At 45.3% G+C, this 288,358-nt stretch overlaps 7 protein-coding genes across 8 annotated transcripts; 5 read left to right on the top strand and 2 right to left on the bottom strand.

The window, feature by feature from the left end:
* Positions 1–6,861: 6,861 nt before the first annotated feature.
* Positions 6,862–35,226, top strand: idh3a (isocitrate dehydrogenase (NAD(+)) 3 catalytic subunit alpha). The gene is made up of 11 exons (XM_080216127.1): positions 6,862–6,937; positions 8,681–8,740; positions 11,084–11,167; positions 12,169–12,283; positions 14,398–14,585; positions 19,887–20,020; positions 22,267–22,369; positions 22,462–22,526; positions 25,149–25,233; positions 28,288–28,440; positions 34,408–35,226. Exons 1-11 carry the CDS (start codon positions 6,917–6,919, stop codon positions 34,489–34,491), a joined length of 1,092 nt encoding a protein of 363 aa, XP_080072253.1. The 5' UTR covers positions 6,862–6,916; the 3' UTR covers positions 34,492–35,226.
* Positions 35,227–37,519: 2,293 nt separating this feature from the next.
* Positions 37,520–60,327, top strand: LOC145360788 (uncharacterized). The gene is made up of 5 exons (XM_080216226.1): positions 37,520–37,764; positions 44,816–44,945; positions 51,496–51,678; positions 55,181–55,351; positions 59,144–60,327. Exons 1-5 carry the CDS (start codon positions 37,618–37,620, stop codon positions 59,689–59,691), a joined length of 1,179 nt encoding a protein of 392 aa, XP_080072352.1. The 5' UTR covers positions 37,520–37,617; the 3' UTR covers positions 59,692–60,327.
* Positions 60,328–71,143: 10,816 nt separating this feature from the next.
* LOC145360621 (dnaJ homolog subfamily A member 1-like) lies at positions 71,144–94,709 on the top strand. The gene is made up of 8 exons (XM_080215962.1): positions 71,144–71,242; positions 71,531–71,670; positions 80,188–80,368; positions 84,182–84,286; positions 86,460–86,687; positions 86,791–87,021; positions 92,423–92,523; positions 92,608–94,709. Exons 2-8 carry the CDS (start codon positions 71,539–71,541, stop codon positions 92,818–92,820), a joined length of 1,191 nt encoding a protein of 396 aa, XP_080072088.1. The 5' UTR covers positions 71,144–71,242; positions 71,531–71,538; the 3' UTR covers positions 92,821–94,709.
* Positions 94,710–97,721: 3,012 nt separating this feature from the next.
* On the bottom strand, positions 97,722–115,593 carry skic8 (SKI8 subunit of superkiller complex). The gene is made up of 11 exons (XM_080216110.1): positions 115,461–115,593; positions 115,217–115,273; positions 115,102–115,129; positions 110,880–110,985; positions 107,453–107,625; positions 105,181–105,329; positions 101,576–101,669; positions 100,029–100,122; positions 99,850–99,942; positions 98,199–98,277; positions 97,722–98,093 (listed from the first exon to the last, which is right to left on the bottom strand). Exons 2-11 carry the CDS (start codon positions 115,226–115,228, stop codon positions 98,004–98,006), a joined length of 918 nt encoding a protein of 305 aa, XP_080072236.1. The 5' UTR covers positions 115,229–115,273; positions 115,461–115,593; the 3' UTR covers positions 97,722–98,003.
* Positions 115,594–142,702: 27,109 nt separating this feature from the next.
* On the top strand, positions 142,703–152,979 carry LOC145360748 (cellular retinoic acid-binding protein 1). The gene is made up of 4 exons (XM_080216142.1): positions 142,703–142,944; positions 144,558–144,736; positions 150,107–150,220; positions 152,557–152,979. The coding sequence occupies exons 1-4, from the start codon at positions 142,875–142,877 to the stop codon at positions 152,605–152,607; spliced, it is 414 nt and encodes a 137-aa protein (XP_080072268.1). The 5' UTR covers positions 142,703–142,874; the 3' UTR covers positions 152,608–152,979.
* Positions 144,677–225,509, bottom strand: slc25a44a (solute carrier family 25 member 44a). Of its 2 annotated transcripts, none has more exons than XM_080216141.1 (4): positions 225,383–225,509; positions 217,036–217,692; positions 215,770–215,897; positions 144,677–144,760 (listed from the first exon to the last, which is right to left on the bottom strand). In XM_080216141.1, exons 2-4 carry the CDS (start codon positions 217,667–217,669, stop codon positions 144,758–144,760), a joined length of 765 nt encoding a protein of 254 aa, XP_080072267.1. In that variant the 5' UTR covers positions 217,670–217,692; positions 225,383–225,509; the 3' UTR covers positions 144,677–144,757. The 2 variants fall into 2 exon arrangements, with proteins under 2 accessions (XP_080072267.1, XP_080072266.1); XM_080216140.1 differs by lacking the exon at positions 144,677–144,760 and adding an exon at positions 204,351–207,303 and having other exon boundaries at positions 225,383–225,508.
* ireb2 (iron-responsive element binding protein 2) lies at positions 225,484–281,219 on the top strand. The gene is made up of 22 exons (XM_080216139.1): positions 225,484–225,665; positions 238,616–238,708; positions 239,975–240,140; positions 244,251–244,388; positions 247,932–248,153; positions 249,507–249,576; positions 251,431–251,614; positions 256,194–256,333; positions 256,452–256,623; positions 256,709–256,809; positions 261,875–261,991; positions 265,605–265,764; positions 267,349–267,484; positions 268,820–268,904; positions 269,739–269,895; positions 269,993–270,117; positions 272,692–272,796; positions 274,893–275,035; positions 275,928–276,075; positions 276,755–276,877; positions 276,963–277,148; positions 279,922–281,219. The coding sequence occupies exons 1-22, from the start codon at positions 225,638–225,640 to the stop codon at positions 280,030–280,032; spliced, it is 2,910 nt and encodes a 969-aa protein (XP_080072265.1). The 5' UTR covers positions 225,484–225,637; the 3' UTR covers positions 280,033–281,219.
* Positions 281,220–288,358: the final 7,139 nt, after the last annotated feature.

Below are 288,358 nucleotides of genomic sequence, written 5' to 3'. Positions count from 1 at the left end.
GGGATCTATACCGAACAACGGGATTCCACCCACACTGCGGGGTGTGGGGGGCGCCAGCGTGAAGAGCCATCCATGTCTTCTCGATGGCCACAGCAGCAAGTAATTTATCTGAGAATGTCTTAGAGAAGGGGAACTTTCTCCCGCCAGGACTTGGCATGGGAAAATCACCGCCACAGGACAGACACAAATACTGACATGTCATCATTTCCCACGACTACCCTGTGACCAACATGCAAACAGAGAAAAGGTAAACACATTACGCCCAGTGGCCCTCTGTAACGGGGAGTTCATTCAAAAAATAAATTAAAACATTGAGCCTGCCAGTCTGTTGGAGGCTTTTGGGAGTCCGGGCCTTGTTCTGGCCCAGCTGACTTTTGAACCAGTGGGTCTCAGTGTTCCAGCAGCAGTGTTCAGCGCAAAAGCTTACTGAATAACATCACCCCACCCCCCTCCGCCCCAGCTGCAGAATGACATAATTTTCCCAGCATTTTGTCACCATTTCTTGGGCCCTAACGCCATAAATGGGCAGCACAGTGGTTGGCACTGCTGCCTTACAGCTCCAGGGACCTGGGTTTAATACTCGGCTTGGGTCACTGTCTGTGTGGAGACTACACGTTCTCCCCATGTCCATGTGGGTTTCATCTGGATGCTCTGGTTTCCTCCCACAGTCCAACGGTGTGCAGGTTAGGTGGACTAGCCATGATAAATTGTCCATTGGTGTCAGGGGGATTGGCAGGGTAAATATACGAGGTTACAGGGTTGTTGGTGCAGGCTCGATGGGCCAAATGGCCTCCTTCTTCACTGTGAGGATTCTATGATCTCTTGATATGGTCGGTGTTACGTTTCAGAATCTTCTCTCTAATCTCACTTAATTAAGGATCATCAAGTGGGAGCTGTGTGGTGCAGTGGGTTAGTATCAGTGTCTCTGAGCCAAAAGTTCTAGGTTCAGTTCTCACGCCAGGCTATGCTGGCTATGGAAGCTGTGTTCATTGTGCAGATATTGGGCTGGTTATTCTCAATGGGGTTTCACGTGACTCTTCATACCATTACAGTACAGTTCTGGTTGTTGCATTATAGGAAGGGTGTGGAAGCTGTAACATAAACAGGGCCTAGTTTTATGGCTGATAAAATTGGATATCCTAAATTAAAGTATTGGGCGTATTAAAAATCAAACACAGTCAAACCTCAGGCAGGACAATACACAAACCTGTCTGGGCCTGACTCATCAACCTCCTAATCAAAGGTTGTTGCACCCTACTGATGCTTAGCAGGAGATCATTGCACCCCAGCCTATTGTTAGAAGCCCAGATCGGGCAAGACTTTCTGTCACCACAAGTTCCGTAAAAAGTCTGACAACACCAGGTTTAAGTCCAACCGATTTATTTGATTGTAAGCTCACAAGTTTTCGAGGTTAAACTCTTCTTCAGGTGAATGGACCACTTTGTCAGACTTTTTACTGTGTTTACCCCAGTCCAACACCAGCATCTCCACATCACCACAAGTTCCTGCAGTTGGCTTAATCTGATAACAGGTTACATGTAAGCAGCAGCATGGAAATGGACACCTGGGGGCGGACCCTGGTGTCCTGTCAGGCAGACATCAAGAAACCCACTGGGTATTGGAACCCCCTCCTGGGACCTCATTGGCTGGAAGCCAGAGAAGTTTCTGGAAAGGCAAGCAGGCAGGGGATAAAGGAACACACTTTCAGACACCAGCAGTGAAGACTCGTGAAGACTTGAGAAGACTTGGTGAAGGAGGTGACCCTTGACTATTCAGAAGACTGACTAGAGAAGGAAGGAAGGAATAAGCTGCCATCGAGACTCACCTTCGTGACGCTGGACCAGAGAGACTCAGAGAATCGAGCCTGCAGTTTTAACCAAACCATCTTTGTGGGTAGTATATCTGATTTTGGGGTATCCTCTTGCTTTATGTGGGTAATTTAAGGGTTAGTAGTGTTATCGTTAATAAACTTGTTGAACCTTTACTTATGTTTGTCCTTTGTCCATCTTGCAAGTAAGAGCACCGGGGTAAAACATTGGAATAAGTAAACTGCTCGAAAGCATGAGAGATTTTAAAATTACAACAAAGCATTGGAAAGGGTGCAGAGGAGATTTACCAGGATCTTGCCTGATATGGTGGGAAGGTCTTCTGAGGAAAGGCTGAGGGACTTGAGGTTGTTTTGGTTAGAGAGAAGAAGGTTAAGAGGTGACTTAATTGAGGCATACAAGATGATCAGAGGATTAGATAGGGTAGACAGTGAGAGCCTTTTTCCTCAGATGGTGATGGATAACACAAGGGGACATAGCTTTAAATTGAGGGGTGATAAATATAGGACAGATGTCAGAGGTATGTTCATTACTCAGAGGGTAGTAAGGGTGTGGAATGCCCTGCCTGCAGCAGTAGTGGACTCGCCAGCTTTAAGGGCATTCAAATAGTCATTGGATAGACACAGGGATAATATTGGAATAGTTTAGGTTAGAGGATCATTAGATTGGTTCCACTCGTTGGCGCAACATCGAGGGCCAAAGGGCCTGTACTGCGCTGTAATGTTCTATGTTCTATTACAAAACTTTGCGCCCTCGTGAACTGATGTTTCAAGTTGGGACACCCTCGGACATAATACTATCTGACACACAACCGTCACAAACGCAATAAGTGCTAATTTCAGTTTACTTGCTGCGTCTAGAAATTAATACTGTAAAAGTATTTGTTAGTGTCACAAGTGGGCATACATTACCACTGCAATGAAGTTACTTGAGAATCCCCTAGCCTGTTCAGGTACACTGAGGGTGAATTGAGCATGGGTGATGCACCTAACCTCCTCACAGCACCAGGGACCCGGGTTCAATTCCGGCCTTGGGTCAATCCCTGTGTCTTTCTTCTGGTGCTCTAGTTTCCTCCCACAGTCCAAAAATATGTGGATTAGGTTGATTGGCCATGCTAAAATTAACCCAAATGTCCATGGTAATCAGCCCAATATCTGCATAAGAAATACATCTTCCATGGCCAGTAAATCCTGGCATGAGAATTGAACGTGGAACTTCTGGCTCAGAGGCACTGATACTAACCAGCTCAACTGATACTAACCACACAGCTCCCACCTGATGATCCTTAATTAAGTGAGATTAGAGAGAAGGTTCTAAAACGTAACACCAACGTATCCAAGAGATCATAGAGTCCTCACAGTGAAGAAGGAGGCCATTTGGCCCATCGAGCCTGCACCGACAACCCTGTAACCCCCATATATTTACTCTAGTGGCAGGGGATTAGCAGGGTAAATATTGGGGTTACGGGAATCGGGCCTGTGGTTGGTGCAGACTCGATGGCTCAACTGACCTCCTTCTGCACTGTAGGGATTCTATGATTCTAACCTATGTATCTTTCGGAGGAAACTGGAGCACCTGGAGGAAACCCATGCAGACATGGGAAGAACGCACAGACTGTGACTCAAGCCAGGAATCGAACTGATGCTGTGAGGTAGCAGTGCTAACCACTATACCACCGTGCTGCTGTGTAGGGTATTGCAACAAAGGAGTAGGGCTATTTAGTAAGATCTTGTGTTTAGTGACTCATACACTTAATTGTCTTAGAATATTGTAGTCATGTTCATGTGTATTTGTCTTTTTGATAGTTTAATAAATAGTCTTCAATAATTGTTACACGATAACTGGGCTAGTTATTTTCACTGTGGTTTCACGTAACTCTTCACACATTCCAAAATAAATTATACAGCTCCACGAAGTGGTGTTTCAAATTGGGACACCATCGCAGAAAACATCAGTGTGGCTCATAATACCAAGGCCCAACGAAGTCATTACACACAAAGATGCAACAATAAGGCATAACCAAAGACAAATCAGATTCATTCCAGCTCCTCAACCACCAGGCAGTCCTCATAGTAACTGAGCACAAACATGTAAGTGGTTATATCCTTTGGAAGGGGAGGGAATTCTCTTTAAAGAGCAGGTGAAATGTTAGAGTCATGGACACATGGAGTCATAGACTTTTACAGCACAGAATGAGGCCCTTCGGTCCATCGTGCCTGTGCTGGCTATCAAACACCTATCCTAATCACATTTTCCGACACTTGGTCCATAGCCTTGTGTACTATGGCATCTAAATTCTTCTTAAATGTTGAGAGAGAGTTCCTGCCTCTGTCAGTCTTTCAGATTCCCACCATCCTCTGGGTGAAACAAGTTCTTCCTCAAATCCCCTCTAAATCTCCTGCCCCTTACCTTAAATATATGCCCCCTGGTTATTGACCCCTCCACTAAGGGGAAATCTTCCCACGAACCCTCTCTATAATCCCTCATAATTTTGTACACTTCAATCAGGTGGTGGAACAGTGGGTAGCACTGCTGCCTCACAGCACTAGGGATCTGGGTTTGATTCCTGGCTTGGGTCACTTTCTGTGCAGAGTTTGCACATTCTCCCCATGTCGGCGTGGGTCTCCTCCAAGTGCTCCAGTTTCCTCCCACGATCCAAAAGATGTGCTGGTTAGGTTAATTGGCAATGCTAAAATTCTCCCTCAGTATATCTGGGCAGGCACTGCAGTGTGATGACTAGGGAATTTTCACAGTAACTTCATTACAGTGTTAATGTAAGCCTACTTGTAATACTAATAAGCTTTACACATTAAACCCCCCCCCCAACCTCAGCCTCTTCTGCTATAAGGAAAACAACCCCAGCCTAACCAGCCTGTCTTCACAGCTGAAGTGCTCCAGCCCAGCAACATCCTGGAGAATCTCCTCTGCACCCTCTCTAGTGCAATCACAACCGTAGTAAGTTATAATATGTCGTTAAGGGACAGCAGCATGACATCACTAGAAGGGACGTGTGTCATGAAATCCTGTCTTAGTTTCACTTCTGCTTTTGTGCAGAGCACACACACAGCTCTGCTGCTGATAGCTCAAGCTTTTTGTCCATGTATATATGTTCCTATGTGCCTGGTCTTAATAAATAAACTACAATGTGTTAATCTGATTTCTAATAAGTGATTGGAGCCTTTATCATATTTATAACCTACAGACAGGTCTACTTTGTGTAACCTCTCATTGTAGCTTAACCCTTAGTGTCCAGGTATCATTTTAGTAAATTTCATTTTATTTGATTTATTATTGTCACATGTATTAGTATACAATGAAAAGCATACCATTCATAGAGAAGTAAAGGAGAGAGTAAATATACACTGCAAGGTAAATAGATCCTTTCCAAGATATGTTGCCCAGAACTGCTGACATGATAAATTGTAACAAGGGCTTTGTATAGCTCAAAGAAGACTTGTACTGTAAAATAGGAGCTACAAAATAATTCAGGAGAAACATCTTGATCGAGAGAGTGGTAAGAATTTGGTAACTGATAGCATAGTTAATGTGAATAGCACCTTAAAGGAAGGTTAGCCACACAAAGATAAAGGAATAAAAGGTTAAATGTAGAGAGGGTGAGATGAAGAGAGGTGAGAGAAAGCTTAGTATGGACCAGGTGAAATTGCCAGTTTCTGTGCTGTAAGTACAATATTACCCCATTAGCATGGCACAATGTGCAATTCTTTTGATCATTTCTGTAATGTGCTGTGTCCACCTTTCCACATCAGAAATCTGATTCTGGACGGAGCTGCAGAGTAAGACAGGTGAGCTCGTGAAACTCATGTTGATGAAGCTTTGGTGGGCGTCAATGTAACCCTTTGCAGACAGTGAGTGCCACAACATTAGCCTGGGTGAGTTCAGAACAGGAGGAGCCAAGTGGTTCTCAGTGACAGGGGGTGGGGCTGAGAATCTGTCAGGGTGGAGCCAAGTCTCTGACAGTAGGCAGGGCCAATTCTCTGACAGTGGGCAGAGGGGTCAATATTTGATTGACAGTGGGTGATGGATCAATATCTGATTGACAGGCATCTGATTGAGTAGGTGGGATCAATATCTGACTTGAGAATGGGTTTGAGCCAAGTGTCTCTGATTGACAGTGAGCAGGAGTCAAGTGGCTGATGTCGATAGTGTGAGGTTGGTCCAGATGTTTGATTGGAACCAGGACTTATTGGAATCAGAAGCAGATGGGGAGCAAAGAGTTGGAATATATGGATTTTTTTCGATTGGCAGGCAGTGAGTAATGGGTTCTGCAGGGATTGGGGCTACCACCCCAATTGTTCACATTATATATTAATGATTTGAGAGAGGGAATTGAATGTATTATCTCCACATTTGCAGATGATACAAAGTTGGGTGGGAGGGTGAGCTGTGAGGAGGATGCAGAAATGCTTCAGTGTGATTTGGGCAGATGCATAAATGTAGATAAATGTGAGGTAGCAATAATAAGAAGAAAGATTATTACTTGAATGGGTGCAAATTGAGAGAACATAAGAACGTAAGGAATAGGAACAAGAGTAGGCCATCTAGCCCTTCGAGCCTGCCCCGCCATTCAATAAGATCATGGTTGATCTGAAGTGGATCAGTTCCACTTTCCTGCTTTTTCCCCATAACCCTTAATTCCCTTGTCTATCAGAAACCTATCTACCCATGACTTAAATATATTCAGCAAGGTAGCCTCCACCACTTCAATGGGCAGAGAATTCCAGAGGCTCACCACCCTTTGAATTCACTACCACAGAAAGTAGTTGAGGCCAAAACGTTGTGTGATTTGAAGAAGAAATTAGATACAGCATTTGGGGCTTAAAGAATTGAGGAATACTGGGGGGAAAGGGGATCAAGATATTGATCAGTCGAGATCAAAATGAATGGTGGAACAGCATTGAAGGGCTGAATGGCCCACTTCCGCTGTCCCTCATCCAGGGGCGGGGGCTATTCTATGATTGGCGGGAACCTGGGCCAATGGGGTCTCAGTGGGCGGAGCCTGATCTGAGAGCGGGCCGTGATTGGTCAGAAGGCGGGTTGCACGGTAACCGGGGAAGAGCAGCAGCGGGAAGATGGCGGTGTGGAGGAGAGCGGTGAGGGAAAGAATGGAGACTGGGAAAGGGGACCGAGAGACCGAGACCGGGGCTGCGAACCGGGGAAAGGGGTTGTGCGAGGGGCGCAGCCCAGCTGCGCTCTGAGAGGGGGAGAGAGCCGCCGGATCCACATGGAGTACCCGGGCCGGCCGGAGGGGAGCCGGCGACTGAGGCACATCATCCGGTGGTAGAGAGATGGGGGTAGGAGGACTGGAGGTGGGGAGGGGAGGAATGGAGAAGGAGGGGTCTGGGGAAAGGCGGATCGGAGTGGAGTTCTGGGGAAAGAGGGTCTGGGGAAGGGGTTCTGGAGGGGAGTGTGGAGAAGGGGGATCCGGAGGAGGACTGTGGAGAAGGGGGAGGGGCATCTGGAGAGGGACTGTGGAGAAGGGGGATCCGGAGGAGGACTGTGGAGAAGGGGGGGGGACATCCGGAGAGGGACTGTGGAGAAGGGGGGGGGGGGCATCCGGAGAGGGACTGTGGAGAAGGGGGGGGGGGCATCCGGAGAGGGACTGTGGAGAAGGGGGGGGGGGGGCATCCGGAGAGGGACTGTGGAGAAGGGGGGGGGGGCATCCGGAGAGGGACTGTGGAGAAGGGGGGGGGGGCATCCGGAGAGGGACTGTGGAGAAGGGGGGGGGGGCATCCGGAGAGGGACTGTGGAGAAGGGGGGGGGGGCATCCGGAGAGGGACTGTGGAGAAGGGGGGGGGCATCCAGAGAGGGACTGTGGAGAAGGGGGGGGGGGGCATCCGGAGAGGGACTGTGGAGAAGGGGGGGGGGGGCATCCGGAGAGGGACTGTGGAGAAGGGGGGGGGGGGGCATCCGGAGAGGGACTGTGGAGAAGGGGGGGGGGGCATCCGGAGAGGGACTGTGGAGAAGGGGGGGGGGGCATCCGGAGAGGGACTGTGGAGAAGGGGGGGGGGGCATCCGGAGAGGGACTGTGGAGAAGGGGGGGGGCATCCAGAGAGGGACTGTGGAGAAGGGGGGGGGGGCATCCGGAGAGGGACTGTGGAGAAGGGGGGGGGGGCATCCGGAGAGGGACTGTGGAGAAGGGGGGGGGGCATCCGGAGAGGGACTGTGGAGAAGGGGGGGGGGGCATCCGGAGAGGGACTGTGGAGAAGGGGGGGGGGGCATCCGGAGAGGGACTGTGGAGAAGGGGGGGGGGGCATCCGGAGAGAGACTGTGGAGAAGGGGGGTGGCATCCGGAGAGAGACTGTGGAGAAGGGGGGGGCATCCGGAGAGAGACTGTGGAGAAGGGGGGGGCATCCGGAGAGGGACTGTGGAGAAGGGGGGGGGCATCCGGAGAGGGACTGTGGAGAAGGGGGGGGGGCATCCGGAGAGGGACTGTGGAGAAGGGGGGGGGCATCCAGAGAGGGACTGTGGAGAAGGGGGGGGGATCCGGAGGGGGACTGTGGAGAAGGGGGGGGGAATCTGGAGGGGGACTGTGGAGAGGGGGGGGATCCGGAGGGGGACTGTGGAGAGGGGGGGATCCGGAGGGGGACTGTGGAGAAGGGGGGGGGATCCGGAGAGGGACTGTGGAGAAGGGGGGGGATCCGGAGAGGGGACTGTGGAGAAGGGGGGGGGGGATCGGAGAGGGACTGTGGAGAAGGGGGCTCTGGATGCAGAATGGGGAGGCTTGGGGGAGAGAGGATTATGGATGGGGTGTATGTAGGGAGGGGGCTAGTTGTGTGTATTGATGGGTTGAGCCCAGAAGGTTGTGCTGACCTTTCCTCATTCTGTTCCCTCAGGTTTGTCGTATATTGGGAGCATTGAAGAGTCCCAAGCCCATCTCCAGGCGCATGTCTGATGTTAGTATTGCAGGTCAGGGTGACCTCCTCACACAGACACACCTGTACACACTCCCACATGCATACACGCAGATATGTGTGCCTCTTGAGGCAGCTTTATGGAATTCTCTTGATCTTTCCAGCAGCACATTCCACTAACCGACCACTGACCCGAAGCTATACTTCCAATAGACTCCAGACCCTTCCTATTTCACAAACCTGACTCTGTTATTTCAGTAAATCTTGGCAAGTGTTTCATGGCAATGTGCCAATGTGTTCTGTACAAGCAGTGTAGGTGGGTCTTTTTAAATTCACTCTCAGGATGTGGGTGTCGCTGGCATGGTGGTGTCCATTCCCAATTGTCCTTAATCTCTATGACCTGACGGAACATGGTGAAGAAACTCCCCCAGATTTCCAGGATTTTGCAGGGATGTGACAAGGACTTGAGCAATGTGATTGCAGTTAGATTTTAGTTTAAATCTTAAGTATTCCTTCGTGACTGAGGCTGTCGACGCTCATTACCATTAGATCAAGCTTTGGCGTTGTCGGTCCATTTTTCATCATTCTACTCTGAGGGTTATGGTGTTACTGGAGAAAGTTGGTACAAGTTGAAGTATTGAAAAGCAAATGGAAAATCTGATGCTGTTTACTTTGGTTTCTGAAGCATTTTGATTAATTAGTAACATGTTTGGTGGCACAGTGGTTAGCACAGTTGTCTCACAGTGCCAGGAACCCGGGTTCAATTCTGGCTTTGGGTGATTGTCAGTGAGGAGTTTGCACATTCTCCCCATGTCTTCTGCCAGTTTCTTCCCACACTCCAAAAATACATGCTAAATTGCCCCTTAGTGTCAGGGGGACTGGCTAGGGTAAATATGTGGGATTATCGTCGGTGCATACTTGATGGGCTGAATGGCCACCTGCTGCACTTTAGGGATTTTATTCTACGATGTTTCTGTGCCGTGCAACCAGTCCCAGAACTCGGAAAACCAACCTGTACCAATGATTCAGCCAAAATATATTCAGCAACGAGGTGATAAATGTGTGGGTTTTTTTAAATAGCAAAGGGTTCATGAGTTCCTTTCATTTGAAAGGATTTGCATTTGATTTTAAATACCTGTAGTGTGGCAGGTAAGAAATGGAGTGCTGGACAAGTCAGGATTGTGTGTCTGCAACATAGTACAGAATATTATTGAGCACTGACTCCTTGCAATGGTTGATGCACTGCAGTGTCAGCACTTACCCTGCCGTGCTGCTTAATCTGTTATCTGAAGCATTAATGTTTATGCTACCTGAATAAACAGGCTATCTGGTGTATAGGGATATATCTTTGAGTGTGGAATTGCCATGCTACAAGCCTTATGTGTGCATCTGTGGGTGCCCCTTGTTTATGACAATCAGGCATTCTGTGCCTCATTGAGTGTGCTGTTCTTAGATTCTGTTGCCGGTCTGGAGGTGACTTGCTTGTCAAGGACAAATGATGTTTGGCAATGGCTGACGTGTTCAGATAACGCAGGCCTGATGCTGGGTTTTAGATCATTGATTGTGATTTGTACGCCTGGTTATTTTAATCAAAGGAACAGCACGAAAATAGTGAATGACTGCAATATCCATGAGATATCTCAAAGCATTTACAGTCTTTGGTAGCCGGTGTGTACAGATCTCAAGGTCATTATGATTATCTGTTAGCAGTCAGCGAGTGACTGAATAACTGGGTAATAATTAAATAGTTATAAAATCTAAAAACTCTCTCCATTTACTGAAGGTTGGTGAGCAAGCCTGGTCAATGTTGGGTGTTCAACATTCCAAAGGATGTGCAGATTAGGTTGATTGGCCATGCTAAATTGCCCCTTAGTGTCAGGGGAATTAGCAGGGTAAATACGTGGGTTTGTCAGGATCGGGTCTGGGTGGAATTGTTGTCAGTGCAGGCTCGATGGACCAAATGGCCTCCTTCTGCAGAGTAGGGATTCCATGTATTTTAACAAAAAGAACAGCTGCTGTGCAGTTACTAGGTGCCTTTAATGACCCTCGTGTGTTTCTGTATATTGGATTGTATGGTTATCAACAATACTTGGAAACATTGCCAAGAATTTATTGACAGTAAGTTTGTTTGAAGTTCCTGGCACAAGACTAGTTATTACATGTTTCTGTGCACCATCCCTGCAGTTCCCCACAGTTAGAAAGACTCCTGTTTCCAATACAATGTTTAAGCTAACAACAACAGCCTTCAGATCGCCAGCTTTATAGCCAAATCATTGCACAAAGCCATGCTTTTAATGTAATTTCAGATTTTTAAATCTTGATTTGAACAGGAATTCTTTGCTCACCAGAGTTTCTGCTAACCTGTCTCTTTATATTTCTATTCAGGTACGGACGGTAACATTAATCCCAGGTGATGGCATTGGCCCAGAGATTTCTGAGGCCGTGGTGAAGATCTTTGACGCTGCTGAAGTAAATGCTTTTCACGTTCTTGTTAACGGGATGATTGCATAATGTAGCTTTTGGGGGGGGTATTTCGATTTTAAGGTTATACCTTCGCAATTTGCGCCTTGATCTCCTTCTCTAATTTCCTTCTCTTTAATTACTTCGTAACATTCGTCATAATTTCCCTCTGTGGGAAGCACTTTTTTTCATCTAAGATGGCACTGGAGCAAGGCAACTTCTTGCAAGCTGTGCCCGGCATACCTTCTAATTCTGTCTTTTACTCTCGTTCTATGCTTCTGAAACTTTATTCTAACTACACCCTACCTCTGACTGTAAGACTACAGACTGCGCTGTCTCCTTTCCTTTGCTATGAATGGTACACTTTGGAAAGTGTACAAGAAACAAAACTTTTCAATGTATACTAATACATGTGACAATAAGTCAAATCAGTAAGGAACTTGGCACAGAAGGGAATGGCCTCCTTCTGCACCGTAGAGATTTTATGATGACATTTTCTGTGTCTCACCACACACTCTCCCCAGTGGGGACCTTCAATTTGGGATTGTTTCATGTACTTTGCCTCCAGTAGCCCGAGTATATTGATTCTGCACAGTGCCTTGCTGCCAGCAGGGAGGGTGTTGTATTCAGACTCCACAGTTTTAACTACTCTCCCACAATACACAACTTATCTACTGGAATTGAATAGCACCTTGCCCCTGAGTTCCTCGGCTATCAATGATGACCACAGTTGCTGCTCATAATTGATCAACTTATAGTAAGATTATGTTAGTGTAAATTTCAATGGCAACACCAGTGATATATTACAATAGTATCAGTTTACTAATTGCTTTGCCATTACTATTATTGCATTTTTAAAGTGGGCGGTGTGATTGTTTGTGTTACAAAGCAGCTCTGTGGTGTTGTTACTCCTGTAGCAGCAGGTGGCCTGTGTCAAGTTACGTCATTCACTTAACAGTAGCCAGAGAATGAAAGCAAGTTGCTCTCACCATCTCCTTGCATTTTGGAAGGTTCCTATTCGTTGGGAGGAGAGGACGGTTACAGCTATCCAGGCACCCAGTGGAAAATGGATCATTCCCCCTGAGGCTAAAGAATCCATGGATGCAAACAAGATTGGATTGAAAGGTGCCTAGTAGGTGCTGGAGCCTGCCCATCCCACTCTCGTCAGTTACCCTTCTTTTCCCACCAGCCAGAGTGTCAGGGAGAGTAGCAATTTAAACAAACAGGAAGGGGAAACGTGTCCTCTGTCAATCTGGACTGAGTTCTAGGCCTTCGGCGCACTCTCTGTCAGTCTTTGCTTTATGTTGATCAGTGCACATACTGTGATCATCCACCCCCATCCCCCAGATAACCTCCATACAACTGTGACCCCGACTCCTGCAATAACTTCCGTACAACTGTGGCCCCGACCCTTCCATAGCCTCTGTACATCTGTGACCTCCGCACAACTGTGACCATCGATCACCCCCAAATAACTTTCATATAACTGTGACTCCCAACGCCCCCCCCCCAAATAACCCCCATGCAATGTGACCCTGACCCCCTCCCCAATAAGCTCCATACAACTGTGACCATCGATCACCCCCAAATAACCCCTGTACAACTGTGACCCCGACCTCCCATACAATGTGACCCTGACCCCCCTCCCCCCACATAACCTCTGTACAACTGTGACACCCCCCCATCCCCAAATAGCCTCTGTACAACTGTGACCCTGACTCCCCCAAATAATCACCATATAATGTACAAATTTGTGTTTTCATCTATTTGCTGTTGTTTATTTAAAATTATTCAGTGGCTTGTCGAGTAATGTTCAAGTAGATTAAGGTTTTAATGGCTTCAAATTATGTCATAGAGGTTTACAGCTTTCGGCCCAACTTGCCCATGCCGCCCTTTTTTTTGTTAACACTAAGCTAGTCCCAGTTGCCTGCATTTGTCCCATACCCCTCTATCTGCTTGTGTGAAGGGCATTGATAAGTTCTTTTAGTGCTGAGGGCTTTATTTACCATAACCACAACGTATTGAATATACACGTTATGTTACTCTGCTCTGATAAACACTGGCATTGCCCAGTTCTGACACCACACTTTTGGAAGGATGTGAAAGCATTAGAGAGAATGCAGAAACTATTCATGAGAACGGTTTTATAGATGAGGATCTCCAGTTACATGGATAGATTGGAGAACATTTGAAATAGGATTAGGCCATTCGGACCCTCGAGCCTGCTCACCCGTTCACTAAGATCATGGCTGATATCTGATTGTGACCTCAACTCCATTTTCCCCCCTACACACTTAGATTTTTGATTGACAAGATAGTCAATCTAACTGAGCCTTAAGAGGAGATCTGACAGAAGTGTTCAAAATCGTGAAAAGCGGGTTTTATTAGCTTGAAATTATGCGTAATGCAGGTTAATTCTGTGGATGTTTCCCACAGCCGCAACCTCCGTACAATCTCCGAAGAGCATATGGTTGCACAGTGGTTAGCCTCATTACCAGGGACCCAGGTTCAATTCTGGCCTCAGGTGTGGAGTTTGCACGTTCTCCCCATGTCTGTGTGGGTTTCCCTCGGGTACTCCGGTTTTATCCCACAATCCAAAGATGTGAGGGTTAGGTTGATTGGCCGTGCCAAATTGTCCCTTAGTGTCAGGGGGATTAGCAGGTAAATGTGCTGGGTTATGGGAATAGGGCCTGGGTGGGATTGTTGTTAGTGCAGATTTGATGGCCTCCTTCTGCACTGTAGGGATTCTATGAATCTGATGAGCATAGAGGCTTTATTTTATCCACCCAATTAGAATGAGAATGTTGTAGTGCTAATGGACCAGTAATCCAGAGGCCAGAACCATGAGCTTAAATCCCAGCACAGCAGCTAAAGAATTTAAATGCAGTATTAGGGAAATACAATCCGCCATCTTTAACCATTCTATCTTGTTCAGGAACCAGAAAAGAATCATTTCTGTCAGAAATGACTTGTGACCGTTGTGCGTCTAACCTGTCGTGGGCTGTGTTTCTACCCATTTCCTCTGTAGTGAGGTTTGTGAGCACTTGGTGCTGTTTTAAAATGGTTGCTTCCCATGTTCCACAATTGGTGTGATTGTTAACTAACCCGTCCCCAGGTTTCCTCTAGTTTTAAACATGAACAAACCTGTGTATTTGTTTGGTTTTAAATTCTGCGTTTCTCCGTGCTGTATAATTAATCACCGCAGAGATGACTCGCTGACAAACATTTGAATCTTTCAGGACCTTTAAAAACTCCCATTGCTGCTGGACATCCTTCAATGAACTTGCTCCTTCGCAAGACCTTTGACCTTTATGCAAATGTGCGTCCTTGTACATCTATCGAAGGTTTTAAGACACCATACAGTGGTGTGGACCTTGTTACAATTCGAGAAAACACAGAAGGAGAATACAGTGGCATAGAACATGTGGTGAGTTCCCTGTCTGATGTGGTGATTTTATTATCTTTTTCCCTTTGTTTTGCGGGTGTGGTCCATGCTGACATGGTTCGATTCTTTATCCACCTGGGCTTGCCCTGAGACGGTGGGCCTTCTGCTTAAATGCTCTTGTCTTTGTGCTGCTGGTGCTCCCACAATGCTATTCTTGAGTGAATTACAAAGATAGCAATCCAGGAGCAATGAAGGAATGGTGATAGATACCCAAATCAGGATCATAGAAATCCTATAGTGCAGAAGGAGGGCATTCAGCCCATCGAGTCTGCACTGGCAACAATCACACCCAGGCTCATATTTACCCTGATAATCCCTCTAACCAGGTTAGTGTGGCCAATGCACCTAACCACTACATCTTTGGAGTGTGGGAGGAAACCCACGCAGATATGCGAAGAACATGCAGACTCCATACAGACAGTGTCCTGCCATTCCTTTCCTTCTCCTAGTTTAACCAATCTATTGGCAATATTTCCTAACTCCCAATGCATGTTTTTTAAGTATTGTGTAAAACCACTTGTAACGAGAGGTCATTTGATTCGAGGGACATGGGCCCCGCTGGCTAGGTTGTTATTTATTGCCCATCCCTAATTGTCCTCGGGAAGATGGTGGCAAGCCACTGCCTTGAAACACTGCAGTCCATGGGATGTCGTGCTATTAGGAGAGTTGTACAAGTTTGCCACAATGCTGTTAGGAAAAACTGGTCTAAGTTTCAATGCATAAGTCGATTCACAGATCCAGTTCTGGAGAGGTGAGTTCTGATCTAAATCCTGAATTCCCCAGAGTTCTAAATGCTTAATCCACGCCTAACAACCTAAATCATTGGTAATTATGAGGCTCAATTCACTGGTGTCTGGTTCACCAATTGCCTGTAAGGAAGACATTTTACTCGGACTGGTGACTTGAAATCTCAATGGCTTGTTGATACTGGAGTGTCTGTGTGTGATCTGTTGACTGGTGCCATTGATGTGACAGTGGTAATGGCTGTCATATAACCTCCCTCTATGTAACACATCTAAAATGACTCAAGGAATTCCTCCTTGCTACATAAAATCCATCTCTTCTTAAACAGTATTTAATCCATCACATTTCACCCCCTCTTCAGTCATACAGACTCAAAACGTTAACTCTGTTCTCCTCCTCTCCACAGATGCTGCCAGAACCGCTAGGTTCTTCTAGCGTTTTCTGTTTTTATTTCAGACTTTGGGGCGGCACAGTGGTTAGCACTGTTCCCTCAAAGCTGCAGGTTCCCAGTTCAAATCCAGCCTTGGCTGGCTGACTGTGTGGAGTCGGCACGTTCTCCCTGTGTCTGCATGGGTTTCGTTCAACTGCTCCGGTTTTCTCTCTCAGTCCAAAGATGTGCGAGTTAGGTTAATGCTAAATTGACCCTTAGTGTTAGGGATAGCAGAGTAAATACACGGGGTTACGGGGATAAAGCCAGGATGGGATTGTTGTTAGTGCAGGCTTGATGGGCCGAATGGTCGCCTTCTGCATTGTAGAGATTCTGTGAATTACTGCTTGGACTGTCAGTGGAAGGTGTTGGAGAATGGCCTGCTCCAAACCTCCCAGTAATATCATACGCTTGAGTTGTGTGGGGATTTATTAGCTTAGGGTGTTAGCGATGGAAAGGTGGTAGGACTGGAGGGTCTTAATGACATTACTTACTAGAGAGGTGGTGCTCGACAGACTGGAGGGGCTGATTGTGGACAAGTCGCCAGGACCGGATGGAATGCATCCGAGGGTTCTGAAAGAAATGGCGGAGGTTATAGTGGATGCCTTGGTGGTTATTTTCCAGACGTCGCTGGATTCCGGGGAAGTGCCGGAAGATTGGAAAACGGCTAATGTTACGCCGTTGTTTAAGAAGGGTGCCAGGCAAAAGGCGGGGAATTATAGGCCGGTTAGTTTAACGTCTGTGGTAGGTAAAATGTTAGAATCCGTCATTAAGGAGGAAATTGCGAGGCATCTTGAAGGGAATTGCTTGATAGGGCAGACGCAACACGGTTTCATTAAAGGGAAGTCGTGTCTGACGAATTTACTGGAGTTCTATGAGGATGTGTCTAGGGCAGTGGATAGAGGAGAGCCGGTGGATGTGGTCTTTCTGGATTTTCAGAAGGCGTTTGACAAGGTACCTCACAAGAGGTTATTGCAGAAGGTCAGGGGACATGGAGTTGGGGGTAGGGTGTTAGCGTGGATAGAGGATTGGTTGTCAAATAGGAGGCAGAGAGTGGGGGTCAATGGGTGCTATTCGGATTGGCGGTTGGTGACTAGTGGGGTGCCCCAGGGGTCGGTGCTGGGGCCTCAGCTATTTACCATTTATATAGATGATCTGGAGGAGGGAACCGAGTGCAGGGTGTCGAAATTTGCTGATGACACCAAGATTGGGGGAAAGGCAAATTGTGTGGAGGGTGTGGAGAGTCTGCAGAAGGATCTAGATAGGCTGGGCGAATGGGCCAGGAAATGGCAAATGGAATTTAATGTTGGCAAGTGTGAGGTGGTCCACTTTGGTAGGAAGGACTATTACTTACGTGGCGAAAAACTGCAGCAAGGTGACGGTGCAGAGGGACCTCGGGGTCCTTGTGCATGAGTCGCAAAAACCCAGCTTGCAGGTGCAGCAGGTGGTCAGGAAGGCGAATGGGATGCTGGCCTTCATAGCGAGGGGGATTGAATATAAAAGTAGGGAGGTCTTGCTGCAGCTGTATAGGGCATTGGTGAGGCCGCAGCTGGAGTACTGTGTGCAGTTTTGGGCGCCGCACCTGCGCAAGGATATTTTGGCCCTGGAGGGAGTGCAGAGGAGGTTTACTAGGCTGATACTGGAGCTGAGGGGATTGAGCTATGAGGAGAGGCTGAATAAACTAGGCTTGTACTCGTTAGAGTTTAGAAGAATGAGGGGAGATCTCATTGAGACGTATAAGATGATGAATGGGATGGATAGGATAGAGGTGGAAAGACTCTTCCCGCTCAAAAAAGACAGTAGGACTAGGGGGCACAGCCTCAAGATAAGGGGGAGGCGGTTTAGAACGGAGTTGAGGAGGAACTTCTTCACTCAAAGGGTGGTGAATCTCTGGAATTCTCTGCCCGTTGAAGTGGTGGAGGCTGCCTCGCTAAATATTTTTAAGAAGCGGGTTGATGGGTTCTTGATAAGAGAGGGGATTAAGGGTTATGGGGAGAGGGCGGGAAAGTGGAACTGAGCCACGACAGATCAGCCATGATCTTATTCAATGGCGGGGCAGGCGCGAAGGGCTAGATGGCCTACTCCTGCTCCTATTTCTTATGTTCTTACCTCCCAGCTTGAGATAGCATGTGGGAAGGTGAAAGTTTCAGGGGTTAATACTCTGCTACCAAAACTATTTGTAATTCTCTTTGGAAAGTTGGGTCAGATAAAAGGAATTCTTGAAGGCCGATCCTCTCCCTTCGAAGTGTTCCTCTGAATTAGACACGGGAACGCATTTATCAAATACTCGCCATTAAATGGCAGTGTGGATTGTTGGGGATCTATGGCACTACCCTGTACTGTCTCTGGGGATCATGTTGGGCCTCAGCTGGTTGGCCACTGAGGGAGGGAAAATGGGAGAGTTGCCTTGGTACATTCCATCTTAGAGCAGCAATGTTGAAGTCGGGAATGTGATCCGCTCTCTGGTAATCTACTGGTGGGAAGGTACAAGGAGATCCAGTGATGTTAAAGTGAGTTTAACACTAGAATCATAGAGGTTTACAGCGTGGAAACAGGCCCTTCAGCCCAACTTGTCCATGTCGCCCACTTTTTTTAAATCCTTAAGCTAATCCCAGTTGCCTGCATTTAGACATATCCCTCTATACCCATTATACCCACGTAACTATCTAAATGCTTTTTAAAAGACAAAATTGTACCCGCCTCTACTACTACCTCTGGCAGCCTGTGACACTCACCACTCTCTGTGTGAAAAAGTTGCCCCTCTAGACACTTTTGTATCTTTCCCCTCTCACAGTAAACCTATGCCCCCTAGTTTTAGACTCCCTTACCTTTGGGAAAAGATACCGCCTATCTAGCTGATCTGTGCCGCTCATTATTTTATAGACCTCTATGAGATCACTAGAGGAAAAAGTCCCAGTTTATCCAGCCTCTCCTTATAACTCAATCCATCCAGTCCTGGTAGCATCCTGATAAATCTTTTCTGCACTCTTTCTAGTTTAATAATATCCTTTCTATAATAGGGTGACCAGAATTGCACACAGTATTCCAAGTGTGATCTTACCAATGTCTTGTACAACTTCAACAAGACATTCCAACTCCTGTATTCAGACCATTGAAATCAAGTATGCTGAATGCCTTCTTCACCACTCTGTCCACCTGTGACTCCACTTTCAAGGAGCAATGAACATGTACCCCTAGATCTCTTTTGTTCTGTAAGTCTCCCCAACGCCCTACCATTAACTGAGTAAGTCCTGCCCTGGTTCAATCTACCAAAATACGTCATGTTGCATTTGTCTAAATTAAATTCCATCTGCCATTCATCAGCCCACTGGCTCAGTGTCACTAGTGTAAAGCTGGCTGAACTCTCAGATAGAATTACCCATGTTTCCAACAATGGGACATAGTAACCAGTTCTAAGTTTCAGCTCTCGCAGTCGCCCACTACTGGTTATCCTTGCTGTGGTGGTGAACGTGAATTAGAGTGCAGATTCATAAATGTCATGTTCTTGAACTGAACCGAAATAGCCCCTTAAGTATCTGTGGTTGTATGAAGTGAATTGTATCTTCTGAAACCACACTGACAAGAAGATTTAATTTCAGAGAATCCTTACAGTGAGAGGGAGGGCATTCAGCCCCATTGAACCTGCACTGATAAAATCCCATTTAGGCCCTATCCTCCTAATCCCACATTATTTACCCCACTAATCCTCCTGACACTAAGGTAATTTAGCTTGGCCAATCCACGTAACCTACACATCTTTGGAGTGCACAATTTCTGCACAATGCTGAGTGACTAATCATGTAAAAGAATGCAACTAATATTAGCCTCAGCACCTTGTAGGTTAGAGAGTGCGAATACTCCTAATCGTTATCAATGTTCTCTGTTATATTGAGTGGGAGAGACATTCAGGAATGAACTCCAGTCACTGAGTCTTCAAGAATCAAATAACGTTCTGGATAAATATTTACTAAGACAGGTTGTAGGAATTTGTGATGTTTCATGTGGATGTTAAGATGCTGGTGCTGTTGTTTGAGATTTTTGATTTGACAGTGTTGTCCTGTTAACATGGGTTATTTGTGTAAGCTTTGCTTGACTCTGTGACTGTGTTGCAGATTGTTGATGGGGTAGTACAGAGTATAAAGCTGATTACCGAGGACGCCAGCAGACGCATCGCAGAGTTTGCTTTTGAGTATGCGAGGAATAACAAGAGGAGCACGGTTACAGCTGTACACAAAGCCAACATCATGTAAGTGGAATTGGAATATGCACTCTCTTTTACTGGGTAGCACAGTGGTTAGCACTGCTGCCTCACAGCGTCAGGGACTCAGGTTCAATTCCAACCCTGGGTCACTGTCTGTGTGGGGTCTGCACATTCTCCACTGTCTGCATGGATTTCCTCTGGGTGCTCTGGTTTCCTCCCACTGTCCAAAGATGTGTGGGCTAGGTTGACTGGCTATGCTAAATTGACCCTAGCGTCAGAGGGATTGGCAGTGTGAATATGTGACATTATGGGAATAGGGCCTAGGTGAGATTGTGGTTGGTGCAAACTTGATGGACTGAATGGCCTCCTGGACTGTAGGATTCTATGACTCCAACTTCCTTGCAATGACTGCCATATTGGAAATTCCAGCTGGTAACATCTTGGACAAGAGATAATGGTGACGGGTGTGGAGTGGCACTGTCCCTGTTCTGAGGTCCCATCATTAATCAGTCGTGTGGTGGGCTGCCAGGTTCCCCTCCCTGTCAACTTCCTGGGTGTTACCATTGACAGAACATAGTTCAGCAGCCACACACATGCTTGAGTACAAGAGCAGGTCAGGGAGATGATGGCCTAGTGGTATTATTGCTGGATTATTAATCCAGAAACTCAGCTAATATTCTGGAGACCCATTTCGAATTCCATCATGGCAGATGGGGAAATTAGAATTCAATAAAATAGAACTGGAATTAAGAATCTACTGATGACATGAAACGATTGTCAGGAAAACCCATCTGGTTCGTTAATTCCTTTATGGAAAGAATTCTGCTGCCCTTACTGGTCTGCCCTACATGTGACTCCAGAGCCACAGCAATGTGACTAAACTGCCCATGGACAACTCGGGATGAGCAATAAATGTTGGCCCGGTCAGTGACACCCATGTCCCATGAATAACTACAAGGTCAGTGGCAGGGAATTCTGCAGTGGGTAACTCATCGCCGGACTCCCCACAGCATATATGTCATGAATTGAATCCACTCCACTCATCTGGATCAATGCAGCTCCAACCAAACTCAAAGCTCAAAACCACAGAGGACAAAGCAGCCTGCTTGATCCGCACTCATCCAGTTTTGCAGTAGTTATATTGCACTCATCCAGTTTTGCAGTAGTTATATTGCACTCATCCAGTTTTGCAGTAGTTATATTGCACTCATCCAGTTTTGCAGTAGTTATATTGCACTCATCCAGTTTTGCAGTAGTTATATTGCACTCATCCAGTTTTGCAGTAGTTATATTGCACTCATCCAGTTTTGCAGTAGTTATATTGCACTCATCCAGTTTTGCAGTAGTTATATTGCACTCATCCAGTTTTGCAGTAGTTATATTGCACTCATCCAGTTTTGCAGTAGTTATATTGCACTCATCCAGTTTTGCAGTAGTTATATTGCACTCATCCAGTTTTGCAGTAGTTATATTGCACTCATCCAGTTTTGCAGTAGTTATATTGCACTCATCCAGTTTTGCAGTAGTTATATTGCACTCGAAACGTTAACTCTGTTTCCCTCTCTATAGATGCTGTCAGACCTGCTGAGGTTTACCAGGACTTTTGTTTTTATTTCAGATCTTGCACATGGGCAGTATTCTGTTTTCACCTTAAATGTGTACTTCGCTGTCATGATGCATGGTGGCAGCAAATACAAGATGCACTGCAGCAACTTGCAAACTTCTACCATGTAGAAAATCAGGGTATCAGGGGCATGGGAACATCACAACCTGCAAATTCCCCTCCAAGCCGCGCAGCATTGTGAATTGGGATATTTCAACCTTTCCTTCATTGCCATTTGGTCAAAATCTTCAAACTCTCCCTAATCTCACTGCAGTTGTCCCTTCACCACCATCACCATCTTAAGGGTAATTAGGGATGGACAACAAATTCTGATCTTGCTGGTGACAGTCTCAGCCTGTAAGTTAATAAAATAAGTCCATTGGTGTATTGTAATCAGTACAACTGTGAGACATGAATATGTCTTTTTTATTTTCTGATGGTGTTTGTAGGGTTAATATTTAGAGGTTTACATGGACTCTCCTGTTTGATTTTCACCTCTGGCCTGTAGCAGGTGAATGTGAATAGTTGTAAGCAGTGACAGAGTCATTCCATCAGAAATGTGTCTATGCAGAGCTGCATTCTCACACTGTTAAACTGTTGACCTGTGTTGAGCTCTGGAACAACAGCTGAAGCTTATCAGCTCTATAGATGATCCCACACTTTAATACCTTGTACATGTGTGTTTCAGGCGAATGTCAGACGGACTTTTCCTCAGAAAATGTAGAGAGGCAGCAGAAAATTGTAAAGATATCAAGTTCACAGAAATGTACTTGGATACAGTCTGTCTTAATGTAAGTGTCAGCACGATGATTTTTACAGAAGTATAAAATGAATTCTACTGATAACCACTTAAACTGTTTAACAAAACTGTTCCTTCCATCAGATGGTGCAGGACCCCTCACAGTTTGATGTCCTTGTAATGCCAAACCTCTATGGCGATATTCTAAGGTTAGTATACCAGGTGGAAACTTATTGCCCTCCTGCAGAGTTTGTGCATGTTCTTCTCCTCTCGGCTGGAAGGTCCTGGTCTCAGCCAATGCTTCGTTCCTGGGATTTTGGGTGTGTGTATGTGGACGTTTGCTGATGTAGCTTGCTGAGGTTGCACTGCGCGCTCTGTTCATGTCCTATCTCCACTATGGCAGCCTTCCATCTGGTAAGATGATAATTTGCACTGTGGTGGTCAACTGTTTAGCATCGCCTGGCTGGCACAGCCCTTCTGTGCGGCCTTTTCTGTAGGGGAAGACAGTGGGCTGAGGTGGATGATTTGCTGGACTCTGGAGGGCCCACTACTGGGCCATCTGAGCTTTCCGTTGCTCCATGGCATCTTCCACAGCCTTTCCGGACAGTCAGCCTCCAGAGGTCATGGCCATCAGTGACTACCTCCCAGTTGTTAGTGTTGATATCTGCTATCTTCATATTGTGTTTGCAGGTGTATTTGTAGTGGGACTTTGGACACCCAGGAGCTCATGACCTCCTATGGCAAGTTCACAGTACAGAAGGTCTTTGGGTACACAGTCATTACCCATCCAATTAATGTGGCTGATCCAAAGCAAAACTTAGTTGGCTTAGCAATGAGTGGATGCTAACCATGCTCACATGGTTAAGTGTCTTGGTGAGGTCACTGAAGATAATATATTGTGGCCTCCTGTGTTTGTGACATTCTCTTGGCAGCTGCCGGACGGAGAAAGTCATGTCAGTTGTGGATCTGGAATTGGCACAATTCAGGACCTTGGTGATCTTGTCCTGCCAAGTGATTTGGAGGAGAGGTCTGAGACAAAGAAAGGAAAAACTTCAGCCTTTTCTCCTGCCAAGTGTATGTTCCTTAATCTAGCCATTGTGGAAGAATTTACTGAGGATTTGGCAGACTTGCAGTTTGGTGTCTTCAGTCAACTTGCTGTTGTTCTGCCTCTTACTTAGCTTGGATGTAACGGCTTCAGCTTTTAAGATGCCTGTGTATTGGTTTCAGCATCAAGTGACATTATTGGTGATTGTAGAACCTAGATATGTGAACCTGTCACTGAACTCCAGTGCCACATTGTCAGTGCTGATAGGGGTGGTATGGCAACATCCCAGATCAGGGCACTTGTTCTTCTGATGGTCAAACGAGACTATTTGTGGGCACAAGAGTCTGTCCATTTGCTGCTGCAAGTGATCCTCAGTGCAGAATGCTAGTGCGGCATTGTCAGCGTGGTAGAACAGGTCTGTGCTGTCGACCTGGTGTACCTTTTGTCTTGGATCCCAGGCAAACCTGAACAGTTTTCCTTCAGTTCTGCATGTAAGTAGATATTCTCTTTAGATAACCTGAGGGCATAATGACAGAAGAAAATACCCCATAGCATTGGTACAAGAACACAGCCCCACTATGGTTCTGAAAGGGTCTGCTGTTGCTTTTTCATAGCTGACTTTGCCCACTGTGTTGTCATGGAGAGAGGGGATTATGTTGAGCAGCTTTGGCAGGCAGCCAATTTCCTGCAGCATCTTAAATGGACAGCCTCTGATCACGTGGTTAAATGTCTTGGTGAGGTCACTGAAAATATATGTGGCCTCTTTTGTTTCTGACATTTCGTTGGCAGCTGCCAGACTGAGAAAATCATGTCAGTTGTGGATCTTCCAGCTCTGAAACTAAACTGGGATTCTGCTTAGATGAGTTCAGCAAGATCTGCAGTCTGACCAGGGCAACACAGGCAAATATTTGTCAATGGATGTTGCAATTGCTGTGGTCACCCTTGTTCTTACACAGGCTCATAATCTTTATCTCACACTAAACCTGAGGCAGTGTCCTCTCCAGTCACAGACAGAGATGTTTATGGAGATGTGGCAGTAATGAAGGTTTCCCCATGCTTGTTAGGGTAGGCGGTATAGCATCATTATCTGAAGTTTTGCCCGTGGTAGGCCCTTAGGTTCCAGTATCTCTCTTTCTGTCTGCCATTACAGAATATCATCACCGAGGAAATTCTAGATTGGCACCATTTATGGTTTTCAATTTCAATTCGGAGTTTTGAAGAAGGGAAAAAAAAACATGTAGTGTCGCACTAGTTTTAACAAACAGCTGGTTTTAGAAATGACTTCTTGTCGCATAACATCTTTCACAACCTTGGAATGTCGCAGAGCCGTTTACAGTCAAATAAAATAGGAAATGTTGGGGCCTGAGCAGTTGTCGGGTGGCAGGGCAGTGCACATGGTTGCCATGAGGTCAGGTGGGGGTAGTTTCAGTTGTCAAGGGTGGGGGCAGTTGCAGGTGGGGTCCTGGGCATGGTTGCCAGGCCGGGGGGGGGAGCTGCGGTGGCAGTTTCCGTCGGGAGTGATTGCTGGTGGTGAGGTGGGGGTGGTTGCTGGGCAGAGTCCTGGTTTTGGTTGCTGTGTGGGGGTTGGGGAATTGCCGTGAGTGGAGAGGGTGGTGGTTGCCAGTGGGGGTGTCAGTTGCCATGCGGGGGAGGGGATAGTTGTTGGGTGTGGAGGAGGGATTGTCAGAGGTGGGGTAAGCACGGTTGCTGGGCGGTGGGGCGGTTGCCATGCGAGGGCCCTGTGATTTTACTAAATGTCACCTTGTGTTTCTTTCCTGTGTTTCAGTGATCTTTGTGCTGGACTGATTGGAGGGCTGGGAGTTACACCAAGCGGCAACATTGGAGCAAACGGAGTGGCTATCTTTGAGTCTGTAAGATCAGTTTTGTGTCTCAGCAAAATTCAAATGATCTTTAAAAATCTTATTTTGTGCAATCGTGTATTTTGAATTAGCAAATTTCAACTGAGATCCAGTAAATCCCACATGGAGCTTCTAGTGGGTTGGTCAGGGCTTATTTATTGTTCTCTCTTGGACAAGCTTCACCATATTGGGAATGAATCATCCTCAGATTTAACCTGCAACCAACCCTACTTTCCAGATTTGGGTCATTCCAATTAGACAAAAGTAGCCCCAGGTGTATCCAGCCTGTGACAGGGATGGGCCCTGGATACAGGGATGAGGATCTTACTGCCACAGGCTGGAGAGACTCCAGGAGCCTCCTGGCTATAAACCATGGCCAAAAGAAACCTCAGCACTGGCTAGCTGTTGGTTTTGGGGGACAGTGGAGAAGGTCAGGATGTGGGAACAAAGCCAATCCTTCCCTTTTATAGTCTCTCCAGTGTCACTCCTGACTCTGCTTTTGCGACCCTGGTCAACTGGAACAGTGACTGAATCACACTAACTAAGAGTGGTTTCGTGCACAAATTAAGCTCAGGGAGAGGGAACAATGTGAATTCAAGGCTGTGGTGTGGGCGTGAGGGAGCTTTAAAATTAAAGTTTATTTATTAGTGTCACAAGTTGGCTTACATTAACACTGCAATGAAGTTACTGTAAAAATCTCCTAGTAGCCACACTCCGTTGCTTGTTTGGATACACTGAGAGTGAATTTAGCATGACCAATGCACCCAACCCGCACATCTTTCGGACTGGGAGGAAGCTGGAGCACCTGGAGGAAACCTATGTAGACACTGGGGTGGCACGGAGGCACAGTGATTTGCACTGCTGCCTCAGCAGGGACCCAGGTTCAATTCCCAGTTTGGGTCACTGTCTGTTCAGAGTTGCATGTTCTCCTCGTGTCTGTGTGGGTTTCCTCTGGGTGTTCCGGTTTCCTCCCACAGTCCAAAGATATGCGGTTGGTTGATTGGCAACGGTAAATTGCCCCTTAGTGTCAGGGGGATTAGGAGGATAAATATATGGGGCTTTGGGTAAAGACCTGGGTGGGATTGTTGTCATGCAGGCTCAATGGGCCAAAGGCTCCTCTGTGCTGTAGATTCTATGCATGTGCAGACTCTGCATAGACAGTGACCTAAGCCGGGAATCAAACTCGGGTCTAACCACTGTGCCGCCCCTTTAGAGAAGCTTTGGGCTAGTGTAAAGGAGGGATGTAGTAGAGGCAGCTAATCAGATCTCAAACTAAGTGATTGAAGTTTGTGAGCTGAATGCAGTTGTTGTCAGGGACGCTGGGGAACATGGCAGAGGGGTTTAAGAATATCTTTTGCTGTAAAGAAAAGAAGCTGGGGTTATCGAGGATGGCTCTGCAGTGAGTAGTTTTAACAGCTGAGAGCAGGATTCTGCTGGTGCTTTCTGTGGCCCAGCTAGCTCTGGCAATTGATGATTAAGCTTGTTCTCCACCAGATCAAGTCTGCGTCGCTTTGACATAAGGGAGTGATGGTGATTCAGAACCAGAGGGAATGTCTGGTGGGCTAGAGCATCATAAGTGGAGGTTGGAATGTAGGTAAGCAAGTCAGCTGCTGAAATGTTGTGGTGAATTTAGGCCGAGGGTTAGGCAGTTGAGATTCTGAATTGGGAAGATGCTCTCTTTGGTCAGACACAGAAGAAATTAGTCATATTAGACTCAATGCATTAACTGTCTCTCCCCCCACACTCAGCTTTTCCAGCACTTCCTGTTGTTTCAGATCTGCAGCATCAATCGTATTTTGCTATTATTACAGAAGAAAGCGGGGTTGGAAGGGGTATTTGGGTGGAGAGAGAGATATGAGGGCATGGTGAGAGGTGGTCTTCATCTGATATAATGGGCGCAATGAGGGCATGCGAGACAGCAAGATCTAAAGTGCATTTGTGACCATGAGTTGAAGAGTTTACATGCAGAGGAAAATTAAGAAAAAGTAAGCGGACAGTGAACTCAGGAGAGAGCGCATAATGAGGAGATTGAATGAGAAGTCAGTCAAGGCAGAGACTGAGGAAGGAAAGCAGTGAAGCTATCTGTGAAAGACTCAGACAATAGGGGGCTAAGTTTTTAAATGAAGGGTGAGACGATGGAACAAGATGATGAAAGGAGAAGGTGCCAGAAGAGTTAAGGACACAAAGCAAGGAGTGATCTGTTGTTGATGCATCTACCATGAAAGTCTGGGAAAGATGCAGAAAATTGGGAGACACAGAAGTCAAGATGTAATGGAATGGCAGAATAGACTTGAGGGGTTGAATGGCCTGCTTCTGTTCCCTTGTGAGCTCCCAGAAACTACTGGCTGATCAGGAGTCCTGACCTGATGAGCCTAATTCTATAGGCTGCCACTTGAATGCAGGCTGTGAATAGAATCTTTGATAGTTTGTTATAGCTGGTACTCGGTCTGCCTGGCTCTTCTTGTACCCATCCCTAAAGTGAACTGTGCTTATCATGAGATGTGGGTGTCCCTAGGGCTGGATGGTAGGTTTCCTTCCCTAATTTGAACCAGGTGGGTTTTTAGCACCATCAGTGATGGTTTCAGAGTCAATGTTACTTAGACTGGCATTTTGATTAATCAATTAGGATTTAAATTCTGTCATCGCCATGATGGAATTTGAACCCATGACCACTCAGCACTAATCTGAGCCTCTTATTGTAGCATCCCTACAGTGCAGGAGGCCATTTGCCCCGTCGAGTCTGCACCAACTCTCCAACATCTTAACCAGGCTTACCCCATGCCCTATCCCCATAAACCCGCTAATCCCAACCTACACATCTTTGGACACTAAGAGGCAGTTTAGCATGGTCAATCCACCTCACCTACACATCTTTGGATTACTTATCTAATGACAATACCCCAGCGCCATCTCCCCACAGCCCCTCTGTCTGAAAATCAGGTTCATTTGGCTTGGATTTATTCAGTGCTATTAAATAATTTTCCTCCAGTTTGTAAAGAATTAGAGAAGCCTGTGGAAGCATTTGGATTGCTTGTTGTTAGCTCATTACTCTTTCCCCTTGCTCAGGTTCATGGTACCGCACCGGATATTGCTGGTTTGGATTTAGCAAATCCCACCGCCCTCCTGCTAAGCGCCGTGATGATGTTGCGACACATGGAACTCCACAAACAAGCGCAAAAAATAGAAACTGCCTGCTTTGAAACAATCAAGGATGGAAAGGTAGGCGGAGTGAGTATATTTCGGAAATAAATCCGGCTTTGTGGAAATCCTGATACCATCTCGACAGCTAAGCGCTCAAGAGACTGGCAGCTTCAAGTCACCACAATGTTTCCAAATCAGTTGTTTAGCATTTCAGGGTTTGCTGTTGATGCAGTACTGAGTGAGTTCTGCATTGTCTGAGATGTCACCTCTTGGTTAAAACATTAAATTGAGGCTCTGCCTACTCTTTCAGATGAATGTAAAACAATCCATGGCACTATTTCAAAAAAGGAGTGCAACTGTTTGATCTGATGTCTTGGTCAAGGTTTATCCCTCATTTAAGATTACTAAAAATTTAAAAATTCATTTATGGGATGTGGTTAGACCAGTATTTATTGCCCAGTTGCCCAAATTGCCCTTGAGAAGGTGGTGGTGAGCTGACTCCTGAGCAGTTCGTGTGGTGTAAGTACACCCACCATACTGTTAGGGAGGGAGTTAGTTCCAGGATTTTGACCCAGTGGCGGTGAAGGAACGGCCGATTATATTTCCAAGTCAGGATGGTGAGTGACTCGGAGGGGAACGTCCAGGTAGGAGTGTTCCCAGGTTTCTGCTGTTCTTCTCTGACTAGATGATAGAGGTTTGTGGGTTTGGAAGGTGGTGCCTAATGAACCTTGGTGAGTTGACACAGCGCATCTTGTAGATGGTACAAACTACTGTCACTGTCCATTGGTGGTGGAAAGGTTGAATGTTTATGGAAGGGGTAGCAATCAAGCAGGCTGCTTTGTCCTGGATGATGTCAGCCTCTTGAGTGGAGAGTTTTTGATCACACTCCTGATTGTGCCTTATAGATGGTGGACAGGCTTTGGGGAGTCAGGAGGTGAGTTACTTGCTGCAGAATTCGTAGTGTTTGACCTGTTCCGGAAGCCACAGTATTTGTATGGCTAGCCCAGTTCAGTTTCTGGTTAAGGAAATTTGCAAGGCCCTGGGAAGACAGTAGGGTTGTGGGACTAATTGGGCAGCTCTAAGAGCTGGCGCAGGCATCTCGCAGGTCTGGTCATTGCCACATTGTGGTTTGTGGGAGTTTGCTGTTTGCAAATTGGATGCTGACTTTCTTGTATCACATTGGTGAATGCTCTTCAAAAGTATTTAATTGGCTGTCAAGCATTTCAGAATGTTCTGAGGTTGTGAGAAGTTCTATATAAATGTAAATCTCTTTCCCCAGGAACTGGAGCAGAAAATCAGATCTGAATGATGAAATTATATAGCATAGAAAGAGGTATTTGGACCGTGATGCCTGTGTTGCAGTTAGTCCAGTTAATCCCGTTCTCCTGCTTGTTCCCCTGAGCCCAGCAAATATTTTCCTTTTCATAAATTTCTCCAATTCTCTTTTGAAAGTTTTTGCTTCCATCACCCCCTTGACAACTGCCTGCAGAATGATATTCTTCCTCATGCTGTCTCTGGTTCTTTGGCTGATCGACTTAAATCTGTGCTCTTTGGATACTGGTTCTCCTCCCACAGGAAGCATTCCAGGACAAGTGCTATTAGGTATACTGGAAGCTGGCTGTATAAAATTTTTCAGCCAATTAGATTTGCCAGTGCTGGGGTTGAACATCTCTGCTGATTCTGGGGCAATCCTGCCTGAAGGCTTGATGAGACTTTGTTTGAAATTGGTCTGGTATCGAACTGAGACAGGCCAGAAGGTCAATGTGGGTGGAAAGTGCTACTTTCACAATAGGAGGGCTGATCTGAGTTTTGTGGAGTGGAGGAGGCGTTACTCTGAATCATCAGGCTGCAACTATTTTACTGAACATTCAAGATCGATCCTTGGTTCAAGACTAATCCTACATCAAGCGTGTCTCAGTGGTTAGCGCTGCTGCCTCACAGCGCCAGGGACTAGGGTTCTTTTCCGACCTTGGGTGACTGTGTGAAGTTTCTCCCCCTCTCTGTGTGGGTTTCCTCCCACACTCGAAAGATGTGTGGGTTAGATGGATTGGCTATGCTAAATTGCCCCTTAGTATCAGGGGGGTTAGCAGGGTAAATACATGGGTTATAGGGATAGGGCCTGGGTGGGAATGCTGTCGGTGCAGGCTTGATGGGCCGAATAGCCTCTCTCTGCACTGTCTGCTATGACTGCATGAGACTCCCCAGCCAACAGAAGCATTCTCCCAACATCCACCTTATTAATGGATTTGATTGGGTCATTACTGGGAGAATGTATCCCCTGGCTGGCAGAGAGTCTGGAGCTAGGGGGCCACAGTCTCCGAATGAAGGGTCAGCTGTTTCGGACAGGAAGGTGGAGACATTTCTTCACTTGAAGTATTGTGGGTATTTGAAATGCCCTGCCCCGCAGAACTATGGACACCAAGTCATTATAGATACTGAAAACAGATTGATAGATTTGGGAGAGTAAGGAGATTGAGGGAGACCAGGATAGCGCAGCAAGGTGGAGTTGAGGTTGAAGAATGAGATCCTGGTTTATCAATGGCTCAAAGGGCTCCTATATGAAACTCAAATGCTTTCTGTTACTTGTTCTAGTTTCCTCAACTACTTAGTTTTAAGTTTGAGAATTCTTTAGTTCTTAAACGTTAGTTTGAGAATTCAAACTTTGTTGGTTTGTTTGCGATAGATATTGTGTTCTGTATTTGGAGAGATTTTCTCTCCACGCCAGCCTCCGCAGTATTTTCACCCACTCCCTGTTTAAATTGAGGAGCATGTCTCCGAGGACTGGTAACTTCTCTGGTACTTCGCGAACTGGTCATTCTTCGCATTCCAGTCTCTAGTTGAAAGAGCTGTTCGGTGTCAGGGGCATCACAGCAGAGCCTAATCCCTATTTTCCCTGTAGCCTTACCTTGGTGGTAGGATGGATCATCTGTAGCGCTCCTGTCATGAGTGAGAGAGGCCACTGTGCATTTAACTTTTATATCTTGGGTTTGGAATTAAATGAAAATTAAATGACAGCTCACTCGTAGAATTGACAGAAAATAAAGATTGACCTATGTTTGTGATGCAAGTGACCACGGCTGCAGTTTATGTTGTGTTTAAGTTAGCTGCTTTTCTGTAAAGTTTGGTTGATGTGGGTAGGTTTATTGGGCCAGAATTCAGGATTGCAGTGGGTCTCCTGGCCTCTGTTGGGAGTTGTTAAGCACAGTTCAATTGTAAAACTCAAGAGTTTGAATGGCAAAGTTGGAATGTCATTCAGTATTTCCCCACAGAACAGACCAGGGCGCTGAGACACAAACAAGTGCAGCAGCAACCCCTATAGGTAGCAGCTATAATTACAGTATAACCACTATCCATTTCTGAACACTGTCACGCTCACACACTTCAGTTCACTAGAAGTGAGATGATTTTAGGAGGCTTCAAAGCACTTGGTTCTTGCATTCCTGCTTTGTTGCAGGAATCTGCTTCTGCTGTAAAGAGACAAAACACACATTTGGCTCAGATTCCGTGCGGGAGCTATTTAGAGTCATCATGACATACAGCAGGGAAACAGGCCCTTCTTGTCCACGCTGACCAGGTTTCCTAAACTGAGCTAGTCCCATTTGCCTACGATTAGCCCATTTCCATCTAAACCTCTCCCATCCAGGTATTTGTGCACGTGTCTTTTAAATGTTGTAATTGTCCCTGCCTCTACCATCTCCTCTGGTAGCTCATTCCATACATGCATCACCCTCTGTATGAAAAAGTTGCCCCCCCGCCACCCCACCCCGGTCCCTTTTAAATCTTTCTCCTCTCACCATAAATCTATGCCCTCTAGTATTGGACTCCCCTACCCTGGGGAAAAGACCTTGGCTAGTCACTTTATTGATGCCCCTCCAGGATTTATAAACCTTTGTAAGGTCACCAGGTCCCTACACAATTTGTTTCTCCTTCCAAAAAAAGAAACAATGAAAAAAAATTGAATTTATCCAACATAACCCTGTTCTTCCTTTGCATGCTCCCTTTAGTAAGGACTCCTTCAGACGTCAAAAACTTCCCTAAATATCCTAATTCTGAGCACTGAATTGATATTCTTCTGAAGGTGAATAGAGTTCCCTCTGACTGCCGCTGTCCTGACGATTTGTTCCTTAAGCCCCATTTTGTTCCGTATTGGTTAGGTTTGTTCTTGTTGGCAGCGATGAAGTGACTTTTACAGCTTTGATGTCTGTTTCCATTTGTTGGTGGACAGGATGCGACATCACCAGGGCCTCGCTGACTTACTGGTGGCCTTAGATTATGCTGACCGATAGATTGTAGTTTTGTTTCAGGTTTGAAATTAAAGCCTGCACGATTTCACTTAAACATTCATCCGATAAATGGTGTCATGTGGAGATCACAGTGACAGTTGTTAGGTTAGATAGATCAAATCTCAGCCTTCTAGCTGGCGAATGTTCTGCTAGTTTATTGACCAGGCTCCTTGAGCTCTGTGTAAGCTCATCAAAGCCTTTCGTACACAGATGTCTCCTTTTAACTGGAAAATGTCTTCTGTTGCATTTTGATAGCACCATCTGGTTTTGGTGCTTTTCAGTAGCTCTACAGGTTTCCGTGTTAAAATGAGTGTTTCCTCCAGTGACACTATTCTGGTTGGATATCCAGCTTGGTAACGGTCTCAAACACAGGACTTTGATTCCTTACAGTCACCCTTGGCCTAAAAGAAAACTCACATTGACCCCTTTATAATTATGAATTAATGTCTTCAACCTTTCTTACCTCCCCAAAGTCTTTAAATGTGTTATCACCTTCTGAATAATCAGTCGGTCATCAGGAACAGAATCTCAATCTGATTTCCATTACTGCCTTAACACTGTTTTAAGTTTATTTATTAGTATTGTTTGTAGGCTTATATTAACACTGCAACAAAGTTACTGTGAAATCCCTTAGTCGCCACACTCTGGCACCTGTTTGGATACACTGAGGGAGAATTTAGCACGGCCCATTCCCATATCAGCATATCTGTTCTCATTAAATGCCTGTGATTGTGAAAATGATTCCCTCCTCCTTGCCTTACCCTGCAGCCTTTGACATGATTAGCTTCCAGCTCCAACAACTCTCTTCCATTGTGAAGCTGAGTGGGACTAACTTGCCTGATTCTACTCTTAACTAGTTGTGATCTAAGGGTCTCCTGCAGCAGCAGCCCTTTCTGTTCCTACCCATTTCCCCTTGGACTTCCCCAAGAATCTATCCTCCTCCTCCACCCTCCCAAATTCTCAGCTAGTTACTGCCACCCTCAGCAACATCATCCAGAACAGTCTCAGACTTCACATGTATGCTGTGGGCACCCAGTTCCACTCCCGTCACCACCGCCTCTCTCTGGACTCCTCTACTGCCTCTGTGTTAAATTATTGGGACAGCCTGTCTCGGATAAGCTGAAATTTCCTTCAGTTAACCATTGGGAAGACCCAAGTCAAAGTCATCAGTCCAAAATGCTTCCTGACCACTGATTCCATTCTCGTTCTTGACCATTGTTTTGAGCTGTTTGCATCCTCTATGTCCCGTTTGAGCCTGAGTTCTGTGACATGCCTTGGGACATCTGACTACGTTACAGACTAAATACAATAATGAGCTGTTTTCTTATTCACTCATGGGACATGGGCGTCGTTGGCTGGGCCATCATTTATTGCCCATCCCTAGATACCCTTGAGAAGGCCCTTCTCGAAATGCTGCAGCCCACACGTTGGGGGTTGACCCACAATGTCATTAGGGATTCCAAATTAAGGGCTGCAGAATTTGAGCTTTGGTTAATGTGGCCAGAAACCCTTCTTCCCTGCAGAACTGATGGTTATGGAGTGATCACCATAGCTTTTGTCAAGTTAGTCTGTCATCAACTGACCTGCTGCTCTCCTTACCAATTTGGATTTGATGGATTTTGCAATCTAAAGTTGGATCTGATGTTGATTTTACGAGTTTAGTGGGTGCCTTCAACTACTGGACAAATGACTGACAGTGTTAGGCCCCAACGATTCTTTCTGTTCATCTCATCTAGTCTAAACCTTATTGATCTTTCCATAGGTGCTGACCAAAGATCTAGGAGGCAATTCGAAATGCTCTGAGTTCACCGGTGAAATCTGTCGAAGGGTGCGGGATCAAGATTGAGTCTTGCAAAGACCAACTCCATACCGAATTGATCCATGACTGCTGTGTAAACCGCTGCAAATTGTCACTTCAGTGTCCTGCAACTGTGCATCCTAAAACTTGGTTGAAATCTTATGATTTGCTGTCTTTGTGATATTTCCAGTTTTTTTTCTATTTATTGAGTATTTTTGTTCAGACCGACAAGAGTATTGTCTTATTATCAAAAGCTGCTAGTAAGATTGGGCATGAGAGATCTCGTCGTTCACTGCCATCCTCTTCGATTAAAATTGATTTCAAAATGTTGTTGTCTGTTTTGCCAACTTATTGAAAAGCAGCTTAAACGTCATTGTCTCAGAGATCTGAAAGCTGCTTCTATTCTGTTGTTGAAGATGGGACAGCGAATCGAACTTCCATAACCATTTTGCGTTTAAGAAAATATTTGTATTGCAACAATGCTCCTGACGCTCCCCAGACTGAATTGATCACCACGACATCTTTCTGCTACTTGCATATTTTTGTTCACCTTCTCAAAAATTAAGCTTTTGGGGCACATTTTAAATTTTTTAAAATTTACTAAGGAACTGACTACTGTATGCCAGTGAAAGTAATCTAAACTGTTCTGTTGAGTTTTTTAAGTTGTTTTTAGTTATTTACTATTACGTTACTCGCCCGCCGGACTGAATCAGATTAAAAATGTTTATTTTGTTTTTGTGATAAACCCATTCCAGTTGTATTAATAAAGTTGCGATGCACCAAGTTGCCACTCCTAAATATATAAGGAATATATTTTTCAATGTAAGTTTTTGAAAATCACATTCTAATCACTGGCTAGGTGTAAGTGCCTGTTGCAGATTTTGTTTTAAAATCATAGAATAGAATCATAGAACAGGGCAGAAGAAGGCCATTTAATCCATCAAGTCTGCACAACTCAACTAAACAACAGGGGCACCAGGCTGTTTCTGACAGTGGAAGGTTCATTGTGTCGCAATGGTCAGCCCCAGCTCACTGCCAGTAAGGCAGTCCTGACTTGGAGTAAGATTTTGACCCAACTCGGTCCATCTGGTTCATTGGGTGCTTGGAGCTGCTTAACTAGAAGAGCAAATCCATCCGACCAAGCAAATGAGAAAACGTCAGCTCTCTGAGTAGCAAGCTGGAAAGTAGGATTGTAAGTGTCAGACTGATGAATCACACGCAGCTGGACGATGATGCACACACAATGGTTGCGATCTGCATAGACCTGTTATTGTATAGGGATACAGTGAAAAGTACTATTTTCTTGTGCTCTATAATCGGCAAATCATACCATTCATAGGGGAGGAAAGGATGCAGATTGTGGTGTTACCGTCATAGAAAGATCAACTTAATATAAGGTAGATCCATTCAGAAGTCTGATAAGAGAAGAAGCTGTTCTTCATCCAGTTGCAGAGGGAAACGTTGGCTCTATTCTCTCCCCACAGATGCTGTCAGACCTGCTGAGATTTCCCAGTATTTTCTGTTTTTCTTCCATATTAAATGGATCATTCTCCACCATTTCTGCCACCTCTACATCTTCCCTTCCTCTTTCAGCGTTCTGGTTCTCTCCTCAGCCTCTCCCAGCCAATCCCATTCTCATCACGGTTTTCCATGCAAGTACAGGAGATGGAACAACTGTCCATTATAGCTTCTCCTTTCTCACTGTCCAGACCACAAATGTTCCTCCTGAGTGAAACAACAATAACTTGCACAGTAATACCTCACTTAACATGGATGCAATAGATAGGATATTTCCTTTTTAAAATCTCAGAACTGCTGGGGATCAGGGAGCTTTATTTTATTGAACTCTGCTCTTCCCCAACCCAAAACCTTTTTCTCAGCTTATCTATTTCATTGTCCATAACAAGCTTAAATGGTATCATGTTGTGATTGCTATCACTAAAATGCTTCACCCCCCCCCCCCGCCCGCAACATCTCAACCACTGTCAGGATTCATTCCCCAGAATTAGATCCAGCAAAATTCCTTCCCTTGTTGCACCCTCTACACATTGATCTAAAATGTTTTCCTGTACACATTTCAATAAATCTACTCCAGCCAAGTCCTTAACACTTTAACTGGAATATACAATGTTGAGAAAGTTGAAATCACTGCATATAATTACCCTATTGTTATTGTTTTTACACACCTCTGCGAAATTATGCACATATTTGCTCCCCAATATCCTCCTGACTGGGATCTACTGTGAACACTTAACAATGTAAATGCTTTTCATTCTTGAGCTCTACCCACAAACCTTCATTCGATGCCCCCTCCAAGATATTGCCTCTCCTCACATTCCTTAACCAATAATGCAATGCCTCGTCCTCTTTTACCCCCTTTGTTTTGCCTGAAGACTCTATATCCTGGAATGTTGAGTTGCTGGAAGAAACTCATGCAGACGTGGAGAATGTGCAAACTCCACACAGACTGTCTGAGGACGAAACTGAACCCGGGTCCCTGGTGATGTGAGATAGCAGTGCTAACCACTGTGCCACCCATTTCTATCTAATATCTAGTCTAATAGTTGATATCTCCTAACTTAGCTGGCTATCAAGTTTTGTTCTATGATAATTCTGCCAAGTGTTTTGAAACATTTTACTATGCTAAAGGTGCAATATAAATTAAAGTTTTGTTGTTAGATGTCTGAAACTCTACCTGCATTAAATGCCTCAAAATGCCATTTTCACATAGTACAAGGGACAGTTACATGGGTAAGATGGGTATAGAGGGACATGGGCCAAACACGGGAAATTGGGACTAGCTTAGGGGTTAAAAAAAGGGATGGTGTGGATAAGTTGGGCCGAAGGGCCTACCTCCATGCTGTAAACATATATGGTTCTATGACACATATCGGGATACACGAACAGCATGCCCTCAGGTGAGTGTGCATTCCTCCTGAAAATTTAGCCATAATTCTGTACATTCCCTTTACCAGACACTCAGCAGTTAACCTTGGCTTCATTTGGAGAGAAACGCATTAAGCTCCTCTGTTGAATTTGGACGGAATTTGCTGCCGTCACTAGCAGTTGAGGAACCTCCCAGTTTTACCTGGATTACAAAGCTCTCCACAGTCAGAGCACGGTAGCCTGGTGCTGTCCCAGCTATGGCACTGCACTAAACCCTTTGCTAGCAAGATGCAGTCAAGTGCAATCCAGTGGACGGCGAGAGAGTACAGCCTGAAGGAGTTCCTGAGAAAATTCCAGACATCTCTGCCTAAAATTGTTAAAGTCACCGAGGGCTTCCTGGGTCGACAAGAAGTGGACACACTGAGTGCCAGCACAGTAAGCAGCTTATCCCCAGAGTCTTTTAACCCTTAAGAGCCTGCTCTCTCCACCAAAATGAACAGATTTAACTGCCAAATTCCACAGGGAACAATTTCTCTGTAATTTGATTTGTAAATTACCTCTTTACCTGTTGTTCTAATCTACAACCATCCAGGATTCCTGGCTATAGGTTATTTCCTCAACTTTAAGCATCTATGTTCTTTTATTTTAAGCAGCGTAAGGGAAGCAAAGTAACACAGTCTGATTTTAACTTTTACTAAAGGATACGGTACAGTAGTGCATTGGTTAGCAATGCTGCTTCACAATTCCAGGGACCTGGGTTCGATTCCTGGGTGTGTGGAGTTTGCACGTTCTCCTCGTGTCTGTGTGGGTTTCATCTGGGTGCTCCGGTTTCCTCCCACAGTCCAAAGATGTGTGGGTTAGGTTGATTGGCCATGCTAAAATTGCTCCTTAGTGTCCTGAGATACATGGATTAGCGGGTAAAATATGTAGGGATATGGGGGTAGAACCTGGGTAGGATTGTGGTCAGTGCAGACTTGATGGGCCAAATGGCCTCTTTCTGCACTGTAGGGTTTCTATGATTCTATGACTTTTGACTCCATTGAGAGATCTCTCTGAGTTGGAAAGAGTTGCCGAAGAGATAATGCATCCCCCAATTAATTAGAAAGTTATTTAACTCAGAAATATTTCAAAGTTACTGGAACTGGGATCCTGATTGTTTGAACCCACTAAAAAATTTTTATAATTGAATACTTTCTTTTTTAGAAAAAGTCTGATTGGGTCATACAGCACAGAAAGAGGCCCTTCAGCCCATCGTGCCTGTGTTGGCCATCAAGCACCTACCTTTTCTAATCCTATTTTCCAGCAGTTGGTCCATAGCCTTTATGCAATGGCATTTCAAATGCTCATCTGAATGCTTCTTAAATCTTGTGGGGGTTCCTGCCTCTACCACCCTTTCCTCAAATTCCCTCTAAACCGCTTACCCTTTCCTTAAATCTATGCCCCCTGGTTATTAAGCCCTCTACTAAGGAGGCAAGTTTCTTCCTATCTATCCTATCTATGTCCCTCATAATTTTCTTTACCTCAACCAAGCTCCCCCTCAGTCTTCTCTCCTCTAAGGGAAACAACCCCAACCTAACCAGCCTGTCTTCATAGCTGAAACGCTCAGCCGGCAACATCCTGGTGAATCTCCTCTGTACCCTTTCTAATGCAATCACATCCTTCCTATAACGTGGCAACCACAACTGCACACAGTACTCTACCTGTGGCCTAACAAGCATTTTATTCTGCTCCATCAGTTTATTCAAGGTTTACAATAATTCTTATAAAACTAATTTGTAGTTGATGCCTGTAATTCTCCATGACTGGTCATTCCTTCTCGCCCTGTGGGTGAGTTCTTAATTCTGACATCTTTTTCAATCTCTTCTTAACTCTGACCTATCACTGACTTTCCATTCTGCCCCTCTCCATATATCATTCATATTGCTATCCCCCTTTCAGTTCTGTAGCAGGGTCCTACGGACTGGAATAAAATCCAAACAGTGCAGAAAGGTTGTTTGGTTCATCGAGCCTGCACCGACAACAATCCGACCCATGCCTTATCCCCGAAACATAAAACAGCGCAGTACAGGCCCTTTGGCCCTCGATGTTGCACCAACCTGTGAAAACCAATCTAAAGTCCATCTAACCTACACTATTCCAATATCATCCATATGTTTATGCAATGACCATTTAAATTCACTTAATGTTGGCGAGTCCACTACTGTTGCAGGCAGGGCATTCCACATCCTTACTACTCTCAGAACCTACCTCTGACATCTGTCCCATATCTATCACCCCTCAATTTAAAGCTATGTCCCCTTGTGTTAGCCATCACCATCTGAGGAAAAAGGCTCTCACTGTCTACGCTATCTAATCCTCTGATCATCCTGTATGGCTCTATTAAGTCACCTCTTAACCTTCTCTCTAATGAAAACAGCCTCAAGTCCCTCAGCCTTTCCTCATAAGACTTCCCACCAACATCCTGGTAAATCTCCTCTGCACCCTTTCCAATGCTTCCACATCCTTCCTATAATGCAGCCTCCAGAACTTTACACAATACTCCAAGTGCAGCTAAAACATGACCTCATGGCTCCGAAACTCAATCCCTCTACCAATAAAAGCTAACACACCGTACACCTTCTTAACAACCCTATTAATCTGGGTGCCAACTTTCAGGAATAAACCTTACATATTTACCCTGCTAATCCCCCTGACATTAAGTGGTAATTTAGCATGGCCAATCAACATAACCCACACGTCTTTGGACTGTGGGAAGAAACCAGAGCAGACACGGGGAGAACGTGCAGATTCTGCACAATGTCCCAAGCCAGGAATCGAACCTGGATGCCTGTGAAGGGGTAGTGTTAACCACTATGCCACCATGGAAATGTTAACTCTGTTTTTCTCTCCACAGATGCTGCCAGACCTGCTGAGTTTACCCAATACGTTTTGTTATTATTCTTAATTCCTTACACTCCTGTACAGTGAAGTTACAAGATTGGGGGAAAGGCAAATTGTGCGGAGGGTGTGGAGAGTCTGCAGAAGGATCTAGATAGGCTGGGCGAATGGGCCAGGAAATGGCAAATGGAATTTAATGTTGGCAAGTGTGAGGTGGTCCACTTTGGTAGGAAGAATGGTAGGAAGGACTATTACTTACGTGGCGAAAAACTGCAGCAGGCGACGGTGCAGAGGGACCTCGGGGTCCTTGTGCATGAGTCGCAAAAACCCAGCCTGCAAGTGCAGCAGGTGGTCAGGAAGGCGAATGGGATGCTGGCCTTCATAGCGAGGGGGATTGAATATAAAAGTAGGGAGGTCTTGCTGCAGCTGTATAGGGCATTGGTGAGGCCGCAGCTGGAGTACTGTGTGCAGTTTTGGGCGCCGCACCTGCGCAAGGATATTTTGGCCCTGGAGGGAGTGCAGAGGAGGTTTACTAGGCTGATACCGGAGTTGAGGGGGTTGAGCTATGAGGAGAGGCTGAATAAACTAGGCTTGTACTCGTTAGAGTTTAGAAGAATGAGGGGAGATCTCATTGAGACGTATAAGATGATGAATGGGATGGATAGGATAGAGGTGGAAAGACTCTTCCCGCTCAAAAAAGACAGTAGGACTAGGGGGCACAGCCTCAAGATAAAGGGGGGGCGGTTCAGAACGGAGTTGAGGAGGAACTTCTTCACTCAAAGGGTGGTGAATCTCTGGAATTCTCTGCCCGTTGAAGTGGTGGAGGCTGCCTCGCTAAATATTTTTAAGAAGCGGGTTGATGGGTTTTTGATAAGAGAGGGGATTAAGGGTTATGGGGAGAGGGCGGGAAAGTGGAACTGAGCCACGACAGATCAGCCATGATCTTATTGAATGGCGGGGCAGGCTCGAAGGGCCAGATGGCCTACTCCTGCTCCTATTTCTTATGTTCTTATGTTCTTATGTACTCCCACAGTGTTGTTAGTGTAGGGAGGTTCCATGGTTACACACTGACCTAACAACAGTGAAGGAACCTTGCCAAAGGCTGCATAGTGTGTGGCTTGGAGTAGGATGGATACTGACAATGTAGCTACCACATCGGTGGTCTTGTTCATGTCTTTGGTAAAGGCCAGCAGAGGAGGGAGGTGCTGGTCAAAGTTATCACAAAATGTGAAGCCTGTCATCCTGCCTTTGTTATTTCTAGAAAACCGTTTTTGCATTATATTGATGTGTTTTGGTCCGAATAAGTGCAAAACTCTGACGAGACTGATTAATAAGTGCCCTGTGAAACTTAAAGAGGAAGTAAAGTTGAGCATAATAAAGAAATATTGACATAATAGAAATTTAACATTGCATTAATATTGTCATAGCAACAAGGGTGTGCACTGGGCTGGAATTCTTGTCTGGATATTAATTTAACGCAGAGAAAGAAATAGCTTATTATTCAGTCAGCTTTCAGACACAAGTGACTGATCATGTGGATATACAAACTGGGATCCTGGCTCTTCCAACAAATTAAATATTCCATGAATTATATTAAAGAGCGGAAGCTTTGCCAATCCTCGCTCTTGCCATTAAGTCATCGTTCACGTATTTATTCACAGCTAAAAAGAGCCTGTGCTAACAATAATTAACCTTTTTATAACCTGAATAAGTAAACTTGATGCAACTTTGTTAAGTTATTAAGTACAGACTAAAGCAAAACTTCTGTTTTGCTAAGCAACAGAACATGGTTTTCACAGTCACTTCATTGCATTGTTAATGTGTGCCTACTTATACAGCCTTAGAGGTTTATAGCATGGAAACAGGCCCTTCAGCTCAACTTGTTCATGCCAGCCCTTTTTTAATCCCTAAGCTAGTCCCAATTGCTCGTGTTTGGCCAATATCCGTCGATACATATCATACCCATGTTAATGTCTAAACGCTTTTCAAAAGACAGAATTGTACCTGCCTCTACTACCACCTTTGGCATCTTGTTTCAGACACTCACCACCCTCTGTAGCTCTCCCTTCTCACCTTAAACCTATGCCCTCTAGTTTTAGAATCCCCTTCCTTTGGGAAAAGATATTGACTTTCCAGCTGATCTATGCTCCTCATTATTTTATAGACCTCCAAAAGAGTACCCCTCAGCCTCCTACGCTCCAGAAAAAAACATCCCAGTCTATCCAGCCTCTTCTTAAACTCAAATCATCAAGTCCCGGTAGCATCCTAGTAAATCTTTTCTGCACTTTCTAGTTTAATAATATCCTTTCTATAATAAGGTGACCAGAACTCAACACAGTTGTGATACTAATCAATAAATACATGTGAAAAGCAACCTGAGGAGTGGCTCTAACCTATAAACTTTTCCCTTCTATTTCCAGGTCAGGTAAAAAAAGTGACTTACTTTTTCATCAGTGGCCTACTTCAGTGTCTTTAGAAGTTGCCAGTGAGGGTTCAATAGACCCAGAAAAACTGGACATGCAGTTTGCAGAGCGCAGTCTCCACTCAGTCCCTGTTGAGTTTGAAAGGAGGCTCTTAAAATGGGTTTAGGAACCCTGATTAGTTTTTCTAGGGTCAGTGTTTGTTTCAGGCTAGCTGCCTTGGAGGCCAGGAAGCTTTCAGCATAACAGCTGGCAGTGGATCAGATACAGGATTCCACCAGCTGGAACCCATCCTTCGAACCTTGGGTTTGTATATACACACACACACACACACGAGGCAGCAATGCTAACTATTGTGCCACCCTATGATGATCATGGCTGATCATCAAATTCAATATCCTAATCCCTTCAGCCCCAAGAGCGAAATTTTATTTCTTCTTGAAATCTCTCAACATTTTGGCCTCAACTATTTTCTGTGGTACTGAATTGCACACATTCACCACCCTCTGAGTGAAGAAATTTCTCCTCACCTCAGTCCCAAAAGGTTTGCTCCTCATCCTCAAACTATGACTCCTAGATCTGGACTCCCCCACCATTGGGAACATTCTTTCCAAATCTACCTTGTCTGGTCTTGTTAGAATTTGGTAAGTTTCTATGGGATCCTCTCTCACTCTTACAAAATCCAATGAAAAGGGAGCAACATGGGAGCTGGTGAGGGGCATTAGAGGACATTATTCAAGATGGGATTAGATGACTATTTGAATAGAAACAATGTGCAAGGGTATGGGGAAAAGGCAGGGGAATAGTACTCAGTCATAATGCTCATTTGGAGAGCCAGTGAAGACAAGATAAGCCAAATGGCCTCTTGTACACTGTAACAATTCCGTGATTCTAATTCTGTGAACCATGATTGTCTAATGTCCTATGCACCCCTCTTAGTTTCACTCACTGAGCCACTTGCCACCCTATTTATCCCAGTAATATTTGTAGTAAATGAGCTGTCAAAGTTTGAAGTCTACTGTTGACTGTCCTTTTACTGAGATGCTGCCCGACCTGCTGAGCATTTTCAACCTGTCCTGCTTCTGAGTTTCAGCATCCGTGTTTATTTTGTTTTGTTACACTGGGCTTTCTCCCAGCACCATTCAGCTGGCCCAGTTTCAAATTCATTACAGCTTTCCATAGCTTCCAACTTGCTGGAATCACAGTTGTATTATGATAGGACATCTGCACTCTTAGAATGAAAGCTCTTTATTGCCACACAGTCTTATTCCTACCAAACTGAGGTCTATTCCAAGGAGCTTGAAAGTTTAGTGTCTGCCAGCCTGAATTGAATAAATTTATTCAATGCTGACGCAACAGTTAAGAAAGCCCACCAACGCTTCTACTTTCTCAGGAGACTAAGGACATTTGGAATGTCAGCTATAACTCTCACCAATGTTTATAGATGTACCATAAAAAGCATCCTCTGTGAACATATCACAGTTTGGTATGGCTCCTGCTCTGCCCAAGACCACAAAAAACTACAAAGGATAGTGAATGTAGCCCTGTCCATCACACAAACCAGCCTCCCATCTATTGACTCTGTCTACACTTTCTGCTGCCTCGGAAAAGCAGCCAGCTTAATCAAGGACCCCACGCACCCTGGACATTCTCTCTTCCACCTTCTTCCATTGGGAAAAAGTTACAAAAGTCTGAGGTCACATGCCAACAGAACAGCTTCTTCCCTGCTGCCATCAGACTTTTGAATGGACCTACCTTACATTAAGCTGATCTTTCTCTACATCCTAGCTATGACTATAACACTATATTCTGCAACCTCTTCTTTCCTTCTCTATGCATGGTATGCTTTGTCTGTACATTTTGTATCTTCATCCCGATGGAAGAAGTTGGAAGAGAGTATGTCCGAGGTGCATGGGTCTTTGATTACATTAGCTGCTTATCTGTATATTTCCCAAGAAACAATAGTCTTCATTGTATACTAATACATGTGACAATAATAAATTCAATCAAATCAAATCAAAATGTGTTAAAAAAAATCACCCAATTTATTGAAAGGAAATTCTAAGTGAAAGTTAGAATTGAAGTTTCTAAGGTAGTCACTTTTGACTGACAGTACTAGATCAAGTCCATGTAGTAGTATTTGTACAGCTCAGCACATTGAATCATTCTCTATCTCTTTGCTCTCGCAGGTTCTTAGGATTCACTGCTTATTCTCACAAAAGAGAGCGATTGTGGAATGCAAAAATGGGTCGATCCTGTCAATTCCTGTAAACCTTGAATCAGTGATGTTCAACGTGTTGGATCAGAAACATAAAACAGGTACTTTTGTCCTTCAGCATTTCTCACAATTGATCAGGTTGTACAATGGTACATTCATCTTGTGATTAAAAATTAATTTGAAGTTCATATGAACAAATGATTTAGGAGCAGGAGTAGGCCAATTGGCTTCTCAAGCCTGCGCCATCATCCAATAAGATCATGGCTGATCTGACTGTAATCTCATTCCTGTGTGCATCAAGAAACGCAATGGGAATTTTAAAGAGGACATGCTTTCCTCCATTTGCTCTGACTAATATTCCTTCCACAAACGAATAAAACATAAATCTATCTTCTCAGGATATTGTTGACATTGGAAGGCCATATTTATTGTCCATCCTTCGTTATCCTGAGAAGGGGCTTGTGGACCTCCTCCTTGAACCCCTTCATAGAATTAAAGAATCCCTACAGTACAGAAGGAGGCCATTTGACTCTCCGACAGAGCATCCTACCCAGGCCCTATCCCCATAACCCCATGTATTTACCCTGCTAATCTCCCTAACCTACACATTTTGAGACACTAAGGAGCAATTTAGCATGGCCAATCCAGCTAACCTGCTCATCTTTGGATTGTGAGAGGAAACCAGATCACCGGGGGGAAACCCACACAGACATGGGGAGAACATGCAAACTCCACACAGTCAGTCACCCAAGGCCGGAACTGAATCTGGGTCCCTGGCCCTGTGAGGCAGCAGCACTAATCCTTCTGCTCTCACAGTGGTTTAGGTAGAGACATTCAGGATTTGGCCCAGCTGCATTGGTTACCTGGTGACAGAGGGGAAAGTAACTGGATTTCCTTCACATAATTACTGTTTCAACATAAAATTGGTAGAGCTTCAATGATAATATTTGTGTGATTGAGGCCTGAGCAGTTCAAACAGCATTTTGTACATTCATACCACACAAGAGTTAGAAAATGACCATCTCCAACAAAACAAAGTCTAAGCCTCTCCCCTTGATATTCAGAAGTGATGCCACTGTCAAATCCCCCACTATCAACAATCTGGGGGCATCACCATTGCTCAGAAACCTAATTTGAGCAGCCACATGAACACTGAAGCTCCCAGAACTATAGCCAGAGGCTGTGACAAGTAACTTATTTCCTGACTGCCTATTTACCATTCACAAGGCACAAATCAGGAGTGTGATGGAATACGCTCCACTTACCCAGACTAATGCAGTTCCAACAACATTAAAGAAACTAAACATCATCCAAGACAAAGCTTGATCAACACGCCACTCATTGCAGAGGTTTATAGCATGGAAACAGGTCCTTCAACTTGTCCATGTTGCCTTTTTTAAAACCACTAAGCTAGTTCCAATTGCCCACATTTGGCCCATATCCCTCTATTCCCATCTTATCCATGTAACCGGCTAAACGCTTTTTAAAAGACAAAAATTGTACCCACCTCTACTACTACTACCTGTGGCAGCTCGTTCCAGACAGTCACCACCCTCTGAGTGGAGAAATTGAACTCTGGACCCTTTAGTATTTCTTCCCTCTCACTTTAACCTGCGCCCTCTAGTTATAGACTCCCCTACCTTTGAGAAAAGATGCTGACTATTTAGTTGATCTATGCCCCTCGTTATTTTTAGAGCTCTAAGATCACCCCTAACTTCCTACGCTCCAGGGAGAAACATCCAGTTTACGAAGGAAGAGCAGTAGATGTATATATGGACTTCAGCATGGCGTTTGATTAGGTGCTCCACGCACCTGAGAAAGTGAGGGGGCACGGGATCCAAGGGGGCATTGCTTTGTGGATTCAAAGCTGGCTTGCCCACAGAAGGCAAAGAGCGGTTGTAGATGGGTTTTTTTTCTGCATGGAGGTCGGCCACCAGTGGAGTGCTGCAGGGATCTGTTCTGGGACCCTTGCTCTTTGTGATTTTTATAAATGACCTGGATGAGGGAGTGGAGGGATGGGTTGATAAGTTTGCTGATGACACAAAGGTTGGAGATGTTGTGGATACTGTGGAGGAATGTCAGAAGTTGCAGCAAGACATTGATAGGATGCAAGACTGGGCGGAGAAATGGCAGATGGAGTTCAATCCAGATAAGTGCGTGGTGATTCATTTTGGCAGGTCAAATAGGATGAAAGAATATAATATTAAGGGTAAGACTCTTGGCAGTGTGGAAGATCAGAAGGATCTTGGGGTCCAGGTTCGTAGCTCACTCAAAGCAGCTTCGCAGGTAGAGGCTGTGGTTAAGAAGGCATATGGTGTACTGGCCTTCATCAATCGAGGAATTGAGTTTAAAAGTCGGGAGATAATGTTGCAGCTATATAAAACCCTGGTCAGACCCCACTTGGAGTACTGTGTTCAGTTCTGGTCACCTCATTACAGAAAGATGTGGAAATCATAGAAAGGGTGCAGAGGAGATTTACAAGTATTTGTCTGGATTGGGTGGCATATCTTATGAGGCTAGGTTGAGTGAGCTCGGTCTTTTCTCCTTGGAGAGACAAAGGATGAACGGTGATCTGATAGAGGTGTATAAAATGCTGAGAGGTACTATCGAGTGGATGCTCAGAGGCTTTTTCCCAGGGCTGAAATGGTTGCCACAAGAGGACACAGGTTTAGGGTGCTGGGGAGAAGGTACAAAGGAGATTCAGGGGTACGTTTTTCACTTAGAGGGTGTGGGTGCATGGAATCGGCTGCCAGTAGTGGTGATGGAGGCAAATTTGATAGGGTCTTTTAGAGACTTTTGGATAAGTACTTGGAACTTAGTAAGATAGAGGGTTATAGGTAAGCCTAGCAGGTAGTGACATGTTTGGAGCAACTTGTGGGCCGAAGGGCCTGTTTTGTGCTGTTGCTTTTCTATGTTTTTATATTTCTATCTAGTCCCTCCTTATAACTCAAACCATCAAGTCCCAGTAGCATCCTAGGAAATCTTTTCTTCACTCTTTCGAGCTTAATAAATTCCTTTCTAAAATAGGGTGACCAGAACTGTACACAATATTCCAAGTGTGGCCTTACCAATGTCTTGTACAACTTCAACAAGATGTCCCAACTCCTGTATTCAATACAGTTAAGGGCTATTATCGATGGGCAATAAATGCTGGCCTTGCCACCTTGCCTCCCATGAATGAATAAAAATTCTTTAATATATTGAATATTAATGGTATTGCTCTCATAAAACTATTTGACAAAATTACATTAAAAAATAAGCAATTAACACAAACAAAATTTCACATGGATTGAAGATGATAAAGATTTTCCTCCATGGCCAGTGCATTCCTGATTCCCAGCACCCTCAGAGATTTTTTTTTCTTAGATCCCCTCAGAATCTCCTGTCCCTTACCCTAAAATTATGTCCCCTTGTGATTCACCCCTCAATGAAGGGAAGCAACTGCTCCCTACTCACCCTGTCCATAGCCCTCATAATCATATACACCTCAATCATGTCCGTCCTCAGTCTTCTCTGCTCTAAAGAAAACAATCCAAGCCTACCTAGCTTCTCCTTATAGCTCAAATGCTCCATCCTAGGCAAAATCCTGGTGAACCTCCTCTGTAAGCCCTCTAGTGCAATCATAACTTCCTATAGTGAGGTGACCAGAGCTGCACACAGTCCTCCAACTGTGGCCTAACCAACATTTAATACAGCTCCAACATTACTTCCTTGCTCTTATACTCCATGTTGTGTGTCTGATTTATTATTAACTCTGGTCTTCTCTTGTAGACATAAATTCTCTCACCATGCTGACACTAAAATATCAACTCAAGACAAGCCATTTTATATAATACTCTAATCACCTAAACCTACATCTTTGGTGCATATGTTTTGCTCATCATATCCATAAATGCACAGACCAGTCGCTATCGACTTACTGCCTTCTGTGGCAGTTGTTCAATGCTTTCAGTGTCTGTGGAACCTGTAAGTTCTTAGCAAGGGAATTCATTTTCCTGGACAGATCATTTCTTAATTTAGGAGCAGACCTGGAAACAGTCACCGGAATTTTACCGGCCTGCCCGGCACAGGAATTGGAGCAGGCGAGGGGCGGACACTGGAAAGATCCATTGACCTCAGGCAGGATTTTACAGTTTCGGAATGAGCGAGGCTGGAAAATCCCGCCCACTAACTTTCTCCCTCCACAGACACTGACAGACCTGCATTTCCACCATTTTCTGTTTCTCTCTTAACTTTTGTTGCCTCCTCAATTCATAGATTCCATACAGTGCGGAAAGAAGCCCATTTGGCACACTGAGCCTGCATTGACAATCCCACCCAGGCCCTATCTGAATAACACCATGTATTTACCCTGCTAATCCCCCAGCACTAAAGAACACTTTAGCACGCACTTTGGAGTGTGGTAGGAAACCAGAGTACCCGGAAGAAACCCATGCAGACATGGGAAGAATGTGCAAACTCCACACAGACAGTGACCCGAGGTTGGGATTCGAACCGGGGTCCCTAGCGCTGTGACACAGCCATGCTAGCCACTGTGCCACCGTGCCATCTCCATTCCCACAATTCCCATTGCCTCAGCCATTTCTGTCTTTTGCTTATGAACTGTCTTTCTTCATGCATTGAGACAAGACGTACATCTGCCCAAGGAATTATGCAAGATCAGATATTTGACTCCTTCATTATAGACTTAAACCACATTCTTAAAATATTCTAACAGAGCACATGGATATTGAATCTAGTGGCAAAGGCATCAATAATGCAACTCAATTTTCAATAAGCTTCTACTTATTTCAATTACATATCGGTGTGGAAACTGGACACTATATAGAGAGCTGAGCAGTTTAGGCCTATACTCACTGGAGTTTAGCAGAATGAGAGGAGATCTAATTGAGCTATATAGGGATTGACAGGATAGACGTGAAGTGGATGTTTCTTCTTGTTGGACAATGAAAGGGCATAGTTTTAGGCTAAGGGGTGGCAGATATAATGCAGAAATGAGGAGGGATTACTTGACTCAAAGGGTTGAGTACCTGTGGTATTCTCTACCCCAGAGTGCTGTGGACACTGGAACACTTAACAAATTTAAGGAGGAGGTTGATAGTTTTTGACTAGTAGTGGGATGAATGGTGAATGGGTGGGAAGGTGAAGTTGAGGCCAAGATGAGATCAGCCATAATCATATTAAATGGTGGAGCAGCTCAAGGGGCTGAACTGCCCACTCCTGCTCCTAGTTCTTTTGTTCTTATCACAGTGCTCTAAGTGAAGCAGGAAGTATTGCACTGTGATTTCAGTCTTGCTGTTGCCAGAAATAGGTGATATTCAGAAAAGAAGCTGCCCCACTGTAGCTTTGATTGTTTGTGGGATCTGAATGTCGTTGGCAAAACTAGCATTTGCTTTCCATCCCTAACTGCTCTTGAGTGTCCCTGTGTCCATGGCACTCTGGGGTAGAGAATTCCACAGAAACACTACCCTTTGAGTAGAGTAATTCCTCCTTATTTCTGTTTTATATATGCCACCCCTTAGCCTAAAACTATGGCCTCTCATATCCATGGGCATCCATTCTACACCTACCCTATCAATCCCTTTTAGCATCTTATATAGCTCAATTAGATCTGGTAGTGAGCTACCTGCCTGAACCACAGGTGTGTAAATATATCTACAGCGCTGTGAGGGAGGGTGTTTCTTGTTTTTGATTCAGCTATTGAAGAAATGGCAATACATTTCCAAGTCAGGATGGTGTATGGCTTGGAGGGAAACTTGCAGGTGGTGATGTTCCGGTGTATCTGCTGCCCTTGTCCTTCTAGATGGTAGCGTTTGTGGTTTGGAAGGTGTTATCAAAGCAGCCAGGGAGAGTTATTGCATCTTGTAAATAGTACATGTTGTGGACATTCTGCATCGATGATAAAGGGAGTGAATAATTAAGATATTAATCAAGTAGGCTGCTGCGTCCTGTAAGTTGTCGTTGTTGGAGCTGCTCTCATCTGAACTGTGTAATCATGGAAATTAGAGAACCATAGAATCCCACAGTGCAAAAAGGAGGCCATTCATCCCATCCAGTCTGCATCAACTCTTTGACAGAGCATCCCACCCAGGCCCAAACTTGTAATGCCACATATTTACCCCGCTAATTCCTCTAATCTACACATCTAATCTAATCCCTCTAATTCGACACTAAGGGGCAATTTAGCATGGCCAATCCACCCAACCTGCACATCTTTGGACTGCAGGAGGAAACTGAAGAACCCAGAGGAAACTCATGAAGACATGGGTAGAACATGCAACCTCCACACGGACAGTGACTCAAGGCTACAATTGAACCCAGGTCCCTGGCGCTGTGAGGCAGCAGTGCTAACCACTGTGCCAGTTACTTCATCAATGAACATCCCACTTATGATCATTGGACAGAGGGAATCTTAACGCTGAAGACAGCTGGGCGTAGACCACTGATGTTTAGATTAGTACTGTACATCTGCTGGTGCACTCTGTGCACCGATTTATAACAGCCTGTGAGTTGAAGATGCTGCCTTCTTCAGAAGATTAAATAGAAAGTAAAATCCACAGACAACAGAATTCCAAGAATCATTGAGGAGCAAGCTCGACAAAGCAAATAACCTTCTCTCATTCCACTCTTTCACATCTTATTCTCACACAGGCCCCTTTACAATGAACGAGGTGTTGCTCCATTTCAACTTGCCTATCACTATCATATCTACAAATGACCTGACCTATAGGGAGATGAACAATCCAAGTTCAAAGGATCAGGAATTGAAACAGCTGAATGTCATGCAGACATATGATCAAGAGTATCTCCTGGGTCACACCATATTCGACAGCGGCAAGTACATAATTTATTTTGAAACATTTAGTTGTGGTCAGGTGGATCGATTGGTACTTCAATTGTTTTACAGGAATCCTGCTTTGTTTTGTTTTCATCTTAACCCCTGAGATGGTGCAGAAATTCTAGATTCCACGCACTGAATAGTACAGGTCCATTTTTAAAACATGCTTCGGCTCACATATATGCCGGAATTTTACTGTCTCGCCCGTCTGATGCTTGTAAGCTCCCGCTTGAGGCACAATGAAGAATGTCGTACTGCGAGCTGGAATCAGGACGGGCATGGCGGTAAAATTCCAGCCATACGTTTGGAATAAATAAAGTAATAAAACTTATTTTCCGCTCTCTTCATTTTTAAAAGTGTTCTAACTAATTCTGTCAATATCCTTAGGGTTACCATTGGCCAGAAACTCAATTGGACTTGCCACATAAACACAGTGGCTACAAGAGCAGGTCAGAGGCTACAGTGATAGGGGTTTACAGCATGGAAATAGGCCCTTTGGCCCAATTTGTCCATGCCACCCTTTTTTTTAAACCCCTAAGCTAATCCCAATTGCTCACATTTGGCCCATATCCCTCTATACCCATTTTACCTGTGTAACAGTCTAAACGCTTTTTAAAAGACAAAATTGTACCTGCCTCTATACTACCTCTGGCAGCTCGTTCCAGACATTCATCACCCTCTCGGTGAAAAAAATCACCCCTCTGGACCCTTTTATATCTCTCTCCTCTCATCTTAAACCTATGCCCTCTAGTTTTAGAATCCCCTACCTTTGGGAAAAGATGTCGACTATCTAGCTGATCTATGCCCCTCATTATTTTATAGACCTCTATAAGATCGCCCCTCAGCCTTCTACGCTCCAGAGGAAATAAAAATCTCAGTCTATCCAGCTTCTTACAACTCATACCATCAAGTCCCGGTAGCATCCTAGTAAATCTCTTCTGCACTCTCTCTAGTTTAATAACATCCTTTCTATAATAAGGTGACCAGAACTGCACACAATATTCCAAGTGAATGTACTGGCTAGGAATACTGTGGCAAGTAACTCACTTCCTGACACCCCAAAGCTTGTCCACCATCTGCAAGGCAAAAGTCAGGATGGAATACTCTCCACTTGCCTGGATGGATGCAGCTCCAACAACTGTAGAAGCCTGACATCATCCAGGACAAAGCAACCAGCTTGATTGGCACCACATCCATAAACATCCATTCCCTCCACTACTGATGCTCAGTAGCAGTGTGTACTATCTACAAAATGCACTGCAGCAATTCACTATACATCCTTAGACAACACCTTCCAAACCCATGACCACTTCCATCTAGAAGGGCAAGGGCAACTGATAAAGGGAGCACCACCACCTGCAAGTTCCCCTCCAAGCCATTTATCATCCTGACTTCAAAATATATTGCTGTTCCCTTGCAGTCATTGAGTCAAAATCCTGGGATTCCCTCCCGAACAGCATTATGGCACAACCCACAGCATGTGAACTGCAGCATTTCAATAAAGCAGCTCGCCATCACCTTCTCAAAGGGCAACTAATGCTGGCCAACCAGTGATGTCTATGTTAAAGGAATGATTTTTTAAAAAATGACTCCGCTTTTCTCCTCTGCTGAAGGTGTTGACTGGGTGTTATTCCATGGACAATGCTCTTCTATCACTGTTTTGTACCACTGACCAGAATTTGAATATGAGTCCTGGATGAGTGTTAGAAATCTGAATCAAAGCTCAATCTGTGCCTCAGTCTGTCTCCCCACAGATATGATTGCAGCAGGATGGCAAATCATTGGAAATTAGGGTGCACTTCCTTCAGGTCCTCAAGGCAATTGTACTGTGAAACTGTACCCTTCTGAAATTCATTCCATCAGCACAGATAGTATGGATGGTATGTTAAACCTGAGACATTCTTGATTGTATAAGCCCAGTGAGCCATTAAGAAAAATTGTTTCATTTCTGTCCATTTTGTTTTACCTGTGTCCACCTTTCTTTTAAACTTTATATGGTTCCTTCTCCTTTTCCTCCTATCTTTTGAGTTGGAAGTAGCTTTCAAATTCTTTAGCATTGATACCTCTCAGCTTAATAAGCAATACTAGGGGGTGGATTCCCCCCTCCCACACCATGGGAATCATCGTAGGGGGCGGGTGGGGGAACCATGCAAAAGTCCATTGACCTCAGGTGGGATTTTTCGGTTTTGGGGCAAGTGCGGCCAGAAAATCCTGCCCTATGTCTGCCCCAAGGAGGCAGTAGTGCAGTGGCATTGTCACTGGATTAGCAATCTAGATTCAGGGTAATACTCAGGACACCGGTTCAAAGCCAACCAAGGTAGATGGTGAAATTTGAGCTCAATAAAAGTCTGGAATTTAGTCTAAGGATGACCATGAAACTATTGTTGTAAAGACCCATCTGGTTCACTGCTCTTGCAGCCACTGTATTTATACGGCTGGTCCATTTCAGTTTCTGGTCAATGATGGACACCAGGATGTTGATGGTGGGGAATCCACTGATGGTAATGTCAAATGTTATGGGGCAATGGTTAGATTCTCTCTTGTTGGAGATGGTCATTGCCTGTCATTTGTGTGGAGCAAATGTTACTTCCCACTTATCAGTCGAAACCTGAATGTTGCTGCCAATGGATATCTGCTTCAGTATCTGAGGAGTCGTGAATGGTGCTGAACATTGTGCAGTCATCAGCGAACATTCCCACTTCTGATTTTATGGTGGAGGGAAGGCTATTGATGGAGATAGTTGGGCCTAGGACACTTCTGAGGGACTGTTGTAGTGATATCCTGGGGGCTGAGATCATCTTCGGCAATGCCAAACATCAGGCCTCGATCTGTTGGGGGTGCCCTGTGTCCAGGCTTGGTGTTTCAAACAGTTTCTCATTGTCCAAAGTGAGCAACAAGAGAACAGTCAGGCTGAGCGCTCTAATATTTTTTAAACTGGTCGATCAGTGTCAGATCAATTTCACCAGTCGCTGCTGCTGCTTCTGACCTTTGTAAGAAGTCTCACAACATCAGGTTAAAGTCCAACAGGTTTATTTGGAATCACAAGATTTTGGAGCGCTGCTCCTTCATCAGGTGAGTAATGAAGGAGCAGCGCTCCTGATAACAGAGCAGCGCTCCAAAAGCTCATGATTCCAAATGAACCTGTTGGACTTTAACCTGGTGTTGTGTGTCCATCCCAGGCCAACGCCGGCATCTCCACATCCAACCTTTGGGCAGCTTTGCGATTTTGATTTTCCTTTCAAACCTGCCAGCAAACCACAAAGCTGCCGGAAGATGAGAAGCAGCAGCAGTGATAGAGTGTGTGTCTATTAGGCTGGTACATGATGGTGATCATTGCTGCTGTTGTTTTTCTCAGAGGGTGAAAGGGGAGAAGGTGCTGTTGACAGGACATTGGTTAGTTGCTGCTGAGCAAAGATCAGCCAGGATTTTCTCAATTGATACACATTTATGATTTCCTTGCACGAAACAGCTTTAATTGCTCATTGTAATTAATTTCAGAAGAACTACTGATTCGGCATCCTACCGTGATCCCAATGTACATGAAGGAAATTAAGCTGGTTATAGCAGAAGGATTTAGCAGTAAAGATGAGACAGCATGGAATACACTCTGCGATTATTATAACAAAATTGTCAAGGACATTGGCAACTTGGATCATTTCATTTTCAAAGGTATGTAACTCCTACAGCGTGAGCTTACCGGCCATTCATGCCATGCTCCTGATGCAATGAGGTCGGACAATTTAACACCCAACCAAATCTCCGTTCACTGCAGCAGGATGGGAAAATCCTGCCAATGTGAACAGTTGTAACATTCTGTCCCTAGTATTTTGGAGTTTGTGATGTGAGACACCGTGCTGGCAAATGTGAGAGACACGACGATGGCAGTGGTGTGAGACACGGCGATGGCAGTGGTGGGAGACACGGCAATCCAGCGGTGCGAGACATGATGATGGCAGTGGTGTGAGACACGGTGATCCAGTGGTGTGAGACAGTGATCCAGTGCTGAGAGACATGGTGATCCAGTGGTGTGAGACGCGGTGATGAAGCGTGTGAGACACGGTGATCCAATGGTGTGAGTCGGTGATCCAGTGCTGAGAGATGCGGTGATCCAGTGGTGTGAGACGGTGATCCAGTGCTGAGAGATGCGGTGATCCAGTGGTGTGAGACGCGGTGATGAAGTGGTGTGAGACACGGTGATCCAGTGGTGTGAGGCGCGGTGATCCAACGGTGTGAGATGCGGTGATCCAACGGTGTGAGACACGGTGATCCAACGGTGTGAGATGCGGTGATCCAACGGTGTGAGACGCGGTGATCCAACAGTGTGAGACGCAGTAATGGCAGTGGCGTGAGGCACGGTGATCCAGTGGTGTGAGACGTGGTGATCCGGTGGTGTGAGATGTGGTGATCCGGTGGCATGAGACACGGTGATCCAGTGGTGTGAGACGTGGTGATCCAGTGGTGTGAGACGCGGTGATCCAACGGTGTGAGACGTGGTGATCCAGTGGTGTGAGACACAGTGATGGCAGTGGTGTGAGGCACGGTGATCCAGTGGTGTGAGACGTGGTGATCCAGTGGTGTGAGACGTGGTGATCCAGTAGTGTGAGACGTGGTGATCCAGTGGTGTGAGGCGCGGTGATCCAACGGTGTGAGATGCGGTGATCCAGTGGTGTGAGACACAGTAATGACAGTGGTGTGAGGCATGGTGATCCAGTGGCGTGAGACACGGTGATCCGGTGGTGTGAGGCGCAGTGATCCAATGGCGTAAGACACTGTGATCCAGTGGTGTGAGACACGGTGATCCAGTGGTGTGGGACACGGTGATCCAAGTGGTATGAGACACAGTGATCCAACAGTGCAAGTCACAGTGATCCAGTGGTGTGACACGCAGTAACGGCAGTGGTGTGAGGCACCGTGATCCAGTTGTGTGAGACACGGTGATCCAGTGGTGTGAGGCACGGTGGTCCAGTGGTGTGAGACGCGGTGATCCAGTGGTGTGAGACGTGGTGACCCAATGGTGTGAGACGCGGTGACCCAACGGTGTTAGACGCGGTGATCCAGTGGTGTGAGACGCGGTGATCGAGTGGTTTGAGACACAGTAATAGCAGTGGTGTGAGGCACGGTGATCCAGTGGTGTGAGGCACAGTGATCCAGTGGTGCGTGATGTGGTGATCCAGTGGTGTGAGACATGGTGATCCAGTGGTGTGAGACACGGTGATCCGGTGGCGTGAGACGCGGTGATCCAACGGTGTGAGACACGGTGATCCAATGGTGTGAGACGTGGTGATCCAGTGGTGTGAGACACAGTAATGGCAGTGGTGTGAGACGTGGTGATACAGTACTGTGAGGCATGGTGATCCAGTGGTGTGAGACATGGTGATCCAGTGGTGTGAGATGCGGTGATCCAGTGGTGTGAGACGTGGTGATCTGGTGGTGTGAGACATGGTGATCCGGTGGCGTGAGACGCAGTGATCCAATGGTGTGAGACACTGTGATCCAGTGGTGTGAGACACGATGATCCAAGTGGTGTGAGATACAGTGATCCAACAGTGCGAGTCACAGTGATCCAGTGGTGTGAGGCACAGTGATTCAGTGGTGTGAGACACAGTAACGGCAGTGGTGTGAGGCACGGTGATCCAGTGGTGTGAGACACGATGATCCAGTGGTGTGAGACATGGTGATCCAGCGGTGTAAGATAGTAATCCAGTAGTGTGAGACAAGTGATCGAGTGGGGTGAGATACAGTGATCCAGTGGTGTGAGACACAGTGATCCAGTGGTATGAGACACGGTGATGGCAGTTCATTCGAGAAGGTAGTGGCGAGCTACCTTTTTGAATGGCTGCAGTCCATACGCTGCAGGTAAACCCGCAACATCATTAAAAATCTGGAGTTCAAGGTTTTTGATCCAGTGACTGTGAAGTAACAGTGATATAGTCCCAAGTAAGGGTTGTGTGAGGATCAAAAGGGAACTTGCAGACGATGGCACTCCAAAGCATCTACTACCCTTGTCTAGGTGGCAGAGGTTGCAGATTTGGAAGGTGCTGCCTAAGGAGTCTTGCTGAGTTCCTGCAGTGCATCTTGTAGATGGTACATACAGTGCATTGCTAATAGAGGGAGTAAATGTTTACAGTATTGGATGGGTTGCTGGATAGCATTGAGGTTCTTGTGTTGTTGGAACTGCACTCATTCACACAAGTGGAGAGTATTCCATTACCCTCCTAACATGTGCCTTGTAGACGGTGGACAGGGTCTCGGGGGGGTTGGTGGTGGTGGTCGGGGGGCAGTTACTCATCACATAATTCCCAATCTTTGACCTGCTCTTGTGGCCAGGACTCCTATTGCTAGTCCAATTAAGTTTCAAGTCAATGGTAACTCCCAAGATGTCGACGGGATTCAGAGATGGTAATGTTGTTAAATGTCAAGGGGCAATGGTTAGATTCTCAGAAATGGGTGGTCATTGCCTGGCACTTGTAAATTTTACTTGCCAAAGCAGTTTTCATTAGTATGAACAGAAAGACAGAACTTCACTTGTAATACTTCTCACAACCACTGGAGGTCTCAAAGTGCTTTACAGACAATTCAATAATTTGAAGTATAGACACTACAGCCAGCTCCCACAGCAGTGTGACAATGAGCATATAATTTGTTTGTGTGATGTTGATTGGGAATAAATATTGACTAGGGAACAGCAGGGATAACGCCCCTATTCTTTTCTGAAATATTGTCAGGGATCTTTTGCATTCACGAGTGATAGTTTAATGTCCTAATTTTAATGTCTCAGACAACAGTGCAGCACTTCCTCAGTACAACACAGGAGCATTAACCTTGAATTTTGCATTCGAGGCCTGAAATGGGACAGAAAGAATTGAAATAACAGTGGGCTTTGGAAGCTTAGTAAGTGATCACAGACTAGAACACAGGGACTTTTCCCGACCCACTGCCACAGGAATCGTAGCGAGCGAGACAGGATGATGCAAAGGTCTATTGATGACCTCGAGCAAGATTTTTCGATCTTGAAGCAAACGCGGCCAGAAAATCCTGTCCTATGATTCTATGGTTTTATGTAGATTAATAATACGGCATGATGGCACAGCGGTTAGCACTGCTGCCTCATAGCACTAGGGACCCGGGTTCAATTCCGGCCTTTAGTCACTGTCTGTGTGGAGCCTGCACATTCTCCCCGTGTCTGTGTGGGTTTTCTCCGGGTGCTCCAGTTTCCTCCCACACTCTAAAGATGTGCAGTTTAGGTGGATAGGCCATGCTAAATGACCCCTTAATGTCAGGGGGATTAGCAGGGTAAATATGACAGGTTCTGGGAATAGGGTGAGATTGTGGTCGGTGCAGGCTCGATGACATTCTATGACAATAACACCTCTATTTCTCATGTATTGAAATATAAAATACTGGTTGCCAATCAATTTGCTTTACCACAGTTTTAAATGACTGCTAAAATCCATTTTGCAGATATTGCTTTGCTGGACAAAGATAAGCTGGATCAGTACACAGGAGAATATGCTGAAATAGAACCAATATATATTGATCTGTACCCCAAGAATCTAGAACAGGAGTGTCAGATAATGCAGATTCAGCAGAGTCTGGGAGAAGCAGCAAACAGCAACTTAATTCAAAGTCAAGCAGAACACGAGCCACAGGTACCCCCAAGATCAAACATCGAAACGAGCTCCTCTCGGTACACTGCAGCGCCCGCACTCAGAATCAAACCATTGTTCAAATTCTCCCGCAGATCAAACTATGTACCAACAGAGAAAGCAAAACGCATCATCTCTATGGGTGAGGTTCCAGATGACTTACAGCATTTGAGTGTGGATGAGGTCTGCGACTGTTTGCAGTTACTCAATATGGGAAAGTACATTGAAGCCTTTCGGGCACAGCAGATTGATGGCCACTTGCTTTTCGATCTAGACAGAGACATAATGCAGAACACACTGGGGATGAACAACTTCCATATCATCAAAATGATACGCTTCCGTGAAGGTTGGAGACCAAAGTAATGGAGAACAACTCCTTCCAGTAGAAACATGGCAATGGAATACATATAAAACAACACTCGTAATCAGAAAATGTTAACATTACATAATTTTACACATTTTTGGCAGAGAAACCGCAAATATTTGTAAGCCTCATCGTGTGAGAATCTGTCAAGTTAGCACAGCAGTTTTGAAAATGCCAGCGATTTTAACATTGCTAAGGCTGCCAATCATCTGGATCTCAGCTCAATGGCTAATTTGAAAATGTTAGTATGAGAATCAGTTACACACTTAATTATTATGTGATTTTTCATTGACAAAATATTAATAAATAGTTTACAATGAGTTCATGGAATCATAGGCTCAGTATTGCAAAATGTGTTCTACTTACCACATATGCCAAGTCTCAAATCAGTCATACTGTATCCCAACATGTTACTTGTTGAAATAAATCTCTCATTTGCACTTGAATGAATCAAAACCAAGCTTTCAAACCCTTGAATGACCATTCATTCACTGACACAGAGGGCGTGTGAGCCGTCAACATAAACAGCGACACCGGCCGAAAATGTCATGAGTCGGGACACAAGCCGCTTGCAGGCCTTCATTATTGTGGGCCTCTAGACCACCGAGGGGTCTGCCGCTTGGTGGAGGTTTTGTGCTTCTTGTTGATGTCTAAGCAATATTTCCTCAGAGAGATTGCCTTTCTCGAGTGGCAGCTGGAGTTGGGTGGGAGCAAGTAAGTTCACAGAGTCAGCACAGAGTCAGAACCAGGGCAGTGTTGGGAGCCCTGAAATGGGGTGGTGATTAACTCCATGCGAGCCAGAGGACTCTGACAGAGGGGACAAAGAGGACAAAGAGGTCAGTCACTGTTAGCAGCCCCACTCTCAGGCTGCAAGGGACAGTTGTAAGGCATGGGGAGTGTGGAAGGCCACTACTAATGGTCCTGCCCTCCAGGCTATCAGGCATGTTATCATGAATGGCTGACTGTTCAGGATGGAAGGCTCAAATAATTCACAACCCATGACAGCATAACATCAAGGATCAAGTTGAGTGGAAACTGGAGTCTAGAGATTAATCAAGTTAAACTTGCCTACCACAGCAGGAAGTCACTTCCTTAATAACATCCCAACCCTTCCTTGACAAGTCAATTATGCCCATCAACAGTCAGCATTGTAATGCATGACTGTGCCACTGACTGGCACCCACTAGTTAATCCGTTGGGAGCTGAGCCCCCCAAGTATTGAACTCCATGCCTTGCGTTCAGTCTCGATAAGAGAGAGAGGTGACACAGGGTTTGGCTCTGGGGTAAATACAAGGGGCAAAGGTTTGAGAGTTCAGCAGGTAGCTCTGAAATGAGAAGTGTAAGGCAGTGTTTCATCCCCTTGGGAAGTCAGTACACAGGTCAAGTCATTGAGCGCAAGTGACCTCAATCCCCACCCTTGGGGGGGGCAGTTCTGCCGACCACTAAGGCTATCCAAAGTAGATGCCCATTTGTCATGCAGAGTTGGGAGAGGCCCATGTGGGGACATGGCCATTATGTCAGAGAGTAGGGAACTTACAGTGGAAGTGTGGTGGGTATATTATATTAGATCAGAGTTGAGGAGGAACTTCTTCACTCAAAGGGTGGTGAATCTCTGGAATTCTCTGCCTGTTGAAGTGGTGGAGGCTACCTCGCTGAATATATTTAAGTCACGGTAGACAGGTTTCTGATAGACAAGGGAATTAAGGGTTATGGGGAGAAAGCGGGAAAGTGGAACTGATCCACTTCAGATCAGCCATAATCTTATTGAATGGCGAGGCTGGCTTTAAGGGCTAGATGGCCTACTCCTGCTCCTATTTCTTATGTTCTTAATGGATGCATTGTGGACACAGGAGAAGGCAGACTTACTGTGGCTGCGTGAAGAACATCATTTATCTTCTTCCTGCATTAAATCCTACTCCTCCTATGCAGGGAACTGGCTCTCATGATCACTGCCACCACTTCCAGCATGGGGTTGGTCACCTTGTTGGCTGGTTGTCTGCCTGTGCAAGGGTAGAGGATGTCATGCCTCTGCTCCACCTCATCCAACATCTTAGTGAAGGTTCCCTGAGAGACTCATGGGGCTGTCTTCCTGGCTGCCATCTCCCTGATTGGAATTGGAACAAGAGCTGGGGAGGCATTTAAAAGGAGCTCCCCTGTTTCTTCACCCAGAGAGTGGTCAGCCTGGAATTTGCTACCAAAGTAGCTGGGGTTAAAATATTGAATGTCAGGGTGTGGTAAGTTCAAGGGTCAGTGAGCAGCACTTCTTGGGAGTCAGTTTTAGCAAGTGTCCCAGGAAGAGGACAAGGGAACATGGAGAGGTCCCAGTTAAGTAAAGAAAACAGAGAAACAATCTCCACATTAAAGAAAGATTTGTGGGGGGACAGACTTCAAGTGAAGTGTGGTTCTGAAGAAGCCTGAAGATCTGAGATGGTGACTCTCTGCTGTGGCCATTGGGGTAAGTGCCCCTTTGGAGTTGTGGTGTTCTGCTTGATACAGCTAAAAATTCAAAATTAAGCTTGTAAGTTGATGTTTGAATTGACTCAGACATCTGGGGGAAAGTAATCTTGTAAGGCGACACTGAAACTTTACGAGGTGGGCCGTTGTTGAAGCTGTCTGAGTGAGATCCACTGTTGGAGAGAATTTCAAGGTGAGATCTTTAAGGTGAAGATAGGAAATCCTCGTAAAAAAGACAAAGTTTCAGACAGATTTGTTGACTAATGTCTGGATGGCTCGAGATCCCTGGAATCCAGTGTGGTTGCATTTGGCATTTATTCTGTAGCGTGTTTGATTACAGTTTGCCTGTTAATTCACATGTACCTCAAACTCACTCTGAATGTTAGAGTATAAAATAGACATTGTAAGTTGTTTCCTCTTTCTGAACTTGTAATGTTTATTCTTGTTTGCTCAGAACTGCGGAATTCTATGGCTCTATTCACTTGGTAAGCCTCTTTATCTACTTTAAATAAAACATTATCCTCTACAACCTGGGATCTGGCCAAGGCTCATAAAACTGTGCATTGTGTTAAGTCTACTACATGGTGTATTTCAACCTTGCCAAGTCAAAACTGACTGGCTATTTCTGCAGGAATGCAGAATACCGTATTTTAACACCTATAGTCAACAGTTGTAATGGCGGTCCCCTGATCAGGAGAAAACAATCCCTATTCCTCTGGCCTGGTTATCTGCTGTGGGCGGCAACTTCATCACTTCCAAAGGAGGTAGCGGGCAGTAATTTCTTGTAGCAGAAGTAATCTACAAAAACAGTTTGCCCTGTTCAACGTGTTCACTCTGACTCTAAACAGTAAGTGGCTGATGGTCTTCCAGAGGGTTCCACTGCTGCTGTGTCGTCCATACTGGTCATGCAGAGGTGACTTCAAATGCATCATCGATGTGATTAGACAATCTAACAGAGCCAACAGCAAGCTAGATGCCAGATCCAGAATCCCATTGGAAATGGTAAAAGATGTCAAGTGGCATAATGTCTTCAGCAACGCTGCACTTGGTCAAGGCCAATCATTCCAGGATAGACTTCCTGTTTGTGACCCAAGAGTTCGTGGTCAGACCCACCAACATCAAGCTAGTGTTCTTCTCTGATCACCTGAGTCACCAGGGGATGTGAAAGTTCAACTTGAAACTTCAGTGTGAAACTGATGACCCACTAAACATTGAGGAACTCAGAAGGTGATTACCATGATTAGAGAATTATGACATCCCATTTTTGTGTCCCTTACACCCTGTAGGAAGCGATCAAAATGAACATCAAAAGGTTCTTCATCCTCAAAGGTGTTCGGAAGTGAGAGAGATATGTAGAGAAATATCCCAACTCCAGTCCCAGCTGCAATCAATGGGGATCAGTGTCAGAGAGGATCCCAAGAGGTAACAGCCAGATAATGTGACAAATGGCTACTAGACCAATGCATTTAGTCAGAGCTACCAGAGTCAAGCACAGATTAAAAGCGATGGAGTGGCAAGGAAAAAGGGGAAAGAGATTTAACAAACAGCTCAACATTTCCCATTATTTTTCATTCCAGTCTGGGGAAAGCTCAGTCCAGACCAGTTAAAGATGTTACTTGTCTGAACCGGGGTAACTTTGTACTGTGCTCAGTTGGATTCTCTAGCAGGTGATCAATTTAACTGATCATTCTACTGGAATAATAAAAAATCCAGCTGGATCAGTCGACATCATGTACTTTTCTGCCAATCTCAAATGGAACCATTTAACCTGTTGTCAGTTTTACAAACCCAGTACATCAGTGAAAGTCTCTCTCATTTCTTCTTCGCTGTCCATTCCCCATCTCTTACCCTGCCCCCCCACCCCCACCCCCACCCACTTGCAGAGTGTATGACTCTCCTTCTCAGTCTCCCCTTTCCCAACTTCAATGATTTGTGCATATTTACATTTTGCTCTCGCTACGCATCTCCTATCTTAATTTTATATAATCTCTCCTTGTAATTGAAGTGTCTGCTCAATTAAAATCCATTTGAAGCACATGTTAAAATTGCATATCACAAAGCCAATAAAATGATAATTTCATAATCTCAACACAGATATTGCCATTCATTCTTATTCAGTAGGTTTGAATTTAACCTTGCACCCACCAGGAGATTTTTGGAAATTTGTCTCATGTTGTGTAACCTGGCCAACCAATTTACACATTTTTCCCCCAAAATTATTAGCATAAAATGCAGGTTGTCATAGCACGGAGCAACCAACTCTTGAGCATTTTCAAACCCAGTTTCTGGTCAATCATTCACAGCTGCCACAGAGTCATAGAGCAAAACAGCTCGGAGACAGGCCCTTTGGCTCAACCCAACCATGAGCCCTCCCCATGCATTTGGCCCATAACCCTGTATTCCCTTCCAATCCATGATTGCTCTTTCTCTCATGTGGGTTTGTGGCGTGCCTTTGATCCTTCCAATTCTGATCTGGAGGGTTTTTTGAAAATTAAAAGACGCATCAAAAACCCAGCAAATCTGGAGCTGTAGCAGGAACCATACGCTCAACTCCAATCGCTCCAATGATTATGAAACAACAGAATGAAAGCCATTTTGTTCCATATCATATCAATATATACAATTTGAAGGGAGCTGATAATTTATGCAGCTTGCCATTGACAGGATTACTGGTCTTGAGTCTTGTGAAGTAATACTCTGGACCTGTTTGCCCACCTCCCCCCACCCTTGCTACTCCTCAATCTTCCCCCTATCTCCTCGTTGCTCTCACTTTCCTTCAGTCTCTTCGCTACTCCTCAATCTCCTTGGCATCGCCCCATCTCAATCTCTTCACTGCAGGAATTTCTCATCCCTACTACTGGCTAAACTTGATTCAACTCTTATGTCTGCTAATCATTTTGCAAGTATCAAAAAATGTTGTTGTTTAATCTGGTCAACTATTCTACACACTTCTTTCCCCTGTCAGCCAACATGGCTGGCACTGCACACAGCATGAATGCAGCACGGAGACACAGTGGTTAGCAGTACTGCCTCACAGCACCAGGGATCTGGGTTCAATTCCAGCCTTGGATGACTGTGCATAGTCTGCACATTCTCCAACCATCTGCATGGATTTCCTCCAGGTGCTCTGGTTTCCTCCCACACTCCAAAGATGTGCAGGTTGGATGGATTGGTCATGCTAAATTGCCCCTTAATGTCCAAAGATGTGCAGGTTAGGTGAATTAGCCACGCTAAATTGCCCCTTAGTGTCCCAAAATGTGTAGGAAGATTAGCCATAATAAATGTGTGAAGTTACGGGAATAGGACCTAGGTAAGATGCTCAGTCGGAGAGTCGGTAGGCTGACTTAGAGAGACTTGATGAGATGAATGGCCTCCTTCTGTACTGTAGGGATTCTATGATTGATTCTGCGCACTTTAATACTCAGTTTCAGATGTTCAATTGAACAGGGGTCTATTTTAAAGTCATATCATTTGGAAAGTATGCAATGTAGCACCTGTCACTAATCTCCATTTTAAAAGTTGGCCACTGTTTTTCCATGAGGTAGTGCTTGGATTTTTGGAGAAATATCTGGGCAGGCTCTCAGATGTGAAATACAGTCTGGAGTGAGGTGGCATCTTAGATCAACAGCTCTTTAATAATCATTAAGTAATGACGATGAAATGTCAAGAGGTCAGTGAGGAGGATAAAGCTGTGCCAAACACACAGGAAAGTTCCAGATTCAATCCCTGGTGAATTTTTTGGGCATGATGTGGATGTGCCGGCGTTGGACTGGGGTAAACACAGTAAAAAGTCTGACAACACCAGGTTTTAGTCCAACCGATTTATTTGATAGTAAACTCACAAGCTTTCGAGGTGACTGCCTCTTCGTCGGGTGAATGGAGAGTTCTGACCTCGGACAGAGCATATAAAGCACAGACAGTTTAGAGATTACTGATTAGAATGCAAATATTCGCATTCTAATCAGTAATCTCTAAACTGTCTGTGCTTTATATGCTCTGTCCGAGGCCAGAACTCTCCATTCACCCGACGAAGAGGCAGTCCCCTCGAAAGCTTGTGAGTTTACTATCAAATAAATCGGTTGGACTAAAACCAGACTTTTTACTGAGCTTTTTGGGGTTAGCTTCTCCCAACTAGGGCAGTAGTCTTTGTAGTTTTAGGGCCTCCAAGCCCTAAAACTATGAAGACTTGTGGAGGGATTCTGTGTATAATGCCCTAGTTTACAGAGCCAAGTATCCTTTCTTTAGCATCTTATTAAATTGTGCAGTTATCTTCAAAGACACAGCCTCAGGTTCCACCATTTTTGCAACGCTAATGTCACTTCCCCATGTTATTCTCCCCCAGCCCTCCCAGGTTCCATTGTTCTTGCAAAACTCTGAAAGAGTTATAATCATTTAGATTATGTCACCTCTCCATGTTGTTTCCCAAACCACCCCCTGCCCCCACCCCCACCCACTCCTGCCCAAGTACATTACTTCAAATGTTTCTGCATTAAACAGCATCTGCCATGTGTCTACCCATTTCGCCAGATCTTTTCCTTCCTTAAGCCAAAGTTTTGCATCATTGTCCTTATCTCTGATGACTGACATCGGTCACCCATGGACAAATCAATTAAATACCTAAGTAGATCAGTGGATGTCGTTGAGACAAGAACCCATATTCATTGGAGTTCTGCAGGGCTCAGAAGTGGGGTGCCATGGCTTAGTTGGTTAAAGTGTCTGTATAATAAACAGGAGATCCTGAGTTCAAATCTCAGCAGTGCCCTGATGTTTGTCACTACTTGGAAGTTTGTGTTTGGGGTAGTACAGTGGTTAGCACTGCTGCCTCACAGCACTAGGGACCCAAGTTTGATTCCCAGAATGGGTCACTTCTGTGTGGAGTCTGTACGTTCTCCCTGTGTCTGCATGGGCTCCCTCCGGGTGCTCCAGTTTCTCCCCACAGTCCACAAGATATGCTGGTTAGATGCATTGTCTGTGCTAAATTCTCTCTCAGTGTCGGAGTGTGGCGACTAAGGGATTTTCACAGTAACTTCATGGCAGTGTTAATGTAAGCCTATTTGTGACACCAATAAATAAACTTTAAACTTCAAAACTGTGAGGGACTGAGAAGTGTGGAGTAATGTACGTGGGGAGGGCAAGCAAGGAATAAATGATAAGTGAGAATGGCTGAAGACCAAAAGGTCTCAACATTTTTTGTAACAAGGAATTACTTAATAATAACACTTTTTAAGATCTGTAGTGAAATTCAAATGTTTCTAGACCAGTTCAAATGGGTGAAATTATTAGATTTCAAGTGGGTAGTAATATTATTTTCCTTTTGCTTACCTTCTATTACCACCTATTCTATTTCAAGCCTGTGGACTAATGTGTTTGTATCAAATCACCAAGGTGACCTCAGCATTTCAGCATTTAAAGCAGTTTATTCATGTAGTGAAGTTTATACTAACAACAAAACATGGCCTTGCTGGATTATGCATGTATACAGTGAAGCAAAGGACCACAGCAGAGCTTTACAAATTATTTTCCAACGTGACCCCATTTTAACTCACCATCACTGTCTCAAAGGCTGGCTTTGCCTGCAGCACCCACATCTGATAATTTAATTTATATTTTAAAAACTGTTGGTAAATTGACATCACCCCAGGTGCTCACAAAACTAAACCAGCAAAAAAGCATAATAGTAACATTCAGTATATAATTATTACGTTTTTCCCAAGGACTCTGTAAGTGTATATGGTTTTAGTTTAGGCAGGCATCATGATTGGCACAGGCTTGGAGGGCCAAAGGTCTTGTTCCTGTACTGTACTGTTCTTTGTTTTTTGACAGAAGACTCAATGAAACCCCTCTCCCTCAACACACACACACATACCTGAAGTTGAATAATTTCACCCATTTGAAGTGGTCTAGAAACATTTGAATTTCACTACAGATTATAAAAAGTGCTATTATTACATGACTCCTTGTCACAAAAAAGTTTCAGACTTTCTCACCCCTCACCATCTTACACATTGGAATCAGCTCCCCTTTCCCTAACACATATAGAACTCTCTTCCTCAAATTCCTCCTCCTCTCAAACCCGCCCACCCAAACTCATTCCACCATTCCCACCCCCAAACTCACTCCAACCTTCTCTCCCTCCTTAACTAGTCAGGCATAGAATATAAGAGCAGGTAGGTTATGCTAGAACTTTAAATACCAGAGATGGTAGAGAGAAGATTTACAAGGATGCTGCCAGGGATAGAGAATTTTAGCTATGAGGATAGATTACATCTGTCAGTTAGCTCATTTGGCTGCATGGCTGGTTCATGATGCTGGGTGATGTCAACAGCGTGGGTTCAATTCCTGTATCAGCTGAGGTTGATCATGAATAATAGCCTTCTCAACCTTGCCCCTCACCTGAGGTGTGGTGACCCTCAGGTTAAATCATCACCAGTCAGCTCTCCCCCTCAAAAGAGAAAGCAGCCTATGGTCATCTGGGACTACGGCAATGTTACTGGCTTTAGATTTAAGCTCAGGGGCAGGGGATTTAGGTGGCACAGTGGTTAGCATTGCTGCCTCACAGTGCCAGAGACTCAGGTTTGATTCCCAGCTTGGGTCACTATGTGGAGTTTGCACATTCTCCCTGTGTCTGAGTGGGTTTACTCTGGGTGCTCCAGTTTCCTTACCCAGACGTGCTGGTTGGGTGCATTATTGGCTGTGCTAAATTCTCCCTCAGTGTACCTGAACATGTGCCGGAGTGTGGCGACTAGGAGATTTTCACACTAAATTCATTGCAGTGTTGCAAATGCATTGGAGTTTAATGTGGAGAAGTGTGAGGTAATTCACTTTGGTAGGAATAACAGATGTGTCGAGTATAGGGCTAACGGGAGGACACTGAATAGTGTGGATGAACAGAGGGATCTAGGTGTATGTGTACATAGATCCCTGAAAGTTGGGAATCAAGTAGATAAGGTTGTTAAGAAGGCATACGGTGTCTTGGCGTTTATTGGTAGGGGGATTGAATTTAGGAGTCGCAGCGTCATGTTGCAACTGTACACAACTCTGGTGCGGCCGCACTTGGAGTATTGTGTGCAGTTCTGGTCCCCACATTATAGGAAGGATGCGGAGGCTTTGGAGAGGGTGCAGAGGAGGTTTACCAGGATGTTGCCTGGTATGGAGGGGAGGTCCTATGAGGAGAGACTGAGGGATTTGGGGTTGTTTTCACTAGAAAGAAGGCGGCTAAGAGGGGATCTTATTGAAACATATAAGATGATTAGAGGTTTAGATAGGGTGGATAGTGATAGCCTTTTTCCTCGGATGGAGAAAGCTAGCACGAGGGGGCATGGCTTTAAATTAAGGGGGGGGTAGTTATAGGACGGATGTCAGGGGTAGGATCTTTACCCAGAGGATGGTGAGGGATTGGAATGCCCTGCCTGCTGCAGTTGTAAATGCGCCCAGTTTGGGGGCGTTTAAGAGATCCGTGGATAGGTTTATGGATGAAAAGGGATTGGTTTAGGTTAGAGGGTCATTGTTTTTTAACTGGTCGGCGCAACATCGTGGGCCGAAGGGCCTGTTCTGCGCTGTAATGTTGTATGTGTTAATGTAAGCCTACTTGTGACACACATAAATTTGAGGAAAAATATTTTCACCAGAGGGTGGTAGGAATCTGGAACTCACTGCCTGAAAGGATGGGAGAAGCAGGAACCCTCATATTTAAGAAGAATTTTAGATGAGCAGTTGAAACGCTGGAGCTACGGACCAAGTACAGGAGTAGAATAGTTAAATGGCTAGTATGGACACAATGAGCCAAAGGGCCTCTTTCCGAGCTGGAAAATGCAATGAATCGAATTTTTTCTCTCAGGAGGGGCAGTGAGTCTTTGGTATTCGCTTGCTGAAAGGACGGTGGAAGCCGAGTTAAATTTTTTTTAAGGCATTCGCGTTGAAATTCCTGGTGAGTGTGGGGGACGGGGACATGTGTCTTTGGGTGGGATGCAGACCCCAGCGGGAGAATCACAATGCCCCAGGACCCACAAATTCACACTGAAGAAGGTAATAGACATATTTCCAATAAAAAAGGATATGGGGAACAGATGGAAAGTGAATTTGACACAGGGCTTGATCTGATTGAATGGTGGAGCAGGCTCCAACGGCTGAATTATGCCTACTTCTGCTCTTAATTGTTATGAACATCAAAACCCACGGCAGCGCCGCTATCTAACGCTCTCCGTACCCAGGCCGGCGGCGGGGAATGTTCCAGAAAAACGGCAATCGCGCGGAGAACCTTCCAGAAACACAACTACATCCGCGCGGCAGAGTACTTCATCACCATGGCAACCAGCCTGCTCGAGTCATGGGACAGGGCGGGGCTGAGGGGAGAGGGGGCGGGGATGATCGTAGGAAGTGGGCGGGGAAAGGGTTGTGGTATTGGGGCGCGCGATTGGGGGTTCGGCCTAATTAGAGAAAAGGGGTGGGGTCAGTCATAGGGGCGGACCAGGCGGGGCTGAGGGTTGGAGCGGCTGGGTAATAACGGACGCTTTGAAGCGGCAGTTAGAGGGGGCTGGGCCAGCCATGAAAGGGGCGGGACCGAGGCATGGAGTGGCCGTATTCTGATCACTGGGGGGAGGCGGGGGCAAGGCCGGCGATGGAAGGGGCGTGGCGAGCGCAGAGGAGGCGCGGCTGAGGGCTGGAGTGACGAGCATTACACGTGTAGGAGGCTGGGCTTATTCTCGTGTTGGGGGCGTGGCTGGCCGGGAGAGGGCGGGGCTGAGGGCCGAACGGGCCAGGCTGTTCCGGAGACTACACGGGGGCGGCGAGCCCATGAGTGGGCCGGGCTAAGGGCTGGACTGGCCAGGCAGTTCCTGAGAGAGGGCGGGGCGAGCGCTGGAGTGGGCCGGGCTGAGGGCTGAACTGGCCAGGCAGTTCCTGAGAAGGGGCGGAGTGAGCCCTGGAGGGGGCGGGGCCCATCTAGAATTTTCTGCCGCTCCCGTTTAAATGTCTGGAGCCCGCTTGCGCGTGCGCGGTTTCCGTCTGTCGGTGGCTTTTGTGGGTTGGGTGTTCGATCGCAGCGGCTCCCTTTAAATCATAACATCAATAAACCCCCAGGTTTATCCAGCACGAACGGTGGGTGGTGTATTTATAGATAAATATATTTGTGTGCCCATATATGTGGGGTTTGATGTATTTATATTTGTGTGTGAGGGGTTGGCGTCATAATGACAGGCTGTGCTGATTGTCAGCCTCATTAACCTCTCCCTCCAGCCTTATTGCTGTAAGTAATCCCAGTCTCTCTATGTAGAGGGAGATTTCCCATCCAGCCAGGAGCAGACCACATTGTTAATGCCGTTTAAAAGCATAACAGCATGTTGTAGAAACCCAAATTTGACTTGTATTGTTTTCGTTCATTTGCAGGCGCAGCCATGGTGAAGGAAACCGCTTATTATGATATCCTGGGTGTTAAACCCAACGCCTCATCTGAGGAGATCAAGAAGGCATATCGGAAACTCGCCCTGAAATATCACCCCGATAAGAACCCCAACGAAGGGGAAAGGGTAAGATAGCCACTTGTTGTAGAGGAGCTTCCAGAATATTCCTTCCCCCACTGGGCACTGAGCTATCACTGGGGAATTGAAACCACAACGGGAACCATTTCAAACACAACCTTGGTCTTATCGTCACCCACACACTTTCACCCGATTGTGTAGATTCTGATACCAGCATAGGATGCTAATAATTTAAATTGTTTATATAGTGCTTTTAATACAGTTAAGAGGTTTACATAAAAATATACAGACACAGAAACATACATAGAAGTTAGGCATGATGTGGAGATACTGGCATTGGACTGGGGTAAACACAGTAAGAAGTCTCTCAACACCAGGTTCAAGTCCAACAGGTTTATTTGGTAGCATGAGCTTTTGGAGTGCTGTGCCTTCTGATGAAGAGGTGGTGCTCTGAAAGTGCATACTACCAAATAAACCTGATGTGAGATTTCTTATTGTAGAAGATTAGAGGAGGAGGCCATTTGGCCCTTTTGAGTCTGCTCTGCCATTCATTACAATTGTGGCTGATCATCCAACTCAATAGTCTAATATAGTGGAGAGGTTTTAAGGGTGGTGTGGTGGCACAGTGATTAGCATTGCTGCCTCACAGTGCCAGGGACCAGGGTTCAATTCCCAGCTAGGGTGACTGTGTGGAGTCTGTATGTTGTCTGTGCTTATGTGGGCTTCCAGTGTGTTCTCTGATTTCCCCCCACAGTTTGAAAGACATGCTGGTTAGGTGCATTGGCCATGCTAAATTCTCCTTCTGTACCTGAACAGGTGTCAGTGTGTGGTGGCTAGGGGATTTTCACAGTAACTTTATTGCAGTGTTAATGTAAGGCTACTTGTGACACTAAAAGCTTTAACTCTACACCTTTAATGTTAGTTAAAATGGATTTTACAGGTACATGTTGATCAAAATTTAAGACTGAGCTACATAGTGATTTTTTTAAAAAATGTTTATTAGTATCACAAGTAGGCTCACATTAACACTAATGAAGTTACTGTAAAAAATCCTCTAGTTGCTATACTCTGGCCCTGTTCAGGTACACTGAGGGAGAATTTTGCATGGCCAATGCACCTAACTAGCATGTCTTTTGGACTCTGGGAGGAAACTGGAGCACCCAGAGGGAAAATACAGACACAGGATGTGCAAACTTCATACATTCAGTAACCCAAACTGGAATTGAACCCGGGTCCCTGGTACTGTGAGGTAGAGTGCTAACTACAGTGCCACCATGCTGCCTGATTTAAGGATAACGAAAAGTCTGATCAGAGATGTAGGGTGGGATTTCCAGCTATCCCCAAGGGTAGGTCCTGCTGAAGATGATTCTCATAGTCATAGAATCAGATGTACAGCATGGAAACAGGCCCTTCAACCCTACTTGTCAATGCCAACCAGGTTTCCTGAACTGAATTAGTCCTATTTGCCTGCATTTGGTCAACTCCCTCTAAACCTTTCCCATCCATGTACCTGTCCAAATGGCTTTTAAATGTTGTAATTGTATCTGCCTCTACATCTCCTCTGGCAGCTCATCCCCTCTCATCTTAAACCTATGCTGTCTAGTTTTGGATTTCCCTACCCTTTCTATGCACCCCTCCCGCCCCCATGATTTTATAAACCTCTAAGGTCACCCCCTCAAGCTCCCACCTACTCACCAGGAAAAAAGTCTTAGCTTATCCAGCCTCTCCTTCCAATTCAAATGTTACCTTGTAAATCCTTGTAGATTTACAAGGTAACATCCTTGTAAATCATTCTAGCACCCTTTCTAGTTTCATAACATCCTTCCTATAGCAGGATGACTACAGCAGGTTTCTCCAGGGCGTGATGGGCAGACTATGAAAAATGCCATAGACGTCGGCAGGACCAGAAGATCCTGCTGTTGGCCAGAGGCAAGCCACTTCCACCACTGGAAAACATGGGGGTGTGGTTATGGATAGGAAATGCTGCCTAGGTCTTTAAGGAAGAAAGAGAAGGTTAGGGAGGGAAGTCTGAGCCTCGGGTCTCTGTAGCTGTAGGCGTACCTGCTAAAAATGCACCAGTTAAGATCTTGTAAGCTCAGGTGGCCAAAATTAGATGAGCACCGGTATGTTGGAGGATTGTGGACTTAGCTGTCCATATTTTTGTTTACACTGTTTCAAATAACCTTTAGTTGCTGAAGGGTAGAATGTGGGAGACCAGCCAGGGGTGCATTAGAATAGTCAAGTCCAGAAGTAACAATGTCATAAATGGGGGTTTCAATAGCAGATAAAGTGGTAGAGGATAAAGTCAGATGATATTACAGAGATGGAAATAGGTGGTCTTAGTAATGGCATAAATATGAGAGTAGAAGCTCATCTCGGGGTCGAATATGTCCCCAAGGTTGCAGTCTGGTCGAGCCTCGGATAATTGTCAGGGAGAGGGATGGAGTCAGTGGCTAGAAAACAGGTTGTGAAGGGCACTGAAGGCAATGGTTTTAATTGTCTAAATAGTAAATAGGGAAAATGTTTGCTCATCCAGTAATGGATGTTGGACAAGCAGTCTGATAATTTAGAGAAGTGAAAGGATGAGAGAGGTCGTGGTGAAGTTGAGCTGAGTGTTTCTTGCATTGCATTCAGAGACTATTTTGGATGACATCACTGAGGGCTGCATCTAGATGAGAAATAGGATGTGGCCAAGGAAAGATTCTTGGAGGACACAAGGAGTAATAGTGCGGGACCAGGAAGAGAAGTGATTGAGTTTGATTCTTTTGCTGCACTGGGTAGATCAGAATGCAGCCAAGTGAATGCAGTCCCATCCAGCTGGATGTTAATAAGAGAGTTGTTGGGGCCAGATCAGAAACTCCAAGCTTTACTGTGGAGTTAGTCTGGACCACAACATTTTTTTATTTTTGACATTAAGGCAAACATAAGGTGTTTTGCTGCAAGTATGATTCCATTGACACACTGGGAAGCTTTTATTAAAACAAACTTTATTTAACAGCACAGTTAAAATATAACAAAAGGAATTAGCATGACTTTTACCAATTGAAAATACTTAAACATGACACAGTATAATTCTTAACAGCTAACCATTTCTAAAGTTCCAATGTAAGCAATATCTCACATATTGACATCCTTCAGAATCAGCACAAAACAGATATGCTCACGTAAGTGCTACGTTCCCAGCCTTTTAACTCTGCTGGACAGATGTTGTCTGACTCCCACATAACAGCCAGAGAAAGGGTCTTGTCTTCTGGCAAATCCCAGTCTCCAAATTCAGAGAGAGAGAAAGCTATCCCTCTCTAAAGATCCCATCCTGCAACTGAGCTAATTTCTTTGTAAGCCTTGTCCTGCCCAGTCTCTGAAATTTTCCTGTCAATCAACCTAACCAAACCCCACTTTGAAAAACCCCAGAAGAAAACACTAAAATAACCAAACTGCATTAACCTAGATTTTAAAAAAACAGCAATTAGGAGCAATTATGCTGCTGTAGTGTTAATAGGGTCCGCCACTTACAGACAAAGCAGCACCAATAATACAACTGACTGTTAAAACAAATTTTGCACAAGAAACATGACGTATGTTGAAGCTGTTAAGCAGCTGTTCAAGTAGCTGTGGTGTGTGAGGTTGTTGGTCCGATTGTGTTTCTGGACAGTTCCCACTGTATTAATGGGTGACTCGTTTTGATCATTAACTGGCACTTGAGTGGTGTGAATGTTACTTGCTGATTGTTGGCCAGCTGTTGTGCAGCAGTGGTCAGCACTGCTGTCTCACAGTGCCAGGGACTCAGGTTTGGTTCCGGCCTCAGGTCACTTTGTGCAGAGTCTGCACCTGGGATTCCTCTGGGTGCTCCAGTTTCCTGCCACAGTCTGAAAGATGTGCTGGTTAGGTACATTGGCCATACTAGATTCTCTGTCAGTGTACCTGAACAGGCCCCAAAGTGTGGCGGTCAGGGAATTTTCACAGTAACTTCATTGCAGTGTTAATGTAAGCTTACTTGTGACAATAAACTTTAAAGTGGAAACTTTAAATCTTTAAACATACAGACATGGGCTGCATATTATCTGAGAAAGCGTGAATGGAATATCTGCAATTGTTACGAACTTTATGATGTAACAGCTAGTCTGGAAAACTGTAGTGATGTCTTTAGAGAGCGATGATTCTATCCAACTACCACATCCAGCTTTCAGGTTCACCAGGGTTTCTTGCTACGACATTTATTTCTGTGGTGTCTTAATGTCGGGGACAGTCACTGGCATCTCACTTCTGATATCCAACTTTTGTGCCAGTGTTTGAAAACTGCAGTTGAATGATCAGTAAAGCATTGGCATATAGCTTATTGGTAAGTGCTGTTTAATACTTGATGGTTATGAATCCTTTTATCATTTGATTTGATGGGATTGAGGGTTATAGATAGGCCTGATAGGCAGGGATGTGATTGGCACAACTTGTGGGCCGAAGGGCCTGTTTGTGCTGTAGTGTTCTATGATTGGGAATAGACTGATGGGATAGTGGTTGGTTCTCTGATTTTTGTGGCCAGGACCTGTTTCAAGCTTTCCAACCTTCCATCTCTACCGCAACAGAAAGATGGCACTCATAATTATAAAAATGTAACAGTTGTATGTACTATTGCTTCTCCACCTCCAACTTCAACACAATTTATCACACCATTCTCCTTTAGTACCTTCCCTCAGTTTAGTAGGATTTGCTCATGCATGGTTCAGCTCTCTGATCGTAAACTAGAACATCTGCAGCAATGGTCTCACTTCCTGCCTCTGCATTGGAGCAGCTAGAATTGCTACAATCTCAGCTGGTATTACTACTGGATGGGAAGATTCCAGAATAAACTCTGGCTCAAAAGCTCACAACTTTTTACCTTATTTTTTAGAAAACGTGAAGGAACAGTCACAGGACTGCTAATTTGTTTTAACGAGAAAAAAAATTATGATGCATTACTCTTTTACACCCCACTTTAGCTTCACAAGTGTATAGTTTTCAAAAATAACACCCCACCCTGAACTAAGTGGCCAATATCATTCACCTGATCTTCCATGGATTTCTTTCTTGATCCCTCCCGGCTGATTGTCACATGAGGGTTTCCAAAAGCCACTCCCAAAAAGACATGCTTTAAAATCTTCTTTCAAACAATATTTTCCCTCAGCTGTTTGCACTAAATGTCTGCTCCAAGTTTTCTAATTATTCTTTTAAATAAAGCTTCCATGTCACTTTGTAAAAGGAATCCAGCTCCGAGTTTTCCGCCTCCTTCCAGGCTTCCTCATCTTGGTTTGTAATGTTCATTCAAAATTCTACACAAACTCAGGTACTTGGTCCCTGACAGAATATTATTGCTTCAAAAATTGGAAATAAGGACACCAAGCCTTGATCGCTTCAGATATGTGGCTTGTCTGTAGTCAACCTCACCATCTGTTTGTCTCTTCTTGGGTCTGAGTTTAACATACATGGACAGTATCCTGTTCTAAAGGCAGTTCCTCTTTGTTCCATTAACATCAGATGTCTTGGAAGCTTTTCTTCGTTTGTCCAGTTGTTCTTTAAATTTCCTGCACTTATTTTCCTAACCATTACTCCATGCTATGGCTTTTCCTCTAGCAAAGCTCAGAGATGTTCCCCCCTCTAGCCTTCTAAAATCAACTATTCATTCAGCTGAAAAATGCACTCAAAGCTTTCTAACTTAGTGCCCTGGTTGCTAAGGAATGACTTCTCCCAATTTGTTTATTTTTCCCACTGTAATTTCCTTGAATCACAATAGAAGCACAGTTCAAACTGACTGAAATGCCTCACGTGTGCACTCCTTTGTTTAGCATGAATCTGAGTACTACTTCTCTTACTCAGAACCATTAAATTAAACCAGTTAAATCCATGTCTTATTTCTAATATTTAACAATATGAATTCACTACCTCTGTTTTCCTGACAGAATCCATAAAGGAAATCCTTGCTTTTTTTTTCTCTCTGGGCTGTGTTGTGCTTTAGCAACAATGTCTGACGTTGGATCACATTTAAAATACAACTGATGATACCCAGATCAAATCTGCATGGCTCGATGTCAACTGACCATTGATAAGAACATAAGAAATAGGAACAGGAGTAGGCCATCTAGCCCTTTGAGCCTGCCCCGCCATTCAATAAGATCATGGCTGATCTGAAGTGGATCAGTTCCACTTTCCTGCTCTCTCCCCATATCCCTTAATTCCCTTGTCTGTCAAAAATCTGTCTACCAGTGACTTAAATATATTTAGTGAGGTAGCCTCCATCACTTCAACGGGCAAAGAATTCCAGAGATTCACCACCCTTTGAGTGAAGAAGTTCCTCCTCAACTCTGATCTAAACTGCCCCCTCCTTATCTTAAGGCTGTGCCCTCTAGTCCTGCTATCCTTTCTAAGTGGGAAGAATCTCTCTACCTCTACCCTATCCAACCCTTTCATTATCTCCATGGCAGACTCAAAACATGGTCCTCAAACTCAGCCACAAACTCTACCATAGCCTTCTCCCTGATCACTAGCTGTGTCTGCAAACCTCAGTATCCTATTTAATTGAGCTGAGCTTCAGTTCACATATTACCAATGACAAAGCTTCTCAATCTCTTAGGCCCTTTTGCTGTTACAAAAGTTTCACGGATATTGAAATAATGCAAATTTTTTTTCTGCAAAAGAAACTGTAAATTGTAGCTTTCTTGCAGGAAAGTTTTTTTTCCAAAATGAAAGAAAGTGGGCTTGGGAGAAAACAGATTCTTGAAAGCTGGAAAAAAGATTTTAAAAAACTGGAAATACTTGGGCCTAGCAGCATGTTATGAAAGGTCTGTTGAATGTGAATAAAGATCTCAGCTTTGCTAGAAGAAAAGCTATAATACAGAGCAACAGCCAAAGAAAATGTTAACTGCTTCTCCGTAGACACTGTCAGATCTGTTGATAATTTTCAGCATTTTCATCTTTAAGAGCAGAGAGGATGCATGAGATGGCAACTTTGAAAGCATGGTTATGAGGAAGGAGTAAAGGGTTAAGTAACAATAGGACAATGGTGATGTCAGAGGAGAAGGGGCGAGATGGAGATTTAAGTCATCAAGATAAATCACAGTACAGAAGATGGGGGAGGATGAGACTAGTATACTAATCTCAGGCTTTTTACCAGCAACAAGGCAATACAATGGAAAATTTTCCACTTGCATGGATGAGTGCAGCTGCAATAACACTCAAAGCTCAACACTATCCAGGGCAAAACAGTCTGTTTGAAATCCAAGATACTACTTCAAACATTTACTCCCTCCACAACTTAGTGTAATGTAATGTCTTGCATTGTGTATAACATGTACTGCACGTTATATAAACAGTGCACTTCTACAATTTGCTGTGGCTTCAAAGATACTTCAACAAGGACTGAAGGTACATGGGAACACTACCACCTTTCATGTTATCTCTAAACACTACACTATCCTGACTTGCACATTATTTGCCTTTCCTTTCTTACTAACAGAACTGTGGACAGCAGTGATTCAAGAAGACAGCTCACCTTAAAACCCCCCTCTACCCCCACACCACCTTGAGGTCAGTTAGAGTCGACCAATTGGCCTTGCCAGTAATACCAACAATCTGAATGAATTAAAAATACACCTGACCCTTAAAGTTCGCTCAAAGTCTGACTACTGGAAATACCTTGATACTTTAGTTGAGATTTTTAAGTCAGTGGATTGTGTCAAAAGCGGGGCTTAAGTTGATAATGACATTCATAGTAGAATGTTTTTATTAATATTCGGGTGTTATGGCCCCAGTTACAGAAGCTTTCAGTGGATCAAAGTCTATAAACTTGTTCACAGTTCACTTGGCAATGTCTGCTATTGATGAGAAATGTATTAAAAGGTTGAGAGATATCCATAAAACCTATTTGGAATGTCACCCCCTCTCGATGGCAAACAATGACAATCTGGAGTTTGAATCTGTTTTGTAAGCTAAGCTGCCCTCTAATTTATTAATTTTGAGGTTTTTGGTGCCTTAATGTTTTTGTTTGATTCTTGTTTCAGATTGCAGATTACTAAATGTTACCAAATCCTCTTTATTAAATTTACAGTTTATAATGAGCAGTCATGCGAAAATCCAGGATATTTTTGGCTGCTTTGCAAAACAGCATCATTGAAAGCATCTACTGTATGATTTTTCTGTGTCACGAGTAACCTTTAGACTTGATACTGTCGAGACAACCAACAATACCCATCTACCTGGGCAGTTTTTAGTAGTATCTTTAGAGAGTGGTGTCCGTGTAAGCCCTTGTTGGATGAGTCTTCCAAAGGCAATTTCACTATTTTTGCACTTTATTATTAAGATGGCTTTTTATAAATGAGTTACCTGGGCAAGTCCGTTTACCACTTTTTGAAAAGGTATTTTTTCCTCAAATCATAGGTAGAGAAAGCTCTTCAGAAGAGAAAAAGACCCTAACAAAATCTTTCAGTTTTATGTTGAATTCTTGATTTAGTGATGTTAGAAATGTTTACAGCTGCAGAAGATAATTCAAATGTTTTTGTTCATTTCTAGTTACCTTTTTTATCTTGTTTCTTTTAATAGTTCAAGCTTATATCACAAGCCTATGAGGTTTTGTCAGATACTAAGAAGCGAGACCTCTATGACCAAGGTGGTGAACAAGCCATTAAGGAAGGAGGAGTAGGGGGTGGTGGTTTCTCCTCGCCCATGGACATCTTCGACATGTTCTTTGGTGGTGGTGGCAGAACGCAAAGGGAGAAAAGAGGTACACAGTCATTTCCCTAGTTCCATAGGGAGTTGGGTTGTGTGGGGAGGAGAAATTTCACAAATGAAAAATATACATTTTTCTAGTAGAAAGACAAAATAGTTGGTAAGCAATTTTGTGTTGGCCCCCACTCACATATAAGATGATCTAGATAATAATAGAAGCTGTTCCAGCAGTTTCCAAATCTACTGGTAGTCTGGAAATTCCACCATCTGGCTGGAGGACATAATATCCCAAAAGGAAAGCAAGAAAGGGTCCACTGGCTGCTCTCTCCCTACCGCCACTCCCGCCCCCCCCCCCCCCAGGCCTGGCTGCACGTGCACATTGAAACGAGGTTAGAGGTGAGAAGCTGCCAGTTGACTTGGTCCATATGTGATTCATGGAAATTTCATGGTTAAAATATTATGGATAATAATTTACAAAATAATCCACTTTCAAAGAATAGCTTCTGGCTTTAGTGTGTTAAGATGTTATCAAGTTCCAGTTTTTTTGAACTGACATCCAAAGAAGCATTTCTCATCCCTGGTCCTACCTTGTTGAAATTCTTCTGCAGCCTCTCTGTGGCTTTGTCTCGTCCTAAGGTAAAGCTCTCAAATTTGGCAACAAAGTTCTAATTGCTTCCTAGCCAGTGATTCACATAGATTTTATTATGACCTTGTTCTCTACCCATGTGTATGAAAACTGGGTACTAATACGTTTTCTCAGTTCACAACTTCATCCAGCTTGTTCTTCAGATTTAAAGATATTTTATCAGAACTTCCAAATCTGTTTTGAAATTGTTTTTATCTGTTCATAAGTTAATTCCATCTGACATCCGTCTGTCCAATCTATGATTGTCTTTGACCTCAAGAAGTCACTTTAGCACAGTCTCTTTTTGTGCTGTATGTAAGTTAATTTTGAACTTTGCACCCAGTGGGAGGAGGAGAGACTCCCAAATTCTTGCAAAGCATTGCAGATGCTGGAATCTGAAATGAAATCAGAAAATATTGGGAATGCGCAGTAGGCCAGGCAGCATCTGTAACACTTGAGATTGATGACCTTCATCAGAACTGGAAACAGTTTTGATGTCACGGATTTAAGTAAGTGTGGGGAAATGGGTGATGGAGGAAAGGATAAATCATAGAATCCTACAGTGCTGAAGGAGGCCATTCGGCCCATCGAGTCTGCATCAATCTCAATCCAATCCAGGCCCTTATCCCCATAATCCCATACATTTACCTTATCTAGTTCCCCTGACACTAAGGGGCAATTTAGCATGGCCAATCCACCCAACCTGCACATCTTTTGGAGTATGGGAGGAAACGGGAACACGGAGGAAACTCATGCAGACATAGGAGAACGTGCAAACTCTACAGTGACCCAAGCTGGGCCCTGGCTCTGTGAGGCAGCAATACTAACCACTGTGCCACCCCAAAAAAGGAATCCCATGGAAGGTAATTAAATGACTGAACAAAAGCTGGATGTTAATGGACAATAAAAAACAAAAAATGACTTGAGTACAAAATGGAGGGAAAAAAATCCTTACCAGCAGCTACTGTCTGGGGGGAGTCGGGGGAGGAATTGGGAACAGAGGTTATGGTTAGAATTGCTAAACTTGCTGTTGTGAAGCCTTAAAATGTTCAATTGAAAGAGGAATCACTATCTTAAGATTCTGTTGCGCTTCACTGGAACAGTCTGAGAGAGACTGAGGGAGAATTTTCCTTTTATTGATTGGAGTTAATCTGTTGGTTCTATCTAATATGTAGTTTTCTGATCTCGCTTTTGATTCAACAGGCATTTAATTTTAAAGTAAGAAGCAGGCTTTTCCATTTATGCTGGCTATGTTTCAAGATGCAGTTGTATTGGGTGGATTTTTCCCAAGGTGGGTCTAATAATGGGCAGAGGAAGACTAGTGGGAGGTCCAAAACTCAGTTTCACGCAGGTGTATAGTGATGGCAGGATCTTCCACTACTGTCCACTATGGCAGATCGCAATTCCCACAGAGGCTGACTTGGAACTGACTTGCATCCTGCTAAAGGTAAGGCCTGACCAAAATCAGTCCTTCCCCTTCTCTACCCCTACCCAATCATCTGTGATGTTCCCAGGGGATAGCCTGCTGGTGCAGAAACATATGAAGAAAGCTTGGGGCTGCCTCCAGAGTTTGGGGTGGAGGCCTCCTGAGACCGTGGACCCTATGGAGTACACAACAGGCAGCATTTATGAGTTGGATCTTTCAGCTTCATTATATTTTGAGGAGGTTCCTCTTCCAGCTTCAGTGTGTTCAACAGTGGATTAGTTGTATCCTTATGCCTTTTAAAAAATGGTGCCTGGATACATTAATGGAGCAAGAGCTATCTAGCACATCCACTGTGCGAAACATTGCAACCCCATGCATATTTAATGAGGCTAAGGCCCATGATACAATGTGAATTCCCATTGGCCTCTACAGAAGGAGACTCTCCACATTCCTAACCCCACCATGGGCTTACTCCTGGATGGGAAAATTACACCAACTGTTTCTCATCGACTGTCGAGCATACATTAAAATCTGATCAGCCCAACCTGTTAAATTTGGCAAGTTACTTGCTGTTTGTAAAGCATTCACTTGTACGAGAGCACTATTGAGATATAAACATAGTGTCTTCAAGGACACATTGTCCTTCATGCTGAGCTCAGCTTCATATCATTTCTAAATATTAAACTTGGTGTTGGAGAAGCTGAACTCGAGCTTTGTGCTGCCAATAAGTGCCGAGGATGAAACCTGCTGATAATGCTGCTTTTTTAAAAATTCAATCTGGCCTAATTTGAGGCAGCAAATGAGTATTCCTGCTGCAAGAGCACTTGTAACAGATCGTAATGAGCTGAGAAGACCTGCTTTTATATTTTATTTGTCCTGGTAACAAATTATCAATGTATCTTCAAATTTGCACATGCATTTGAAACAGATTGTGATGTAGACCAGAGAGGTGCAGCAAGCATTATTGAGCTTTAATAGGAACCTCCACTCTGCCAGTGTCTACTCTTGTATAACTCCAGTTACTTTTCTAATGAATCTAAGGAGGGTTAGTTAAAACAAAGCAAATCTAAAGTGTATCTTTTTTCTGTTAATCTATTTACAACTGTTTAGCAGTTTACAACCAAATGCACGCTTAAGAAGAGTGATTATTCTATCATATCCAAGTCAGTCATAACATAATAAGGAAAGTTTGTTGGATAACTGGATTCATTATGAATGATCAGGATAGTGAGTGGATCTTGGGGTCTGAGATATTGAACCAGAGATAAATAATCTAGAGTAAAACATGTGGGTATTTCCCATAATGTTCAACACTGTTCAATAATGTATTAAGTTTCTCTGTCTACTTTTGCAAGATGCATGCTTTGTTGCCTTAAGGCTGTTAGGTGCAAGAGATTTGATGTTTTGAGTCACAATACACATTGACAGAATCATAAGTTAGAGTGCCACTAACCTAATTCTTGGAATATGTCTTTTATGTGCCCTGCTTGCACCATAAGTTGTACACAATGAAACAAGTCAAAAGAATGAACATGCAACATGGAGGCTTCATGATTAATCTTGTAATAGTATTGGAATGATAAATGAAATATGTACTAACACTGGTGATTGAGGTATTAAAAATATATCAAGGAGGGACTATGCAGTCCAGCAGATGTTAGCCAAGAACACCAGGACTAAGCATCTTTTATCCAGTATGTCTTGGTTTTTGGAACTTATTTTCCATGGCACATCAGTTTAAATGTTCTCTGCATTTTCAGAGATTGTGTTTGGATGTATATTGATATGTATTGCCTGCATTGCCTGTTTGTACCTAGGTAAGGATGTTGTTCACCAGTTGGCTGTTACACTTGAAGATCTTTACAATGGAGCAACAAGGAAGCTGGCATTGAAGAAAAATGTCATTTGTGATAAATGTGATGGTGAGTATCAAAATATTCTTCAAAGCTTTCTAATGTGAGGAAGTTTGGCTGAAGCTCCACCTTAGAATCTCCAGCTTCCCTTCCTGTCCTCATCTAACCAGAACAGCTTCTGTCCTGAGTTGAAAGGGAGGGGTTTCAACAAATAAGGTTGGTGGAAGAATAGCTACAGAACCTGTGAAACAGATGGAAACAAATATAGTGAAGGACAGCGATCATAGAATCTGACAGTGCAGAAGGAGGCCATTCGGCCCATCAAGTCTGCACTAACCACAATCTCACCCAGACCCAATCCCCATAACCCCATGCGTTTAACCCTTGCTTGTCCCCCTGACACTGAGGGGCAATTTAGCATGGCCAGTCCACCTAACCAGCACATCTTTGGGTCAATCTGCCAACTCAGGAAAAGGCTGAAGACAAAGTTATGGAGACACATAACCATTGCAGATAGGAGAGAAATTAGAATATGGTGAAGAGGAAAAAGATGAGATAGCTGGGAAAAGAGTGCCAGAGTGTAGTATTAGGTTGCACCGGTTATTTACATGTTGACGCACAGAGCATTAAAAATAGTCAAGGAACTGGAGACACTAATTTGAAAGCATGACAATTTACAAATGTTCTAATTTTCTACTTAGGGGCTAAGAACATAAGAAATAGGAGCAGGAGTAGGCCATCTAGCCCCTCGAGCCTGCCCTGCCATTCAATAAGATCATGGCTGATCTGAAGTGGCTCAGTTCCACTTTCCCGCTTTCTCCCCATAACCCTTAATCCCCTTGCCTACCAAAAACGTACCTACCTGTGTCTTAAATATATTTAGCAAGATAGCCTCCACCACTTCAACGGGCAGAGAATTCCAGAGATTCACCACCCTTTGAGTGAAGAAGTTTCTCCTCAACTCTGTTCTAAACTGCAACCCCCCCCCCCCCCCTCCAATCTTGAGGCTGTGCCCTGTAGTCCTGCTGTCCTTTCTGAGCGGGAAGAACCTCTCAACCTCTACCCTATCCATCCCCTTCATCATCTTATACGTCTCAATAAGATCCCCCCTCACCTTCTAAACTCCGAGTACAAGCCCAGTCTATTCAGCCTCTCTTCATAGCTCAACCCCCTTAACTCTGGTATCAGCCTAGTGAACCTCCTCTGCACTCCTTCCAAGGCCAAAATATCCTTGCTCAAGTGTGGCGACCAAAACTGCACACAGAACTCCAGCTGTGGCTTCACCAGTGCCCTGTACAGTTGCAGCAAGACCTCCCTACTTTTATATTCAATCCCCCTCGCTATGAAGGCCAGCATCCCATTTGCCTTCCTGATCACCTGCTGCACCTGTAGGCTGGGTTTTTGCGACTCATGTACAAGGACCCCCAGGTCCCTCTGCACTGTAGCATGCTACAGCTTTTCGCCCTTTAAATAGTCGTCCCTCCTACTATTATTCCTGCCAAAGTGTATAACCTCACACTTGCCAACATTGTATTCCATCTGCCAGGTCCTCGCCCACTCGCTTAGCCTATCTAGATCCCTCTGCAGACTTTCTACACCCTCCACACAATTTGCTTTTCCACTTATCTTTGTGTCATCAGCAAATTTTGACACCCTACACTCCTCCCTCCTCCAGATCATCTATATGGTAAATAGCTGAGGCCCCAGCACCAATCCCTGGGGCATTCCACTAGTCACCAACTGCCAATCCAAATAGCACCCATTGACACCTACTCTCTGCCTCCTCAATCCACACTAACACCTTACCCCCAACTCCATGCCCCCTAACCTTCTGTAACAACCTTTTGTGGGCAAAATAAAAGATAACAGCAGCTATTGGGAATCATGGTTTTCCACTGGGTGTACCGTTTCCTCCCACAGTCTGAAAGCTTTGCTGGTTAGGTGAATTGGCCGTGCTAAATTCTCCCTCTATACCCAAACAGGTGCCGGAGTGTGGAGACTAGGGGATTTTCATATAATTTCATTGCAGTGTTAATGTAAGCCCACCTGTGACTGATAAATAAATTTTAAACTTTAAATAAGTCTTCATTGAACGAGCTGGAGTAACTGGAAAGCTGTGGCACAATGTATATTTTTAAAGCTTTATTCCCAGCGTACACTTGAATTATACGGTGCTCTGTCTGACAAACAGGCAAAAAGGTTTAATTCTATTCTTCCTCATCCTGCCTTTATTTTAAATCAGGTTTTGGAGGTAAGAAAGGAGCTGTGGAAAAATGTCCAAACTGCAAAGGCAGAGGAATTGAAATCCACGTACAGCAAATTGGACCCGGAATGGTACAACAGATTCAGACAATGTGCTCGGAATGTCACGGCCAGGGTGAACAGATCAATCCAAAAGACCGATGCAAGAACTGCAATGGACGCAAAATTGTAAAAGAGAGAAAAATACTTGAAGTTTATGTAGACAAAGGTGAGTTAAGATGAGGAAGGATATTTGATGTTCAGATCTTGTAAAGCTATTCCATAAAATAATTTTATTAATGACACGGAATTAATTATTGAGTTTATTTCAGGTATGCAAGATGGACAGAAGATAACTTTCCGTGGGGAGGGCGACCAGGAGCCTGGATTAGAACCTGGTGACGTTATCATTGTACTGGACCAAAAGGACCATGATGTATTTCGAAGGCATGGGAATGACTTAGTGATAAAAATGGAAATCCTGCTAGTGGAAGCTTTGTGTGGTTTCAAAAGAACAATAGGAACACTTGACAAAAGGACACTGCTGATTACTTCAAGTCCAGGTGAGAGTAAAAACTACATTAGTGCTATTTAAAAGTTCTAAAGCAATGATATCCAAATATTATTGAAAGCAATTCCAGAATGTGATTCAGATTTGGTTTGTCACTATTATATTTTCTGCTATCTACTTGGTTGCAATAGATCTCTAAAACTAACTTTAGAATAATCCGGTGTAGAAATTTAATATTTTTCATATTCATTTAACTACTGCAAAAGCTCTTTTTTTATTCATTTCCACTAGAGCAAGAGATATTATAATCTTGTTATCGAAGAATCCCTACAGTGCAGGAGATGACCATTTGGCCCATTCTGACTGACAACAATCCCATCTAGGTCCTATCCCATATCCCCACACATTTACCCACTAATCCCTCTAACCTGCGCATCCTGGGACACTATGGGCCAATTTAGCATAGCCAGTGCACCTAACCCACACACCTTTGGACTGTGGGAGGAAACCAGAGCACCCAGAGGTAACCCACACAGACATGGAGGAAATGTGTAAACTCCACATAGTGACCCAGATAGGAATCGACCCCAGGTCCCTGGAGCTGAGGCAGCAGTGCTAACTACTGAGCTACCGTGCCATTCATTAGAGGGATTGAAATCCACTTAAATCAAATCGGACCCAGAATGGAATTGGGCAGTTCATGATCCATGATAATTTTTCAAACCTGTTATCAGGTTACCTTTAAATTCTCAGAATTAGTTTGAAGGTGCAAAATGATAACCTTTTACATCTCCTAATCTAGAAGGACAAGGGCAGAGGGACACGGTAACACTGCCACTCTGCAAGTTCCCTTCAAGTTTCACCCCATTCTGACTAGAATTATATTGCTGTTCCTCTATTTGTCACCTGAGTCAAAGTTCTGGAATTTCCTCCCTAACAGCACTGAGATGTTCCTATACCACATGAACAGCAGCAGCTTAAGAAAGCAACTAATCACCTTCTCAAAGGCTATTATGAATGGGTAATAAACGCTGTCCTAGTCAAAAATGATCATACAAAGCTACCCTGCAATGAGTCTCTGGAGCACTTTTCCAGTTTAAAAAAACTTGATTTTACCTGCTTTCTAACCATATTCCCAGCAATCCAATGAGCTATTATATTTGCCATAATGGTACTGTCATCAGATGCTTTTTAAAAATCCATGAGAGCCACATGGCCTACATTCCTTTCTGTCATTTTAGGTTAGTCAAGTATGACCTACCATTTAGAAATTTGTGCTGGCTGACTTCGATTAACTCTCGTTTCTCCAGTTACTCCTAGTAATTCCATCTAAATTCTTCTAGCATTTCCTGAGCTTGAGCCTTCCCATCTCAATGACTTGAACAGGAATAGTGTGTAGAAGTGATTACATTGTTTCTTCCAGGTCTCCAGCATGAGGTGTGCAAGAATTCTACTTTACCAACAAGAGAATAAAGAATAACTGGCCTATAATGGCTTATCCATGTTGGCTTTATGGGAGAGGGATGCCATGCTTTTGTCCTCTGGCACGATTTCCTTTTCCAAAGATGCTTAGTATTAGAACATAGAACATTACAGCGCAGAACAGGCCCTTCGGCCCACAATGTTGCGCCGACCAGTTAAAACAATGACCCACTCACCTAAACCAATCCCTTTTCGTCCATAAACCTATCCACGGATCTCTTAAACGCCCCCAAACTAGGCGCATTTACAACCGCAGCAGGCAGGGCATTCCAATCCCTCACCACCCTCTGGGTAAAGAACCTACCCCTGACATCCGTCCTATAACTACCCCCCCCTTAATTTAAAGCCATGCCCCCTCGTGCTAGCTTTCTCCATCCGAGGAAAAAGGCTATCACTGTCCACTCTATCTAAACCTCTAATCATCTTATATGTTTCAATAAGATCCCCTCTTAGCTGCCTTCTTTCCAGCGAAAACAACCCCAAATCCTTCAGTCTCTCCTCATAGGACCTCCCCTCCATACCAGGCAACATCCTGGTAAACCTCCTCTGCACCCTCTCCAAAGCCTCCACATCCTTCCTGTAATGTGGGGACCAGAACTGCACACAGTACTCCAAGTGCGGCCGCACCAGAGTTGTGTACAGTTGCAACATGACGCTGTGACTCCTAAATTCAATCCCCCTACCAATAAACGCCAAGACACCGTATGCCTTCTTAACAACCCTATCTACTTGATTCCCAACTTTCAGGGATCTATGTACACATACACCTAGATCCCTCTGTTCATCCACACTCTTCAAAGTCCTCCCGTTAGCCCTATACTCAACACATCTGTTATTCCTACCAAAGTGAATTACCTCACACTTCTCCGCATTAAACTCCATCCTCCACCTCTTGGCCCAGCTCTGCAACCTGTCCAAGTCTTCCTGCAAACTATGTCACCCTTCCTCACAATCTACCACACCTCCGACTTTGGTGTCATCAGCAAATTTACTAATCCACCCAACTATACCCTCATCCAGATCATTAATAAAAATTACAAACAGCAGTGGCCCCAAAACAGATCCCTGAGGCACACCACTCGTAACTGAACTCCATGACGAATATTTACCATCAACCACCACCCTCTGTCTCCTATCTGCTAGCCAATTCCTGATCCAATTTCCTAGATTACCCTCAATCCCATACATCTGCATTTTCTGCAGAAGCCTACCATGGTGAACCTTATCAAACGCCTTACTAAAATCCATATATACCACGTCAACTGCCTTACCCCCATCCACCTCTTTGGTCACTTTCTCAAAAAACTCAGAGGTTAGTAAGGCACGACCTACCCGCTACAAAACCATGCTGACTATCACTAATCAATTCATTACTCTCCAAATAACTATAAATCCTATCCCTAATAATTTTTTCTAAAACCTTGCCCACAACAGAAGTGAGACTCACCAGTCTATAATTCCCAGGGAAGTCTCTGTTCCCCTTCTTAAACAATGGGACAACATTCGCTATCCTCCAATCTTCCGGTACTATACCAGAGGCCAACGACGACCTGAAGATCAGAGCCAGAGGCTCTGCAATCACTTCTCTTGCCTCCCAGAGAATCCTAGGGTAAATCCCATCCGGACCAGGGGACTTATCTATTTTCAAACCCTCAAGAATATCCAGCACATCCTCCTTTATCAACTGTAATACTGTCTATTCTACTCCCCTGCAACCCAGTGTCCTCCTCAGCAATATTCATGTCCCCTTGCGTGAACACCGAAGAGAAATATTGGTTCAATGCCTCTCCAATCTCTTCCGGTTCCACACATAACTTCCCTCTGCTGTCTATAACTGGCCCTAATCTTGCCCTAACCAACCTTCTGTTCTTGACATACCTATAGAACGCCTTAGGATTAAGGAGAATCCTATCAGCCAAAGTCTTCTCATATCCTCTTTTAGCCCTTCTTAACTCACTCTTCAACTCCCTCCTAGCCAATCTAAAGTTTTCTAGTGCACTACCCGAGCCCTTGAGTCTCATCTGAACATAAGCCTCCTTTTTCTTTTTAACCAACGAATCAACTTTTTTAGTGCACCACGGTTCCCTAGCCCTACCAATTCCTCCTTGCCTGACCGGGACATACCTATCACGGACTCGCAGTAGCTGCTCCTTGAAAAAACTCCACATTTCAGACGTTCCCAGTCCTTGTAATCTCCTAGTCCAACCTGTGCTTCCTAATTCTCTCCTAATAGCCTCATAATTACCCTTCCCCCAGCTAAAACTACTGGCCTGAGGTTCATGCCTATCCCTTTCCATCACTAAGGTGAACGTAACCGAATTGTGGTCACTATCACCAAAATGCACACCAACTTCCAAGTCTAGCACCTGGTCTGGCTCACTTCCCAGCACCAAATCCAATATAGCCTCACCTCTAGTTGGCCTATCTACATACTGAGTCAAAAAACCTTCCTGCACGCTTTGTACAAAAACTGACCCCTCTAACGAGCTAGAGCTATAGCAATTCCAATCAATATTAGTAAAGTTAAAGTCCCCCATAACAATTACCCTATTACTTTCACTCCTAACCAGGATTGTCTCCGCAATCCTTTCCTCAACCTCTCTAGAACTTTTAGGAGGTCTATAAAAGACTCCCAACAGGGTGACCTCCTCTCCTATTTCTAATCTCTGCCCATACTACCTCAACAGACAAGTCCTCATCAAACTTCCTCTCTGACACTGCGATACAGTCCTTGACCAATAATGCTAGCCCTCCCCCCGCCCCTTCTACTCCTTCTCTACTCTGACTAAAGCATTTGAACCCCGGGACCTGCAACAACCATTCCTGACCCTGCTCTATCTGTGTCTCTGAAATGGCCACAACATCAAAGTCCCAGGTACTGATCCACGCTGCAAGTTCATCCACTTTATTGCGAATACTCCTCGCATTAAAGTATATGCATTTCAAACCCTGCTCTGCCCCACCCCCACAATGTTGTGCATTGCAGTCCCCATCTATGCCCCCCCTCACTTTCACCCCCTCTACTCAGGATCCCACCCCGCCTCCGAGTAGTCAACCTCCTGATATTTCTGCTCCAGATTCCCTCATGATAGATCTCCTGTAAGCAATCAGATTTACTGTTAGTCAAGTATTAAGGAACCAAGGTTGATAGATGTTAAGATTCTGATCCAATCTTGGTCTAATGGAATAATAGACCAGGTTCATGGGATGTGGTTGTCTCTGGCTAGGCCAGTGTTTATTATGGACCCATAATCTACCCATCCGTAATCGCCTTTGAGAAGATAAGCTGCTGCCTTCAGCTGCAGTCAATGTAGTATAGGAACACACATGTTGCTGTTAGGAAGGAAATTCTGGAGTTTTGAACCAGCAACAAGTAAAGGAACGGTGATATAATTCCAAGAAACAGACTTTTCCTATTCCCTTTGTTCCTAAATTCTGATGGTTTGACCCAAAGTTAAAACAGATTCTTTATCAGCTTCAAAATCGTCATCCAGTTGATGGTTCTAATATCCCAAAATTCATCATCTTTTTGGTACTTGAGACAAAATAATTGAATGTTTCTGTTCAGTTACTCTTTGCATGGTTACCTACTCCTTTTGACTTTCATTATTGCTAATAGCCTAGACAAAGACTTTTAAACTAAATTTCTCTCTACTATTTCTAGGTCCAGATTTGTTTAATTTGCCCTGAATGTATGTTCATTTTTACTTTCAAATTTATTCTACTCATCCATGAAACAGCAACCTTTCATATTCCTGCTTTTCTTAATATAATTTACCCCCTGTTGAATGTGCACCATTGCTAATCTGCTTTGTTTTTGCTTTTTGTTCAGTTGGGGTAAGGGCCCTTTTTATTTTGCAGTCTATTTTTCCCAATTTAGTACCCTTTTTGTTTATTACTTAATAAAATATAGTGTACCAAATGGTTTGACGGTGTTCATTTTATTTTAATCTTGAATTTTATCTCTTTAGGTGAAGTTATAAGAGTTGGCAGCCTTAAATGTGTCCTTAATGAAGGTATGCCTATTTACAGAGACCCATTTGAGAAAGGACTGCTGATTATTCAATTCTCAGTAAGTATTAATACAGAGGGTAATGGTTACTGAAGACAGGATTGATAAATCTGGATAGTTACATTATTCTCACATCTTCTGTAGGTGAAGTTTCCACCATATGGTTGGATTCCACCGCAAAACCTGGCTGAGTTAGAGGATCTGCTTCCACCACGTCAGGAGATCATGATCACTGATGATATGGAACCAGTGGACTTAACAGAATGTCTCTCTGAAGATCAACACCGAAGTTATAGTGGGGAAGCATATGAGGAAGATCAGAAACCTAGAGGAGGAGTTCAATGTCAGACATCTTAAACAATGGGTGGCTAGTGTTAGAAAAAAGAATCTGTAATGCTTCAAAACTATTTTAATATTAAAAAGCATTGCTTTGGTTATCCTGAAAAAAGACTAAATTATAATTTCTTATGCATCATATGACCACAGGGTAGAACTAGCCTTTTTTCCTTTGCTTTGTGGAGAATATGGACTACAGGTTTTTTGTTACTTAAGAATTTATCCTGTCGTTGTAGGTACTGAAGCACTATGTATTTTGTCACCCTTGTCGTTTGTCCGGTGTTTGAGTATTTCTTTACACACAATAACACATCAATACCTAAACTGAAGAATATGAACGCCATTCTATTGGCCAATATATTGATGTCTAAATGCTCTTATTGTCATATCTGGTATTGCTTATAAGTGAGTGTTTTTCTGCTCTTCTGATAATAAAACTGGACCATGAAATCTGATCAGTCTGTTTAAAGAATTCACTTTCATCCAAAAAAGCCACAGTTCTGTTGCTGGAAAAAAGCAGAACTGCAGTATGTTTTGAACATCATGCCATTTATTCAGCATCTTTTTAAGAGGCGTCCCAGTGTACTTCACAGAAGAAAGACACGGTAATATGGAAGTGACTGCAAATCTTCGTGAAGGAGAAGTGCTTCCCCAAGGTGAAGAGGTTTAGGCAACTGTTTGTAGTGTTTGGACCCAATGCTCCTGAGACCCTGCTGAAGTGTTGGACAAGTAGAGAATTGCAAAGCCAAAAGAGAAAATGCTGGAAAGTCTCAGCAGGTTTGGCAGCATCTGTAAGGAGAGAAAAGAGCTGACGTTTTGAGTCCAGACGCTTTATTAAAGCTTTGACAAAGGGTCAGCTGGACTTGAAACATCAGCTCTTTTCTCACAGCTGCCGCTAGACCTACTAAGACTTTTCAGCATTCTCTTCTGGTTTCAGATTCCAGCATCCGTGGTAATTTGCTTTAATCCAGAGAAATGCAAAAGATCAGTTTATTCATAACCTTACATGGTCCAACTGACATGTTTTAGAAAATCAATAGTTATTGATGGAAACTTTTTGAATAACTTCAGTTTCTGTAGGTATGTTTTTAAATTCTTTCCATTATCATACTGCCATGAAGAAAGCTAGTGCTGCATCAGATTTTTAATACAATATTCCCCTCAAAGTAAATAGCATTTTGTGGCAGCCACACATGATTCTAGTTTCATTTTTTTTGTAGGAGAGATGGCCTTCATAAAATAATGGTACTAGAATCGCAATCAACATTTATATACTGTAACAATTGTTTGTCCATAATGATAAATGTTATGAAACAGGTGGAAGATTACTGACTAAAGGGAAATTACTGCAGATGCTGGAATCTGAAATGCAAAGGGAAATCTCAGCAGGTCTGATAGCATCTGTGGAGAGAGAATAGAGCCAACGTTTTAAGGCTGGGTGACCAAATCAATGACTCAATTTGAGTCTGATGCTCTGACAAAGCGTCAGCCAGACTCACTCAAAACGTTGGCTCTGTTCTCTCTCCATAGATGCTGCCAGACCTGCTGAGATTTTCCAGCATTTTGTGTTTTTGTTTCAGGATCAAATAGAGTCTGATTATTGTGAAAACAGCATTGTGTATATAGTGCTCTTATTGTAAAATATCCCAAGGTATTTCACACAACCATAATGAGACAAAGGAAGTGATAAAATTTGTGGGTTCGAGTCCCACTCCAGGATCTGAGCACAAAGATCCAGGCTTACCTCTAGTATAATGCTGAGGGAGTGCTGTTGGGAGATGCTGCCCTTCAGGCATGATGTTAAAACACTCTAGCAGAGTGTTCTAATGTCCTGATCAATATTTAGCCCTCAATCAACACTGAAAAGATGTGTGGGTTAGGTTGGTTGGCTATGCTAAACTGACACTAGTTTGGAGGGAGGGGGGGGCATTGGCAGGGTAAATATGTGGGGATATGGGGGTAGGGTTGGATTGCTGTCAATGTAGGTTTGATGAGCCAAATGGCAGCCTCTTAAGGATTTTTTGATTTAGTCATTCCTACATCAGTGTCATTAAAGAGTCTTGGGGTGAACAGGATGTGGTATGGACAGGGGTAGCATGAGCATTAAATGAGGTCAAGCTTCTGGAGGGTGCAAAATGGGTGGCTAGTCAAGAACATTGAAATAGATGTGTAGACTGGAAAAAGTGTACAAAATGTGGATAATTAATGAGAATACCAAAATATAACTGATGGAAGGTGAGAATGTTTGCAGTTATTGACTGGTTTGTATAACATTTGTTCATAATGCTGTTGTGATTGAAAATATATTAAACTAAAATGTAAAAGAATAAAACTTGTTGGCAAAATTAGGAACACTAATATGCTCTTGTAATCAATCAAGGTTTTGAAATGGCAGGGCTAAACATACCTTGTTGCAAATTAGACTGTCCACTGTCATCTTCAGTCAGCCAACATTCTATGGTGTCATTAAGCTAGAGTGTGAATCAGTTTTATATATTAATACACTGCTTTATATAAAAGATAAAGCTGAGACAGGAAGGATATAACTAGCTACCTGATTACTGTGTCTGGCTAATGAAAGATATTTTTTGACTCAACAAATTGCACTTAGCTAGCATCTTTCAATGTAGAAAAATACCCTTGGGTGATTCATAGAGGTGTAATTAGATGGAAAATAGCTGAAGGTAGATACTCACGTCAAGGAAAGCTTAGTCAAGGAGGTGGGTTTTAAAGGAGCCTTTTAAGATGAGATGAATGTGGAGCTTCCAGTAGTTGACTGATATAGGAGCAGAACTAGGCCATTCAGCCCACTGAGTCTGTGCTGCCATTCAATCATGGCTGATATGATTCTCATCCCCATTCTGCCTTCTCCCTGTGACCCTTGATCCACTTAATGATCAAGACCCTATCTATCTTTTAAAGTCACTCAATGACCTGGCCTCCACAGCCCTCTGGCAATGAGTTCCACAGATTTACCATGCTCTGGCTGAAGAAATTCCTCCTCAACTCAGTTCTAAAAGGTCATCCTTTACCCTGGGGCTGTGCCCTTGCATCTGGGTCTCTAGTCTAATGGAAACATCCTCACCATGTTACTATCTCAGCTTCTCAGTACTCTTAAGTTTCAGTTAGATTTGCCCCTCATCCTTTTAAACACCTTGAATGACAAAACCCTTCATTTCTGGGATCATTCTCATGGACCCTCTCCCAAGGCCAGCACATCCTTCCTAGGTATAGGGCCTGATACTGCTCACAATACTCCCAATGGGGTCTAACAAGAGTCATATATAGCTTCAGCAGTACATCCCTGCTCTTGTATTCAAGCCCTCTAGAAACAAATGCTAACATTGAATTATCTTCCTAACTGACTTGCCCAAAGAGGCTAGAAGTAATTTAAGGGACAGTTTTACACATCAGGGAGAGATTACAAGATGAATAGCATGATTTAAGGAATTGATACAAGAGAACAAGATTTTAAATGGGACATTATGGGAAAACCTTCAGGAGGAAGGTCAGGAAGGAATAGTGGCTGGTACAAGATAAGATACCAGTATCAGTGTTTTGGATGAACAAGTTCAGAGGGTGGAAGATGAGACACCACCAGAATTGTCAAGCCTGAAGGCATAAATGAGAACAAGAAGCACTGAAGCAGGGCAGGTGCTAATACCTGTCTTTGAGCATGATGCTGTGGACAATCATAGAATCCTTACTGAACAGGAGGAGACCATTCAGCCTGTACTGACAATTCCATCCAGGTAACCCCACTTACTTACCCTGCAAGTTTTTTGTTTTACATTCAGGGTGATGGGTGCCAAGAACTCTCTGCTAAGGGAGGTAGTGGAAACAGATACAACAGTGACATTTAAGGGGTGTCTGGACAATTAGATGAATGGGATGCAATAGACAGATACAGTCCCTGGAAGGGTAGGGGGTTTTAATTCAGTTGGGCAGCATGGTTGTTGCAAGCTTGGAGGGCTGAAGGGCTGTCATTTTTTTTCTTTGTCCTCCGACCTAAAGGGACAATTTAGCATAGCCAATCCACCTAACCTGCACATCTTTGGACTGTGGGAAGAAACCACACAGGCAGGGGAGAACGTGCAAATATCACAAAGTGACCTAAGCCAGGAATGAAACTGTGATCCTTTGCCCTGTGAGGTAGCATACCACCATGCCATTAACAGGCATAGTTGACTGGACTCAATGTGAACGTGTGAATGTTAGATTTGACTAACTTAATTTTTTTGATGCAACTAACATTTTAGAAAAGGGAGCATCTACATGGGGGATGTTTACTCAGAGCATTGAATAAAGCTTCACATAAGAGATTAAAGAATATTGAAGTGCATGTAATTGAAGGTAACTTGCCATAGGTTGCCAATTGACTAAACCGATTGGTAAGATGTGACAAGTAGTAACCACGACAGGGGACTTTAGCTTTTCAATATAAATGACTTTAATGAAGGAAGTTGTATTAGAAGACAGCACAAAGTGTATGGATGGGAGGCATGTGGGGGGACTAACATTACAGACTATCATGATTGCCTTATGACTTGGCACTTTCATTTGAAACCAATTTGTTTTCTGCAAGTAATCTAAGCTTCAGCCCAAGAACACAGAACTAACTAGCATTCAACTTAACAGCTTCTTTCCTGCTGCCATAAGTCTTTTGAATGGATCCATCTTAAACTGATCTTTTTCTACATCCTAGCTATGACTGTAACACTAACTCTGCACCCTCTCCTTCCCTTCTATGAACAGTATGTTTTTGTCTGTGTAGCGTGCAAGAAACAATACACGTGACAATAAAATCAAATAATTGACATTCATCCTTGTTATAGTGTAAAGCAGTTCACAAGCTAATGTTTAGTCTCATTTGCATTAAATTAGGCCACAGCCATGTTTCTAAAACCAGGTTTATTTTTAGCAACTTCAAAAATAGAACCAAAAATACACCTTACACAAGGAGTAAAAATCAACTCAAAATACAGTAAAAGTTTCTTAGATGGAGGAAGCCTCATATGCTAAATTGAAATGAAACCTGGAATTGTTTATGGGGACTCCACAGTAGCTCCTTTGGCTTCACAATGCACTGCAGATTACAGCGATGTAAAAAGCAGATCACTGGCTTTCGCAGGGACGCACCTGTCCATACTCACGAATGGAGAACCTTGGAAGTAGGTTTACATTGGAAATTGTGAAAGAGGACTTCAGATGGGACAGTCGTAAATATGGATCTCGCGATCATCCGCGACAGAGACGATCTTGGATCCGTTCCCATTGTACTTAGCACCCCAGACCTGTTTGGAAATGCAGAATGCTTTTTTTTTAAAAAAGAACAGCAAGGAAACAAAAGCTATGACTCTGTGGCTGGAATTGTTCACTCACAGATCATAATAGTTTACCTGATCCAAGTGATCGAAGAATGTGTGCACACAACTTCTTGAGCCAGCATCCCAAACCTTTACACTTTTGTCAGAAGAGCTAGTGCAGAACAGAAGCAGCTGGTTACAAACAACACTTTTCTTTAACTCAAAAGAAGTGGCATTATCTACAAGGGCAATGGAAATAGGGAAGTCAGAATGATTTCACAGTTGTTTTAAAGAGCCAGCATGTGGGGGGGGTGGGTGGCGATCGTATAGTGGCATTGTCTCTGAACTAGTAATCCAGAAACCCAGGGAAATGCTCTGGGGATCTGGGTTCGAATCCCACCACAGCAGATGGTGAAATATGAATAAAAGTCTAATGATGATCATGAAATCATTGTTGTAAAAAAAAATCTAGTTCACTAATGTCCTTTAGGGAAGGAAATCTGCTGTCCTTACTTGGTCTGGCCTACATGTGACTCCAGGGCCACAGCAATGTGGTTGACTCCTAAACATCCTCAAGGATAGACAACAAATGCTGGTCCAGCTAGCGATGCCCATATCTCAGAACAAATAAATACAAAAAGGTACTGTGGCCTCCTTGGTAAGATTCTATAAGTCAGCACCCCAATTTGAAAGTGAACAGAAGAATATCACAATGGGCAACATTGCATTTTCACATAGATACCTTTCAACTGAAATTAGTTTGATTGGAACGCAGCGTAAAATCGTCTGCAGAACTGTTAAAAATATAGCACAGGCTAGGCATCGTAAGTGTGTGCACATACAAACACTTCCCCACATTCCAGATCTTGGTCACATTAATGCAAGGAAGATCCGACTTTAGGTCAAGTTCACCCTCTCTCAAGGCCAGACTCTCACTCTGATTCTGAACCCAACCCCACACCCCACTTGCAGAATTTTGCAAATTGAAATATGCTAGCGCCAGAGGAGGCCATTCAGCCCCTCAAGCCTGCTCGACCATTCACATACAGACCTAATTTGTATATACAACCAGCAGAACTCAAGTAGCATTGCTGAGTTGAATCATAGAACCCCTACAGTGCAGAAGCAGGCCATTCAGCCCACTGAGTCTGCACCAACTCTCCAATAAAACATCCCACCCAGACCCTAACCCTGTAATCACAGATGTTTACTCCAATCCTCCTAACCTACACATCATGGGATACTAAGCGGCAATTTACCATGGCCAATCAACTTATCCCACACATCTTTGGACTGTGGGAGGATACCAGAGCACCCGGGGGAAACCCACGCAGACACCGGAGAAAGTGCAAACTCCATACAGACAGCGACCCAAGGCTGGAATCGAACCTGGGTCCCTGGCACTGTGGGGCAGCAATGCTAACTGCTGTGCCACTCTTCTTAAAACAAGGTTTACAGACTACAAACTTTACTACAGTAATGTAGCAGATTTGATGGCATTACTGTACTCTAGGTCAACTGAATAGCATTTTAAATTAGTTTTAGAATTCACTTAGACCATGAAATTGCACAATTGAATAATAGTGTAGTCTGAAATCTCCCAATCCATTCATTTTAAACCGATGTCCCCACCGGAATGGCAGAGGGGGAATTTCTCTTAAGTTGTGCGCTAGCGTCCCTCTTGGGAGTTTCAACACCATTTTGAAACGGAGAGAATTTAATTCCGCAATCAATCCATCATTACCTGGATACAAAATGCGTGTCATCTGGGCAGAAAGCCACACTCAGTACCCAGGATCCGTGTCCGCTGAGGGTACCTGCGAGGCTGGCATGCTGGCTATTGGAAGAAGCAGATGAATTATATTAACTGCAGTGGACAAGGCCTGTGAAACCAAATGAAACAATTGTAATAACAGCTCTTACACATCATAAATCTTGATGTAACCATCATCAGAGGCTGTGATTAGAAGCTGCGAGTCTGGAGAGAAAGTCAGAGATCGAATTGGCTTGGCATGACCTGAAAGTCAAAGAATTGAACAATTTAAAAAAAAGATTTTCATAGAATCCTTGCTGTGCAGAAAGAGGCCATTCAGCCCGTGAGTCTGCACTGACTCTCCACCCTATCCCATAATCCCACTGATTTGCCATGGTCAATCCATCTAACCCGCACATCTCTGGACACTATGGAACAACTTAGCATGGCTAATACTCCTAACTTGTGCATCTTTGGAAACTAAGTGGCAATTTAGCATGGCTAACGCACCTAACCCGCATATCTTTGGACTGTGGGAGGAAACTGGAGCACCCGGAGGAAACCCACGCAGACACAGGAAAAAGTGCAGACTCCACACAGTGACCTGAGGCTGGAATTGAACCCGGGTCTCTGGCACTGTGAGGCAGCAGGGCTAACCACTGTGCCACCATGCCAAATATTTTAGTTCATAGCTTTCCAAACTCCCAATCCCCCCTCCCAGCAGGGGTCATGATTCTGGGGTTGAGAGTTCCTGTGTAGTTATTGTGCAGCTCTGAGTGAATGCTAACAGCCAAAAGCTCCATTCAAATCCTCGCTTTTTTTTCCTCCAAATGGCGGTCCAGCCTAACTGACCTTTGAGACCCAATTTCTGCTCCAAATAAGCGTTTGGGAAGTACCATTTAGGGTAGTACGGTCGCACAGTGGTTAGTACTGTTGCCTCACAGCGCCAGGGACCCAGGTTCGATTCCGGCCTCGGGTCACTATGGACTTTGCACATTCTCCCCGTATCTGCATGGGTTTCCTCCAGGTGCTCCGTTTCCTCCCACAATCCAAAGATGTGCGAGTTAGATTGATTGGCCATGCCAGGATGTGTAGGTTAGAGGAATTAGCGGGGTAATCCTAAACCAGGAATTGAACCCAAGTGCTGAGAGGCAGTAGTGCTAACCATTGAGCCGCCCATTATAGTGCAATAACTTGTGTCTCAGGATGTGACCAGCACTTATTGCTCATCCCTAACTGCCCCTTGAGAAGGTGGTGGTGAGCTGCCTTCTTGTACAGCTGCAGTCTGAGATGTAGGTGCACCCACAGTGCTGTTAGAGAAGGAGTTCCAGGATTTTTACCCAGCACGGCCGATACATTTCCAGATCAGTGCGAGTGGCTTGGAGGGAAACCTGCAGGTGGCGGTGTATCCATGCACCTGGTGACCTTATCCTTCCAGTTGGTCGAGGTTGCAGGTTTGGAAGGTGCTACTGAAGGATGCTTAGTGAGTTGTTACAGTGTATTTTGTGGATGGTATATACTGCTGCCACTAATGGAGGGGCTGAATATTTAAAGGCATTGGATGGGGCATCGATCAAACAAGATTAAGTTTTGCCTGGGGGTAACATCAAGCTTCTTGGATGGGGAAGGTATTCCATCAAGTCCTAAAATGCTGTTCTAGTACAATGCTTTCACACTGACTGAACTGGTTTCCATTATTGCCTCTGCATTATTTTACCTTCCAGCGTATGCAGCAGTTTTCCTGTGGCAATATCGAAAATGTTGATGATACCATCTATAGCACCGCTGGCGAGGTACTTCCCATCAGGACTCTGCAGTGAGTACAAGTGAAGTGAATCAACATATTTTGTTGGGGGAATGGTAGAAACTACTGAGTCACAAATCTGTTTTCACGTTCTACACAGAGCAACATACACTAGAGCTGTTAAAAATCACACTAGGATTCACTGAAGCTAGTTAATGTCATCAGATATTAATCTTCAATACAGCGTACAATATGTCAGAACAGTTGCAGCACAGATGGAGGCCTTTCGTGCTCAATTAAATAATTTTATTTGACAATCCCCAAACCTCCGCCCTGCCCTCCCATCCTCTGCCACTCACACTGTATGCTTTGTTAAATGTGCTCATTGGAGCTGAGTGTTGCTAATTACTCGTGTCTATTTGCTGTTGGTCATTCAGGTCTGGCCACCTTAAGGAAGGCAGGCAAGATTTACTACGGCTGTTACTCTATAAGCTTATTTACCGACATTGAAATGAAGAACCTTAATGAACAAAGAACAACCCAGCACGGGAAACAGGCCCTTCGGCCCAACGAGCCTGTGCCGCCACATCACCCTACACCTATTCTACCCTGCATGTCTACGAATGGAACCCCTAACTTAGCCAGATTCAGGGGAGAATAGTGTCAATTTGGTAAAACCAATCAGCCTAAGAGCACATCTTTGGGGTGTGGGAGGAAACCGGAGCGCCCGGAGGAAACCCACGCAACCACAGGGAGAATGCGCAAACTCCCACAGACACAGGCCCAAATCCATGTATCTGCACAGCTAGCAGTGCTAGTCACTGAGCTGTTGCGGCGCCCGTCTACCGGTCCAGGATCAAGCACACACACCGACACGAAGTGCCAGGCCACTCCCGGAACTTCCAAGAGCAGCCCACGCACGACCCACCGTGTGCATGCCCCTCGTCTGACACGAGGTGGACCTCCACCTGCGGAATAAAAAGACAAAAACGTTAATCTTACAAGCCTGCTTTTCCGGTGTCTCCTGAGGTTCTAACCTTATTTAATAGCCCCTACCATAACCCTCCATCCTCGTTTCACTCGTGTCTACCTAACTGAACCTTAAACGAGTCCAACGTTCCTGCCTCCACCACCCTACTCGGTAGCGCGTTCCATACCCCCACAACTCTCTGCGTAAAGAACCTTCCTCTCACTTCCAAATTATACCTCTCCCCCCTCACCCTTAAATCATGACCTCTCGTGTTTGTACCCAGTCTAGGGAGCAGTCTCTCACTATTGACTCTATCTATTCCCTTCAGTATCTTATATACCTCTATCATGTCCCCCCTCAATCTCCGTCTTTCCAAGGAGAAAAGTCCCAGTTTCTCCAGCCTTTCCTCGTAACCCAGCCCCTCCATGCCAGGCAACGTCCTGGTAAACCTCCTCTGCACCCTTTCCAGAGACTCCACGTCCTTCCGGTAGTAAGGTGACCAGAACTGGACGCAGTACTCCAAATGCGGTCTAACCAACGTTCTGTACAACTGAAGCATTAGACGGCAGCTTTTATACTCTATACCCCTTCCTATAAAGGCTAACATTCCATACGCCTTCCTAACAACTTTCTCCACTTGTGATGCAACCTTCATGGATTTGTGAACCTGCACTCCCAGGTCCCTCTGTATGTCTATACTCCTAATCTGTCTACCTTAGATCACATAGCTCCTCTCTGCATTATTCCTTCCAAAATGCATCACCTCGCATTTGTCAGGATTAAATTCCATCTGCCACCTATCTGCCCAATGCACCAACCTATCTATATCCTGTTGTATCACCTGACAATCCAGTTCAGTACCCGCCAACCCTGCCATCTTGGTGTCATCAGCAAACTTGCTGATCACACCACCTACACTCTCTTCCAAGTCATTTATGTATACTACAAAGAGGAGAGGTCCCAGTACTGAGCCCTGCAGCACACCACTGGTCACTGGCCTCCAGCCCGACAAGGTCCCCTCCACAACTACCCTCTGTCTCCTATTACCCAGCCAGTTCTCAATCCACCTAGCTACCTGGCCTCGTATCCCATGCGCCTTAACCTTTTCTACCAGCCTACCATGAGGGACTTTGTCAAACGCCTTACTGAAATCCATATAGATGACACCAACGGCTCTCCCATCATCAACCGTTCTTGTCACCTCTTCAAAGAATTCCACCAGATTCGTAAGGCAAGACCTCCCTCTAACAAAGCCATGTTGCGTATCCCTAATCAGATCGCAACGCTCCAAATGCTCATACATCCTACCCCTAAGTATTTTTTCCATTAATTTCCCTACCACCGATGTCAAACTCACCGGTCTATAATTTCCAGGGTTATCCCTACTACCTTTTTTGAACAGCGGTATCACATTTGCTACCCTCCAGTCCTCTGGGACCTCACCTGTGTCCAAAGAAGAGACAAAGATTTGCGCCAGAGGCCCAGCAATTTCATCTTTCACCTCCCTAAGCAGCCTGGGATAAATACCATCAGGCCCCGGAGCTTTATCCGTCCTTACGCTACCTAAAAGCCCTAGCACTTCCTCCCTCGTAATAGACATCTCCTGCAACTGATCCTCAGCTCCCTCCAAGAGACCGCACGATTCCGAACCCCTCTCCTTCGTGAATACCGACGCAAAGTATTCATTCCAATTGGTTTCATTCAATTAAAGTGTTAATCAACCCGTCTCCGAGGACACTGGAGAAACTTACACGGTTACAGGCAAGAGATTAAAGCAAGCAGCAACCTGCATTTAATAGCACCTATTGGCAAAATATCCCATAATGCTTCTCAGCAGTGTCAAACAAAACGTATTAAGACAGGTGAAAAAAAGTAGATTTTAAGGAGCTTAATAAATGGGGAGTCAGAGGAACTTCAGCACATTTCAGCAGTTAAAGCAGAGGCAACTGAAGATACACTGGTTAATGGGCAGCTCTGAAAATCATTGATACACAAAAGACCAAAAATAAGAGGAGCAGAGACACTTCAGAAGGTTCCAATGGTGCTGGAGATTACCAAGGCACAAGGCATGCGCTTGTGTAGGAGGGGGAGGTTGGGGCGGGTCCACTTCCCATATACTTTGTTTTGTTTATTTATTATTTTATAAGTGTCACAAGCCTGCTTACATTAACACTGCAATGAAGTTAGTGTGAAAATCCCCTAGTCGCCACACTCCAGTATCTGTTCGGGTACACTGAGGGAGAATTTACCACAGCCAATGCATCTAACCAGCATGTCTTTCCAACTGTGGGAAGAAACCCACGCAAACACTGCACAGAGTGACCCAAGCTGGGAATCGAACCCAGGTCCCTGGCGCTATGAGACAGCATTGTTAACCACTGTGCCACCTCCTGACCGTGCCACCATGAGACTAGATGTCGGGAGCTAAACTCCTGATTGTGGAGGTCTCTACTCCATTTGCATGAGAAACTAATGAAGCTGAATCAAAATGAACATTGAGTAGATCGAAATCTAACACAAACACGCTTTTTAGCAGAGTGAGATTCAGTCCTCCCTCAGTACAGCACAAGTAAAACAGAATTAAAATGACTCCTCTAGTTTGTCTTACATAAGCAATACTCAAGATGAATTTTCCTCTCGTGTCCAAGGAAGATTCTTTCTTTCCACTTTCAACGCCAAAGATATTAACTTTTCCCAAGTGACTCCCTGTTGCTAAAAACTTGCCATCTGGAGAGAAGGCCACAGACCAGGCATCGACTGAAAAAGAAGAAGAAACTTAATTAAAACTGCAGAGTTAGGTCAGTTAACACATAGCATTAAAAAAAATTAAAGAGTAAAACAGCACAGGAACATGCCCCTTGGCCCACAAGCCTGTGTCGATTCCTAATCCTTAAACCCACTACTTATCAACCATACTTGATCTCTGACCTTCCTCATATCTAAAACCCTCCAGACCAGGCAACATCCTCGTAAACCCTTCTTTGCATCCTCTACAAAGCATCCACGTCCTTCTGGTAGTGTGACAACCAGAACTGCACACAATATTCCAAGAAAAACAATCTCACTGCAGAGGAAATTTGAAAATCTACATGTTGGTTTGGTGGTTCCCGTGACCTAACTGCAGAGTTTGAACAAGCTTTGGAGAAAGGACAAGGAGATACTCAGCAAGGCAGGAGGCAACAGGACAGCAAGTAAACTCAGACCAAGGCAAAAAGCACCCAAAACAAAAGACAGAAAGCAAATCAAAAACAAACCTGGGGGAAAAAAATGACAGTCACAGATCTGACCCTCCCTCCCACATTTAAACTCTAGTGATAGAATGATGAATGGGATGGATAGGATAGAGGTGGAAAGACTCTTCCCGCTCAAAAAAGACAGTAGGACTAGGGGGCACAGCCTCAAGATAAAGGGGGGGCGGTTCAGAACGGAGTTGAGGAGGAACTTCTTCACTCAAAGGGTGGTGAATCTCTGGAATTCTCTGCCCGTTGAAGTGGTGGAGGCTGCCTCGCTAAATATTTTTAAGAAGCGGGTTGATGGGTTTTTGATAAGAGAGGGGATTAAGGGTTATGGGGAGAGGGCGGGAAAGTGGAACTGAGCCACGACAGATCAGCCATGATCTTATTGAATGGCGGGGCAGGTTCGAAGGGCCAGATGGCCTACTCCTGCTCCTATTTCTTATGTTCTTATGTTCTTAATGAACCAATCATCTCCCTCAGGTCTCACAACCAACTCACTATCAAGACCAGATTGTACTTGTATAAGGGCGAAGATTGCATGGCAAACTAATCATAAATTATTTCCCATTTTACAACTAAAAACTACCATGGCTCCCAAATTTAAACAGAGGATTTATTTTGCAGATTACCGCAGAGAATGGTTAGGTGGATTGGCCCTGGTAAATTGCCCTTCTGTGTCCCTAAATAGAATCACAGAATCCCTACATTGCAGAAATAAGCTATTTGGCCCAGTGAGCCTGCACTGACAACAATCCAGGCCCTTTCCCATTACCCCATGTATTTACCCTATTAATTTCCCTCACAACTAAGGGGCAATTTAGCATGGCCAATTTACCTAACCTACACATCTTTGAACTGTGGGAGAAAACCAGAGCACCTAGAAGGAACCCACGCAGATATGGGATAAATGTGCAAACTCCACACAGACAGAGACCCGAGGCTAGAATTGAACTCTGATCCCGGGCGCTGTGAGGCAGCAGTGCTAATCACTATGCCACTGTGCAGGTTAGGTGGATGAGCCATGGTACAGGGATAGGGCAAGGATGAGCCTGGGTAAGACCCTCTTTGGGAGAGTTGGTGCAGTCGATAGACTGAATGGCATCCTCCTGCACTGTAGGGATTCTATGGTTCTAATACAGAACAAATTTCCAATTACTTTCAGATTATGCAAGTTCGCGTGACTACTGTTCAATATTAGCATTTAGCATGGCCAATGCACCTAACCAGCACATCTTTGGACTGTGGGAGGAAACCGGAGCACCCGGAGGAAACCCACGCAGTGCAAACTCCACACAGTGACCCAAGCTGGGAATCGAACCTGGGTCCCTGGCACTGTGGGGCAGAAGTGGTAACCACTGTGCCATACTCACGACACTAATAAATAAACTTAAAATTTTGAAATGGGGGCCACACACTTGAAATGACCACACAAGGGTGTGGTCAGGTACAAACATACAAGATAAATCGACTTCCATTGTAACCCAGGACTGACTGTAAACCATATTCACCCAGGGCCACTTGATTGAATTCAGCAAAAATATGCACCAATCATCAGAATTTAACCAATACATCATTAATTATACAAGTTGTAGTCACCAAATGTCAGCTGCAGTGATTTATTGAAGGGAGTTGCAAATGTATTACCTGGACCAGCATCCAAAGATTTAATCTGTTTGCCTGACTCCAAATCCCAAAGGCGAATGTGTGCATCCAGGGAGCTGGAGGCTGCGGTGGTGCCAGTGTGATTGATGTCAACTGACACAACTCCGAGTTGGTGTCCCTCTAGAGTCCATTGGAGTTCGAGCTTCTCATCAGCCCTGTAGCAAAAAGAGATGCATGAAATTCAGGCAAAAATCGATCAATATTAGGTCTCCTAGACATTGCTTATAGATATTCAAAGCATTCAGTAGACCAATAGCATTGCACAAATCATTATTTGGCTGCTGACGGTTTAAAGATTTTTAAGTTTATTTATTATTGTCACAAGTAGGCTTGCATTAACATTGCAATGAAGTTAGTGTGAAAATCCCCTAGTTGCCACGCTCTGGCTGGTAATATATACAAAATGTATAACCTGAAAAGTAAATGAATTAAAAGTGAAATTCCACACACAAAGGCAAGTGGAAGTTTGGAATGCTCTTCTGCGAATGACAATGGATCCTGGATCAATTTTTAATTCTAAATCTGAAGATTGATGGATTTTTATTAAACAACAGTGTTCAGGGACTGAAGGCAAAGCCGGATAATTGGAGTTCGATCACAGATCAGCCACTGAACAGGCTCAAGGGGCAAATGCTCTCCTCCCATTTCTTCCTGTGGGGGTTACCAGCTGCTTCCATATCTCTGGAGGTCTACTGGAAAATGTGTTTGTGTTTTTCCTCGGCCAGACTGATGGTGGCACAGTGACTAGCCAGGAACCTGGGTTCGATTCCCAGCTTGGGTCACCATCTGTGTGGAGTCTGCACATTCTCCCCGTGTCTGCGTGGGTTTCTTCTGGGTGCTCCGATTTCCTCCCACAGTCCGAAAGACGTGCTGGTTAGGTGCATTGACCATGCTAAAATCTCCCTTAGTGTACCCGAACAGGCAACTAGGGGATTTTCTCAGCGGCTTCATTGCAGTGTTATTTGTGACTAATGAATAAAGCCAAGCCTTAATTGTGACTAATAAATACATTTTAACTTTAACTAATAGGTTGTTCTAGAAGATTTCTTAGCAGATTACTCAAGGTCTCAAATCAAGTATTCAGAGCATCCAGACTTCAAACATTCAGTCACAGAATTTTGCAAATTGAAATATGCTAGCAACGAGAGGCCATTCAGCCCTTCAAGCCTGCTCAACCATTCAAGTACTTTTCAGGTTATACATTTGTATATGTTACCAGCACAGCTCAAATAGCATTGCTGAGTGAGTTGAATCATAGAATCCCTACAGTGCAAAAGCAGGCCATTTGGCCCATTGAGTCTGCACCGACTCAACAATAAAACATCCCACCCAGACCCTAGCCTTGATACGTCAGGTATTTACCCCACCAATCCTCTTAACCTGCACATCCTGAGAGACCAAGGGGCAATTTAGCACAGCTAATCCACCTAACCCGCATATCTTTTACTGTGGGAGGAAATCGGAGCACCAGGACGAAACTCACAAAGACATGGAGAATGTGCAAACTCCACACAGCAATGCAAGGCTGGAATTGAATTTGGTCCTTAGCGCTGTGAGGCAACCATGCTAACCACTGTGCCATCATGCCACCCAAAGGAACTCTGCTTTACTGTCGGTGACTCAGGTGACCTCAACACGGTTAAAACAAATGTAGTAAACATATTTGAATTGACTAAGGTCAAATAGAAAATTCTTAGCCTGCCACAGTACATACAAAGTGGATACGATATAATTTTCAGGGTATGTTTGCTTTAAAAGGGCTGAATAGGGACAAGGGTGGGAGGCCTGCCCTAGGCCACACCATTTATATAATCATGGAGAGGATGGGACAGACAGGTAGGTTGGGGTCCTATCCATGGGAGGCCGTAAAATCCTCTGCATGGTCTTATTTGAAGAATGCTTGTTGACATCATATTTCCTTAACATTTGGGCATGTTGCAAGTGGCGATTTCTTTCAAAAAAAAGACAAACTAGTACTAGCCTGTTTGAGAAGTGGTTTTTAGTATTTTACAGTCACTGTGTGGAGTCTGCACGTTCTCCCATTATCTGCACGGGTTTTCTCCGGGTGCTCCGATTTCCTCCCACAGTCCAAAAGACGTGCTGTTTAGGTGCACTGGCCGTGCTAAATTCTCCCTCAGTGAATAGATGCCGGAGTGTGGCACTAGGGGATTTTCACAGTAACTTCACTGCAGTGTTACTGTAAGCCTACTTGTGACATTAATAAATCAACTTAAACCCAATTTCAAATGCTCATCCATGTACCTGTTCTGAGGTTCCCTGCCTCTACTACCCTCCCAGGCACTGCGCTAATAAAAAAACTTAAACTTGATTGAGGATACAATAACTAACTGCACTGTTACATATTTTTGGATCTCATCAAATCTCAGTGCTCACTTTTTTGGAAGAATCCTAACTGCGGGTGCTTGGGAATATTCATCCTTGCCTTAAAATCTAGGTATGCTTTCAGCAAAATAGCCAAGAAATAAAAAAAAAATAATTTGTTAATTTATTTTCAACATCAGGACTTATCTAAACCTCCCAAGATAATAAAGCATCATCCAAGTCCTTGTTTTAAGTGCCAAGCAAATTTATTAAACAAGAAATTTAACACAATGGCTTCTAATTACAGCAGAAAGTCTATTATCCAAGTCCCCTTTTGGACAATACAAAGTACCACAATAGTAAGAATTCAGCTAAGTTATCACTAATATATAAAATTATTCTCTCTTCCAATGTCTTATGCCTGTGACACATTAAAACATTCTAAAAGGTATATAGTGGAAATCATAGAATTTATAGAACATGGAAGGAAGCCATCCAGCCCATTGAGTCTGCATCGACCACAATCCCACCCAGGCACCATCCCCATAACCCCATGCATCCACCCTAGCTAGTCTCCCTGACACTAAGGGATAATTTAGTATGGCCGATCCACCTAACCCGCACATCTTTGGAGTGCGGGAGGAACATTGAGCACCAGCTATGTTAAGTTGATTCTTCTCCCTTGTAAGAATTGCAAACTAACCAGCCCTGAACAGAAACTGTAAGAGTTACTGGGACACCTAGAATATCAGAATTCAAAATCAAAAAGGAGTCATCCATCAGTCATGCAACGTCAACCAGTCACACTAGATGCTCTAATTTGAGTTATTTCACCCTCTGAGCAGCGAGGAATGTTTGTAACACTGCGTTGACAGAGGTTTGTCCCTTAGTATCCCAGGATGTGTACTCTGGGGGGAATTAACGAGGTAAATATGTGAGGTTACGGGGATAGGGTCTGGGTAAGATGTTCTCTGAGTCAGTGTGGGCTTAATGGGCCAACTGGCCTGATCTAGGAATTCAATGATTCACATTTACAAAAACCAAAGCAAAGTTCTATATTCTAGGAGTTAAAAGATTCTACACCTACCATTTCCAGACTTTAACAAGGTCATCCAGTGATCCGGTCACTATGGTCTCTGAGCTGTCCCGGTCACTCTTTCCCCAGGCCACAGACCAGATGGAATCTTCATGAGCTTGCAAGAAATAAGAGCCAGATGCTAATTGTTGAATGTGAATGCAAATTTTTACCTTTCTCAGCTGTTAATTGGAGTAAATGACAGAATAGCTCACACAATGAGTAGAATTGCAAAGCTCCATTTTAAAACAAAAGCAAACTGAATATACCCTTGAATATTTGATGGAGATGAGGATTCTTCCAGATTATAGATGCCAGTATTCTTAAAGATTATAAAAAAACAATGAAATGGCTGATAGGAATTTAATACTGGTCAGATCTTACTCCTGGATCATTTGAAACAATTATGGTGAAAAGCATAGCTTATAAGAAATTGTCACAAGGGGAAGCGATGGTCCAGTGATAGTAACACTAGACTATGAATCTAGAAACTCAGCTAATATTCTGGGAATTTGGGTTCAAATCCTGCAATGACAGATGGAATTCAATAAAACTATCTGGAATTAAGAATCTACTGATGATTCAAACCATTGTCAACTGTCGGAAAAACCCATCTGGTCACTAATGTCCTTTAAGGGAGGAAATCTGCCGTCCTTACCTGGTCTGGCCTACATGTGACTCCAGAGCCACAGTAATGGGGTTGATCTCAACTGCACCCGGGCAACTAAGGACAGCAATTAGTGCTGGCAAACCAACAACGGCCACATTCCATGAATGAAAAAGCAATTATTTTGAAGTATCTGGGAGCTTGGGAAGCCTAAAATTCCCATTTACTTTCTCCATAGCAATACCTCAGCCAATCAACTTGACAACCAATCAGCACTCTTTTTTCCAGTAGTATAAATCGCTGATATTTGGTATGCTTGAGGTTGTCTTGTGCGCAGGGCGAAAGGCTTTGACAAAATGACTCTTTCCAGTAATATTCAAGTACTGTACTGCCAAGTGACTGTAGTTGTAATCAACCTATTATGTATCTAAAGCTGCAGTGTGTAATAAAACGACACCACAAGATCTCTCAATCTGACCTGTGGATCTTTGAGTTTGAGTTCATGAAGACTCAACAGAACAGTTCAAACTTCCCTGGATGATGAGAAATGGCTACTTCCCCATTGGAGGCAGTTTTGAATCAATCAAGAAATAGCATCCAAGAAGTTCCAAACTTTGAAGTGCGATGACCAAAGGCTGAACAGCACAGAGTGTTAGCAGTGATATGTGAAACAGCAAGAGCAAAAAGAAAATTAAAAACAAAGTAGGATCTGTGCACCAGAGCAGCAGAACATATGTTTTAAGTTTATTAATTAGTGTCACGAGTAGGCTTACATTAACACTGCAATGAAGTTACTGTGAAAGTCCCATAGTTGGCATAACACTTTGGCGCCTGTTCAGGTACACTGAGGGAGAATTTAGCATGGCCAACCCACCTAACCAGCATGTCTTTTGGACTGTGGGAGGAAACTGACACAGACACGGGGAGAACATGCTGACTCCTCCACCCAAGCCAGGAATCCAATGAGCGTGAATTACAGTCCCTGCGCAAGTCAAGAAACATTAAGATTTTGAGGGGGTTAGTTGATTTGGAAAATTCATTTTCCAGTCTTGGGTGACTGTGTGGAGTCTGCACACTCTCCCAGTGTCTGTGTGGGTTTCCTCCCACAATCCAAAAGATGTGTTGGTTAGGAACATTGGCCATGCTAAATTCTCCTTCAGTGTACCCGAACAGGTGCCAGAGTGTGATGACTAGGGGATTTTCACAGTAACTTCATTGCAGTGTTAATGTAAGCCTACTCATGACACTAATTATCCTTCAACATAGCTAAAAATGATGATATACTCACCACATTTCTGTCTGTGGGAGTTCATACGCAAGTTGACTAATGTTTCTTAGTGACTATTCTTTCAAAGGACTTCACTGGCTGTAGAGCACCCCCAAAGATCAGAGTTCTGGTATACATCTGATCAATGCACACACTGTTTTAGCATATAAATCTGTAAGGCATGCTCACACAGACATGCAGAGTACAAACCCAGACAAATTTACTCGACAAAACGTTTGTTCAAGTGGGAAGAATTCTCCTTGATCAAGATTCACAATGATATACTGGCAAATATTTGACCACTGGTCTCTTAAATCATTCACTTTTTAAAAAATGCTCCAAGATAATCTCAAGTACTGCTCTTAATACTCTCCTTTCTTGCTCATCTATTTGAATTTGTAAATTTATCTATGCTAACGTATTGACTTTGCATTCTCTCTCCATATCACCCTCCAGGCGCTCTGGTTTTCTTCCACAATCCAAAGATATGCAGGTTAGGTAGATTGGCTATGCTAAATTTAAATTGTTGCTTAGTGTAGGTTAGGGGGATTAGCGGGATAAATGGGTATTGAGACAACGTTCTTTCCTATTGCTGCATCATGATTTGCATATCTCTCTCATTTGCACTCTTGAGGGGAGTCAAGCTAAAATAAAAGCAAAACACAGCAGATAGAATCATAGAAACCCTACAGTACAGAGGGAGGCCATTTGGCCCATTGGATCTGCACTGACCACAATCCCACCCAGGCCCTACCTCCACATTCTGAAATATTTTACCCAGTAATCTCTCTAACCTACACATGTCAGGACTCTAAGGGGCAATTTAAGCATGGCCAATCAACCTAAACCAGATGCTGGAAATCTGAAATAAAAACAAAATGCTGGAAAAACTCAGCAGGTCTGACAACATGAGAGAAGAGAGAGAGCTCTGAAAGGGAGTCATTCTGGAATTGAAACATTAAGCTGTCAAGCAAATGCTCACAACTCCCCTTCCCATACAGACAAAAAAACAATCCATAGTTACTAGGTATTTGAATTATCAGAAATGCTGTGATCGTGATCATTTAAGTGATGGGCATATTCATAGAATCCTGGTGTAGAATGTCAGTGCAGAAAGAGGCTATTTGGCCCATCGAGTCTACATGGGCAACAATCCCACCCAGACCCTATCCCCGTAATCCTGCTATTCCCTCTGACACTAAGGGACAATTTAGCATGGCCAATCAACCTAATCTGCACATGTTTGGACTCAGGGAGGAAACCAGAGCACCTGGAGGAAACCCCACACAGACACAGGGAGAACGTGCAAACTCCACACAAACAGTCACAGAAGGCCTGCATTGAACCTGGGTTCCTGGCGCTGAGGCAACTGTACCAGTGTCACAGTTTTTTTTCCTACTGGTATGATTGAAGTGATTCGCACATCAAGAAAGGGCGAATAAAGAGAGGTGTGTGCTGATTGTTCACAGCATTGACTGTCTGAGCTGTGCGCTGTGTCCAATCAAATGTCAAGATTTATTTTGTTTACTTGATGATGGTTGTATTAATATAGAATGATTAAGCATTTTCTGTATGTCAATATGAAATATTCAGCACATATGAAATAAATCAATCTTATTCAAGGGTCATAGTACTAGCCGCTGCACCACCTAAATTATATGGAAATAAAAAGATGCAGCATAAAAGTACATTTTAGTGTATGCTTAGTTGATGAATTTGACTTTCAGCATTTGCCAAAGTGATCAGAATCATAGAATCTCTAGTGCAAGAAGCGGCCATTTGGCCCATCGAGTCTGCTCCGACAACAATCCCATCCATGCCCTATCCTTGTAGCCCAACTTACTTACATCGCTGATCCCCCTGACACTAACGGACAATTTAGCACAACCAATCAACCTAACCAACATATCTTGGGACTGTGGAAGGAAATCCTGGAGGCAACCTACACAGACGCAGAGGGAATGTGCAAACTACACACTGACAGTCATCCAAGGCCAGAACTAAATCCTGGGTCCCTGATGCTGTAAGGCAGCAGTGTTAACCACTATGCCACCCACAGTATTCTAAATACCTTATATCTGTGAATACTGAACAATGAGCTCTGAATTTTTAAGCCACCTTCCTTTATTTCAATATTCCCAGAGTACTATCTGCACCTGTAGACACCAAAATGATTTACCAATTTGTGGATCTACATGCTAACTTTGTGCATTCATTGTAATCTTCCCCAAATCTATCCACAGTATAAACCAACACCCTAAGTCCATTGTGCACTTCAAAGCTGAAATGTGCAGATCTATTTTCTTTGAAAGTCCAGGTGTTTTAACTTTCCATTCACATGAAAATTAAGAGTTACTCACCATGTTCTTGTTTGAATAGGATGCTGTACTGTAAACAGAAAGATATAAGGTCAGGGTATAAGCCAGTAGAAGACAAGACGCTTTGCTTCAATCAACAGAGATGATCTTTCTTTACCTGTGTGCTCATCCTTCTGGCGTCTCGCCCCCTGCCTCGTGGACCGGTGATTTTATTCTGCAAAGACAGAAGGATTTAGGATTGAAACAGCCCCTAGGCAAAAGCTGCAGACACTCCCCCCACCAAGCGGACAGCAGGATCCCACAGCGTTTGCGCTATTCCCGGGGCTCAGGCTTTCTCCTCTGCTTCGCCTTCGCCCCAGCCCAGGGAGCCAGGCCTCGGCTCTGGAGCGGCAAAAACTAACCTACTGCAACCTCTAGCATCGATATGAAGGGAGTATAGCTCCGACTTTAGTCCAAGCTCCGCTCACGCTCAGTGGGCCTCCGCCGCCATGACAACACGCGGGAAGTGACGCAAGAAGGTTCCGGTCCTAGACTGACGGCGGCGGGCTAGCAATGCTCTTGCGCACTCTGCCTAACGGCGCCAATGCGCCGGCAACTCTCATGCGCACTTTGCATGACGACGGCAGAGCGGCAATGCGCACACTTACTCTCTGTCTGTCAGACCAGCAATGCACAGGCGCACTTCCTCTCTCTGACGGGCCGGCAATGCACACGCGCACTCTCTTTCTCTCTGACGGCGACGAGCCGGCAATTCTCATGCGCACGACGCCTGGCGGTGGGCCGGCAATGCTCATGCGCACTCAGTGTGACCTGCTTTTGGCCTGAGTCGTGTTAATGGTCCAGAATCTTCTGGAAGCTGGATTCCCCCGTCGCCGAATCTGGAACCATCCGGTTTAAATTGCAGATTTCCAGAATAGTTAACCTGGAATAATTAAAAAGATGAAAACCACTTTGAACTCCTGAGTTAATAGCTCAACCCCTGCCAACCTTCTTCCCAAACCTCTCACCCTGACAACTCCCATCACTCCCAATCCCACTGAACTCCCTACCATCCTCTCCCAACCCCTGCCAATCACCCCCCACCCTGACTAAACCTCCCCTCCCAATCCCCAACCACTGCCAAACCCCTCTTCCCAAACCCCCCCCCCCTCACTCTGACTACCCCCACTGCTCCCAGTCCCACTGGACTCTCTACCACCACTCACTGCCAACCCCACTTAAACCCTTACCCAATCTCCAACCGCTGCCAACCCCCTCTCCCCAGTCCCATTGGACTCTCTACCACCACCCACTGCTAACCCCACTTAAGCCCTTACCCAATTTCCAACTGCTGCCAACTCCCCCTCCCCAGTCCCCTACCTGGATTACTCCACCCTCCCCATTACTCCACCCTGACTACTCCCACCAGTCCCAATCCCACTGAACTCTCTACCATCCTCTCCCAACCCCTGCAAACCTGGTCCCCCAACCCTGACTATACCACCCTCTCCCAATCCTGAACTACTGCCAAATCCCCTCCAATCCCCCACCCCAAGTACAGCAACTTTTCCTGACTCCTAACTGCTACCACCACCCCCCCATCCACCCTGACTACCCCCACAACTCTCAATCCTAGTGGACTCTACCACCCACTGCCAACCCTGACTAAACCCTGTGCTGATGCCCAACCATTGCCAACTCCCCACCCTAATTACCCCCCCCCCAACTTTCAATCCCCCTGTTCTGCGCTGTTATGTTCTATGTTCCTCTGCTCTCCTGGACCACCCCCCGCTCCGGGAGGGGAAGCGATGGCCCAGTGGTATTATCACTGGATAGCTAGAAGCTAACTAATGTTCTGAGGACCCAGTTTCAAATCCTGCCATGGCAGCTGGTGAAATTTGAATTCAATAAAATAAATTTAGAATTAATAATCTCATGATGACCATGAAAATATTGGCAATTGTCAGGAAAAACCCATCTGGTTCACTAATGTCCTTTAGGGAAGGAAATCTGCCATCCTTAGCTGACCTGGTCTACATGTGACCATGATGTGGAGATGCTGGCGTTGGATCAGATTTATTTGGTAGCACAAACCACTAGCTTTCGGAGCATTGCTCCTTCATCAGGTGAGTGGGATGTTAGTTCACAAACATGGCATATAAAGACACAAACGCAATTTACAAAATAATGGAATGCGAATCTTTACGGATAATCAAGTCTTAAAGGTACAGACAATGTGAGTAGAGAGAGGGTTAAGCACAGGTTAAAGAGATGTGCATTATCTCCAGCCAGGACAGTTACTGAGATTTTGCAAGCCCAGGCAAGTTGTGGGGGTTACAGATAGTGTGACATGAACCCAAGTTCCCGGTTGAGGGTGAAGAACACTACTTGACAATCAACAGGCAAGAGTGTTCTCTTCCTGTTGGGGAAGACTTCAGCGGTTATGGGCATTTGGCTTCGGGAAACATTCTCAAAGGCATCCTTCATGACACACGACAACGCAGAGTCGCTAAGCAGACACTGATAGCCAAGTTTCGCACACATGAGGACGGTCTCATCCGGGATTTTGGGTTCATGTCACACTATCTGTAACCCCCACAACTTGCCTGGGCTTGTAAAATCTCACTAACCGGCCTGGCTGGAGACAATACACATCTCTTTAACCTGTGCTTAATCCTCTCTCCACTCACATTGTCTGTACCTTTAAGACTTGATTACCTGTAAAGACTTGCATTCCAACCATTATATGCCCTGTTTGTGAATTGAAATCCCACTTACAAAGAACAACACAGCACGGGAAACAGGCCCTTCGGCCCAACGAGCCCGTGCTGCCGTCCCACTGTCTCAGTGACCTATTCATGATTTTAGTCTATGCCTAATGTAGGAGGATCAGGGAGGTCCAATATAGGGACAATTTGTTACCCAATCAATCAGCCTAAAAGCACATCTTTGGGATGTGGGAGGAAACCGGAGTACCCGGAGGAAACCCACGCAACCACGGGGAGAACGTGCAAACTCCCACAGACACAAGCCCAAATCCATGTGTCCGCACAGCAACAGAGATAGTCTCTGAGCTGTCATGTTGCCCTCGAGATGGTCCAGTTTAAGCACACTAACGACATGAAGCAATAGGCAACTCCCGAAGCAACGTCCAAGAGCAGCCCACTACAACCTGCCGCATGCATGCCCCTTGCTGGACTTAAATGCCTGCGGAGACAAAAAATTCATTATTAAACAGGCAAAGACTGTAACATCCCTGAGGCTCTCCAGGTCTCTCTGCGTATCTATACTCCGGATAGTTCTACCTTTTATCGTATAACTCTCCTCCACATTATTCCGGCCAAAGTGCAGCACCTCGCATTTCTCCGGATTAAATTCCATTTGCCATCTATCTGCCCAATCTACCAGCCTGTCTATGTCCTGTTGCATTGCCAGGCACTGCTCCTCAGTACCCGCCAATCCAACCATCTTAGTGTCATCAGCAAATTTGCTGATCACACCACCTTCCTCTTCCAAGTCATTAATATATTACCACAAATAGAAGAGGTCCTAGTACCGAGCCCTGCGGCACACCACTGGTGACAGACCTCCAATTGGAAAAGGAGCCTTCCACTACTACCCGCTGTCTCCTCCTCCCAAGCCAGTTCTCCACCCATCTACATACCTGGCCTTGTATCCCATGAGCCTTCACGTTTTCTATCAGCCTACCATGAGGGACCTTGTCAAACGCCTTACTGAAATCCATATAGACGACATCAACGGCTTGCCCTTCGTCAACCGTTTTTGTCACCTCTTCAAAAAATTCCACTAGATTCGTAAGGCACGACCTCCCTGTAACGAAGCCATGCTGCGTATCCCTGATCAGATTGCAGCGCTCCAGATGTTCATACATCCTATCCTTGAGGATCCTCTCCATTAGTTTGCCTATAACTGAAGTCAAGCTCACCGGCCTATAATTCCCTGGGTTATCCCTCTGACCCTTTTTAAACAACGGTACTACATTTGCAATCCGCCAATCCTCTGGGACCTCACCTGTGTCCAAAGAAGAGACAAAGATTTGCGTCAGAGGCCCAGCAATTTCATCCCTCACCTTCCTTAGCAGCCTGGGATAGATGTCATCAGGCCCCGGAGATTTATCCGTCTTTATACTGTCTAAAAGGCCCAACACCTCTTCCCTCGTGATGACTATTTCCCTCAACGGATCCTCAAACTCCTCAAGCACAGCAACAGACATCAGGCCCCTCTCCTGCGTGAATACCGACGCAAAGTATTCATTCAAGATCTCCCCCATTCCCCCAGGCTCCAAGCATAGTTCCCCTCCTCTGTCCCTGAGAGGACCAATCTTCCCTCTAACCATCCTTTTGTTTCTAACATAGGATGAAGAAGATTCACCTGATGAAGAAGCAGCACCCTGAAAGATAGTGGCTTATGCTACCAAATAAACCCATTGGACCTTAACTTGATGTTGTGAGACTTCTTACTACATGTGACTCCAGAGCCACACTAATGTGGTTGACTCTCAACTATCCTCTGAACAAGGGCAACTAGGGATGGGCAATAAATGCTGGCCAGCCAGTAACGCACATATCCCATGAAAACAACACCCCCTCCCTCCAGCCTATCCTGACTACTCCACGGCCACCTGATCAAACCATTCCCGACTGTTCCTGCATCCCCTTCCGACTACCCCAAGCCCCTCCCGACTTCAGACTATCCCTGTCATGAAAGCAGAGGGAGTTTTAAGTGATCTACGTTCGTACTGTTAAATATTAGAAATAAGGTATAGATTTAAGTGAGTTTAATTGAGTGTTTTTGATTTTAGACAAATGACTAACCACGGCAGGTTGGTGGCTGGGTAGTTTGGTGTAGTTGGTGTGCCCTGTTAAGCCCTCGTTGTGGGTGAGGAAAATCCCCCGTTTGATCTAATGGGCTCACGTTTTCCGTTTTCTTTGTTATCTTGGGACTAAAGAATCCTTGCTTGTTTTTCAGAAAATACAGATAGATCATGCATTTGGGAAAAGACAGCTTTTTTTGTCATTGGGGTCTCTGGTGTTGCTGGAATGGGGGTGTTAAGTTCTGGAGCCGGGCATAGCTGATTTCCCCTTGGAGTCTAGGCTGGTCTCCTATTTTGGTTTGGTTTCACAGGTTGTATGATTGCCTGCTTCATGAAATGGATGGTGGGTATATTATCCAGTTGCTGGAGTTTCTGCGATGGGGAAATGGGTCGAATCTCATTGATAGCGGGACCTAAATGATGCTTTTGGGGTGCTCAGAGAAAAGTTAGTTAGTTTTGTTCAATGTATAGGAGTGATGTGAGTATTCTAGGCTTTCATTGAACAGGCTAGGGCAATATAATGGCTGTATTTATCTGGGACAGGTGGAGGGTATGTTGGACAGGGGAGTAGGTTGCCCTTCCTCAAGATGTCCCTTTTGGGGGTGTCTGGACTGCTCTCCCTCCTAAGGCTTGGTTCCTCTGGGGGGTGTGGTGTCCTGTTGGCTATGGGACCTCAGTACAAGTCTGGGGACTTCGGTTCAGAATTATTAGTCTCTCTCTTTGGTTGGAGCAGAAGGTCCTTTTCTCCAAATGTTTTTATATGGAAACTTCCAGTCTATCCATTTTCTAGGTTTTGGCTCCCCTGCAGGGGGCTGTGACTTTGTGAGGTGGTGCTGTTCTGTTCCTGGTATCCTTCCTGTGACAGTGTATGCTGAAAGACTACACCTTGCATCTTTTGGATAATCCTGATGCTCCCCTCACTCTGGGGCTTTCTTCCTTTATCTGGGTGTGTGGGGTATTGATATAGCATTTTTTTGCATCACAAATAGGCTTACATTAACACTGCAATGAAGTTACTGTGAAAATCCCCTAGTCGCCACACTCCGGCGCCTATTCGGGTACACTGAGAGATAATTTAGTATGGCCAATGCATCCAACCAGCACATCTTTCAGACTGTGGGAGGAAACTGGAGCATCCGGAGGAAACCCACGCAGACATGTTGAGAACGTGCAGACTCTGCACAGATAGTGACCCCAGACAGGAATCGATCGCGGATCCCTGCCACTAAGGCACCAGTGCTAACCATTGTGTCACTGTTCCATCCCAAGTGAGCTGTAGAGAAGAAGAAGCATAGACAGGGAATTCAATCTCAACAGCTAAAGGCATCGCTGCCAATTTTGGAGCAATAAACATTCCATTTCTAATTTTAAGAGGCAAAAATTGAAACATGATGTTGAAGGGTTGGAGATTACAGAGATAGGTAGGGAGGATTTGAACACAAGACTGAGGATTTTAAAACTGAGGAGTACACAAGTTACTCAAGGAACAAAAAGGTGGCTTGATACAAATATATAAACAGTGGATCTGTGCATACATGTAGAATTACGTTTATGTATCAATTCACATCTTTCTCACTATTGCAGAATGGTCGGGCTTTTACATTTACTATTAAACCACCAGATGGCAGAAAAGAGCTGAGAGATGCTGTAAGCAGCGGGGGAAAGATGGTTAAACACTCAGCCCGAAACAAGTTGGACTCCGGGACAGCTCGAAAGCCCAGGAATATTAAGTAAATGATGAGTAAGAACCCAAGTCCAGGAGTTTGTGATCCGCCAATCAGCGAGACAATCAGACACGCTTGGCAGAAAGGTTGAAGATTTTCTCTATTTCTCAAATATTTTGGGCGGTACGGTGGCACAGTGGTTAGCACTGCTGCCTCACAGCGCCAGGGACCCGGGTTCAATTCCCGGCTTGGGTTACTGTCTGTGTGGAGTCTGCACATTCTTGCTGTGGTCATCAATGCCCATCCCTAATTGCCCCTTGACAGGGTGGTGGTGAGCGGCATTCTTGAATCGCTGCAGTCAGTGTGGTTTTGGGAACAACAATTTACACCGCATGAGAAAAGAATGCTGATTGGTAGGCAAGTAGAATCTGAGTGTTAGAGATATTGCCATGGAGAGTACAGCGGGAAAATTACCAAGCTATTGTTAAATTTTAAGCCAGGTCGGTCAATTCTGATTGATCAAGGCATTGCCGTGGGGAATGAACCAGAGAAGCCTGTTTTGTTTAGCTGAAAAAGTTTGAAGTTTACTTATTAGTGTCATAAGAAGGCTTACATTAACACTGCAATGAAGTTACTGTGAAAATCCCCTAGTCGTCACACTCCGGCGCCTGTTCAGGTGCACTGAGGGAGAATTTAGCATGGCCAATCCACCCAGCCAGTATATCTTGCGGATTGAGAGAGGAAACTTGAGCACCCAGAGGAAACCCATGCAGACATGGGAAGAACATGCAAACTCCACATAGACAGTGACCCAAGCTGGGAATCGAACCCAGATCCCTGGCATTGTGAAACAGCAGTGCCAACCACTGTGCAACGTGTGGACACGCTCCTCCTGTCTGCAAAGGACAGTGCCCTGGGTATGAATATATCTGGCTTCTAGCCTGCATAAGTGAGCCACACTGCAATCGTGACTGATAATCTTAAATTGGTTTACAGTGTAATCCATAGTGCAATCAGGATTGTTTAGCAAGTGTTGTTCAATGTCAGAATTAATGTTGGACAGTGCATTTTAGGTTTTGCAAGCACAGACAGGGTGGGTTATAGTCAGTAGTTCGCCTGTTACAAACAGTGGCAGCTACGTGCTGTTTGATACAATCCGTCAGTCATTCAGACACATGGCCAATGTATCATTTTCTGATTCTTTGAAATTAAATTCTTCCTTATCGCTTACACAATTCAAATACATTAACACTTGTGTGGTTTCCCTGAAATTGAAATTCACATTTTAAAAATTTAAGTTCCAAGTCTTTCTTGTAATTGAAAGTTAATCATTTTCCCTCAAGTTAATTCAATTCTATTTTCGGAATTCTAAATATAATATTCATTCCCCTGACTCAATGGATTACTAATTAAATCTTGAAAATTAAACTCCAGTGTCACACTGGAGTGACACACATGTGTAAATGACTGATTTCCAATTCAAATTCTTTGTCTCCATTTCTGTGGAAATTTTAGTGTCTTCATGCAATTTAGAAATCCCTCAGCGGCCTCTATTTTTTTCCCCCAGTCCCACTCCCATTTGGTCCCAGTTGGGACCATGAAAATGCAACCCTAGAGTCATAACAGCATTTAAAGAAGGCTATTTGACCCTTCAAATCCATAGCGCTATCCAATCAGTCCATCCCCTGCTTTATCCCTGTAGCCCTATCATTTATTTCCCTCAAGCGCCGATCCAGTCGCCTTTTCAAATCATTCATCGTCTCTGTTTTCACCACCCTCGGAAGCAGGGTATTCCAGGTCCATTCACTGCATTAAAAACCTCTTCCTCATAATTCCCCTGCATCTTTTCTGAAAAGTAATCATTTACCACAACTCACTGTTTTCTGCCATTAAACCTTTTTTAATCCAGACCCTGATCCTCTTAATCCTTGAACCTCAATTTTGTTAACAATCTTTTATGTGGTACGTTGCCAAAAGTTTTCTCAAAATCCATACGGACAGCATCCATCACATTACCTTCATCAACTTTCTATGTTACTTCATCAAAACATTTAGTAGATTGGTTAAGCAAAATCCATCTATTATGAATCCATACTATACCTTAATTTACTCAAGACTCTCCATATTCCTGTTGATTTTTCCCTTGTTTATTGTTTCTATAACCTTACCCATCACTGATGTTAAACTAACAGTCCTGTAATTGCTAGGACTGTCCTTATGCCCTTTCTTGGATAAGGGTGTCAAACTCTCCAATTGTTTCCAATATTCCTTGCCATATCTAGGGAATATTGGGACATTATGGTAAACCCTTCTGCTTTTTAAACCCCGATTCCTTTAGCAACTTGGGATATAAGGCATCCAGACTTATCCAATCTAAGCATAGTCAGCTTTTCTATCAGTCCTATCAATTTTCATCTAAGCCATTACTTGTACTGTCTCCACTTCTACCGATATTTTGTCAGATTCCTCTGCCTTAATAAATACAGATACAAAATGTTTGGTAAGTATTCTAGCCTTTCCCTATGCCTCTAAGCATATATCACCCTCTTTGTCCCCAATAGGATCCACTCCAAATCTTACTTTTTACTGCAATTGTATAGAGTGTCGTTGAGGCCACACCTGGAGTATTGTGTGCAGTTTTGGAGTCCTTATCTGAGAAAGGATGGCCTTGCTATAGAGGGAGAACAGCAAAGGTTTGTCAGGCTGATTCCTGGGACGGCAGGTCTGCTATATGAAGAGAGATTAAGTTGGTTAGGTTTATATTCACTGGAGTTTAGAAGAGTGAGAGGGGATCTCAAAAATTTACAAAATTCTAACAGGATTAGACAGGATAGATTCAGAAAGAATGTTCCCACTGGTGAGACATAACAAGTATACTCCAACTGGGAGCATACTCCAGAACTAGAGGTCATAGTTTGAGGATAAGGGATAAACCTATTAAGTGGGGAAAAATTTCTTTACCCAGTGAATGGTGAATGTATGGAATTCACTACCACAGACCATAGTTGAGGCCAAAATGTTGTATAATTTCAAGAAGAAATTAGCTATAGCTCTTGGGATCAAGAGCTATAGGGATCAAGGGAGATGGGGCATCAGGATATTGAATTTGATGATCAGCTGTGATCAAAATGAATGGCGGAGAAGGGCCAAATGGCCTCCTCCTGCTCCTAGTTTCTATGTTACTACCCATGTACTATTTACCTACCCTAGAACATTTTTTGGGTTCCCTTTTATGTTGACTGCTTGTACTCTCTCTTTGTCAGGCTTACTTCCGTCTTCAATTCCCCTCTCAACCTATTGGCCGGAATTTTCTAGCCGTTCACACTGATGGGATCATCCAGCACCCATGGTGCACTGCCGCTTCCCGGCAGCAGGGGGTGCATTCAGTGGGAAACCCTGTTGATGGTGGCAGGTCCAGAAGATCCGCTTCTGGCCAATGGTGGGCCACCTCCACTGCTGTGAAGCACACAATGGGCGGGTTTCGTGGAAGGTCCCGCCCATTGTACATAACAAGTATACTCCAACAGGGAGTATACTCCAAATGACAGAAAGTATGAAGCAAATGCGAATACTCCAACTGGGCATGTTCAAAGCGTATCTTTATAGAGAGATTTTCAGGTGTGACAGGAAAACAAAACGTTTCATTGCAAACTTCTGAATGTTTTTCAATTATTTATCCTCATAGAGAGCTACTCCATTTCTTTTAATGGATTTTTATGCATAAGGAAAGGTCACATTAAAAATTAAAACCTCTCACAATTACAAATTCATCAACATGCCGCGACTGCGCGGGTGCTACAGAAATGAGTTCAAACTTCTAACTCTTCTTTGTGTGAGAACATTTTAAGAGTAATCTACACTCCTGTTTAAGGAAACATTGGCTTCCTGTTAAAGGAATAATCTACACTCCTGTAGATGTAACACTTCTATTTGAGGAAGGAGGGATAGAGAAAATAGGGAAACTACAGAACACTGCACCTGAGATCAGTGATCGGAAAAGTTCTGGGAACTATTATTAAGAAAGCACATAATAAAGCATAGTATGATTAGAAACATCAACCAAATTTATGAAACTTGTTAAAACCCATTTCTTAGAGTCCTACAGTGTCATTCGGCCCATTGAGTCTGCACCAATCACAATCCCACCCAGGCCCTATCCCCACAACCCTCAGCACTTACCCTAGCTAGCCCCCCTGACACTAATGCACAATTTATCATGGCCAATCCACCTAACCCACATATCTTTGGAAACCGGAGCACCCGGAGGAAACCCACGCAGACATGGGGAGAATGTGCAGACTCTGCACAGACAGTGACCCAAGCTGGGAATCAAACCTGGGCTCCTGTCGCTGAGAGGTAACAGTGCTAACCACTGTGCCACCACACTGCCCTAAGTGAGCACAGTGAGGCCAGTAACAACATTTACTGCAGTTTTTTGAGGGTGTCACTGGTGGGATAGATAAATTTTTTTCTTTAATTTTTTAATGGGAAGTGTGCATCACTGAGAATGCCACTCATTTGTTGCTCATCCCTACTTGCCCCTGAACTGCATGAGTTGCTTCCTAGGCCATTTCAGAGGTCAGTTAAGAATCAGCCACACTTCCGTGGGTGTGGAGTCACATGTAGGCCAGACCAGGTAAGGACGGCAGATTTCCTTCCCATTCGTGAACCAGATGGGCTATTACAACAATCGACATTAGTTTCATGGTTGCCATTAGCTTTCAGTTCCAGATTATCAATTAAATTTGAATTCCACCAGCTGCTGAGGTGGGATTTGAACCCATTCCCCCAGAGAATTAACCTATGTTTTGGATTGCTAGTCCAGTAAATTACCAGTAGGCTGCCCTGTTTTTGTTCCTGTGTAAGGAATAATCTACTCTCCCGCTAAAGGAAGAATCCACAGTGTTTAAATGGTACATAGGCAGATGTAGAGTGTTCCTTTGTAAATTAGAGTTTATACGGACAACATTACTTTTCCAACACAGTAGCATGTGGAGTTGGCATTCACTGTGAGTGCAGCTGGGAGGAACAGGAACACAGTGAGGCTACTGCCACCCATAACCTGAGAAACAAAATCGAGGTGTGACATTCCAGCAAAGCAGGTAAGTGACTGATTATTTCCTTACCTTACTCAAGCTAGAGATTAAGCACAAACACCAAAAAGATTTTTAAAAAATGTGTCACAAGTACACATATTTGTCAATTTAGGGGCAAGGGACGGCACAGTGGTTAGCATTGCTGCCTCACAGCGCCAGGGACCCGGCTTCCATTCCGGCTTTGGGTCACTGTCTGTGTGGAGTTTGCACATTCTCCTCGTGTCTGCGTGGTTTCTTCTCACATTCCAAAGATGTGCAATGTGGATTAACCATGTTAAACTCCCCCAAATATCTCAAGATGTGTAGGTTAGGTGGATTGGCCAAGCTAAATTGCCCCTTAGTGTCCCAATGAGTGTAGGTTAGGTGGATTGGCCATGTCAATTTGCCCCTTAGTGTCTCAAGATGTGTGGGTTAGATGGATTGGCTATGTTAAATTGCCCCTTAGTGTCCCAAGATGTGTCGGTTGGGGGGGTTAGCAGGGTGAATACATGGGGTTACAGGGATAGGGCCTGGGTGGGATGCTCCATCAGAGTCACTGCAGCCTTGTTGGGCTGAATGACCTTCTTCCTATGGTAACAGAAGATGGTGGATGTGATGCAGATGTTAGAAGAAGGGTAGAAATAGCCAGACGTAATTTTGTAAAGAATGAAGGATGTGTTAAGAACAAAAAATCTCAACTAAAAAGACTCATAAGATGCTGCACTCTACCCACTTCCTTGTCTGCCTTAGGAGATCTGACAAGAAGTGTTCAAAACCATGAGGAGCCTGGATAGAATAGACAGGGGAATCTATTCCCATTCATGAAAGGATTGAGAATAAGAGGGCAGAGAATTAAAATTATTGGCAAAAAAAGCAAAATTGACACGTGGAAAAACATTTCTACACAGTGAGCGGTTAGGGTCCGGAATGCACTGCCTGAGATTTTGATGGAGGCAGCTTCTATTGAAGTACTCAACAGGGAATTAGACTTTAACCTGAAAAGGAAGAATGTGCAGGGTTACATGGAGAAGGCAGGGGAATGGTGTAGTAAAGATTTAAAGTTTAATTATTAGTGTTACAAGTAAGCTTACATTAACAGTGCAATGAAGTTATTGTGAAAATCCCATAGTCACACTCCGGTGCCTGTTCAGATACACTGAGGGAAAATTTAGCATGGCCAATGCACCTAACCAGCACGTCTTTCAGACTGTGAGAGGAAATCAGAGCACTCCCAGTCAGAACGTGCAAACTCCATACAGAAAGTTACCCAAGCCAGGAATCGAACCTGAGTCCCTGGTGCTTGAGACAGCAGTGCTAACCACTGTGCCACCCAAGGCGAATTGCTCATTCACGGAGCTGGTGCGGACATAATGGGCCAAATGGCTTCCTTCTGCGTCGTAACAACTCTGTGACTGGCATAAAGAACCGATGTCACAATCATAAGCTGTTGGCTCCAGCAGTATAATATGGAGTCAGTTGAACAGGCCATAAACATGAGTTATATTATCAACATTGTGAGTTATAGTAGAGCGTGGGAAATGGTACAATAATCTGCACAGAGGACATGCTGGAGCCTCCAGCCTGTAGTTCAGTAAAGGAGACACAAGTCCAGCTTCTTCATAAGCTACCTTTATTTATTTGATCCAACTCCACGTACAATCTGCATCAACCCCCTGGTGCCACCTGAAGCCCCTTTATCAGTGACTTCTATTGGACAATTGATATCAAATTATGACTTAACTGGAAGGTCTGTTAACCCGTTCCTAACAAGATATACTACCAGCAAAAATAACACTTAAATGTTAAAGATTTAATTCTTAGTGGTTGACTGATACTCGCTATAAGTCATGTGTCTTGAATCAACTCCTGGGCATGAGCAGCAGTGTGCAGTATTTTATACAGATTGTACACTCACTATCTATATTTATTGTGACATCTCTGGTTAACTATTAATGTTAACGTCACAACTGTCTAGAAAACATCCTGTCTAAAACTGGAAGTCTGAAGAAATTGTTCTTTCAGTGGCAAAGACTTCATCAGTAGGACATTGAATACAACATATGACCCAATTTTCTAAACAGCAAACTAGCCTCAGAGGTACTTAATGATGGAGAAGGAAATCTCATAGACTGCCGGAGGGATTGCAGAGAGCAGGCTGTTAAAGGGCAGCGATGTCAATCTCGATCTGCAAGCATGCTGTGCACATATGGGCCTCTACAAGGAGAAATTTAAATCCTCATCATTAACACTCAAACCTGAGGTAAGGTCATCAATCTAAGCATAGCAGCAACGCAATCTCTTTCAAAACCCTTGATGTTTGAGGCATCCGGAATGAATTAATACTTCAAGTGAGCGATATAATCCAGATTTTCCTCCTCAATGTCTTGTCTCCTCATAAATTCAGCCATGCCATTCCTTCCGTTAAAATAAACAGAGGCTTTGTAGCCTAATTTACAACAGGCCCAAAATGTCACTCGGAGCCCTTATCTTCACGCTGCTGAAGGGTGAAACCTGACCCCGTTAGCACAGAGTCAGAGCTCCATTTTCCCAACTCACATCATCTGTTAGGAAGCGGGAAAACTGAGGATGCACAGCCCCAGTTCAACTCTCCAGAATGAAACACATTCCAGATCCTCAGAATCTCAGTCATCCTCTTCTCCCTTGGCACCATGCAGTAGTTTGGTATAGCAGCCCGATGTCCTGACTTCCATCACTCTGCCTGCAGTATGTTCCAGCCTTTGAACAGGCTCTCTCTGCTGTTTCTTCCCTTAATTCTTTCATGGGATATGAGCGTCGCTGACAAGGGCAAGCATTTTTTTGCTCATTCCTAATTGCCCCTGAGTGACTTGCTAATCGATTTCAGAGGGACAGTCAATAGTCAATCACATTGTCACATGTAGGCCAGACCGGGTAAGGATGGCAGATTTCCTTTGCTAAAGGACTTTAGTGAACCAGATGGGCTTGTACAAAGATTGAATGTGCTACTTTTTGCCACTGGTGCCTGTCTAAATTTGCTCTTCACCTGCGACCTCTTGTCCTCTTCCTCCAGTCTATCTGGGAGTACTTTTCCCCAAAACCTCGCTCCACATACACCAATAAGGCCTTCCTCTGGGACATCTATTTCACAGCTGGCAGGCCCTGACTTCTCCCTTAGTGATCTCTTTAGCTGTCTTTAGGGGTGGATGTTCCATTTTACTGCTGTGTCCTGTACTCTCCTACAGGGAGGCAGATGGTAGTGTAGTTGTAAAATCATGGGGCTGGTAATCCAGAGATCTAGGTTAATGCTCTGGGTACAAGGGTTCAAATCCCACCACAGTAGTTGCAGGAATTCAAATTCAGTTAATAAATCTGAAATTTTCCAGCCGTTCATGCCTCCCCCCTGCTGCATGTGAGGACAGAGAATTTGGTGCTCAGACAAATCTCCGCTCACTGCGCGGGACCGGAGAATCCCGCCACGTGACCAGCCGGTAAATTCCAACCATAAAGTCTCAGTAACTGGGATCATTAAACTATCTGGGAGTCCACAGACACGCTGGTTCGGTGAATTGGCCGTGCTAAATTGCCCCTTAGTGTCAGGGGGACTAGCTAGGGTAAATACATGGGATTATGGGGACAAGGGCCTGGGTGGGATTGTGGTCAGATAGTGGGGAGCAACAAAGGAGGATAGTTGAGACATGATGTGCTGAATGGCCTCCTTCTGCACTGTATGATTCTATGATTCTACTTTTGTTATAAAAGTCTCATCTGATTCACTTTAGGGAAGGAAATCTGCCGTCCTTACCCGATCTGGCCTACGTGTGACTCCAGAGCCACAGCAATGTGGTTGACTTTTAACAGCCCTCTGAAATTGCCTAACAAAACCACTCAGTTCAAGGGCAGTTGGGTAATGCCCACATTTGATGAAAGAGTTAAAAGCCCCCATTGATGAGCGTTTAAGGAACTCGTACGCTTTCCATCTTTAAGATTCCCTTTTAAACCTACCTCTTCAGTCACCTCCCAATATCGCCTCATGGCTCAGTTTGATAACTGAAGTGCTTTGAGGCATTTTCCTTAAGGAGCTAAATGAATGCAATTTGTTGTAGTCATGCACATTGCTGAAATCAGATGGGTGGACAAAGTGGCCAAGCCCCTTCACTAGCTGAATGATAAACACCAGATGAAGTGGATTCCAACAAGGAGTGAAAGGTCATCAGCCTGAAACATTAACTCTGTTTCTGTCTCCTCAGGCCTGATCTGCTGAGTGTTCCAGCTTTCTTTGTTTACATGGAGCCTCTTCCATTCTGTCAGAAAGGGAGAAGATGGAGAACAACTCAGGTCCCTGTTTGGTTTGGTGCTGGGGTGAATCTTCTACAGTTCAATATGCCTCGCTGTGTGCTAAACAGCAGCCTGTTAATGAGCCTGGTGAGAAGGGTCACAGAATGAAATGGTAGAGGAGGGGGCCATTCAGCCCATCATGCCTCTACTACCTTCCTTGTTGCTCCCCACCATTTGATCTTCCTGTATTCCCAACCCTGGCGATCCCTCAAGTCCAGGCCTGTAATCTGCAGTTCAGCAAACTGATCAAAGTACCATACGGCACAGAAACTGGCCATTTGGCTTGTTGTGCCTGTGTTGGCTCTTTGCAAGAGCAATTCAGTTAGCCCCACTCGCTCGCCTGTAGCCCTGATTCTTTTCTCTTCAGGTTTTTATCCAATTCCCGTTTGAGAGTTGAGTCTGCTCCCACCACACTCTCAAGCAGCTTGTTCCAGCCCTAACCACTCGCTCCATCTATAAAATCTTCCTCGTGTCTCTGTTGTTTGTTTAGCCAGTTCCTGAAATCTGTGCCTGCTGGTTCTCAGTCCTTCCATCAATAAGAACAGTTTCTCTTGACCTCCTGTATCCAGACCCCTCATGATTTTGAACACATCCATCAAATCTCCTCTCAACCTACTCTTCGAGACAACCAGACCCAACTTCTCCAATCTATCTTTGTAACTGACATTCCTCACCCCTGGAAGCATTCTTCTGAATCTGTTCTGCATTCTCTCCAATGCCTTCACATCCTCCCTGGAGTGCCAGTGTACTATCTGGTCATATTGGGGGCCCTGGACAGAATGTATGGGTGCAGTGGGCATGAATCATACCCTGGAAGGATCTGCCAGTTACCATGGCCACCATCAATCCCATTGGCTGGGGCAGTGGAGGGAGAGCCAGGCCTCAATTCCAAGGAAACTGAGTACAACTGATTAAAAAAAACTGCTAGGAGGTACGCAATTGCAGCATCCAGATCAGACTATCCTGGTGGACACAGCCCGATCCTTCTGCCACCCTCACTAGCTGCAGAACACCACAGCCTGAGCCATCCAAGGGAGCCCCATCAGATACATCCCAGCAACACCCTCCGCCTGGCCACCCCAACCAACCATGCACAACTTTGGAGACCCCTGGCAACCAGCTTGTGCCGCTGGCAGAGGTGTGTTCTGGGTAGCCACATGATTCAGCAATGACATAAAATAGAATCATAGAATCCCTACAGTGCAGAAGGAGGCCATTCGGCCCATTGAGTGTGCATCAACAACAATCCCATCCAGGTCCTATCCCCGTAACTCCACATATTTACCCCACTAATCCCTCTAACCTTCGCATCCTGGGACCATAAGGGGCAATTTAGCATGGCCAATGCACCTAGTCCACACATCTTTGGACTGAGGGAGGAAACTGGAGCACTCAAAATAAACTCATGCAGATACAGGGAGAATGTGCAAGCTCCACACAGAAAGTGACCTGAGCCGGGAATCGAACCCAGGAACTATGAGGCAGCAGTGCTAACCACTGTGCCACAGTGCGGCAAATTCAATGTTAGTGTTTATTTCTGAATACAAGAGCAGGGATGCCCTGCTAGGGATGTATTAGGCTCTTTTCAGGGCACATTTGGAATATGTTTTGAGACCCATACCCAAGGAAGAATGCGCTGGTCTTGGAGGGAGTCCAGAGGAGGTTCACAAGAATGAATAACATTTTTGCCTCCAGATTGACAGAATGTTCTGCGATCTTTCTTCCCCAGGGACAGAGGAGGAAATGTCCCAGTCTAAACAAGCAATGAATTCACAGATTGTAGAGTCCTACCGTGCAGAAGGAGGCCATTGAGCCCATCAAGTCTGCACTGACCCCTATCCCCATGACCCATAGATAAACTCCTGACACTAAGGAACAATATAGCATGGCCAATCCACCTAACCCGTATATCTTTGGACTTTGGGAGGAAATTGGAGCACTCGGAAGAAACCCATGCAGACACAGGGTGAACATGCAGACTCCACACAGGCAGTGAACCAAGCTGGGAATCGAACCCAGGTCCCTGGCACTGTGATGCAGCAGTGCTAATCACTGTGCCACCGTGCTGCCCATGATGTGGGTGGGCAATGATGAGATGGTCTGGTGAGTCTAGGGGCAGTGGGTCAATGACCTTCTCCACCCTGTCAGGGTGAATAACAAACATCCCGCTCCATCTGGGCTCTGCAGGCGGGTGGGGAAGTGCACGGTGAACATGGGAGCCTGCAGCTGCAGTGCTGTCTGGTGCTGACCTTTGTATTTTCCAATAGGTCTGTCACCCACCCAGCAGCTACTGGGCAGACCTGATGAGTCTGGGCATCTAAATCTCACCTTGAGCTGATGGGTGTGTGACCAGTGTTGTCTCCTCACTTATAGGCACCCCCTTTTAGTTGTGCTGGGCGTGGGGTAGAAGGCTGTGCCACTAGGAGTGTCTGAGGATGTAGACATCATGGCTGCTGCTGGAGTAACGAGCACAAATCTGCAGGATTCAGATAAGGTGAGTGTTGCAGGATTGAAATCACCTCCGGTCGGTGAATTCTTCTAGCTGGCCCACTTGATGGTGAACATTCTATGAAGCCTTGCAAAGTAAACCAGTCATAGCTCCAAAATCACAGACTCCGTCTGCCTGACTATCTGTAACTGATCAATCCGACTGTAGCTGTGCGGTTCCCTGGGAGTTGTCCTCAGAGCTCCAGTTGCTCCTTGCCAGCCCAGGTTCAAGACCTTGAGAGCCCAGGCATTGGGTGGCTACCCACACAATTGGAGCTGGCCTCCATATCTGTCATGTCACAGTCAGCAGTGACTGTCTACAGGGAGAGATGCAGATGCCAGAGACAGCGAGGAGTCTGGTCACCTGGCGTGTCCTTGAAACTGGACATTTGTGTAGTCACCTTCCCCATCTCCAGTATCAGGGCTGTTGTGTGGCTGATCAGCCAGGTCACTGTAGTCCCTGGCCAGCTACCTGCCTCTCCCTTTTTCCCTTCACCAGAGGAGTCTTCACTCAAGTACAGAATGCACGAGGTCCTAGCACCCTGGCAGACCCTTCACGTTTCGAATCTTCCCTTGTCTGGAAAAGCCCTTGATCCAGAGTCCCTCCAAGACTTTCCTCTCTTCCTTTGGGAGAAAGGCCAATCGTCACGATGAAGGAAGGCTCTCAGCAAGGCTCAGACGGTGCTGCAACCAGCTGGGCCACTGCTTCTTTGTCCTTTTATTGAGGCAATCTGCTGCTCCAGCTGTGAACCCCCACCTCCCGCTCCCCACCTTGCCTTATAACCCGGGACATGTAGAATCACTTAATTGGCTACGGCGGGCTTTAATTGGCCTTAACCGGATGGTGAGTGGGATTTTGAATTTATGCCCCTCTTGCTGTGCGTACTGTTGCAGTCTGCTGTCGAAATATTAGCCGCCCAATCTGTGGCCACAACTGTGGAGTAAAATTTAATGTTTATGTTCGTTAGACAATGATGTTAAAGATGACATGAGCATGACATCAGGGTCAGATCCCAGACCCTGAGAAAGCAAGATGCAGAACACTGATGCCAAAATCTTGCTGCCGTTCTTGTCGATGGGATCTCATGTTGCTGCTGACAGTATACCCTGGCTGTGGGTTTTCCAGCAGCGAGGGGTGTGTGCAACAGGAAATCTCATCGACAATGGTGGGACCATAAAATCACCAAACACTTTGCAGAGAGGGAGAAAAATCTTGCCCGAGATGTCTGGAGAATAATGTACTTACCGTGCGACCTTGGATGTAAATAGTTCCAAGAAAAACCAAATACTGACTGTCTCCAAGTCACTCACACAGTAGAAGAAACCTCATTCTGTCAGAAGACAGCACAGTACGGGCGGCACAGTGGTTAGCACTGCTGCTTCACAGCGCCAGGGACCTGGGTTTAATTCCTGGTTTGGGTCATGGTGCACAGTTTGCACATTCTCCCCGTGTCTGTGTGGGTTTCCTCTGGGTGCTCCAGTTTCCTCCCACAATCCGAAAGGTGTGCTGGTTAGGGTGCATTGGCTGTGCTAAATTCTCCCTCAGTGTAACCCGAACAGGCGCCAGAGTGTGGCAACTAGGGCATTTTCACAGTAACTTCATTGCAGTGTTAATGTAAGCCTACTTGTGACACTAATAAATACACTTTAAACTTAAGTAAAGAACAGCAAGCCAAGCCAACAAAACCTAAGTCTACAATCTTCCAAATTCTGTACCTTGGATGAAAAATGCTGCCAATTCCACACAAACACTCCCCCAGTCAAAATGAGAAAATATTCTTCAATAAATCTTTCAAGTGCTGGATTTTAAAGATAATTCTGGACCAAAAAATGTAACAGCACACATTAATTTAGAAGGTACACCATTCAGTGGAAACTATGTAAAGCTCCCTTTCACTTTATTAAATTCCCACAGCTGCTGTCGTGGGATTTGAACTCGCGCCTCGAGAGCATTAGTCCCGGCCTCTTGATTCCAAGTCCAGTAACATTAGCACCATGCTGCCGTTCCCATCTTAATGTGGACACCGCTGTTAAGATTAATTCTGTTTGTCTAACGATGAACAATTAACACAAAAACGTTGTCTCGCTCTCCCTTGCTTGGATTTACTTGGGAACATTTGGGGCCACGCTGATATGTTTGGTATCATTTCCCAAATGCTTAAAAGTTAGCGGTGGAACTTAATTACTCTCCAACTTGGTGGGGGGGGGGACTGCTGGCAGCGGATTGTCTCCCACTTGCCAGCGGTTCAGAGGACGTGTGATTTATTGCCCTTGGTGATGGGCGATTGATGAGAATCCAGCCCATTCCTCAATCAATCAATACATGCAGTACACCATCTCCAGCCTTATTATTTGCAGCTTAAGTAAATTTGTTAAGGGAAACCCAGGCCCCCGAGCCTCATCTGTCCGGCTCCCACTCTCTTTTGTTGTAAATGATTTCCAGCAGTTCTGCTAGATTGATGAGTTCGATCAAACGCTCTGATGCTGCCCGAGGGAATCAGAAAGCTCGCTCAATAAAGGACACAAATCCACAGTCAGCCCTTTGTGTGCAACCTGGCATTTTTACTTCCCACTAAACAATACTCACCCCACTGATTTCCAAAAGAATAGGTGCTTTCCTCGACGCGTGTTTACAAGTTTTTCTACTGTCAGTCGGGGCAGTGCTTCTGCCTCAGTCAGAAGGCTACCGGTTCATTTCACACTCCAGCCCTTGAGTACAAAGCCCAGTGATGGGTAAGCTGGGATGGTGAGTGGGCCACGTGAGTGGTTCTCCTTCACCTCAGTGGACTGCTAGACTGAAATCAGGCTAAATATCACCCCATGAATAAGACTGAATACATTCTATACACGCCAAATGTTTCATACGTTATAGAAAATGCTTAATCATTTATATATTGGGCAGCACAGTGGTTAACACTGCTGCCTCACAGTGCCAGGGACCTGGGTTCGATTCCCGGCTTGGGTCACTGTCTGTGCAGAGTCTGCACTTTCTCCTCGTGTCTCCATGGGTTTCCTCCAGGCGCTCCAATTTCCTCCCACAAGACGTGCTAAATACTCCTTCAGTGTACCCAAACAGGTGCCAGTGTGTGGCGACTAGAGGATTTTCACAGTAACTTCTTTGCAGTGTTAATGTAAGCCTACTTGTGACACTAGTAAATAAACTTAAAACTTACATTAATAGAACCGTCATCAACTTCAAGTAAACAAAATAAATCTTTACACTTGATCAGACACAGAGGGAGCACACGGCTCTCACAGTTAATGCTGTGAGCAATCAGCACTCACCTTACTTCACTTGCCCTTGTCTTGCTTGCGTATCACTTCAGTCACACCAGTAGGAAAAAAAAGGAGGCGACGGTGACACAGTGGTTAGCACTGCTGCCTCACAGCGCCAGGGAATCAGGTTCAATTCCACTGGGTCACTGTCTGTGCGGAGTTTACACGTTCTCCCCATGTTTGCGTGGGTTTCCTCTGGGTGCTCCGGTTTCCAAGTCAAAGATGTGCCAGTTAGGTAGATTGGCTGTGCTAAATTTCCCCTTAGTGTCCCAAGATGTGTAGGTTAAGAGGATTAGCGGGATAATTGTGTGGGGTTACAGGGATAGGGTGGGGGAGAGAGCCTGGGTAAGATACTCTATCAGAGTCGGTGCAGACTCGATGGGCCGAATGGCTTCTTTCTGCAGTGTAGGGATTCCATGATTCTATCAAAGGAAACCAGCAGAATGTGACAATGCTATGCTTAGGCAACAAAATATCTTGTGGGCTGCACTCAGAAGCCTGATAGGCCATATGAGACTCCTAGGGTGCCATTTGCCCAACAATGTCCTTCAGTGCTACTCCTGCGCTGTCCTGGGGAGCACTACACCATCAGAGGTGTGAGAGGAAAGCGAGACACAGCTCTCAGGTAGAAGATCCAGGTACTGTTGCAAAGAATAAGTTATCCCTGCTGCCCTGGCCAACATCACAAGGATAAAACATTTTCTGGTCATTATCGCATTGTTGTTTGTGGGAGCTTGCTGTGCACAAATTGGACGGTGGTGTTTCCTACATTACAACAGTGACTACAGAAGTACTTAATTGTGAAGAGCTATGGAATGTCTAGACGTTGCAAAAGGTGGTGTAGAAATCTTTTTAGGGAAAGAAAGCTGCCATTCTGACCCAGTCTGGTCTATATATGCTTCTGATCCCACCCTAAGGTCATTGACTCTTAACAGTCCTCTAACTAGCAAACTACTGAGTTCGAGAAGCAGCCCCAACACCTTGGGGCATCCAGGGATGGGCAATATATGTAAGTCTTGCCGGCAAGATCCAATTAAACCCTAAGAATGAATTCAAGTAAAATTAAATCAACCAAAGCAAGACTGATATGCAAAGAGAAACATAGGAGCAAGAGCTAATTGGCTCCTTGAGACTGCTGCATCATTCAGTTAGAACATGACTCAACACATTCTTCCCTCACTATCTTCGTATTCCTTGCTGTCAGTGATATCTGGAAATCTATATACCTCTACTTTGAAAGTACTCAATATCTGAATCTCTACAGCTCTGAGGTAGAGAATTCCAAAGATTCACTGCCCTCAGCGGAGGTATTCCCCCATCCCAGTTCTAAATGGACTGCCTCTTACTCTTAGATTGTGTCCGCTGGTTCGAGAATGCCCTGCCACTAGCCAGGGGCACCATCCCTCCTGCCTCTACTCTGTTGAACCCTGTAAAAAAAAAGTGTTGTGATTTCACCCCTTATTCTTCTAAACTCCAGATAACACAGGTCCATTCTCCTCAATCTCTCCTCATGGGACAATCCCACCCTCCCCCAGCTGTATCTTACCTGGTGGCACTCGATCTAGAACACTGTCATGCTGGTCCACATCACTAGTGAAACTTTGAAAATCGGCATTAGCTGGAAACCATGATAAGGGGTGGCGCAGTGGTTAGCACTGCTGCCTCACAGTGCCAGGGACCCAGGTTTGATCCCTGGCTTGGGTCACTGTTTGTGTGGAGCCTACACTTTCTCCCCATGTCTGTGTGGGTTTTCTCTGGGTGCTCCAGTTTCCTCCCACAGTGCGAAAGATGTGCTGGTTAGGTGGATTGGCCATGCTAAATTCTCCCTCAGTGTACCCGAACAGGTGCTGAACTGTGGCGACTAGGGGATTTTCACCGTAACTTCATTGCAGTGTGAATGTAACCCTACCTGTGACACTCATAAATAAACTTTAAAACTTTAAGGAGCCTCCAAACAACTGAATATCTCTCCATCCACTTTGAGGAAACTCAGAGCTATTCCGGGACGTGAAGCTGCATTGGCAAATTGACTGTCTATCGGAGAATCCATTCCGTTTTCCCTCCCAGTTAAATCAGCAGAAATGAACATTGAATTTCCACAACCTTCTCCCTAATATCAACACTACGTCTAACAAAGGATACTGGGCAAAAGTGGGCAAGTGAAGTTTGGTACAATACAAATAATGCTCTGACTGAATGACAGGACACATTTGAGGGGCTGAATGGCCACCTTCTCCTTCTCTGAATCCAATCCGGTCATACCCAATGTCTACACTCCTGGCCCCACTCCAGTAACGAGCTGCCAAACTGACCGAGACAATCTCGCTGCGCTCAGAGTCAGACCGTACCAATGGTGTGACCTGCTATCAGACTGGCCAAGGAAGTTGATAGACCACCAGCAAAGAGTCTCACATCTTCCCTGGCCAGCCAGCACCTTGCTGAGGGATATTTCTGGTTGATGAGCAGAATAAATTTATGTCGGGAGGGGACTGAACCCCATCCATTAGTCTCCTTAGATTTCAGAATCCCACCTAATTTCTCAAAGATTATGTGCCTGTTGGTGGCTTCTGTAATCTGTTGAAAAACTCGATTCAACTTACAGAATAATGTGACTTAAGGGCAACTAAGGAGTAGGCCTGATGGGAAATTTGACTATGTAAAGCCTGAGAAAGATGATGAGGTGGAACATTGGGACAGTAAGAGGCCATTCATCCTATCAATCCATTGTTAATTTATGGATGTGTGTTACAGTTCAAACGGGGACCAGAATTTTATCATCCTGCCTACCACAGGAATCGGAGTGGGCGAGAGGCGGACCATGATCTCGAGTGGGATTTTACAGATTCAGGATGAGTGAGGCTGTAAAATCCCACCCAGGGAATCTTGAGTTGCTGTAGCAACATGCATGATGTAGTCTGGAGTTATGGGTAATGATGGTAGAGGCTCCAACTTTTGTTCTTCACGTTGTTGACCAGGAATCTCTCCTGCCATTGATGTGCGTTGGAAGGATTCACAGGCTGATACTCAATCTGTTTGGCCACATTATGAACGCATCTTCCTCGACCATCAAGTCCTGGGGTGGGAATCAAACTCAGAAGTTTCTAGCTCAGAGGCAGGGATACTACTCACTGTGCCACAATACCTCCTCACTGTTGACTTGTACCACAATCCCTCAATCCTGTCTTTGTACCCTCAATACCCGTCACCCACCTCAGTCTGAAACATTCTGTTGGGTTAGGGTCCATGACTCTTTGGTGGCAAGTTCCACGTTTAAGGGTGAAAATTCTGGTTGGCCCAGGTGGCTGGGTCTGGAATTGCCGGTGGAACTGGGGGTGAAGGAGGCCAAGGTTGGAAGGAGGCTGGCATACCAGTCTGAAAGAGGTGGCAGGATGGACAAGTGCTGGCACTGAGGTTGTAGGAAGGAAAATGAAGAGCAGTGAGTGTGGTTTTCTCCACCTTGGGGAGAAGGGAGGATGTGAGGAACAAGATGGGAATACAAGAGTGGGAGTAAAATCATAGTTACCATTCACATATACATGTATGTGTGTATATGTGTGTGTTATAGACAATCATGGTTACAACACAGAAGGAGGCCTTCCTTTTCCAACTTTTACAGATGCACCATAGAAAGCATCTTTTATAGCTGTATCACAGCTTGGTATGATTCCTGCTCTGCCCAAGACTGCAAGAAACTACAAAGTGTCGTGAAAGTAGCCCAGTCCATCACACAAACCAACCTCTCACCCATTGATACTGTCCACACTTCCTGCTGCCTCGGAAAAGCAGCCAGCATAATTAAGACTCCATGCACCCCATTCGCTCTTCCACCTTCTTCCTTCGGAAAAAAGATACAAAAGTCTGAGGTCACGTATCAACTGACTTAAGATCAGCTTCTTCCCTGCTGCCATCAGACTTTTGAATGGACCTACCTTGCATTAAGTTGATCTTTCTCTACACCCTAGCTATGACTGTAACACTACATTCTGCACTCTCTCCTTTCCTTCTCTATGAATGGCATGCTTTGTCTCTGTAGCTTGCAAGAAACAATACTTTTCACTGTACACTAATACATGTGACAATAATAAATCAAATCAAAATCATTCCTCCCGTAATGCCTGTGCTAGCTCCCTACAAGTGCAAAATATCTATTCTACTCGTCCTTCTTTATCCTATTGCCCTTCAAATCAATTCTCTTCAGATAATTGTTCAGTTCTCTTTTATAAGTCACAATTGTCCCAGTTTCTAGGCCACTCTCCATCAGTGCACTCCAGATCCTATCCACTAGCTACACACAAAAAAACCTTTCCTCTGTATCTCCAGTTCTTATCCACCTTAAATCAGTGTCCTCTGGCTCTCAATCCTTCCACCAACAGGGACTTGACTGTCTACTCTGTACAGTCACCTGATAGTTTTGAACACCTTTCTCACATCTCTTCTTCGTCTTCTTCAGCAGTGGAGGCTACCTCGTTAAATGTGTTTAAGTCACAGGTAGATAGATTTCTGATCAATAAGGGAATTAAGGGTTATGGGGAGCAGGAGGGTAAGTGGAACTGAACCACTATCAGATCAGCCATTGAATGGCGGGGCAGGCTCGAGGGGCTAGATGGCCTACTCCTGCTCCTAGTTCTTATGTTCTTATGTTCTCTCATCCAAGGAGAACAATCCCAACATCTCCAGTCTAGCCGGGCAACTTTAAGTTCCTCACCCCGGAACCATCCTTGTCAATATTTCCTGAATTCTCTCTGAATCCTGAAATCTCCAGAACTGGACGCATTACTCCAGTTGAGGCTCAATTAATATGTTACAAATGTAAGAAAATAAAGACGAAGATAGCGTTGGGCTGAGCTGGGGCTGCGGGGTGGTGGGGGTGGTGGTGGTGGGGCGGGGGGCAGGGGGCACGTTGATGGGTGGGAGGTAAGACTTTAATTTTTGGCAACGTTGGATCACTGACTGTTATACGCACCACCCAACGTGGAGCCGATGGGCTAGTGGTATTACCGCTGGACTGTTAATCCAGAAACTCAGCTAATGTTCTGGGGTCCCGGGTTCAAATCCCACCACGGCAGATGGTGGAATTTGAATTCAATCAAAAACAAATCAGGAATTAAGAATCTACTGATGACCATGAAACCATTGTCAACTGTCGGAAAAACACATCTGGTTCACTACTGTTCTTTAAGGCAGGAAATCTGCTGTCCTTACCTGGTCTGGCCTACATGTGACTCCAGAGCCACAGCAATGTGGTTGACTCTCAACTGCCCTCGGGCAACTAGGGATGGACAATAAATGCTGGTCAGCCAGTGACACCCATGTCCCACGATTGAATTAAAAAAACGTTCTCTTCAGGGAACTTTGGTGTAACGAGCAGTCTATCCATAGAATCCCTACATTACAGAAGGAGGCCATTTGGCCCTTTGAATGTACACTGACAACAATCCCACCCAGGCCCTATCCCTGTGTACTAACCCCCCTGGGGAATTAAGGGGTAATTTAGTATGGCCACTGCACCTAACCAGCACATCTTTGGGCTGTGGGAGGAAACCGGAGCACCCGGAGGAAACCCACGCAGACACAGGGTGAATGTGCAGATTCCGCACAGACCCAAGCCGGGAATCAAACCCAGGTCCCTGGAGCTGTGAGGTAGCAGTGCTAACCACCGCGCCACCCGAACAGCTGCCTTACACTAACGCCAGACATTCAGGTATTTGAAATCCATGACTGGAGGAGTAGACGTGACAGAAGATTGTCGAGGATGAGTGCGATTGGGATGCGAATGGGGGGAGGGGGGAGGGGGGTGGTGGGGTGGGGCAAATATCTAAGTCAGGGGTTCTCCCTGAGCTGTGAGCGATAGTGCCTGCAATTGTCTCACTCAACCAATGGGCACCGGCTTCATTCCTTTCAGCCAATCTGCGAACAGTGTGGGGTCTCCGCCGGGGACCCGAGCTCCATCCTCCAGCCACACACATGACGAAACAAAAGAGATGCTGTCACTTTAAATATAAGGCTGCAGTTGGGTGGGTTTGGACTCTGGGCGCACGCTGTGTGATTCAGAACTCTGGTGTAAAGAGCTGCAGAATTTGAGAGGCAGCAGCTGGGAGGCTGATAGCAGCCAGCGAGCAGCAATTTCTTCATTCCTCAGAGAAGCTGCAGCGTAACACCAACACTCTGTGAGGAGAAGTGCACAAAATGCCCAACTTTGCTGGCACTTGGAAGATGCGGAGCAGCGAGAATTTTGACGAGCTGTTGAAAGTACTGGGTAAGGTTTTAACAACACCTCTTATTCCAACAATCCCTGCTTTTAGTTGCTCGTTATCCGTCTGCCAAGCACAGATGTACAGAGCTGGTCTTTACGTTCTCATCCAGTCGTGGTTTGCCTCTCTTTAATCTTTTGGTACAGACAAACCAAATAATTATCTTTCCCAAAGTCTAATAAATATCCTGACAAAATGCAGACACCAGCTCCATCAGGAAATACATTCATTCCACCTGGCTTCCGAATTCTCTTGTACAATTTTCAAGAATTATCCATGGCACTTTTGAAATATTTCGCTCCTCAAACTTGTGATTTCCCCAAGCGAGACTCTCTGATGTATCAGGTCACCTTTTTTGATAATATGACCATTCTATAGTTAGTGGTGTTTGTGAGTAACTGGACAGGAGCGTGCAGGGAATGAAGGTGGGGGGAAGGGGAGGGTGGAAGGAGTGAAGGTGGGGGGGAGGATGGAGGAACTGAAGGTGGAGTGGAGAGATGTGGGTGCCCAGGGGAAGGGGGGGGTGGTTGGGTGGGGGAGGGGAGATGTTGCTGATGTTCAGAAATCCCTTCCCTCACATCCTGCCATCGCCTCAAGCAGAGAGTTCGAATTGTGTTGTGGGCTTGTCAAATTATGTGAAGTCCCTGGAATAGAAAAGATTGCTAACCTCCCCTGCCACCAGCCCCCGCCCCCCCCATCCCAAATCTCCCTGTCCAAAATCTCCCCCCAGCCATAAATTCTCCTTTCTTTCCCCCATAGGGTGGCACAGTGGTTAGCACTGCTGCCTCACACCGCTGGAAACCCGGGTTCACTTCCCAGCTTGGGTCACTATCTGTGAAGAGTTTACACATTCTCCCTGTGTCTGTGTGGGTTTCCTCCGGGTGCTCCAGTTTCCTCCCATGGTCTAAAGACGTGCTTAGGTACATTGGCCGTGCTAATTCTCCCTCAGGGCATTGGAGTGTGGCGACTAGGGGATTGTCACATTAACTTCATTGCAGTGTTAATGTAAGCCTACTTGTGACAATAAATAAATAAAATTGAAACTTTTTAAACTTTATCTTCCCTCCCCTTCTCCTTTCCCCTCTCTGACCTCAAATTACTTCCACCCTAAACCTCTCCCTGCTCTAAATTCTTGCTGCAAATTTCTCTCCCCTTTCCCCTTCTCCCCTCCCCTCCCTGACCCCAAATTTCCCCCACCCAAATTCCCTTCTCATCCCCCCATCCCAAATTGCCCCCCAATCCCAAATTCCCCATGTCCCAAATCACTGCTCCTTCACTGAACAAAGGCGGAATCTGGAGTCAGCCTTTCAGTAACACTGGTTTATTCACAAAACCCACAGACTCCCTCTTCCTCCTCACCACAGGTGGAAACCGCTTCTTGTGTGTCCAGAATAATACCCTAACCTTTTCACAATTGGTAATAGTTGCTCAAACTCACAGCTAGAACATGCACTTCATTGTGACAGGATTGCCAACATTAACTGCACCCACCCCACAGACATAAAAAATTGAAGAGATAAAGCAATTAAACGAACTGCGACTTTGAAGGATGAATCTTCTTTGAGTCACTGAGCCTGTCCTGAACTGACTGTACATCTCCCTGAATGTCTCCGTTCAGGGGTAAACGCAATGCTGAGGAAGGTCGCAGTGGCTGCAGCATCTAAACCGCTGGTGGAGATCAGGCAGGACGGCGACCAGTTTTACATCAAGACTTCCACCACGGTGAGGACCACCGAGATCAACTTCAAAGTAGGAGAGGAGTTCGAAGAGGAGACGGTGGATGGGAGAAAATGCAAGGTGAACCATCAGAACGCCGGGTTACTGACAATTCAAAATGGTCAGACAATTAGTATAGTTCATAAAGAGAAATGAAATGATGAATAATGTGAATCGAGCCACATAAATTAGACAGCAAATTGCTCAGCAATTGAGTTAATAGATCATTCCATCTGAATTAGGCTGTTACATTGAATAGCCACCTTGTGGGTTAAGCATTTCCTTCCGCAAGACTTTCCAGAATAAAATGCAGCATTTCAGTACTTGGTGCTGGCTGTGAGTAAAGGGGACAGAAGCATTTAGAAGACAGTAAAAGGAGATATCAGATAGTGAGGGCGATGTGCCACAATGAAACACAGAATGCATCATTAACGTGGAACAAATAAACTGTGGGTGGCCCCCTGTAGCGACTGTAAAAGTGAAGGGTGACTAATTTCTCATCAGCTGGAGCATCACCAAGCTCAGTTTACTTTTAATTAATGATGTGGTAGATAATTCACTTTGCAGTAACATCTCAGCAGCTCCTGGGCTGATAACATTTAAATAGATTAACTTCCTCCCAATGCTTGGGCAAAATACGAGGGCAAAAAATGTTGTCTCTCTCTCTCTCTCCCTTTCCCACTATTTCATTCTTTATCTCTTTTGTCTATTGGGACTTGCCTGGCGCTCTGCTGCTCTCAGTCCATCTCTCACACTCCTGTGGCTCTCATTAGGTGTTGTTTATTGTGATATTGCTGGACTCCCGCTGGCCAGTGATTAGCACTGCTGCCTCACAGCACCAGGGACCCAGGTTCGATTCCCAGCTTGTCTGTGTGGAGTCTGCATGTTCTCCCCATGTCTGCGTGGGTTTCCTCCGGGTACTCTAGTTTCCTCCCAGTGTCCAAAAGACGTGCTGGTTAGATGCGTTGACCGTGCTAGATTCTCCCTCAGTGTACCCTAACGGGTGCCGGAGTGTGGCAACTGGGGGATTTTTACAGTAACTTCATTGCAGTGTTAGTGTAAGCCTACTTGTACATTAATAAATGAACTTTATCTTTAAATAGTGACCGCTGACTTCAATTCTCAACACATCACTCTGGATGTACAATGTGCTGACAATAAAAAAGGAAGCAAGAGAGACTTGCACTTCTATAGCACCCTTCATGACCTGAAGCTATTGAAAAGCATTTTCAATCAATGAAGAGTTTTTTTTGAAGTGTAGTCATTGTTATACGAAACGAAGCAGTCAATTTGCTTGCCGCAAGCTCCCACAAATGTGATACTGGTCAGACCATCAGTTTTTAATGATGCTGATTGATGGATAAATATTGGCCAAGTCACCTGGGAGAACTCCCTTGCTCTTATCTGAAACAACACCATGGCAACTTTAACATCCTGAGCACATCTGGGTAAGGTAGCACCCAAAATATGGGTCCTCTAACAGGGCCACAGGATCCAAGCTGGTTGGTGAAGCTAAAATCAAGACAGAGAACTTTTCTTTATCAAGAGAATCTTTTGGCTTGTTCAGTCTCACAGCTCTCCTCCCACTCAATCTAGTGTCCCAGCTGTCCCTATTAACAGGTACAGTTAATATCCATCGTAAAAGATAGCAGCAGAAGGAGGCCATTTGGCCCTTCGAGCCTGCTCCTCCATCATCTATTTTTCTTAACCATAACCATGTCATTGACAAACCTTAACAATGTAATTGATACGGCAGAACACAGCACATCCTCAGCAGTGCCCAGGCTAGTTTTTGTGTTCATGTTTCTGGAGTAAGACTTGAACACACAACCTTCTGACTCGGAGAAGAGGTTTCCCCATTGCCTTGTTTCTTGTCAGCCATTGGTGTCACAGTGGTTAGCACTGCTATCTCACAGCGCTGGGGACCTGGGTTCAATGCCAGTCTTGGGTCTCTGTCGCAATATTTTATTTGGACAATAAATTGGATTTTGCTTCAGATGATTTCCCATTGGAAAGTTTTTCCTACCAGACAAATTACAATCATTTATTTCAACAAATCATTTACCAAACTGGTCTTCCTCCCATATTCCAAAGATGTGCAGGTTAGATGCATTGGCCAAGCTAAATTGCCTCTTAGTGTCAGGGGGATTAGCAGACTAAATATGTGAGGTTACAGGGATAGGGCTTGGGTGGGATTGTGGTCAGTGCACACTCAATGGGCCAAATGGCCTCCTTCTGCACTGTAGGGATTCTATGATTCTAGGTTGTGGTTTTCGTGTAGTTAAAGATATAAAAAGTCTGATGCTCTGGGTAAAGCACCTGAGGTGTGACAGATATATACCTGAAAAAGCAAAGTATTGTGGTGGTGTAGTGAAAGAGGGAAGTAGGATGGGAAAGGCACGATGGACAGAGTGGTCTCTTTCTGTGCCATGTCCTTTCAAAAGCAGCTGATCTGCCATCTCCCACTCTACACTATAATACTCTGATTAAGATCCAAGTGATGTTCAAATTACAGTAGTGAATGGAATTAAATGAGTTTTTTGATCTGTATTTCCATTTGATATTTCAATATCTTCTTGGTGAATCTATTCTACATAGACTATTCTACACAGGCAGCACAGTGGCACAGTGGTTAGTACTGCTGCCTCACAGCACCAGGGACCTGGGTTCGATTCCTAACTTGGGTCACTGTCTGTGTGGAGTCTGCACGTTGTCCCTGTGTCTGCGTGGGTTTCCTCCGGGTGCTCTGGTTTCCTCCCACAGTCCAAAGATGTACAGGTTAGATTGATTGGCCATTGCTAAATTGACCGTAGTTTTGGGGGGTTAGCAGGGTAAATATGTGGGGTTATAGGGATAGGATGGGATTGTTGTCGGTGCAGGCTCGATGAGCCGAATGGCCTCCTTCTGTACTGTAGGGATTGTACCATTCTCTCTAAACCTAAGATAGAGGGGCAAATGTATGAAATCATGTTCCTGCCCCGGAGTCTCACCCAGCAGGACTGCTCATTGAGAATTTGTGTGCGTTCTGCCCACAGTAATGGTGATCATGAAGCTACTGGCATCTGTGGCTTTGAAAGCCCACTTGGTTCCTTCAAGGAGGGAAATCCACTATCCTTACCCAGTCTGGCCTTAACTGCCCTCTGAAATGGCAAATAGGGATGCTGGGCAACAATGCCCATGTCCCATGAAAGAAATTTAAAATAGCTTTGATCTATCGGCCATTGGACGCAGTGATCAGGAGTTCAAGTGGGCAAACTCAAAGACCCTCTGACTGTGAAACACGGAGGGTACAGCCCCTGATTCCTGGTGGGTGAAACCTGTTCGCCAATAAATGATTTCAAACTCCCGATAGCAGAGAATCGGAATTCCTGAGCGATGCACCAGAATTTCTGTTGCTCTGAACCAGCTGATCAGGTTGGACTCTGATTTTGGTGGCAGAGTGGTCAACGCTGCTGCCTCACAGCACCAAAGACCAGGGTTCAATTCCCAGCTTGAGTCACTGTCTGTCTTGAGTCTGCTCGTTCTCCCCTTGTCTGGTGGGTTTTCTCCAGGCACTCCAGTTTCCTCCCACAGTCTGATAGACAGGCTGGTTAGATGCACTGACCCGAACAGGTGCCAGAATGTGGTGACTAGGGGAATTTCACAGTAACTTCATTGCAGTATTAATGTAAGCCTTACTTGTGACCCTAATAACTAAACTTTTAACTTTAACTTTAATTCTGTGACCCCAATAAAGTGATTTCTGATCAACTGGGGACGTGGTAGTTTAACAGACTAATTGATTTGATTTATAATTGCCTTATGTATTGGGATACAGTGAAAAGTATTGTTTCTTGTGCGTTATACAGCCAAAAACATACTGTACTTAGAGTACATAGGGGAAAAGGAAAGAGCGCAGAATATAGTGTTGCAGTTACAGATAGGGTGAGGAAAAAGATCAGCTTAATATTTGATAGGACATTCAAAAGTCTGACAGCAGCAGGGAAGAAGCTGTTCCTGAGTGGTTGGTACGTGACTTCAGACTTTTGTATCTTTCCCAACGGAAGAAGGTGGAAGAGAGAATGTCCAGGGTGCATGGGGTCATTGATTATGCTGGCTATCTATATCCATCTTATACTAGTGTAACTCCTAAAAACATATTTGTAGTGTGACATGATGATATTTATTACCAACCCTTAGTTGCTGTGATATTATTAAAGATGAAGCTTTTAGCTAGGTCAGGCTGTTTTAGCTTCTCCTCCCAAGGAAGATTGGCGAGCTAGTTGGGTTTTGATGCCAATCCAGCCATCATCAGACTTTAGTTACAAATCACCAGATTAGTAAATTCAGTTTCATAATTTAAGGATGTAGGTAGCATAGTGGCAATGTTACTGGAGTTGTAACCTCGAGACCTCCAGGGCCAAGAGTTCAAAGCTCATCATGGCAGCCAAGGGAATTTAAATTCAATTAATGAATACATCTTCCATAAAATTCTAGTCTCATAAATAATGGTAATGAAACTACAAGATAGTTGTAGAAACTCATCTGCTTTAATGTCCCTTTAGGAAAGGATATCTGCCATCCTTACCTCGTCTGGCCTACATTTGTTTAATTAATTTGTGGGACATGGGCATCGCTGGCTGGCCAGTATTTATTGCCCACCCCTAGTTGCCCTTGTTCAGAGAGCAGTGAGATCAACTACATTGCTGTGGCCCTGGAGTCATATGTAGGCCAGGCTGGGTAAGGACGGCAGATTTCCTTTCCTAAAGGACGTTAGTGAACCAGATGGGTTTTTTTTGACAATTGACAATGGTTTCATGGTCATCAGTCGATTCTCAATTTCAGATTTTTTTTATTGAATCCAAATTCTACCGTGGAGGGATTCGAACTGGGGTCCCCAGAAGATTAGCTGAGTATCTGAATCAATTATCTAGTGATATTACCACTAGGCCATCGCTTCCAGACCCACAGCCATGTGGTTGACTCTTAACTATCCCCCCGAGATGGGCAAGCAAGCACTCAGTTCAAGAGCAATTAGGAGTAGGCTACAAAGCTAGCCTTGCTCGTGAAGTCCGTATCCCAAGAACGAAATAAAAAAAAATACTTGGTGCAACAGGATTTGAACCCATGACTCCTGGGTTGAGAGAAAGTTTAAAATTTATTTATTAGTGTCACAAATAGGCTTACATTAATACTGCAGTGCAGTTACTGTGAAAATCCCCTAGTCGCCACACTCCAGCGTCTATTTGGCTACACTAAGGGAGAATTTAGCACGGCCAAAGCACCTAACCAGCACGTCTTTCAGACAAAAAGGACTCAAGGAGAAAAAGTGAGCGAGCTCTCACATTCCCGTGCCCAGGACCATAACAGTATAAATATCTAGTCCTTGAGAAGCAGAAGACTAGGTGAAGAGTTTATTTTTGTGTGCGTGACTGAGATCTATTACTACCATCTACTTCCTTTTCCCTGCAGAGCCTGCCCAACTGGGAAAATGAGAATAAAATCTATTGCAAGCAAACTCTTCTAAGTGGCAGTGGACCTAAAACACACTGGACACGTGAACTGGTCAACAACGAGTTAATCCTGGTATGTGATTGTGCTTTTCTCATTGACTCACTGTCAGAGGAGGTCATATTCAATAGGGCAGTGTTTACAATGGTCACTGTCTGGAATATCAAGATCTCCTTTGATTTCCCCTTTCACTCATGGTACACAGTGATTGTGCTCGTGGGTATGGCTAGTTGGAGTCACAATAAATTAATGTCCATGATTAAATTGTCCTGCGGCTGGCAATTTCTCAGATAATCATCCCCAATGTTGCTGTGTGTCAAAACCTGCCTCAGCTCAACTGCTAGATGCCTCCCATCTCTGTCAGAAATTGTCTAGGTTGAAGACTTCCTCATATCCCCAGGCTGCTACTTAACTGCCAGAACATGAAGGAGCAGAACATCAGAAATAGGAGCAGGAGTAGGCCATCTAGCCCTTCGAGCCTGCCCTGCCATCCAATAAGATCATGGCTGATCTGAAGTGGGTCAGTTCCACTTTCCCGCTGTCTCCCCATAACCCTTAATTCCCTTGTCTGTCAAAAACCTATCTACCCGTGTCTTAAATATATTTAGTGAGGCAGCCTCCACCACTTCAACAGGCAGAGAATTCCAGAGATTCACCACCCTTTGAGTGAAGAAGTTCCTCCTCAACTCTGATCTAAACTGCCCCCCCACCCTTATCTTGAGGCTGTGCCCTCTAGTCCTGCTGTCCTTTCTAAGCGGGAAGAATCTCTCTACCTCTACCCTATCCATCCCCTTCATTATCTTATACGACTCTATAAGATCCCCCCTCATCCTTCTAAACTCCAACGAGTACAGACCCAGTCTATTTAGTCTCTCTTCATTGTCTAAACCCCTCATTTCCGGTATCAGCCTAGTGAACCTCCTCTGCTCTCCCTCCAAGGCCAACATATCCTTGCGCAAGTGCGGCGACCGAAACTGCACACAGAAGTAGGCCAATTGGTTCATCAAGTCTCTCTTTTTTAATTCATTCATGGACATAGGTGTCGTCTCTTTTGTCCACCTCTAGTTTCCCTTGAAAGGCAGTTGAGACTCAACCACGTTGCTGTGGCTCTGGAGTCACATGTAGGCCAGACCAGGTAAAGGTGCAGATTTCCTTCCCTAAAGGACATTAGTGAACCAGATGGGTTTTTCTGACAATCGACCATGGTTTCATGGTCATCAGTAGATGCTTAGTTCCAGATATTTTTGAATTCAAATTCCACCATTTGCCATGGTGGGATTTGAACCCCGGGTCTCCAGAACATTAGCTGAGTTTCTGGATTAATAGTCTAGTGATAATACCACTAGGCCATTGGCTCCACTATTCTCCTCTGCCATTCAATAAGGTCTTGACAAATCTAATAATCCTCAACTCCACTTTCCCACCTTATCCCCTTGACTGCTGATTGAAAACCTATCTCAGCCTCCAACATGCGTAATGACCCAGCTTTGACAGCCCTCTGTGGTAAAGAGTTCCACTACCCTCTGAGAGAAGAAATTCCTCCTCATCTCTGTCTTAAATGGGTGGCCCCCTTACTCTGAGATGATGCCCTCTAGTCCCAGACTCTCCCACAAGGGGAAACAGCCTCCCAGCATCGACCCTGTCAAACCCCCTGAGAATCTTATATGTCTCAATAAGGTCACCTCTTATTCTTATAAACTCCAGTGAGTATAGGCCTAACTTAGTCAACCCCTCTTCCAAAGAAAATCACTCCATATCCCAGATCAACAGTGGACCTTCTGTGCAGTGCTGAGGGAGTGCCGCACAGTCAGAGGTGCCAACTTTCAGATGTGACATTAGCCTGAGGACCCTCAGATGGATGCAAGTAGCACCTTTCGAAATTGAGCAGGGCCTGTTCTCGCCGGTGACCTGGCCGATACGTACCCCTCAACCAACACCACTTTACTTCATCACTCTCGTGGCGCTGGTTATGGGATCTTGCTCTGCACAAATTGGCATACTTTCTACCTTACAACAGCGACCGCAACAGTATTTCAACACCTATAACGCAGCAAGGGACATCCAATGATAAAGGCAAAATACTGCAGGAACAAAAACAGAAAATGCTGGAAAATCTCAGCAGATCTGACAGCATCTGTGGAGAGAGAATAGAGCCAACTTTTCGAGTCTAGATGACCCTTTGTCAGAGCTCTGACTAACAGTCATCGAAACATTGGCTGTATTCTTGCTCCACAGATGCTGTCACACCTGCATTTTCTGTTTTTGGGTGAGGCACATTCAATGGTTCTGAAAGGTGCTACATAAATGCAGTTTCTTTAAATTCCTTCCCAACTGAACTTAAGTCTTGAGCCTAAACTTTAAATGTTCTTTAAAATAAGTGGATAATAAAATATGTTTTTCTTTCATTTTAGACACTGGTGGCCAATGATGTCGTCTGCACGAGGGTCTATGTTAAAGAGTAACTGCATACCATCTTATTAATATGGGGACAACCCATATTATCTCCTGATTACAGTGTGCGTAATGGTTACTGATACCTAGCAGTGACGTTCCAAGTCTTGCATTAACGTTGTAGTGTGTTTTGTTTTAATATTGAGCGATCTCTTTTGATGTTTGTAATAGTGTAAATCAGCTGAGGTTTCTGAAGCGTATGTTGTCTCACTCAGTCTTGTACAACTTTGTATTTCTGATGTAGAAATGTTGAGTTCCTCACTGATTAAAGTTTGTTTGGTGCGTTTCTGGATCTCACTGAAGTGGTACTGGGTTCGCTCATTGCAAAACAAATTGAATGGACAGAATGAGTTGAAGAATAAATTCACAAAGACATGTTCAAAGCAGACTGGGCCCTATCATTTCTTTAAGAAAAGACTCTTTTGAACAAAGAACAGTACAGCACAGGAACAGGGCATTCGGCCCTCCAATCTGTGCCGACCATGATGCCTGCCTAAACTAAAACCGTACACACTTACACAGTCTGTATCCTTCCATTCCCGTCCTATTCATGTATTCGTCTCGATGCCCCTTTAAATGCTGCTATCATACCTGCTCCCACCACCTCCCCAGGCAGGGCATTCCAGATATTCACCACCCTCTGTGTACAAAAAACATTGGTTTCAGGATTTCTTCCTGCATATCACTTGTACACTTGGCTATTAGGCAGAGAGACAACTGAGTGTAAGAACATGAATAGGCCATTCAGCCCCTCAAGACCACTCAGAGGTCTGTGGTCTACCATAAGAACATAAGAAATAGGAGCAGGAGTAGGCCATCTAGCCCTTCGAGCCTGCCCCGCCATTCAATAAGATCATGGCTGATCTGTCGTGGCTCAGTTCCACATTCCCGCCCTCTCCCCATAACCCTTAATCCCCTCTCTTATCAAAAACCCATCAACCCGCGTCTTAAAAATATTTAGCGAGGCAGCCTCCACCACCTCAACGGGCAGAGAATTCCAGAGATTCACCACCCTTTGAGTGAAGAAGTTCCTCCTCAACTCCGTTCTAAACCGCCTCCCCTTTATCTTGAGGCTGTGCCCCCTAGTCCTACTATCCTTTCTGAGCGGGAAGAGTGTCTCCACCTCTATCCTATCCATCCCATTCATCATCTTATGTCTCAATGAGATCTCCCCTCATTCTTCTAAACTCTAACGAGTACAAGCCTAGTTTATCCAGCCTCTCCTCATAGCTCAACCCCCTCAACTCCGGCATCAGCCTAGTAAACCTCCTCTGCACTCCCTCCAAGGCCAAAATATCCTTGCGTAAGTACAGCGCCCAAAACTGCACATAGTACTCCAGCTGCGGCCTCACCAATGCCCTATACAGCTGCAGCAAGACCTCCCTACTTTTATATTCAATCTCCCTCGCTATGAAGGCCAGCATCCCATTCGCCTTCCTGACCACCTGCTGCACCTGCAAGCTGGGTTTTTGCGACTCATGCACAAGGACCCCGAGGTCCCTCTGCACCGTCGCCTGCTGCAGTTTTTCGCCACGTAAGTAATAATCCTTCCTACCATTATTCCTACCAAAGTGGACCACCTCACACTTGCCAACATTAAATTCCATTTGTCAGTTCCTGGACCATTCGCCCAGCCTATCTAGATCCTTCTGCAGACTCTCCACACCCTCCGCACAATTTGCTGTTCCACCAATCTTGGTGTCATCAGCAAATTTCGACACCCTACACTCGGTTCCCTCCTCCAGATCATCTATATAAATGGTAAATAGCTGAGGCCCCAGCACCGACCCCTGGGGCACTCCACTAGTCACCATCCGCCAATCCGAATAGCACCCATTGACCCCCACTCTCTGCCTCCTATTTGACAACCAATCCTCTATCCACGCTAACACCCTACCCCCAACTCCATGCCCCCTTACCTTCTGCAATAACCTCTTGTGAGGTACCTTGTCAAACGCCTTCTGAAAATCAAGAAAGACCACATCCACCGGCTCTCCTCTATCCACTGCCCTAGACACATCCTCATAGAACTCCAGTAAATTTGTCAGACACGACTTCCCTTTAACAAAACCGTGCTGCGTCTGCTCTATCAAGCAATTCCTCTCAAGATGCCTCGCTATTTCCTCCTTGATGATGGATTCTAACATTTTACCTACAACAGACGTTAAACTAACCAGCCTATAATTCCCTGCCTTTTGCCTGGCACCCTTCTTAAACAACGGCGTAACATTAGCCGTTTTCCAATCTTCCTGCACTTCCCCAGAATCCAGCGACGTCTGGAAAATAACCACCAAGGCATCCACTATCACCTCCGCCATTTCTTTCAGGACCCTCGGATGCATTCCATCCGGTCCTGGCGACTTGTCCACAATCAGCCCCTCCAGTCTGTCGAGCGCTGCCTCTCTAGTAACAGTAATGTCATTAAGACCCTCCAGTCCTACCACCTTTCCATCTCTAACACCCGGCAAATTATTCACGTCCTCCCCCGTGAAGACAGAAACAAAAAAGTTATTCAAGACCTTAGCCATATCCCCATCCCCTACCACTAAGTCCCCCTTCTCATCCTCTAAGGGACCAACGTTCTATACACTTATTCATTTGTGAGCCATGGGTGTCGCTGGCTGGGCCAGAATTTATTGCCAATCCCTAGGTGCCCGAGGGCAGTTGAGAATCAACTACATTGTTGTGGATCTGGAGTCACATATAGGCCAGATCGGGTAAGGAAGGCAGATTTCCCTTCCTAGTGGGTTTTTCCAACAATCGACAATGGTTTCACGGTCATCAGTAGATTCTTAATTCCAGATATTGTTTTCACCTCATATCCCTTAATAACTTGGTTAACATCACTTTTAACATCAAGTTCAGATTTGAAACTTAAAATTCATTGAATCATCAGAAGGAGGCCATTCGGCCCATTGAGTCTGCACCGGCAACAATCCCACTCAGGCCCTATCCCCATAACCCCATGCATTTACCCAGCTAGTCTCCCTGACACGAAGGGGAAAATTTAACATGGCCTGTACACCTAACCTGCACATCTTTGGACTATGGGAGGAAACCAGAGCACCTGGAGGAAACCCACACAGACACGGGGAGAATGTGCAGATTCCACACAGGCAGTGACCAAAGCTGGGAACCTGACTCTCTGGCACTGTGAGACAGCAATGCTAATCACTCTGCCACCGCAGCATTAATGACCGTCTGCACATTGAAAGGTCTGGCTCCACCCTATCTGTTCCCCTTAATATCATATAGCATAAAATACATGATATGGTAAATCATATATATATATAATTAATGTCATATGTCATAAAATATATAATACAAAAATTATATATACATAATTAATATCATATACCATATAAGATACGGTCAAATTACTCCCTTAAACTTAAAGATTCCACAGAATATAACTCTTGTATGTATAATTGTACTTTGTGGCTTAATCCTTAGTTCTGGGATCATTTTGTTCAGATCATATTTCATTGGCCACTATTGGAGTTGGAAATCAGAGATTGAATTTTCGACTGCAAGCGGAGGGTTCAGCAGGGTGCGGGTGTGTGACTGTATCCCTGTAACGGGTGTGTGTGATTGTGTCCCTGTAACGGGTGTGTGTGATTGTGTCCCTGTAACGGGTGTGTGATTGTATCCCTGTAACGGGTGTGTGTGATTATGTCCCTGTAACGGGTGTGTGTGATTGTGTCCCTGTAACGGGTGTGTGTGATTGTGTCCCTGTAACGGGTGTGTGATTGTGTCCCTGTAACGGGTGTGTGTGATTGTGTCCCTGTAACGGGTGTGTGATTGTATCCCTGTAATGGGTGTGTGTGATTGTGTCCCTGTAACGGGTGTGTGTGATTGTGTCCCTGTAACGGGTGTGTGATTGTATCCCTGTAACGGGTGTGTGATTGTGTCCCTGTAACGGGTGTGTGATTGTGTGCCTGTAACGTGTGTGATTGTGTCCCTGTAACGGGTGTGTGATTGTGTCCCTGTAACGTGTGTGATTGTGTCCCTGTAACGGGTGTGTGTGATTATGTCCCTGTAACGGGTGTGTGATTGTGTCCCTGTAACGTGTGTGATTGTGTCCCTGTAACGGGTGTGTGTGATTGTGTCCCTGTAACGGGTGTGTGATTGTATCCCTGTAACGGGTGTGTGATTGTGTCCCTGTAATGGGTGTGTGTGATTGTATCCCTGTAACGGGTGTGTGATTGTATCCCTGTAACGGGTGTGTGTGATTATGTCCCTGTAACGGGTGTGTGTGATTGTGTCCCTGTAACGGGTGTGTGTGATTGTATCCCTGTAACGGGTGTGTGATTGTGTCCCTGTAACGGGTGTGTGTGATTGTGTCCCTGTAACGGGTGTGTGATTGTATCCCTGTAACGGGTGTGTGTGATTGTGTCCCTGTAACGGGTATGTGATTGTATCCCTGTAACGGGTGTGTGCGATTGTGTCCCTGTAACGGGTGTGTGTGATTGTGTCCCTGTAACGGGTGTGTGATTGTATCCCTGTAACGGGTGTGTGATTGTGTCCCTGTAACGGGTGTGTGATTGTGTGCCTGTAACGTGTGTGATTGTGTCCCTGTAACGGGTGTGTGATTGTGTCCCTGTAACGTGTGTGATTGTGTCCCTGTAACGGGTGTATGTGATTGTGTCCCTGTAACGGGTGTGTGTGATTGTATCCCTGTAACGGGTGTGTGATTGTGTCCCTGTAATGGGTGTGTGATTGTGTCCCTGTAATGGGTGTGTGATTGTGTCCCTGTAATGGGTGTGTGATTGTGTCCTTGTAACGGGTGTGTGTGATTGTATCCCTGTAACAGGTGTGTGTGATTGTATCCCTGTAACGGGTGTGTGTCATTGTATCCCTGTAACGGGTGTGTGTGATTGTGTCCCTGTAACGGGTGTGTGATTGTGTCCCTGTAATGGGTGTGTGATTGTGTCCCTGTAACGGGTATGTGATTGTGTCCCTGTAACGGGTGTGTGTGATTGTGTCCCTGTAACGGGTGTGTGATTGTGTCCCTGTAACGGGTGTGTGTGATTGTGTCCCTGTAACGGGTGTGTGATTGTGTCCCTGTAACGGGTGTGTGATTGTGTCCCTGTAACGGGTGTGTGATTGTGTCCCTGTAACGGGTGTGTGATTGTGTCCCTGTAACGGGTGTGTGTGATTGTGTCCCTGTAACGGGTGTGTGATTGTGTCCCTGTAATGGGTGTGTGACCGTGCCCCTGTAATGGGTGTGTGCTGAAGATTGTGTCCCTGTAGCGGGGGTGTGCTGAAGATTGAGGGGGTGTGCCCCTGTCAGGCGTCACTGGATCCTGTTGCCTTTGGAATGCAAGACAATCTTCAAAGAGAGGCGGGAAGGGGTGCAGTTGGAAACTCACTTCCCTCCAATTAATAGCCCACTAAACTCTTTGAGAGGCTTGTTAAAAGGGCCTGACTGCAGGGGGCAAATCCAAACAGTCTGGGGCATATAATACACAGCTGTAGGGTTCAATATGAGAAGCTTTTTGCTAAACCAGGAAGAATTTTGTCACCAGGGGTTTTGCAGTGAGATCATTCAGCCGAATCTCTAAGGTTTCCCATCTCCCTCTCGTGAGCAAGGCAGTGGCAGACTCCATAATGGCTGCCATCTGCTTTTGAAGCCCCTACTCCAGCAGGCAGCTCTATCCTCCTTAATTATTCGTTCGTGGGACATGGGCATCGCTGGCTGGCCAGTATTTATTGCCCATCCCTAGTTGACCTTGTTCAGAGGGCAGTTCAGGGTCAACCACATTGCTGTGGTTCTGGAGGCACATGTAGGCCAGACCAGGTAAGGAAGGGCAGATTTCCTTTCCCAAAGGGCATTAGAGAACAGGTGGATCTTTCCGACAATGGGTCATCAGTAGATTCCCAATTCCAGATATCTTTTTATTGAATTCAAATTCAACCATCTGGCGTGGTGGGATTCGAACCCCGGTCCCCAGAACATTAGCAGAGTTTCTGGATTAATAGTCTAGCGATAATATCACTGAGCCATCATCTCCTGATTATACTCATGCCACAAATTGGACATCGAGTTTGCCCATGACCCAACCGGAGTATTAACATTAGATGGTTGCCTTGATGGGACACGGGTTTGGGACCCAGAAATTACTCTGACCCCGCTTTGAAAATCAAGCCCCTAGTTTCATTGGCTGTCTATTGGGCTGAGGGTTAAGTGTCCCTTTAGCCAGTAGTGTTTGAAAATAGTACAGAGGGAGGCAATTAACACTTTCCTCACTCTTTTGCAAAATTCAGAAATGATCTAAAGTAATGACACTTACTACTCAGTTTCACTTTATTCTTTAATGTACTTTATTCTTTAATATACTTTATTTCAGTAAGATATGGTAAATGCTAATGTCTGAACTGTAATATCAAAGGACAACAGCCTTGCTCTTAAAATCCACTCTTCTAGATGTGTGTTCAAGAGTGTCTAGTGGCTCCCTAGTCTGCCCCAGATAGTGGAATACAAAAGACTTTGACACATATCTGTGCTCAGGCACTCACTTTTTACAGTACAATGGGTTAGCACTGCTGTCTCACAGCGCCAGGGACCTGGGTTCAATTCCCAGCTTGGATCACTGTCTGTGAGCAGTCTGCGCGTTCTCCCCGTAGCTGCGTGGGTTTCGTCTGGGTGCTCTTATTTCCTCACACAGTCTGAAAGGTGTGCTGGTTAGGTGAGTTGGCCGTGCTAAATTCTCCCTCAGTGTAACATAGAACATAGAACCCTACAGTGCAGAAAGAGGCCCTTCGGCCCATCGAGTCTGCACCAAACACAATCCCACCCAGGCCCTATCCCCCATATCCCTACACATTTACCCTCTAATCCCTCTAACCTACACATCCCTGGACACTAAGGGGCAATTTCTTAGCATGGCCAATTAACCTAACCCGCACATCTTTGGACTGTGGGAGGAAACCGGAGCACCCGGAGGAAACCCACGCAGACATGAGGAGAATGTGCAAACTCCACACAGAAAGTGACCCGAGCCGGGAATCGAACCCAGGACCCTGGAGCTGTGAAGCAGCAGTGCTAACCACTGTGCTGCCCTTCAGTAAATGTAGATGCTTCAGTAAATATACACATGAAATACATTTACCTGTACTGAGTGTGTGTGTGAGTGTGTTTGTGTGTGTGAGAGAGAGAGAGAGGTTTCTACTCAACACTGGATTAAAACAGTGCGTATCTATTTCTTGACATGCAAATGTGTTAAAGCAGATCATGGGGTCATTTTGGAAGAACTTTTAGGAATTGAACTTATCTTAAAGCTTGTAATAAATTAATTGTTCACCATTAAATTTCATACTGAAATGTGTTTATTAAATCATTCCTGACATACTGCCAATCGTTATGACAGAGTGAAAAAAGTGAATCGGAATCAGGACTTTGCAAAGCATTATCCAGCCAACGAAGTCTTGTTGAATTCTAGTTATTTAAGTTTGGGGGAACAACAGGGACAAGGGTGTGAACTCGGAACATGTGACGATGTATTTTTTTCCTCTGCTGTGTGTTAAGGAATTTGGTGTGAGGAACCATTACCATGGATTTGCCTGGGAGCAAAACCCAGATATACTCTACTTAGCAACAAGAGAGAATCTACCTGACAACAGCAATAGCCTACGTTGGGGCTGCTGCCTTTTCCCAGTAATGAGATTAGCAGGCATCTAGGCAAGACCACATCTGGAGTATTATGTACAGTTTTGGTCTCTCTATCTAAGAAAGGATATACTTCCCATAGAGAGGGTTCAGTGAAGGTTTACTAGACTGATTCCTGGGATGGGATGGTTGTTATAACTGGAATTTACTGGAATTTAGAAGAATGAGAGGATTGTATTGATACTCAAATTCTGACAGGGCTGGACAGGTTGGATGCAAGATGTTTCCTTTGGTTGGGGTCTAAAACAAGGGATCACAGTCTTAGGATGCATTTAGGTTTGAGATGAGTAGAAACCGCTTTCACTCATGGTAAACCTGTCGAATTCTCTACCACAGAAGGCTGTGGTGGCTAAGTCATTGAATATATTTAAAAAGGGACAGCTATATTTCTAGAATTTAAAGGCACAAAGAGTTATGGGGAAGTAGTGCCAGTATGGTACTGAGATTGATGATCAGCCATGATCATATCGAATGGCAGAGCAGACTTGAAGGGCCAAATGGCCTGGTCCTGTTTCTAGTTTCTGTGTAAGTGCCAATGAGGGTATCATTGGTAACCCGAACAGGCGCCGGAGTGTGGCGACTAGGGGATTTTCACAGTAACTTCATTGCAGTGTTAACGTAAGCCTACTTGTGACACTAATAAATAAGATTAAACGTTACTTGTTTTCACATTTCAAAACCTAATCGAAATTAATTTAACCCAATCATTGCCCAGTCTGTCGTTTGAATTACAAGGTAAGTTGCCATAATCTCAGATGGCCATAGGCTGTTTTCCCTTTGCGGGGGGGAGCTGACTGGTGATGATTTAACCTGAGGGTCACCAGACCTCAAGAGAGGGGCAAAGGTTGAGAAGGTGAATGAATAATCTCAGCTGGTACAGGAATTGAACCTGCGCTGTGTGGCACCACTTCTGTTTCACTAACCAGCCATCCAGCAAACTGAGCTAAACCAATTTCCCAAAACCTGTCACCTGTACCCACTCAAGTCCTCTCCAATTTTCAAGACTTTGCCTTCCAATGTCGAATAATGATCTTGCCAGGATTTATTGCCCTCCCCTCAGGTTCGGAGGTGAGGGGGTATTTAATTGGGCGAGTGAGGTGCAGAGTAGGCACTCTGCCACTTTCCCTGATTAAGCCCAGCCTGGGAAGGTTCATGGATGACTCTTTTTTTGTTCTGATGCCAACTGAAGACCTTACGTGAGCACACTGGCTGGCAGTCACCATGTGGGCAGAACATTGTTGGGCAGTTAGCTCCGTCACAGATAGAATCCCTACAGTGCAGAACGAGGCCATTCAGCACTGACTCTCCGACAGAGCATCTTACCCCGTCCGCTGGCACGGTGGCACAGTGGTTAGCATTGCTGTCTCACAGTGCCTGGAACCCAGGGTCAATTCCAACCTTGGGTCACTGTGTAGAGTCTGCACATTTAGGGTTTCCTCCTAAAGGTGTGTGGGTTAGGTGGGTTGTCCATACTAAATTGCCTCATAGCGTCAGTAGGGTTAGCAGGGTAAATATGTCGGGTTACAGGGATAGGGGCTGGGTGGGATTGTTATCTTTACAGGCTCCATGGGCTAAATGGCCTCCTTCTGCATTATAGGAATTCGATGATAAATGTCAAGCGCGAGGCGTTTGATTCAGAAGTGCTAACAAGGCAGCCAACGCTGGCACCTCGGATACCCCCAGACCTGTGGGAATGGTGGGGTCATCCCTTCAGTTTGCCAGCAGTGTGTAACCCCACATGTCCCCTGTCGGAACATCTCCTCTTGGTGCCCTTGGATGCTAAGGCACTCAGGAGCCACCATAATATTTGTCTCTATGGGGGCCCAGTGCCAGTGGGAAAATATGCGGCCTAACCATAAGAAATCTGATCTGCGTCCACAGATGCCGTGGCCTCCAGCAGGTGAGGGCAGAGTGAAACATTTACCCATTGAAAGAGGTTGAAACTGGGGATAACTAACTTCTGCCCACTTCACGCCAGTGTAGCTGGCGTGACAGTTGGTAAACCTCCTCAGTAGCCCACTCAGCAACGGTCTGTCGACACAAAGTGTTCTCGCTGTGAGTCATTTTATCAAAAGAGCTGCTCCCATTCAAATCCCCTCAGTCTCTATTAATCACTCAGTCGAACCGGTTTTTGGCTCCATTAGTCCTCAAAGATGATTAAAGAACCAATGGAAAGAGAGCGCAGGATAATAATTCAATTGTTACCCGGGGGGGACAGGGACGGGGGGGGGGGGGGGTGGTATTGGGGGGGGGGGTGAGCTCCAATCCAGGCACCTGCATTTCAGCGACTCACAATGATTTGGGAACCCCCCCCACCCCCCCCCCCCACCCTCACCACCCTCCCCCCACCAGCGGCACTGAGATTGTCTCAGCTTCCCCTCGTTCACACGGAGAGATACAGACTCGCAAACTAATTGCCGTGACTCCCAGCAGCCGAGTCGGGTGGTTCCCTTCAAACATGAGGGACGGACTGGCTGAGGGCGAGGAACAAAGCCCCCAGTGTCAGGCCCGGGAAAGTGTGTCAGGCCCTGAACAGTCTGGGAGTGGCCACCGTTCACAATCACCCCAGAGGCCTCCTCGGTGTTTGCGAGGCCGTGCGTGGGAGGCGGCACGGGCAAAGGCTTCTCTGAATTGGTCCCCGGCATGAAGCAAATCGGGCCTAGATTCTCTGGAGTATAGACACGGTGGCACAGTGGTTGGCACTGCTGCCTCACAGCACCAGGAACGTGGGTTCAATTTCCAGCTTGGGTCACTGTGGAATCTGCACATTCTCCCCATGTCTGCATGGGTTTCCTCCAGTTTCCTCCCACAGTTTGAAAGATGTGCATCTTAGATGAATTGTCCATTAGTTTCAGGGGGAGCAGCTAGGGTAAATGCTTGGGGCAATGGGGATAAGGCCTAGGTCAGTGCAGACTCAGTGGGCCGAATGGCCTCCTTCTGCACTGTAGAATTTTATGATTTAGGATTCTACTGACGAGCCATAGAAAATTCTGAAAGGGGGCTTTCTCTGGGATTCTCTCCCCAGGGGGTTGCAGATGTTCCAACTTTGAATATATTTAAAGCTGAGATAGATAGACATTCTGAGGATTCAGGGTCAACTATTTAGGATGGAGATGAGGAGACATTTCTTCATCCCAAAGAGTGGTGAGCCAGTGGAATTCATTACCACAGGAAGTAGTTGATGCCAAAACATTAAATGTCTTTAAGAGGCGGCTGGATATAGCACTTGGGGCGAATGGGGTCGAAGGTTATGGGGAGAATTAGGCTATTGAGTTGGACAATCAGCCATGATCGTGATGAATGGCAGAGCAGGCTCAAAGGGCCAAATGGCCTCCTTCTGCCCCTATCTTCTATGTTTCTATTAGATTTTTGGTCTGTCAGGGAATCTATATGAGGCAGGAAAATGGAGTTGAAGGCAGCCATGATCGTATCGGCAGAACAGGCTCGACGGGCTGAATGGTCTCCCCTTGCTCCCGTTTCTTGGGTGCCCTCGACAAGGCAGCTGCGTGGTGGCTCCATTCCTGCCACAGGTCTGGTTGGCAACACTGCTGGAGTCTCCGAGGCAACTGTTTCCGAAAAATATTAGAAAAAGAACTTTAAGAAAGGATTGGGTGGAGCAGTTGGAGGGGGGGAGGGCATGTGATGCCAAGATGAGTTGGCAAGCCAGGTTAAAGGATTGTGAAAAATAACTCACACAAAAGTAAGCTTTTTGGTTCAATCTTCATATCAGGAGTAGACGTTGAATTCCTGGTAAGAATTAGCTGATGGAACATCGTCTCCTAGTACCTCCGGGTTAAAGGTCATGGGTTCAAGGTCAATTGCCCGTTTTGTAATCCAAGAAACTCAGTAAGGGAATGTTGTTGGAGATCTCTTTAGGACAGTATTGTCAAGACATCTGGAGGGTTTCCATGAACAGCGACCTCCCGATAGGTGAGAAGTTCTGAGACTGTTTTCCCTGCAGCGAGTTGCTGTGATCTGGAAGGCGTGGCCTGAAAGGGCGGTGGAAGCAGATTGAATCGGACGTATCTGAAAGGGAATTGGATAAATAAAAGGGAACAAAAATTGCAAGGAGAGGACTGCAACGTGGGACTAACCGGAGCCAGCTCAGACACAGTGCACTCCCTCCGAGGCAGGAAACCTCACAACCTTTAAAAAATACATGGATGAGCGTCTGAAATGTCTGGACATTGAAGCTGTGGACCAAGTGCTGGAAAGTGGATCAGTGTTAGTGCAGACTCGATGGGCCAAAGGGCCTCTTCTGTACTGGAATCATAGAGGTTTACAGCATGGAAACAGGCCCTTCGAGCCACCATGTCCATGCCACCCAGTTTTTGCCACTAAGCTAGTCCCAATTGCCCGCATTTGGCCCATATCGCTCTATACCAATCTTACCCATATAGCTGTCTGAATGCTTTTTAAGACTACGTTGGAACCCCCTCTACTACTACCTCTGGCAGCTTGTTCCAGACACTCACCACCCTCTGTGTGAAACAATTGTCCCTCTGGACCCTTTTTGTATCTCGCTCCTGTCACCTTAAACCAATGCCCTCTAGTTTTAGACTCCCCTACCTTTGGGAAAAAAATGTTGACTCCTACCTGATCTATGTCCCTCATTATTTTATAGACCTCTGTAAGGTCACCCTCAGCCTTCTATGCTCCACAGAAATAAGTCCTAGTCTATTCAGCCTCTCTTTATAACTCAAACCATCAAGTCCCGGTAGCATCCTAGTAAATCTTTTCTGCACTCCTTCTAATTTAATAATATCCTTTCTATAATAGGATGACCAGAATTGCACACAGTATTCCAAGTGTGGCCTTACCAATGTCTTGTACAACTTCAACAAGACGTCCCAACTCCTGTATTCAACGTTCTGACCGATGAAACCAAGCATGCCGAATGCCTTCTTCACCACTCTGTCAACGTGTGACTCCACTCTCACAGAGCTATGAACGTGTAACCCTACATCTCTTTGTTCTACCCAATGTCCTACCATTAACTGAGTAAATCCTGCCCTGGGTCGATCTACCAAAATGCAGCACTGTATGATTCTACAAACAGTCTCCTTATGACAAACAGTCTCCTTCTCTGATTTATGATTCTAAATGTGATTTCTATTACACAACAATAAGAAATTTTAGAGCAGACTTTTCTGACTCCCTCCTCTGCCTGACAATAGATGTGGGGGTTGGGCTGGAGGCAGCGAATCCACAGCGCCACCATGACACCTACATGTATCTGATTCTTTCACTTCAAGTGCTCTTATTCATCACTCCTCTCGCTGGTCTAGCTTTCAACGGCAAGAAGTCTGACAACACCAGGTTTAAGTCCAACCAATTTATTTGATAGTAAAACTCACAAACTGATTAACTATCAGATAAATTGGTTGGACTTAAAACCTGGTGTTGTCAGACATCTTACTGTGTTGAACCCAGTCCAACGCCGGCATCTCCACATCATGACTAGCTTTTGCAGCCAGACATCGTCACACAAGGGACTTTGGAAGGTGAACTTTCTCCGGAAGCCCCCTTTAACAGAGTAAATCGTGCCCTGTCAGACTCTTCAACGGCCAATGGTGGGTCTTCTTGGGGCTGCCGCACCAATCAGAGAGCAGGAATTCCTCATTGCCATCAGTGCCACCCAGTGGTAGCTATCGGCATGTCAGCGACCGGAGACCCAGGCTCAGTGAGGGGTCTCCGTTTGAGTGAGGTTTGATATGGTGCGGGGGGTGTACTCCAGTTCCCCCTATAATCCAAAGGTGTGCAGGTTAGGTGAATTGGCCATGATGAATTCTTCCTCGGTGTACCCGAGCAGGAGTGTGGCGGCTAGGGGATCTTCACAGTAACTTCATTGCAGTGTTAACGTAAACCTGCTTGTGACACTAACAAATAAGCTTTCAAACAAAACGTCAAACTTCACAACGCTCCCAGGCGATTAATCTCAAATGGCCTTAGCTTTGCCCAGTTCAACATTCCTCACTTTAATCACCTTGTTACGCATCGATCACCAGTCGCACTCAGACAGATTTCAGCCGACTTTTGTTCCTGCAAATCCATCAACTTCAGCATTTTCTGCTCAGAGAGCGTTTGCCCAAAAACTTGATCAAATTCCACAACTGCCGGAAACGATTAACAGTCCCCCCCACCTCCCCGGCCTTTGCTAACATTCCCAAAGCATTTAATAACTGCAGGGGGGACTCTCTACATCGGCTAATCAAACCATTTAACAAACTGCTCGCACCTTTCAAGCTAAGAGGCCTGTTGTACGGGAAAGCCTGCCTAAATTACTCCTCTCGTGCAGTGGTTGGCAAGGATTTACCAACCACCAACTACGCAGGCGGATCCCTGCGTATCGTCAGCGTAGAGAAGCCGCTATGGTTTGTGTAACTTCTTTATGTACGTACAAAAGAATCCAGTGTCTGCCCCACCCCCCCCCCCTTACTCCCCACCATGCTGTCTCCACTGAATATCCCAGAATCATAGAACCCCCACAGCACAGAAAGAGGCCCATTGAGTCTGTGCCGACAACTATCCCACACTAAAGATAAAATCAGTGTGGCCAATCAACCTAACCCATACCTGACACAGTGGTTAGCACCGCTGCCTCACAGCGCCAGGGACCCTGGGTCGATTGCCGGCTCAGGTCACTGTCTGTGCGGAGTCTGCACATTCTCCCCATGTCTGTATGGGTTTCCGCCGGGATCTCTGGTTTCCTCCCACACTCCAAAGGCGTGCTGGTTAGGGTGCATTGTCTGTGCTAAATTCACCCTCAGTGTGCCCAAACAGGCGCCGGAGTGTTAAGACGAGGAGATTTTCACAGTAACTTCATTGCAGTGTTAATGTATGCTTATTTGTGACACATAAAAATACTAATCTTTTGGAGTGTGGGTGGAAACCCACGGGGCGAATGTGCAAACTCCACACAAACAGTCACCTGAGGCTGGAATTGAACCCGGGTCCCTGGAGGTGTGAAGCAGCAGTGCTAACCACTGTGCCACTGTGCCACCCACATCACCCAGGTGCTCAGGTTTCGACCACAAAAGACCATGCCACCTCTCCCGAGTTGATAGACTCGGGGAGGCATGGTGGCACAGTGGTTAGCACTGCTGCCTCACAGCGGCAGGGACCTGGGTTCGATTCCCGGCTTGGGTCACTGTCTGAGTGGAGTGTGCACCTTTTCCCCTGTGACTGCATGGGTTTCCTCTGGGTGCTCCAGTTTCCACCCACATTTATCCTAGCTAGTCCTGCTGACACTAAGGGGCAATTTAGCATGGCCAATCCACCTAACCTGCACATCTTTCGGATGATGGAAGGAGACCGAAGCACCCGGAGGAAACCCACACAGACATGGTGAGAATTTGCAAACTCCACACAGACAGTGACCCAAGCCGGGAATCGAACCTGGGTCCCTGGCACTATGAGGCAGCAGTGCTAATCAACACATCTTTGGGCACTAAGGAGCAATTTACCATGGTCAATCCACCTAACCTGCGCATCTTTGGACTGTGGGAGGAAACTGGAGCACTCGGAAGAAACTCACGCAGACAGTGACACAAGGCGGGATTTCGTAATGTTTGGATTTGATAAAGATTTTTTGCCAGTGTTTCAATCTTTCCCAGTGCTAGAGATAAAGAAAGTGTGACAATATTCTATAAAACCCGTACATAAGGGAAATGTACGTCAATAATCTATTTAAATATAACACAGTCCACTGATTTGGAATAAACATAATGAGCAGAAGCCATCCTTTTAAACCCCGTGACTTCCTTTCCTGGACTTCAACTGTTTCACTTTTACTACACTCCGCTAATGTACCATAGAATCCCTACAGTACAGAAGGAGACCATTCAGCCCATCAAGCCTGCACCGACAACAATCCCACTTTATCCCTGTAACTCCACATATTTACCCTGCTAATCCCCCTGACATTAAGGTCAATTCAGCATGGCCAATCAACCTAACCAACAAAGGGTCATCCAGACTCAAAACATTGGATCTATTCTCTCTCTTTCGATATGGAGATGCTGACATTGGACTGAGGTAAACACTGTATGAAGTCTCACAATACCGGGTTAAAGTCCAACAGGTTTATTTGTAGCAAATGCCACTGAGTTCCGAAAGCTAGTGGTGTTTGCTACAAATAAACTGTTGGACTTTAACCTGACGTTGTGAGACTTCTTACTCTATTCTCTCTCTACAGATGCTATCAGACCTGCTGAGATTTTCCAGCATTTTTCTGTTTTAGTGACTTGAAAAGCCAAGGCAGGAACTCACAACCCTGAGTTACATCATCCTTAAATCGAGCAGGATTAAATCCCTACCTTGTGGTTGTATTAATCCCCCTAATCTACACATCTTGGTGCACTGAGAGAGAATTTAGCATGGCCAATCCGCCTAACCAGCTTTCCGACTGTGGGAGGAAATTGGAGCACCCGGAGGAAACCCACACAGACACAGGGAGAATGTGCAGACTCCGCACAGACAGTGACCCAAGCCATTCACTGGTACTGTGGGGCAGCAGTACTAACCACTGTGCTACCTCCAGCTGGTTCTACCCCTTAATTGCCCCCCTCAGCTCTGTTTGCTCCACTCTGTCCCCTCATTACCTTCATTCCTTCCTACAATTGACATATTTAACTGGTTTCCTATTCCTGTGTCTTTACACCTTAATTGAGACATGAATATCTCACATTCTTCTATTCTCAAATAAGAGCAGAAAACGCTGGAAATGCTGTGACAACCCCCAGGACTTGAACAGGGAATCACTGAATGATCTCCCTGTGGGTCTCATTGAATATGAGCTCCCTGGGGACAAGTAATTAACTCACCAGGTGGAGATTGGATATGGAACCCTGTATAAAGCAAGACCCTGAGAGGGTCCATTATTGCATTGTCCCAGTTGGGACCTGTTGTGTTTGCCACAGCCTCGTGGTTTCTGCTTTACTTTATTTTGTGCAATAAAGAACTATTCCTTTACAGCTGACTCCCAGAATTATTATAAATACTCAGCAGTATTAAAATCAGAAGATCATGACTAGAACAGGAATAGGTTTTCATCTCAGCAATCAGCTTAGTGAACCTTCTCCAAAATGCTTCCAATGTAAGTCTACCTCTCCTTAAGTGAAGGAGAACAAAACTACACACCATACTCCAGGTATGGACTGACAAATGCCCTGTACAGTTGTAGCAAAACTCCCCTTCCTTTATAGAACATAGAACATAGAACACTACAGCACAAACAGGCCCTTCGGCCCACGAGTTGCGCCGATCACATCAACACCTACCAATCTATAGACCTATCTATAACCCCCAATCCCATAAAACCCCATATACTCATCCAGAAGTCTTTTAAAAGACCCCAGCGAGTTCGCCTCCACCACCACTGACGGCAGCCGATTCCATTCACTCACCACCCTCTGAGTGAAAAACTTACCCCAACATCACTTCTGTACTTTTCTCCCCGCACCTTAAATCTGTGTCCTCTCGTAGTGACCATTTCAACCCGGGGAAATAGCCTCTGAGAATCCACCCTATCTATTCCTCTCAACATTTTATAAACTTCTATCAGGTCGCCTCTCAACCTTCGTCTCTCCAGGGAAAAGAGTCCCAGCTCCCTCAACCTAACTTCATAAGGCATGCCTCCCAGTCCAGGCAACATCCTTGTAAATCTCCTCTGTACCCTCTCAATAGCTTCTACGTCTTTCCTATAGTGAGGCGACCAGAACTGCGCACAGTACTCCAAATGAGGCCTGACAAGGGTCTTATAAAGTTGCAGCATTACCTCCCGACTCCTAAACTCAATCCCTCGATTAATGAAGTTATGTTATGTTCCTCTTTGCAATAAAGGCCAAAATTCCCTTTGTCTTCCTAATTACTTGCTGTATATGCATGCTTTTAGTAGTTCATGTACATAAACACCCAGATCCCTCTGTACCTCATGTACACAAACACCCATTCCCTCTGTACCTCATGTATACAAACGCCTATTCCCTCTGTGCCTCATGTGTACAAACACCCAGAATAGTTCTGGAGTCACATGTAGGCCAGACCAGGAAAGGATGGCAGATTTCCGTCCCTAAAGGACATGAGTGAACCAGATAGGTTTTTCCAGCAATGGTTTCATGGTCATTGGTAGATTCTTAATTCCAGATATTTCTTCCTGGGATTTCACCTTCTAGGACACCCAAATTCCAACCAAAATAATAATTCTCCCATGAGTCCCAACGAGGAAACTGTTCTGCAGACTTTTCCCAGTGTCTGCCTGATAAAGAACTCAGCTGACAAGTTCCGCCTGGGCAGGCCTGTTACCAAGGGAACTCGTTTCCACAAGCCCCATAGGGAGGTCAATTACAGATTGTCCATGAACTCAGGGAGGTTATCATACCATCCCTGCCAAAGTGGACATCCTCACATTTTCCTACATTACATTCCATCCACCAATTTTTTTCCCCTTTGTTGATTCTCTGTGTCTATCTTGTAGCTTTCCCATCTATCTTGTGCCTTGTAGATGGTGGACAGGCTCTGGGGAATCAGGAGGTGAGTCAGTGGCCACAGGCTTTCAGATTAGCTGGAAGGAGTGTGAAGGCAGAAATGTTCCATTGATGCATCAACACCCTTGTCAGTGAGAAAACCAATGTGAATTGGGTTTGATAGAATGAGTCTAGTTAATGATTACCTGTCCGGTTATTAGGTGGTATGTTTTAATGACAGTGCCTTTGGTGGGATTTTGGTTATGAATGAGTTTAGTTATGGCTACATGTTGATCAGTTTTAAGAAGTTTGGTTAAGCTTTAAGTTCATTTTATTAGTGTCACAAGTAGGCTTATATTAACACCGCAATGAAGTTATTGTGAAAATCCCCTAGTCGATACACTCCTCCGCCTGTTTGGGTACACTGAGAGAGAATTTAGCATGGACAATGCACCCTAAGCAGCACATCTTTCGGACTGTGGGAGAAAACCAGAGCAGCCGGCGGAAACCCACGCGGATACTGGGAGAACGTGCAGACTCTACATAGACAGTCACCCAAGCTGGGAATCGAACCTGGGTCCCTGGTGCAGTGAGGCAATGGTGCTAACCACTGTGCCACCCTGCCACACTTGCTGTGCCACTCTGCTGTCTCCACTTTGCCACCCATCCTCACTGTGCCGCCATGCTACCCTCTCTGTTAATCAGAATCACTGCGATACTGATTTTGTTTAATCATTTTGGAAGAGAAGAGGAGCCCAAATAACTAAGTCAGGTATCGAATAGTAAATCACGTTTTAGGCTAACCTTTCGTACCTGTTGCCAACGGTTACTGCACAGGACAGAAGTGACACAACGGAGTCTCAAAAATAAGCCAACAATGTGGCCCTTAGCCACAATTCCCTGGGGGTGAGTTGTGCGGGGGCTGGGAGGAGGTGGGGGCGCATGTGTGGGACAGCTGATCACTCACGCCCCACAGCGATAAATCTTCTTCATTCTTTGAGGGGTTAGTTGAATGATTAGGGTCACCTTGGTCAGCAGCCTATGTTGCGATGCTTGAATAGAGGGCTGCCGGCCTCGCATTGAGCGTCTGAGGGGGTTGCCTGAGGCGATGGCGGAGTTGGTTGTGTCCGGGCCTGTCGACGTGGCTGAGGCCTGACTGATTGTTCGGGGCCTGTGTCACTGAGGCAACTCGGCCTTTTGTTCCCACTGGCAGGTGCCTGACAGCAAGCCCCTGATCGATGGCCAGGCCCGAACAATCGGGTCACCGAGACGCACTTTCTTCAGGGAGAAGTAGGATGATGGACGGAGCGGGGGCAGCCTGTGGCCCTATCTGCCAGCCGTCTCCTCAGTGACATATGGCGTCTTGTGGGAAAACACACACACACACACACGCGCACACACACACACACACACACACACACACGCACGCACACACGCACACACGCACACACACACACACACACACACACACACACACAGGCTAACATCGCCAGCGAGACATATGCGGCAAGAAGGTAGGGCAGATCAGCCTTTATAGGACAACATCTGTGACTATAACTGACTCCTCCAATTAGAGTATGATAAATAAAGTTAAATATTTAGTACAAGTGATTGTGTGGGCGAGTCATTGAATTTTGGTGATTAACAAATATATCTAAACTGCAAATTCCATTCACAGGATTCTCACTCCCAAATGGTGTCTCTGTAATTCAGCTGCTAATCTGTAATCTTCCCCAAGTAAGTGCAGCAAGGGGTTAAGATCACCCAGAATACCATCTACAGTAAGCGCACACACACTCCCCGGGAATGAACAGATATAATGGACGGCACAGTGGCACAGTGGTTAGCACAGCTGTCTCGGATTCCCCGCTTAGGTCACTGTTTGTGTGGAGTTTGTATGTTCTCCCCGTATCTGCGTGGGTTTTCTCCAGGTGCTCCGGTTTTCTCTCACGCTCCAAAGATGTGCGGGTCATAGAATCCCATAGAATTCAGAAGGAGGCCATTTGGCCTATCGAGTCTGCACTGACCACAACCCCACCCAGGCCCTATCCCCGTAACTCTGTGCATTTATTTTAGCTCGTCCCCCTGACACTAAGGAGCAGTTTACTATGGTCCATCCACCTAACCTGCACATCTTTGGACTGTGGGAGGAAACTGGAGTACCCGTAGAAAGCTCACACAGACACGGGGAGAACGTGCAGATTCCACAGACAGTGACCCAAGCCAGGATTCGAACCCAGGACCCTGGTGTCGTGAGTCAGCAGTGCTAACCACTGTGCCACAATGTGATGGATTGGCCATGCTAAATTAACCCTTAATGTCAGGGTAAATATGTGGGGTTATGGGGATAGGGCCTGGGTGGGGTTGCGGTCGGTGCAGACTCAATGGGCCGAATGGCCTCTTTCTGCACTGTAGGGATTTTATAATTCTATGATAATGGCAAGTTCTACCTGGCATGGGAATCGGAGCGGGCGAGGAGCAGACCATGGAAAGATCCATTGACCTCGGATGGGATTTTACAGTTTCAGGATGAGCGAGGCTATCAAATCCCACCCGATATTTAAAATTGTTCCCCTGCCTCTCCCCCCACCTTCAGCTCATTAATGAACATTTTGTAAAGATGTGTTTTAATGTTCTCAAGTTATTGCATTTACCTTATAGACAAATTAATTCATAATATTAAGGGTGGCAATGGTGACACAGTGGTTAGCACTGCTGCCTCACAGCGCCAGGGGCCCGGGTTCCATTCTGGCCTTGGGTGACTGTCTGTGTGGAGACTGCACATTCTCCCCATGTCTGCATGGGTTTCCTCCGGCTGCTCTGGTTTCCTTCCACACTCCAAAGATTGGCCATCGGTTAGGTTGGTTGGCCATGCTAAATTGACCCTTAGTGTCAAGGGGGTTGGCAGGGTAAATATGTGAGGTTACAGGGATAGGACCTGGGTGGGATTGTTGTTGGTGCAGGCTCGATGGGCCAAATGGCCTCCTTCTGCACTGTAAGGATTCTGCTTTGTGGATTATCGATACATAACCCTCTACAATATTATCAATAAATAACCCTCAATTATATTATATATCCTTTTAAATCTATTGACACAGAACCCTATGCTATACAATCCTACAGTTGGAACACTCTTTAAAAAGGTACAATTATCCTTAAGAATATCATCTGAATGTTTTGTGCATTTATCTCTGAGGATTGTGTGCACTTTTGGTGTTCTTATCTGAGGAAGGATGTCCTTGCCATAGAGGGGGGTTTAGCAGGCTGATTCCTGGGATGAAAAGTCTGCCATGTGAGGAGAGACAAAGCTAGTAAGGATTATATTCACTGGAGTTTAGAAGAGTGAGAGGGGATCTCGTAGAAACTTAGAAAATTCTAACAGGATTAGACAGGGTAGATTCAGAAAGAATGTTCCCAGTGGTGCCATAGAACTAGGGGGTCATAGTTTGAGTATAAGGGATAAACCTTTTAGGACTGAGGTGAGGAGAAATTTCTTCACCCAGAGGGTGGTGAATGTGTGGAATTCACTCCCACAGAAAGTAGTTGAGGCAAAAACGTTGTCTGATTTCAAGAAGAAATTAGATATAGCTCTTGGGGTTAAAGGAAACAAGGGATATGGGGAAAGGGGGAATCAGGATATTGAATTTGATGATCAGCCATGTCTATAATGAATGGTAGAGCATGTTTGAAGGGCTGAATGGCCTACACCTGCTTCTAGTTTCTATGTTTCTGCGTTAGTCTCTTAATGGTCTTAAGCTGTTGATTACATCCTCAGGTAAAGTTACGAACAGGCTGAGTTCTCACACACCAATACAGCAGACTTCACAGTGGAGAAAATGGAATTCTTTGGGTAGACTGACACGAGTCACAGCCTTTTCACATTTCGCCACACACCATGGAGGGAATAGGGGTTTATACACACTGTGCTCTGGATTGTCAGAGTTACCTATGGGTGAGGAAATTAGCACCGTTCACCTTTCTGTGGTTACTGTTTCAGAGATACACTGGAAGCCCAGACACAGTGGATTTAACTATTCACCCCTGTGTCTCCACAGCATGGAAATTTGCCCAGGTATGACTGGTCACAAGAAATAGGTCAAATCCAACCCAGCCAGTTTCCGCTTCATCAGTCTACCCTCCATCGTCAGTCCAGTAATGGAAGGTTATCAAGTAGTACTTGCTGAGGTATTACCTGCTCAGTGAGGTTCAGTGTGCGTGGAGGGCCACTCAGCTCCACACCTGGTTACAGCTTCGGTTCAAACATAGACAAAAAGAGCTGAACTCCAGAGGTGAGAGTGACTGCTCTTGGCATCAAGGCTGCATCTAATCGAGTGTAGCATCAAGGAGCCCAAGCAAAACTGGAGTCAATGGGAATCGGGGGGAAAACCCTCCTCTGGTGGGAGTCATACCTGGCACAAAGGAAGATGGTTGTGGTGGATGGAGATCAACCATCTCAGCCCCAGAACATCGCTGCAGGAGTCCCTCAGGGTAGTGTCCTAGGCCCAAACATCTTCAACTGCTTCATCAATGGCCTTCCCTCCATCATCAGGTCAGAACTTCACTGATTATTGCACAATGTTCAGTAACTTTCGCAGCTCCTCAGATACTGAAGCAGTCCATATTCAAATGCAGCAAGACCTGGACAATATCCAGGTCTGGGCTGATAAGTAACATTCGTGCCACACAAGTGCCAGGCAATGACCATCACCAATAAGAGAGGAACTAATTGTTGCCCCTTGATATTCAATGGCATTAGAATCGCCGAATGTCCCACATCCTGCGGAGTTACCAGAAACTGAGCTGGATTAGCTGTACAAATGCTATGGCTATAGAGCAGGTCAGAAGCTGAGGATTCTGTAGTCAATGACTCCCCAAAACATGTGCATCTTTACAAGGCACAGGCAGGACAGTGATGGAATCACTGCTTGTGTGGTGTCTCCAACAACATTTAAGAGCTCAACAGCATCCAAGGCAACGCTTGATTAGTGCCCCATCCACCAGGTTAAACAGTCACTCCCTCCACCACAGTGGCAGTAGTATGTACCATCTACAAGATGCACTGCAGCAACTCACCAAGGCTCCTTAGACTGCACTTTCCATGACCTCTACAGTCTAGAAGGACAAGGGGTAGCAGATACAAGGGCACACCACCATGTGTGCAGTTTCTCTCAAAGTCATACATCATCCTGACCTGGAAATATTTTGATTATTCCTTTGCTGGGTCAAAATCCTGGCACTTCCTCACTAGCAGCACTGTAGATGTACCGGGGACTGCAGTGATTCAAGAAGGCAGCTCACCACCACCTTCTCAAAGGGTAATGATGGATATGAATCAAATACTGGCCTAGCCAGCGAGGCCCACATCCCATAGAGAAGGGGCTGTGAGTGGGAAATATAACCTCCCAGCCCCATTGCAGTGATTATCAAAGGACAAAAAGGCCATTGGAGAAAAAGAACCTTCAAAAAGAGTTATTGAAGAAATTCCATTAACACTTTAAATCTATAATTCCTTTAATTGTATAATCCCATTAATTATATAATCCTTTAATTCTAGAATCCTCTAATTATGTAGTTCCTTCATTCATTAACACATTCATTCTTTAACCATTTAATTCTATAATTTAGTTGTATAATTCCTTTAACAGTTATACAGGGGTTACAGCACCAGGGACTTGGGTTCGATTCCCGGCTTGGGTCACTGTCTGTTCTGAGTCTGCACATTTCCCCATGTCTGCATGGGTTTCCTCTGGATGCTCCCGTTTCCTCCCACTGTTGGAAGGATGTGCTGGTTAGGTGCATTGGCCGTGTTAAATTCTCCCTCAGTGTACCTGAACAGGTACTGGAGTGTGGCGACTAGGGGATTTTCACAGTAACTGAATGTAAGCTTACAAATAAATAAATTTTTAAAACTTTAAAAGCGGGTAAAAGAGCATTAGGAGACTGGTGGCTATACAGGGTTAAAGAGTGTGAATATTTTACAGATTTAAAGCTAAAATCCAGTTGAAAATGAAAAAAAAACAAATTAAATAAAATAAGGGTAGTGGACCAGGCGATGTGCTGTACGTGCGTGATGTGGGAACTAATGGACCACATTGTGGTTCCTACTGAGAATTAGTAAGTTTTGGTTGCTCAAGGAACTGCAGCTCAGAGTTCCTGAGCTAGAGTCTGAGCTTTGGACGCTGAGACACATCAGGGAGGTGGAGAGGTACTTGGACAATATGTTTCATGAGGCAGTCACGTCCCTTGAATCTGGCCTGTGGTCAGAGACAGGAGGGTGGGACTGTGAGTGCGGCAGGTAGAGGGATCTGAGGAATAGCATTGCTCGATGCCTCAGCCCTTGTCCCTGTCCAAGCAGATACATGATTCTTACTCCTCGTGTGGATGAGACAGGGGAATGTAGGGAGGATAACCAAACTGCCCATGGTGGTTCAGGGAGCTGTTTAAGTGTTGGGAGAATAGACAAATGTGGTCACATTTGGGGATATTATAGTTAGGGAAATAGACACCCTTCTCCACAGCTAGGATTGCGTCTCGAAGGCTGTGTTGCCTGCCTAATGCCGGGGTTTGGGACACCTGCTGTGGGCTGGAGAGGTGGGAGATGATCCAGCAGTTGTGGCCCATGGAGACACCAATGATATAGATAGACAGAGGAAGGACGTTCTGTGTAAGCAGTTTGAGGGGTTAGATACTAAACTAAAGGGCAGAGTCTTCAATCACTGGATTATTACTTTGGCCATGTGCAATTTGGCAAAGGATTCGTAAAGTTAGAGAGACAAATATGTGGCTGAGGGACTGGTGAGGGAGAAGCGGGTATCGGTTTGTGGGACATTGGCATCAGTATTGGGGAAAGTGGGGAGCTGTACCACTGGGATGGCCAATATCTGAACCATGCTGGGCCCAGTGTTCTTGTGGACCATATAATTAACAAAGCTGAGGAAGCTAAAGGGTGGAGGGGGAGGGTGGGGGTGAGGATTCAGTTGCTTGGAAAATTAGAAAGTGAAAGTTAAAGGTGTGAATGCAGGTTAGTCATCAGTCTGAGAGTCAACAGAAAGTTACAGGTAAGGGCAGATCGTGTGAATATTATATTACATAAGGACTCATACAAGAACCCTAACTAAGAGGGGGGGAGGGTTCTAAGAATGGAAGGTTTATAAACTCAGGGGTAGATGAGGGAGCAGTGACACAGGATAGTGAGGGAGAACTTGACTGTCATAGTGTGAGAGGCCAAGGCAGGAAAGATAAACCAAAATAAGCAACACAGAGCATCAACTGTAAAACAACCAGATTAAATGTTCTCTATCTGAATGCACAAAACATTTGCAACCAGAGAGGTGAGTTGTCAGCACATATTACAACATAGGAGGATGATGTGTTGGCTATTACAAAAACACGGTTGCAGGGTGACCAGGACTGGGTTGCTCAATATTCCAAGGTATACAATGTTCTAATAGAAGGGGCCAAAAGGGAAAGGAGGTGGGGTAGCGTGGTTGATCAGGGAAGTTTCAGAGCAGTGCTGAGCTGTGATATAAAGGCAACGGATAGTGATGTAGAATCGATTTGGGTTGAAGTCATGTATAGCAGGGGAAGGAAGACAAGAGTGGGAGTATAGACCCCCAAAATGTGACCTCTTAAGAAGTCAGAGCATAAATGGGGAAATATCAAGGATATGTTATGTACTGTAAGGCAAACTATCGGGAGCTTGTGAGCATGGTATACAGAATAAGAGACAAGGTGACTGTAGCAATCTAAGCCAACAATAAGAAGTGGTTTTGATATAGTAATGAACCAAGTGTGACTACAAACATGGTTTTATATAATGCATTTTGGGCCACACAGTGGTTAGCACTGCTGTCTCACAGCGTCAGGGTTCGATTCCAGGCTTGGGTCACTGTCTGTGTGGTATCTGCACATTCTCCTCTTGTCTGCGTGGGTTTCCTGTGGCTGTTCCGGTTTTCTCTCACAGTAAAGAGATCTCCAGATTCAGTTGTTGGCCATGCTAAATTGCCCCTAGGATTAGCAGGGTAAATACATGGGGTTACAGGGATAGGGCCTGGGTGGGATTGCTGTTGGTGCAGACTCAGTGGGGCCAAATGGCCTCCTTCTGCACGGTAGGAATTCTATGATTCTATGATTAACAGGAGTAGATTTGAGTGGGTTGTTTTGGTTCAGAGGAGAATAAATAGAGGTTGTATAAAATGTGCGATGAAGTAAAGTAAGGTGTTTACTTTTTTTAATCCTAATTCATTTGTGGGACATGGGCATTGCTGGCTGGCCAGCATTTATTGTCCATCCCTAGTTGTCCTTGAACAGGGTGTCTTGCTCAGCCATTCCATAGGGCAATTGAGAGTCAACCACATTGCTGTGGCTCTGGATTCACATGTAGGCCTGACCCGGTAAGGACACAGATTTCCTTCTCGAAGGGACATTAGTTAACCAGATGGGCTTTTCTGACGATGGTTTCATGGTCATCAGTAGATTCTTAATTCCAGATATTTTTTATTGAATTCAAATTTCACTATCTGCCATAGTGGGATTCGAACCCACCCAGAACATTTGCTGAGTTTCTGTATTAATAGTCTAGCAATAATATCATAAGGCCATCGCCTCCCCAAAGGAGGTTTAAGTTTTAAGGTGATTGGTTGAAGGATCAGAGGGAACATGAGTATAATAAGTCCTCAGAGGCACAAGTCCCTTCACCAAAATCTCTTTCTTTACAAGCCTGACAACAGCGTATAGAGTGCTTTCAGTTAGCAGTCTATACTCAGAGTGCCAGAGGAACTGACACGCCTGGTTAAATACAAAGCAAGAGGCTCCCTGATTAGCCCACCAATTTGGCCCTTAATCAGGGAGTTCACATTCTAATAGGCCCACCTCAGTTGCCTGATTAAACTCATTACAATGAGGAAAAACTTCTTTCACCCACAGGGTGGTTAAGGTTGAAATACTGAATTCAGCTACCTGGATTGGCACCTGAAGTGCTGTAATCTGCAAGGCCAAGTATTGAAAGATGGAGTTAGAATGGACAGCTAGTATCATCTGGCACAGACACGATGGGCTGAATGGCCTCCGTTAGTGCCATAACTTTCCCATGCGGTTCTAATTTGTGGGTTTGGGACAGTAATGAACCCTGCTTTGTCTTTTCACACGAATACAGTTTCAGCACAGTGGCACAATGGTTGGTACCGCTGCCTCATGGCGCCAGGAGCCTGCATTCAATTCCCGGCTTGGGTCTGTGTGGCTTTTGCACGTTCTCTCTGTATCTGAATGGGTTTCCTCCCACAGTCCGAAAGACATGCTGGTTAGGTGCTAAATTCTCTCTCAGTGTACCCAAACATGTACCAGAGTGTGGTGACTACGGAATTTTCACAGTAACTTCATTGCAGTGTTAATGTAAGCCTCAATTGCGACTAATGAATAAATAGACTTGTTTTTACAGCTGGCGCTGAATAGGACTTAATCTAATTGGATTTTATCAACACTAGTGTCACTCCCAGAGTGTTCGAGCTTGCAGGAAGCAGCAGAGTCATTATTTTTACTCTTCCAGCTCTTGTGAATGATTTGTGGATTCCGCTCTGCATCTTTTACCCTCAGGAAGATAGTTTGACCCCGCAGAGGGCTGGCTGCAGCTACAGAATCCTCTACTTTTGACCCCAATAAACGACAAGTGAACAAGCCGCCCCTGAGTGGGTTTGAACAATCGGCTTAAGGAGATTGTCTGATATTAGTGCAATGGTCTGTTAATTTAATGATGAACTCATCCATGGTTACAGTGATTTAATAAACACTTTTGAATGAACAATGCGGATCTGTCAGCAAGCTTTCCCGAGAGGGGAAGGTTTCACACAAGTTAACGGGGCCCAGTTGGGCTGAGGAAGGAAAATCCGCACAGACAGCCTTCACAGACAGCGATGGAAATGTGGCACCCTCTCTCCCAGAACCCTGTCTGGGTACAACTGAAGCTGTGAACACTGGTACAAATTGTTTTGTTTGATTGTTGAGTATGAAAATGAACTGGGGAAGGGCAGCTAAATGGAGTTATGTTCAGCCGGCATCATAGAATAAAATCATAGAATCCCCTACACTGCAGAAAGAGGCCATTCAGCCCATTGAGTCTGAACTGACCACAATCCTACCCAGGCCCTGTCCGGAAACACCACATATTTACCCTGCTAATCCCCTGACGCTAAGGGACAATTTAGCATGGCCAATCCACCTAACCCGCACATCTTTGGACACTGAGGGGAAATTTAGCATTGCCAATCCACCCAACCTATACATCTTTGGAAACTAAGGGGCAATTTAGCATAGTCAATCCACCTAACCTATACATCTTGTGATACTGAGGGGAAATTTAGCATTGCCAATCCACCCAACCTATACATCTTTGGAAACTAAGGGGCAATTTAGCATGGCCAATCCACCTAACCTATACATCTTGTGATACTGAGGGGAAATTTAGCATGGCCAATCCATGCTAAATTGCCCCTTAGTATCCAAAGACATCTAGGTTGGGTAGATTGGCCATGCTAAATTGCCTCTTAGTGTTCAAAGATGTGTAACACTAAGAGGCAATTTAGTGTGGCCAATCTACCCAACCTAGACGTCTTTGGATACTAAGGGGCAATTTAGCATGGCCAATCCACCTAACCGACACATCTTTGGACACTAAGGGGCAATTTAGCTTGGCCAATCCACCTAACCTGCACATCTTTGGATGCTAAGGGGCAATTTAGCATGGCCTATCCACGATGTTTTTTGGACTGTGGGAGGAGACCCGCGCAGGCACAGGGGGAGCGTACAGACTCCACACAGACAGTGACCCAAAGCCGGAATTGAACCTGGCTCCCTGGCGCCGTGAGACAGCGCTGCTAACCACTGTGCCCGTGCTTCCTTTGAGTCGGCGATGAACTATTTCCCAGAATATGGAGCATCTGAGTAAACCATTCTCCCTCAGCTGGGTCAGGTTGTGAAGAGTGTTCAGACGCTGGCGATGCGTGTGTAGAGCGGCGGAGCTGGGGGCTATATTGTTCCAAGCTCTCAGTTCCTGGGAGCAGCGTTGTGAAAGAGACTTCACCCTGCCAGAGAAAAACTTGTAATATTCTCTGAACAAGCCATTCATAGAAAGTTGATTTGAAATTGCCATTTAATTTTTTTTCCCTTGCAAATGGTCAGCACCTGCCATAACCCCCAGCTGAACTTTATGCTTGAGTTATCATTGGCTTGAATCATTGAGGGAATTGACACAACAAAGTAACAGACGCACAAATTCCAAAGAGCTAAACTGTGTGAAAAGGGGACACGACACGGTCTCATCATCTAACCATGCAGAACCCTTTTAATTTCATTGTCCTGTGTTTCAGCCTTTTGAACTCCCTCATTAACTTTACTGGTAAGGGTTCGCGACGTATGGGTCTGTCAGCACCACTCTCGTCATCTGCCCTATCGACATGGCTCTGTGATAAAATTGGGTCACAGTTCGTCTGAAGGCAGGGAAACAATCTCACTTGTCCTTGCAGATGCATTCATGGAAGAAAAATCGCAGCACTTTGCACTCGGCTACAGTCTTCCCAGGAAGTTCCCAAAGTGCTTATGGCAGCCAATGGCAAGTGTGTACCCACTGTTGCACTGTGGGAGACGCAGTTGCGAATTGGCGCACAGCAAGCTCCCACAAGCGGCGATGAGATCATCTGTTCCAGCGGTGTCGCTCGGGAGATGTAGTAAGAAGTCTCACAGCACCAGGTTAAAGACCAATGGGTTTACAAAGAACAAAGAAAATTACAGCACAGGAGCAGTCTCTTTGGCCCTCCAAGCCTGCATTGACCACCTAAAACCCCCTATCCTTCTGGGCTTTTGGACCTCTCTGAGCTTTCGGAGCGCTGCTCCTTCATTGGGTGAGTGGCGAGGTACCTCTTTAACCTGTGATTATCCCTCTCTCCATTCACACTGTCTGTACCTGTAAAGACTTGATTACCTGTAAAGACTCGCATTCCAACCCTTTTCTTGCATTTGTGTCTTTGTGTATATGTGCCGTGTCTGTGAACCTACCTCCCTAATGAAGGAGCAAAGCTCCGAAAGCTCGTGGTTCCAAATAAATCTGTTGGACTTTAACCTGGTGTTGTGAGACTTCTTACTGTGCCCACCCCAGTCCAACGCCGGCATCTCCACATCATGGCTTGGGGGATAGGAATTGACCAGGTTGTCAGGAATAACTCTGAGATAAAAGCAAATTATTGCAGATGTTGGAATCTGAAACAAAAACAGAAGACGCTGAAAAATCTCAGCAAGTCTGACAGCTTTGGAGAGATTTGGGAGTATAGTCCACAGATCCTTAGAAGTGCAGCACAGGGGGATAAGGTGGTGAAGAAAGCATGTGGCACCCTTGCCTTCATCAGCCAGGGCATCGAGTTTAACAGTAGGCAAATTGTGTTATAGAGGGGCAAAGTGCCTGTATTGCGCTGTTATGTTCTATGTTCTAAAACACTGGTTAGGCCACATTTGGAATAGTTGCCCAATTCTGGGCGCCACACTACCAGAAGGATGTGGTGGCTTTGGAGGGAGTAGAGAGAAGGTTTATCAGTATGATGCCTGGTACTAGCTATGAGGAGAGATTGAATAAACTGGGATTGTTCTTTCTGGAAAGATGGATGCTGAGGGGGCGACCTGATAGACATTCCTAAAGTTATGAGGAGCATAGATAAGGAGAATAGTTGGAAGCTTTTTCCCAGGGTAGAAATGACAATCACAAAGGGGGCACAAGTTCAAGATAAGTGGGGAAAAGTTCAGTAGAGGTGTGCGGGGAAAGTTTTGTACACAGAGGGTGGTGGGGGCCTGGAATGCACTGCCAAGTGAGATGGTCGTGGCAGATATGTTAGTTACATTTAAGACTTATCTGGATAGGCACATGGATGGGCGGGGAATAGAGGGATACAGGCGGCTAGTCTAGGTCGGACAACGTGATCAGCGCAGGCTTAGTGGGCCAAAGGGCCTGTTCCTGTGTTCTTTGTTCTAGTATCTATGGAGAGAGAATAGAGCCAAAATTTTGAGTCCAGGTGACACTTTGTCAGAGCTGAGAGCAGAGAGAATCAGCAGAGATTGGAGGGCGGAGAGAGATTTTCCAACATTTTCTGTTTTTGTGTTGGGGATAACTCCCTAGCTCTCCTTTGAACTGATGCCAACTTATCCCTGGCCCCCCAACTGAAAGAGCCTTCACTTAGTATCTCATCCAGAAAACAGCACTGCCGACAGTGCAGCACTCTCTTAGTACTGAACTGATTTGATTTGATTTATTTCTGTCATATGTATTAGTATACAGTGAAAAGTATTGTTTCTTGCACACTATACAAAACATACAGTTCATAGAGAAGGAAAGGAGAGAGTGCAGAATGTAGTGTTACAGTTATAGGTATGGTGTAGAGAAAGATCAACTTAATATAAGGTAGATAAAGGCAAAATACGACAGATGCTGGAATCTGAAATAAAAACAGAAAACACTGGAAAACCTCAGTGGATCTGACAGCACCTGTGAAGAGAGAATAGAATGAAGTCTCACAACACCAGGTTAAAGTCCAACAGGTTTATTTGGTAGCACAAGTCACAAGTTTCATCAGGTGACTGCAGCACTCTGAAAGCTTGTGGCTTGTGTTACCAAATAAACCTGTTAGACTTTAACCCTTGGTGTTGTGAGACTACTTATTGAGCCCACCCCAGTCCAACGCCGGCATCTCCACATCAGAGAGAATAGAGCCAACGTTTTGAGTCTCGACGACCCTTCGTCAGAGCTGCCAAAGGGTCATCCAGACTCGAAACATTGGCTCTATTCTCACTCCACAGATGCTGTCAGATCTGCTGAGGTTTTCGAGCATTTTCTGTTTCTGTTGTGTTAACATAAGGTAAGTCCATTCAAAAGAGTGACAGCAGCAGGGAAGAAGACTGTTCTTGAGTCGGTTGGTACGTGACCTGAGACTTCTGTATATTTTTCTCAATGGAAGAAGGTGGAAGAGAGAACGTCCGGGTTGCATGGGGGTCCTTAATTATGCCGGCTACTTTGCCAAGGCAGCTGGAAGTGTAGACAGAGTCAAAGGATGGGACTCTGGTTTGTGTGATGGGTTGGGCTACGTTCACACATTGTAGTTTCTTGTGGTCATGGACAGATTAGGAGACATACTAAGTTGTGATATATCCACTGCAGCAACTGGAGAGTCAACTGATATTAAGCACTCAGATCTCCAGAGGAGAAACTCAAACCTTCTGACTCAGAGGTAAGAGCAGTAGTCACTGAACCCCAGCCCACAGCTCCATTGCTCCTGTTAGTTATAAGCATACAGTGTCCTTGGTTTTATTAATAAGGGCATAAGCTACAAAAGAAAGACACTCACAAGACCCTAGTTAGACCTCAGCTTGGATATTGTGCACAGTTCTGAGTCACACTATAGAAAGGATGTGAATGCATTGGAGAGAGTGCAGAAGAGTGGCACAGTGGTTAGCACTGTTGCCTCACAGCGCCAGGGACCCTCATTTGATTCCCAGTTTGGGTCACTGTCTGTGTGGAGTCTGTACATTCTCCTCGTGTCTGCATGGATTTTCTCCGGGTGCTCTGATTTTTTCCCACAGAACGAAAGACATGCTGGTTAGGGTGCATTGGCCGTGCTAGATTCTCCTCAGTGCTACCCGAACAGGTGCCGGAGTGTGGCAACTAGGGGGTTTTCACAGTAACTTCATTGCACTGTTAATGTAAGCCTCCCTGTGATACTAATAAAAATCGGTTTGCAGGAATGGCTCCAGGGATGAGAGACTTCTGTTATGAGGATTGATTGGAGAGGTTGGGACTGTTCTCGCTGGAGTGAAGAGGCTGAGAGGAGATTTGATAGAGATGTTCAAAATCATGAGGGGGTTGGACAGAAAGGGTAGGGAGAAACTGTTCCTGCTTGTAAAAGGATCGACAACGAGAGGGGCACAGATTTAAAGTAAAAGAAGGAAATGTGATGTGAGAGAAAGCTTTTTGACCCAGTGAGTGGCTCTGGAATGCACTGCCTGGAAGTGAGGTGGAGACAGTTTCAATCGAGGCTTTCAAGAAGGCATTAGATGATTATTTGAACAGAAACAATGCGCAGGGGTATGGGGGGAAAAGGCAAGAGAATAGCACTTGGTATTGATACAAAACAGCAGGTCTGACAGCATCTGTGGGGAGAGAATAGAGCCAAAGTTTCGAGTTAATCAGAGCTCTGATGAAGGGTCATCCATTCTCGAAACGTTGGCTCTATACTCTCTCCACAGACGCTGTCAGACCTGCTGAGATTTTCCAGCATTTTTCTGTTTCAGATTCCAGCACCCACAGCATTTTGCATTTAACTAAGTCACAAGGCTCTGCTGACACGATGGGCCAAATGGTCTCCTGCTACACCATAACAATTCTGAGAGTCCGCAATCACATAGCATTCGAAGATAAGGCAGAGCTGGACGGGAGGTGGGAGTGAAATTGAAGATGGAATGGCTTCCTGACAGCTACACGGTTTGTGAAACAGTATCTTCAGCATCCTGTCGGACCTCTTAGCCCTGCGATCTTGGCCTTTGGGTGAATCTGTTTTGTATTGCTGGCTGTTTTATCAGCTCCACATCTGAGTTCTGCAATAATGAAATCTGTCCACTCGCTGACACTGGTCACAGGAGTGCGTCAGTGCGGTACCAATGAATCAGGGTTACTATGGAAACGGTGAGTGGGTTTGCGTGGACAGTGTACACTCCAGGCAGTTCCCATTGATGGATGGAATGATCTGTGCTTTGAACGAGCCCTAGGTTCGGTTAGAAATACATGGCAATTTGAGAAATAATGTAATTTAACCACTACTATCCCCACAGTCGGTTCACTCAAGCATGTTACACCAATAATATTAGAACATCAAATGTGTAGATTTAGACTGTAACAAAGATATTAGAAAACTTTTCTATATATATATATTTTTCAACAGTTTTGATTTGATTTGGTTTATTGTCACATGTATACAGTGAAAAGTATTGTTTCTTGTGCGCTATATGAAAGAAGGAAAGGAGAGGGTGCACAATGTAGTGTTACAATCATAGCTAGGGTGTAGAGAAAGATCAACTTAATGCAAGGTAAGTCCATTCAAAAGGCTAACAGCAGCAGGGAAGAAACTGTTCTTGAGTCGGTTGATTCCCGACAGAAGGAGGCGGAAGAGAGAATGTGTTTAAGTCACAGATAGATAGATTTTTAAGCAATAAGGGAATTAAGGGTTATGGGGAGCGGGTGGGTAAGTGGAACTGAACCCACTGTCAGATCAGCCATGATCTTATTGAATGGCGGAGCAGGCTCGAGGGGCTGGATGGCCTACTCCTGCTCCTATTTCTTATGTCCAGGGTGCGTGGGGTCCTTGATTATGCTGGCTGTTTTTCCGAGGCAGTGGGAAATGTAGACAGAGTCACTGGATGGGAGGCTGGGTTACGTGATGGATTGGGTACATTCATAACCCTTTGTAGTTTCTTGTGGTTTTGGGCAGAGCAGGAGCCATACCAAGCTGTGATATATCCAGAAAGAATGCTTTCTATGGTGCATCTGTAAAAGTTGGTGAGGGTCATAGTGGACATGCCGAATTTCCTTAGCCTCCTGAGAATATAGAGGCATTGGTGGGATTCTTAACTGTAGTGTCAGCGTGAGGAGACCAGGACAGGTTGTTGGTGATCTGGACACCTAAAAGCTTGAAGCTCTCGACCATTTCCGCTTCATCACCATTGATGTAGACAGAGGCATGTCCTCCACTATGCTTCCTGAAGGCGATGACAATCTCCTTCGTTTTACTGACATTGAGGGAGAGATTATTGTCATTGCACCAATTCACCAAATTGTTTGTTCATTTTATTATATTCTACATTCTTGTTCTGCATTTGAACATTGATTTATACCCTAATGAGGAACTTTTATGTGATAATCTAGTCTGAACCCCTAGTGTGGTACTGACGAAGGGCTATATTGTTAAAGATGCCGTCTTACAGATATGTTAAATTTCTGCCTGGCACGATTTTGAAGAAGAGCGTTGTTCAATGAATGCTGGCATCGCTGGCATTTTTACCCATCCCTAATTGCCCTTGAACTGAGTCATTTGTTAGGCCATTTCAGAGGGTGGTTCAAAATTAACAGTATTGCTGTAAGCCAGACCAGGTAAGGATGATAGATTTCCTTCCCTAAAGGACATTAGTAAACCAAATGGGTTTTCCCAACAATTGACAATGGCTTCATGGTCATCAGTAGATTCTTAATTCCAGATATTTTTTATTGAATTCAAATATCACCATCTCCTGTGGTGGGATTCGAACCTCGATCCCCAGAGCATTACGCTGGGTCTCTAGATTACTAGTCTAGTGACAATACTGTTCGGCCACTGCCTCTCTAAATGGCCTGTGTCCTGGCTAACATCATCCCTCAATCTACATTGCAAAATACTGGGTAGATGGAGGGGTTCTCTATTCACTGAGTACATTCGAGGCTGAGGTTAATAAACCTTTTGGCTTCCAGGGAATGAAGGAAGATGGGGATCAGACAGAAAAATGGGAGTTCTGACAATCAGCCGTGATTATATTGAATAGAGGAGCAATCTTGAGGGAGCAGAATGGCCTACCCCTGCTCCTATATATTGTGCTCTTAAAACATTATAGGGACATTCATGGGAGCTTGCTGTGCAGAATTTGGCTACTGAGTTGATACATTGCAATGGCGACTGTACTTCAAAGGTATGTCATTGACTGGAAAACTCACTGGGACATCCTGGGGTTGGGAAAGGTACTGGTTATTGGAAACTCTCTCGTTGGCTGATTGGAAATGGAACTAAGCAAAAGCTCTGGTGAATGCACAGCCACCTGGAAGCGCCAAAGTTCAGAGTTTAGTTCTGACTGAAAGGGTTCTCTATCCAATGCATTGGCAAAATTAGCTCTGAGCTTCATGATTTTTTTTAAATTCATTTATGGGACATAGTCATCACTGGCAAGGTCAACATTTATTGCCTACCTCTAATTGCCCTTCAGAAGGTGATGGTGAGCTGCCTTCTTGAATCACTGCAGTCCATGTGGTGTAGATACACAGTGCTGTTAGGGAGGGAATTCCAGGATTTTGACCCAGTGACAGTGAAGGAACGACCGATATATTTCCAAGTTGAGATTGAGAGTGACTTGGAGGGGAACTTCCAGGTGTTCCCAAGTATCTGCTGCCCTTGTCCTTCTGGATGGTAGTAGTGTGGGTTTAGAAGGTGCTATCGAAGGAGTGGGTGAATTTCTGCAGTGCATCTTGTAGATAGTACACACTGTTGCTATTCAGCGTCAGTGGTGGAGGGTGTGGATGTTTGTGGATGTGGTGCCAATCAAGCTGGCTGCTTTTCCCTGGATGATGTTGAACTTCTTGAATATTGTTGGAGCTGCACCCATCCAGACAAGAGGGGAGTATTCCATCACACTCCTGACTTGTGCCCTGTTGATGGTGGAGAGGCTTTGGGGAGTCAGGAGGAGAGTTACTCACTGCAGTATTCCTAGCCTCTGACTGCTCTTGTAGACACAGTATTTATAGGCTGGGTCCAGTTCAGTTTCTGGTCAATGATAACCCCCAGGATGTTAACAGGCCTTCCAGGATGCCCATTTGGAGATTTTGGTTTTATGTTGCAGGCTATTTTATTAATGTAACTTTTGAGTGTTTCAATAATGAAGCCAATGTGTCTGTTTTCTGAGACATTGGTATATGCAGTAAGAAGTCTGACAACACCAGGTTTAAGTCAAACCATTGTCACACTTCTTACTGTGTTTACCCCAGTCCAACGCCGGCATCTCCACACCACACTGGTATATGCACAGGACATAATTTCAAACTTTCTGGATGACACAAAACTTGAGAGTGTTGTGAAGTGTGAGCGGCAGATAACCAGGTTGATGAATGGATGGACGAGTAACAGATGAAATTCAATGCGGAGAATTACAAAGTGATTCATTTTGATAGGAAGAATGCAGGAGACCGAGGGTCAAGAGAGAGTGTGTGTGTGGATCAATGAAAATGGCAGGACAGATTGGGAAAGCAGTTAATAAAGAGCTTTTGGATGTTGGGATAGGTGCTATATCACTCAGTCATTTACAGCAGAGGAGGCCATTTGGCCCATCAAGTGCATCCTGATGCCTATACAGCAATCCAGACAGTCCCACTCCCCTTACACATGGAGCACTCTGTGCAGTTTTAGTCTCCATGTTTAAGAATCATAGAATCCCTGCAACGCAGAAGGAGGCCATTCAGCCCATCAATCCTGCACCGATCACATTCCCACCCAGACCCTATCCCCGTAACCCCACATATTTACCCTGACTCTAAGGGGCAGTTTAGCACGGCCAATCCATCTAACTTGTACATCTTTGAAGTGTAGGAGGAAACCAGAGGAAACCCACACAGACACATAAGAACATAAGAAATAGGAGCAGGAGTAGGCCATCTAGCCCTTCGAACCTGCCCCGCCATTCAATAAGATCATGGCTGATCTGAAGTGGATCAGTTCCACTTTCCTGCTTTCTCCCCACACGGGGAGAATGTGTAGACGCCGCACAGACAGTGACCCAAGGCTGGAATCGGACCTGGGTCCTTGGTGCTGTGAGGCAGCAGTGCTAACCACTGTGCCACGGTGCTGCCCCTTTCTCATGTACTTACATTTGAGACGATACGGCGAAGATTCACTCAGTTGGTCTTGGGACGAGAGGGGTGTCCTATGATGAGGGGCTGAGTAAACTGGGTTTATATTCTCTGGACTTTCGAAGACAGAGACAATCTCATTGAAATTCAGAATGGGCTTTGAATTCACTGGTCTGGGAATCTAAAACACGGGGGTGGGGTTGGCAGAGTCTCAGGATAAAGGGCCAATCATTTAGGACTGAGATGAGCAGAAATTTCTTCACTCAGTGTTGTGAATATTTGAAATTCACAACCACAGAGGGTTGGGACTGCTCCATTATGGAATACATTTAAGGCTGGGATAGGCAGATGTTTCGTCTCTCAGGGAAGTAAGGGATATGGGGTGTGGGCAGAAAAATCGAGTTGAGGCTTAGGATCAGCCATGATCATACTGATTGCAAAGCCGACTCGATGGGCCATGTGCTCTGTTCCTGCTCCTATTAGAGTCAGAGAATCATAGAGCAATATAGCAGGGAAACAGGCCATTCAGCCCAATCCATCCGTGCTGACCATGGTGCCCTCCCAGCTAGTCCCAATTGCCCATGTTTGGCCCATATCCCTCTAATCCTTCCCGTCCATGTACTTATCCAAATGCTTTATAAATGTTGCTATTGATCCTGCCTCAACCACCTCCTCTGGCAGCCCATTCCATATGCGCACCATCCTCTGCGTGAAGCTGCTGCCCCTCGGGTCCCTTTTAAATCTTTCCCCTCTCACTGAAACTTACATCGTCTAATTTTCAATTCCCCTTCCCTGGGAAAAATGCCATGTGTTCATCCTATCGATGCCTCTCAAGATATTATACACCTCAATAAGGTCACCCCTCACTCTCCGATGTTCCAAGTAATGAAGTCCTAGCCTGGCCAACCGCTCCCTATAACTCAGACCCACTAGTCCTGGCAACATCCTCGTAAATCTTCTCCATACTCTTTCCAGTTTATCAATGTCTTTCCTATAACAGGGTGACCAAAACTGTGCACAATACTCCAAGTGCAGCCTCACCAACAACGTGTACAACTGTGGCATAATGTTACAAATCTCATTGCTGGTCCTAATTACATTGGTTTCTTCAATAACCTTCAGTTGGTTAAGACGGAGAATTAAGTGTTTGTATGTGCCTTATTGTAGAGCACAGGGCTGTAACTTACGTCTATTGAACAGAAACATTGAGCAGGGGTGTGGAGCAAACACAGAAGAACAGCACTAAATCATGAGGCTCCTTTGGAGAGCCAGTATAGACATGATGGGCTGAACGGCCTCCTTCTGCATTGTAACAATTCTGTGACTCAGCCATGTGGATCGATTGCGGAAGGTGGGCAAAACTAGCTGGTAGAGAAAGTTGAGAGATTGGAAATGTTGAACACTATAAGAAGGGATTCTGGCAAGAGCAGATCAGGAGAAACTGATCTGGAAAGATTGAGATCCGGGGGACCCTGGTTACAGATGATTGGCAAAAGAAGCAGAGGCGAGATGAGGAGAGTCTTTCTTTACGAAGTGAGGGGGTCTGGAATGCGTCTCTGAGAGTGGGTTGGGAGGAGGTTCAATCGTGGCTTTCGAAAAGGGGAACTGGATAAATATCCAAAGATTTGTGTTCAACAGGTAGAGAGAGAGAGTAGCAGAGTCACTCTAGCAGAGAGCAAAAATATACACAATGGGCTGAATGGCCACCTTCTGTGCTGTAACCTTTTTTTTAATTCATTCATGGGACATGGGTGTCACTGGCTCGCTAGCATCTATTGCCCATTCCGAGTTGCTTGCGCGCAGTTGAGAGTCAACCACATCGCTTGGAGTTGTATGTAGGCCAGACCGGGTAAGGACAGCAGATTTCCTTCCCTAAAGGACATTAGTGAACCAGATGGGTTTTTACAACAATCGACAATGGTTTCATGGTCATCAGTAGATTCTTAATTCCAGATCTTTTTTATTGAATTCAAATTCCACCATCTGCCGCAATTGGCTATGATCCCAAGTCCCAGAACATTCGCTGAGTTTCTGGATTAAAAGTCTATGTGATAATACCACTGGGCCATTGTCCCCTCTCTGATCGCAAGAATAAAGAGGAACATTATTTGTACAGATTTCCTGAACAGTGTACAGGACTGCAGACATGAAGAGTTGATTTCAGAATCTGTGCATGTTTCTGTTCTGGGGAGGGTGTTTAACAATTTCTGGCTCATTAAGAGAGATGGAGGTGAGTATAGGTCGTTGTTGGGAGTTTAATAAAACAGTGTGTCACATCTGTCAGTCTGATCCAGGCTCATTAGCTGTCAAGTTATTGATGTCCCAGTTAAATCCTCTTGCTCCAAGTTGCCTTGGGTAAGACTCTGACACAACCTACAATAACACACATACCCCCTGACACACACATACCCCCTGACACACACCCCCCCACACATGCACACATACCCCCGATACACACACACCCGCAAACCCACACAACATACACACACACACACCCGACACACGCATATACTGACACTCACACACCTCCTGACACACACACACCCCTGACATACACACACACATTCACACGCACACCCGACACACGCACATACTGACACTCACACCCACACACACATCCAAACTAGCACACCCACACACACACTTACACTCACACCTGATACATGCATATACTGACACTCTCACACACCCACACTGACATACCCCCACACACGCACGCTCACACCCACACCCCCGACCCACACACATGCCCTGATACACACACACACGCCCTGATACACACACACACACTCACACACACATTCCTGATACGCACACACACTCTCACAAAGCTGCCTGTCCTTTTGGAGTGCTGGGCTTGTCAAGCTCTAGAGGCGAGTGTCTAATGCAGCTTTCAATTCCTTTTGCCAGTAAGCCGGACTGAGGGGAAAGTTTATCAAAGTGCCATTTGCTGAGAGATCGGGTCAAATGCAACGTGCTGAGGTTGACGGCTTTTTAATGACCTTGGAAGAGTTAATCCTTTTTGAATTTAAGCAGTGCCTGTCAGCAGGGGGAGCGGTGGGGGGGAGAGGTGCGAGGGGCAAGGGTCAGTGCGGCTAAAAGTTAGTGTCAGTCACTAATATAACCCGGGTCGAATGTCACATCACTTCAATCAGTCGGCAGCCGTAGCGTCTCAGCCTCCCCCAGTCAGCTGCTCGCTGGATCACAGGAAGCAAATTAGCTTGACAGGGCATGGTGGCACAGTGGTTAGCGCTGCTGCCTCACTGCGCCAGGGACCCAGGTTCAATTCCCAGCTTGGGTCACTATGTGGAGTTTGCAGGTTCTCTCTATGCCTGCCTCTGGGTGCTCCAGTTTCCTCCTACAGTCCAAAGATGTGCGGGTTGAGTGCTTGGCTATGTTAAATTGTCCCTTAGTGTCAGGGGATGAGGAGTATACATATATAGGGTTAAGGGTTATAGGGAGAATCAGCCACATTGTTAAGTTTCTCCAATCTCTCCTATCTGATGCCCTCCATACCAGGCAACACGCTGGTAAATCGTTTCTGTACCCTCTCCAAACCCTGCACATCCTTCTGGTAGTGCGGCAACCAGAACTGAACACTATATTCCAGGTGCAGCCTAACTAAGGTTTGATTTTGTCTGTTTCCATGGCTAGTAATTCCTGGAACAGGTCACTAGTCTGTTGCTTGGGGCTTTATAGCTTGAGGGGGCACCCGCTCCACATCAAGCATGGCTGACCAGGAGTCTCTCCCACTCTGACCGCCACCAATAGTGTGTTTGGAAGGATTTTGTAAGTTGACGCTCAACCTGTTTGGCTGTTATGAACACACCTTCCTTGGCCGTCGCGTCCTGGGGTGGCATTCAAACCCAGAGCTCCTGGCTTAGAGGCAGGGACACTAACCCACAGCGCCACAAGACCTCCACCTCCCAACACTTACTGACAATCCCTAATTGCCCTTTGAGAAGGTGGTAGTGAGCCACCTTCTTGAACCGTTGCGGTGCTTTTAGCATTGATACATCCACAGTGCAATAGGAGTGACACTGAGGCAATTCCCACCCCCACTCCCTGGGCTGCTATTCCTAAAGAAGCCTTCCCTCGGCGTGGTATGGCTCCTGCTCTGCCCAAGATCGCTAGAAACTACAAAAGATGGTGAATGTAGCCCAATCCATCACGCTAATCAGCCTCCCATCCATTGATTCTGCCTCAGAAAAGCAGCCAGCATAATTAAGGATCCCACGTACCCCAAACATTCCCTCTTCCACCTTCTTCCGACGGGAAAAAGATTACAAAAGTCTGAGATCACGTACCAACCGACTCGAGAACAGCTTCTTCCCTGCTGCCATCAGAGTTTTGAACGGCCCCACCTCGCACTAAATTGATCTTTCTCTACATCCTAGTTATGACTGTAACACTACATTCTGCACTCTCTCCTTTCCTTCTCTATGATTGGTATGCTTTGTCCGTATAGCACGCAAGAAACAATACTTCTTATTGTATACATGTGACAATAATAAATCAAATCAAAGAGGCAGGATTTCACTGTCTTGCAAAACATGCCTGTGACACTGTCTTGATTAAAACAGCAATAGGCTCTGCAAAGCTGGGGCATTGAAGGAACAGCCGGTATATTTCCAAATCAGAATGGTGAGTGACTTGGAGGTTTCCATCCTGACTTGGAAATATATCCTGGTCTGTCTCACTGCTCACCTTGAGGGGAGCAATGAGACAGATCAGGGTTACACTGCCATCTGGTGTTCACCAGTGAACCAAGCAGCCGAGACGGGAAAACTTCCAAATTACAATTCCTCCAATATTCCCAAAGTCGGGTTGAGCGAGTGTCAATATTCTCAGCACAACAATCAAAGGTAGTGAATTTACGCTTCCCTGTCACACTGGAATGTGTTCAAATCTCAGATACGCCAGCAGATATTTATATTAAATATACTAAACATGTATATGAAGTTTATTTATTAGTGTCACAAGTAAGGCTTACATTAACACTGCAATGAAGTTACTGTGAAAATCCCCTAGTCACCACACTCTGGCGCCTGTTCAGGTCAATGCACCTAATCAGTACATCTTTGGACTATGGGAGGAAACCAGAGCATCCGGAGGAAAGCTACGCAGGCATGGAGAGAATGTGCAAACTCCAACAGACAGTAACCCAAGCCGGGAATCAAACCGGGGTCAGTGGCGCTGTGAGGCAGCAGTGCTAACACACTGTGCTACCGTGCCACCCCATGTACATGACATGAATGCTACGATAACCATTAACTCCTGATGTCCTGTAGCATGTCTGGCAGATTAAACCACTTGAATAGTCATGGTTAAAGCACCTATATAAATGAGCCCACCTTCAATTTACTAATTTTAAAACTAAGATTAATAGTTTTATTGTGAAACAAAGATATTGTGTCATCTGTTGCAAGTGCAGGTATGTGGAGTTAAGGTCACAATCAGCAATGATCTTGGGATTGGCACAGAAGCCTGCATAGTTTTACCAGTACGTGCAGGATGTATGTCAGCAGGCCCTTTAGAGATGCCACGATTGCAATGGAAGCGGGCAGAAGTCATTAACAGCATATCAGAGGTTGGGAATCTTGTGGCGAGTAACTCACCTCCTGAACACCCCCCCCCCAAAGCTATCCACCATTTACAAGGCACAAATCAGGAGTGTGATGGAATACTCCCCACTTGCCTGGATGGGTGCAGCTCCAACAACACCCAAGAAGCTCGATACCATCCAGGACAAAGCAGCCTCGCTTGATTGCTATCTCTCCCACAACCAGCAATGCACTGTAGCAGCAGTATATACCATCTACAAGGTGCTCTGCAACAAAGCACCGAGGCTCCTTCAACAGCACCTTCCAAACCCATGACTGCTGCCAGCTAGAAGGCCTGGAGTATTCCTTCCAAGCCAGTCACCATCCTGACTTGGAAATACATCAGCCATTCCTTTAACGTCACTGGTCAAAATCCTGGAACTCCTTTCCTAACAGTACCGCGGTGTGAGTGGCACAGTAGTACAGTGGTTAGCACTGCTGCCTCAGTGCCAGGGACCCAGGTTCGATTCCCAGCTTGGGTCGCTGTCTGTGTGGAGTCTGCACATTCTCCCCGTGTCTGCATGGGTTTCCTCCAGGTGCTCTGGTTAAACTTAAACATGAACTGCAGCGGTTTAAGAAGGCAGCTCACCAGCACCTTCTCCAGAGTAATTAAGGATGGGCAATAAATGCTGGACCTAACCAGCGATACCCACACCCCATATCTGAACCGAAAAATAATGAAGCCAGATTAGGAAAGTTGGCCTTGGTGGCACAGTGGTTAGCACTGCTGCCTCAGAGCACCAGGGGCCCGGGTTTGATTCCCGGGTTGGGACGCCATCTGTGCAGAATCTGCATATTTTCCCCATGTCTGCGTGGGTTTCTGGTTTCCTCCTACAGTCCGAAAGATGTGCTGGTTAGGATGCAATGGCCTTGCTAAATTCTCCCTCAGTGTACCCGAACAGGCGCTGGAGTGTGGCAACTAGGGGATTTTCATTGCAACTTCATTGCAGCATTAATGTAAGCCTACTTATGACACTAATAAAGAAAAAAATTCTGCTAAGTACTTACTTCCTGTAGAGGCAGGAAGGTGTCAGGTATCAACCCACCCAATTTTCAGGCCCTCCTACTTCCTTCCTCACCTCCTGTGGGAGCAGAAGACTCCAGGCGCTGTGTCCCGATATCCGAAAACAACATCTCATCAGAGTGCACCATGAACCAGCTAGACGAATGTTAAAGCAACTCAGGAATGGTCACACAATCAATCACCAAACAGACAGATCTTTAATACATCAAACATTTAGCCACCATTCTGTTGAACAACCTGCACTGTGTGCGTTGCCTGTGGGAGACAAATAAAGTTCATTTAATAGTGTCACAAGTCGGCTAACATTAACACTGCAATGAAGTTACTGTGAAAATCCCCTAGTCGCCACACTCCGGCGCCTGTTCGGGCATGTTGAGAAAGAATTTAGCACAGCCAATGCACCCAACCAGCACATCTTTCGGATTGTGGGAGGAAACTGGCTCACGTTGAGGAAACCCATGCAGACATGGGGAGAACGTGCGGACTCCACACAGGCAGTGACTCAAGCCGGGAATCGAACCCGGGTCCCTGGCAGTGAGACAGCAGTGCTAACCACTGTGCCACCAACATTTTCCTCATCAGAATAAAACTAGTGGATAAACACAGCTCAAAGGCTGTCCGAAAACACACGTGCAGCAATTTGATATTTGCAGCTAAGATACTCTGCTTGGCAGGTATACTATATGGGAAAGGAGTTATCAGTGGCTTAAAAATAATCGCCTAGCATTACTGGAGGATTTGACCAAATAAATAATAAATCAAATCAATCCATGATTCGAAAAACTGGGGAGTTAACACTTCACTTCTGTAAACTGCAAGGTGCCAATACAACAGCAGGCATGTCAAGCCTAGAATTCAGTGCAATTCCTGCAGAAACAGCCAGCAACATGGCAATTTTTTAAATTAATTCGTGGGACATGTGCGTCGCTGACTAGCCAGGATTTATTGCCCATCCCTAGTTACCCTTGTTCAGAGGGCACTTGAGAGTCAACCACATTGAGGCCGGACCAGGTAAGAGCAGCAGATTTCTTTCCCTAAGGATATTATTATCCTTTTCTGACAATGGAATTAAGAACCTACTGATGATGGTGAAACCAGATTTTGTTTATTGCGTTCCAGCAGCTGCCAATGTGGGATTCAAACCCGAGTCCCCAGAAAATCAGTTGAGTTTTTGGATTGATAGTCTAGCAATAATATCGCTAGGCCATCGCCTCCCCATTGCTGGTATATCAAGTCTCACCTGCAACCCTACTTTATTAAAGAGTCACATTAACATGAAATGGAGAGATCTGTAACATGTGCAGCCAGAAGGTGTAATGCTAGGAGGAATCACTCATTAAAATACTGAAGCTCACCCTTGTTTATCTCCCCCAGTTTAGAATCCTACAGTGCACAAGGCCATTCAGTCCATTGAGCTGCACTGACCACAATCCCACCCAGGCTCTATCACCATTACCCAAGCATTTATCCTATCTAGTCCTCCTGACACTAAGGGGCAATTTAGCATGGCCAATTCAGCTAACCCACACATCTTGGACTGTGGGAGGGAACAGGAGGACCCAGAGGAAACCCATGCAGACACAGGAAGAACGTGCAGACTCCAACAGACAATGACCCATGCTGGGAATTGAACCCAAGTCCATGGCATTGTGAGACAGCAGCGCTACCCACTGTGCAGCCGACTTTACAGCCAAGAGAAAGAGACTCAATCCCGGCTGTTGCCTTATTTCATTTAGGTGTAGTATTACCTTTTTATTGCAATCCACGTGATAGAATATAACCCATATGAATCTAATTTAAAATCTTGCAACTTTGTTAAAGAGATGGGGGAGTTGCTCTGTTTGTCTCTTCTGTAGAGTCAGCAAGCGTTCCCCTCAGGTAGCTCATTTAGCCTCAATTTTCAAAATATTGCAAGCATCGCAACTGTGTGGAAACACTTCAAAGGGCAACTTGCTCTGGGTAAACAACTTTAATACCATTTATAATGCCAATTTTGAAATGTTGGTAATGTTTCTTTGACAGAGTGAGACATGATCTACGTGGAGAACCTGAATATTATTACACTTTGTATGATGGCCTTTTTGAGAGCTTTGTGACATTTCTTTCAGACATTTTATGAATGAAGTATATTATAGTTAAGAATGCCCACCAACACCTCTATTTTCTCAGGAGGCTAAGGAAATTTGGCATGTTAGCTATGATTCTCACCAACCTTTACAGATGCACCACAGAAAGCATCTTTTCCAGGTGTATCACAGCTTGGTATGATTCCTGCTCTGCCCAAGACTGCAAGGAACTACAAAAGGTCGCAAATGAAGCCCAGTCCTTCACTCAAACCAGCCTCCCATCCATTGACTCTGTCTATACTTCCCCCTGCCTCGGAAAGCAGCCAGCATGATCAACGACCCCACACACCCCAGACATTCTCTCTTCCACCTTCTTCCATCGGGCAAAAGATACAAAAGTCTGACGTCACGTACCAACTGACATAAGAACAGCTTCTTCCCTGCTGCCATCAGACTTCTGATACTACCTTACATTAAGCTGATCTTTCTCTGCACCCTACCTATGACTGCAACACTTCATTCTACACCCTCTTCTTTCCTTCTCCCTGGTGTACTGTATGAATGGTATACTTTGTCTGCATAGCACATAAGAAACAATATTTTTCACTGTATCCCAATACATGTGATAATAATAAATTAAATCAAAATATCTTTTCAAAAAAAAAGACAGTTTATAGAATCCCTACAGTGCAGAAAGAGGCCATTCAGCCCATCAAGCCTGCACCAACAATCCCATCCGGGCCTGATCCCCGTAACCCCACATACTTACTCCATGAATCCCTCTAACCTGCGCATCCTGGGACACTAAGGGGCAATTTAGCATGGCTAATGCACCTAACCCACACATCTTTGGAGTGTGGGAGGAAACCGGAGCACGCCGAGGAAACCCATGCAGATATGGGGAGAATGTGCAAACTCCCTATAAACAGTCACCCAAGCCAGGACTCGAACCTGGGTCCCTTGCGCTGTGACGCAGCAGTGCTAACCACTATGCCACCTGCAAACACAAGAAGAGTTAGTGGACCATGGGTCCACCAAGCTGATGTCCATCATCGTGAAGATGCTTGTAAGGCTGAGGAGATGTTCGGAAAGAGAAAGGGGCATTAGAGATACACAGCACAGCTTCTGGAAGAAAAGATCTTGTCTGACAAACCTACTTGAGTTTTCTTTCTTAAAAGAAAAAGGACTAGTTAATGGATGAAGGAAATCTGGTTACTGGTCTTTCAGAGAATCTGGCAAGGTATCTCACTCTGGAACTCCCTCCTTAACAGCACTGTGGGTGTACCTACACCACCAGGACTGCAACGGTTCAAGAAGGCAGCTCACTGCCACCATCTTAGGGGCAATTAGGGATGGGTTTCAAAGCTGGCCTAGCCAGTGACGCCCACATGCTACAAATGAAGATGTAACCTACTGCATCAGTGCAAACAAGAACATCCAAAAAGTTGGCATAGGAGCCTGAAAGCAGGTTCATCGATCCCTGGCCTCTTTCTATTCAATGCGTTTATTGATGAAAGTAGTGGAGATGCTGGACAATCAGATTGTACGTGAAGCAGTAATTCATAAAGTCAAACTAGATTTTGAATCTTGCTTTATTTAAGTCACGGCTCACACGGGGAAGACCCTGTGTGGTGAGCGACAATGAGGGTGACCACCCTCACTGGCAGATCGATTTCACACTTGGCATACAAGTCGCCCCAGTTTTTGGAGGGGTTTTATCGAGGCTTCAAACATCACTGCTCAATGCTGGTGGACTCTGTATAATAGAACAGAGTCCAGTAAATGATTGAACTATAATTACATCAGAATAAACAGGCTCCCATACACGCTGATCATCACTTTTAAAATTAACTTTGTGATAATCTAATGAAATTGTCTCGGTGTAACTGGGTGGAATGCTGAAAGCCTGGTTTTGGTGCCACTGAGAATGCACTATAATGCTCTCGGGAAAGATTCAGACAAGAGTTCAAAACGATGATTTCTGGCTTAAAGAAAGTTAAAGATAAGATTGAAGAGTTAGGTCTTTGTAAGCTTAGAACAGCACAGGCTTAGCAGCAAGCTGGCCTATAAAATAATGAATGAGGTGAAATGCAGATTGGCAAGATTGGTGGATCAGTGAGGATGCGGGCTGGGGGGGAGACATTAGACGTTAGGCCATGCTGGCCTTTCCCAAGATGTGTTACCATTTTTATTACCTTCACTACTGAGCCTCTGATGCATTGTGCCTCTCCCAGGGATTACACGGCAGAGGGGGGTGAGCGGTAGGGTGGGTGGTCGGTAGGGAGGGTGGGCAGTAGGAAGTATCTGGTTACAGGGCTCCAGGAATCATGAGTGTGGGACATATTCAATAAGCCTCCTGGTCGTTGACTGCTCACCTTTCCCATATACCCTGTGCACTCCTCAAACACTTCTGACTATATTTTCACTTGCCTACGTTTATATGGAGAGCTGTTTACACAAGCATGCCAGTCTCATCACAACTGTGGCAACAATTAAAAAAAACAACTTGCATTTATATAGCACCTTGATTGCTGTTTAAATTTTATTTATTGGTGTCACAAATTGGCTTACATTAACACTGCAATGAAGTTACTGTGAGAATCCCCTAGCCGCCACACTCCGGTGCCTGTTTGGGCACACTGAGGGAGAATTTAGCACGGCCATGCGCCCTAACCAGCACACCTTTTTGACTGAGGGAGGAAACCCATGCAGACAAGGGGAGTACGTGCAGAGTCCACACAGACAGTGACCTGAGCTGGGAATTGAACCCAGGTCCCTGGCGCTGTGAGCCAGCAGTGCTAACCACTGTGCCACCATGCTGCCCATAAAAATTGTAAAGTTGGCCCAAGGGGGCTTTATGAGGAAATTTAACATTGAGCCACACACAAGGTGATATGAGATCAGGTAAACCAGAAGCTTGGTCAAAGAGATAGGTTTTAAGAAACATTTTAAAGGCAGAGAGATCAAAGAGGGAATTCCAGAGTTAGGTCCCAGCTAGCAATCGCAGAGCAAAGAAACTGGGATTGAACAAGATGTGGAGATGCCAGTGTTGGACTGGGGTAAATATAGTAAAATGTCTCACAACACCAGGTTAAAGTCCAACAGATTTATTTAGTAGCAAAAGCCACTAGCTTTCGGAGCACTGCCCCTTCGTCAGATGAGTGGGAGTTCTATTCACAAACAGGGCATATAAAGACACAAACTCAATTATGTCTTTATATGCCCCGTTTGTGAATAGAACTCCCACTTACCTGACGAAGGGGCAGCGCTCTGAAAGTTAGTGGCTTTTGCTACCAAATAAACCTGTTGGACTTTAACCTGGTGTTATCAGACTTCTTACAATGAACAAGATGCCAGAGTAGGAGCAACACAGATCTCTCAGAGGGTTGTGGGGCAAGAGGAGGTTACAGATATGGGGAGGGAGTGAAGTCAGGGAGGGATCAGATTTTGGAGTAATTCACCCTCTACTCCTCATTAGAAAGCTGTACTGAACCATTAGAGATCACTGTCCCAGCCACAGCAGCAGCATTCTGTACAAATCCAAACACCTCACTTGCAGGAAGGAATCCAAGTGCTGGACAGGTGCTGAGGAGATTTACCGGGGATGAGGGGCCTCAGTTCATCGAATTGTGCAAAAGGATTGGAAAGCTGCCAGTGTTGTACCTTTGTTCAAAAAGGGAAGTAGGCAAAACTATAGGCCAGTTAGACTAACTTGGAAAAATAGTAGAATCGATTATTAAGGAGAGAATCGCAGTACATTTGGAAAGTCATAATTTGATCAAGTAGAATAAGCATTGTTTCATGAAGGGAAAATCATGTCTGACAAATTTGTTAGCTTTTTAAGGAGTATCAGCCAGAGTAGATAGAGGATGATCAGTCGATGTTATATATTTGGATTTTCAAAATAAATTTAATAAGATGCCGCACAAAACTTGACTTGATGGGACTTGGTGGTTTGAGTTATAAGGAGAGGCTGGATATACTAGGACTTTTTTCCCCTGGAGTGTAGGACACTTAGGGGTGATCTTACAGAGGTCTATAAAATAATGAGGGCCATAGATCAGCTAGATAGTCAATGTCTTTTCCCAAAGGTAGGGGAGTCTAAAACCAGAGGGACATAGGTTTAAGGTGAGAGGGGAGATATAAAAGTGTCCAGAGAGGCAATATTTCACACACAGAGTGGTGAGTGTCTGGAACAAGCTGCCAGAGGTAGTAGTAGAGGCGGGTACAATTTTGTCTTTTAAAAAGAATTTAGACAGTTACATGGGTAAGATGGGTATAGAGGATATAAGTCAAATGCGGGCAATAGGGACTAGCTTCAGGGTTTAAAATAAAGGGCAACATGGTAGCACAGTGGTTAGCACTGCTGCTTCACAGCTCCAGGGACCAGGGTTTGATTCCTGGCTCAGGTCGCTGTCTGTGTGGAGTCTGCACGTTCTCCTTGTATCTGGATATGTTTCCTCTGGGTGCTCTGGTTTCCTCCCAGTCCAAAGATGTGTGGGTTAGGTTGATTGGCCATGCTAAAATTGCCCTTTAGTGTCCTGAGACATGTAGGTTAGAGGGATTAGCGGGTAAAATATATAGGGATATGGGGTAGGCCCTAGGTGGGATTGGTCAGTGCAGACTTGATGGGCCGAATGGCCTCTTTCTGCACTGTAAGGTTCTATGATTCTATGGACAAGAAGGGTCAAAGGGACTGTTTCTATGCTGAAAACCTCTATGATTATGACTCTAAAAGGTTACTGCGCAGGATAGGAGGTTGTGATGTTGGAGGTAATATTCTGGCATGGATAGAGGATTGGCTATTAACAGAGAGCAGTGAGTGATGATAAGGGGGTCTCTTTCTCAGGTTAGAAGGCAGCGACCAGTGAAGTGCCAGAACTGCAGTTTTTCACTATATGTATATTGATGATTTGGAGAAGGGAACAGTGTGCGTTGTGGCCAAAGGAGGGAGGGAAGGCAGGTTGGAAAGAGGACTCAAATAGGTTAGAGATATTGAAGGTTAGGTCAATGGGTAGAAATCTGGCAAATGGAATTCAAAGTGGGAAGGAAATGTGAGATTGTTCATTCTGGAAGAAAGAATGAGCAGGCTGATTATTACTTAAATGGAGACAGATTGCAGAAAGCTGTAGCACAAAGGGACTTGGGGATCCTTGCTCATGAAACACAAAGTTCAGAGATAATAGGGAAGGCAAATGGAATGCTGGCTTTTATTTCGGGGGGGGGGGGGTTGAAGTATAAAACTAAAGAGGTGTTGCTGCAATGGTACAAGATATTAATGAGGCCGTATTTAGGATACTGTACACTTCTGGTCTCTTAATTTAAGTAAAGATATCTTATTGAAGGCAGTACAAAGGAGGTTTTTTAGGATGATACCAGGTACGGAGGGACTTACATAAGTTGAAAGATTCAACAGGTTGGCTCTGTATCTCTTGGAGTTCAGAAGAATAAGAGGTAGTATGATTGAAATATGTTAAGATTCTTAGGGGATTAAACAGGGTAAATGTTGGGAGATGTCTCTACTCACTGGCAGAGTGTAGGGCATAGTTGCAGAATAAGGGGCTGCTGATTTAAGACACATCTGAGGAAGAATTTCTTTCCTCAGAGTGATGAATCTTTGGAATTCTTTACCCCTGGAAGCTGTGGAGACTGAGTCCTTAAACATTTGCAAGGCTGAGAATGGATAGGTTTTTAATCAGTAGGGGAACTAAGAGTTAAGGAGAAATGGCAGGAGAGTGCACTTAGCGGAAGTAAGATCAGCCACAATCTTATTAAATGGCGGAGCGGGCTTGAAGGGCTGAATGGCCTATTCCTGCTCCTATTTCTTATGGTCTTGTAGGTTAAGGCTGCTTACCTTGGAGCAGTGAGGGTGAATCGAAGATTAGATACAAGAGTTCAAAACCACAAATTGATTTGATGGTTCTTCTTACTGTTTTCAGTGGTAGAACTGTCAGCAACCAGATTTGAAACAGAACTGGAGGAGATACGAGAAGTTTTTTTTAAATAGAGGAAGTTGTTAATGTATGGATTGCACTGTTTGCAAGAGTGTTGGAAGCAGATTCAAGGAATTATGATAAATATTTGAAATGTGAACATTTCTGGGGCTAAGGGGAAAAATGAGAGTTGGGAATCTCTCAAACAGCTGGCACAGACTGTCTGGTTCTTTGAAGAGGAGGAGAAACTGGGAAATTACAGGGACAAGTTTCCATAAACACTTCCTGTTTTAAATATGAATGGAGGAGCTCATAATGGAAATATAAAATTAAGGACAACATTTTTGACTTTAAAATGGGGACTGAGTTATTGTCTACACGGCCTGGGCCGCTCATTCCCCCATTCAGCATCCTTGCTTCAGCCGAGACTATACTTGGTCATGGTTCAGAGGAAAACTAATTGAAGGGAGCACAGGTTAAAGGGGGATGTGTGGGGGAAATTCTTCACACAAAGTGGTAGGTGCCTAGAATGTGCTGCCAGAGGTGGTGGTGGAAGCAGGCATATTAAACACATTTAAGATGCATCTGGATGGGTACATGAAACGGGTGTGGGGGGAATACAGGCCGAGCAAGGGCAGAAGGTTTTCTTTTTAAATTTAGTTAGGGCATCATGATTGACACGGGCCTGTTCCAGTGCTGTTCTTTGTTCTAAAAATGTTGAACCATATGCCTTTGCTGTGTTTTACCATCAGAAATTCTTCTGTAAACATGTCCTATTTTCTGCATGTAACATGAAGCCTGATAGATACATGTGGGAGAAAGAATGGAAGGGTATGCTGAAAGGATGAGATGAAATAGGTAGAGTGGGAGGAAGATTGTGTGGAATGCAAACACTTGTATAGACCCAGCTGGGCAGATTGTCGTGTTTCTGCTCTGTAAATTCTATGTAATTTTCACTACACGAAGTGGGGTATAATTATCCGGTGACAGGTACTTCCTTTTATAAACATGGCTGCTGGAACTTATGAAGCAATTAAAAGGGCAAAATGCCTCACTTTTAAAATAGGACTGAATTACAGTGCTCTAGTCTAATGACCCTGTTCCTCTACCTGCAGACTACACCCAGTCCTGTAAATGGTCACTGGAGGTCAATGAGAAGTTGCCAATTTTGTTTTTGATTTGTCGGTGTCGGAAGCAAAAGCCTCACAATAAACAAGAGTCGTTTTCTCACAAGTACGTCACTAACCAGCAGATAAATACAAATTCCCATCGAATGACTTTCTTAAAACAAAAATCTGATTAGACCCGCCTGAGTAATACTGCGGGGCACAGAAACACCAGTTTTAGCAGTCAGAAATAAGATGGAGTTTGAGAAGTTTGTACAAACCAGCTTTCCCAGTCTGTAACAATGTTGGGAGTGATTCAGCCTCTTGCCCTCTTACAGCGCGAATACAGCTTTAAGTTATTTATACTGAAATACTCTTGGGGCTTGCAAAGAAAAGGAATTTCAGTAGGGCAAATGTGCTTGCATATACATACCAAGAATTCTTCTAAACTCATTACCCATCTTTACTATCACCAGTCAAACTGCTATAGCTGCAGCCTTCTGTAATAAAGCCTTCAATCCTCTCCAACACATCCTGAGAGAGTCAAAAGCTATCAATGAATTTCTGGATGTTTCCATAATACAGGTATGAGAATATTACACATTCACCATCAGCTGTACTGACCATAATAATTCGAATCCCAGCTCCAGCGTCAATCCCCAGATTTATGTTCGGGATTATAGAATATCAGAGACTGCAGGAGGGATTTTCCAGTCCTGTTTGCTGGTGAGTCAAATTTTCCACACCTGCCTGTGATGATGCCCATTGCAGGTGAGGCTGGAACACCCCGCCCTTTGAGTCTTCTGTGATAATACTGAAAAACGGGGTAAAATTCCTTTCTGGAGGCAGGTCCTTTGCCCCAGTGTAGCACCTATATCACCACTGGAGTTTTACATTTCAGACAGTGAATGTATGTATAGAACAGTGAAACATTTACAATGTGCCTTGATAGTCACCATTTGCTTCTATTAGATCCAGGCGCGCTGACTGGCAAGCTACCAATGTCTAGTTCCTGCCTCAAGCTCATTTTCTTCAGTGTTTCATAGCCAACCACCAGCAGGAGAGTTGTTGGTGCTGACGATAAGATACGTGCTGACAATCCCTTGGTCAGGCCCAACGGACCTTCTTCCTTCAGAAGTTGCTCAAATGTATTAATTATCGAGGACTTCCCTTCCACCTGAAACAGAAAAGGTGAATGGAGACAAGCAAATTACTGCAGTCTGGAAAGCCCAGTGTGTTTTTTTAGGGCTGGTTTTATCCTGACTAGTGGTATGTTTTACTTTATTTACGCAAAGGTATCACTTTAAGATAATTCTGTCGATACAATTAAATTTAAATGCTAGATTGTAGAGGTTAAACAACTTGACTACATTTTAAAGTTAAACCCAAAGAGAAAATGTGGGAAAATTTATTTATTAGTCACAAGTAAGGTTAACATTAACACTGCAATGAAGTTACTGTGAAATTCCCCTAGTTACCACACTCCAGCACCTGTTCAGGTCAATGCATCTAACTGTGGGAGGAAACTGGAGCACCCGGAGGAAACCATGCAAACATGGGGAAACCATGCAAACTCCACACAGACACTGACCTAAGCTGGGAATTGAACCCAGGTCCCTGCTGCTGAGAGGCAGCAGTGCTAACCACTGTGCCGCATCTGCAAGGAGAGAAAAGAGCTGACGTTGAGTCCAGATGATCCTTTGTCAAAGCTCTGAGTTTTGACAAAGGGTCTATTGACTTGAAACATCAGCTCTTTTCTCTCTTTACATATGCTGTCAAATCTGCTAAGATTTTCCAGCATTTTCTCTTTTGGTTTCAGATTCCAGCATCCACAGTAATTTCTTTTATCCGTATGTTAAAGTCAACTTGACTACATTTTAAAACTCAATAAACATGCTGTGTTACCTAGAAATCAACTGCATTTTTGAAAAGTACAATGCAAGCAAACAGGCTTTTCATAGGCTAAAGTTTTTCACAAACATCATCTGCAAGGTCGGTTTTTCCAAGTTAGAGACAGCATGTGTCAAACAATTTTGATAACAAAATAACATCACATATATCATAGTTTCAGCTCTATGTTGTTAATTAAATTTAGCTTTGCTTTTGAGTTCTGTTTTGACCAGTACAGGACTGGCAGAAGATGCTAGTCTTTTTCGCTTTTCTCTTTGCTTTTGTAATGATTTAATTTTAAGTTCTGTTCAATAAAAGAAATTCATTTAAACATGTACCAGTGCCATCTTTGTTATTCATGTATTTATTTGTGTATTCATGTATTTATGGGAGGCACGGTAGCACAGTGGTTAACATTGCTGCTTCACAGCTCCAGGGACTTGGGTTCAATTCCCGCTCAGGTCATTGTCTGTGCAGAGTTTGCACATTCTCCTAGTGTCTGCATGGGTTTCCTCCGGGTGCTCCAGTTTCCTCCCACAGTCCAAAGATGTGCGGGTTGGGTTGATTGGCCATGCTAAAATTGTCCCTTAGTGTCTTCAGATGTGTAGGTTAGAGGGATTAACAGGTAAAATATGTAGGGATATGGGGGTAGGGCCTAGGCGGGATTGCGGTCGGTGCAGACTCGATGGGCCAAAGGGCCTCTTTCTGCACTGTAGGATTCTACGATCTATTCTATGATCTAAATGAATGAATGGACACTACACTGACCTTGTTCTCTACTTATGTCTCCTTCCAGGACACTTTATTCATCAGAGTTTGGATTTGGATAACTTTTTAACAAAGCTAAATCTTAGAAAGCATTCTTTCTGGTTGTATCGCAGCTTGCTATGGGTCCTGCTCTGTCCAAGACCGTAAGAAACTACAACAGGTTATAAACAAAGCCCAGTCCATCACGCAAACTAGCCTCCCATCCACTGACTCTGTCTGCACTTCCCACTGCCTTGGAAAAGCAGCCAGCATAATCAAGGACGCCATGCACCTTGACATTCTCTCTTCCACCTTCTTTAGTTGGGAAAAGGATACAAAAGTCTGAGGTCATGTACCAACCGACTCAAAAACAGTTTCTTCCCTGCTGCCATCAGGCTTTTGAATGGATCTACCTTATAATAAGTTGATCTTTCTCTACACCCTAGTCATAACTGTAACACTACATTCTGCATTCTCTCCTTTCCTTCTCTATGAATGGTATGCTTTGTCTGTATAGCTCGCAAGAGACAATACTTTTCACTGTATGCTAATACATATGACAATAATAAATCAAATCAAAATTTTCCCCACGCTTTCACTTAATTGTAACCTGGTGACACTTGCACTAGTCAATAGGTTATACTAAGGTTAGATTTCAAGCATCTTTTCAAGTTACTCAGAGACCTCCGGCCTCCCAGCGCGTTTTTCCTGCCAGTGGGATGTGGCGATTGTTTGTTAGCAGCAGGATTCTCTGGCCCTGCCGCCTCCAATAGGAATTCCCATTGATGTCACTCCATGCTGGCAGGAAACCTGTGGGCAGGGATGTGTTGTTGGTCGGACCTGAGAATCCCACCGGCACGAAGGGCCGAAGAATTCTGGCCCTTACAGTCCAAAGATGTGCGGGTTAGGTTGATTGGCCATACTAAATTGACCCTCGTGTCAGGGGAATTAGTAGGGTGGTATGTGCGGCTATGGGATTAAGGCCTGGGTGGGACTGTGGTTGATGCAGACTGCAGGAATTCTATGATGGGCAAGTTAGGTGGGTTGGTCATGCTAAACTCCCCATTAGTGTTTTAAGGTGTGCAGGGTAGATGGATTAACCATGCAAATGCGTGGGGTTACAGGGATAGACGGAGGAGAGGGCCAGGGTGGCATGCTCTTTTGAAAAATTGATGGAAAGTCAATGGGCTGAATGGCCTTCTCCTGCACTGTAGTGATTCCATGGTTCTATATGAACATCACTGGCAGGACTGCTTATCACACATCCCCAGTTGATCTTGAGACAGTGGTGATGAGCCACCTTCTTGAACCACTCCAGTCAAAATCTAAGCACTCTTATACGAGCAACACTGCTGTAGGCACACCCACAGTGGTGTTAGGAAAATAGTGCTTGGATTTTGACTCAGTGACAATGAAAGAACAGCAATATAAGTCTGCGTCAGGATGGTGAGTGGCTTGGAGGGAATGTTGGTTCCACTCTTCCTGCTGCCCTTGGCCTTTCAGGAGGCTGCAGGCACTGTTGTGGGAAATGCTGTCAAAGAATCCTAAAAGGTTCCTGTGGTACAATCTGCAGAGACTACACATAGTTCAATGGTGTTAGAGGGAATGGATGGTTAAGGTGGTGAATAGACTGCAGTAACTCTTTCCAACAAATCTTACGTGTTTTAAGAATTGCACAGTGGAGATTGTCTTGGTATATCTAATCCGGCATACCCTCTTATTTTCAATTTATGCTCAATTGCAACTGTTGATGTGCTGACCTTAAAAATCATCTGGCAAATCTGCTGCCTAAACACCAAAGTTTACAGAATCTTTCTGAATATTAATTGTCAATGACCCCACTAGCTGTCCCCCACAATTTTCTCTCATTCATAAGAATGCTACTGAAGCTGTCAATGAGATTAGCAAGGGAAAGCAAAGAAGTATGGGTGGTCCTAGTGGCAATGTAGGGAATACTCTATGCTGCAAGGTTAAATGCTGTTTTCAAAATCAAGCAGCCTCTGTAGCATTTTGAAAGCAGATAACATCTCAGAGGATACATTGAGAATATTGGGATCTGATACTTTCCAAAGGCAGTGCTTAGAGCGTCATTATAGACCAATGAGTAGCAGTGACTCCAGACTACCTGATCTATTCTTTATAGTCTGCCCTGAGGAATCAATGTCAGCAGGCTATTTGACTGTGGAGGACATTTCAGATTCAGAGCAGCCCATTCAAAGGGAGGAAATCAGTGATGGGTAAGTGAAGTGGCAGCTCTGGTTTGTGCTCTCCTCTCTCCACAGATCCCCACTCCTGCAGCTAAGTTTGGCTAACAGCACAGCACAGCACAGGAATTAGGTCCGGGATCATCCTGACCTGGTTCAACCAAAACTTTGCCATCTATTCAGCCATGGAGCTACAGGGAGCTTTGAGTTGGAATTCATAGAAACATTGAAGATTGGAGCAGGAGGAAGCCATTCAGCTGTTTGAGCCTACTCCGCATTCATTACGATCATGGCTGATCATCCAACTCAGTAGCCTAATCCGGCTTTCTCTGCATGACCTTCGATCTCATTCACCCCAAGTACCGCCTCTTGAATACATTCAATGTTTTGGCATCATCTACTTCCGTAGTAATGAATTCCACAGGCTCACCATTCTTTCGGTGAAAAAAACGTCTCTTCATCTCCATCCTAAATGGTCTACCCCAGATCCTCAGACTGTAACCCCTGGTTCCGGACACCCCCACCATCAGGAATATCCTCCCTGCATCTACCATGTCTAGTCCTGATAGAATTTAATAAGTCTCTATGAGATTCCCCCCTCATTCGTCTGAACTCCAGGAAAAAAACAATCCTAACCTTGTCAATCTCTCCTCATACATCAGTCCTGCCATTCCAGGAATCAGCCTGGTAAACCTTCGCTGCACTCCCTCGAGAGCAAGAACATTCTTCCTCAGAAAAGGAGACTAAAAGGGCACACAATACTCTCGGTGTGGCCTCACCAAAGCCCTGTATAATTGCAACAACACATCCCTGCTCCTGTACTCGAAACCTCTCGCAATGAAGGCCAACATGCCATTTGCTGCACTTACATGCTTACCTTCAGTGACTGGTGCACAAGGACACTCAGGTCTTGCTGCACACTCCCCTCTCCCAATTTACAGCCATTCAGGTGGTAGTCTGCCTTCTTGTTTTTTGCTTCCTCGTCCAAATCATCAATACTGTGAATAGCTGGGATCCCAGCACTGATCCCTGTGGCACCCCACCAGTTACTGCCTGCCAACTTGAAAAGCACACATTAATTCCTACTCTTTGTTTCCTCTCTGCCAACCAGTTTTCTATCCACCTCAATACACTTGCCCCAATCCCATGCACTTTAATCTTGCACGATAATCTCCTATGTGGGACTTTGTCAAACGCTTTCTGAAAGTCCAAATATACCACATTGACTGGCTCCCCCTTGTCAACTCTACTAATTACATCTTCAAAGAATTTCAACAGATTTAACAAGAATGATTTCCCCTTCATCAATCCATGCTGACTCTGTATGATCCTGCCACTATCAAGCCTTGGAATATGTGCACCTCGTACAGCTAGATTGGCAACGATTCCCAAGCCAGTAGCCAGTCTAAGATGGCCTGCTCTCTAGTTGGTTCCTCCACCACATATTGGTCAAGAAAGCTATCCTGTATACACTCCGGGAATTCCTCCTCTACATCACTGTGTCTAATTTGATTTGCCTAATCTATGTGCAGATTAAAATCACCCATGATCACTGATATTCCCGTGTCACATGCATCTCTGATTTTGTGTTTAATGCCATTCCCAACATCACCACTGCAGGTTGCTAGTCTACATATGACACCCACTAATGTTTTTTGCTCACCCCGATATTTCTCAACTCTACCCATACAGACTCCATGTTGTCAAAGCTAATTTCCTTTTGCACTTCTAATTTTCTCTTTATAACCAGCAGTCACAGTCTACCACCTTTTCTTTACACCTATCCTTCCTAAATATTGAATACCCTGGGTCATTCAATTCCTACCACTGGTCTCCATAGTCCCAGTTATATTGTACTCATTTATTTGTGCGACTAGTTCATCCACTTCATTGCAAATACTCTGCGCTTTAAGGCACAGAGCCTTTAAGCTTGTCCTTTCAATATTATTTGCTTTGCTCTCAGTATTTTTCTCTATAGCCCTGTTTGAACTTTGTCGTTGGTTCCTCTGCCCTTTTCTACCTTTTGTTTTTGTCCTTGCTCCCTCCTTCTCTGACTCTACACATAGGTTCCCTTCCCCGGTATATTAGTTTAAACCCTATCCAACTGCCCTAGCAAACAGTCCCCCAAGGGGATTAATTCCAATGAACACCAGTACTGATTGAATTGCTAAATGGTTTCTGTCCTTCTCTCTGAAATAAGATTTCAAATTATAGGGGTGGAATTTTCCTGTCCCGCCCGCTATGGGAATTGTAAAGACGGGACAGGACCATGCAAAGGTCAGTTGACCTCCGGCAGGATTTTCTGGTCTTGGGCGAGTGCAGCCGGAAAATCGAGCCCACAGGGCTTTGAACCCTGGTAAAATTGGATTCAGAATCAGTGCAGAAGTAGGCCATTGAGCCCATCAACTCTGCATGGACTCTACAACAGAACATTCCACCCAGACCCTAACCCTATAACCTCACATAATTACCCCGCTAATCCCCATAACCTACAAATCATGGTATACTAAGGGGCAATTGTGGGAAGAAACTGGAGCATCTGGAGGAAACCCAAGCAGACATGGGGAGAACGTGCAGACTCCACACAGACAGACACACAAGGCCGGAATTGAACCTGGTCCCTGGTGCTGTGAAGAAGCAGTATTAACCACCGTGTTACCCTTAAAATAATGGTTTAATGATTACAATTACTGAGACTCGGTTTCATTTCCAAATGTTAGTAATTAAATTTAAATTTCACCAGTTGCCATGGTAAGATTTGAACCCATATCCTCAGAGCATTAAATTACAAATTCATTGACATTACCACTACACTGCCATCTCCTTCCATGAAGAAATGCTCAAATTACTTATCCATTCTTCCTACTTTTAAAATAGAATATTCACGTTCAACTACAACACTGTTTAAAGAGTTTAGTTTATTTATTAGTGTCACAAGTCAGCTTGCATTAACACTGCAATGAAGCTATTGTGAAAATCCCCTAATCATCACACTCCGAGGCATGTTTGAGCACACCGAGAGAGAATTTCGCTTGGTCAATGCACCTAACCAGCATGCCTTTTGGACTCCGGGAGGAAACGGGAGCACCCAGAGGAAACCTATGCAGACATAGGAAGAATGTGCAAACTGCACACAGTGACCCAAGCCGGGAATCGTACCCGGCTCCCTGTCTGTGTGAGGCAGCAGTGTTAGCCACTGTGCCAATCGTGTCACCCTATTGAATGGCCAGTAAGGGGATACACAGTAAGGCAGTTCCACGATGTCAGTAATAGGACTGCATTGCCAGGAAAGGCAATTCAGAGCATCAGCACCTTGCATTCACAGCCTAATAGTCAAACTGATGGATTTGAAATCTATCCGGATTTTCCAACATACGTTCAAATCCTGCCGATTGTGCTTTTAGCATCAAGGCGATAATCAAATCCATCACACAAGCTTCCTGTGAACGGGAATGCAGGACGATCAAAGACTGATTCCAAACATGTTTAAAGTAGTTTTGTTGTCATGTTTGGCACTGCATTGCATTTCACAAGTGTTCAGTATGCATCCTTGATTTTTGAAAAAGACAAGTTTCAAAAGTTACAGAAATGTTGTGGACCAGTACTTTCCCCCTAAACATTAAACCAAATGTAAAAGCACAGGAGGTAATGGGACAAATTACTGCGGATGCTGGAATCTGAAACCAAAAGAGAAAATGCTAGAAAATCTCAGCAGGTCTGGCAGTATCTGTAAGGAGAGAAAAGAGCTGATGTTTCAAGTCCAGATGACCCTTTGACGAAACTTTGGCAAAGGGTCATGGACTCGAAACATCAACTCTTTTCTCTCCTTACAAATGCTGCCAGACATGTTAACATAACGGGACATCTGGTCAACGTCATTACGCAGTAACAAAGTGCAACAGAAATTGTAATCCTGGGGTGAGATCTGCAACTTGTAAACACTCTCATTTGCAGAGTCTAATAGAACAGGTTTCTGTTTGGATTTTATCTCCCTGACAGTAGGTGTCAAGGCCAGAACAACCTGTTGTTGATCACTAGATAGTATGGAGCAAATAGCAAACAGCAAGAGAAGCCCTGAATGGTTCCTTAACCTAGGGATAACCCTTTCAGCTCACCTTTATCTGCTATTAGATAACTCTGTGCAAACTGGCAATAAATCCAGAGCCTTTCTGCTCTGTATACAGAGTGGTGTTGTTGCTCACTATTCAGGCAGGGGAGGTGTGTGATCATTATATTAGAAAATCAGCTCCTTTTGATAGCTGACTTTTTAAAAAAGACAAGAACCGAGTTGGGTTTTAAGACATTGCTGGTGACAATTATCCAGGGCAAAGCAGCTTATTGACCAACTGAAATGTTCACTCTTTCCACCACCAGTGTGAGAATCATGACTACCACTTGCGCTGCAGCAACTCACCAAGGTTCCTTCAGCAGCACCTCACTAAACCCTGAGTTCCACAACCTAGAAGGACAGGGTTAGCTGATTATTGTGAGGGGTTACAGGAATAGGGTGGGGGAAAGGTCCTCTTGGAGGACCAGTGCAGCCTTGATGGGCCAAATGGCCTCTTCCGCACTGTATGAATTCTATGATAAGGGCAGAAGTGCAATACTACCTGCAAATCGCACACTATCTCCATTTTGAATTTAACCACTGTTCCTTCATCATTGCTGGGTCAAAATCCTTGAGCCCTAACTTTCATTACACTGACTGCAGCACTTCTCGTGAGAAAGTAGCAGTATATATGCTGGCCTTATCAGTGACACCTATAGACAGAGAGTGGCATTAAGAAAACAATTATCCTCACCTGAACCCGAGCCCTGACCACATCCATCGGATTGGTGAGTGTTGATGCAGTGATTGCTGCCATTGGTCCAGCGATCCCCTGAAGGAGCAGATGAGGACACTCATTGGGAACTAGTTTGGATAGCTGCTCTGTAATTCAGACACAATTCAAGGGATCAATGACTAGATGCACACAATCAGAGGATTCTACACTCAGCTACCTTACAGTAATATCACAAGCATATGACAGGTTTATATGTGGACTTCGTACCTTATTGGGGGTACATGGGAGAGAATTTACCATGGCCAATGAACCTAACCAGCAGGCCTTTCAGATGATGGGAGGAAACCCATGCAGAAATGGGAAGAATGTGCAGACCCCACACAAACAGTGACCCTGGTGAGGCCACACCTGGAGTACTGTGTACAGTTTTGGTCTCCTTACTTGAAAAAGGATATACTAGGCCTGGAGGGGTGTAGAGGAGATTCACTAGGTTAATTCTGGAGTTGAGAGAGTTGATTTATGAGGAAAGACTGAGTAGATTGGGGCTATAATCTTTGGAATTCAGAAGAATGAGGGGAGATCTTATAGAAACATGTAAGATTATGAAGGGAATAGATAAGATAGAAGCAGGGAAGTTGTTTTCCACTGGTGAATGAAACTAGAACTAAGGGGCGTAGCCTCAAAATAAGGGGGAGCAGATTTAAGACTGAGTTGAGGAGGAACGTCTTCACACAAAATGAATCTGTGGAATTCCCTGCCCAGTGAAATAGTTGAAGCTCCCCGTCCTATCCCCATGTATTTACGATAGCCCATATCCCTGACACTAAGGGACAATTTATCATGGCCAATCAACCTAACCTGCACATCTTTGAACTGCGGGAGAAAATTGGGGCACCTGGACCAAACCCACGCAGGCATGGGGAGAATGTGCAGAATCCCACAGACAGTGACCTAAACTGGGAATTGAACCCGGGTCCTTGGTGCTGTGAGGCAGCAGCGCTAACCACTGTGCACTGTGCCGCCCTGCTGAAGAATGTTTTCAATTTTACTAAATTCATTCTGATGAAAAGTAATGCAGTAAAGTGAAGTTAAAAGTAAAGTTTGACTTGAACAGGTGCCGGAGTATGGTGACTCAGGGAATTTCACAGTAACTTCACCGCAATGTTAATGTAAGCCTTACTTGTAACTGATCAATTAGTTACAATTATTTATGTCCAGTATGTTTATAAGGTGAAATAATAGCAGCTGAGGACATGATAGGGAGGGAACTGTAGCCTCACATACCTGCATAGAAGTGATAGAAAGGCCACCACATCGCACTGTTAGGAACGTATGTCATCAAAGAGGCTAGGTATCCTCTGTAAAACCCCTTTGGTCCGTCAATCCTGAAAATCTGAGTGATGACCTCCTGTGTACGTCCGAATACTTGCTTGTATTCCCCCTCAGTTGACGACAGCTTGAATCTGCCCAGGTTCCCCGCATGGCCCGCCACCATCAGGTGTTGAGAAATTATATCAATGGGCACAATGATGCTCTGTGCCACAAGCGATGCTGCGCCTCCTGCCACAAGCGACTTAATGGCATTACTATTGCTGTACTTGGATACGTGCATACGTACCAGCTCATAGGTAGTAATATACCCTTGGCCAGAGATCAGGGTCAACGTGTTCACTGGAAAGCCTCTGTAAAGTCCTCGTACACCCTCAGCTTGTAGGATTTTAAAGAATGCATCAACAGTGCCAAGATAACGACTCTTCCCCTTTTGTACCTGAAGTCTTGTCCGGATCAGTGCGACTGGATATACTGTAAGCCGCAGTGACAGAGCCATAAAAACCCCAATGCAGTAGAATTTTTTCTTGTCCAGGTCGTTCCATTCTATTATCTGAACATTTCGCTTCTCTTGCATCTTTTTGGTCATAGCCGCTCCTCACACCCAGATATCTGCAAATGTTCAGGAAGGATACTCAGTTTCAGAACTCTTATACAAGTTACAAAATTATTTTTTCCCCAGAATGTACACAAAATTTAGTGCAAGGATAAAGAATTTGACTGTCCTCTCTCTTACAGGTACATGAACTCTCCTATCAATACGTGTAATTTGAACAACCATCAAGTTAACCAAAACAGCACATTATGTCACGTGATGAGAAATATAAGACATGGCTTCCTCCTACAGATGTCCCCAGCATGAATACTTTCTCTCCTTGCTGTGTTGCTCAAGGCCACTGGGAAAATTTCATGACAGGTGTGTCTTTCAAGTGGCCATTCTAAAGGGGCAGTGAATTGAGACAGAAAGTGAAAATAGCCTATTCAACCATGAAAGACATCATTGGCATTCTGATCCTGTCGAAATTCAAGAGTTTTCCAGCACAGCAATTGTTCCTCAGTAACCCAGGAGTTGACTGTAGTCTTCAGGTTATATGCACACCATACATTGTGACTACAAAGGCTGATTCATTTGTTCCCTCCTGCAGTGTCCTTCCTCCTGATGCTAAGACATTGGATCCATGGTCCATCCCTAATTGAGCTTGAGGTGGTTGTGGTGAGCTGTTTTCTTGAATTGCTGAAGTCCATGTGGTGTAGGTACACCCACAGTGCTATTAACGGGACAAAGTAGAAAGGGTCGAGAACTTCAAGTTTTTAGGTGTCCAGAACTTCTCTTGGTCCACCCATGCTGACACTCTAGTTAAGAAAGGCCACCTCTAATTTCTCAGGAGACTAAGGAAATTTGGCATGTCAGCTATGACTCTCATGAACTTGTACAGATGCACCATAGAAAGTACTCTTTCTGGTTGCATCACAGCTTGGTATGGCTCCTGCTCTGCCCAAGACTGCAAGGAACTACAAAAGGCTGTGAAAGTAGTCCAATCCATCACGCAAAACAGCCTCCCATCCATTGACACTGCCTACTCTTCCTGCTGCCTCGGCAAAGCAGCCAGCACAATTAAGGACACCACACACCCCAGACATTCTTTCTTCCACCTTCTTCCGTCGGGAAAAAGATACAAAATTCTGAGGTCATGTACCAACCGACTCAAGTTTCTTCCCTGCTGCTGTCAGACTTTTGAATGGACTTACCTTGCATTAAGTTGATCTTTCTTTACACCCTAGCTATGAATATAACACTACATTCTACATTCTCTCATTTCCTTCTGTATGGACGACATGCTTTGTCTGTTTAGCTTGCAAGAAACAATACTTTTCACTGTATACTAATACATGTGACAATAATAAAATCAAATCAAAAGTTAGGGAGGGTGTTCCAGGATTGTTCTTGGACAGTCAGTCAGTCCATGTGGTATAGGTACACCCAATGATGCTGTTAGGGGGTGTTCCAGGATTTTGACATTAAGAACATAAGAAATAGGAACAGGAGTAGGCCATCTAGCCCTTTGAGCCTGCCCCACCGTTCAATGAGATCATGGCTGATCTGAAGTGGATCAGTTCCACTTACTCGCCTGCTCCCCATAACCCTTAATTCCCTTATCGATCAGAAATCTATCTACCTGTGACTTAAACATATTCAACGAGGTAGCCTCCACTACTTCAATGGGCAGAGAATTCCAGAGATTCATCACCCTCAGAGAGAAGTAGTTCCTCCTCAACTCTGTTCTAAACTGTGTCACCCCCCACCCCCCCTTATTTTGAGGCTGTGCCCTCTAGTTCTGGTTTCCTTTCTAACGGAAAGAATCTCTCTACCTCTACCCTATCTAGCCCCTTCATTATCTTGTAAGTCTCGATAAGATCCCCCCTCAGCCTTCTAAACTCCAACGAGTACAGGCCCAATCTACTCAATCTCTCCTCATAAGCTAACCCCCTCATCTCCGGTATCAGCCTGGTGAACCTTCTCTGTACTCCCTCCAAGGCCAAAATACCCTTGCGCAAATAAGGCAACCAAAACTGCACACAGTACTCCAGTTGCAGCCTCACCAGTGTCTTGCACAGTTGCAGCAAGACCTCCCTGCTCTTATATTCTATCCCCCTCGCTATAAAGGCCAACATTCCATTCAACTTCTTGGTCACCTGCTGCACCTGCAGACTGAGGTTTTGCGATTCATGCATAAGGACCCCCAGGTCCCTCTGCATCGTAGCATGCTGCAACTTTTCACTATTTAAATAATATTCCATTGAATTTGATGATCAGCCATGATCAAAATGAATGGCACAGCAGGATTGAAGGGCCAAATGGCCTCCTCCTGCTTCTAGTTTCTGTTTCTAATTGTGGATCCTGTAATAAATGTCATTAAATGTACTACTGCACCTAGAGAAACCAGTGTTCAATGCTTCTCTTAAAAGCATTTCCAAATCAAAATGTTCACACAGCATATGTTTGATTTTTCTCTTAGATAAAATACATAATATATAAAATACACAAATGTGAACCCAAATAGCAGGCTCTTCAAATTGGACAAATTTTGTCCTACCTAATATTAGTTGCTTCCTTGTCATTGAAATTTCTAAAATAAAAGCTAGCACGACTGAGCAATGTTGCTAACTGTTCCCCTACTCCAGCCAACAAACCCTGAAGCAAACAGACATTCAGACACCACATGGTCCACATCAAGAACAAAATATGAAAGGAGAATCTGCAGGCTGATTAATGTGATGCTCTTTCTGACAGGGTAAATCTTTAATGTGGAAAGAATTTCCCCCGTTTGGATTTTTTATTCATTCATTCTTGTGATGCCGACATAGCTAGAATTTGTTGCCTGACCCAAATTAAACTTGCAAAGAATGTGCTGAGGTGCTATGTTGACCTGTTGTGGTCCATCAGGTACTCCCTCACCCGAACACCAATCCCCGCCAACCCTCCACCCCTGTCCCTCCAGATTCCAATCTCCCCTCTACGTGCACTCTTTTCTCCCCCATTCCGACACCCCTCCCCTGCACACCACTCTGCCCCCGCACTGCCTCTCCTCATTCTGCTCCACTCTTCCTTTCCTACTCCCATCAATCTTCACTCTGCCTTCACCAACCCCCTTTCCCCACACCCACACGATCAATACCCTCTTCTCCCACCAAATGCCTCCTCCCCCACCCCGATCAATCCCCTCTGCTTGCATCAATCTCCTCTTCCCCCACAAATCCCTACTCCATTCAATCCACCCTCCCCCTCCAAACACCCCCAATCCTCTCTTCTCCAATCCCCAGCCCACAGCCACGAATTGCTCCTCCCCCATGTAGCCCCACCTACTCACCCCCCCCATCAACCTCTCATCCATTAATTCCCCTCCATCCCATCAAAACCCCCCCAACCTATTAATCACCCCTCCTCCCCATCAATCCACCCTTCCTTCCTCCCTCCATCAGTCCCCTGCCCCCCAATTCTCTCCATTCAACCATCCCTCTCTGCCCACCCATCCCCCACCCCACCAACCTCTCCCTCCCCCCCAACCCCCTCCACCCATGCCACTAACCCCCCACCCCCTACCCCCCCCACGCCACTAACCCTCCCACCCCCTCCTCCGTCCCACGCCACTAACCCCCCACCCCCTCCCCCCCCACACCACTAACCCCCCACCCCCTCCCCCCTCCCACGCCACTAACCCCCCACCCCTCCCCCCTCCCGCGCCACTAACCCCCCACCCCCTCCCCCCTCCCGCGCCACTAACCCCCCACCCCCTCCCCCCTCCCACGCCACTAACCCCCCACCCCCTCCCCCCTCCCACGCCACTAACCCCCCACCCCCTCCCCCCTCCCACGCCACTAACCCCCCACCCCCTCCCACGCCACTAACCCCCCCACCCCCTCCCCCCTCCCACGCCACTAACCCCCCCACCCCCTCCCACGCCACTAACTCCCCCACCCCCTCCCCCCTCCCACGCCACTAACCCCCCCACCCCCTCCCCCCTCCCACGCCACTAACCCCCCCACCCCCTCCCCCCTCCCACGCCACTAACCCCCCCACCCCTACCCCCTCCCACGCCACTAACCCCACCACACCACTAACCCCCCCCACCCCCTCCCACGCCACTAACCCCCCCACCCCTACCCCCTCCCACACCACTAACCCCCCCACCCCCTCCCACGCCACTAACCTCCCCCCCCACGCCACTAACCTCCCCCCCCACGCCACTAACCTCCCCCCCCAACGCCACTAACACCCCCACCCCCTACCCCCTCCCACGCCACTAACCCCCCACCCCTACCCCCTCCCACGCCACTAACCCCCCCACCCCCCTCCCACGCCACTAACCCCCCCACCCCCTCCCACGCCACTAACCCCCCCCCACCCCCTACCCCCTCCCACGCCACTAACCCCCCCCACCCCTACCCCCTCCCACGCCACTAACCCCCCCCCCACCCCTACCCCCTCCCACGCCACTAACCCCCCCCCACCCCTACCCCCTCCCACGCCACTAACCCCCCCCCACCCCTACCCCCTCCCACGCCACTAACCCCCACCCCCTCCCACGCCACTAACCCCCCACCCCCTCCCACGCCACTAAACCACCCACCCCCTCCCACGCCACCTCCCCACTGCCCCCGTGTCCTTCAACCCCCCCCATGTCCCTCAACCCCTTCCCCCCCGTGTCACTCAACCCCCCACCCCCCCGTGTCCCTCAACCCCCCACCCCCCCGTGTCCCTCAACCCCCCCTCCTCCCCCCCCCCGTGTCCCTCAACCCCCCCTCCTCCCCCCCCCGTGTCCCTCAACCCCCCCCTCCTCCCCCCGTGTCCCTCAACCCCCCTCCCCCCACCTCCCTGGGTCCCTCAAACCCCCTCCCCCGTGTCCCTCCCCCCCACCCCCATCCCCCACCCCAGCCTCCACTCCCCCCCACCCACCCTCCACTCCCCTCCCCCCCACCCCCTCCCCATCCCCCCACTCCACTCCACCCCACCCCCACCACCTTCCTCCCCCCCCATCCCCCCTCCCTCCTCCACCCCTCCCCCCTCCCCACCCCTCCCCCCTTCCCCACCCCCTCCACCCCTTCAACCTCCACCCCTCCCCCCTCCCCCACCCCCCACTCCCTCCCCCCCACCCCCCACTCCCTCCCCCCCCACCCCCCACTCCCTCCCCCACCACTTCCCCCCGTCTTCCCCCACCCCTCCCCCCCCCCGTCTCCACCTCCCCCACTCCCCCCTCCCCCTCCCCATTCCCCCCTCCCCCCACACCTCGTCCCTCCCCCTCCCCCCACTCCCCACTCCCCTCGTCCCTCCTCCCTCCCCCCCACCCCATTCCCCCCTCCTCCCTCACCCCATTCCCCCCTCCTCCCTCCCCCCCCACCCCATTCCCCCCTCCTCCCTCCCCCCACCCCATTCCCCCCTCCTCCCTCCCCCCCCACCCCATTCCCCCCTCCTCCCTCCCCCCCCACCCCATTCCCCCCTCCTCCCTCCCCCCCCACCCCATTCCCCCCTCCTCCCTCCCCCCCACCCCATTCCCCCCTCCTCCCTCCCCCCCAACCCCATTCCCCCCTCCTCCCTCTCCCCGTCCCTCCCCCTCCCCCTCTTCCCTCCCCCCTACCCCACTCCCCCCTCCCCCGCGTCCCTCCCCCCACCCCACTCCCCTCGTCCCTCCCCCCGTCCCTCCCCCCTCCCCCCCAAACCCTCGTCCCTCCCCCTCCCCCCAACCCACTCCCCCTCCCCCCCACCCCTCGTCCCTCCCCCCTCCCCCCAACCCACTCCCCCTACCCCTCCCCACTCCCCCCACCCCTCGTCCCTCCCCCTCACCCCACTCCCCCCAACCCCCCCACCCCTCGTCCCTCCCCCTCACCCCACTCCCCCCCCACCCCCTCCCCCCTCCCCCCACCCCTCCCCCCTCCCCCTCACCCCACTACCCCTCCCCCCTCTCACCCCCCTCCCCCCACCCCCCCCCACCCCTCCCCCAAACCCCCTCCCACCCCTCCCACCCCTCCCCCCTCCCACCCCTCCCCCTCCCACCCCTCCCCCCTCCCACCCCTCCCCCCTCCCCTCGTCCCTCCCCCCTCCCCTCGTCCCTCCCCCCTCCCCGCCACCCATCGTCCCTCCCCCCTCCCCCCACCCCTCGTCCCTCCCCCCTCCCCGCCACCCCTCCCCCCCACCCCCCGCCCCTCGTCCCCGCCCCTCCCCCCTCCCCCCTCGTCCCCGCCCCTCCCCCCCCCCTCCCCCCCACCCCTCCCCCCTCCCCCCGCCCCCCGCCCCTCCCCCACCCCTCCCCCCCACCCCTCGTCCCTCCCCCACCCCTCCCCCCTCCCCCCCGTCCCTCCCCCCACCCCTCCCCCCCACCCCTCGTCCCTCCCCCCACCCCTCCCCCCCACCCCTCCCCCCTCCCCCCCGTCCCTCCCCCCACCCCTCCCCCCACCCCTCCCCCCTCCCCCCCGTCCCTCCCCCCACCCCTCCCCCCCACCCCTCGTCCCTCCCCCCACCCCTCCCCCCCACCCCTCGTCCCTCCCCCCACCCCTCCCCCCCACCCCTCGTCCCTCCCCCCACCCCTCCCCCCCACCCCTCGTCCCTCCCCCCACCCCTCCCCTCGTCCCTCCCCCCCTCCCCTCGTCCCTCCCCCCTCCCCCCCACCCCCTCGTCCCTCGTCCCTCCCCGCCACCCCTCCCCCCCACCCCCCGCCCCTCGTCCCCGCCCCTCCCCCCCCCACCCCTCCCCCCACCCCTCGTCCCTCCCCCACCCCTCCCCCCCACCCCTCGTCCCTCCCCCACCCCTCCCCCCCACCCCTCGTCCCTCCCCCCCACCCCTCCCCCCCACCCCTCGTCCCTCCCCCACCCCTCGTCCCTCGTCCCTCCCCCCACCCCTCCCCCCCACCCCTCGTCCCTCCCCCACCCCTCGTCCCTCGTCCCTCCCCCCACCCCTCGTCCCTCGTCCCTCCCCCCACCCCTCGTCCCTCGTCCCTCCCCCCACCCCTCGTCCCTCGTCCCTCCCCCTCCCCCCTCGTCCCTCCCCCTCCCCCCCACCCCTCGTCCCTCCCCCCTCGTCCCTCCCCCCCACCCCTCGTCCCTCCCCCCTCGTCCCTCCCCCCAACCCCTCGTCCCTCCCCCCTCCCCCCCACCCCTCGTCCCTCCCCCCTCACCCCTCGTCCCTCCCCCCTCCCCCCCACCCCCTCGTCCCTCGTCCCTCCCCCCCACCCCCTCGTCCCTCCCCCCCACCCCCTCGTCCCTCCCCCCTCGTCCCTCCCCCCTCACCCCTCCCCCCCCACCCCTCGTCCCTCCCCCCTCCCCCCTCCCCCCTCGTCCCTCCCCCCCCCGTCCCTCCCCCCCCCCAACCCCTCGTCCCTCCCCCCTCCCCCCCCGTCCCTCCCCCCCCCAACCCCTCGTCCCTCCCCCCTCCCCCCTCCCCCCCACCCCCTCGTCCCTCCCCCCCAACCCCTCGTCCCTCCCCCACCCCCTCGTCCCTCCCCCCACCCCCTCGTCCCTCCCCCCCACCCCCTCGTCCCTCCCCCCCTCGTCCCTCGTCCCTCCCCCCCACCCCCTCGTCCCCTCCCCCCCACCCCCTCGTCCCTCCCCCCCTCGTCCCTCGTCCCTCCCCCCCACCCCCTCGTCCCTCCCCCCCACCCCCTCGTCCCTCCCCCCCACCCCCTCGTCCCTCCCCCCCACCCCCTCGTCCCTCCCCCCCACCCCCTCGTCCCTCGTCCCTCCCCCCCACCCAACCACCACAACACCCCTATCCCCCAACCCATCAATCCTTCCCCCCCCCCCGGGCTCCTACCCCGTTCCTGCGGGTCAGAAGTCACTCTCTCGGCTGCTCCATCGGGAAAGCGGTTGGTTGGGTATTTCTCCCGGGTGATGACAGGCCGGGAGGGCTTGTGAAGCCCTCACCTCTGTCCTTGCCGCTTCCCGGCGGCCGCAGCGGCCGTTGCTAGCCGGGCTCGGAAGCAGCGCGCTGATTGGCTGTGGCGAGGCGGCCAATGCGGGTTGGGTTTGTTGCGGGGCTGCGGCTGTCGTGCCTCACCTGGAGCGAGCGATGGCGGCGGAGAGAGCAGCAGCAGCAGGTAGGAGAGAGGATCGGGGAAAGGGAGTGAGTGAGGATTGGGGAGAGGGACGAAGGGGGTGGAGAGAGAGAGCGACACGGGGGAGAGAGAGAGAGAGGGTCACCGGGGGCAGGAGGGGGGAAGAGAGAGGGACAAGGGGGGAGGAGTGGGGGAGAGAGAGAGAGAGGGACACGGGGGGGGAGGGGTGGGGGGAGAGGGAGGGACACGGGGGGGAGGGGTAGGGGGGGAGAGGGAGGGACACGGGGGGGGAGGGGTGGGGGGAGAGGGAGGGACACGGGGGGGAGGGGTAGGGGGGGAGAGGGAGGGACACGGGGGGGAGGGGTAGGGGGGGAGGGGTAGGGGGGAGAGGGAGGGACACGGGGGGGAGGGGGAGAGGGAGGGACACGGGGGGAGGGGGAGAGGGAGGGACACGGGGGGGAGGGGTAGGGGGGGAGAGGGAGGGACACGGGGGGGAGGGTAGGGGGGGAGAGGGAGGGACACGGGGGGGAGGGGTAGGGAGGGACACGGGGGGGGAGGGGTAGGGAGGGACACGGGGGGGGAGGGGTAGGGAGGGACACGGGGGGGGGAGGGGTAGGGAGGGACACGGGGGGGGGAGGGGTAGGGAGGGACACGGGGGGGAGGGGTAGGGGGGAGGGGTAGGGGGGAGGGGGAGGGACACGGGGGGGGAGGGGTAGGGGGGAGAGGGAGGGACACGGGGGGGGGAGGGGTAGGGGGGAGAGGGAGGGACACGGTGGGGGAGGTGGGGGGAGAGGGAGGGACACGGGGGGAGGAGGGGGGAGAGGGAGGGACACGGGGGGGAGAGGGAGGGACACGGGGGGGAGAGGGAGGGACACGGGGGGGAGGAGGGGGGAGAGGGAGGGACACGGGGGGGAGGAGGGGGGAGAGGGAGGGACACAGAGGGGGGAGAGGGAGGGACACGGAGGGGGGAGAGGGAGGGACACGGGGGGGGGAGGAGGGGGGAGAGGGAGGGACACGGGGGGGAGGGGGGAGAGGGAGGGACACGGGGGGAGGGGGGAGAGGGAGGGACACGGGGGGGAGAGGGAGGGACACGGGGGGGAGGAGGGGGGAGAGGGAAGGACACGGTGGGGGAGGGAGGGGGAAGAGGGAGGGACACGGGGGGAGGAGGGGGGGTGAGAGGGAGGGACACGGGGAGGAGGGGGGAGAGGGAGACTGGAGGGGGAGGGAGAGAATGAACTGGGTGAGGGGGTGAGAAAAAAGGTAGGGAGTGAGAAGAGGGGATGACGGAGGAAGAGGCGAGAGGGAAGATAGGGAGGGAGTGAGGAAAGAGAAAAAGGAGAGTGTGAGGGAGGAGAGGGAGGGAAGAAAGAGAGAAAATAAAGATAGTGAGAAGAGGGAATGAGGGAGGAAGTGGAGAGAAGATAGGAAGGGAGTGAGGAAAGAAAAAAGATGGTGAGAGTGTGAGGGAGGAGAGAGAGAAGATAGCGGATGAGGGAGGGAGTGAGGGTGGCAAGGAGCTGAAGATAGGGAGGGGTTAAGAGAGGGTGGAGGAAAGGGCGATTGGAGAGGGTGGGGGAAGAAGAGTGTATGGGAGTGTGAGAAGGGGGACAATGTGAGGGAGGGTCGGAGGGCAGTGATCCAATATTTAAAAGGACATTGGAACTGAGCAGGGGGTGTCAGTAGATTTGCTGCCACGATTTGTATTAAAAATGCTCTGAATCTTAACAATTTCCATGCTGTTACAAATAAGGTTGCAAGTGTAGATATGCTGTATCACCAGTAGTTGGTTCTCCTTCATGTCTCTTCTGGGTTGATCTGAAATGGCTGTTGCAGTCTGATTTGATCGAAAACAGGCAGCTTTCATTGCTGCTGCAGTGATGTTGCTGTGATTGCGAGGTTACCAGCATATTTCTGTATGTCAAGGCATAAAAGAATTCTAGTTCAGGTCACTTGCTGGTTTAAGGGAATAGTTATTAAATTGTTCAGTAAAAGAATTCATTCTTAATCTCAAACTAGGAGAACGTAATTTCATTCTGTGATGAACCCTGTATGTTTTCTCTAATGCTTGGACTTTGAGTTGACATGTTAAATTACTGACATAATTTTCAGTGTATTAAAGATGCAAGGGATCCTAGTGCGGTTAATAAGAAATTTTGCCTGAGAAAATGCCCTCCATTTTAGCTAGAATATGTCCAAGCTGGTTTGATAAATTCTTAAATCTGTGGCTTACTCCTGGCATTCCAGGTAAAGCTTCTGTGTCAAATTAAAAGTTATGTAACCTTTCTTTCCTTAATGTTCACGGACACTGGCCCAAATATCAACCATGCCTTTACTGAGTTGTGTGAATGCGTAGCATTCCAACCAAATAAAATCTCAATTGTATGAATGCAACTTTACATTATAACATTTTCTCCAGGGAATGATATAAAGCAAAGACTGAAAACTTTCTCTGGAGTGCTTAACTTCACAGCTGGATTTTCAAAATGTGAAGACATCTGTGTGAAGAAGTGAGGGGTTTATTTCCCCTGCAGATTCTTCTCCAAGCCCCATACACCATCCAGTCTCGGAGCATAATTGCTATTCATTCACTGTCACGGGGTCAAAATCCTGGCATTCCCTCCCAAGTGGCACAGTGGTTAGCTGTGCCACAGGGACCTGGATTTGATTTGCAGCTTTGGGTCACTGTCTGTGCAGAGTCTGCACATTCTCCCCATGTCTGTGTGGGGTTCCTCTGGGCGTTCCAGTTTCCTCCCATAGTCCGAAAGGCATGCTGGTTAGGTGCATTGGTCATGCTTAATTCTCCCTCAGTATACAGGCACCGGAGTGTGACGATTAGGGGATTTTCACAGTAACTTCATTGCAATGTTAATGTAAGCCTACTTGTCACATTAATAAAAAGCTTTTTTTAAACTTTTAAACTAAACTAACATCACTGTGGGTCTGCCCAAGCCAACAGGCTGCAGCAGTTGAAGAATGGGGCTGTCAAGGGCATCCAGATGTGGGCAATGAAAGCTGACATTGCCAACAAAATCCATAATAACACAGTGATATTTTTTCAAAAGTTAGTTTATTCATCACAAATAAAGCTTACATTAACACTAATGAAGTTTCTGTGAAATTCCCCTTGTCGACTCACGCCGGCACCTGTTTGGGTCAATGCACCTAACCAACTAAAAATAAAAATACAATTTTGGTTGATTCTGTTTGGCAAGTGATTGTCGCTTCTAAGGGTAATTGGAGAATGAGGTATCAGCTTCAATTTTTTTTTACTAGTTTTGACTGCAGCCACATTTATTCTTCCTGCAAATTTAATAGTCTGGATTTACATTTCCCATTGCAGTTTTTTTTGTCTTATATAATATCGCACTAGATGTGGAAAAGTCCAACTTTCTATGGCTGTCCCTCATAACTTGGGCATTCATGTATCTCTCTGCACTGCTCCAAACTTTGAACTTCTCCTTTGTCTCACTGATCAGAAAATGAAAAGGTTCTCAGAAGTATAGTTGATCAAAGCTCTTACTAATTCCTCCGAATTATGGAAATTGAACACTAATAATAGCGTTTACGTTTAATAACATGAAGCAATAGAAGCAAGCCATTTCAGGCGAGCTGTTTTGCATTTGCTGAGGATTGAAATAAGAATGTATTGAATGTATTCCAGGAATATGATGCTTGAAGGATATATTGTAAATGGTGGATGTTAAACTTTGCACTTTGCAGTGGAAATTAATGGTTCAGTAGGGCAGATAAGGGTGTAAGTCGTATTTAAGAGTCTCAAAGAAAGAAACTGGGCAAACACAAAATGAAATTAAAATTGTCAGAAGGAATTGAAAGCAAAATTGTTGACTGCATTTTAAATAACATGCATTATTTTTCATCCTATTTGCCATTAGTAGTTACTGAGAATACAGAGCACAGGAACAGATCATACAGCCCACCGAGCCTATGCTGGTGTTTATATCTTTGTGAATCTTCTCCCATTTTATCCATGTTATCTCCGCCTTTCAGCAAACTTTTTTATTCCCTTGCCAAGTAAATGAGAGAGAGTGTATAACACAGGAACAGCCAGACAGCCCAATAGGGACTTTAAAAGAGCAGTAAGTTAGTGATTACAGAGAAGGAAATATAACGGTCATTTTAAAATCAAAAGACACCAGTTGAGTTGGGAATTCAACTGTGTTTTGTGCTCCGAGGTCTCAGACAGTGCTGTCGAACAGTGCACTTAAGTAGCTGTGTGCTGAAGAGCTTTTCTTCTCCAGTGTTGATCACTTATGGATTTAGAGCCTAACTTTTGGAATCTAGCAATTCTTGGGAAGTAAATTACCGCAATGTCGGAGTCATTAGCAATCCCTGCATTTATAGCCGGTCCTGGTTCCTCTTGAGAAAGTGGTACCGTCCTTGTGGTGTAAATGCACCCGTGGTGCAATTTGGCAGGGAGTTTCAGGTTTTGACACAGCAATGATGACACGATGTTTCAAGTTGGTGTGTGTGGCTTGGAGAGAAATTACGGTGTTCTCGTGCGCCCACTCCCTCACACGTGTAGATGGTTGCAGGTTTCGGATGTTTACAAGTTTATTTATTAATGTCACAAGTGGGCTTACAGTAACACTTCAATGAAGTTACTGTGAAAATCTCCTAGTGCTAGTGAAGAAGCCTTGCCGAGTTGCTGCAGTGCATCTTGTGATCTTTTGACCAGCTTCATCCTGGAAGGTGTCAGACTTCGTGCTTGCTGTGGTAGCTGCAGGCATGGGAATCAGCCGGGCAAGTGAAGCTTATTTCAATTAATCCGGACCCTGGAATGTGTGTGAGCATAAAGCTCGGTTTTGTATGTCACCTCTTGCTAACACCATTCACTGATGTTTGAATGATCTTCTGAGGACTGCTTTGACCTTCTCTCTCCACGTGAGTCACTGCCTACAGGGGATGGGCACAGAAAATATTGGTCAGACGTGAGTGCACAAAGTGGGTATTTAAATATAAGGATAGTGTCAGATATAAATGATACTGATCTTGCAAAAAGCTAAAATGTTTTGCTGTGTTAGTACATGCACGACCAAGGAGAAAACTGCCATATGTCAAAAACACCATGACTGATCATTGCAGAAAATATCAGGACCGCTTGATCGGTTGGGCAACAACTGTGGAGGAGAACAAAGAAGAAAATTACAGCATAGGAACAGGCCCTTTGGCCCTCCAAGCCTGCACCGACCATGCTGTCCGACTGAACTAAAACCCCAAAAAAGCAGTTAGCATTTCTGAAATGGTTCCTCTTACATTGGTGCTGCCTGACCCACCGAGTGTTTCTAGCATTTGATTTGAATTTATTCATCTCCAACATTTTGCTATTGGTTCCAAACCAGCAAAACAAAACAAGTTAATTGTTTTTCATGTTGCCAATTCTATTAACTTTGCCTTTCAGAAAGCATTTGTTGGGGTGGGTTTGTGAGGGATTCCTGGCTGAGTTGAAGGTCCTTGAATTAAAATAGAGCAGGTTCATTGACCTGTTCTCAATGACTCGACAAGAAAAACAACAAAGGGAATGGCCCCCACTAATCGTTCTGATTGGATTGCTGTGACTCTGAGCACTGAATTGGTCCAGAGTTCAGTCCCGGGATCGCTCCTGTTTTGATTCTACTTTTTAAGTAGCTTTGTGAAGCAATGGAATAGAGTGCGGGGAAGTAAACAGTTCAGAACAAAGAAATAATATTTGACCTACCAGAGAGTGGTTTGATGAATTGTGGATGGTGTTTAATAGTGAGAAATGCAACTGTATGTAATGCAACCACAAAAGTAACGGGTATCATTAAATAACAAAGCCAATTTAAGTATTGGATGTATGACAGTGTATGGCAAACAGAATTGAAATGGATTGTATAGTCCTAAGCTATGTGCATCATGCTAAGAGCATGCCGAGTCCTGTTAATTAGCCATCATTCTACTTAAAAGGATTCAGAGGAGAATTAAGATGATTTTCAGTTTTATTTCTCTGATAAAGGAGATTTAATTACATTAGAAAAATGGTAAAAGGGAAGCTGTGCAAAAAGTATGGGGGTAAGGAAGGCCACATCTGAATCATAGTGATTACAGCCCATTGTGTTGAACTGGCTGCCTACACGAGCTGCTCAGCTAGTTCCTTCCTTGCCTTTCCCCTGTCTCCCTGCAAATATTTTCTCTTTAGATAATCATCCAATTCCCTTTTGAAAGGCATGACGGAATCTGCCTCCACAGCGTTCTCAGGCACTGAATTCCACATCTAAACCACTTGGTACATCATAGGAATTTTTCTCATCTGACCATTGCTTTTTATGCCAATTGCATTAAATCAGCATTCTCTGATTCTTGATCCTGACACTAATGGGAACAGTTTCTTCCGAACTATCCTGTCCAGATCCTTCATTGATTTGAACACCTCTATCAAATCTCCGAAGAGAATAGTGCTGCTTTTTAAAGATTTATTTATGGGATGAGAGTGGCTGGGTCAGCAATTATTGCCCATTCCCTAATTGCCCCCACGAAGGTGGTGAGCTGCCTTGTTGAATTGCTGCCTTCCCTGCGGTGTAGGTACACACATAGTGCTGTTAGGGATGGAATTCCAGGATTTTGATGCAGCGACAATGTAGGAATGACATATTTCCAGGTCAGGATGGTGAGTGGCTTCCCCATGTGTCTGCTGCTCACTTCCTCCTAGATGGTAGTGGAGGAGCTGCATTCACCCAGACTTCTTCTGAAGATGCATGTCCTTGGAACCATGCTTGCAAATCTCTTCACCCTCTCAAATGCTTTCTGCTGGCTGAGGGAAGATCTTGCCTGATTATTCCCTTGTTGAAGATGGTGTGTGTTGAGATGTTTGCACTGTTAGCACTGTGATTGAACGTGGTGGTGGTTGCTTTTCTTGTTGTTTCCTCCTCCTCCTCCTCCTACCCCACCCCCACCCCTAATCTGATCCCAGATCCACTGTCAAATAGTCTCCTAACATTGACAGCTTTGGGTCCTTCCAAATGTCAGTGGAATAAAATGTGTTAGCAAGAACGTTAGGAATAATGTAAAGTATTCAAAATACTTGTATTAGGAAGAGGAACTTCTTCTTTATCCCTCCAAGGGATGTGGGCTTCACTGGCTTGGCCAGCATTTATCATTCATCCCTAGTTGCCCTTGAGTAGATGGTGGCGAGCTGCCGCCTTGAACTACTGCAGTCGCTGTGGTGTAGGTACATTCACAGTGCTGTTTGGAAGGAATTCCAAGATTTTAACCCAGTGATAATGAAAAAAGGGTGATACTTTTCAAAGTCAGGATGGTGTTTGGCTTGGAGGAGAGCTTCCAGTTTCCATGTATCTGCTGCTCTTGTCATAGATGGAGGTGGTCGTTGATTTGGAAGATGCCGTCTAAGGAAATTTGGAGAAATTTGAAATGGAACATGAGGATTTTTTTAAAAACTTGGGTATTTTGGGTCCACATTTCTTTGCATATTTTTTGCTTTTATAGAATTACTTGGCTACACAGAAGGAAAAAAAGTGGCAGGTTCACGTGTACATCTGTTTGATAAATTCCATTTTATGGAATTACTAGTATGATGAATGATTTTGAAGTTCTTAACTGTACAATTGAATTAAATTTACCCCAGCTGAGAAGGATGTGGATTTGTGAAGAGGACTGAGTTTTGAGTGAGGGACACCATTAGCAGCGGAGTTGTGTGTGTGCTGATTGCTCTATCTGTGCTCTTGTTTGCCAGCAATGTGATTTGTACAAATTAGTCATCGGAGCATGCTGTTTCTCCGTGAGCCGCTGGTGAAATTACTTATCCGTCGTGGTTTCTGATTTTGGAAGCAACACTGATTTTTTTGACCCATGCTCCTGTTAACCTGCAGAACTCCGAAATGTCATTGGTTCAGACACTTGCAGCCAGTCTTTGCGCCAACCTCCCCAGCCAGCAGAAAGAAGAATATAATGGGAGATTAAAAGTTATTTTGCCGTGAAGAAAACATTTGGAAAATTACGCAGACCGGAACTGCCTTCAAGTGTCAGCTGTGCTCAGTGGGAATGTGCTCACCTTAGCTGGGCAGATGGCAGATTCAAATCTCACTGCAGCAACTCGAGATTACAATCTTCGATCGTTGCTTCAGCGTGTCTCCAAAATAGTGTTCAGCTGCAAGGAGACTAAAACAGACTACCTGTTAAATAACGTCCAGTGGGATCTTGCTGAGCTTAAATTGTCTACTGCCTGCCCTGCAGTAAACAATGACAATCCTGGCTTGGAAACAGTAGTTTTGAGGATGTGAAAGGCTATATCTAAATGCACACCTTTCCTGTTAAATATAAAAACAGAACTGAAGAGAGGTACAAAAGCAAAATTGATGTTTTGAGAGTTTTACTCCTTTGGGTTACAATTTGGTTTCTTGTGAGATGTCAGGAGCTTTGTTGCTGAGTTTGTAAAAGTGCTGATAACTTTCAAAACTGACCAGCTTGCAGAAAAGATGTATTTTAGTTGTGCAACTATTAAAAATATTCAAAGTTGTGAAGCATTTAAGTAGGTTGAGTTAAACTATGTGACGTTTCTTGAACTTAACAGAAATGCAACAGCTTAAAACCAGTATTTGAAATTCTAAGTTATTGGGATTTAGAATAGAATCACTACAGTGCAGAAGAGGCTATTCAGCCCATCGAGTCTGCACTGAGTCTGACAGAGTACTGTACCCAGACCCTTTCCCCTGCCCTACCTCTGTAACCCTATACATTTAGCACGGCTAATCCACCTTCGGGCTGTGGAGGAAACCAGAGCACCCAGAGAAAACCCATGCAGACACGGGGAGAACATACAAATTGTACACAGTCACTAAGGCTGGAATTAAACCTGAGTCATGAGCTGTGAGACAACAGTGCTAACCACAGTGCCACCGAGGCATCTTTTCTACCCCAACTGTTCTTTTTAACATATATCGGGACTCTTAGTTACTCTGAATTTTATCTTATACAACAGTTACACCATGTGAAGTTTTGCAAGTGCAGATTATGAGGGTGGGCCATCAGACTAATGTCGAGAATGGGTTCAACCACATCATGGTGGAAGAAGTACAAACACGTTTACAGGAAGCATTGTCGCCAGAAACCTTAAAAACGTAGAATTGACATGAGCTGGCCATTTCACTGAAACATTCTCCCATAACCGAGTTATGAAGGATTTGAGGAACTAACATTTCTGCTTTAGTTGCAATTTATTTACTAGTCAAACCAGAAAATGTTTTTCTCTTTGTTATTTTCAATTTCATTCACTAGCCGGTGCCCATTGACTCTGCTCAGAACTGATATCCTTCAGGTATACGCAGAAACTTTCAATTCAATTACTGCGTTTTCAAATGTTTCCAGAAATGTGTCTCATTCCTTTCAACTGCTTAGAAGGTGGTATCTGAAGTAGACTGTAAAACCTTCCCTTATGTCATTAGGGCGCCTCTACATGTAAAATAAAACAAGTATTTTGTAAACTTGGACAAAGGTTCAAGGATTTGTTCAAGGTCCAAAGGTTCAAGGTCTGCAGAAGGATCTAGATAGGCTGGGCGAATGGGCCAGGAAATGGCAAATGGAATTTAATGTTGGCAAGTGCGAGGTGGTCCACTTTGGTAGGAATAATGGTAGGAAGGACTATTACTTACGGGGCGAAAAACTGCAGCAGGCGACGGTGCAGAGGGACCTCGGGGTCCTTGTGCATGAGTCGCAAAAACCCAGCTTGCAGGTGCAGCAGGTGGTCAGGAAGGCGAATGGGATGCTGGCCTTCATAGCGAGGGGGATTGAATATAAAAGTAGGGAGGTCTTGCTGCAGCTGTATAGGGCATTGGTGAGGCCGCAGCTGGAGTACTGTGCGCAGTTTTGGGCGCCGCACCTGCGCAAGGATATTTTGGCCCTGGAGGGAGTGCAGAGGAGGTTTACTAGGCTGATACCGGAGTTGAGGGGATTGAGCTATGAGGAGAGGCTGAATAAACTAGGCTTGTACTCGTTAGAGTTTAGAAGAATGAGGGGAGATCTCATTGAGACGTATAAGATGATGAATGGGATGGATAGGATAGAGGTGGAAAGACTCTTCCCGCTCAAAAAAGACAGTAGGACTAGGGGGCACAGCCTCAAGATAAAGGGGAGGCGGTTTAGAACGGAGTTGAGGAGGAACTTCTTCACTCAAAGGGTGGTGAATCTCTGGAATTCTCTGCCCGTTGAAGTGGTGGAGGCTGCCTCGCTAAATATTTTTAAGAAGCGGGTTGATGGGTTCTTGATAAGAGAGGGAATTAAGTGTTATGGGGAGAGGGCGGGAAAGTGGAACTGAGCCACAACAGATCAGCCATGATCTTATTGAATGGCGGGGCAGGCTCGAAGGGCTAGATGGCCTACTCCTGCTCCTATTTCTTATGTTCTTATGTTCTTCTTATGATTTTATACAGTGCAGAAGGAGGCTACTTGGCCCATTGAGTCTACACTGACACCAATCCCACCTAGGCCCTATCCCCACACATTTACCTCACTAATCCCTCCGACCTATGCATCTCGGGACTTCAAGGGGGAATTAGCATGGCCAGTGCACCTAACCTGCACATCTTTGAACTGTGGGAAGAAACTAGAGCACTTGGAGCAAACCCACGCAGATACAGGGAGAAGGTGCAAACTCCACACAGACAGTGACCCAAGCTGGGAATCAAACCTGGGTCCCTGGTGCTGTGAGGCAGCAGTGCTAACCATTGTGCCACCGTGTCGCCCTCTTAGAGTTTCTTCCATAATGCCCAAGTATATATATCATCTTTGTTAATTTTAATCAGAATTTGGTAATTTTTAAACATTTACAAAAATAATTAATTTGAAATATGAGCAGTAAAATCCAAATGTTATCAACAATAACCGGGCATTCTCTCTTCCACCTTCATCCATCAGGATAAAAGTACAAAAGTCTGAGATCACGTACCAACAGGAAAGCTTCTTCCCTACTGCCTTCAGACTTTTGAACAGATTTACCTTATATTAAGCTCATCTTTCTTTACACTCTCGCTATGACTGGAACACTATGCTCTGCACCCTCTCCTTCTCCTTTGTGTACTTTATAAACAGTATGCTTTGTCAGTATAACGCGCAAGAAACAATACTTTGATTGTATCCCAATACATGTGACAATAATAAATCAAAATCCACAGATAAATTTGATCTGAGTTTAAATGGACAGCCTTAATATGCAGCAATGTTTAAGCAATCTGTACATATAGCAAGATCCACTGTATGCAGCCCATTATTGTTCCACTAGATCTGACCTGGGTTCCCACGTCATTTATTTTATCATGTTTCTTGCTGTTTTGTCTCACTCCACTTAGTTATGCCCTGACTAACATTTGTTTCAGTGTCGCCAGCAAAAGCAGGTGAAGTGATCACTCACCCCTCAGTCATTTGGGGAAAGTTGCTGCATTGCAAAGTAGCTGCCCTATCTACTGATGTGGTAGCTGTCTCATTTATGAAGAGCTTTAAATTTCCAAGAGACATGATATAGTGCAACATAAACGCATTTTCAAGGTTCACACCAAATTCTCCGACATTCTCCCCGAGTAACTTAATTCTCTAGACGCAGAAGTTAATTCACTAGACACAAAGGTGTCTGTCGTTTAATCTGAGTCTCTCTCTCTCTCGTTTCTAAGGCAACCTCTCAAAAACCCAAAGTGTCAGCAGCAGATGGCTGAAAATTCCCGGCCATCCTTTTCAATACACGATTACAAAAAGAAAGAAACACGATCCTCTTCAGACCATGTGCTTCCTCCATGACTTACATGAGAAGCAGGTTAAAGCAGCCAAAAAACAGAGGGGGCCCCAAGCAGGAATTGGATTTTATAGTGTCCTTTGTGTATGCTGTCTACAATACGCCCTTCCGAGTTCTCTGTAGTTGGATTTGCATCACTTAGCCATCTAGCAAAGGCTTTCGTTACTTTGCCATGCAAGATTCTATTCAGGTTTGTTGGCACTGGCATGATGTATTCTTGTAGACAAAGTGAGACAGCACAACTTACAACCATACTTACTTGGAACGGATGCACCATCTACCTGAATTGATGAAAATAGCACAGGCACGGTAGCACAAGAGAAATCCAGTTGGATGTTGAAAGCAATTGAAACTGATCAGCCTCTCTGAGGCAAGTTCCTGAGGCCACAGCAGGGGTCCAGGGTTACCATTGACCTTTTTAACACTGCAGTGGTGGTGAGACCCCTCAGAGTTTGCTCCAACCAGCACCCAATTCAACGAAAAGCAGATTGGACACAAGACACTAATTGCCAAGGCAAATGTTAATTCTTTCACTGGGAAGCCTTCAGTTCGAACACTGTATGTGATAATATCATTGAAGCAGCTCCGTGCTTCTCAGTTCTTTCGGACCACTAACTCCAAAGAGGTGGGGAAGTTTCATGGTCAGATAACACACTTTAAAAGGGCAGCTAATGGTCTGTAAACGGGTAGCAAACACAATCTCTGAACAGGGGGGCTGGCGCGCTCTGTGAACAGGGGGGCAGTTTTGTTCTGCATGGTGTCAAGCTTCTCGAGTCTTGTTGGAGTTGCACTCATCACACTCTTGATAGTGCCTTGTAGATGGTGGGCAGGCTTTGGAAAGTCAGGAAGTGAGTTACTTGCCACAGAATTCCTAGTATCTGGTCCAGTTAAGTTTCTGGTCAAGGCTGACCTTCAGGATGTTGGTAGTAGAGGACTTAGCATTGTTAATGCCACTGAATGTCCAGGAAACATGGTTAGTTTCCCTGTCTTTGGAGATGGTCATTGCCTGTCAATTATGTGGTGCTAATATTAGTTACCACTTAGCAGCCCGATAGTCAGTTTGTTATGCATCAGCTCTTTGTACCTCACTTTTGTTAATGACCAGAGTAAACAAGTGTTGTAATGCTTTAAAGATTGGTAGATTTTTAAGTCTAACTTTAAACCTACTGCTGCAAGATGCATAATATGTGCTAAAACTTTCTTCCCCCTTTACTTTTAGAACATCCCTTTCATTATTTAATTGAGCCATTAACCGAAGATTCTCCAGACAAGAAATACTTCAATGTCCCCAAACTCAATGAGCCAAGATATGGTAAGATATTTGCAAATATATTTTGGAGCGTTATACCGTGTGTGTTTAAGAGTATTACTTCCATATGAGAGGGCAGGTAGGGCAAGATTAAACTTGCTGTGTCTCCTATCAATTACTTGAAAATGCTTCACGAAACTTTAGGATAAAACCTTGTTACGAGTTGTCAGTGATTTGGGGCATTTTTTTTACTTGCTCTGTTCTGTTTGACATCTCTGTCGCAATGTTGACTGACATGGTGATTTGTGAGAGGCTGGAAGCTGCGTCTTTTCACTCCCGTTGTTTTTACATTCTAAAACACAGTTCTCCCATCGTCAGTTGTATTTGTAGATTGAATGGTCAATTCCCGAGATCAACATGACTATGTGGAGTTTGTGTGTTCTCCCTGTGTCTGCATGAGTTTCCTCCCTCAATCCAAAGATGTGTAGGTTAGGTGGATTAGCCATGCTAAATTGCCCCTTAGTGATGTGTAGAGTAGATGGATTAGCTGTGGTAAATGTGTGGGGTTATATGGATAGGGTGAGGGAGAGGACCTGGGTAAGATATTCTGTCTGAGAAAAGGCCATTGTAGGGACTCTATGATTCCAAAACATTAATTTTATCCAACCAACATTTCTTCAGTTTTGCACAGTTTTCCACAGAATTAACTAGAAAATGCCTTTTAATTGTGATTTTATACACATGTCCAATTTAATTACAAGAGGAGTTTAGCAATGAAGTATAAGTACTTGGATCCTCAAACACAGGTGGGAATCCAGCCGGGGACAGTGAGGAGACAGCCCGGCCATCCCATGACCAACTTGGTGAAGCGGTGTCTGAAAGATGGTACGGTGATATAAAGAGTTACAATTTCAATTGTCCTGGATTTTCCTTGTTCACTCACTGCTCTTTAGGATGTTACCTCAGGTTGTATCTTGCTTTTATGTTTTGTATTTGCAGACAAAGCAGACAGGAGGTCACTGGAGCGGAACGAGATTACATAAAGACCAATTCTAAATGAAACCTCTACTCCTAGGACTGTCTTTGCAGTGCTCTCGCTCTTCCTCCACTGACTCTGCTCTCGAACATATTGTGAATCTATCTTGGAATTTCTGGGATTTGAGCGACTTGTCATTACACCTAAAAACTGATTTATAACTTTGCTGTGAGGCAGCAGTGCTAACCACTGCACTACTGTGCCGCCCCATTAAAGCAGTTTAATTTTAAAAGCACAGTCTTGTTTGAATTCATCGAAGGATAGTTTGAAATTACTCTTTGTTTCTCCAATAGTGGAACTGCCATACTCTATCCGTGTGCTGCTGGAAGCTGCTGTTCGAAATTGTGATGGGCTCCATATTAAAAAGGAAGATGCTCTTACCATCCTAGATTGGAAAAACCAACAAAACCAAGCTGATGTTCCCTTCTGGCCAGCCCGCGTCCTCCTCCAGGATTTCACGTGAGTCAGATAACTGGGTAGAAAATTGAGTTGTGTTCAACTGTCATTTAAATATACTTATGAGACAGGGAAATATTTTATTTAAATAATCCCACACCCTGGTCGTAACTTACCAGTGGATATTTTGTTGTCCACATATTCAGATTACAACGTAAGTTTTTTAAAAGCTTTATCTGCTTCTCTCTTGGTTGTATATACAAAATATTTTCCCCTTAAACTCAAGTGCCCACATTTGTAATGGGGGATCCTTCTGTAAACTTATCACGCTGCAGTTGCATCCTCCTGCCAGTAGTGATGCCATTGTGTCTCAGTTTTGTATCCCCCTATTCTCAAACTCATGCTTGCAGGTAAATTCCAATGTTCTCTAAGTCATTGTAGTTTCCAAAACATGCTCACTTTCTATTTATTTATAAACTAATTATAAATCAAAATGTATTTGTAAGGATAATAAGATCTGAGATTTTGAAGTGGAGTTGAATTGCTCTTTTGACCTTTGTTCAATAAATCCATGTGCCCTGCTTTATATGAAGATGTCATGATGTGGATATGCGGCGTTGGACTGGGGTAAACACAGTAAAATGTCTGACAACACCAGGTTTAAGTCCAACCGATTTATTTGATAGTAAACTCACTAGCTTTCGAGGTTACCCCCTTCGTCATTCGCCTGACGAAGGGGGTAACCTCGAAAGCTAGTGAGTTTACTATCAAATAAATCAGTTGGACTTAAACCTGGTGTTGTCAGACTTTTTACTGTTTTATATGAAGATTACATTTGCTCTTATCTTCCTGTATACAAGGTCAAGTGAGGCTGACTAATATCTTATAAGACTGTGGTTAGCACCACTGCCTCACAGTGCCAGGGACCCACCTGGGTTCGATTCCAGCCTTGGGTGTGTCGAGTTTGCGTGTTCTGTCTGTGTTGGTTCCCCCTCACACTCCAAATATGTGCAGGCTAGGTGGATTGGCTGTGCTAAATTGCCCCTTAGTGTCCCAAGATGTGTAGGTTAGAGGGATTAGCAGGGCAAAAGCAGGGTTAAGGGAATGGGTTGGAATGTGGGCCTGGGTAAGATGATCTATCGGAGAGTCAGTGCAGATTCAGTGGGCCGAATGGCTTCCTTTTGCGTCGTAGGGTTCTATGAAAATACATTAAAATTTAAACTACACATTCTTTGAACCTAGGTTCTTTTTGATAATTTGCTTCTAGTATGTAGCTGTTTAGTGGAGACTGGATTATGTTGTGATTATTGTCTCCTTGCATCAATCCAGAATGGGCACTTGGACTGTTTACCAGATGGAGTCTCAGAGTTAAAGTTTTAATACTCAACTTTGTATAATTTAAAAGGAGAGCTGTATTTATCCTAACTATGGCCTCTCTTTTGTTGAAACATATTTATCTTTGAAAATAATTCTCTTTTTATCTTGTGTCCTACCCTTATTTAAAACCTTTCCATCAATTTGGTTGTCCCTGCTCCAATTGTGCTTGGTTTCCTCTGCAGCCTTCCGCCTCCTCCCTTAATCCTTCCTTTCCACCCACTTGGGAAGTTACTGTGTGGCTGGAGAGATTTAAAAAAAAATTGGTCAGTCACTTCAGTTATTCCTTGTGCACAGTGGGGCCTGAGGGGAGAGGTTGACCTTCTGCAGAATGTGGTTGCTGCAGAGTTTCTAAAAGAATGTGCTAGAAGTTAGTGAAGTGGTTAAAAATAGATGAATGAAGTGAGCTGAGAATGCAGAAAATTTGAAGGTTTTGAAGTGTTTTAGCTTTGTACAGTTGATGTTACGTTAAAGGCACTCCGAGTATCTAGTACTGCTGCAATGAATTATCTCCAGTTATGGTGTCAGTGAAAAATTAAAGGGCCTGGCGTGGAATTATACAAACCCACTGGCAGTCCAAGTGCAGTTAGTGACGGAAGCTAGCTAGTCTGTCTTCACTATTAATGGAAACAAAATATGGTTCATAATATTTGTTCTGCATTCGAGTTGCTCCTTGTGACAGCTACTCATATTTTGTTCCTCATTGTTCACTGCTCCCTCCAGTGACTGATATCGTGAAACATTTGTGCTATCAGGATCAGGCGCACAATGATCTTGCCTGTCATGTTGCTTCCTGTCTTGCTCCCACTGTTGTGAATGACTTTCCCATTCACAGATGCTTAGGCACGTAAATCTTAATTCCAGTTGGTCAGTATCCTAAAGTACTTAATATCTTCTGACCAAGATCTCCAGTCACAAACCATCCTGACTTGGGACTTAAGTCACTATTTCTTCTTCATCTCTTGGTCAAAGTCCTGAAACCCAGCACCACTGTGAATTACTACAAGGACTATAACTGTTCACAGGAAAAGCCTATCACCACGAGCTGGGGTAACCAAGGTAGATAGTGAATAAGTCTTATCACCCATACCCTCAGATTGTGCTCAAAAATTACTTTATTTTATTCATTCATGGGATGTAGTTGTCACTGGCTGGGTTAGCACCTATTGTTCATCCCTGAGGACCATTTAAGAGTTAATCACATTGCTGTGAATCTGGAATCACGTGTAGGAATAAGTAAGGAAGGCAGATTAGACATTACTGAACCCGATGGGTTTTACGACAATTGACAATGGTTTTGAGGTCATCATTAGACTTTTAATTCCAGATTTTTATTGAGTTCATATCCCACCATCTGCCATGGTGGGATTCAAACATGGATCTTCAGAGAATTACCCTGGGTCCCTGGATTACTAGTCCAGCGACAAAACCACTACACCTTCATGACCTCCACTGCAGAACAGATTTTACCACACCAAATATAAAAAAAGCACTTTTAAAACTTGTAATGTTAAGAATCCTTCAGTTTATTCTTCCAAAGGTCATGCTGCCAAAGTGCAACACTTTGTGCTCTAATATAGTGACAATTTATATTGTTCCTGGGCTGGTAATCCAGAGACCTAGAACAGGATCTGAGGACCAGGGTTCAAATCCCACCAAGGCAGATGATGAAATTTGTATTCAATAAAAATCTGGAATTAAGAATCTACTGGTGACCATGAAACCATTGTCAATTGTTGTAAAAACCCTCTGGCTCTCTCATGTGCTTTGGGGAAGGGAACCTGACGCCCTTACCTGGTTTGGCCTACATGTGACCCCAGAGCCACAGCGAAATGGTTGACTCAAAAGTCTTCTGAAATGAAGGGCAGTTAGAGACAGGCAGAAGATGCTGGCCCAGCCAGCCACTCTTCTGTCCCATAAAATGAATAAACGTTTTTAAAAAACACTAAAAAAAAGACTTGAATTTACAGCCTGTGAAGGATTTTTGACACTTAAGAGCCACTGATGTAATAGGAAATTGGCAGCCAATTTGTGCATAGCAAGCTCCTACCAACAGCCGTGTGATAATGGCAAGACCTATTTTAGTGGTTGATTGAGGATTAAATATTGACCAGGCCACAATGGTCGATATTGAGTAGAATTGATTTATTATTGTCACATATTTTGGGATACAGTGAAAAGTATTGTTTCTTGTGCACTATACAGTCGGAGCATAGTGTTAATAGAGTATATAGGGGAGAAGGAAAGGAGAGGGTGCAGAATATAGTGTTGCTGTTACTAATAGAATGAGGGAAGAAATCAGCTTAATATGTGATAGGACCATTCAAAAGTCTGATGGCAGCAGGGAAGAAGCTGTTTTAAGTTGGTTGGTGCATGTTTTCAAACTATTGTATCTTTCTTCCGACGGAAGAAGCTGGAAGAGATTAAGAACATAACATAAGAAATAGGAGCAGGAGTAGGCCATCTAGCCCTTCGAGCCTTCTCCGCCATTCAATAAGATCATGGCTGATCTGAAGTGGATCAGTTCCACTTTCCCGCTTTCTCCTCATAACCCTTAATTCCCTTGTCTGTCAAAAACCTGTCTACCCATGACTTAAATATATTTAGCGAGGTAGCCTCCACCACTTCAACGGGCAGAGAATTCCAGAGATTCACCACTCTTTGAGTGAAGAAGTTCCTCCTCAACTCCGATCTAAACTGCCCCACCCCCCCCCCCTTATCATATATACACAATTGCTTCGTTAAGATGCAGGAAACTGTTTGTTGTTTCTTACTATCTGTCTGTTTAATTTCTTTCAGTGGCATTCCTGCAGTGGTGGATTTTGCAGCCATGAGGGAGGCGGTGAAGAAACTTGGAGGGGACCCGAGCAAAGTCAATCCAGTCTGTCCAACTGATCTGATTGTTGACCATTCCGTGCAGTTTGATTACAGTAAAAGGCAAGGAAACTAAACATGAGTAAGAGTTGCTTACAACAGCTGGAATTTTACACTGCTCTATCAGTTTTTCCATCAACAATTTGTCTGTATATTCACTTCGAACAACAGGCATTAACATAGTAAAACTTCCCAGAAGCATTATTTAGCCAAAATTGACACTGCCTTGCATAAAAACACAAGCTTTAGTGAGGAGCTGCAGGAAACCAGTATCAGTAGAGAAATGGTTTTGGGGAAATTAATGGGATTGAAGGCGGTTAAATCTCCAGGGCCTGATGATCTTCATCCCAGAGTACTTAAAGAAGTGGCCCTAGAAATCTGTTGGTGGTCATTTTCCAAAATTCTTTGGGCTCTGGAACAGTCCCTATAGATTGGAGGGTAGCTAATGTAATCCCGCAATTTAAAAAATATTTTTAAGACGCGGGTTGATGGGTTTTTGATAAGAGAGGGGATTAAGGGTTATGGGGAATGTGGAACTGAGCCACGACAGATCAGCCATGATCTTATTGAATGGCGGGGCAGGCTCGAAGGGCTAGATGGCCTACTCCTGCTCCTATTTCTTATGTTCTTATGTTCTTAAAAGGAGGTAGGGAGAAAACAGAGAACTTTAGACCTGTGAGTGAGCCTAACATCGGTAACAGGGAAATTGCTGGAGTCCATCATTAAGGATTTTGTAGCACAGCATTTGGAAAGCAATGGTATAACCAGGCAAAGTCAGCGTGGGTTTACAAAAGCGAAATCACACTTGACAAATCTACTGGAATTCTTTTGAGGATGTAACTGATGATCAGGGAGAACCGACCGATGTGTTTCATTTAGACTTTCAGAAGGCTTTTGACAAGGTTCCACATAGCAGATTACTATATAAAGTGAAAACACATGGGATTGTAGGTAGTGTCTTGATATGGATAGAAAGCTGTTTAGTTGACAGGGAGCAAAGAGTTGGAATATATGGATCTTCTTCCGATTGACAGGCAGTGACTAGTAGGGTTTTGCAGGGACCTGTGCTAGAACCCCAACTATTCACATTATATATTAATGATTTGGAGTAGGGAACTAAATATATTATCTCAAAATTTGTCGATAATTATAAGTTGGGTGGGAGAATGAGCTGTGAGGCAGATGCAGAAATGCTTCAGTGAGTTTTGGACAGGAGTGTGTGGGCATATGCATGGCTGATGCAGTATAATGTGCATAAATGTGAGATTATCTACTTCAGTAGCAAAAATAAGAAGGCAGATTATTATTTGAATTGCGAGAAATGGATATTCAGTAAGACCTTGGTGTCTGTGCATCAGTCGCTGAAAGTAAGCACGCAGGTACAGCAGGCAGTAAATGGTATGTTAGCCTTCATAGTGAACGGATTTGAGTCTAGGGATGTTTTACTGTAGTTATATGGGACATTGGTGAGGCCACATCTGGAGTATTGTATGCAGTTTTGGCATCCTTATCTGAGGAAGGATGTTCTTGCTATAGAGGGAGTACAGTGATTTCTGGTTCCCAGCCTGATTCCAGGGATAGCAGGATTATCGTATGAAGTGAGATACAATTGATTAGGATTATATTCTTTGGGGTTTAGAAGAGTGAGAGGAGATCTCAGAGAATCTTATAAAATTCTAACAGGATTAGACAGGGTAGATTCAGAAAGAATGTACCCACTGGTGGGGGAGTCCAGAACTAGGGGTCATAGTTTGAGGATAAGGGATAAGCTCCTCAGGACTGAGATGAGGAAAAATTTCTTCACCCAGAGGGTGGTGAATCTGTGACATTCACAATTACAGAAAGTAGTTGAGGCCAAAACAGTGTCCAATTTCAAGTAGAAATTAGATTTCGTTCTTGGGGCTAAAGGAATCAAGGGCTGTGAGGAGAAGGTGGGATCAAGGTATTGAATTTGATGATCAGCCATGATTGAAATGAATGGCGGAGCAGACTGGAAGGGCTGAATGGCCTCCTTCTTCTAAGAACTAGGAGTGGGAGTAGGCAATTTAATCCCTCAATTCTGCTCTGCCATTCACTGCGATCTTGGCTGGTCTCATCTCCATCTTCCTGCCAGTCCCCAGAATCCTTCATCCTGCATTTAATTAAAAACCTATCCACTCCTCAAATTTATTTAGTGTTCCTGCATCCACTGCACTTTGGGGTAGAGCATTCCACAGATTTATGACCCTTTGAAGAATTCCTCATTTCCATTTTAAATCTGCCACCCCTTAGCCTAAAATAAGAGCCTGTCATTCTAGAATATCCAGCAAGAGGAAACATCCTTTCTACTTTTGTCCTAACAATCCCCGTTAACATCTTATAAGGAGATATTAAAGCACATGACCAGAAATGAAATTAAAGGGTAAGTTTTAAGGAATGTTTGAGAGGAGAGAAAGCGACAGATGGTTTAGGGAGTGAATCCCAGAGCTTGGGCGTTTGAAGGCCCCGAGTACAAATGGTGGAGTGACAAATATCAGGGGTACTGGTGAGGCCAGAGCTGGAGGAGTGCAGACATCTCAGAGACTGGCAGGAGTTACTGACATCAGGAGGGGCCAGGTCACAAAGGGGTTTGGAAACAAGGATGAGAACTTGGAAGTCAAAGCATTGCTTAATCTGGAACCAGTAACGTTCAAAGAGAATATGATCATCACTTGGGCGGTGCAAAAATTGGAGAGCATTGGGGGAAGCAACGAAATTTGGGGAAAGGGACTAACGGAATAGCAGGCACGGGTACAATGGGTCGAATAACCCCCATTCATGCTAGGAGGATATCACAATTGTATTCTGCTGCAACATAGGTTTTCAAATTGAAATTTCTAGACTGAGACTCCTCAGAAAATAAAAGAGGGTTATCCAATTCTGGACTTTCTTGGAACTTATTGACTCGTATATTAATTTCTGTTGGAATATACAAACAAAACAGTGCAGTAACAGGTAATGTTTTAACTTAATACTTAGTGTTGCTGTCCAAAAGTAAAATGCTAGATGCTTATTAAATCCATAATGTCATAGAGCACTGATAGAGGCTGATCAGCCCATTGTGTCTATGATGGTTCTTTGTAAGGGCAGTGCCACACCCCCAGACCCCTATTCTTTTCTCATAGCCCTGCAGATATCTCCTTTATAGCTACAGCAGGAATAGCATACAGACCGTTCCTGTACAAAGTGTGAAAGCTATCGTTGGAAACTGTTAACCTGCTGAAATAATGAATTGCATGTTCATTGGTTCTGTAAATTAATTTGTAGAATTAAAGCAGTATGAATATTCTCCTCTTGCTGTCCAAGCTGTTGGGCAGATTTTTGATCTATGAGAAAGGATTACGATGGGGGGGCGTGGAGGCAGTAAAGTGGAGTTAAGAATTCAGTCAGATCAACGATGATCTTATTTGAATGGCAAAGCAGACTCAAGATAACCTGCACCTGCTTCTATTTCTTAACATTCTTATAAAATTGATGAATTGAAGAATAATTTGCAAATTCAGCTTTAACAGTATTTGCTTTTGCTAAGTCCTCAATTTGAGTGGGGTCCATAATTGTACTTTTTTCCACCCTCTTTTATTTGCGCAGTGCCATTCAAAATGCTCCGAATCCCGGTGGAGGTGATGGCTCTGGATCAGCTCCTCGACTGTCCAATGCCAAGCTGCTACCCAAAGCCTCGCCTTGTCGGCGTTCCAGCGGCTGTTTGAGTCAGTGCAGCAGTGAGGCGGGCTCCACATCCTCAGGAAAACGCAGCACGGAGATCGAGAACACACCGTTGCTTTGTCCATTCCACCTGCAACCTGTAGCTGGGTAAGATTGGCCTTTCCTTCAGGATGTCGGTAGTTTCTAGTATGTTGTCAGGCAATATCAGAAAGAAACTCGACTGGAGATGGTTTGTCGCAGCGAGCTGTTTGTCTTGGCTGGTGGAGATGGCGGGGTGGGACTGCAGGCAAAGTCAGAGACAGATGTGGATGAAAATATTTCTTACCTATCTCTCTTTTAACTAAATTACACATAAAAACACAATGCTGGAAAAACTCAGCACATTTGACAGCATCTGTGGAGAGAGAAACAGAATTAACATTGAGTCCATTTGACTTCAGAGTGTTTTCTGTTTTCATTTCCAGGTTTCTGGCAATTAGCTAATAATCCACTGGATAAAAGTAAATTACTGTGGATACTGAAATCTGAAACCAAAGGAGAAAATGCAGGAAAATCTCAGCAGGTCTGGCAGCATCTGTAAGGAGAGAAAAAAGCTGACATTTCGAGTCCAGATGACCCTTTGTCAAAGCTTTTTATTTTCTTTGTCCTTTCCGGAAGGGTAGGAGGTTTTATTTCAGTCGGGCAGCATGGTGGATGCAGACTTGGAGGGCCGAAGGGCCTGTTCCTGTGCTATAATTTTCTTTGTTCTTTGCCCTTTGCTCTTTGACAAAGGGTCATCTCTTTTCTCTCCTTATAGATTTTCCAGCATTTTCTCTTTTGGTTTCAGCTAATAATCCACGTTGTGCATCATTCTGTCAGTTTACCCATGGCTAAGGTTTTAAAATACAACAGAATTTGAAAGCTACATTAAGGGTGGCACAATGGCTCAGTGGTTAGCACTGCTGCCTCTCAGCGCCAGGGACCAGGGTTCGATTCAGCCTCGGGTCACTGTGTGGAGTTTCCACGTTTTCCTCATTACAGCTTGGGTTTCCTCCGGGTGCTCCGGTTTCCTCCTACAGTCCTAAGATGTGTAGGTTGACTGTATTGGTCATGCTAAAATGCCACTTGGTGTCCCAGGATCTGTGGATTAGGGGGATTAATGGGGTAAATTTATTTTTTTTTAGTGTCACAAGTAGGCTTACACTGCAATGAAGTTAACTGTGAAAAACCCCTAGTCGCCACATTCCAGCGCCTGCTCGGATACACAGAGAGAATTTAACATGGCCAGTGCATTTAAGCAGCACATCTTTTGGACTGTGGGAGGAAACTGGAACACTCGGAGGAAACCCATGCTCACATGGGAGGGAACATGCAGACTCCACACATACGTGGTATTACAAGGATAGGGTCTGTGTAGGATGCTTTGTTGGAGAGTTGGTGCAAACTCAATGGGTTGAATGATCTCCTGCACTGTAAGGGTTCGTTGATTCACTGTGGGCTTTTTTTCCCAATTATCTGTAGACCAGAAACATTATTAAGGAACCAAGAAATTGAATTCAACAGAAATAAAGAGCGGCTACAGTTTTTTAAGGTACTTCTGTCTGTATATTAGAAAGTTTGCATTTCTGGTATTGTAAGTTAATTTGTCCATACTTACCATGGAAGCTCCATATAAATTTACTGCTCCCATCAAACCTGAATTAGGAAACTTTGTAGCATTATTACTTTCCACAAGTTTGCAGTTTTCGTTCTAAATCTCCATCTTCTGAATAGGCAAGTGGAAGACTATAACGTCATTGTGAGCTTCATGTTGTCTAAAAGTTAGCCTAGGAGCAGTCAGCCAGCTGGGCTGTGGGAGGATTAAGCTGCTGGGTAAGAGACAGAGGTGCAGTAGAGAGAATGTGAGCTTTTGGCACCAATCCACAATCAAAATGGAACCCAGTGCTTATTTTGGGGTGGAGTAAAGCAGCAAACACAGAACGCCAACAGAAGATAATGAAGCCTACACCCAACTGACCGAGACCCATGTGCAGCCCTTATCAGCTTAGTAAAGTGCTAATCTAATGGTTGCAACAAATTTTTAAAGCAGCCTGAATTCCTTTTTAGTATCAGCTCACTCTGAAAGAAAGATCTTTCACTTGTATCATAATTTTTATGTCCTAAAGACATCCCACAATGCTTTGACGTGGTTGCCATCATGTGAGAAAACAGGACAGTTAATTTCTGCGCAGCAAAGTCCCACAAGGTGAATAATCTGTGGTTTGTTTTGTTGTTGGTCGGGGTGTGGGCTGAATGTTGGCCAAGACATTGGGAGAGCTCTCAGCCCATTTTCCAGTATTGCTCTGTGATCTTTTCCATGACCTGATGGAACAAACAGTTTGCTAGCTGACCTGATGGAAAGCACTTCAGACAATGTAGCACTCCTGCAGTTATTTGAGATGCTCTCATTCAATGTAGATTTTCTTTCATTTTGTTCTGAAATATTAAGCAAGCCCTTTAAATGTTTACAATACGCCATGGTGCATTTAGACATCCGCCCTAACTTAATTCAGTTATGACTCAAGAGCTGGTAGCATTCCTCTTCCTGGTCTGAAGGTTGTGTGTTAAAGTCCCACATCTGAGCCTTTAGCACAGGGATTTGTAGTACTTAAGGAATGCAGCATTGTCCGAGGTGCTGTAAATTGTTAAAACCGCCCCCCTCCTGCTCATTGACACGGGTGTAAAATGTACCATGGTACTGTTTCAAGAGGCAGGTGGAAATTATCCTCTGTGTCTTGACTAATATTTTATCTCTCAACCACCATCCTCTTCATCAACAAAATGACCTGGTTGTTATCACTTGTTTGTGGGAGCTTGTGTACATATTGGCTGCATCACAATAGTGGCTACATTGCAAAAGTATTTAGTCATAAAGCGCTTTGGAGTAGCCTGGGGCTATGAAAGGTGTTATATAAATGCAAGTCATTTTATATTAGTTCCAGACACTTGTCCTAACATGCTATAATGCTTCCTGGTATATAGAGTGAAGATGGGCTGAATGGCCCAATTCTGCTCCTATATCTTATGGAAAAGGATCCCACATGGGAGGTCAGCCTCTGTGTTTTGTCTATTGGCACTGCCTTAACTATTGGCAGTTTCTGAAATTCTATGTTTGTTTCCTTAGGGTCTGTTGTGTAAGAGCTAGAACGTGTTGACATAGAGCTGCATTTTCACCTCCTAAGCAGGCAGTGACAGTAGTTTGTAATAAATTCATTATTTTAGATGGCAAGTGAGGTAAAATCTGTAAAGGCAGAGTCACGCTCTAATTTGAGGCAAATCAAAGTAGAGAACGTGAAAATGACGGTTAAAAATAATATTGACAACTGTTCCACAACACAATGGATTGATTTTTAAATGTATATTTTTCCCACTGTTTTCTCCCCCTCCCCATTCTTTTTTAATGCAGTGGGCTTCCAAAGTATTTCAGAATGTGATCGTGGTGCCTCCAGGAAGTGGAATCGTGCACCAAGTAAACCTAGAATACCTGTCCCGCGTAGTGTTTGACCTAAGAGACGTTTTATTCCCTGACAGTGTGGTAGGCACGGATTCTCATACGACAATGGTGAATGGTCTTGGAATTCTAGGGTGGGGTAAGTGTGCAGTTGATTTCACTTATTACTCTTTCACTGCTTACAGTGTTTATTTATTCATGTCACATTACATTACATTAACACTGCAATGAAGTTGCTGTGAAAATCCTCTAGTTGCCACACTCTGGCGCCTGTTTGGGTACACTGAGGGAGAATTTATCATGGCCAATGCACCGAACCAGCACATCTTTGGACTGTGGGAGGAAACCGGAACACCTGGAGGAAACCCACGCAGACATGAGAAGAATACGCAAGCTCCACATAGACACTGGCCTAAGGCTGGATTTGAACCTGGGTCCCTGGCGCTGTGAGGCAGCAAGGCTAATCACTGTGCCACCCTGTGTGACGGTGACGAAGCTTCTCCTAAACTTTGGCAACACTTACGAGTTTAGTTATTTGCATTTTTTAAAATTCATTTGCTTAAAATTTGTTTTCGGAAGAGATTATCAGTGGTTCCACAAGGTTGGAATGAATTATTGGATGGCTTCGTAAAGTGTGTTTGCTGAATGTTGTTGTTGAAACATGAACTCAATGAAAACCTGGTTTGAAGGCTGGATGTGAAGGAGCCAAACCAATCATGTTCATCTATAATGTTGTCTTTATGCACTTGCTGAGCCTCACCTCTTCTGACTTCTTCAGTGTCAATGTTCGAGAAACAAAAACAGAATAAAGAGGAAGGCATGTTAATGCATACTAATTGTGTTTAATTGTATGCACGTGTTTGACATTAACTGAGGGTTCACTTGAACCATAGAAGCTGTACAGTGTGGAAAGAGGCCATTTGGCCCATCGAGTCTGCACCAAATTTCTAAAGGAGCCTCCCACCCACATATCTACCATGACTGGTCCCTCCTAACCTACACATCTTCAGAAACTTGGGGAGCAATTTATCTTGACCAATCCACCTAACCTGCCCATCTTTGGATTGTGGGAAGAAACTGGCGCACGATAAGGAAACCCACACAGACATGGGGAGAATGTGCAAACTCCACACAGTGACCCAAGCTGGGAATTGAACCCAAGTCCTGGCGTTTTGAGGCAGCAGTGCCGGTCCTTGTGTTTCTGTATATTGGAGCAGAGTGAGCAGCAGTAATTAGGTTTGGACGCGCATGTTGGGTGGCAGAGTGGTTAGCACTGCTGCCTCACAGCACCAGGGGCCCAGGTTCAATTCCCGGTTTGGGTTACTATCTGTGTGGAGTCTGCACATTCTCCCTGTTTCTGCATGGGTTTCCTCTGGGTGCCCGGTTTCCCCCCACAGTCCAAAAATGTGCGGGTTAGGTTGATTGGCCATGATAAATTGTCCCTTAGTGTCAGGGATATTGGCAGGGTAAATGTGTGGTGTTAACGGGATTAGGGCCTTGGTGGGATTGTGGTCAGTACAGACTCTATGAGGATGTGTCTAGGGCGGTGGATAGAGGAGAGCCGGTGGATGTGGTCTTTCTTGATTTTCAGAAGGCGTTTGACAAGGTACCTCACAAGAGGTTATTGCAGAAGGTTAGGGGGCATGGAGTTGGGGGTAGGGTGTTAGCGTGGATAGAGGATTGGTTGACAAATAGGAGGCAGAGAGTGGGGGTCAATGGGTGCTATTCAGATTGGCGGTTGGTGACTAGTGGAGTGCCCCAGGGGTCGGTGCTGGGGCCTCAGCTATTTACCATTTATATAGATGATCTGGAGGAGGGAACCGAGTGTATGGTGTCGAAATTTGCTGATGACACCAAGATTGGTGGAACAGCAAATTGTGCGGAGGGTGTGGAGAGTCTGCAGAAGGATCTAGATAGGATGGGCGAATGGGCCAGGAACTGGCAAATGGAATTTAATGTTGGCAAGTGCGAGGTGGTCCACTTTGGTAGGAATAATGGTAGGAAGGACTATTACTTACGTGGCGAAAAACTGCAGCAGGCGATGGTGCAGAGTGACCTCGGGGTCCTTGTGCATGAGTCGCAAAAACCCAGCCTGCAGGTGCAGCAGGTGGTCAGGAAGGCAAATGGGATGCTGGCCTTCATAGCGAGGGGGATTGAATATAAAAGTAGGGAGGTCTTGCTGTGGCTGTATAGGGCATTGGTGAGGCTGCAGCTGGAGTACTGTGTGCAGTTTTGGGCACCGTACTTACGCAAGGATATTTTGGCCTTGGAGGGAGTGCAGAGGAGGTTTACTAGGCTGATGCCGGAGTTGAGGGGGTTGAGCTATGAGGAGAGGCTGAATAAACTAGGCTTGTACTCGTTGGAGTTTAGAAGAATGAGGGGAGATCTCATTGAGACATATAAGATGATGAATGGGATGGATAGGACAGAGGTGGAGAGACTCTTCCCGCTCAGAAAGGACAGTAGGACTAGGGGGCACAGCCTCAAGATAAAGGGGGGGGCGGTTTAGAACGGAGTTGAGGAGGAACTTCTTCACTCAAAGGGTGGTGAATCTCTGGAATTCTCTGCCCGTTGAAGTGGTGGAGGCTACCTCGCTAAATATTTTTAAGATGCGGGTTGATGGGTCTTTGATAAGAGAGGGGATTAGGGGTTATGGGGAGAGGGCGGGAATGTGGAACTGAGCCACGACAGATCAGCCATGATCTTATTGAATGGCGGGGCAGGCTCGAAGGGCTAGATGGCCTACTTCTGCTCCTATTTCTTATGTTCTTACAACTCAATGGGCTAAAAGGCCGCCTTCTGTACTGTAGGGATTCGATGATGAGTATCTCTGTAAATAGAAGGGTATAAGATTGGGCTCCGATTTTATTCTTCGTCACCTAACTTCATGGAGTCATGAAACCTCTTCAGTTGTTCAGTGATTTTTATACGATGGTCTGTGAGATAATGGAGTAAGCTGGGTGAAGTATTGAACAGGCACATTGCTGAACCAATCAGGGAAGATAAACGTTTTCACGTTGCCAATCACACCGATGGCAGAATTTCATGCAAGTCTTTTAAGAGGACGCCGATTAATCTTGCATTCAGAAATATAAATATGTAGCAAGTTTATGGTCTGATTTAGATAACGTTGGGTGAGGTGGAGACTCCATGATTACAAACTCACTTGAAAAGGGGATGTTTCACTCCTAATTGAGAACCACTGTAATAGCCAATTCAAATCCATTGCATATCTGTATAGATTTGAGCAGTTGACTCTTCCAGCAAGTGTTGGTTCAGACAATCAACTGTTCCCAGTGGCTATTCCACGCACAGTACAGGGAATAACTTTCTTGTACAGTAAGTAGTCTCACAACACCAGGTTAAAGTCCAACAGGTTGATTTGGTAGCACAAGCTTTCGGAGCTTTGCCCCTTCATTAGGTGACTCACCTGATGAAGGAGCAATGCTCCAAAAGCTTGTGCTACCAAATCAACCTGTTGGACTTTAACCTGGTGTTGTGAGACCACTTACTGTGCCCACTCCAGTCCAACACCGGTAACTCCACTTCTTGTATGAGAGAAAAGACAGGCTGCTTTAAAAGTTTTACCCATGAAATCTTGTTCACAGTTACCCGAAACAAAATTAGAGAGATCGTAAACTTTGCTACTGAGGGAAAAGGATTGGCGGAGCAGTTTAGTTGCTCAGCTGGAAATCATAGGACCCCTACAGAGCAGAAGGAGGTCATTCAGCCCATCAAGTCTGCACTGACAATAGTTCCACCTAGGCCCTATTCCCGTAGCCCCACATATTTAAGCTGCCAATCCCCCTTGAACTAAGGGACGATTTAGATGGCCAATCCACCTAACCTACACACCTTTGGAGCGTGGGAGGAAACTGGAGCCCCTGGAAGAAACCCACGCAGATACGTGCAGGCTCCAAATAGTCAGTCACCCAAGGCTGGAATTGAACCTGGATCCCTGGCGTTCTGAGGCGACAGTGCTAACCACGGTGCCACCCTTTTCTATTCCTGTATTCCTGGTTATGTGTGTGCCCGAAAGGCTGTATTTTCTATCTATCCATCCCTAATTGCCCTGAGAAGAAGACAACAAATCTTCTTATTGAACTTGTGCAATTCTGTGGTAATATTGTTAACCATTGTGGTATTTGATATGGAATTCCAAAGTTTTGTCCTAGGGATAATCTGTAATTAGTTGATTTTGGCATTCATGTTTAATGTGCTAAGCATTTTGGCACCACCACTGTATTTTCACTTAAGTGAGCGGTGGAAATATTTTAAAACTTTGACATGCAAAAGAAATGTTTTAGATGAGTTTATGACCAGACCCAGTATTCTTAACCAATAAATAGAATTTTAAAAAAAAATGCAACATGCTATTCATTCAAAGGTACTTAAGTCAAAGCATCGGACAACACAGTCTTTGTAGTTTAAGCACCTGAAACAAGCCACATCTGTTGTTCCTACACATTTGGCCTGTACAGTCAATTAAAAAAAAGTGTATGTTATTATCTAAGAGCTGGGCGGAAAATGAATTCCTGCCAGCCTATCACATGGAATGTTTACTGGATGTGAGCTATGCTGTTAATAGATGCTAAATTCGCGCACGCTGCAATTATTTCCGAAAACCTTTTTGCAAAGTGCTGACTCAATCTCTATAAACGTGGTGCTTTCTTTATCTCCCCGTCTGTGAATAAAGTGAGTGTTTGCTTGCTTCCCAGGGGTTGGCGGGATAGAAAGCGAAGCAGTTATGCTGGGCCAGCCAGTCACGCTGACTTTACCTGAGGTGGTCGGATGCAAACTGGTGGGGGCCACAAGCTCTTTGGCCACCTCGATCGATGTTGTCTTAAGCATAACAAAGGTATGAGAAGGTTTTGGAATTTCATTTTGACCCTTCAAACTGTAATATTACCCAAATTACAAGCAAACAGAGCACAGGAGTCATTCATTTTATTTCTCTCTCTTTTAATCCCCTCCAGCAACTTAGACAAGTAGGTGTTTCAGGCAAGTTTGTCGAATTCTTTGGCCCAGGTGTGTCTCAGCTGTCGGTGGCGGACAGAACAACAATAGCAAACATGTGTCCTGAGTATGGTGCTACCGTGAGCTTTTTCCCAGTTGACGATGTGACTCTACGGCACTTGAGACAAACAGGTGAGAGAGACTTGCAAATTTATCGGAACTCTCAACCCTCAACTCTTCCCTTGAACATTTTAACTGATTTATTTTTAACCGACAGGTTATGACGAAGCAAAGATTGAAGCTGTGGAAACGTACTTAAAAGCTGTGAAGCTGTTCCGAAACTATCAGAATCCATCAGAGGACCCAGAGTATTCGCAGGTGATTCATTTGACAGGAACAAAACTAAATGATAGTGTTGGTGGCAGCACAGGTGCTGAATGACCTGGAGACATACGCACACAAGAAGCAGGAAGAATTGAGAAGTTTATTAAGAATCCTTAGCTTTGTGAATAGAGGCTTAGGTACAGAGGAGCAGGAGTAGAACCATTCAGCCCATCGACCCTCCTCTGTCATTCATTACGACCATGGCCAGTGCCTGTGTAGCCAAGTTGGTTGAACATCAGGCTTTTAGTCTGAGGATTCCAGAGTGCGACTTGCTATCCAAGCACTGCTTTCGGCTGAAGGTGTTCACTCCCCAGGGAACATTAAGAGGGAAAAAATGAGAAATTACTGCTTCAGAATAAGTGAAATTTACTGATGATACGAAGATAGGTGGAAGGGCAGGCTGTGATAAGGATACTGTAACTCTGCAACAGGCTATAGATAGATTGGGTGACTGGGTGAAAACCTGGCAAATGGAGTTTAACGTGGGGAAGTGTGAGGCCACGCACTTCCGAAGGAGGAATCAAAAGTCAGATTGCTATCTAAGTGGAGAGAGACTGCAGGTGATTCAAGTACAGAGGGATCTGGGTGTCCTAGTGCCTGAATCACAAAAAGCTAGCAGTCAGTCCCAATGGGTAGTTAAGAACGCAAAGGGCATTTTTGGCCTTTATTGCAAAGGGGTTGGAGTCTAAAATAGAGAGGTTTTGTCGCAATTGTACAGGATGGTGAGGTCTTACCTGGAACACTGTGAACTGTTTTGGTCCCCTAAGTTATAAAGGATATAGTAACATTGGAGGCAGTCCAAAGGAGATTCACCAGGCTAATTCTCGAGATGAGGGGATTATCCTATCAAGAGATGTTAAATAGTCTGGCTGTATATTTATTGGAGTTTAGAAGAGTGACGGGTGAACTTATTCAAGCGTATATAAGACCCTGAGAGGGCTTGACAGGGTTGAGGTGAGATTCCTTTTTCTAATGGGCGAGTCTTAAACAAGAGGGCATAGCTGCAAGATAAAGGGCCGATCTTTTAAAACTGAGCTGCGTAGAAATTTCTTCTCGCAGAGGTGGTGAATCTCTGGAATTCTCTGCCTCAAAGGGTAGTGGAGGCTGGATCATTAGAAGTTTTTAAAGTGGAGGTGGATAATATTTGATAGATCAAGGAATAGAGGGCTGGGGGAAATGGCACAGAAAAGGAGTTGAAGCCACATAGATCAGCCATGATCATATTGAATGGTGGGACAGGTTGAAGGACCTGGTGCCCACTCCTGCTTCTGTTTCTGAGTTCTTGTATGTTGTGTATCCACTTCATTGCCTTTTTATCCACACTATTCTCACATCCCTTCATGACATTCTCATTTAGAAATCTGTCAGTCACTACTCTAAACATACTCAATGACTGAGCTTCCACGATCCTCTAGGGTAGAGAAACTTCCTCCCAATCTTGGCCCTAAGTGGCTTCCCCCCTTATTTTGAAATTGTGACCCCTGTTCTAGACTTTCCAATCAGGGGAAACATCTTTCCTGAATCTACCGTCTATCCTGTTAAGTATGTTGTTGGTTTTGATGAAATCACCTTGCGTTCTTCGAAACTCTACAGGCCCAGCTTTCCCCAATCCCTCCTCATGGGACAGTCCTGTCATCCTGGGGACAAGTCTGGCAAACTTTTGCTGCACTCCCTCTGTGGCCCTTTCCCAAGGCTAGGGGACCAAAACTGCTCACATTACAAAGACAAGGGAGGCATGCTAAACCCTTTATACATCACTAGTTCGTCCCCAGCGAAAGTGTTGTGACCAGTTCAGGGCACTATACTTTAGGCCAACCAGTTGGCCAAGAAGGATACTAGACATCAATTTTCACGCAGTTTTAGCACAGTGACACATTATAAATGTCTGAGTCATAACTCTACAGGGCAGCAGCAGTGTCAGCAAGTTTTTCATATTCTTTTGATTAAGCAAATAAACAACCCCTTAAAGGGTCACTTTCAGATCAGGATGGTCATTCCCTGGGCTGAAGGTGCACTGCAGCCCCTGGAGTGCCCGCTGGGCATGGAAGGCTTCTGGTGTATTGGTGGAAGTGTTGATTTGTCTTTTGAGTAAACCAAATTGACTAAAGAACCACTTCTTAACAAACAAAAACTCCCATGGAAACTTATTAAAATGCCAGGGCTAATGATGCACTCCAGTGATTGGTGCACTCACTAGTCACTGGGAGCCTGAAGAGTGTCTCTTTCTACCCTTTTGAATATACAAGTTAACAAACTGATGTGTTAACAGCCTCTTACAGGGACATTGTAATAAATATGTTGAGCAAACTTACAAAATTAATCAAAATATTGTTTCTGGGACCATTGATACACTCCAGCCACTGGTTGGGGAAGGCCTCAGCGTGTCTGTTTAAATGCTTCTGAATATACCAACAAATTAATTTAATAAATTAACTGTTCCTTAAAGGAGTAGAATGTTTTTCTCTCTGTATGTGCATGTCATTATCCAATGAGTACCTCCCCCGACCCGTAAAGACATGGGGCAGGCAGAGCTGAAAAACTCCGCCCCAAGACTGGAAGCTCCCACCCGAGCTCCCCCTCACCCCCGCTACAATTCTCGTGGTGGGCAGGAAAATTCCACCCTTAATCTTAATTTATCCAGTTCAGCCTCATGGAGAGTGCAGTAAATTTACCAGGATTGCACTAAAGATTTTCATATCCCTCTGTGTCCTCATCCCCTCTCTAATACTGTAATCTCCTCCAGTCCCTCAAGAGATTTGGATTCCTCCAGTTCGAACCTTTTAAAGCAGCCACATTCTAATTGCTCCACCATTAGTGGTCCCGCCAAGGTTCTGAAATTCCATCTCTCCTCTCTCTTTTAAAGTGCTGCTTAAAACCTACCAAACCATCCCCCAATATCTCTTTATGTGGGCTGTCCGTTGAGTGTTCTTGGTAATGCCGCTCTTTCGAAGAACCAACGCGGGCACTATAACCGAAAGGCTTCCTTCAGTGCTGTGTCATTCCATTAATCTAGTTGTAGCCCACACAAGTTGATGTAAACAATCCCTTGAGAAAGGTGTTCTCCCTGTGTCCTGAACAATATTTATCCCTCAGCCGACACCGCTAAAACATACTACTGTTTGCAGATTAGGTTAAAGGTAAAGGCAAAGTTTAAAGTTTATTTACTAGTCACATTGCAACAAAATTACTGTGAAATTCCCCTAGTGACCATAATCCAGTGTCTGTTTGGGCCAGTGCATTTGACTAGCATGTCTTTCAGAATGTGGGAGGAAACCGAAGCTGACATGGGGAGAATGTGTCAACTCCACACAGACAATGACCCAAGCCGGGAATTGAACCTGGGTCCCTGGCGCTGTCAAGCAGCAGTGCTAACTCCTGTGCTGCCGTGCTGCCCCTGTAGAGTCTACAGAGTCTCAAACAAAAAGAGAAAATGCTGGAAAATCTCAGTAGGTCTGGAAGCATCTGTGGAGAGAGAATAGAGCCAACATTTCCATTCTGGATGAACCTTCGCCAGAGCGGTGAAGGGTCATCCAGACTCAATGTTGGCTGTATTCTCTCTACAATGGGCTGTCAGACCTGCTGAGATTTTCCAGCATTTTCTGTTTTTGTTGCAAATTAGATTGTTCCATTAGCAACAATACAACAGTGATTACACATCCAAAATATTTCACTTGGTTGTTAAGCACTTTGGGGACACCCTGAAGGCATGAAAGATGTTATATAAATGCAAGTTCTTTGCAACGTTGTAGCATTTTCCTAGTGTTATAATCCCATAAAAACAATTGTTGAATTAACTCTATGTAATCCAAAATTCTGCAAAAAAGTGATCGAGACTAAAAAAAATCCTGGTTACAAAGAAGCTTCTGGTTGGGTATGACAACTTTTGGGAAGAAAAGGCTTGTGACCAGAAACGTCTCTCTTGTATCAGATCTATGAAACTTCTACTTATTAACCCACCTACCATTGTGGCACAGTGATTTGCACTGCTGTCTCGAAGCGCCAGGGACACAGGTTCAATTTTGGCCTCGGGTCACTGACTGTGCAGAGCCTGCACATTCTCTCCGTGTCTGCGTGGGTTTCCTCCGGGTGCTCCAGTTTCCTCCCACAGTCCAAAGGTGTGGGTTAGATGGATTGGCCATACTGAATTGACCCTAGTTTCCCGGGGGTTAGCAGGGTAAATATGTGGCGGTTATGGGAATAGGTGGGATTGTGGTCAGTGCAGTCACGCTGGGTTGAATGGCCTCCTTCTGCACTGTAGGGATTCTTTTTTCCACCTGAAGGTAGCTTGGGAGCTGATGTTTCGTGTCAGACCTCCCCCTGATTATAATGGGGGTTACGAATGCAGCTATGCACTTATTCTTCACAGAATATGCTTTTTTTATTCTTCACAGAATCATACAAAGCAGAAGAGGCCCTTCGGCCTATCGAATCTGCACCAACATGTGAGAACCACCTACCTAATTCCATTAACCAGCACTTGACCCGTTACCCTGAATGTTATAATGTGCCAAGTGCTCATTCAGGTACTTGTTAAAGGATGTGAGGCATCCTGCCTCCACCAGCCTGCCAGGCTGTGCATTCCAGACCCTCACCACCAACTGCGTAAAACAGTACTTCTTCACATCCTTCCTAAACTTCCTGCCTTCACTTTGAACTTGTGTCCCCTCGTGACTGGCCCTTCAACTAAGGGGACCAGCTGCTCCTTATCCAGTCTGTCCATGTCCCTCATAATCTTGTACACCTCAATCAGGTCACCCCTCAGTCTTCTCTGCTCTAACAAAAATAACTCAAGTCTATCCAACCCCTCTTTATAACTTAAGTATATGTCATTGGCCTTGATCATTGTGAAAGCACACAAACAAGTTTCTTATGGGAACAGGATATTCCACGACTTTGACCAGTTTCTAAAGTGTAAAGCACCAACAGAGCACTGCCTGTGTCCCGACCTCTTCTCTTGCAATTTTGGGAAGACAGTGAAATTCTGCACACTTGCTGTGTTAACATTGTTTGTTTGCCGGCTGAGCAGTCTGTATTGGTGTCCTCTGTGTCTATTCCTCAGGTAATAGAACTAAATCTGTCAGCTATTGTCCCATATGTGAGTGGTCCGAAACGGCCGCAGGACCGAGTCGCGGTGAACGACATGAAGAAAGATTTTCAGAACAGCCTGAATGAAAAGGTGAGTGCGCCGGGATTTGGGCAAACTGTGTGGTGCTTTAATTCTGGACGTGGGATCTTGTGAAAGGTCACGGGAAAGTAGTTTGTTTAATTTCTTGGCAGAAGTGGGGGAGATGCAAATCTTTTTTTTGTGTGTGTAGAAAATCTTCACAGAACCAGTTTTAAAAAATGGTATTGTACAGGGATAAAGAAGGTCTGTGCTTCAGATTACAGTGAAACTATATGTGATGAATTATACTCTATGCAAATATGTCCAGCTCACATGACTGGTTATTTATTCATTGAGTCGTTAGATCTAGGACCCAGAATATCACTGATTTGTTAAGGATCGTTTCACGGGTAAGAGAATACAGATTAGATCTGTCAGTGCTGAGTATCGTTCATAGCTCCTGGGACTTAGCATTCTAGCCGCAGAACCTGCTACTTCAAAAAGAAAATCTAAAATGTTGATTTAACTCCCCCGAGTACTAAACGGCTTTTGGAACTTGAACTTCTGGTTAACTGCCAGAAAAGATGCTGACTAACAAAAGAGGCATTTTCAAGAGTGAAAATTGGACTCTGCGGTAGCTGTTCATGTGAAATTTCTTTTGCTGGTTTAAGAATTGGTAACCCATTAGAAAAATTACAAAAATATCTGTGTGGGAGGAAACAACTTTATACTGTTCGAGATGAGGGTACTGATTGGTGAAGGTGTTGCCACAGAGAATGCACTAGTTGGTGGTGATTGATAGTTAACTGCTGAGCATTGTTTGACACTTAAATTAGGAATGGAATTGCCTGGTTTAAATTTCAAACAATGCTTGGCAGTTGACTGCCAGTGGCTAACAGCTGGTGCATTCTTCATGGAAATTCCTCTACTAATAAAAATCACTTTCCAACCAATCAGTATCCTCTTCTCATACAGTGTAAAATTGTTGTACCCCCTGACATTGAACAGCACAGTGGTTAGCACTGCTGCCTCACAGCTCCAAGGGCCTGGGTTTAATTCCGGCCTCAGGCCACTGTCTGTGTGGAGTTTGCACACGTTCTCCCCGTGTCTGCGTGGGTTTCCTCTGGGTGCTCTAGTTTCCTCCCACAGTCCAAAGATGTGCGGGTTAGGTCGATTGGCTGTGCTAAATTGCCCCTTAGTGTCAGGGGGATTAGCAGGGTAAATGCATAGGGAAATGGGGGTAGGGGCTGGGTGGGATTGTTGTCAGTGTGGACCTGGTGGGCTGAATGGCCTCCTTTTGCACTGTGGGGATTCTACATAAGACAAAAGGCTTTGTCAAAATGTCTGTTTCTGCAATACTCAATTTCTGTATGACCAAACAACTAATTATCAACCCACTTAAACAAGTTCACAGAAAACCTTTTCTTCCCAAAAATTGTCGTACCCAACCATAAGCTTCTTTGTAACCAGGATTTTTTTTTAACAGTCTCAATCACTTTTTTGCAGAATCTTGGATTACATTGAGTTAATTCAACAATTGTTTTTATGGGAGTATAACACTCTGGAGCTAAGGGGCTAGGGTCTGGGTGGGGTGTTCTGTCAGAGAGTCAATGCAGCCTCGATGAGCCAAAAGGCTGCCTTCTGCGCTGTAGGGATTCTATGATTCTAAAATCTGTGCTGAGTTATCTAATCACTAATGGATAGCACTGTATAGTCAGCACTAAACTTGATTGTTGCAACTCTGGCTTGATGATATAGAGGCTTGGTGAGCTCAGTTGGCTGGACGGTTGGTTTGTGATGCAGAGCAATGCCAACAGCGCAGGTTCAATTCCCATACCAGCTGAGGTGATTCATAAAGGCCCCACCTTCTCGACTTTGCCCTTCGCCTGAGCTGTGGTAAACCTCAGGTTAATTCACCACCAGTCAGTTCTCCCCAAGAAAAGGAAAAGACAGCCTATGGTCATCTGGGACTGGAGTGGCATTTCATTTTCGGTTTAATATCTGTGCGTAGTCAGTTGAGAGCAGGAGCAGGGCGGCACGATGACACAGTGGTTAGCACTCCTGCCTCACAGCCATGGACCCAGGTTCGATTCCCAGCTTGGGTGACTGTCTGTGCAGAGTCAGCGTGTTCTCCCCGTGTCTGCATAGGTTTCCTCCGGGTGCTCTGGTTTCCTCCCACAGTCCAAAAGACATGCTGGTGAGTTGCATTGGCCGTGCTAAACTCTCCCTTGGTGTACCCAAACAGGCTCTGTAGTGTGGTGACTAAGAATCACTGGAGGAATCAGGAAGAAATCACTGGGGGCATGGAGGCAGCAGACAGGAAATTGTAGGCTGGGTAGCCGGACTTCAGTCATTGGCAAGATTGGGGCCGTTGTTAAAGATGAGATCGCAGAGTTCTTGGAAACGCATGATAAAGTAGGACTGAGTCAGCATGGCTTTGTCAAGGGGAGGTCATATCTGATAAATCTGTTGGAGTTCTTCGAGGAGGTAACAAAGGAGTTAGATAAAGGTGTTTGACAAGGTGTCGCATAGGAGGCTGTTAAATAAGTTAAGTGCCCGTGGTGTTATGGGTAAGATCCTGGCATGGATAGAGGATTGGTTGACTGGCAAAAGGCAGAGTGTGGGGATGAAGGGGTCTTTTTCAGGATAGCAGCCAGTGACTAAGGCGTCAGTGCTGGGACCACAACTTTCACAATGTATATTAACGATTTGGAGGAAGGAACTGAAGGCACTGTTGCTAAGTTTGCAGATGATATAAAGATATGTAGAGGGAAAGGTAGTATTGAGGAAGCTGGGCGCTGCAGAAGCACTTGGACAGGTTAGGAGAGTGGGCAAAGAAGTGGCAGATAGAATACAATGTGGAAAAGTGTGAGGTTATGCACTTTGGAAGGAGGAATGGAGGCATAGACTATTTTCTAAATGGGAAAATGCTTAGGAAATCAGAAGCACAAAGGGACTTAAGAGAATCTTGAACAAGGACTCCCAAAGTTTGACGTGCAGGTTCAGTCAGCAGTTAGGAAGGCAAATGCAATGTTGGCATTCATGTTGAGAATGCTAGAATAGAAGAGCAGGCACGTTCTCCTGAGGCTGTTTAAGGCTCTGGCCAGACCCATTTGGAGTATTGTGAGCAGTTTTGGGCCCCATATCTAAGGACAGATATGCTGGCCTTGGAAACGGTCCAGAGGAGGTTCACAAGAATGATCCATGAAATGTCATATGAGGAACGGTTGAGGATTCTGGGTGTGTAATCGTTGGCGTTTAGAAGGATGAGGGGTGATCTTACTGAAACTTACAGGATACTGAGAGGCCTGGGTAGAGTGGTCGTGGAGAGGATGTATCCACTAGTAGGAGAAACTAGAACTAGAGGGCATAACCTTGGGCTAAAAGGACGATCCTTTAAAACAGAGACGAGGAGGAATTTCTTCAGCCAGTGAGAGGTGAATCTTTGGAACTCTTTGCTGCAGAAGGCTGTGGAGGCCGGGTCATTGAGTGCCTTTAAGACAGAGTTAGATAGGTTCTTGATTAATAAGGGGATCAGGGGTTATAAGGAAAAGGCAGGAGAATGGGGATGAGAAAAGAAATCTGCCATGATTGAATGTTTTCTATATCCCATTGAAAAGTGTATAATTCTATATCATTTGTCTTGTGTAGTGTGTGACTGTGTTTATGTTTCCATTTTGTGCAGGTTGGTTTTAAAGGCTTTCAGATTCTCCCAGTGAAGCAGAAGGAGATAGTTGCCATTGAGTTTGAGGGGAAGGATTATAAGCTGGCTCATGGTTCTGTTGTTATTGCTGCTGTCATAAGCTGTACCAATAATTGTAATCCATCTGTCATGCTGGGAGCAGGTACAGTATATATTTGTCATCAATGTACTCTGAAATCACATTTGTTTCCTGTCTGGAATTTCTCTGTCCCGGGGAACAAGAGGTTAGGGTTTTCCAAGTTCAGCCTGATTTAAATCCAGCTGGAGACTGATGAGAATGGAAGGAGTCTTGGCATTCTGAGCTCATGTCCTTGGAGCAATGATCACAGCTTGCTCGTTTAGCAGAAGCAGCATTTTGAACTGGGGTGGTACTGTTGGCACAGTGGTTAGCACTGCTGCCTCACAGCCCCAGGGACCCGGGTTCGATTCCACTGTCTGTGTGGGTTTGATTCCACTGTCTGTATGGAGTTTACATGTTCTCCCCGTGTCTGCGTGGGTTTCCTCCAGGTGCTTCAGTTTCCTCCCACAGTCCAAAAGTGTGGGTTAGGTGCATTGGCCATGCTAAATTGCTCCTTGCTGTCCAGCGATGTGTAGTTAGAGGGATTAGCCGGGTAACTATGTGGGATTATGGGGATAGGTCCTGGGTGGGATTGTTGTTGGTGCAGACTCGATGGGCTGAATGGCCTCTTTCTGCACTGGAGGGATTCTGTTATTCTATTAAGGATATTTGGTGTGGAAATCTCACTGGGAATTACAGGGATTGGGAGCAATGACTTTCAGGCAGGAGACTTTCTCCCACGGCTTTTGAGCAAGGCATGTTTAAACTATGATTGTGACCAATTTCCCTGTTTCGCCTCGCCAGTCCCATCTCAGAATGGCCAGTTTTTGTACCAGTTCTCTGGTCACTGGGCACCTTGAGAAACCTGTTATTCACCTCTGTGAGCTTGGCTGTAAGAGTCAGCAGGCTGTTCACCACTTTGGGTACAGCAGTGCTGCTGTTCACTTGAGTTCTGACATGCTCTTTCGTAGTTAGCTTCAGTCAGAACCTTGACCCGCCCTAGGGCACTGGATCTGGAAAAGGTTTCTCCCCAAGTCAGCCCATGGCTCAGCAGGTGGCACTCCCTTCGTTGAGTCAGAAGGTCGCGGGCTCAGGTCTCACTCCAGGGACATGAGCACAAAATCTGGACTGATACTCTAGTGCAGTAGTAAGGGATGGCCACAGTGTCTGAGGAGGTGCTGTCTTTTACTGAACCATCTGTGCTAAAGCAATATCCTGCTGATGCTAGAAATCTAAAGTAAAAATAGAAAATGCTGGAAATACTTGACACACTCTGTCCACACCTGTGAGAAAGAAACCCTTTAAGTTCTACCATTTTCTGATTTTTATTCCCCTTCTTGGGTGGATGTAAAAGATCCTGTAGCGAGGAAGAGTGAGGTAGATCTCCACCCTGTCCTGGCCAATATTTATTCCTAACATTGCTGCAGACTGTGATAAATTGTGTTGCTGTTTTTGAGAGTTTGCTGTGCATTATTTGACTGGCAGGCTGTCTATGTTGCAGCTGTGACTGTGCTTTCAAAAGCTTTCAATCGGTTGTAAATCTCGAGAGGTTGGGAAAGGTGCTAAATAAGTGCAACTATTTTTTGAACTTACAATTGACAATCCTTACTCTAATCCCATTAGAAACTCATAGAGGTTCATTGCCGCCATTCTAATTATTTCCACCAGGTTTACTGGCTAAAAAGGCCATTGAAGCAGGCCTGTCTGTCAAACCCTACATCAAAACCAGCTTGTCCCCTGGGAGTGGGATGGTGACCTATTACTTGAATGCCAGCGGTGTACTGCCTTATCTGCACAGTCTCGGGTAGGTGCTTTCAGTTGCTCAATGTCAGCGGAATCCTATTCAGAAATGAAGTTAAGGTGACTGCAAAAAAATTTCAAAGAACAAAGTACAGCACGGGAACATGACCTTCGGCCCTCCAAGCCTGTGCCGATCGAGATGCCCTAATTAAACTTTAAAAAAAAACCTGCCCTTACTCGGTCCATATCCCTCTATTCTTTCCCTATTCATCTATCCATCCAGATGTCTCTTAAATGTTGCTAATGTGCCTGCTTCCACCACCACCTCTGGCAGCATGTTCCAGGCACCCTCCGCACTGCATGAAAAACTTCCCCCGCACATCTCCCTTAAATTTTCCCCGTCTCACCTTGTAATTGACATCCCTTATAAAAGCCTGATTATCCACCCTGTCTATACCTCTCCTAATTATGTAGACCTCTATCAGGTCTCCTCTGTTAAAAGTGAGAGGGATCCAGGTTCAGCTCTGGCCTTGGATGACCGTCTATGTGGAATTTGCACGTTCTCCCCGTAACTATGATTTCCTTTGGGCTTCCTTCCACAGTCTAAAGATGTGTGAGTTAAGTTGATTGGCCATGCTAAATTGCCCATAGTGTTAGGGAGATTAGGACTAAATACATGGGGTTATGGGGATGGGACCTAGGTGCAGTTGTTGTCGGTGCAGACTCGATGGACCAAATAGCAGCCTCCTGCATTGTAGATTCAATGAAGCCAACTTCTCACATATTTGTGATGTGCTCTGGAGTAAATTTACTTCCCCTATTTAGGGGTAACAAGTAGGGCTGTGGACTTGAGGTTACAATGCAATCAGGCCATGATTTTATTGAACGATGGACTGGGCTGGAGGGGCCGAGTGGCCTACCCCTGCCCCTAATCCATCTGTTGATGAATTGTGGTGAGTGACAGAAGCTGTGTCCCTCGCTGGCCAAACCCAGAGCTTCTTGGCCTTTTCCGAATTGCAAACATGCATTCAATTGCAGTGAGTGAGACATGAGTTCATTAGCCGTACAAGTGTTGGAGCTGTTTCTAGTTTGTGTGTGGAGAGCTTGGTGATTGAATGGCTATCTTTGAGAATAAGGATTAAGCCTTGAGTTTTGTGCAAGTCTTATGAGTGGACTCAGTCCAGGAAAGCACATTCTTTTGTGCAAATTAACAGCGTATCTAAAAATCAGATGCATGTAACTCACTGGACTTATATTAGACAATGACACCAGCAACCTACGTGAATAAGCCACCCCTCTGTTCTGGCATATATACAAGTGGCATGATTACTGATGCTTCTACAATGGTAAATGTAAAGTCTGGGCTAAAATTAGTAACTTGCCTATCTATTTGCGATAGGTTTGAGGTTATTGGCTACGGCTGTGCAACCTGCGTTGGGAACACAACTCCTTTGCCAGAGTCTGTCGTTGCTGGGATCCAACAGGTAAAATCGGCTGTTTGCTTTGTAAATGTCATAGCGCCAATGAGGATACCTGGAGACATGCGTGTGCTGTCAAACATGTTTCAGATGTCGCTTAAAGCATGGACAAAATGAATGTTATAATGGAAGAGATTTGGAACCGACTAGGGGTGGGGGAAGCATGTCTCAAATAATTCTCCATATTTTTCAGATTTAATCACTTTGCAGTGACGTTTTCTGTCTCAGTTAAAGTATAGTTATATCATTGGTGGCACAGTGGTTAGCACTGTTGCCTCACAGCGCCAGGGACCCGGGTTCAATTCCCGGCTTGGGTCACTGTCTGTGCGGAGTCTGCACATTCTCCTCGTGTCTATGTGGGTTTCCTCCGGGTACTCAGGTTTCCTCCCGCAATCCAAAGATATGCGGGTTAGGTAGATTAGCCATGCTAAATTGGTATCAGGAGAATTAGCAGGGTAAGTGCTTGGGATTATGGGAACAGAGCCTGGGTGGGATTGTGGTTGGTCCAGAGTCAATGGGCTGAATGGCCTCCTGCACTGTGGGCATTCTATGAACTTTGAGGTTACATCACCATTGCGTAGAATGTGAAACTCTGGAAAGCTGTTCACTTGTAAATTTCAATTTGGGTCCATTGTGCTGTTCCCAGCTCTCAATTCCTGCTTTCATTAATTTTTATTATTTTTAACTGCATTTCTCGCTCTCTCTTTCTTTCCCTACTTTCCATCCCCCTGTCTCCCCCTCTTCCCCCCTTGTTGCTCTTTTCCCCCACCCTCGTTGCCCTTTTTTCCTCCTGATCTTCACTGCCCCTCTCCCCACTCTCTCTCTGTCTCTGTGCTACAGGGTGACCTTGTTGCATGTGGAGTTCTCTCTGGAAATAAGAACTTTGAGGGCCGCCTCTGTGACTGTGTCCGTGCCAACTACCTCGCCTCTCCTCCATTGGTGGTCGCCTACGCCATTGCTGGAACAGTCAACATAGACTTTGAAAAAGAGCCTTTAGGTGAGTTTTTTGATCTGTCAGCACATCTTTGTCTATTGGGTTAATTCATTTAATTTGAAAATAAGAGTGATTTTAATATTTCGCTGCACTTTTCTAGGTGTAAACTCCAGTGGGAGAGAAATCTACCTTCGTGATATTTGGCCAAGCAGGGAAGAGATTCAGCAGGTGGAAGAACAACAAGTGATCCCGTCCATGTTCAAAGAGCTGCGAGAGAAAGTAGAGGTTGGTGACAACACGGCAAACCAGGCCACAAATCCCAAGAGATTTGTTAATTCTGTAGTTTGAGTTGAGTGCCAGGTATTCTCCTTGGGTTCAGTGAGAGTTAGTTAACTAGGGATCAGGAAAGCTGAGCCTATCTCTTTCCCCAGGTAAACGTAATGAGTTTCAAGGGTTAAACAGAGAACCCCCATCATCCATGGGCAGTACAGTGGTTAGCACTGCTGCCTGACAGCGCCAGGAACCCACGTTCAATTTCCGGCCTTGGGTCACTGTCTGTGTGGAGTTTGCACTTTCTCCCCGTGTCTGTGTGGATTTCTTCTAGGTGCTCGGTTTCAGTCCAGAGATGTGTGGGTGGGTTGGCCATGGTAAATTGCCCCTTAGTGCCAGGGGGACTAGGTCATCTAAATGCAAAGGGTTATAGGGCTAGGGACTGGTTGCGATAGTGGTCGGTGCAGACTCGATGGGCTGAATGGCCTTCTCCTGCACTGTAGGGATTCTATGATTTGCAGTTTCTGAATCGAGGAACATTGGTGCCACAGAAGGGTCCAAGAAATGACCATCTCCATTCAAATAGAACCTAACAACCTCCCCTTAACATTCAATGGCAGTTACCATCGCTGAATCCCCTACTGTCAACATCCTGAGGGTTACCATTCACCAGAAACTGAACTGGTCCAGCCATATAAATGCTGTAGATACAAGAGCAGGTCAGAGGCAATAAATTCTGTACCAGGTAACTCACCTCCTGACTCCCCAAAGCCTGTCCACCATCCACAAGGCACATGTAAGGAGTGTGATGGAATACTCCCCACTTGCCTGGATGGGTGCAGCTCCAACAACACTCAAGAAGCTTGACACCATCCAGGACAAGGCAACCCTTTTGATTGGCACCTCATCTGGGTTTGCAAAACCTCACTTACTGTACTGTCTGGAGACAATACACATCTCTTTAACTTGTGCTCAATGCTCCTTCCACTCACATTGTTAGCCACTTGAGTAGCAGATTGGATGTAAAGATTCGCATTCTAATCAGCAATCTGTAAACTGTCTGTGCTTTATATGCTCTGTTTGAGGCCCAAACTCTTCATTCACCTGACGAAGAGGGGACCCTCAAAAGCTTGTGAGTTTACTATCAAATAAATTGGTTGGACTTAAACCTGGTGTTGTCAGACTTACTTCCCCAGCCAGCGGCACCCACATCCCATAAACTTTAAAAAAACCTCCTTACTCTGCAAGGTCATCTGATGCACTGCAAAGCCCTTAGGGCTATATGCTGCCTGCTGTGTTTTGTGCACACTCATGCTCCAAGCATCTTTAGAAGAAAACACAGGACAAAATAAATGTATAAACTATATTTTTCTTAACAACGTTGGATTTAAAAAGATTTTTCCATCTCCATGAACATACAACCGAGGATTAAATGTTGACTGGAACAGTTCCATTGATTGATTGTAATTAAATAGAATCACTTGATCCGTTTATCAGTTCCAAACTCTGAGAGCGACTCGTTAGAAGGACCTCTATTATAGGGCAGGGAGGCAATCTGTGGATACATTAGACCATAAAATATAGGAGCAGAATTGGGCCATTTGGCCCATTGAGTCTGCTCCAACTTTCGAACATGGCTGATCAGTTTCTCAAAACCCATTCTACCACCTTTTCCCCATAATCTTTGATCCCCTTACCAATCAAGAACCTATCTATCCCTGTCTTAAATACATTCAATGACCTGTTCTCCTCTGTGGCAATGAATTCCACAGATTCACCACCCTCTGGCTGAAGAAATTCCTCCTTATCTCAGTTCTAAAGGGCCGTCCCTTTACTCTGAGGCTGTCCCCTTGTCTCTCCTACAAATGGAAACATCTTCCCCACGTCCATTTTATCCAGGCCTTTTCAATATTTTGTAAGTTGCAATGAGACTCCCCCGCCGTCATCCTGCTAAACTCCAAGTACAGACCCAGAGGCCTCAACTGCTTCTCATACGTCAAGCCTTTCATTCTTGGGATTATTCTGATGATCCTCCTCTGGACTCTCTCCTGGGCCAGGACATCCTTCCTTAGATATGAGGCCCAGAATTGCTCACAGTATTCCAAATGGGGTCTGTCAGCTAACAGTAATCAGTTTAAACCCTACAGGCAAGGATTCATCTTTGTCTAGCTCACGTGTTGCACAAGGGATGTGGATCCTGTGCACAGACCATTCTTCCTTTTATCATAATTTACTTGTCACACTTGTCTGCTATTTCCATTATATAGTTCTATCATTGTTTCCCATTCAAATCTCTGGTGTTGACTGTCCTAGTGTAATTTTGGTCTCGGGTCACTAGGTGGCTCTGAGGATTGAATTTCTGAACGATTTCCCTCAGCATCTGCTCACCAGCTGGGCGGTGGCTAATTTTCTAAATTTAACTAAATTTACTCATTTGAAAAGTGAATGGCTGAATGAGGAACTCTTGCCCAGAATGTGACCATGTGTTATGCTTGGACTTGAGGAAAAACACGAGGAACTGATTTGTAATTTAAAACAATCTGAAACTCTGAGTTGTAGTCAAAAGAAATTCCCATTACTTTTTCTTAGAAAGGAAATAATCGCTGGAATGCCTTGGATGCTCCAGAGTCGCTTCTGTACCCCTGGGATTCAAAATCAACTTACATCAGATGTCCTTCATTTTTTGATAAATTTGTAAGTAATTATAGTTCTATGCTCGGTTCGATTCATTTGTTTGCTGCCATGTCCTTGTTTATAAGCTGGTTCCTTTCTTTCTTGCACTTCCTCCTCCGTCCTCCCCCTCCCCTTTCCCTCCGTGCTCCCCCTCCCTCCCCTTTCCCTCTGTCCTTAACCCCCCCTGCCTCCCCTTTCCCTCCATCCTTAACCCCCCTTCCCCCCCCCTTTCCCTCCATCCTTAACCCCCCTTCCCCCCCGCTTTCCCTCCATCCTTCCCCCCCCTCCCCTTCCCCTCCGTCCCGCCCCTTTCCTGCCCCTTTTCTCACTAGTCTGTTGTGTAGCACTGTGTCAAATGCTTTTTGGGAGTCCATATATACCACATCAACAGCACTACCCTCATCAACGCTCTTCAAAGAACTCCCATCCATTTGCTGTATTAAGTATTCTGGGTGTCTACTGGTTTTTAAATCAACTATATTTCAAACTGAACTTTTTTTAATGTTTACAGATTCCATTGCAGGGTATTTGAGTTTATTCTTGTATTTTGGTGCACGTAACTTGAATCCAAGTGTTTACATCCATTAACAATTTGAAGTTTATTCTCAGTAGGCTATGTGTTTTGTGTTTTCGACATGTCGTAATGCTGCTGGAAATGAGATGCAAGTGCCAGCAGTAGCTACAGAAATCACTGTTCTTTGTATTCTTTTGACCCTCGTGCTTTTTAAAATTTTTTTAATCCATCCTGTTACCATTTCTAATGTAAAATCCTGCAGAAAGTGGAACAGCTGCTAGGTCCTTGCTTGTAACTAAATAGTGGAAAATCAGGGATGGTTAAGTGGTGACAGATCAAGGGCAGGGGTCAGTGTTTCAGTATCTCTCTGTTTGGGAACATTGGAAGATGTAGGTTGATGGGCAGGACCATTTCTCTGTCTGAGAACATCCATAAAGAATGAAATGCGGTTGTACTGTGTCAGTTAAGTTTCAGTGCTCCAAATTTTGATGAAGCCTTTTATTTTAAAGGGAATGCCGGTGTAAAATTAAAGAAGTCTTGCTGGGCAGCACGATGGCACAGTAGTTAGCACTGCTGCTTCACAGTGCCAGGTACCCAGGTTCAATTCCTGGCCTTGGGTCACTGTATGTCACATTCTGCCCCTGTCTGTGTGGGTTTCCTCCGGGTGCTCCAGTTTCCTCCCACAGTCTGAAAGACGCGCTGATTAGGTATATTGGCCATGCTAAATTTTCCCTCAGTGTTCCTGAATAGGTGCTGGAATGTGGCAACTAGGTGATTTTCACAGTAACTTCATTGCAGTGTTAATGCAAGCCTACTTGTGACACTAATAAATAAAACTTATTTAAAAATGAGCTAGCTAGACCAGCTCTGCTTTGAAACAACGGCTCTGTTCCCTCTCCATGGGTGCTGTGCAGCATTCCCTGTTTTTGTACATGTTAATCCACATCTGTAATACTGAACAGTCTACAGGAAATAATATTTTAAATTTGCTTCACTTGTGAGTAGGCTTTGCTGGCTAGGCTGGCATTTATTGGCATATACTGGCATAGGCGGCAGTTCACATAATGTACACTAGGGTGATCCCAGGTTTGGAGAGATTTTCTCATGAGGAGAGGTTGAGTAGGTTTGGGACTGTACTCACTGGAGTTTAGAAGAATGAGAGATGATCTTATTGAGACAGATCAGATTCTCGGAGGGTTTGACAGGTTAGATGCTGAGAGGTTGCTTCCCCTTGTGGGAGAGTCAAGGACCAAAGGGTATCATCTCAGAGTAAGGGGGTTGCACATTTAAAACAGCGCTGAGGAGGAATTTCTGCTCTGAGGGGAGTGAAGCTGTGGAACTCTGTCCCGCAGAGGGTTGTAGAGGCTGGGTTGTTAAGTATGTACAAAGCTGAGATAGACAGATTTTTAATCAGTAAGGGAATCAAGGGTTATGGGGATAAGGCAGGAAAGTGGAGTTGGGCTTGTATCAGATCAGTCGTGATCTCATCAAATGGATAGAGCGACTCGATGGGCTGAATGATCTACCTCTGCTCTTATGACTTATAATCTAAACCTTCAGTGTAGATGCACGTGAATTTAAACCCTCTCCTTTCTATCCAAAGACCAAAGAACCGAGCTGTCCGCAGTCCATTGAAAATGCTCATGTCTTGCTACACCTGGGAGATTCTATTACCACTGACCACATCTCCCCCGCAGGCAGTATAGCCCGTAACAGCGCTGCTGCCAGATACCTCACCTGCAAAGGGTAAGTGGCTTTTATTTTAAGTCATGGAAAGTATTTTCATTTTAACTGTTGAATTATTGATTTGCAAGCATGATACTTTAAAACCCCATAGTTTTTTTCAAGCGTCCTAATCAGAAGCACGTGAGCTTCTCTGACAACTAAAGAAAAGCTAAATTAATTGGATCATTTCTTTTATAAAAGATCACAGAATGGCAAGACACCAATTCATTCCATCAATGTTTAGCTATTAGCCAGTTACACATTTTGGGAAATGTAGAAATAAGAGAGTGCCATTCAGTTCCTCAAACCAAGGGGCAGCATGGTGGTTAGCACTGCAGCCTCACAGCGCCAAGGATCCGGGTTCAATTCCTGGCTTGGGTCACCGTCTGTATGGAATTTGCACATTCTCTCCCGTGCCTGCGTGGGTTTCCTCCGGGTGCTCCGGTTTCCTCCCACAGTCCAAAGATGTGAGGGTTAGGTAGATTGGCCATGTTAAATTCCCCCTTCGTGTCGGGGGGGACTAGCTAGGGTAAATGCATGGGGTTATCAGAATAGGATCTCGGTGGGGTTGTGGCCAGTGCAGATTCGATGGGCCAAATGACCTCCTTTCGGACTGTAGGATTCTATGAATTATTGTGAGAGATTGTGCACTCACAGAGCAGGTCTGTATCTGGAATCTGATGAATGGAAAATCACTAGTCCTGTGTGTGCGCTTCCCCTGGGTCTCTGAGCAGCCCTGCCAGTGGGGAGCGTGAATTACTACTCTTCCTTTCTATTTCTTATCTGAAGCTACCTTTGGGTCAATGGTGATTTCTTCGACTCAACTGCCTCGCAGTACTAGTTCATTCAAACCAATAACCCGAATTGAAACAATGATATATTAACTATGTGTGAATTCTTCTCTTAAACTTAGCCTCACGCCCCGTGAGTTTAACTCTTACGGAGCACGAAGAGGGAATGATGCTGTGATGACCCGAGGGACCTTCGCCAACATCAGGCTCCTGAATAAATTTATTGGCAAAACTGCACCTAAAACAATACATATCCCGTCTGGGCAAACAGTAAGTATTCAGCGTCTTTGGAACTTTGAAATAGAAATATAAGTCCTGCTGAAAAAAGAAACAACTTATCTAAGCTTTCCATCTTGCATCATTGGGACAGTTTGCAGGAAAACAAACTGCAGTTAACTGTCAATCAACTGGTGCATTCTCCATGGCAATTCCTCTACCAGTCAGAGCCCACTTGCCATCCAATCAAGTACAGTATAAATTTCCCTGACATCTGTATTTTTAGGAATTCATAGAATCCCTACAGTGCAGAAGGCTGCCATTTCGCCCATTGACTCTGCACCAACTCTCCGACAGAGCATCTTACCCAGGCTACCTATCCCCGTGGCCTTGCACAATTATCTCACTAATCCCTCTCACCTGAACGTCTAGGGCCACTAAGGGGCAATTTAGCATGGCCGGTCCACCTAACCTGCACATCTTTGGAGTGAGAGAGGAAACCGGAGCACCCGGAGAAAACCCATACAGACATGGGGAGAACGTGTTGACTCCGCACAGACAGTGACCTGAGGTGGCAGTCGAACCCGGGTCCCAGGAGCTGTGAGGCAGCAGTGCTGACCACTGTGCTGCCACGCAGCCCTGAGGAGCGCAAGACTAAAACTTTCAACAATGTTTTTCATCATCAATACTCAAGATTTGTATGATCAAACAAGTAATAATATTTTCCTTACAGCTCGATGTGTTTGATGCAGCCGAACGGTACCAGAGGGAAGGCTTTCCACTGATTATTTTAGCTGGGAAAAGATACGGCTTGGGTAGCTCGAGGGACTGGGCTGCCAAAGGACCTTATTTACTGGTAAAACCTGATTCTGTCTGCATATAAGAACCATCCCGGATTGAAACAAATTGCCAGTGCCAATTATTGTGCTCCTGTATTTCAGGGTGTCAAAGCCATTCTAGCAGAGAGTTACGAGAAGATGCACAAGAACCACTTGATTGGTATGGGCATTATTCCCCTCCAGTTCCTTCCAGAGGACAACGTAGACAAGTTAGGACTGACTGGAAAGGAGCGTTATACAATAATAATCCCTAAAGAACTGTGCCCCGGAATAGCAGTCAGTGTAACGGTACGGATATCAAATCCTTTGTGTATTATGCTCGTATAGTTTATTGCAGCTTTGTTTTGCTTGTGCGGATGCTGCGGATGGTATTGACGGAAGGTTTTCAAGGGATATACATTCCTCCTCATGTCGTCTGCCTGAATCATGCATGACTTTTCTATCACCGCATAGAATCAGAGAATCCCTACAGTGCAGAAGGAGGCCATTTGGCCCATCAAGTCTGTGTTGGATAGTTAAGACACTTCATTTGGTCAACTTCCAACAAGCTCATGGGAGATGGAAACTGTCTTTTCTCTTTACCGTTGTTAGGGCACCACAGTGGCACAGTGTTAGCACTGCTGCCTCACAGCACCAGGGACCCAGTCCCACATTCCAAGAGGTGTAGGTTCGGTGGATTGGCCATGCTAAATCGCCCCTTAGTTTTTTTAAAGTTTAAAGTTTGTTTATTAGTGTTACAAGTCATCTTACATTAACGCTGCAAGGAAGTTACTGTGAAATTCCACGAACTCGCCTCACTCCAGCGCCTGTTCGGGTACACTGGGGGAAAATTTATCTTTTCCAGTGCACCTAACCAGCATGACTTTCAGACTGGAGGAGGAAACCAGACCACCTGGAGGAAACCCATGCAGACCACGGAGAAAGTCTGCAAACTGCACAGAAAGTGACCCAAGGGGGGAATCGACCCCAGTCCCTTGTGGTGTAAGACAGAGGTACTAACTATTGTGCCACAAAGGTGTGCAGGTTAAGTAGATTGGCCACAGTAAATGTGTGGGACAGGGGAAAGGGCCTGGGAGGGATACTCTGTCGAGAAGTTGGTGCAGACTTGATGGGCTGAGTGGCCTCTTCTGTGCAGTAGGGATTCTATGATTCTTACATCCTTAACATGTGAGCCTGGATAGATTGTTCTGGAGCATCATGGCTGAGCCTCAAAGTTCTCATGCTGTGCACCCCCCTCACTGGAGCAAGAATCTTTCCCCATTTAGTTTCCTTCCTTAGGCCCCAGTGTGACAGTTCACATCAGCTGAGTGAGCACAGATGGAAGGATGGCAGGGACACAGTGCCACATCGCATGCAGTTTGGGATTTATGTGACCTGATTGTTGTGTTGTGTCAGCCAGCTGAGAAACAGACATGAGCTCACCTGCCATTCAGGGGGATTTATTCTTGTGATTTGTGAGCAAGCAACAGCTGCAAACTACATCACAGCTTTTCCTTTTTAGTCACCCCTCTAAAGTTGACAGTGAGCAAATGCTTTATAAAGCAACGACTAGCAGGGGCAGAGTGGCACAGTGCAGCACGGGACCCTGCTGCTCAGACTATAAGTTACTATGAAAGGCGTTTTCTAAAATGACCACTCATAACTCTTACACCTTGTCAACTCAACAGCTGAAACATGAAATGCCCAGCCCCCTTATTCACAAGGGAATGTGTTCTCTTCAATGACCTGTGCTACATTTAGAAAAATACTTGTGTCGTTACAGATTTCTCCATCTTCCTTACTTGCCCCATCCTCCTGCAATCTGTTAGTCACAAGTTTGATGCCATCTACCCTGCCCTTGATATGTTGGATTTACTTTTGCTCTAGCTCAGGCCCAGCACCCCTCTCCCTCAATTCAGGGAAGAAGGATAAGTTGCTCACCCAGAATTTCATGATGTTTCTTTTTTTGCCCCCTGAGTCCCACTGGGTCTGAAACTGCAGTGTGCACACCACAGAATCACAGTAGTGCAGAAAGAGGCCATTTGACCCATTGAGCCTGTACCAACAACAATCCCGCATTTACCCTGACACTAAGGGGCAATGTACTGCAGCCAATCCATCTAACTTGCACATTTTTATACTCTGGGAGGAAACCCATGCAGACACGGGGAGAATGTGCAAACTGCACACACAGGCTGAAATTGAACCTGGGTCCCTGGTGCTGTGGGGCAGCAGTACAAGCCACTGTGCCACTTTGGGAGTGAGGTTGGGGAAGGATGGCAGGGGATGGGTGCCAACAGTAGGCATAACTGCAGGCGACATCAGCCTGTCTGTGGCTTCCTGAGAACGTTGTGATTGGGACTGCTTGGTGCTTGATAATCTGCTGCTGCTTTCTGTCCTGAATTTAATATATAGATTACCTTCTACCAGCACGGTTCAGACTCTGAAACCAAAGACTGCGGATGCTGGAAATAGGAGAGAAATCCAGAAAATGCTGCAAACGTTCAGCAAGTCGGGCAGTATCTGTGGAGGGAGAAAAACAGGAGCAACATTACAGTTTACCCACCTGACTGTCTTTCTGTCTCCACACTTGCTGTCAGAGTCTTTTCTAGCATTTTTAGAGTTTCAAATGCAAAAAGTTTGAAATAGAAAACTGAACCTGCTGCAAAATCTGTGTGGAATCTGCATGTACTCCCCATGTCTGCGTGGGTTTCCTCCCACAGACCGAAAGATGTGCTAGTTAGATAGATTGCCCATGCTAAATTGCCCCTTAGTGTCAAGGGGATTCAAAGGGTAAATATGTGGGGTTATGGGGATAGGACCCAGCTGGGATTGTGGTCAGTGCAGGCTTGATGGGCCAAGTGGCCTCCTTCTGCACTGTAGGGATTCTATCTATCATCAATCTGATCTGACAACATCGGTGGAGAGAGAATAGAGCCAACGTCTCGAGTCTGGATGACCCAGCATTTTCTGTTTATGTTTCAGATTCCAGCATTCTCAGTTTTTAGCCTGTGTCTTAGTGAAAACTGAACAATTGTTTGTCCCAGTGTGTAACCTGAGATTTCCATGTGTTATCTTGCAGACAAGCACGGGGAAGACATTCAAAGCGGTGGCCAGGTTTGACAATGAAATGGAAATCACCTTTTACAAGCAAGGTGGCATTTTGAATTATGTCGCTCGGAAGATGCTATAAGAGCCACTGCATCATTTGACTTAATCTGCAACTGTGATCCAAATGTGGCTTGTGGGCTCCCGTGGCCAGATGACACTATTTGCATCAGGTGCTCTTGGAGTGAAGGGTGTGGCTGTTGAAGTCTTTCATGTTGGGTGTGCTGTATGTTTCAGAACGGTCTGCGTGCAGCTCGAGAGACCAGCAGTGGATGGGAGGCCTGGCGTTGCAAGTACACATATGAATTCTTCCTTTTGAGTTGATGCTCATTGTATTAACTTTTCATTTTTTTAAAAAAAATATAACTTAAAACTTGTGTATAAAACGTGTGCGTTGCAAAACTGACCCATTCAGATCAGAAGACAGCTAAAACGACATTGTGCATTCAGTTCACTACTGCCTTTCTCCACACAAGGTTTTCATCACCGCGATACGTATTTGTATCTAACGGTGATTTTTTTTTTAAACTCCTTTTCCACATTAATTTTAGCCTTGTTTCCTTCTGTTGTAAACCGTTTTTCAAACGTGGAAAACAAAGGCTGGCAGGAGTGTTCAGAACACTGTGAAGTAATGTCCGTCAGAGGTGGGGGAGCAAAGAAAGAGAGAGAGAGACTTGGGACGGAAGCAGTGTGACAAAAGTGTTGAGATTTTTATTTGCTGTCTGTATAGGCGGACGAAAAGCATCTCACATTTAAAGCCTCAATGTATGGTAGTGTATGATAAGTGTCCAAGCAGATGTTTCAGTGGCAATTCCGCCGTACAAATGCTACTGATGAACTGTACATTTTTAATAGGTTGTAAGAATAAACAAGTCAAACCATAAAGCTGGGTCACCCTGTTTGATACTCTGTAAACTTGCACAAGATTCTCAAATATTGATGCGATCAAAAGGACACAATAGTTACACGATTGCGTCATTGCGTTTGTTGTTTTTCACATTCTTACGTTACAGATGTATCTGGTGCCACGCAGAATTGTGAAATGTTTGTTCTAACAGTCGCTCATTTCAGTGATCCCCCTTCCCACCCCCGTCACGGTGGCACAGTGGTTAGCAGCGCAGCCTCGCAGCGCCAGGGACCTGGGTTCGCGTCTGGCCTAGGGTCACTGTATAGAGGTTGCACATTCTACCCTTGTCTACGTGGCTTTCCTCCGGGTACTTTGTTCCCTCCCACAGTTCAAAGATATGCAGGTTAGGTTGACTGGCTAAATATTTTTAAGAAGCGGGTTGATGGGTTCTTGATAAGAGAGGGGATTAAGGGTTATGGGGAGAGGGCGGGAAAGTGGAACTGAGCCACAACAGATCAGCCATGATCTTATTGAATGGCGGGGCAGGCTCGAAGGGCTAGATGGCCTACTCCTGCTCCTATTTCTTATGTTCTTATGTTCTTATGTTCTTAAATTGACCCAAGTGTCAGGGGACTAGGAGGGTGAATATGTGGAGTTATGGAGATAGGGCCTGGGTGAGACAGTGGTCAGTGCAGACTCAATGGGCCAAATGGCCTCCTGCTGCACTGTAGGGATTCTGTGATTCTACGTCTGCAGTGGCTTCATCTGAGTGCTCCAGTTTCTTTCCACAGCTGAAAGATATGTGGGTTAGATTGACTGACTGGCCATGCTAAATTGCCCCTTAGTGTCCTAAAATTTATTATTCATTATTCATTCATTGGACATCTGCTTCACTGGCTGGCCAGCATTTATTGCCCATTCTTAGTTGCCTTTGCTCAGAGGGCAGTTGAGAGTCAACCGCATTGCTTTGCCTCTGGATTCACATGTAGGCCAGACCAGGGAAGGATGGCAGATTTCCTTCCCTAAAGAACATTAGTGAACCAGATGTGTTTTTATGACAATTGACAACGGTTTCATCAATGTTCATAAGTAGATTCTTAATTCCAGATTTTTTTTTATTGAATTCAATTTCCACAATCTGCCCTGGTGGGATTCGAACCCAGGTCCCCAGAACATTAGCTGAGTTTCTGGATTAGTCATCGAGTGATAATACCACTAGGCCAATGCCTTCCAAAATGCATAGGTTAGATGGGATTGGCCATAGGAAATGTGTGGGTTTGCAGAGAGAAGGCGGCGGGGAGGACCTGGCTAAGATACTCTGTCAGAAAGTCAGTGTAGATTTGATGGGCCCAATAACCTCCTCTATACTGTGGGATTCTATGAAATGTCTTTGATGCAACTGTTAGTGAAATGTTTCGAGAGCACCTTCTGCAGTCAGCGGCTCCCTCAAAGCGTCCAGTGAATTTTTGAAGGTAACACAATGTGATGAACTGATGAATGTACAGACGTGGTACTGAATGGTGATTCCCATTAGCCTTTGTTGGAAGGCTGCCTGTAAAACAACAGGCTCCAAAACACGTTTAACTGTGAATTACTGCTGATTGGGGAGTCTAATGGTACAGGGTTTTGTTTAAGAATGAATCAAATATTAAAATTTCACCGCACAAATAATGGTAGAGGTTTACAACCCTCTTCTGCAATTGTTAATTTTAAACCTGAGATTGATGGGCTTTAGTTACTTTTGTTTGCTGCTCTTTGAGATGTGGCATCAATTGCAAAGCTTGCCTTTGTTGCCCGTTCTTAACTGCCCTTGCACTGAGTGGTTTGCTAGGCTATTTCAGGGGGCAGTTCTGAGTCGTAGAATCCATGCAGTGCAGAAGGAGGCCATTCGGCCCATCGAGCCTGCAGTGACAGCAATCCCACCCAGGCCCTATCCCCATAACCCCGCATATTTACCCTAAAAAGTTGCCCCGATACTAAGGGGCAATTTTATCAAGGTCAATCCACCTAACCACATCTTTGGGAGGAAACTGGAGCACACGGAGGAAACCCACACAGACACAGGGAAAATGTGCATACTCCCCACAGTCAACTGAGACCAGAATTGAACCCAGGTCTCTGGCACCGTGAGGCAGCAGTGCTAACCTCTGTGCCAACCATTTTTTGGATGGTTTTGCCAGTGATACACTAATATTCATAGAATCCCTACAGTGCACAAGGAGACCATTCAGCCCATCAAGTTTGCACAGACAATAATCCCGCACAGACCCTATCCCATAACCCCACATATTTACCCTGCTAGTCTCCCTGACACTAGGAGCAATTTAGCCAGTCCACTTAATCCACACAACTTAACTGTAGGAGGAATCTGGAGCACTCGGAGGAAACCGACGCAGATGGGGGAGAATGTGCAAACTCCACACAGGCAGTGACCCGAGGCTGGGAATCGACCTGGGTCCCTGATGCTCTGAGGCAGCAGTGCTAACCACTGTGGCAACGTTCTCTCTATGTAACTTATCTATTCCCCTCAATATGTTTAAAACTTAGATCAAATAACTCTATTACCATCTACTGGTGGACAAGGCATAATGGATACTGTGCCACCTAGTGGCTGGAGGTAGGCAATGAAGTGTTCACTGAGAACAAGAGGCTTGATGGGTCTGTTGTTCCAATTAGGAATTTTTCCAATAAGGCTGCTTCAACCAAGCAGCCTTATTGGAAAAATGGGGATAGTTGGTCAGTTGGCAGTGTCTGATGCCACGATCAAACGAGCAGACGTAGGGCGGAGAGGATTAGATTGTTCATGTTATAGATGCAGCACGGTAGCACAGTGGTCAGCACTGCTGCTTCACAGCTCCATGGACCCGGGTTCGATTCCTGGTTTGGGTCACCATCTATGTGGAGTTTGCACATTCTCCTCGTGTCTGTGTGGGTTTCCTCCGGGTGCTCCAATTTCCTCCCACAGTCCAAAGATGTGTGGGTTAGGTTGATTGGCCATGGTAAAACTTTGCCCCTTAGAGTCCTGAGATGCGTGGATTAGCAGGCAAATTTGTACGGATATGGGGGTGGGGCCTGGGTGGGATTGTGGTCGGTGCAGATTCGATAGGCTGAATGGCCTCTTTCTGCACTGTAGGGTTTCTATGATTCTATGCAGTTATGTCACTTTGCACTGGAACTATTTTTCAGATGGTTTTTCACTCCTGGAAGGTCGGCTGAAAAACACATCAATAAAATCGATTAACCCAAGGCCATTTTTAGTTAATTAATATAAAGCAAATTGGCATGAAATAACAGAGAAGGTTGAGGAAGGCTGTCAAACAGATGTTGTTTGCATGGATTTTTTAAAAAAAAGTTTATTTATTAATGTCATAAGGCTTACATTAACACTGCAATGAAGTTACTGTGAAAGTCCCCTGGTCGCCACACTCGGGTGCCTGTTCGGGTACACTGAGGGAGAATGTAGCATAGCCAACGCACCCTAACCAGCACGTCTTTCAGAATGTGGGAGGAAACTGGAGGAAACCCACGCAGACATGAGGAGAATGTGCAAACTCCACACAGACAGCAACCCAAGCCAGGAATCGAACCTGGATCCCACGTGAGGCAGCAGTGCTAACCACTGTGCCACCATGCCAATCTGAAGAAAGTGTTTGACAAACTACCACACAATAGGCTGATTAACACAATTGTGGCTCATGGAATAGGAACTTTAATGTCAGTTTGGAATAAAAAGTGGTTTAAGGACAGAAACAATTGGGTCATGATTGGTAAAATGAGGATTCGAAAGCAGCTCCTTCCCTGCTGCCATCAGACTTTTGAATGGAGCTACCTTATATTAAGCTGATCTTTCTCAATACCCTAACTATGACTATCATTACATTCTGCACTGTCTCGTTTCCTTTTCCCCTATGTACTCAATGAATGGTATGCTTTGTCTGTATAGCGTGCAAGAACAATACTTTTCACTGTATACCAATACATGTGATAATAAATAAAAATCAAAACAAAAGGGTAGTGGCGCAGTGGTGTTGTTGGACTAGTAATTCGAAGACACAGGATAATGCTCTGGGGTCCTGGGTTCCAATCCTACTTGCATTAGATGGTGAAATTGGAATTCAATAAAAATCTGGAGTTAAAAGCCTATGACAATCACTAAACCACTGTTGTTTGTTGTAAAAACCCACCAGGTTCACTAATGTCCTTCAGGGAAGGAAATCTGCCGTCCTTACCTGGTCTGGCCTACATGCGACTCCAGAGCCACAGCAATGTAGTTGACTCTCAACTGCCCTCTAAAATGGCCTTGGAAGCCACTCAGTTCTAGGGCAGTTAGGAATGGGCAATAAATGCTGGCCTAGTCAGCAACACCCACATCCTCTGAAGACAGTGGTGTTGGCCAAGGTTCAGTGCTAGGACAAATGTTTGCTTTGTTGGATGTAAGTGACTTGGATATTGGAATGCGGAGTAAAATGTCAAAATTAGCCACTGATACCATACTTGGAATAAGCAGTAAACACGGTGAGGGTGATCCACCGTAAGTGACTGCAACAGAACATAGGCTAGTGAAGTGGGCAAACAAGTGGCAAATGAAATTTAATACAGAGAGGGGGCAAGGTGACGCATTTTGACAGAAGGGACAGGGAGATGTAAGATAAACAAAATGGCACAGTTCTAAAGAATGTTCAGTGTTATAAGGAGATTTATAAAATTGTTACATAGAAGATAGGAGCAGGAGGAGGCCATTTGGCCCTTCGAGCCTACTCCACCATTAATTACGATCATGGCTGATTGTCCAACTCAATAGCCCTCAGATGCTGTCGGAGCTGCTGAGTTTTTCCAGCATTTTCTGCTTTTGTTTCAGATTCCAGCAGCTGTTGTATTTTGCCTTTATCCCAGGCTGTGTTATAGGCCATTCACTTCCAAATGACTCACCATATGTGGATTCCAACTGCGTAGTAACTTCCAGGGCATGTGCAAAGACAGTATCAGAGCAGGTGGTGGTTGCAAGTGAAAGATCAAGAGGCGCACTACTGTTGTGCGTGCTACGTCTCCAAGGATTACTGTAGCTGAGTGGGCAGCAATTCTTGGGTTTCTGAAAGTAGGAACTCACAAAGACTGGTCCCATTGAAAGATGTGTAAAGCAAGAGATCCATGATCACACCAATAACTACTTGATCATCATGATCGGATAGCAGGATGGGAATGTGTAGGGTGTTGAGAAAGGGCAGGATGTAGCATTAATGATTTCAGTGACGCTGGATGCTAGGGGCACCCTCAAAGGCAGCACTATGATGCTAAGAACCAACTCCTCAGCTGGGTTCAGGAGTTGCACATGTCCTCATCCCCACCTGGCTCTGTTCTGCTGATTCCTATTGTATGCCACGTTGTTCTGCAAGAACAAAGGAAGAATGTTACTGATGGTGTACTGTTGTGTGGTCATAGCTGGATGTATATAGAAATAACAAGGAAGGCTACAGTAGCATTAGTAAATGCATGACGGTGAGGTGGAGTTTCTGGATGTCCGGCGTGGATCTTGAGTGCCAGAAGGTGCTGATGGGTGAAAGATGAGGGTGTAGCGCAACGTGAGAGTCTGGGGATATGGTTGGTATGTGATATCAAGTCAAGGTGCATTAGTTGACATTAACCATCCACATGAAGCCATGAGGACTGCTACCAGCTCTTTAAGTCTAGATTTTGAAAATTGACATTCCTGTGGGTTAGCTGCTTCCAAACCCTTCTGTGGGTGGTTCCTTACTACCTTCTGGCCCTGAGCACAACCACAGTGTTTCTCCTCCTTCCCACCTCAACCACTAATGTATCCAGCTCCAAATCCATTAATTTCAAACTACCTCTCAGCCCTGGTATTCAACTTCCTGATGTTTCAAAGTTCAGGCATTTTCTTCAGTGCAGCTTCCCTTTTTACTGAGACAGTCTAACTCGAGGAAGAGCAGGCTGACTGAATCATGTGGACAAAGCTACTTGGCTCCTTTTGTGAGTTCTATGGAAGCCAGCAACACGGAGAGGTAAGAAGAAGCAAAGGACCTCTCTAGCCCTATGCTGCAATCACCTAACGTCCACACGTGCATATTTCCAGCAGGACGCACAAACACGGCTCGGGATCAAACACAACAGTACCAAAACCAATGCTATTGTCTCTACTTGAGATCTGTAAGCACAGAGTCAGAATCAGACCTGGAGTCTTCAAAATCTGAACAGCTCTGATATATATACACTGTGTAAAGTTACTGAAGCAACAGGGGTGACCAATGTAATTAAATACAGAATACTATTCACAGTATGATATACAACAGTCCACATCCCATGAATGAATAAAACAAATGAAAAGGGGCAGTGTATTCTGACTCTCATTGTGTGCCGTGGAGATGTCAAATCCATTCAGTTGTAGGTTTGGCACTTAAGCAGCAACTGTTTACTCCATGGGACTCGAGGTAGGCAGTAAGTAATGGCTGTATGACTAAACCTGGTGTTGTCAGACTTTTTACTGTTTGGGGAGGCAGAAACCAGTTTTCAAGTTTCCCTTCACAATCAGTACCTAGCTTCAACTTGGTGGTGGAAACCTGCAACCTGTCAATCAACTGGACGTTCTAAACATCCAAATCCCAATTTTGTGAACTGGGATTACAAGACACTGCATATCCAGTCTAAGATCCCATGAGAACTTAAATAAACAAACACCAGCCATCACTGCCACAAAATAACACATTCCGAGCTAAAATGAATTATCCTGCTTTCCCAGCATCTGAGCTGCATGTTTTCCTAGATAACCCAACTGCTTGCAACAGAATGTTGCATCTTAAAACAGCTTACAGAAACACAAAATATATTAATAAGAAAGTTCCATCAGATAAGAAACATCCTGGAGTCCCATGGAAGCGAAATGTCTATTTATTTGATTATGAACTGTCTTAACAGAAATGAACTTAAATAAGTGAAGATTCACTAGTTACTCACCAATCAGCTGCATCACTTACGCTGAACTTAAGAATGGTTTTGATTGACCTGCCATCATACATCACAGATGAGACTTGAAAAAGTACACCTGTCCTTGGCGCTGGGATTCTTGCTACTTGGCTTCAGGTAACTATGCTTGCCAGTTCTCTCATGATCAACCAGTAGAAAGCCTATCAATGCTCTGGTGCTTCTTGATTATGTTATTTTAGCTGGTTAATAATCTCAAACACATCTGGTGGACGTCTGAACTCAAGCTTTGCTGATACTTCTCTCTTTTGATATAACTCGTGTGCATCTATATAGGGAGGTAACGTGAACATGTTCCAAGTTTGGCTAAATAGAATCTGCCCACTGGGGAAACCTGGCTTCCTGAGTGATGGCCTTCCCTGAACGTCAGATACCTGCTGACTAAAATATTTCTAACTCAATGTTTTTCTGTTGAAATGTAATTACTAATTTAACACCAGCATCAGGCAGCCTTCAACAGATGAGTGATGGCTTGTGGATTTTTGGTAAGGGGATAATTGGGGGTCGGGGAGAGTGCAGGGGGAGGAAAACCCACAAGACTGAAACCAAGACACTCACGGGTAAGATC

Source organism: Carcharhinus amblyrhynchos, chromosome 32 (genome assembly GCF_965287045.1).
Source record: "Carcharhinus amblyrhynchos chromosome 32, sCarAmb.v2.hapA, whole genome shotgun sequence".
Lineage (NCBI taxonomy): Eukaryota > Metazoa > Chordata > Chondrichthyes > Carcharhiniformes > Carcharhinidae > Carcharhinus > Carcharhinus amblyrhynchos.
This window is presented reverse-complemented; position numbering and strand designations above follow the sequence as displayed.

Bases quoted from the DNA above. Each gene is read 5' to 3' on its own strand.
- idh3a (XM_080216127.1), top strand. From the start codon at position 6,917: ATGGCGGTGTGGAGGAGAGCG. The intron at 8,741-11,083 runs GTTAGTATTGCA...ATTTCTATTCAG, and splicing joins TCTCCAGGCGCATGTCTGAT to GTACGGACGGTAACATTAAT. The intron at 14,586-19,886 runs GTGAGTTCCCTG...ACTGTGTTGCAG, and splicing joins ACAGTGGCATAGAACATGTG to ATTGTTGATGGGGTAGTACA.
- LOC145360788 (XM_080216226.1), top strand. From the start codon at position 37,618: ATGCAGTCAAGTGCAATCCAGTGGACGGCGAGAGAGTACAGCCTGAAG. The intron at 37,765-44,815 runs GTAAGCAGCTTA...TTGCTCTCGCAG, and splicing joins ACACACTGAGTGCCAGCACA to GTTCTTAGGATTCACTGCTT. The intron at 55,352-59,143 runs GTATGTAACTCC...TCCATTTTGCAG, and splicing joins GGATCATTTCATTTTCAAAG to ATATTGCTTTGCTGGACAAA.
- LOC145360621 (XM_080215962.1), top strand. From the start codon at position 71,539: ATGGTGAAGGAAACCGCTTATTATGATATCCTGGGTGTTAAACCCAAC. The intron at 71,671-80,187 runs GTAAGATAGCCA...TTCTTTTAATAG, and splicing joins ACCCCAACGAAGGGGAAAGG to TTCAAGCTTATATCACAAGC. The intron at 87,022-92,422 runs GTGAGAGTAAAA...TTATCTCTTTAG, and splicing joins GCTGATTACTTCAAGTCCAG to GTGAAGTTATAAGAGTTGGC.
- skic8 (XM_080216110.1), bottom strand. The intron at 101,670-105,180 runs GTAAGACAAACT...TACTCACTGCAG, and splicing joins TCATCTTGAGTATTGCTTAT to AGTCCTGATGGGAAGTACCT. The intron at 98,094-98,198 runs GTAAACTATTAT...ATTTCCAAACAG, and splicing joins TCTTCGATCACTTGGATCAG to GTCTGGGGTGCTAAGTACAA.
- LOC145360748 (XM_080216142.1), top strand. From the start codon at position 142,875: ATGCCCAACTTTGCTGGCACTTGGAAGATGCGGAGCAGCGAGAATTTT. The intron at 142,945-144,557 runs GTAAGGTTTTAA...GTCTCCGTTCAG, and splicing joins CGAGCTGTTGAAAGTACTGG to GGGTAAACGCAATGCTGAGG. The intron at 150,221-152,556 runs GTATGTGATTGT...CTTTCATTTTAG, and splicing joins TCAACAACGAGTTAATCCTG to ACACTGGTGGCCAATGATGT.
- slc25a44a (XM_080216140.1), bottom strand. From the start codon at position 217,669: ATGACCAAAAAGATGCAAGAGAAGCGAAATGTTCAGATAATAGAATGG. The intron at 215,898-217,035 runs GTATGTGAGGCT...TCTGAATTACAG, and splicing joins TTTCTATCACTTCTATGCAG to AGCAGCTATCCAAACTAGTT. The intron at 207,304-215,769 runs GTGAGGATAATT...TTTCTGTTTCAG, and splicing joins TGGTCAGGGCTCGGGTTCAG to GTGGAAGGGAAGTCCTCGAT.
- ireb2 (XM_080216139.1), top strand. From the start codon at position 225,638: ATGGCGGCGGAGAGAGCAGCAGCAGCAG. The intron at 225,666-238,615 runs GTAGGAGAGAGG...CTTTACTTTTAG, and splicing joins GGAGAGAGCAGCAGCAGCAG to AACATCCCTTTCATTATTTA. The intron at 249,577-251,430 runs GTACTTCTGTCT...TTTTTAATGCAG, and splicing joins AGCGGCTACAGTTTTTTAAG to TGGGCTTCCAAAGTATTTCA.